This window comes from Rousettus aegyptiacus, unplaced genomic scaffold, assembly GCF_014176215.1.
Source record: "Rousettus aegyptiacus isolate mRouAeg1 unplaced genomic scaffold, mRouAeg1.p scaffold_m13_p_7, whole genome shotgun sequence".
Taxonomy (NCBI): domain Eukaryota; kingdom Metazoa; phylum Chordata; class Mammalia; order Chiroptera; family Pteropodidae; genus Rousettus; species Rousettus aegyptiacus.
The window spans coordinates 39148475-39407746 of record NW_023416310.1 but is presented as its reverse complement, the minus strand read 5'-3'; the positions used below and the strand labels follow the sequence as shown (position 1 = coordinate 39407746).

The 259272-nt window shown below is 36.4% G+C and overlaps 3 protein-coding genes, 1 long non-coding RNA gene, 1 other non-coding gene and 7 pseudogenes across 7 annotated transcripts; 6 read left to right on the top strand and 6 right to left on the bottom strand.

Annotated features, from left to right (window-relative positions):
* Positions 1-40874: 40874 nt before the first annotated feature.
* Positions 40875-153613, bottom strand: COMMD1 (copper metabolism domain containing 1). The gene is made up of 7 exons (XM_016163026.2): positions 153438-153613; positions 152127-152194; positions 151716-151835; positions 150750-150818; positions 146670-146866; positions 105017-105298; positions 40875-41098 (listed from the first exon to the last, which is right to left on the bottom strand). Exons 1-7 carry the CDS (start codon positions 153611-153613, stop codon positions 40991-40993), a joined length of 1020 nt encoding a protein of 339 aa, XP_016018512.2. The 3' UTR covers positions 40875-40990.
* LOC118606061 lies at positions 96737-96855 on the bottom strand. Its single transcript, XR_004952300.1, has one exon. It is a non-coding gene; the product is annotated as a 5S ribosomal RNA (ribosomal RNA).
* LOC118605557 lies at positions 109240-109671 on the top strand (annotated as a pseudogene).
* On the top strand, positions 110210-110328 carry LOC118605795 (annotated as a pseudogene).
* LOC118605774 lies at positions 112868-112986 on the top strand (annotated as a pseudogene).
* Positions 139158-139276, top strand: LOC118605652 (annotated as a pseudogene).
* LOC118606140 lies at positions 149228-149346 on the bottom strand (annotated as a pseudogene).
* On the top strand, positions 153471-166188 carry CCT4 (chaperonin containing TCP1 subunit 4). The gene is made up of 14 exons (XM_016163029.2): positions 153471-153738; positions 156844-156896; positions 157980-158069; positions 158967-159075; positions 159603-159745; positions 160792-160913; positions 161277-161409; positions 162281-162420; positions 163428-163524; positions 163610-163720; positions 163830-163960; positions 164086-164320; positions 165637-165750; positions 165983-166188. Exons 1-14 carry the CDS (start codon positions 153612-153614, stop codon positions 165995-165997), a joined length of 1620 nt encoding a protein of 539 aa, XP_016018515.1. The 5' UTR covers positions 153471-153611; the 3' UTR covers positions 165998-166188.
* A 1094-nt stretch (positions 166189-167282) lies between these two features.
* LOC118605175 lies at positions 167283-170425 on the bottom strand. Its single transcript, XR_004951963.1, has 2 exons — positions 170297-170425; positions 167283-169211 (listed from the first exon to the last, which is right to left on the bottom strand). It is a non-coding gene; the product is annotated as an uncharacterized LOC118605175 (long non-coding RNA).
* On the top strand, positions 170198-192027 carry FAM161A (FAM161 centrosomal protein A). 3 transcript variants are annotated; one of them, XM_016163027.2, is made up of 7 exons: positions 170200-170485; positions 178956-179194; positions 180472-181635; positions 181995-182162; positions 183823-183922; positions 189764-189918; positions 190535-192027. In XM_016163027.2, exons 1-7 carry the CDS (start codon positions 170282-170284, stop codon positions 190668-190670), a joined length of 2166 nt encoding a protein of 721 aa, XP_016018513.2. In that variant the 5' UTR covers positions 170200-170281; the 3' UTR covers positions 190671-192027. The 3 variants fall into 3 exon arrangements, 2 of the variants coding, with proteins under 2 accessions (XP_016018514.2, XP_016018513.2); XM_016163028.2 differs by lacking the exon at positions 181995-182162 and having other exon boundaries at positions 170199-170485; XR_001599195.2 differs by lacking the exons at positions 189764-189918; positions 190535-192027 and having other exon boundaries at positions 170198-170485; positions 181995-182882.
* On the bottom strand, positions 190250-190368 carry LOC118605725 (annotated as a pseudogene).
* A 53401-nt stretch (positions 192028-245428) lies between the features above and the next one.
* LOC118605506 lies at positions 245429-245739 on the bottom strand (annotated as a pseudogene).
* Positions 245740-259272: the final 13533 nt, after the last annotated feature.

The window sequence follows — 259272 nt, the reverse complement described above, 5'->3', positions numbered from 1 at the left end:
CCACCTAATCCTCTCTTCTCCACTGAGGGCTTTGTTGTCACCAAATGAGCCCCTGTGGGACCCTGGTGGTGAATCAGAAATCCCAGGCTTATCTCATCTCTGCTACTCATTCTCTTTCTTCCTCAGACAGGTTCCTGACCTCTCCTGTCTCAGTTTCATTGTCTGTAAAATGAGGATGCTAAAATATACACACCCCTCAGGGCAATTATAAGGAATGGAGAAGATAACTTAAGTAAAAGCACTTCCTAAACTGTAAAGTGCTATAGGAATGTGAGTGATTTCCCTTGTTCAGAACCCTACCATACACACCCACATCTCTCCCAGAAGCCCTTCCAAAAAGATTCTGAGTTTCTGCTCCAGAGGAAGCCGTAATCTTGCCCCAGAAACAGGACAAACACACCCAAAACAATTAGGGAGAAATGCACAGCTGTGTCTGATTAAGTGCTAAATTGTAAGGTGCAGAAAAGAAGAGCTCTGAGATCAGAAAAGAGAACAATTAGCCAGAGTTGGGAAAGTCTGGGAAGCTTCCCGGAGAAGGTGAGATGGAAGGTGCCCAGACCACTCACTCATCCTAAGCAGAATATTTGCAAAAATGCCCATTCCTTTGTGGCTGCAAAGACAGTCGATCTGACAGTCTGACATGGGTCTACAAAAAGTTTCTAGGTCACAGATTTCTCTCTTGGCACCTCTGCTTGTCAGCCTGTTGTCACTCCTATAGCCCTGCCTCTTCTCAGTCTCTTTAGATGGCTGGGCAGCCTAGGCTACACACTAAATTCTACATGCTTTGCCCTGGGCCTCTCATGTTTGGGTCTCTTCTTTGTCCCCCATTTTCCTGTTGAAGAAATAGAGGTTAATCTTTAGCAAGTTTCCTGTGCCTCTTTGGTGCCAGCACACACCTGACATTTTTGCCTAGTCAGGCTGCAGGCTTTTGAGCAAGCAATCCTGGATGCTCTTCCTTCTGCTATTTGCCTCACAGCACCTGGCCAGCCTAGGGCACCTGCACGTCCATCTGCAAAGCCCTGAACCAGCTCCCACACCTGTCTCCTTTGCTTTTTATTGCCTCTGCCTCATCATCCAGGAGTACCCACCAACCCACTATTCATATACAGGCCCTAGGGAGCTACTGCACCAAAGCCTGAGACCTGCAAGCCCAGAACTGGCATCTACATCCTTGGTTGTATTGAAGCCAAGTCCTGCAACCCTTTGAACATGGTTCAGAATGAAGGTCTTCTTGCCCAGTGGCTAGCCCCATAGTGTGGTTAATGTTTCAGCCCTGTTGCTCTCTACTCCCTTCACCATAGGCCTGGAAAAGTTCCCAGCATGCCATAGGGCCAAGCGCACAGGGGTAGCATCAGCAGCACAAACCCCCAAATCTCATATATGCTATGGACTTAGATTGCTCCAAAATAGCAGTGTTTTGCCAGTTTGTTAATCAGTCCCAGGTGGGGGCATGAAAACAATAGCCACCTCTGTCAATGGCTAAAATATTAATTACTAATGGAAAGTGTGGAAACCTGGCACTGAAATTATTTGAATTCCAGTCTAAATTCCTTGGAACTTGCAAATGAGAAAAAGAAGGCCCCAAAAGTAGCTTTCTGGGGGCCAAACACCTGATACTAGAGATAATATCTTGAATGTTGAACAATTAAGTTACAGGTTAAAAATTAACTGGCTCCTAAAGCAAACCCTTTCCCCCAAGATTACTTTGACTTTGCAACAGCAGAAAAACATAAAACCTTATTATCAGATGACAATACTAGAAAATGATATCATGATTCCCAGGGGATTTGCTCTATATCCCGCAGAGTCCTAATGATGGAAGAATTCAAGATTCCCAGCTTAGTAAAGTCCAGCTTATATATGACCTTGTGGTTGCATATAAGGTCAGCAATTTAAAGGGGGCATAAATAGTCATCTCTATTAGGGTCATCATATTGTTTTGGGAATGGAACTTTCATTAAGGGGAAATGTAAAATCATGCTTCAAATTATTATCAAACTGCAAAAATTACATTTAAGAGGAGAGGCCCATAATTGCAGCATCAAGCATGAGACAGTGCCATTAATATGATTATCAGGGCATAAGCCTATTAGAGAACTTAATGCTTCTTTGCTGGCATCATCCTTTGTAAAGCTTCCCTGAGTCTGGAAACCATCTCAGTTGTAAACACAAGTGTTACAAAACAGTGATTTCCAAAGGGCATAACAAAGATCTGCTGGCCTTTACCAAAGGTCAAAGCTGCCTGGCTAAGGAGAACAGAACAGTTTTGAAAAATGAAGCCTTGTCTGCCAACTTTGTTTGGCTCTTATTGAGAAAGAAAGTACCTCTAGCTCCAAGTCTTCTTTAGCCCTGCAGCAATATAGTCATGGTTATAACTGTGAGGCCTAATGGTCACCTGGAGATATGCATATGCCATTTCAGGTGGACACAGGGGCCTAGGTTTTGGCTAATACTGGTGAAAAATCATGCATGATAAAAAAAAGTCCATGTTCAAATCTCACTCTGAGAACAAGCCCTATGTGTCCTCATGGGTATAGTAAAACACTTATCTCAAAGAGTTCCAAGGAAGGGGAATTGAGATCATTTATGATCGAGTGTCTGTACATACTTGGTGATTAATAAATGTTTGTTTCTCCCTTGGCTTTGGCAGTGGGACAAAGTCCTCACTGGGATGAAGTACATGTGGTATCTTGGCATAGAATCATGGGGATTATTAGCATCTGTCCTATTCTGTCCTCATTCCAAAGAGTTCAGACATCACCAACATCATGGTAATATAGAATGGAAAGATCAATTGGCTGTCCCTATGAGGAGCCACTTGCTTGGTCTTTAGGACCCAGTGACTTAGGACACTCACTTGGCAAGTTGTCTCACAGCAAAACCAACACCAGGGAGGGCAGGACTTCCTTATTAAACATGACAGTCAAAAAAATCAGAGAGCAATGGACCCAGGATTTCACGTAACAACATGGCTGAATCTCAAAATGTGCTGAGTGAAAGAAGTCATACACAAAAGAATATACGTGAAGTTCAAGAACACATTAAAGCTAGTTTATGGTAATACAAATCAGATCATTAGTTGTCATGGGGATTATGAGAGAATTAACTGGAAAGAGGTATGAGGGAACTTTCTGAGATGAGAGAAATGTTCCATCTGTTAACTGGAATGATGGTTAAAAGAGAGCATACCATTGTCAAAACATCACCCTGTATACTTTAGATTTGTGTATTTTATGATTATAAATTAGATCGCAGCTAGCAAAAAAAAAAATAAATATAGGGAAGCAACAGTTTTTAGACAGAGGGTAGTACTGGCAAGTGGTAGAAAGAAGCAGATCCCCACCATCATTTCCACTACTATGCTGAGCAATTTCTCCAACACCAGATTCTGGGGCAGCTATGAACTGACATTTCAAAATAAATTACAGATAGGAGAGGATGCATTTTTCTAAAAATGAATTCCAATTCTGGGCCAAACATTAGGTTCAAGCCCTTGTTCCTCTACAACTTGAACATCTTTTCATCACCATTCCTTCTTTTTCATCTAAAGCCCTCCTGTGACATGGTTTTCCAGAGTCAGCATCCTTTAGGAGTCACTCTCCCTCCACTTCCAGCTGTATATATGCATTATTGCACGACATTAACTCTATAAACTTCATGCTGATGTGCTAGTAAGCAGAGTTTAATTGATCGACCAAAGTCAAACTAATGATCCTCAAAAGTCAGAATAAAAGAGAGTTTGGGTGACCAACAAACCTTCCAGAAGAAAGAATTCTACCAATCAAATATTTCAAAAAGCACAGACCCCCAAAGGGTAGGAAAATGAAATGGGCAATTGGAACTAGAACAAAAATCACAGATTGTGGACCTAATTCTATCATTAAGTACTTGTGTGACAAATCCCTTCTGTGCTGTCAAAGGGGATTTATTGCAGATGACAAAAATATCATAAGCAGGTTGGGCTCTGCTTCTATTTGATTTCTCTGCTATTCTCTTTGTTCCATCTTCTTCCTACCTCTGTTTCTTTCCATAGCTATTTCAGGCATCTCATTCAGGGCCGATATTGACAGAAAAAGGATGTTTACCCCCTTGTCTCTTTTTATGATCCAGGAAAACTTTCCTACATTCCCTACCAGATTTCTCTTCTCTTCTCATTGGCTAAGATGGAGTCACATGACCCTTCCTAAACCAATCACTGGCTAAATGAATGGGACCATCCGATCAGCTTAGGCCAATTATGGTTTACTCCTGAGTCATGACATGAACCCCCAAACACAGCCAGTGCAGTACCAACCAGGATAAAGAGGGAGTTGCAGGTAGAGGTTCCCTGACTTTGAGACAGGGGCTTGCATATAAGAATTTTACTGAGGAGTACTCTCAGCATTAACACCTGAGGGAAGTAAAATAAGCAGGAATGGGCAGAGAAGAGTTGAACTGCATTATAATCACAATAAAGGGCTTAGCTGATCTTTCAGGAAGCTCAGGTGCTAGGATGGCTCAGATTGTCCTAAATTGGTGTGAGCTGAGCCTTTTTACTCTTGCATCAACCAGACATTAGATATGAGTTGCCCTAGGGAAGGGAGTATGACCATTGGCAAGATGGCTATTTTTAGCAGAGAAAGTCTCAGAGAAGGACTCAGCTCACAATTGCTGCTGTCAACATTCCCAGTAGATAGAGAAGTGATTGGTTCAATCTTGGAAGGGGGATTTGGGTGGCATGACATGTCTTGCACTATAGAGGGGGTGAATACTGCATAGGCAATCCCTAGGTCAATTCAGGTATGGTAGAAACCAACTTGGAGCCCACACTTATGTCCAGAGAACATGTGTTGCCCTTTACCAGAACTATCTCTGGAACCCAATAATCTCACTACCCTTCTACTTCCTTAGGAAGAAGTGACTGGAGAGTCTCCCAAGTGTCAGCTACTATCCTTGTTTTTAAGAGTGGGACAACTGGAAGATAGTTGTGTGTACTGAGTTTGGGTGGAACCCAAGCCCTCAGACTTAAGGAGCATGATGCCTACAAGAATGAAAATCCACAGGATTAGTCTTGAACAAGCTGGGCGCCTGCTAAACCCTGGCATCTGCTGAACTTCCCAAATTATACACATTAAGCTGTTCCGTTCCATATTTCCATGGTGTGCTTCCTGCCAAGCTCCCTAGCATAGTCTACACAATAGGAAATCAAAACGAGCAGTTAGTGCAATTATGGATACGACAGGTCAAACAAATAAGCCTTTATCTAGGACTTAAACAGACATAGTCAACAAGGGTCTAATCCGAAATTGAGATTTGGACAAAGAAAAGCTTTATAAAACAAAAGCGTGGGAGTGGGGAAGTAGAGATATTTGCATGATTTTTTTGCTCCCACTCACTGAAAATACTCAAACAACATTATATCCTCTCCATGCTGCTCCATCTCCCCACCCCCAGCCTCTTGAACATTCTCTAGTTCTGTTACTAATGGGACTGTAGGGTCAACTCACAGGAAGTGTTGTTAGGGTATGAAAATAGTCATCATTGAAGGAGCTAGGGAATATACTTTGTTCAGTGTCAGATATCTAGTTAAATACCCGAGAATTAAAGCCAAACTTATAAATGTCTTTTGTATATTCAAGAAGTACAGAGACTACGTGTTACAGAAACCCCAAGCATTTTAGCTAAGTGAGAAATTCTAGGTAGAGTGAGATACTTGATTCTGATATTTCCACTATGATAGTAGAGCGCCAGATGTGGTAGAACTTTATTACATTTTTTTAAACAAGAACAACTGTTTACAAGAGTTTGGTCACTCCTCATTCTAGCAATAGAGACCTCAAGTCTTATGGATACTCATCGTTCTGCAGAAAGGTAAATGCATAACGGTTGTTTGTTTTTTTAAATCCTTTGTCCCCTCTCTGGACTGATAAAGCCAGCCCTTCCTCATATAGGTCCATAATCTTCTTGGCAATTCTGAAGTCCATAAAACTCTGAAAAATGAAAGCTTTTTTAAGGTGGCACTAAAACTAACTTGGCAGCAAAATCTGACTGGAACCTGAGAGAGTAGTTATAGTTTTTACATATCCCATGTTTCATTACAAACATATTAATGTGATCATGGGTGCTGCTCAGGCACATTAATATATGTGAACGAAGACACAGACTTTGGGGAATTATCAGCATATAGATGGTAACTGAAGTCATGGGAATAGTCAAAATGGTCTAGGGAATGGAAAGAGACTGAGGGACTAGGGCCTAGGATGGAGCCCAAGGACCAAAATTAGTGGATGGAACTGAAGGAAGCAAAAGGAAGCAGGAAGAAGTGAGAGAGGAAGGAGGAAAACAAGGTGTGGAGATGCAGCAGCCCAAAGAAGAGAACATTTTAGCACAGAGGAGTGGTTATTGGTATTGACTTCACGGTAGTCAGTGATGGACCAGAAGGCAACTAAGATTAGCTGTCTCAGAAGTCTTGTCTCCTAGAGGGCTGAGAACATATCTTAAACCTACTTTATCTTTTTAAAAGCACTGAGCTGTGCTTTGTTCATTGTAGGTGCCCAGGAAAGACTTGTTAATTAATTGAATATGTCAATTAAAGCCGTAGATCAGAAAGGCAAACCTGCTTTTGAAGGGCCTCATTTGGGATGAAAGCTAGAGAAGACAACAGAAAGAGCACAAAGTCACGTAAATGACTAAGAAGTGAGCCGAATTTGCTCACTGGCATTAACAGTTGTAATGGAGAACATTTCACTCCTGACAACATAGAAGAGTGGTAGATCTGGGTAATGAGAAACAGTAAAACTGGTAGGTCTTTGAAGTGAAAAGGGTAAGATCTACGGTAGAGAGAGGAAGTAGATTAATTAAATAAACATTTTTTTTAAAAACTATAGCTCAGGTCAATTTATAGAACCTTAGAAATAATCAAATTAACTAACACTTCACAAATAATAAACACTCAGGGAGTCTCAGAGACTCTCATAAGGTAGAAACTAGTTACTGGCAAAGCCTGGACTCAAACTGAGGTCTCAGGCCCCAACCCAATGCTATTCCATTATAAATATAAAATCTCACTGATGGGCCCCTTTCCCCAATTCCCTCTACAATTTTATCAGTATAATCGTTAAAATGAACATCTGGGCAGCTGTGATCATCTGCATAAAATCACAGGCACCGGGGCCATAAGACTCTCAATGGCAACAGGTACTACATGGAATCAAAGGTCACAGACGGTTTCCTCATCTACATCCTCTGGAAACCCCTGTGAGGAAAGAGCCAAGCATAGCTTCAGAGATTCACCATGGAAAATCATTTTTTAAATGTATTGGGGTGGAAAGAATATATTCTCTTTTCCAAATGGTATTTATTATTTTTATAATCAGAAAACATTCATTTAAATTTTTTTCTAATCACAGAGTAGGCAGTTGCAGAGGAAGAGTTAAAGTGAACCAGGCTCTTTGCCAGTGTGACCAACAACCACTTAGAATCAGGTCGTGCCAGATGAAAACCAGGCAAGGCTGAAGGCAAACAAATCAATTCCCTTCCATTCTTATCCTTTTTTGGTTTGGTTTGTAGGCCACTTGTTTGGTATATAGGTGTACTTCTAGGTAAGACAGTAGCTTGCATGGGGAAGACAATGAATGCATTTTTCTTGACATGGTAAGATGGGAGATCAGTTAAATGAGGGAAAAGGAGAGAAAATGGACACTGGAGAATGGATGAAGTCATTTGTCTTTGGGGGAACCATTTTCCCCAGAAAGGGGAAGTTTTAACCTCTACAGCTTGGAAGACAACATTCCAAAAGAATAAATGAATATCCCAAGGATTTGAGAATTTGGTTTGGAAAACTGTGCTATGTTGAAAGGTCCAGCTGTCCCTGCAAGGGAAACAGTTGTTTTCTGCCTTAGAGGTTCTTGGCCAGTAGTGTAGGATTGCCCACAGATGTTTCTGCTAGCAGTTTTTACTATGGCTCATGCATCCAGTTTTCAGCCAAAGGAATACAATCCCTTATATTCACCTAGGAAGAACCTCTCTAGGATACACATCTCTAGGTGGAGTCCTATGGTCACCATCTGTAAGGCCAACTTTGACCAGGAAAGAATTGATGGTGTCAGTCTCTGTACAATGTCAATAAGCACATATTACTGAAATAGAATAAGAGGGTTACCAAAGCAGGAAGGCAGTGCTTCACTTGCTCTCCTGCTACTGTGAGAGATTTCTTAGTGCAAGGAATTGAGCTTAGCCCTGGCTTGGTCACAAGCAGCTGGGAGGCATTTCAGGTAAAAGGGAGCCATTGTCCCTAACAGGATGCACACTTTGCCAGCACGTCTCATCATCATCCCAACAGAGGTTGGCTTCTCTGCTTATAGATAAACAAAGTCCTTCTCAACAAATGTCAAATGTCTTGGTGCTTTAAAATACCCCGAGAATGGATGTGGTTGAGGTATCTAATTGTAACTTAGGGGTTATTTTGCTTAGTGTAATTCAGTAAATAGCGACTGACTTAAAAGAAACAATGCCATGTGCTACTGGAAAACCAGTGTAAGACCCAAGTCTCTGACCTCCAGAAGCTTATTATCTAGTAGTTGGGAGCCCTGGGCATGTCGGCTATGGGCTCTGCCACACTTAATTTTCCTATAGAGGAGAAATCTGCCCCACTTAGAGCTCCCATCTCAGAGAGATAGCATCAAGCTGTTCCATGTACAGGAATGGCCACTTATTGGGTCAAGACCAGGGGGATAGCCTAAGAGCTACCTGAAATAGGCTGGGCAGTGGCCTCAAGTGGGCTTCCATGGAAAGATGAGCTGGGCCAAACCTATGAGAACGGGAGCTAGAAGCTGGGTGCACATGGAGGAGGGCAGATATGTGGGTAGGAGCTTGGTCCTTAAAAGCCACACCCTGGAAAGAAACTCCTGTGACCTGCCTTTATTACTGTTCTTACCTTTTCTGAGGCCCAGCTATTTTCTTTTTTCTGGGTTCCTCTGTACGTGTACCCTTTCAATACCCTCGCAATAATACACACATCTATACAGACGTACCCCCATTACTGCTACTACTTATGGTAACAAGAGAATCTCTATTCCTGATCAAGAGGCAAAAGGAGTAAGAGAAGTCATGTGGTAACCATGGTAAGAGTTGGAGGGTTTGTGATCTTAAATCTTCAGTCTGGATGTAGTTTGCAGTTTACCCAAGCCTGATATGGCTACAGGGATTGTAAGCTCCATGAGGGTGTTGATTGCTATATTTCTTAGCTCAGCACCTGCACAAAGTTGGTGAATAATATGTACTGGCCAAATGAATGAATGAATAGACTGGGAACCAGAAAGATTAACTGAGGATTAGTGTTGGCTATCTTCCTTGTGTCATGATCTCCTTCCCTGTTGTTCCTGGGAGGCTGAACTATAGTTACTACATTCAAGGGTTTCTTTGTCCTCTGACTTCCAGTGGAGTTCAGCCAAATGAGGAACGCCAGCCAGAGATCAGAGGAAAGAAGGCAAATGATATCGGGATATTCACATCTACATTGAAGGCTACATTCTTGTAAGGTACCCCTTCGCATATTACCCTTCTGCCTCCTGATTCTCTCACTTCTTCAGGCTTAGATGTGATAATGACTCCCAGCCAAGGTAACACCAACCTTTTGTTCTTTCCTCACCAACCTTTGTAAATAATCCCTTTATTAAATGCTCCTTAGAGCACCCAGTGTGAATATACCATCTGTTTCCTGCTGAGACCCTAACTGATAGAGGTTCCAAAACTCAACTGTACGCTTTTTGCTATCTGGTTTTTACTTTGTACTAGTACATTCTGCTCAACTCTATCAGCAAACACTCACTCCTTCACAGAAGCAAGTTGGCTAGGAGGATGTTTGCTCAAACTGGCCTAGTGTGAGGTCAGGGTTGTGGGGTGGCAGAAAGGAAGCAGTGGAGTATCCTACCTGAGTGCCAGTAAATACACTGCGTAAACACTAAGTGAGGAGGAAGACAACCTCATAGCTCCCTCTCCCAGGATGAAGTCTGGGTCTGACCTTCCATTGGACAAGAAAGCTTTCCTTCTCAGACAAAATTAGTTTCTTTGGCTAAAAATGCTTCGTTATGTTGTATTGCACAACCACAAAATAATAATCGAAAAGGTTCTCTTGTTGAGAAGGCCTTTGCTTTGCTCTAACCACACAGTTAATTTACCCAAATTAATGCAGCAGAAGGACAGTGGTGCTGAAATCTTCTTTTCTATGTCATTTTGCTTTTAAATATTGATAAGCTCTTGAAAAGCAGGAGTTACTGGGCATATCAAGCTGTGTTCCTCTTTCAGCCTTTAGTGTGAGGTTAAGGAGAGTGGGTGGAAGCAGTGTGGCTATTTTTATTTTTATGATGATTTACCCTCTCTGAACACACTAATGGGGAAAAATACATTTTAAATTTCTAAAATGGAGACTAAAGGGGTCTCAAATGATCCAAAGCTGTCTCTCATCTCTAAGAAAAATATCCTCTGTCAGCTCTTTGGTGCATATTATCTTGTCTACTTGGAATCTGCTTTTAAAGCAGGTTTCCCACTGGGCAGATTCAACAGTATCTAAGATAGAAGCGACTCATTTCCTACCTAAGACTCAAGTGGAAAAACACAGGATCTGAATTTATTGGTTTTCTTCTTTTCCCCATAACTTATCCTTTTTAAAAGGAATATACTGGTTTCTTAAGTCCCCAGTCCTTTGGCAACAGGCATCTAAAAGAAAGAATCACGTGGTAATTATTAATTTTGCATGGGATCAACTCTGGCCTCAGTTTTCATTTGAGATGCAGTTACATGAAAAACAGACTGCGTTAATTTCATTCCCTCTGGGGTTGCTTGGCAACAAGGCCTTGTTCCAGATCATCTCTTCTCCTTGGCCCAGAGTGATCTCTTTGGGGTGTCGCTCATGTTAAGGCGATCATCGCATTGCTGCTGTTGCTTCTGAATGTGTCCCTGTGGTCCTGATGGTACAGGCGTGTGGGGTGGGGGGTGGTAGCTTTGCTCTAGTCGTACCGTCTGGGGTCTATATAAGCCCTGAGCTTGTCAGCACAAAGAATTAACTATGCATGGGGAATCTGGAATTCAAACAATTGAAATTAGGCAGGAAAGAATAAGAACATGAACAACGTCTAAGGTGATGCTTAAGAGCCATGGGGCTGAGACAGGGTAAATACTGATATTCTTTTTTGTTTGTTTGTTTTAAAGTATAACTATGTCATGATTTGGAAATCTTTCTAAGTCATCTTGTTAAATGATAAATACAAGGTCCAGAATAGTATGCACAGGATTTTAGCTTTTAGCCAGAGGGCAGGAGAAGGAGAAGAGGAAAGGGATGAAAATATTTGTTTATGTTTGCATAAGGAAAAATGCAGCTGGCCACCTGTGAGTTGTTTGTGAGGAGTGAGAGTGATGGAGTAGAAAGGGCAAAGGTGAAAACAAGATTTTTCGCCTGCATACTTCTATATATTATTTTGCTTTATAAACTAAAAGAATGTGTTACCTAGTTAAAAAGTTATTTTTGAATAAACATGGCAGAGTAGGAAAATGTGATGCTTGCCCTCTTCTTCTACTGCATCAAAACTACAACTAAATTATAGAAACACCACCCTTGAGACTAGCTGAACAGAACTCCTATAACTAAGGATATAAAGAAGAAGCCACATGGAGACTGATAGGAAGGGCAGAGACACAAAATGGGCTGGTCCCACTTTGTTACTAACCACATGTGTGGTGGTTAGGAATTAGGAGGGACACCTCACCTGTGGAGGTCCCCCCTGAGAAGCAAGGGGTCTCAGCTTCACACTGGGCTCCCCAGCCCAAAACATGAGTACTGGGAAGAGGAGTCCCAGAATATCTGGCTGTGAAATTATTGGGTATTTCTCCAGGTGAGATGAAGGGCTGCTGTAGACCCAGGTGTACTTCTAAAGGGCCCAAGCAAAGACTCACTCACTCAAAAACACTTGCTCTAAGCTCCAGTGAAGGGACATAAATTCGAAAACACCAGGGACATATGGAGAGGAACCAAAATGTCTGGTTGGAGAGGCAGCTCTCTCTAGAACTAAAGTACTGGCAGGCACCATTGCTCTTTTGTTGATTCTGCCCCCACCCCCCCATACAGCCAGCAGGCATATGCAGGTGCCATATCTGAGTCCCCATCAACTTGGCTAACAACACTGGCCCCGACCTGGTGAGTCCCTGAGACCCACCCAATCCACACACCAGTCTTAAACTCCTTCAGTGGATGATCCTCATGAGCTACTAGCCTTGGCCCACACTGTGAACCTTCCTAAAATCTCTCAAAGGTCCACAAACCCCAAACAAAGAGTGGCTGACCTCAGCATGCCCTATAATTCTTGCTAAGCGGCCCTCAAACTAGTAACAGCTGGCCTCGGTTCATACCATAGCCTCTCCCAAACTCCTCCAAGTCCGGCACAGGTAGCCACCAACTGTAGATCGCTTTGTAGCTCCTACCAGGTGGTCCTGGGCCAGGCACAAGCAGTGGCTGATCTGAATCTGCATTGGAGACTCTACCAAGAGGCCCCAGAACAAGCACACCTGGTGGCCAGCTTCAGACCACACCAGAGTACCACCCAATTAGCTCCACACACAACACACCTACAGGGTAGGCTTGGCAGTCGCCAGACCCCCACTAAAGTAAATCCCACTCCATGGGATCAGCCACCACACAACAGCTTCTCTGCTGTAATCATAACCTGGCCGCACAGACAGCTTGATGATCAGTCCCATCCAGTGATGTGCCAACAGCAATCAAGGCTCAGCTGCAATGGGAGGGCACACACACCCCACACAAGGTGACCAGGGAGGATGCACCACTGGGCCCTACAGGACACTTATTACATAAAGCCACCCTGTAAAGACTGAGAGACGTAGCAGATCTACCTAATACATAGAAACAAACAAAGAGAGGCAGCCAAAATGAGGAAACGAAGGAAATAAGTCCCAAATGAAAGAATAAGACAAAACTCCAAAAAAAAGAGAACTGACTATAATGTAGACAAGCAATCTAACAGATACAAAGTTCAAAACACTGGATATAAGGATGCTCGATGAAATTAGGAAAGTAGATGAACTCAGTGAGAACTTACACCAGATAAAAACCATAAAAAAGAACCATTCATAAATAAAGAATACAATAACCAAAATGAAGAGTACATAAGATAAAATCAACAGCAGATTAGGTAAAGAAGAGATTAAATTGGCAATTTGGAAGACAAGGTAGCAGAAAACACCCAATCAGAACAGCAAAAAGAAAAAAGAATCCCCTCAAATGAGAATAGTTTAAAAGGCCTCTGGGACAACATCAAGTGTAACACCACTTGCATCATAGGCATACCAAAGGAAAAGACAAGAGAGCAAGGGATTAAAACCTATTTGAAGAAATAATGACAAAATACTTCCATAACTGGACAAAGAAACTAGACATGTAAATCCAGAAAGCAAAGAGAGTCCCAAACAAGATGAGCCCAAAGAGTTCCATACCAAGATACATCATAATTAAAGTGTCAAAGGTTAAAGACAAAGAAAGAATCTTAAAAGTAGCAAGAGAAAAGCAGTTAATTATGTACAAGGATGCTCCCATAACACTGTCAGCTGATTTCTCAACAGAAACTTTGCAGGCCAAAAGGGGTTGGCACAAATTATTCAAAGTAATGAAAAGCAAGGACCTACAACCAGGATTATTTTACCCAGCAAGGCTACCATTTAGAATTGAAGAAGAGATAAAGAGCTTCCCAGACAAGGAAAAGCTAAAAGAGTTCAAACCAGTATTATAAGAAATGTTAAAGGGACTACTTTAACAAGAAGAAGGGGAAAAAAAATCTAAGATACAAATAATAAAATGGCAATAACTACATATCTGTCAACAATTACTTTAATTGTAAATGGATTAAATGCTCCAGTCAGCAGACATAAGGTGACTGACTGGAAAAGGAAACAAACCCTTACATATTCTGTCTACAAGAAACTCATTTCAGATTGGAAGACATACACCAACTGAAAATAAAGGGACGGAAAAAGATATTTCATGCAAATGGAAATTAAAAAAAAAGAGCTTGGGTGGCAGTACTTATATCAGACAAAATACACTTTAAAACAAAGGCTATGAGAAAAGACAAAGAAGGACATTTCATATACAATAGTCAAGATATGGAAGTAACCTATCATCCATGGATAGATGATTGAATGAAAGAGGTGTGGTACATATATTCAATGGGATATTACTAGGCCATAAAAAGAATAAAATCTTACTATTTGTGATAACATAAATGTACCTAGGGGGTATTATGCTAACTAAGTCAGACAGAGAAAGACAAATACCATGTGGTTTCACTTATATGTGGAATTTACAAAACAAAATAAATAATCAAAACGAACACAAACTCATAGATACAGAGAACAAACTGATGGTTGCCAGATGGGAGAGGGTTTGGGGGCTGGGTGAAAAAGGTGAAGGGACTAAGAAGTACGGATTGGCAGTTACAAAACAGTTGTGGGGATGTAAAGTGCAGCAGAGGGAATATAGGCAATATTATCATAATTACTATGTACGAGACTTAACCAGGGGCATCACTTTATAAGTTATATAAATTCCTAATCACTATGCTGTATACCTTAAACTAATATAATATTTAATATCAACTGTAATTTTTAAAAATTTTTAGTGAATAAAAAACACATGAAACAAGTGTTGGAAACCCTGTCCATGTTGCTAAAGTTTGGCAGTGTTGAGAGAGTTGGGTAAAGAGGATTCATTGTACTGTTTATGTTATGTTTTTTGGTAAGTCCAAAATTATTTCAAAATTAAGTTAAAAGAAATGTTGTCAGTATTAGCAACTCCAACAATTTTTTTAGGCCTTTCTTCCTGTTTCACATCATTCTTTTATAAAGGAAGTCAACCTGAATGGGTTTTGTTTTGTTTTGTTTTGTTTTGTTTTGTTTTAACAATTTCAGCAACTTGGTAGGAAACGAGCTATCATTGAACATTTTGAGCTGGAGAGAAAAGCCCTCAGCTATGAACATTATCTTTGATCAGAATGTGGTCCTATCCATGCCCCAAATGGCTTCAGCTGTGGCCCCTAAAGATCTGAGGAGAAATAAGTGAGAGCCTTCTTAGGAACTAGCCTGAGTATGGAACTCCCATCATGAAAGCATCACTTTTTCATTCATATAAGCCCTCAATTGTGCCTTCATGGTTTTCCCGAACATCCTTCAGTGTTTTCTGTTATCTCTACAGCAGGCAGCCATCACCTCATCTCCTGAATCACTCTATTTGTATATTTCTCTACCAGATTAAGCTCCTTGATGGTAGGTACAATGGCTGAGTCATCAACATACACAGCTCCCTTGGCATAGCATAAGTACATACTTTCTTCTTAAGTTTTTATTTTGAAATAACCATAGATTCATATGAAGTTGCTAAAAAGTACAGAGAAACTGTAAGAGCTAATATTTTAAAAGAAGAGAAATCTAAAATCAATAACCTAACTTTTTACCTGAAGTAACTAAAAAAAAAAAAGAAGAGCAAACTAAATCCAAAGCAAGTGGAAGGGAAAAGGAGAGGGGATTAGAGAGGAAATAAATGAAATAGAGAATAGCAAAACAATAAAGAAAATTGATAAAACTAAAAGTTGATTCTTTGAAAAGATCAACAAGATTGGCAAGCCTTCAGCTGGACTGACAAAGATAAAAGGAGAGAAGACTCAAATTGCTTCAACCTTACAGAAATAAATACTTTAAGGAAAACTATGAACAACTGTACGTCAATAAATAATATAGATGAAATAGAGAAATTCACAGAAAGACAAAAGCTACTGAAAATGAGTCAATAAGAAATAGAAAATCAAAACTATAAGATACCACTTCACACCCACTTGGATGGCTATAATCAAAGGGAGAGACAATAACATGTATTAGTGAAGATGTGGTGAAATCACAACTTTCATACACTGATAGTGGGAATGTAAAATGGTACGGCATCTTCGAAAATTGTGTCAGTCCTTCAAAAAAGTAAAACACAGAGTTACTATGTGACCCTAAAACTCTGCTCATAGGTATATACTCAAGAAAATGGAAAACGTTAAAAAAAACACTTCTATGTAAATGTTCACAGCAGCATTATTCACAAGTCAAAAGGTAGAAACCACCTAGATATTCATTGATTAATGAATAAACAAAATGCGGCATATATATATAATGGAATATTACTTAACCACAGAAAAGAATGAAGTACTGATATATACTCCAATATGGATGAATCTTGAAATCATGCTAGGTGAAAGAAGCCAGATATAAAAGAACACATATTATTTGATTCTACGTACATGAAATACCAAGAATAGGCAAATCCACAGAGACAGAAAGTAGATTAGTAGTTTCTAGAGGACAGGGGAGGGGAGAATGGGGAGAGATTACTAATGTGTATGGGATTTCTTTTGGGGGGATGGAAGTGTTCTTAAATTGGTGATAGTTGTATAACTGTGACTATACTAAAAAACACTGAATCGAATGCTTTAAATGGTGAGTTTTAGGGTATATGAGCTTTGTATCTATAAGAAAAAAGAATGAATAAAATCAACAGTTAATGCCTTTAAAAATGTAATGAGATTCCATTTGCCCTTTAGTCATTTCCTCTGATGGTAACATCTTGCATAACTGTCATATCATATCACAACCAGGAAAATGACAACCCACAAAGCTTATTCCAATTTCACCAGCTTTACATGCACTTGTGTGTGTATGTATGCATGTAGATATGCACTTTTGTCACATATGTTTATTTGTGTAACCACTATTACAGTTCAGATACAGAACTGCTTCATCATCACACAGATCCTTCCTGCTACCTGTTTGCACTCATGCCCTCCCTTCTCCCTTCATCCCTAAACCCTAGCAACCACTAATCTATTCTCCACCTCTATAATTTTATTTCAAAAACTTAACATAAATTGTCATATGTTGTATAAATGTTATATAAATATAAGCTTTTGAGTTCGGCTTTTTTGTTTTTACTCAGCCTAAGTCCCTTGAGATCCATCCAAATTGTTGTATGTGCCAATAGTTCATTCATTTTATTTATTTTGATAATGCAGTACTTTATTCTGTCCATTAATAACTAATATTTGAGAATATTCACAATATAAACAACTTAATCTAAGAGAAGTTCAACTTACTTTTTTTACATCTCAATACTGGGTATTAATAAGAGAGATAGTCAAACTAATTATGGTCAAAATTATTATTTCAAAGACTGGGATATCCTCTCTTGATATTTCTTCTGCTGCCAGTTTTTAGAAGAGTTGCCTGTGACTGTATGAATGGAGTTGAGTGGAGGGGTACTTGTGTTAACTCAAAATAAGAATATATAGCTAGTTACTGTAAATGATTACTATAAAAATAAGGAAGTAGATAGGTAATGCAACTGCCCAAAAGTTTTGAGGACAAAATATTAAGCTAAGAGTTTAGCCAAAATTCAGGAATAAAAGCCTACAGGAAATATAGTATAAAGCAAAATTGGGAGTTTAAGAACAAAGCTATAAATTGCTCTTTCTGGCAATGACAACGGTGAATGTTCCACCATTTTCTCAGTGTCTTTAGATAATCTCACTACTGAGTCCTCTGCACAAGCCCCATGGGGGGGGGGGTGGGTAGAGAGGAAAAATTGAGGGAAAGGCAAAGGCGCAATGTTGCCCCTATCCTGGGCACAGGTGCACGGGGACCCTCTCCAGGGCTGTGGAGGGATCACACCCATTCCTTTCATTTTAAAATAATTTTTTATTTTTAGAAGTTTGTGATTTACAGAATTATCATAAAGGTAGTGCAGAGAATGTTCATACACAACACATCCTGTTTCCCATCATTAGCACTTCACATTAATATGGTACATTTGACATAATTAATAGACCAGTTAATAGACATATTCTTATTAACTAAAATCCATACTTGAGATTCCCTCAGTTTTCCCCTACTGTCCTTTTTCTCTATTAGGATCCCATTCAAGATACTGTTACGTTTTGAACACACACACACACACACACACACACACACACACACACACAGACTCTTCTCAGCTATGACTGTTTCTCAGACTTCCTTGTTTTTTGATGCCTCTTGAGAGTTTTGAGGAATCTTGGTCTGCTATTTTGTAGAATGTCTCAATTGCTATTTGTCTAATGTTTTCCTCATGGTTATACCAGGGTAATGTGTTCTGCGGGGAAGACCAGAGAGGTAAAGTGCCATCCTTATTACATCAGATCAGTATGACTTATCACTGCTGATGTTACTACTCTTGATCGCTGTCTGAGACAGTGTTTGTCAGGTTTCTCTGTTGTAAAGTTACTCTTTTCTTTCTCTCCCTTTTCATACTAGCCCATAATTAAGAAGGAGTGGGGAATTATGTTTCATCCTCTTATGGGTAGAACACCTACCTCAATTATTTGTAATTCTTCTGTATAGGAGATATATCTAATCTCCGCAATTTATTTATTTATTCAATCATTTATTTATATCAGCATGGACTCATAAATATTTATTTTATACTTAGGATATCATTACAATACTACTTTTTATTTTATTGCCCAATTTGTTCCTGCTTTGGCCATTAGGAGCTCTTTCAGTTGGCGCTTCTATCTCTATGGCAAATGACTATCAGTGTGGGGTTTTCTGAATTTTGTTATTGTTTTATTTTTGAGCATTTAAAAATTTCCTGGCACTAGAATATGCTCTAGGCTCAAACTGTATCTTTCCTGTCCCATTCCTAGAATCAGTCTTTTCTCCAAGAAGCTCTGGTTTATTTTATTGAAGAATAGTATCAGAAACCAAGAGCTGGGCTCTAGGTGTGTTTATTCCTACTCGGGTGTCATTTCTTTCAGGCCCTCCCAGTTTACATAGCAGATAAATATGGGTGTGTATAGTAACACACATACATTTCTACCTGTAACTACTTGTACCTGTATTAATCTAAACATGAGTTCAGACTGCTATTTGTAACTTTAATCCATTACAACACAGATTATTCTAGCATCTTCCCCTTGCTTACTGTAACCTACTGCTCCAACAACCTGATTCCCATCAGCCATTATTCATTTATTTAATTCTTCAATTCCAATATAGTACATGTAAAGTGGTTTCAGAATTGCTAACCCATACCACCATGGGAAATGGTACTTATATATAATTCCTTTTGCTTTTCATCTTATAGACTCCTTTCATTTCCAAAGTCACTTAGGTCAGCACCTTATTTCCCTACCTACTTCAGTAAAGTTGTTTCATGCATTTGGAATCTTGTCACATTTTGTATTCCATCATGGGATCTCTGAACTCCTAAATGTTTTTTTTTTTTAATTTGCATATATCAAGATTTACTCTTTGTGATGCAATGCTCTATGGGTTTGGAAAAATGCTTAATTTCTTGTATTCATCATTACAATATCATACAGAATAGTTTCGCCACCATAAAAAAAAAACTTCTTGTCTCACCTTTTCAAGCTTCCCCGACTCTGAATCCCTAGCAGCCGCTGGTTTGTTTACCATCTCTATAATTTTGCCTTTTCCAAAATGTTTCATAATAATTGGACTCGCATAGTATTTTTTTTTCCAGACTGGCTTCTTTCACTTACCAGTATGCATTCAAGATTCATCCATGTCTTGAACAGCTCGTTTCTTTCATTGCTGTATAATATTCCACTGTAGGGATATACCAGTTGTTTAGTCATTCACCTATTAAAGGACATCTTATTTGCTTCTAGTTTTTGGCAATTGTGAATCAAGCTGTTATGAACATTCTTATGTAGGTTTTTGTGTGACCACAGTATTTGAACTGGTTGGGACATCAATTTTCAATGATTGCTGAATCATATGTGGTAAGACTATGTTTAATTTTATAAGAATCTGCTAAATTATTTCCCAAAGTGACTCTACCACTTTGTATTTCCAAAAGCAATGAATGAGAATTCCTGTTGCTTCTTATCCTCCCCAGCGGCGGTATTCAGTTTTTGGATTTTAAGCCGTCCTTAGAGGTATGTAGTGGTATTGCTGTGATTTGCAATTCCCTAATAACAAACGATATTGAGCATCTTTTCATATACTTATTTACCATTTGTAGATCTTCTGTGTGAGGTACTGTACAGATCTTGTTTATTTTTTAAATTGAGCTGTTTTCTTGCTGAGTTCTAACAGTTCTTTGTATATTTTATATGCAAATTCTATATATGTGTTTTGCAAATATTTTCTCTAAGTCTTTGACTGTCTTTTTATTGTTTTTACAGTGTCTTTTGCAAAGAAGTCATTTTTAATTTTAATGAAGTCCAACTTGTTCATCATTCTTTCCTGGATTGTGCTGTTAGTATTATATTTAAAAACTCATTACCATGCCCAAGGTCATGAAGATTTTCTCCTTTGTTATCTTCAAGAAGTTTTATAGTTTTTCATTTTACATTTAGGTCTATGATTGATCTTGTAATGTCTATTCTAAGTTCAATTCTTTGCATAGGGACAACCATCACCATTTGTTTAATCACCACTTATTGAAAACTATCTTTTCTCCATTGAATCAATTTTGCTCTTTTGCAAAAGATCAGTTGGTTATATTTGCGTGGATCTATTTCTGAACTCTCTAGTCCATTGATCTATATGTCTATTCTTACATCAATACCATCTTGTCTTGATTATTGAAGCCTTATAGAAGGCTTGGAATTAGGTAATGTGTCTTCCAACTTTGTTTTCTTCAGTGTTGTGTTGATTATTCTAGGTCCTTAGCCTTTATATATAAACTTTAGAATCAGTTCGTTATTTACAAAATAACTTGCTGAGATTTTTCTTCTTATTATAGTGAATCTACAGATTTGGTTGGGAAGAACTGACATCTTAACAAATTAGTGTTCAATCCATTAACATGGAATGTATCTCCATTTATGTAGATCTTTGATTTCTTTTCATCAATGTATTTCAATTTTCCCTATACAGGTTCTACATTTATTTTGTTAGCCTTATACCAAAGTATTTTGTTTATTGGGTGCTATTTTAAATGGAATTGCTTTTTGAAATTTCAATTCTAATAGTTCATTGTTGATATATAGGAAAGCAATTGACTTCTGTATATTAACTTTGTATCCTGAGACTTCACCAAACTCACTTATTAGTTCCAGGGCTTTTTGTTGGTGGTGGTGGTGGTAGTGGTGGTGGTGGTTCTTTGAGATTTTCATGTCATCTGTGAATAGAGTTGTATTTTTTCCTTTCTAATTTATATATCCTTTACTTCCTTTTCTTGTCTTAATGTACGAGCTAGGAATTTCACTACAGTGAGAGACAACATCATTGCCTTGTTCTTAATCATAGAGAGAAAGCATTCAGTTTCTCACTATCAAGTATGGTAAGCTGTAGGTCTTTTGTAGGTGCTCTTTATCAAATTGAAGAAGTTCCTCTTTATTGCCAGTTTGCTGAGTTTTTATCGTGAATGGTTGTTGAAATTCTAATTAATTATAGGTTCACATACAGTTGTAAGAAAGAAAACAGCAAGATCCGTATACTGTTTACTCAGTTTCCCCCAATCCTAACAGCTTGCAAAGCAATATTACAAACAGAATATTGCCATTAATACAATCCACCCATCTTATTTAGATTTCTTTACTTTAACTTGACTTGTGTGTGTGTATTTGTACAATTGAATCACATGATTAAGTTTGCATATCCACCACCACCCTCAAGATACTGAACAGTTATATAAGCACAAGGCTCTCTCTTGCTGCCTTTTATAAGCGCATCCATCTCCATCCTGTTCCTTCTCCCTACATCCCTAATCCCTGACATCTACCAATCTGTTCTCCATTTTCACAATTTTGTTATTTTAAGATTATTATATGAATTAAGTTGTACAGTGAGTATCTTCCAAGATGGGCTTTTTAAAAATTTTTTTTTCCTTTTTGGATTTAGGATAATTTCCTTGTGTTCCATCAAGTTATTCTGTATATCAATAGCTCACATCTTTCTATTGCTACATAGTATTCTATGGTATAGAAGTATTAAAGTTTGTTTAGCCTGTTGAAGGACATCTAGGTTATTTCTTTTTGGCTATTGTGAATGAAACTGTTATAAACATGTACAGGGTTTTGTGTGAGCATAGGTTTTTATTACTCTAAGTTAAATATCCAAGGAATACAATTGCTGGATCACACGATAAGTAAATGCTTACATTTGTAAGAAACTGATAAACTATTTTCCAGAGTGGCTGTACCAGTTTACATTCCCACCAGCAAAGTATGAGTGATTTGGTTTTTCTGTATCCTTGCCAGCACTAGGTGTTATCACTAATATTGTTTTAGCCATTCTGATATATGTGTACATACTTTCATTTGGAAAACATCTTGTATGCCAGGCTCAAAGACTTGCTCTTTGATGGTGCAGGAGACCCAGCTCCCGCATGTGAGAGTCTGGAGAAGCAGGATTAGAGCACGAGAGGAAACCAGTCCCTCCAAAGTCATCCCTACAAGCCCTATGGGCTGACCAGTAATAATGTGTTGGTTGATAAACTCTGAGGCCCTAACAGGAACCTGTGTCAGAGACATCTCTGTGGTGCTCAAAGAGCAAAAATTCCAACAACTCTGTGGAAGGATTAGGGAAGGAAATCACTATCTGAATCCAGCCAGAGGCTCAAAGTCGGCTATTTGAAATTCCAGGAAAAAGAAATGGCATTTACTCTCTGGGTTTCCAAAAAGAGGTTCAGAGTCTACCTATATTTTGCAAGGAAATAGGACAAAGCTAACAAAGGCCCGTCTGTGGCAAAATGGGACTGATTTTCAACTTGAGAGAGTACCTTATCCCTTTCTAGTGGATTCTGTTAAAGGAGATTCCAAGATTATTATCCAAGTTCAATTCTCTCATTTTCCTCAATTTCTGTCTATTGTAACAAGCCTCAGGCACTAAGTCCCATTCACAGAGAGCTATGGATATGGATAAAAACATGCTACTGTATAGCTCAATTGGATCTCAGTTATTTAAGATGTAGGGGGCCTTGATGCATCAAAAACATTTGGCTTTTAAAAAAATAATGCTTTAGACAAAGGTCAGTTTTGCCTGGAATGACACAGAACACTGTGCACAGGACCTCATAGAGACACGATGCTATCAGGGGACTATCTGTCCTTCCTGGCATACTTTCTACACCCTTGCCCTTCCCTTCCTGACCTTCACCCCAGGGGATACCTATTGTCTATACTCCGGTCCAATTTTTCAAAAAAACTATTTATACCCCACCCTACGCCAAAACAGCTTTGAAGAGATTTAAAAATTAAAAAATTTTCCTATAGTACAGAACAATAAAAAGGAAGATGGAATCCAAACTAGTTAAAAAGAACAGAAAAATAGATGTGGCCAAATTAGTATTTATCATCCACAATTATTATATTTTCCTTTAAAGAATGTTCTTAACAACTTCTAATACCCAAATGTAACAACACTCTCTTAGAAAGCCATCATTTGAGTTCCCCATGAGATGTCTTCAAAGTTATGTTTAATTTATACATATTTTCTATTTCACTATTTTGTTATTCAATTACTGAGCTTTCAGTGGCTCATCCACTTACGTAAATATCTTAAGAAAGATTTTCCAGCAGTCTAAGACTCCTGCTGATGGCTATTTACTCTTCTAGAAAACTCAACAGTTGCCCCTCCGTTCCTCCCACAGTGTTACTGATCTCAAAAGCTTTCTGATGACAGCCAGCAAAGACATGATAAAGCCAGTTTCTCAGAGGGAAAAATCGACTGATGAACGAATATACATTGAGCTATTCCTCTTAGGGATGTTGTGTCTCTTGTCCACCAATGGGCTGTATACAGTGCCTAGGACATATAAAGATTCAAATATTGACTGAAATTGTCTAGTGCCCTCTCTGAGCAGGATACTCTTCTCAGATATTGTGGGAGTATGCAGAAATAAAAGATTCAGGAGTTTATGACCAGCGCCCCACACCCACACCCACACAAGGCCCATCATGGCACATCTATCTAATGGTGGGTGAAAGCTTCAATTTCCTATGCAAAGGCCTTTCAGAAGAGCCAGGATTCCCTTTGTGGTTCTCATCTTCTCTGGAGGCCATGGACCCACAGGCCCAGCATGTGAGACTGGGACGGGCATATCCACCAAAACGCCTTGGCTAGTTGCATGTAGAGATATCCTGGCATGTAGTAACCTCCTCAAACACTCGGCCTCTGGGGATGGCCACAATGCCACCATTTCGTTACTACTGAGGGAAACATGGTAGCAAGTCAGATGTGAAATGACCTCTTAGATCTTTGAAATCCTGTGGTTGTGGTTTATTCCAATGCCATGACAAGACTCCCTCAAACTGGGAACAGATCTCCCAAGCCACAGGCTTTACTGTCCCATCCCTTCCACCACCTCCGGGCTGTGTTAATGCTGCCACCCAACTTCCCAGTTGCTGCTCTATCCTCTTTTCCAAATGCTTAAGTGCCCATTAGATTACAGTGCTGCCCAGATGCTGTAGCACTTTATGTCTGGCTCCTGCCCTCTCAGGCAACAGGCAAATTTAGGGTGAGAGAATCAACTGAAAGACCAACTAATAAACCATATAAACTACACACACACCATGCAACAAAACCCTAATTTTGAGAGTAAAGTGCCCACCCTGTTTAACCAGACAATAATATTTCTTTTTTAAAATAAATACGGTAATAGAGTCCAGCAGGTTTCTCAACCTTGGCACTATTAGCATTTTGGTCCAGATAAATTTTTGTTGTGAGTGCTGCCCTGTGCACTGTAGAATTTTTAGCAGCATCTCATGCCTCTGCTCACTAGATGCTAGTAGCAGCCACTTCCAAAATGTTTCCAAACATTGTTGGATGTCCCGAGTGAAAACTTCTCAGGTAGAGTAACAATACAATCTGAAATTCTGATGTACAAAAAAAGCCAATGAATACATCAGACCAAAGCTGATGGAATTTAACCTTAAAAACAAGCAAAATGTCAGTAATTGGTAAATCTTGCAACTTTCTGTAACCTTTAAATTTTTTCCAAATAAAGTTTTTTAAAGAGCACACACACTAAAGAAATAGCTTGTATTCAAGTTTGATTCTTTATTATTATTTTTTTAGCCTTATTGAGATATAATTCACATACCATACTATTTACCCATATAAAGGGTAAACGTTCTTTAGTAAGTTCACAAGGTTGTGCAACCATCACAATTTAATTTTAGACATTTTCATTCTCTCCAAAAGAAATCCTATACCCATTAGTATCACACATGTTGGCCCCAGGCAACCGCCAACTCCTTTGTCTTGAGATTTGTCTACTCCGAACATTTCATACAAATACAATTGTAAATGTAATGTAATATGTAGTCTTTCATGACTAGCTTCTTTCACTTAGAATGTTTTTAAGGTCCATCCATGTTTTGGTATGTATTAGTCACTCCTTTTTATTGCTGAAAAATAGCTCTTCATGAACGTATATTTTAATTTCTCTTAGGTATAGGAATAGAATTACTACATCATATGATAATTCTGTTTATGATTTTGAAGAACTGCCAAACTGTTTTCAAAAGCAACTGCACCATTTCACATTCCCAGCAGCGATGTATAAGGATCCTAACTTCTCTGCACCCACCCCAACACCTGCTATTGTCTGACATTTTGGTTATAGCTATCCTATCTCATTGTGGTTTTCATTTGCATTGACTCATGATGTTAAGCATCTTTTTATGTGTTTGTTAGCCATCTGTGTATCTTCTTTGGACAAATGTCTATTCAAATCATTTCCAATTTTTTGAAAATTGAGATAATTGTAGATTTACATACAGCTATAAGAAATAATATAGAGAACTTGTGTGTACCCTTTATTCAGTTTTCCCCATGGTAACATCTTGCAAAACTATAGTACAATATCACAACCAGGATACTGACATTGATTCAGTCAAGATAGAGAACATTTCCATCACCACAAGGCCCCTCATATTTCCTATTTATAGCCACACCCAGTTCCCTCCTGTCCCACCTCTCCCTACCCTTGACAACTACTAATCTGTTCTTCACTTCTATAATTTTATCATTTCAAGAATGTTATATGAATGCATTAATATAGTATATAACCTTTGGGCTTGGTTTTTTCCCACTTAACATAATTCTCTGGAGATTCATCCAGGTTGTTGGCATGATCAATAGTTTGTTTTTTATTGCTGAGAGTATTTCATCATATGGATGTAACAGTTTGTTTAACCATTCACCTATTGAAGGACACTTGGATTATTTCCAGTTTTAAGTTATTACCAATAAAGCTGTTATAAACATATATGTTCAGGTTTTGGTTTAAACATATGTCTTCAATTCTCTGGGATAAATGCCCAAGATTGCAATTGCTGGGTTGTATGGTAGTTGTATGTTTAGGTTTTTAAGAAACTGACAAACTGATACCCAAAGTGGCTGCACCATTTTACATTCCCTCAAGCAATGTATGAATGATCCAGTTTCTATGAGTGAGGGCCAAAGAGAAGAAAGGAGACCCAGTCCTCTCTGTTCTGCTCGTCTGCTATAGAGCTTTTGCAACAAGGGGCTGTGGCAGAGGAGGAAGAACTCTGGCAGCCTTCCCCTTTGGGGGTTAAACTATGATCCCAGATTGAGAGCTCTGGGGAGGAGCCCTGTCTTCTCGAGATTTAGTAGATTTTCTTGAATGAGAATGTTTCTTCATTTACAGTATGCCCTTAGGACAATTCCCAGAGACTTCTTTAAAAAATAATTTTAATCAAATTGGTTGTTAAAGAGGTCTGCTGAGCTCCTTACTCTGCCATTCTGAACGTCAATCCATAAAAATAAGCTGGACTTCATCAAAATTACAAGTTCCTGCTCCTTGAAAAGCACTGTTAAGAAAAAGATAAGCCACAGTCTAAGAGAAAATATTTAAAAACACATATCTGATAAAAGACTTGTATCCGGAATATACAGAACTCACAAAACTCAATAATAAGAAAGAAAATAATCTAAAGATATATAAATGGCAAATAAGCATGTGGAAAGATGCTGAACATCATAAGTCATTCAGAAAATGCAAATTAAAACCACAATGAGATACCACTAGACATGCATTATCAGAAAAACTAATAATATTCAGTGTTGGAGAAAATGTAGAGGACAGGAAGGAATGTTCACAAATTGCTGATGGAAAATGGAAAATGGTATCACTACTTTGGAAAAGTCTAGCAGTTTCTTGTAGAGTTAATATCTCCCTCCTCAATATTTACCCAAGAGAAGTGAAAATTGTGTTCACACAAAAATCCATATCTAAATGTTTATAGTGGTTTTATCTATAATGGCATAACACTGTAAACAACCTAAATGTCCTTCCACTGATACATGGACAAACACAATGTGGTACTTCCATATAATGGGGTACCACACAGCAATTAAAAGAAATAGGCAAAAACATGAATGACTCTCAAGTGCATTATACTACATACCATAGATTCAATTATGCCTCCCTTACCCCCCAAAAATATGTAGTCTTAACTCTCTAACACCTTAAAATGTGACTTTATTTAGAAATAGGGTCATTGAAGATGTGATTAAGATGAGGTCATCCTGGAATAGGGTAGGCCTTTACTCCAATATAACTGGTGTTCTTACAACAGACACACAGGGAGAATCCATGCAATGACAGAGGTGACACTTTGGGATAATGCTATGCAATGGCAGAGGCAGAGATTGGAGTACTGCAGCCGCAAGATATGGAATGCCAAGCATTGCTGGTGACACCAGAAGCCGAGAGAAAGACACAAACAGATGCTCCCCTAAAGCCGTCCAGAGAGCGTGGCCCTTCTGACAACCTGATTTTGGACTTCTAATATCCAGAACTGTGAGATGATAAATTTCTGTTGTTTAAGCCACCCGGTTGTGGTACTTTGTTATGGCAACCCTAAGAAACTGTTACGTGAAGTTAAAGAAGCCATAGTCAAAAGGCATTTATATGACATTCTGGAAAAGGTAAAACTATTGGGATGGGGAACAGATCAGTGGTGCCAGGGGTTGGGGATAGGACGAGGGGCTGACTACAAAGAGACAAGGGAAAATTTTGAGGGTGATAATGTTTTAGATCTTGACTGTGATGAGAGGAACACAATTGCATATGTTTGTCAATCATGTTATGTAAATTTAAAATTTTTGAATTTTACTCCATGTAAATTATATCTCAATAAACCTGATCACCTCATCCAAAACAATAAACAAAAAACCTTGTGCAGTGACCATCTGTATACCTTCCACCCAGATTCATTGGTTTTCAATATCTGAATATATTTGCTTTATCTATATCTACATCTATATTTATTTTTGCTGAATCATTCAAAAATAAGTTGTAAACATTATGTCACTTCATCCCTAAATACCTTATCATACATCTTCTAGAAATAAGGACATTTTCTGCATAAGATATCTAAGAAAAGTAAAAATAATTCCAAAGTATCATCTAATATAGTCTATATTCTAACTTCACCAATAGTACTCAAAACATCTTTGGTAATTGCTTTTTTCTACCAGGATCAAATCAAGGAATCATATAAACACACTTGGATGTTATGTCTCTTCAGTCTCTTAATCTAAAATAATCTTCTCATCTTTTTCTTTTCATGACCTTTTGTTTAGGCAAGTTACCTTACAGAATTTTTTGAAATTTCCATATTTGATAGCTTCCTTGTGGTGTTATCAAATATTCTTTTATTTCTTTATTTCCTGTAAACTAGAAGTTAGCTTGAGAGGCTTGATTAGATGCAGGTTAAGCACTTCTGGCAAGAATAGTTTACAAGTGATAGAGACCTATTTTTCCATCTTGGGCTCCTTAAAGACCTATTTTCCTGCCTGTCTCTCTCATAAAGTGAAAGACTTGTGTACCTACCTGTGCAACAAAACCTCATGGAGCCTGATGTACCAGCTAGGTACTGAGGCCACTAACACCAAAAAGACAGTTCCTGTCCTAAAGGAGATGAATGAATAAAATAGCACCCTTTATCATCCAATAAATATTTAGTAAGTGCTCTAGGAGCCAAGTCCTATGCTAGGGGATATAGCAGCAAGCAAATACAAACACGGCCCCTGCCTCCAAAGAGATTGTAGTCTAATAAATGAAATGGATATTCGTGAAAAAGAAAATCCAGAAATAACTCATGATAAATGCTGTGAAAGAAAAGCATAGAAGAATATGGCTCTGTATAATGGTTGATGCTGGCCTAGAAGGTGTACCATTTGAGCTGGGGACTGAGGATTAGCAGATATCAAGAAGGGGAAAGGCAGGGGGAGGGGGAATATAAGAAGCTCACCAAGTAGTGGGGGATCCAGATACACAAAAAGGTAATTACAATCCTCTCTAGTGATACTGTGGAAAGAGGCCATGTGCTAGATGTGGATGGTCAGAGGCAGCTTTCCAGAGAGATGGACACCTAAGCTGAGGCTTGAAAGGTGACCAATTCAGTGGAGATAAACAGAGGAAAGTAACTAACTAACTAATTAGTTACTAGAATTAAATTCGTATAGGAATTTAGGTTCAAGAAAACTATGAAGTATTCTTGCCAAAAATTTTAAATTAAGGAAGATTCTAGACCTAACTTCTGATTTATAGGAAATATTGGAGACAAAGGAATTTTAAATCACATTGTCTTAAATAAAAAAACCCTTGCCAGAGAAGTTTAGAATTAGTCAGACCAAACCAATGGTCTGTTCTGTCATCCTAAAGAACTGTGGATTCTGGAAGAAAAGATGACCTATTAAAGCCTTTTACTCAGTTCCACTTTCCTGAATATTTGGGTTAGGCCAAAGGGCTCAAATTCATTATCCACTAGAACAAATAGCCCTGCTATTGTTGCTTCTAATAGTAATTATGATCATTTTGTTAAAATTAAATTTTCACTAAGCCACACAACTAACAAGTATCAGAGTCAGAATTCAATCCAAAATTGCTGGCGTCAGAGCACCTGTATTTAACTATCACACAGCAATGCCCCCAAGTGATAATGATAATGGTACCTATCAAAGTGAAGGTAAGAGAAAGGAGCTTTTTGTAATGGAAGTCAAAAGAAGAGACAGATACTCATTTAGCATCATAAGGACACAGGAGTGATGCAAGCAGGAAGTTCATTGGCCCAGTATAAATGGTCTGATTATTTTTAATGCTTAAAAAGGAGGCCAGACCACAGGCCAGAAATTTCCATCCCCTATATTCCATATCCTCCATCTCAGAACAGAAAATGACTGTGCTTTTTTTTTTAAGAAACAAAAAGCAGCTGAGATCTTTGGGCGAAGGCATAGATAACAGTACTGTGGGGAAGGAATACGAAAGAGGAAGCAGGAAAGAGTGGGGAAGGAATATGAAAGAGGAAGCAGGAAGGAGAGGTTGAGGGGAGATCTGTTACCATAGGTTAGCCCTATAAGTGCCATGGCCACTAAGCCCCTTTGCTCATGTTTGAACAGCATAAAGAGGCCACTCAAATCTCTGTCATGCCCAATGCACTCTAGGCTGGTTAGAATATCATGCATTAGCCTGAATAAAAAAGATTCACTCACCGCATTCCATGATTCTGTGTTTTCAACAACCAACTGAAGATAGTTTTGTTAAAAACTGTTCCATGATAGGATTCCAATAACTATATTAGTACCAGGCACTGTGCTAGGTGCTTTCGATACATTCATCATCTTTAATCCTCTCAACCACCTAGCCGAAGAGGTCATTGGGACTTAACCTAAGATCACCAAGCTACCAAACCAGAGAATTTTTAGTTGTGCTTGTTTGACTTTGACACAGCTAACCCACCCTAGGACAGTGCTTCTAAAACTGCGAGGAAGGGCCAATTTTTTTAATTTCCAATTCATCACAGCCTGATAATGTTGCAAGATACATAATTTTGTAAAATACAAAATAAAAAGATATGTACAAGCCCAAACTTATTAGTACATTCCACATGCTCTGTGAAATTGCTGTAAATGTTTCTAAACATTTACTCTGAATTTCTGTACCAGTCTTGTCATGAAATGGCACTAGAGTAGTTGCTCCTAGTCATGAGGGCACACCAGGGCAGTTTTGCCAAATACATGTACCTGCCTTCCTCCCAGGTTCTGATTCAGCAGGCTTATCATGTTTAATAGACACTCTCCAGGGGATTCTGATGTGCATCCCTGGTTGAGAACTACTTGCCGCTCTAACATATTGCCAAAGCTACTGTTTCCAGCCCGGTATAAATTTCAGAATTCACTAAAACTAGTACTGGTCATGGCGGTGATAGGAGGAAGGAGAAATGGCAAGAATGCCAAGGAATTGGGGGATTCAGTAGCTGCCCTCCCTAATATCTCACCACCTGGTGTTATTTCAGCATCTTTTCAAATTAAAACTTTTGATGTATGGTTCAAGTATGAAATCTGAGCAGCAAATTAAAAGCAGACAATTGCATTGTGTAGATAACCACTTCCATCTAAGATGACATCACTATTATGTTTCTTCCTACACAGCCCTGCCGTTGTAAAAACAGGCCATCTGCATTTGAGGGATTCTGGGAATAGTCCACCTCCTAGAAAAACTGTGAATTTCTAATTCCTAATTCATCCCAGAGGACAGCAAGCTGGTAGCAGTCAGTCATTTTTAGAGAGAACAGCCTGGAGAGAAAAGCATTCTACCTTTTTAGATCAGGGCCAACAGCAAAAAGTAAATGACGGATGAGGCCTCACAAGAAAGACTTACGAGTGACTTCAGTGAGAACAAAAAGTGCCGGTGTATGTATTCCCTCCAAAAAAAAAAAAAAAAAAAAATCCAGTGACCTAAGTGACCCCAATAGAAGTAAGGATCAATAAGATAATTAGATGGGGGGAAGCAACAAATAAGCTGACTGAGCCAAAATACAATTTCTTTCTTTTTTCCTCAATGATTACTTTTTATTAGTATTACTGGTATGCACGTGTGTGTTCAACTGACCCTACTACCATGTTAAACAAGTAGACACAGAATTTGATGTATGCATGTGTGCTTTCCTCTTTTGGTCCTAGTCCTTGATGGGTATGTTCATAGCAAGTACTCAAATAACATTTGGGAATATTCCTCCAATTTTATTCTCTAGAAAAGAATGAAAACTCCTTGATGGACGTTATGTTCCCAGACTACATCAAGGGCTCCTAAAAATCAATCAAGAAAAAGACAAATGACTCAAAAGAAAACCAGGCATAGCTATGGACCATTTCGCAGAAGAGGGAATAAAAATAACAAAGACATGAAAAGGTGCTTGACCTCACTGATGATTAGGAAAATGCAAGGCAAAAGGAGATACTGTTTTTGACTCATTATATTGGCAAAAAAAAGTGTGGAATTATCAAGATACTTTCATATAGATATTTTTATATGCTGCCTGTGAAAGTTTAAGTTGTATAGGCTACCTTAGAAGGCTATTTGCATCCTGAGTTTAAGGGATTCTGGGACCTGTGCTGGAGCCAATTAATATCAGCTTGCAAGAGCCGATTGTGTGTGTGTCTTCTCAACTCCAAGTTTAGTAAGGCCATATTATAAATCGACCATGGTGGGAAATCTCACACAGGGGAAATGGGCAAATGCTACAAATCAGTCCCTACCCCCTTCTTTGGAAGACTGACTGTTAAACATTTACTGCACTCCACAGTTTATTTGCCAGAGTCTAAATCTAGAAAGCATATAACCCATGATAGCATAATTACTGTGTTCTAAGATATATTCACACATGTATACAGGGAGGCATGCACAAGGATGTTCACTGCAGCATTATTTGCAATGGGGAAAATTGGAAACGACTTAAAAATCCATTACTAGGTAATTAAAAAAAAAAACACCAAAATTATATGTCTATGGAATACTAAGCAGAAGTTGAAATGAAGTACATTTATATAAACTATTGGAAGGAAAATCTTTACCCACTTAGGTCCAGCTCGGGGGAAGGAGTTGCATAGGAACTGACAATAGATTAACAGGAGAAAAGAATACTACGCATGCAGGAGCACCCTACAGTTCTCCTATAGTACCCTAGAGTAGCTCCTGGAATAGGTAGCAGTAAAGGTTTATATAGCAACTTAATAAGGGAGGGAGAGCTTTAGGGATTCAAAGGATAGAAGGTTCTGGTGCGTTTTGCTTCCACAATTCTTTTGGAATGTCCCACTGCCAAAGGTCAGTGCCTCCCTGACTTGAGACAGGAGGGGGTGAAGGGGAAGAGTGCTAACAGCTGACTCCGGTACTAAAAGCTCTGTTCTGCTCAGATAAGGGAAGTCCAGATGAGATCTCTTTCGATGTCCCCTTTGAAGTATTCTCTATGCCAGTTGAGTAGGTTGTTGGTCTCTGCAGTACTAATTTGGAAAAAGTCTCAAGACATTGTTGAGGGAAAAGGCAATTTTCAGGACAATACATAAAGTATGATTGCACATATGTTGTGGAAATACATGAAACAATATGGTAATCTCCTATGACTATGGCAATATAAGGATGCGAAATGGAACAAGTCATCAGGAATCGTCAGTCCTTCTCCAAGACAAGGATAAAAGAATGGAAGGACAAGAATTTAATCACAACTTGTCACTTCAAACCAGCTCCTTAACAAACCAAGCACACAGTTAATTGGCTAAACTTCCAGGTGCAAAACTAGGTGTGGCATTTGATCTACAAAGAATGGCTCTGCTGTGGTTACTCAGCAACCACTTCTCTCCAGGGGTTCAGGCAAGGCAACAGGGACTTGCTGGGTCTTGCCCCTCCAACAATGGTTCTCGGGCTGCTTGCCCGCAGGGGCTGCAAGTTGATTCTCCCTGGGTCAGGTCCCCAGTGAGGAGATTTCTCCAGCTCTTCAGGGACCTTCAGAATCAAATTCCCTTAGCTTTTTAATAACTGCTCCCTATGCGTACAGGGAGAGGGAAGGAAACTGTTTATTAAACTTTTGCATTATTTTTCCCCACTTATTAAAGTTACAAGCATACATATTGATGAAGAGAAGGATAAGTTTTTTCCATCTTTTGGCAAGGGAATTAGGTGGGTCTGATAAGTCTCCCACTAGATGTTCCTGGCCCCAGATTATCTGGTTATTTATGATTTATTTACTTATTATTTTTATTCTACATACTTTTACTTTCTGATAGTGAAGAAAAAAAGATTTTTCTGTCAATTCCCTAGTGAAGTGGTAGTACACTATTCAGCAAATCTATGGTTTAATGAGTTATACAGTAACTCATCAAGCGATTTGCTTTCTTCGTACTCAGAGAGGACATGGAGAAAGGCACCTGCTTGGTTTATGAGTTCCAAAGCCAGGTGGTCCCTCTGTGCCCAGAGGATTTGGCACCTTACTTATAGCCTTGACCCTGGCCAGCCAAACCAAGTCAGACTAGAGCTACAGGGAAGACTGCAGTGTTATATGGCCTGCCGGCCTTCTTGTGCCGCTCTTTGGCTGATATTGGCAAATAGCAAATATAAATCCTTTGGGCAAAGTTTAGTGTGCACAGAGTAAAAATCTTCACCAACAGAACTCTGCTTTGAGGGAAAAAAAACAGAGGGGATATTTTATGAACTCTCATCCTTTTCTGCAAACTGCTTGGAGGAGGTGCACATGAATCTCATGGGCTAACAAGACAAAGATTCCTTTTAAATGTTCTCCACACTTTCCTTTCCCTTTCCAGTCTCTAGCCCCTGGGGATTCAGGTAAGGAGGCAGGTAAGCTACCCTTGAAAGAATGGCATACCTCATTTTCCTTCCCAGGAAGACAGGATGGGCCCACAGCTCTGCTACAGAAACTGGGATGCGACAGAAATTGCTTCTGGCCTCAACTCCCCAGGGAGGGAGGGAGGATTGGGGTTTGTTCAGTTGAGCAGTTCCACGTCTGTTCCAGTCTTACTCTAGCTATGTTTAGCTTTGTTTGATTGTCTTCCATGGGAACAGAGCTTTCTTAGCTCTCCAGGTATGACAACACATCACTAAGGACCTGAGCCACAGATGATGAGCCAGATATGATCTGGGTTTATAAACACCCACCAAGAGAAAAAGAGAGGTCCCTGCCATGAAGAGGTTTGAACCCACCCATCCTTGGAAATGTGTTCTTGTTTCCACCTCCAGATCCAAAGACATACACCTCTATCTTTCACAAGCTCACCTGATCTTAAAAGCTTTGGCTTAAAATATCGTAATAACTATTACATGGTATCAGATGGGTACTAGACTTATTTATTGGGGTGATCATTTTGTAAGGTATATGAATGTCGAATCATTATGTTGTACACCTGAAACTAATATAATATTGTATATCAACTGTATTTGGAAAATAAATTAATTTTAAAAATCTAGAATAAAAAGCTTTGGCTTAAAACCTTTCCTGATGACTCCAGCGTCTGTTGACCTTTCTCTTTGTTGAAACTCTCATAGCAACTGTACCTTGCACTATTCAATTTAGCACTCAGTTTGGTTACTGACTTGTATTGCTTGTAAACGGTTTTACAGTTACTGGTTTCAGCTTCCTAAGGAGACAGTTCTTAATAATAGTAATTATGATGATAGCAACAGCAGCACCATTTACACATGGCTGACTCTGTGCAGATATTATTTTCCACATGTTAACTCATTTATTCCCCTAATATCTCTGAGGTATGTACTACTTATTATCACTTTATATTTTTATATTTGAAGAAACTGAGACACAGAGATGTTAAATAAAAGCCCAAAGTTGCAAAACTAATAAATAAAAGAGCCAGGATTTGATCTAGGTTGAAGAGCCCTTGGGTCTCTAAAAGACATCTTTCAGACAATCTCCTAAATCCTAATTACCCCATATTACCTAACCTTGTGAATTAAAATATATCATTTCTATTTTCAAATGAGAAAATTAAATGTGCCTGAAGTCACATAGCTAGGACCCTGTGGAGAGCTGTGATTCAAATCCAGATCTAATGCTTTCTTTTTCCCCACTAAATGGAAACTATGGATTTGATTAATACTCAACTCAATCATCGTACCTCTGTTGCTCATCTCATGCACAATTACGGAGACTTTTATAGGCCTGCAGAGGAGGAAGGATACAAAGATGTGTACGATAAGGTCTCTACTCTTAAGAAGTTCACAGCCTAGGGGAAATAGATGGGCTGACAGGGAGGTGTACTAAAATGCCATAGATGCTGTAATGGCAGTTGTGAAATTTCAGAAGGCACAAAGAGGCAGGAATATTGAGAGATTCTTGGATTGTCTCATAGGGAAATGAACTTAAAACTTTTTGTAAAGTTTTTAAATCCAAGGTTTTGTGATAAAAAAGTATTTTGTGACAAACTCTGTTGACCAGAAAATTCAACTAAGAGCACTCTGAGTGTTCTGGTATATTAGGTTTCTGCTATAAATAATAATACCCTTCAAATCTGTTATAAAGTGTTGTTATTTCCTAGGTTACCCCTGGTTCCACAAAATGTGGCTAGAGGTGGTCACAAATTTCCTTCTAGGAACTCATGAAACTCCTGACACTGAATGAAAAATTCAGTAAATATGTATGTGCATGATTTTTTGGGGGGGGGGGCGGGGAAGGGGGAGAGAATCCAAGCTTTTACTGGATTCTTGAAGACATAAAGTGTCGGCCAAAAGTTAAGAATCACTAAAATGATGCTTTGAAGGTACATCTGAATATATAACTACATAAACATAGTTACACACACACACACACACACATATAACTATATATATAAACACACACACAACCTTATTTTTGCGTGTACAGAAAGTGTATGGAAGGACACACACCAAACTGTTAATAGTAACTACTTCTGAAGAGATATTTTTAAAAGAAGAAGGGAAGGGAGACTCATTTTTGCTCCATACAATTTTATACTGATTTAAAAAATAATTATTAATAATTTTTTAATGAGTATGCATTTTTATAATTAAAATATTTTAAAAATCTGATCTCTCTTCTACACCACTGTGGGTAGATCATGTTGAGAAAACCACATAGTAAGGAAGTAGCTGCTACAGAGTTTACTACAGACGTTCTTACAATTAATTAATGAATGAGAGTTATGTTTGGGTCATGGTTGTCCAGCTAGGAGAATGATAAACTGCTGCTTACTTGGGTATGTGGACAGCCAGGAAGCCCCATGTGGCAGCAGACTCATCTTACACATGGCACCCAGAGATGGGTGGCACTAAATGGACAGTGAGGCAAAGGCCATCAGAAACAGCACCGGGCTCACAGAGAGTATCGGCAGCCTCTGCAGAGAGACAGGTCTAATGTGCATGCAGGCTGCAAGTGAAAACGGACCTCACTGCCTCCAAGGTCATATTTGCATACAAAATCACTATAGGAACTGTCATCATCTAAACACAATGAGCAAGGATCCGGACATTTTTTACAAGCACACACTATTCTTTTGGAGCAGCTGGCAGGTAGAACACAGAACTGGAAGACAATACCCTTAAGTCTCTTTCTGACCATGGTCTTGTATAAGTCCTCCACCCTGTCTGTCCAGATGTTTCCCCATTTTGACAAGACGATAAAACAGCTTCTACCAAAAGCCACCGGATCAGTCCTTCTGAGATCAGTGCCAAATTGTTGACATAGTTCTGATAACAGCCAGAATATGAATCACATAAAATCCCTATATTTATTTTTATTTAATATAAAAACAGTATAATAACAGCATTAAGGATTTTAACTAATTTCATCTTTCAGCCTAAATTTCTTTTAAACCAGGTTTAATCTCTTATTCTACTTGTGCTATCAAATCTATATTATTTCCCTTTCCATTCCTCCTTCTCCTACATCCTATGAATCGAAAGAACTTGAAACCTTAACAACAGCAGGAAACAAAACTAGCCAAGAGCAGCAGGAAACAAAACTAAAAGAGGGGTAAAAGATCCTAAAGTCCTTGGTGAGTAGTGATGTAAACAACCACATTTTGCTATCTGCTTATGCATAGGTTTAGTGTATTATTCTGATAATGGATGAAATGAACTTGTTAGTTCTGTCAGTTGACACCATTATCTGACAGGAAGCAAGCCAGAAGGATAGTTCAGGGCTGAATTCGGTTGTGATGTTATGAGAGATAATTACGACCAACCCCAGATAAGAAAGAATTGACTGCACTTAGATAAAAATTGCTATGGCTCAAATTTTGAGGTAAATAACTCTATACTTTACAACTCAAACTAAGCTCAAATTAATTACATTCTATTTGGGTTTTCCCTTCTACTAGCTAAATTCTCATCTAAAATATTTTCAAAACCTTGGTCAGAAAGTTGGACAGCTAATTATTAAGGTGGCTATTGTTCCACAAAGGCCTATCCCTTCCAACATTCTGTTCTTTTAGGAAAATATCCACTCATTTCTGAGCTGATTCTAGACTACTTCCTTCTATATCCTTGTCCCTTCGCTAGTCTTGATAATTATTGTGCACTTCAGAATAAAAAAGATTTCCTAACACTGTTTAATATTTTTCTTTAATTTCTATTTATATTGTTTTCTAAATTTTCACTCAGTTCTAAAAAAAAAAATAATTTCAGTAACAGCCATTAGTCAGTTATTTAAGATTTTAGATACTCAATGTCACCCTTTTACCGCCTCTCTGTATGTAGGGGGAATAAGTTCAACTAAATTTTAAAATGCTATAATTCTTCAGCACTAAAATAAGACTGGGGGAAGAGAGGTTATATAAAGGAAAGAGGAGGCTGTAATGGTGGAAATTAAGCCTTTACTGATGAAGCTGATAAAAATCAGAGCTTCCAAGAAAAGCCAGACCTGAGAATAAGGCTCAATCCTTTGCTCCTCATCAACATGAAACTACTGAAGTTCAGAGTTTCTTTCTGACTTTATTCTAAAAGCAACTTTTGGCTTGCCTGGACAGTTTCTAAAGAGATAAGTTAGAGTGCTTACTGCTCAAGTAGGGACGATTTTTACAAGGCCTGATTTAGGTTATAGATTATTTTTATTTGCCCCACATTTCCTGAATTCAAAGTAAAGTGGTTTTAACCTAGGATTACAGAGGTAGGGAACCTAGCGGGTCTGCTGGGATCCTTACGCCAGTTTTCTCCTTCTCTGGTCCTTTCCCTAGAGAGGTGACCTGGTTTAAGTAAGTAGCCCTCGCAAAAATTTCCAAAAACAAATTAGTCCCAGAAAATATGAAAACAGATATTATCCAATAAGGCAAAAGGGGAGTGATTTAGTCTCATACTTTCTTAGAGGGAATATAAACAGATATAACCTTTTCAGAGCAATTTGGCAGTGTTTATAAGTCTTAAAAACAGTGTGCTCCACTTCCAAAAAATTTATTCAGGGAAAGTAAACTCTTCTTCCAGCCTTCATTCTGTGATCTCTGGATATCAGGTTGATGGGTAATTTAACTATCCTTAGTGTGTTCTATATTTTCACAATAGACTATAATAAATATATACTCTTTGTTAATCAGAAATTTAAAAATCACCAGTGCTTAGTATGAACCTTTAGCAACTAGTTTCTCTTATGATGATGGTAATGATGACAAAAAAAAAAATTCAGTAAACATTATCAGTTTTTCCAATGACCTAGGGTTTGAAACATAAAAAAGAAAGCCCATGTCCATTTTGTGGCCATTACTTTCATAGGATGACCTAAACAGAGTTTCAAACCATGACAATGATTTCTTCTCCCTGTGGGCCTATGGACTGTTCCTTCATGCTTCCACAAACTTTCACTGGATATGTGAGTTAATACTAATGTAGTAGCTACAGTGCTTCCTTGACATCTGGAACCTCGTTATCTGATGAGATATTCTTTATCTCCATTTTACTGCAGGAGACATTATCTAAATTCTTCTAGATCACATGACAGTAGCCCTGAGAACAGAGTACAAGTTTTAATAGTTCTTTGGCCAAACCACACTATGGTACTGTTTCAAGATGTTTTCTGAAGGGTCCACAGGGGCTACACTTAAAACCTTCTGGTCGTTTGCCAACTGCTGGGATGGTTTTAATCAGGGAGGAAGCCAGTTCGGGTGTTGGAAGAGCTCGTCAAATGTCTCCAAATTGATTTAGAAGAAACTGCTTTACAGAAGACGACTTATTCCTGCCCTGGAATAAACTCATTAGAACTGACATATGATGTAACCGCAGACCAAGAGAACTATGTTTTTTTGAACACTTTACACTTCAAAAGCAACTGCGTTTCTAAATGCTATCAATATCAGATAATGAAACCTGTTCGACGAGGACCACAGCCTCAATTTACCGGTTGACAGCTTCTTCCTCTTAGAATAATCTTGGTGTCTCATATAACTTTTCTACTAGGATCTAGTTTTTACCTTAGTTTTCTTGAAGAAATTTTCTTTAAAAGTTTTATTTGATGACTCAGGTAAGATTTTCTGAGGTAAAAAAACCTCACATTACCTCAGCAGACATTTTCCTCTTCCCACAATCCTGACTTGAGGCAAGCGAAGCCAGTTTAGTTCTAGGTTTCAGAAAAACCCATGTTTCTCAGTAGCTCATATGAAACCAGACACCCCTCCCCACCTCTGATTTGGGCAGAACTAATCCAAATACCTAAATCAGTTCCAGAAACATCTCCAGTTTTACTGATGAAGGAGGGTCAGTAAATCTCTTCTAGGTTATCTAGGCAGGCTCCTCTAGACCTCAGCTCAGCACATACAGCATTTGGTCAGCCTTGTACATACGAGTAAAATGTTTTCTTCCTTCCTTTCTAATTCTTATATAATTTATCATGCATAAAATCCTACCCAGGAATAAACCACCACCACAAGGGTTTCTGGAGATAGGATCCTAGAAGCCTCCTTCTTAAAAAATGCTTTTACAAGTGCCCTCTGCATGATAAAGTATAAGAACTTCTGCAGTAGAACAACTGTAAAAGTGAAAGAAAGAAATACCAGTAAGCAGAGGCAGGCAAGATTTAAATTCGAGGATTTAATACTAATGGATGAATAATATTTTTTTAGAAAACAAAACAGTTCAGTAGGGAGGGATCATGAACACCTTTGCTTCAACAACTCCCATCTTCAGCTAGGCTGGCTGCATCAGTGTGCTGATACTTTCTTCGACCTCTGAGAGCTTCTTCAGGACTTGGTTAACTTTGGCCTCATCAAATTCCAAACACAGAAATTCAGATTCCTAGAAAACATAAAAGGATGTTTTAGAAGAGACCCTTCAAGATAGCCAAAGCTCTGAATCTGGCGTGACCCCACTCCAAAGGCCCTGACTCAGGCCTCTACACTTAAAAGATATTTGCCCAGCAAAGTAAATCTAACACAATGCCCTAAATGAAACTACTTCTAATGAGATGTTTTATAAATGGTAGAGGTATTCAAAATTCAGGTGTTCTCATTATGAGACACATGAGAAGTTCTCGTCTATCATCACATTTGATCTCACAATAACTTTTAAGTTAAGTACTTAAATATTGCTGTTTTACAGAGGATGACCCTGAGGTACAAAGAGGTTAACTTGTATCACAAATTCAGAAAAAGGCAGAGTCAGAATGTGAATGTACAGCTCTGGCTGACTTGAAAGTCTGTGCTATCTTCACAGTACCCTGCAGTGTAACAGTGAAAGAAGGATTTGAGTTGGTTCTGTGTTAGCCTGGTAATTGGGCTAACTTGGAATTTGTGATTATACTAGAAATTGTGACATGTTGTGACCAAATTGCTTGGGAAACATCGACGAGATAACTGAAAGAAAAACAGATCTTGAAATAGCCTTAAACATTTCTAGGGTCTTTCCACTTGCAGCAAGCCAGCTCTCCAAAATTTCCTTCATATTCCCTATAACCACTGTTAGGATCCGTCAATCAGCCCTAGACTGGGTAGATAACAAAGAAAAAGGCCTTTGAAGTACCGTGATAGAAATTTCATGTGCACTAAACAAATCCTGGGTACACACTGTTTTGAAGACAAGGACAAATTATATATATATCCAAGAGTGACTATATTCAAGATCCTCAAGAACAATAGTTATGTAATTTTAGAGCTGTATGAATCATTACAAATCATAAAAAACAACTGCCTTTTCGGATAATGAAATTGAGGCCCCAGGCATGTTAAATGACATGCCTGTTGTCCCTCTGTTGATGGCAGAGCTACTGGATCAATGCCTTTTTCTCTACATTTTCCTCTCTAAATACAATGGCATTTCTCATTCTCATCCCCAAAGAAGACCACAAGCCTCTTCAGGGAGAGAGAGCTTCTTTGTTATCAGCTAGAAGAACCTTTGGGAGCTGACTTTGAAAAAGCACCTTTGCTGCTGCTAAGCTGCTGTGCTGAGTCTATGCCAATGGCGCTGAATATCCCCCAGGAAAAACATGTACAGAGAGAACCAAGGGGCCTCTCGGATGAAAGTCTCCCAAAGGGATGGAAGGCAGCTTTCCGGGACTACAGGGAAATTTCTCCGTGTATGTGGATAGGAGTGGGGCAGAGAGTGAGCTTAGACACTGTCAGGTTTTCATTTAGTTGAAAGCAAAACTCAATTTTTTTAAAAAAGAAGAAACTCCCTGTGTTTGAGTTATAGGAAGAGTTATCTCCTTTTAGAAAAAGATCAAATTTATGGCAAGTTAGGCAGTTCAGTTGGCTAAATTAAGAGCAGATTTCAGATTTGAAAGCCTATTATTCTTCATTCAGTTTTACTGAGATCTTTAGCTTGACTTTAAAAAAAAAAATTAGCTTTTGAAACAGTGGTCTAGAAACAAATAATTACCAGAGTCTAACATATATGTTCAAAAAATTGGCAGAAAGATGATATAACCCATGTTTCATCTCAGTGAGAGAATGTCTGTTACAATGATAAATCACCTGGTTTTCCATTTATATGGGCAGAGATTATCAAGGACAGTGCTAATAAAGATAGGAATGCCTGAGTAGAATTTATTAATAAATAGTCAGGATCTTTTCTGAGATGGGATCATTAATTTGTTGTAAGTTTTAGTAATCACATTATCCTTGATTAGATCTCTTAAGTACTGATGAACCTCAGTTTATTTTTAAGGGAAATCAAATACTAAAAAGAAATAACATGCTAGATAAAGAGAACCAAAAGTTAACTAAATATTTTCCATCCACTCCCAACCTTTACCTCTCTCCCCTTGACACAATGCACAGTAAGTCTTAGAAAGACACGTTTAACCACGTATAAGTTTTGAAGAAACAGTTTACCCGAAACTGTATTATCAATGCCTAGCTTCGTCTAGTTGTGCTATCAATATTTCATCAGGAATTCAAGAGCCTTTAAACTAGGGCTTAACACACGAGGCTTTTTCAACTTTCACATTTCGCTTTTGTACCCTACAGAAAGTACATCTAATACACTTGAAAATTTCTTTGGAAAATCAAGTGATGCTTATTAAACCAGAGGCAGAAAGCACAGAGCAATTTGAAACCCATCACTTTTTTTCTCGAAGTTATCCATCTTGATCTAGGCCTAACTAATCATAATCATGAGACATGGCAAGACTAAATTCCTGTATTTAAGTATCTAAGTCAAGAGTCAGAACCTGCTTCTTTTTAGCAGAGTGTAGCTACAGCACAGGGTAGACTCCGAAAGTGATTAGCCGATAAATAATCATTATTAAGACTATGTACTTTGTGATCATGGGGAGTATGGCAATATATTAAATTCAAGAGTTTAAACAATTATTTTAAATTAGAAAAAAAAAAAGCAGAGGCAAAATATTCAAATATTCACTCCAAGGGCAAAAGCTAAAAAGTCATAAAACCCTAAGAAGGGATCTTGAGAGGCCACCGTCTCCAAACCACCACCAACAAAAACAACAAACTAGTTTTAATGACTTCCAGAGAAGGACAACGCATAGGTTCCTAAGGAACTCTTTTCCCAGGTAACCACTCTAACATTCTTCAGGAAATTCTTGTCAAGCCTAAATTTTTAATGGTTTAGCTAGAACTCATTTCCCAGCAGGATCAGAGAGTATAATGACTAGTTTACATAATAATCGAAAGCTGTTATTAACCAAGTGTTTGGTTTTCCCCATCTACATGCTAAGCTACCTCTGTGGAGGAAGTCCATTTAAATGACTGCCTTATCTAGGCCCTGTAAGCATACCCTGAACAATTCTTGGGTAAAACAATACTGTAGTGACAAAACGCCAAAAATAAAAAAGGACTATGACTTATTAAATATCTAAGTGAAACCATTTAGAATAAATTCAACATAAAACAAAATAGAAATCCTATAACCTATTTTTTATTGTATTATTATTTCTCATGCAAAATTTCCACAAAGCTTTATCCCCAATTTATTGGCATTATAATATTTAGCGTTATATTTAGCATTATAATACAACTTTGGCAAGTTCTAACATGTTGTAGTTTCTTTAAAAAATGCTAAAGTCAGGGAATGAAGGGGGAAAGCATGCCTTAGGATCCTGCTAACAAATACTGATTGAAGAAGGCCCCATATAGCTGGCTGGACTTCACAAGGTTTATTCCAAAATTTTTTCTTTTGGTGTTATTTATTGACACAAAGGTATTCCTGGCTGAACAAAAACTTTAGCCATCAGGCCTCTCCCTCTGTTTGGGCTGTGTTTTCATAAACTTAAATTAACCCTCTAACCTGCAGCTGTGCCACTCTGTCCTCTATGTTTAACACCTAGAGAGAGAACAAGGACATGCCGTGAAGGTCACAACTGGCACTGGCTTCTTGAAGAGCAATTATACAATAAATATGATTGATACCCAATAGCTTTGAACACTGCCCCCCAGAGAAGTTCAAAACATCTCCATAAGTAAACCTGTGTTCACCACTCATTCTCATACTTTCTGTGGCTTTCTCAGAATTATCATCGATACTGTCCCTTAACTCCTTCAGGAGACCTCGAAATAACTTCTCTGCAACAAAGGATCTTCCAAGTTCCTTTCTAAGTAACCATTAACCCCAAATTAAAATTTTACAGTTCCCTGAAAACTGTGCTGATTATTCTCCACTTGTCCTTTCCTATCCAATCTCTACCCTTCTCTCCCTTATTCTATGCCTCGTGAAGCTGTTCTCTGAGATTGTATCACTCCCTTGTTTCCTGGCTTACAGCTGGGTTCAGGCAAGAGGAAAGAGAGGTCAAGATACTTATTTTCCAACTCCCAACTCCTCCTCCTCTGCCATGTCCAGTATTTTTTATGTTGGGGTACTGTTTCTTCATTTCTCACTTTACTTTCTGGCCTTAATTATCACTTCAGTATAAACATAAAGATAAGTCTCTTTAGACTGCCAAAGTACATGGTCACCCAAAACAAATTCCAAAGATGAGCAGAGCAAAGATTTTCAGCATGCCTAAGGTGGTAGAAAGGCTGCTTCCAAATATAAATAACAGGGTAAACCAGAACCAATATTTGATTTTTTTCTCTTATCATTTGATATTAAAATTTCTTATAGTAGCATTTTGATATTAAAGAAGAAAAAGAACAACAATAGGAACAACTGTGGAAGATGAGATTTCATTAAGAATTTGCATCAAAGACCTTGATACCAGAAACATGGCCTCATTTCTATCAACAATCTGTTCTTAAATCCCATATCTAAACCAATGGATAGTTTATACTGTAGCTTAAAAACAACTTTAAAAAAAGAAATTTGTGATTTATACTCTTTAAAAATCTTACAACAAAATTTTTAGCATTACATATTACAACCAATGACCCTTACTCAGGCCATTTTTTTTTTAAAGTTGGTAGAAGAATTTTATTTCAAGGCTTTGGGTATTAATGTTTTTTTCTTCTTTTAAATTTATTTATTTGTTTTTTATGGTGACATTGGTTAACAAAATCTGATACGCTTCAACTGTATATTTTAATAGTAAGGCATATATATAATTTACATTGTGTGTTTACCTCCCATAGTTAGATTTCTTTCTGTCACCACATATTTGACCCCTTTTACTCCTCTATTTCTACCTTCTCTCCTCCCCCCTCCCCTCTGATAACCACTAGTTTATTGTTCATGACCATGAGTCTCTGTTTGTTTGCCCTGTTCATTTGTTGTTTTTAGGTTTATATCCCACATGTAAGTGATATCATGTGATTTTCAACTTTTCCTTGTCTGGCTTATTTTGCTCAGCATGATTACCTCGAGATCCATCCATGTTGTCACAAATGACAGTATTTCATCTCTTCTATGGCTGAGTAATATTCCATTTTATATATGTACCACAGCTTCTTTAGCCAAACATCTATCGTAGGACACTTTGGTTGCTTCCATATCCTGGCCACCGTGAATAATGTTGCTATGAACATTGGTGTGCAAATATCTTTTGGGATATGTTACCACTTTTATCCTGAGGAAATCCTTATTTCAAATATAACAGCCAACAAGTCCTACATCTCATGTGTAAAGAGCATGCTAACCCAATTTTCCAAAAGGGGAAAAAAATTGTACTGTAAATAACAAAGCAAACTATCCCATTAAGGATGAAAAAAGACTGAAATCAGACCCTTTTGGAGCTCTAAGACTACAACTTAATGACCAAGCAAATAAACTAAAAATGACTCACCCCAAAACTCAAAAAGTGTCTATAATGTGCCAAATAAGAGTTAATGTGGGACTAATGCAGGGTGTCCAAGAGATCTAGGAAAGAAGCATGAGAATGACACAGATTGGCTAAATGTTAAACCAAACAGAATGCAGAGTCCGCTACATGCTGCTAGACACGGGATTCTGGCTAATCAGTCATACGGCTAGCCCATGAGGAACCAACAGAACAAAGGAAGATTCCTGCAGAGATTACTAACAAATCTTTACTCATATCATCAACATTTACTCTACCGTAAAAGAAAAACAAAGCTGTACCCTATACAAAGATAAACCCAACCATTCATTCTATTCCTTATTCCTTATAAACAATAATTTTTCACAGAAACTAAAAAACAGATATAAACCCAATTCTCCAAACACCCAGAGTCTCATTCTCTGACTCTGAGAGGGGACCATGCTGTCTATGGAGTATTATTCCTTCTCTAATAAATGTTTCTCTGTGTCTAACTCTGGCTCACTTTTGAATTGTTTCCTGTGCAGAGCTAAGGACCCTATCTCTCTCAGTTCAGGGCTTGAGTCACCACTGGGAGGAGGGGTTGGAATTTGCCCAGTCCTGCATCACAAGAACTTAAAGAATTCACTCTAATAAATGAAAATAGTAATGTCTCAGCACATACTAGGAACTTACAGAGCAAGAGTAGCTTCTAAACGAAATGTTTATCCATATTCCCACAATCTCCTAGAAAAGCACACAGTACTAACCTGTGTAATATAAAAGCATTAACCATCACAGGACAACAATTACTGAGTTTTTCTGAAGATTTCAACAATCTGCTAAGACGAATTAAAATGCTTTAAAAAATTAAAAAGCCTCCACTCTCACAAATTCTAATTATGTTAGAAAATAAACTCTATGGGAAAATGAACTTTTAATCAGTTAACTAGAAACTCAAGGGAGAAAAGAAACATTGGGTATCTAGGAAGTTTCAGACCTACACTGATGCTAAGCTACCGCTAAACAAAGCTAAGGCAGCTAACTTCACAACTTTTCAAGTGGCACACACAGAGATTTATACATAAAATGGCAAAATTTTAAAATTACATCAAATCTTAATTATTCAGAGTTCTATTATCTGTGTTTCTGCTCCTTCACCTCCTCCTCCATCTTTTAAATATTTCCACAAAATGGAAAAAGTGAAATTTAAACCAGTTAATCTAAGTTATAGCAGCTCTGCAAGAAGTTTTACAGAAAAGGAGATCAGAGCCACTGGGAGAAACTTTAATCATGACATCAAATAACTACTTTTGAGAATCATACCCATATGGAGTAATTTAAGTCAAAAAGATCTTCTTATCCCAAATATTTCCCTTCCTTTAGTAACCAGGACTACTGTTCTCCGCCTAGATATCTTTAAAACATAAATACTCTCAGAAGAGATAATCCAAAAAGTCATTAACACCTTTCTATTACTTAAATCAGGAGATTTATTTTCTTCCAAAAAGAATGAACCCAAGTGGCCTGCCTTAAAACACAGGGACCTACCATTAAGAGGTGTAGGTAGGACACAAAATGTAAAAGAATTAGGAAAGTACCAAAGGCAAATCCTTCTCCTTACCCCATAACACACACAGATCCATAGGTGAAGTATCTTAAAGATCCCAGATCCATATTCTCCATGCCTTTCTAATCACTTAACCACTGAAGTTACTAGGCACCAGGAAAACCTAGGGAATCTTACAAAGGGATAATTAGCAAGATAATCTCAATGAAAACCAAAGGCTGAATTTATACACAGACACATCCTTCTGCTGCTGCACTTTCATTTTTATCTGTAGGCTCAGGGCCTGAAAGTCAACAAGGCAATGAGACTCTAAGAACACTGTCTAGTGAAGGGTTAAAGAAGTACAAATTAGTAGTTGATAGATGGTCATGGGGATGGGAAGCATCGCACAGGAAATGCAGTCAGCATTTATGTAATGGCTAGGTGAAGAGCCAGAGACAAAGAGCAATTAGGGGATCATTTTATAAACTATATAAATGTCTAACCAATGTACTGTATACTTGAAACTAATAAAACAAAATTAAAAAAAAAAAAAGAACGCTGTCCACTCAAAGTTTGAATTTCTGAGAGAAAGTGGGAGAATCCCAAGAACAGGATCCTGAGATTTTTTTGGTTTAAGATTTGCAAAAATCTGGGGTGGTTCCATAGAGTAGTGGTTAGCACGTCTGCTTTACGCACAGAAGGTCCTGGGTTTGTGCCCCAGTGGGGCCACAGTCCATACCCCATTGCGCCAGGCCCGGGTGTGCGCCGCGAGCATGTGGGAGGAGACGCCTGGCCTTCAGAGATCCAGTTCTTAAGGGAAGAAGGCAACATACATAGGTCAGGGTTGGAAGTAGGGTGAAGAGGGTGCAGGAGAATTAAAACAAACAAACAAACAAACAAATAAATAGATAGATTTACAAAAATCTTAACTGGAAAAAGTTGGGGCCATAATTTAGGAAAAAAGCTAGACATGCCTGTCTTGCCAATCGTATGGTCTAAAGGAACATGAATTTCAGCCCAGGCAACACTGACTTTGTTCTAAGAGGGAGGAAATAGTTTTGACCCTGCAAGAATGAGTGGTTCTTTCGTTGGCTGAATGATGTACTGCTAAACCAAGACCAGCACTATTCTTCTTCCCCCAGAGATTTTAAAGCAGCTTGACATGTATTCTGCTCCCCATTACAGGTCAGTGGATAGCGAAAGGTAGGGGTACCATCAATCTTCATTTTACCACTGGAAAAAACTAAAACAAAAGAAACCCACAGACTAGCCCCAGTCACACAAAGCCCAGAATTCCCAGCTCTTTGATTCAACCCATCTCCTGCTAACACTCACGTCTGACTTTGAATCTGGACACTTTCAAACCCAAATAGTGTATACATGTAACAGAATAGGAACTAATTTAAAATGTCTGCTTTTATATTGATTTACATAAACACCAGGACTTAAACATTTGCAAAGATATTTCAGAAGCATCCAACAAAAGAAAATAAAATGGAGCCAAGTTATATAAACACTAAAAGCGTAATACAATTAGATCACTGGTTGATTTCTATGTTGTTCAAAACATTGTGCTCCAGTTCATCTGACAACTTTTCATTTTGGGTAGGATTAATGTTTAGTTGTTTAGATTTTCTGTATTCTGAAAAATTCTGGGTAAAACATATTTGGGTAGAATACTATTTTCAGGTGTTCTGACTTGATCCGTAGGAAATCATATCAGCTTCTGGATAAGTAGAACTAGTTCCCATGCAAAAATGGACAAAGAACAACTGCTGAATAGATGAAAAGGCAAATCACACTGAAGGAGGGAGAAATTTCACTTAAATCTCAGAGAAACCAAATGATAAAACTCTTTAAAACTTGTAAGAAAAAGTGTATTGTTGCTAATTTTAGTTTAAAGTTCAGATTTCAGCCCCTGTCATTTCTAATGAGGTACATTCCAGAGCGGACTCATTTGTAAATCGCTTTGACAAACAAAAATACATTTACATGACAGAAACAGAGAATATTAAAAACAAAACAAAACTCATCCTCACCACTGGTCGGGCAGGAACAAAGTATGTATTGGCAACTGCTTTCTAAGGGGTTCTAGATAATCCACAGATTAAGATGAGGGAAATATCTTAATACATCCAATAAAAAGGAGTTTGGCAATGAATGACAAACTTTTGGCAGAGGAAGAAGATAGAAGCAATACTGATCAAACCAATTCTGGGAGTGCAGATTTTTTTCCAACTAAAGGGATCACGAACTTACTTTGCCAATAGCATCAATCTATTCCCAGTGTTCTTAATGAGGTGTCCTTTAAGTCATTATCAATAGCACAATTAAGCAGAAATAGGTATAGTGAAAAAGTAGCATTTCCCTCGGCCCTTCTCTTGAGGAAGCAAATATATAAAAAGGGCAAAGGTAGAAATGACCAAGGATAAAAGGACTTTCAAATTCAGATGATGATGATTTGGGATAAAAAGTTTTAAATGATTTTTTTTCCTGAGGTTATGGGGAAAGGGGGCTAATTTTGTTGAGTTTCCAACAAACTTCAAGTAGTTACATTCTGAGGTACTAGAGGTTGGGACTTTAGCACATAAATCTGCAAGGGACACAATCTCCAGTGCTTGAAGGATCTAGTGTTTATCAAGCATCGGATAAGTGTTTTCCGTTGATGATGATGATGATGATGATCTCACACATGACTCTAGGCTTGCTGTTCATATCATACAGAAAAGGATTTCTAATAGTCCAGAAACAAGAAAACACATTTATATAAAAGCTACTTGATGATTGCTCACGTCTGCCGGCCCGGTTTGGCAGAAGCCATATCTGGCCTCATCCTCACTGAACTTAATCTTGAAATGTCACTTAATCTATTGGGGCTGCCAGGATAAAAACTGCAAGGAAGGGGATTGCTCGCCATACTTTGTTCCAAAGTCCAGCCCTGGAGACTGACTCAGGGTCTGGCACACCATTCTGTGAGAGAATATGGGGATGAGGGAAAAACAAAGGATTTATAGTCACTGCATGAAGTTAGTCACTAGCCTCTGTAGCTCAAATAACTTACTGCAGACTTCTGGAGGTAGCAGAAGAGAGGAGATTGCATTTTTACTATATAGGGTTGAATTCTGACATCACTTAAGTGGCTGGGCCTTTGTTCATGTGCAATAATCATCCCTCATATTAAGCTGGTGCTTGACAGTTTAGAAAGTGCCTTGACATGCATAACCTTATCTGATCCTTAGAATAGCCATGTTAATTAGAAGAGTCCAAGCCAGAAGTAAGCTTCTTTGAACAACTGGAGAAGTGACAGACCTTGTGCATCTGACCCAAATCAGATCTTTTCAGCTATATCCGGCCCGGCAGGAAGACTATGTCAGATAATGCAATGGATTTTATGGCTTTTGATACACTTCTGATCCAATTTATGTAGGAAAACAAAGGCAGGCCTCATTTACTTAAAACTGCCCACAAATTGAGAAAGCAGAGATTAAAAGTTCAGTCCTTTGCAAAAGACAGAGTAAAGTAGTCAGGTCCTAACTGGAGAAGAAATGGACTTTCTTATTTGGCCACCATTTTTTCAGTAGACTTGGGAAGCAGTGGAGAGAATAGAAAAATTTGAGGGGGATGCAAATCATCTCTGGACATGGGGAAAATGAGATGCCTAAAAATGAAATGCCACAATTGAAAAGAAGTCAGTCTGGAAGAACTATTGCAAGAACTGGCAGGAGAGACTGTGGGAAAAGTGTGACAAATCTGAAGACATAAGCTAGTTTAGGGGGACACAGACATTACAATAATAATAATATTAACAGCAATGATAACAATGGCTAACATTTATTGAACACATACAAAATGCCAGACATTACGCTAAGTGTTTTACATGCATCAGTTCACATTGGTGAGGAAAATTTTATCCCATTTTATGTATGAGGAAAGTGAGGAAGGATGATCAACTTGTGTAAGGCCACACAGGTGGTAAGTGGCAGCGGCAGTTTTAAACCCAGGTCTGTCTGGCTTCAGTCTGAGCATTTAACCATTTCACAATCCTGACTCACATTCATATGTAACATAAACGTCATCATTAATAGTCACTAAGTACCCACATGTGAAAGTTATTCTATGTTTCAGTTAACTTTAACAATGACTCAAAGGAAAGCTGCATGTTGACAGTCAATCTGAGGTGGCCTATAAAAACATCTTGATAGGGAATGAATACATCCTGGTGGCCTATAAAATATTTCTAGCTTAATTTTAAATGTAATGGGGCAACGGCACAGCTAAGTTAACATGTGCATGTGACCCAGGCAGAGAAGCATATTAGCAAGAGACTAAGTTATATTATTCTGTGGCAAGATGGACTTTTATTCCCTCTTTCTCTGTGTGTTTGGGGATGAGTTGGGGAGGGAGAAGCAGGGAGGATTTAGTTATATAGAGAGCTATTTGTCCCATCACTAGGAGAGTTGGAGGCAAGGTTTAGCTTTGTTGATCTATGGACTAATATGTGGAGCTCCTTGAATGAGACACCTTCTCCCATTATCTCAAATCATAGTCGGCAGAACCAATATACTTGCTTAAACCTGGGATTCTGTCCATCTTTAATCAGAGGAATTCCCAATTCTGCTTTGTTGTCTAACCCAAGAAAACCAAATTGTTCAACATGAGAAAAACCACAACAGCATTTATAGGAACTTCTGGAATGCAAAAAGATAAATACATTAAATTGTGATTTTAAACTTTTAACATCCTTCCTATTTGGCCTACATCTAGTCTCTGGCCAAGCCAAGGATAAACAGGACTAGGTAGAATAAAGGGAAAGAGAGCTCTTGATAATGCCTAAAATAGAATAGTTCAGTCATACATAATTAAGGCCTGACTAAAAGCCTAAAGAGAATGCAGCCAGCATGTACACTGTTACAATAAAAATAAGCAAACAAATAATTAGTAAAAATTAATAATGCTTACTCTGAGACAATCCTTTCTGTGAAAAAGAACACACTTATCATTCTATCCAAGATTATATTAATAAACCAGAAATATGAACTATCTGAGGCATCGAAAGAAATGGGACAAAAATATCAGTGAAAACTATTTATGGGAAGAAAACTGAGGTATTTCCCCAAAGGAGGTAGAAGAAAAACATCTTGACAGAATAACAATGTAATTCCTCTGTGAAATTGCAGTCTATGTTTATCTCTTCAACTTGGTTTGGCAAATTCTTTGCCAATGGAGGAAGCATGAATAAAATATGGTCCTTACCTCTTGGCTGAGATGCCTCAGTTGGGTTTTGCTAGTTTTTGATGTATTTTAGCAACATATATAGAATAGAAAACATTTAAAATTTTCTGTTACATCACTTCAAATATATAAAAAATATGACCAAAAAATGACTTTTATACTCTTTCTCTAGATTCACCATTTGTTCAAGTGTTTATATTTAGCCACATTTGCTGTCATTCTCTTTCTCACACAATCACTTGGGAGTAAGTAGGAGATGTCATGCATCTTTATCCCTAAAAATTTTAGTGCCTATTTCCTAAAGGTAAGGATATTTTCTTATGTAGTCATTGTTATATAATACTGATAAACATTAGTATCTAATCCCGTCTCTATTCAAATTTTACCAAATGCCCCTATAATGTCCTTTTTAAAGTTTTTTTTCTTATTCCTAAATCAAACCTACAATGACACTTTGACTGCATTTGGGTGTTATATATCTTTAGTCTCCTTTAATCTGGGATAATTTCTCATTAGCCTTTCTTGTGTTTCTTAATCTCGACACTTCTGACGAATACAAGCTAGTTACTTCACACAATATCAATTTGAGTTTGTCTGATGTTTTCCTTGCGATTAGATTCTATGTGTATGCACATGCCTATCTACATACTAGTTCCTATCTCCGGTAATTAGTGAATACAGGCTTTGAAGTCATACATACTTAAATTCAAATCTAAATCAAAATACCACTTTCTAACTCTATGGCTGGTTAGGTTTTAGTTTACTAATTTGTGAAATAGTGATTTTAACAGATTTAACTGGTAAGACTGCTGTGAAGATTTAATGAGATAATGCATCTAAAGCAATTTAACACAATTTGGGGGGAGTAGGTAAAACTGTATTTTACACCTCTCTGTTTTAATCACAATATCTCATGCCCAGCAACATTAAAACAACATTGGTTGGCTAAGCATCTCTACTTACTTTCTCAAAGGGAAAAAGAAATACTTCACTCTAACACTACATACTGCCTCTAGCAATCTTGTCTGGCCAAAAGTCTGCCAAATCAGCAGCTGCATCTCACTTCCTGGATGTCTTTTAATGGCTGCCTCCAGATATCCTGCTGTTGCCTGTAGGAACCCAAGAAGTGCACAAGCCCTGGCTAGTAGAAGAACACCAGAGGTGCTAGAGTGTGCATGTTCCTTCCTAATGAGCTCTTGCTGTGACACTGACCAGTGCAGTAGAGTGGAAGAGTATGACAAAGGCACCAAATGCAAACAAGACTCCAGGCTAGAGGTGCCAAGAATGTGAAACTGTTTAGGGGACTGCTAATGAAGGTCAAGGGCTCAAGTGCAAACTCTGTCCTTCCTGTCAGCTTATTGCTGTCAATCCTAAGAAGAGAATATTCAAATCAGAAAATTTTCTTATAGTAAAATTGAGAGATAAAGTATTCAACAATAACACTGAAAAATCGGGAAGTCCGTAGTTAAGATGCCAGCTATACTTCATTTCCATAATTCCCTTGCCCACAACAAGAGGGCAAAGTTACAATATACTGTTTTACAATATATTATTTTAGTATGACATTCTCATCCTCCTGTTAAAGAAAAATCCACAGGCCCAAAATGGTGTCACTTCTGCTAAAAGCCCATGATACTAAACTTAGAATTAATACCTGATCTAATTGCAGCTTCAATTTCTTCCAGAAACATAATCAACCCATATGGAATTTGGTGGTCAAACATCAGAAAGGTAATCTGACACATGGGCCCTCTCCACTCCCCACCCCGGTGAAAAAAGAGGTAATCTGTATAATGAAAACCCTACCCCTTTTCTTCCCCCAAAGAAAAGATGTCCAGACCAAAAATAATCCTATCTTTTCTTTTTTTAACAGCTCCCTTGCTCCATCCTTCTTCTTATAAAAATCTTCCATTTCGTACAACTCTCAGAGTGCCCTTCTAGTTGGTAGATGGGATGCTGCCCAATTCATAAATTGCTTACTTAAAGCCAATTAGATCTTCGAATTTACTATGCTGAATTTTTAACACTCTCTACCTTCTCTTAGAAAATATCAATAAAATGATTCTACTTATGTTAAATCAATCCTCTGTCAGAGATTAAAAGAAAACAAAAAAAGGATTATAGCAGCTGTACCAATTCCTCTAAGTACAGAAGTACAAACCTACTTTTAAGATTTGGAATCTAATTTAATTTGGGTTTTTCTATGTTATTAATGCAAATATTCCATCATTTTTCTGTCCCCCACCCCTCTGTCAATCAGAATGTCAAATGAAAGTCAAATGAATCTTAGGGGTAAAAAACAAACAAACAAAAAATTTCTATGTCCTAAATGTCAATTGTGAGGAGGGGCCCCCAGCAGAGCAAATGGAAAATTATGTTCTCATCATTGTGCTGAAATGAGAGATTACATCTGTAGTCTGAAAAGAGAACAGAAAATTCTAATGCAAAGTCTTTATCTTATCCTCATTAATGAAGAGTGAAAGTACTATAACATGAACATTAAGACAGAATATCCATTAATTCTGTCACTTACAGGGTAGAGACCCTAAGATTGAGTTTGCCTCTAAGAAATACTTAGAATAAAATGAACTGTTTTATAATGGTAATTATTAACTGGAGGTTAAATCTAAATAGATGACAATGAAGATGCTGTACCCTGAAGGTCACTACTAGCCTCTGTTCCTTAGGACATAATGGCTCTATTTGAAATTTCCAGAAAGTCATATAATAGTCTCCTCTTATCTGTGGGAGATAAATCTGAGACCCCCCCACCCCCATGCCTGAAACTGCAGCTAATACTGAACCCTATGTATATTATGTTTTTTCATATATATATATATATATATATATATATACCTGTGATAAAGTTTAATTTATAAGTTAGGCATAGTAAGAGATTAACAACAATAACTAGTAATAAAATAGAACAATTATAACAATATACTGTTGTGGAAGGAAGAAACTTTCCTCTATCTTCCTATGTTCTTTTGGCTAGTCTAATAATTAAAACTACACAAAACAGATTAGATTAACAAGAGAAAATTACCAAATATAATTACATATGTATACATGGGAATCTCACATACACATGAGAGTCATAGGCCACATAGAGAGACAGAGAAAATGAGTTATATATGACATTATGAGCTAAGGGTGAGGGATGGGGCCTTGGGGCTTCAGAAGGGAGGAAGGTCATTCACAGGATAATAAGAGCAGTTCTTCAGTAATTAGAAGTTTGCCCTGCCTTTAGATAGGTCATAAAAAGTTATTTCTGGTAATAGCTCTTATTATGGACAAGGCCCTCAACTTAAATACTTTATAGAAGAGGTAAAAGTTTCTCTTGGGCCCATAGGTCTTTACTGCCTTCACCTAAAAATAATCTATATGTCAAAATGACACATCTTGGGGAGGTCTGTCCTGAACCCCTTCTTTTTAATGAAAGTTAATGTGAATGAGGTCTCAGTCTGTCTGTCTGGCTGTCTCTCTTTCTCTGTCTCTTTCTCTCCCTCCCCCTCTTGAAATACCTTAATGTACTATATTCACCCTTATTCTTCTTGTGATCATGTGAGATGATAAAATATCTATGTGATGAGATGAAGTGAGGTGAATGACGTAAGCATTATGACCTAGCATTAAGCTACTATTGACTTTCCGACGATATAGCAGAAGGAGAATCATCTGCTTCAGGTGATCCTGGATCATGAAGCCATGACGATGTCGATGGTTGAGTGTCAGGAGCAGACAATGTTGATGGTTGGGGAAATTTAACATTTTAGGACTGTGGTTGACCTTGGGTAACTGAAACCACTGATAAGGGACTACTACTATATATACTTTTACAAACATCTTTAATTTGGGGAGAAACACTTCTCAGCTTACTCCACTACAACACTCATGAAATCTCAGTGTTATGTTTAAAAGTTCAGTATATTTTAACATTTTGAAGGTTAGGATTAGAAAGGAGTATGTAAGTTTTTGCCATTTTATACTCAGTTTCCCTCTCCCTCTACAGGAAGGTCAGGAAGTCAGCCCAACCATCATTATCCATGGAACCCAAAGCAGTATTACAGGGGTAAAAAAAAAAAAAAAAAAAAAAAAATCAATGGTTTGAGTGTAAGACAATTTGGATTTAGATCCGGCTCCACTATTTTTAGCTGTGTGACCTTTGGAAAGTCATTTAACGAGTCTTGGTTTCCAAATCTAGAAAACAGAAAAATAATACCTAATAAGACTGTTATAAAAATGAAATAAGATAGCACATGTGCAAGCACCCAACACCATGCCAAGTGTGAACCAGACTCAATAAATGTTAGTCTTTCTTTCTTTGCTGTTACACATATCCTGTCCCCTGATACTTTATAAGAAGTTTTGTTAAACAATTAACTACCTGTTCTGTTTTCTTCAAAACAGGCACTTGGCTCTTAATAGTGACAAATAGTCATGTGAAAGACTCCTGGAGCCTGATGTTGTCCAGGGAGAAACAAAAAAGTTCTCACATTGGGGAACAGCACCAACTGCTTCAGGCTATGACAAGCCCCAAATAGTAAATCAATTCCTGCATATTTTTATAGTGTTGCTTAACATCTTGAGAGCTTTGTGCTCTTTCAAGAGTCTTTTTCTCCCTGAGAGGATCAGGCACACTATTTGCCCTCTTTCTTCTTAATAGAGGTTTTTACTTCAACAGGACCACCCAATATTCAAATATTAGGCATTAGAAAAGGCCAGGTTTAATCATGAAGAAATAGGCAAAGTCTCAGAACTAAACAATAAGGCTTTATTAAGCTTTTAGCATCTGGATTTTTGTGCTTTCTATTCTTGGAAATAGCAGACTTGCTAATGCATTGGTTCAAACATGTCTGTGTATTTCCCTCACCTAAATTATCACAGAAGTCTTACCATTCAGAAGACTTCTTAGTGAACTCCAGATTCTCAGACTCTAACTACAATTTAAGAAAGCAATGTTTCACGAACTTTCCCATTTCATGGATACAGTCAGACCTTGACATATGCCACCTTTAAACTAAAGAGACTTGGAAATATTGATGATCACAAAGGATTAAAGTACAAACAGCATTGAAAGAAAAGGTATACAAAGACAAACTTATTTGCCATCTGACTCAGAGACTTTTACCACATAAACATAATTGTTTCAACTCCAAGCAGCTCTGGATCAATGTCCACACACCCTTTACAGGGGTAGCCACCCAGTCAGATCTAAGGGAGAAAGTGGATGTCAAAAAAGCAACCAACATTTGATTTGAGGCAATGTGAGGATTATAAAACACGAAGTCAGTGAATTGGGCATCAAATACCTATTGAGTGTCTTATACTTAACAGGTATAGTCCTAGACACTAAGAATTCATCTGTAAACAAGATAGGAGTCTCTGCCTTAAGGAGCTCACATTTCAATGGAAAACAAAAGACAATAAATTAAAACAATTTAAAGGCAATTTCAGTAGATCGAAACTTTTGACATCATGAGAAAATTGTTAGCCACCTCCCACATAGTTTATTCAAGGTAGTAGAGAAGACTGAATAAATTATAGTTAGAGGCTGACCTGGTTTAAAAATTCAATTCTCGCATTGTTGTCTCCTTGCTATGGACTTGGCATCATTGCCTTTCTCCTTTGGTAACACATACAAAAGCAGGATGAGATCATTTGCAGGAAGATAATGAAGACCCAGCCATTATAAAATTACAGAGCCCAAGACTAGAAATCCAAAGATCTAAGATCTACTTTCAATTCTATCACTTAATATTCACGTGAATTTAGGTAATATACTAAAACTCCTAGACCTAACTTTCTTCATCTATTCCACCTCACTTTATAGGGTTTTTTAGGAAACCCTCAAGTGAGGCAATATAATAAATTAATTTTGACAATATTTAAAACATTGAACAGATACCAACCATTATTGTCTAATCAAAATGTCTGTAGGAAGAGACAGGAATAGCTATATTTAAGACCAAAATGAATCCCTGCTCAAGTGAATTAGCTGCTTTGAAATCCTTGAAACCAATTCTATTGTCCCAAAGGGCTCACTCTTTGGAGAAAATGGATCCTAAAAAGTGATGTCAGGACTCAAACAGACCTAAGTGATTACCCCTCACTCTGAGCCAGGATCAGAAAATTACTTTCTGAAAAATATTTCATTTCTTGGTATCCTAACCCATGATTAAATATCCTTTATGAGCTATTCTTGCTGATTATTATCAATTAGGAGGTCAGAAGTAAGTGTAAGTATATAAGAAGTCAGTCTTCTCTACCGCCCCTCTCAGCTATTAAGACATATTACCAAGGACCATGATGTGATAATTTCTCTCTTTTATCTTTGAAAGACTGCCCTTTTGTTTTCTTTGGATATCTCTACAGCCGTCATCTTAAATTCAATTGCCTATCGAGCAAGAAGGCCAAAGAGAGAGCCAAAGCAGGTGAGGAGTGGTGGGACTAAAGTGGTGAGTACAAGAATCATCTAAAGGAATAATCATTTCTCAGCTCTAGCCTGTTGCATGTAGAAAAGTGGGCTCAGTGTCGATCTTCATTATTTCAAAGATTCTAAGAACTGCGTTTTTTTGTATGGCACCTTTGAAATTTTATTTTAATTGCAAAATGCCCAGAATCACCTGGGACTACTATAAATGCACAGTGCAGATTTCTCCTATGAGTGAAACGGTGACTCATGTATTTAAAAAGTATTTATTGATGCTGATATATAACTTATCATTATTCTAATTTGGGGAAGTAAATATCAGGCTGGGCCTTGTAAGCTAGAAATAGGAGAAAGGACATTTCGGGCTGGGTAAACATGTGATAAGACACTGAGGTAGAACTATGTCTGGCTTGTTATAGTAAGGGAGGAGAATGAACAGACTAATTAGGCTGAAAAAGAGAATTCCTTTAGCGAAGGAATGGGACACGGGGGGAAAAGTGTGAAATACATGGAATTCTAGAGTAACAAGTTAAGATTTTTATAGGTAACTTTTAAAAGATGGTTTATAGACAATGGAGAGCCATTATGAAGGAGATCATTGTATTTCATATCCTGCCAAGAATTTTATGTTGCTGTTCTTCACTTTTTTTTCAAAATAGAGGATAAGGCTGAATGTTGACCCATGAAACTTGAAGTTCGGAAAAATTCCCAAATGAATATCAGTGTAACCATCCATTATAAGTCAACTCTGTTGGCGCTAGTGGTTAAGGCTTTCAAAGCAAAAATTAAATGATCTCCAAAGGGCTATTTCTTTCTGATCAATAAAAACCTTTAGAACTTAAAGCCCAAAGAAAAGGTTACTGGACAGTTTGGCACACTGTCAGGTTCATCATCAGACAGAGTTTTCATCAGATTGTCTGTCAGCTGGCAAGAGCTGGATGGGGGAAGGCTGGCCTCATAAAAGTCTTCCACCAGGGGCATAAGCCCCAGAACATACCACTATCCACATTCACCAGGTAGAGATAAGTCGACAGCAGCTCACGTTTCAACCTCAGAGCCATTTGTTTTATTCTGCAAAAATGATTCTGGACTTCTAGTTCATTTGCTACTGTCAGTAAAATACCTGGAAACAAATAGCCAAGAGAATAGAGCTAGTAACTTTCATCACAACCTGTGATACTAAAACACCAAATTAAATGGACTTTGTTCTTTTAGAGAAAATATCCTAGAAGGTAGAGTTGGAAAAGGCCATATGCACATTGCTAAAGAACTTAAACTTTATTCTGAAGGCAATGAGGAAATCATTAATGAATTCTGACCAGTTAAATGACATCATCGGAGGAGATTTTAAGGACCACTAATCTGGTAGAGATATTCAGAATGGCTTAAAGAGGGGAAAAAGGCAAAAAAGTAGGGAGACCAACTTAAGCAAATGCACAGAGTTAGGGATGAGCATGGCAGGTCTGTAGGATGGTGAGGAGGCCAGTCTGGGATTTACAGGGCCTAGAAACCCATCAGGAACTGTTGTGATTCTCTCTTTTAAGCATATATTTTTCTTTAACATACTCAAAAACTCTTTCACACATGCATGCACACATCCCACATGCAGTGTCTCTACTTCTGCTTCAGTCCTATTCTCTTCTCCTTTCCAGAAAACAGTAAACAGATGGCCAATAATTACTACCCTAACACAAACTCCATGTGACCTCTCAGCTACAGTGCTCATCACCATCTGGCAGCTTCCCTACATCAATAAGATGAAAATCTTGAGAAAAATCTCTTACCCCAAAACAATTATTTCTGCCTTAGCAGAGACTGTCACACCAAACCATGTCACAAATACCTTTTTGGCCTATTGATGAGCTATCCTTGTTCAAGGTTCCCTTTCATCTAATTAGCTGGGACCTGTAGGGCAAATAGTTTTCTTAGGTCAATTGACAGAACAGGGTAGGTGATGATGGACTTTTTTTTTTTTAATTTATTTTTCATTTACAGTTAACATATAATACTATACTAGTTTCAGGTATACAATATGGTGACTAGACATTTATATACCTTACAAAGTAATCACCCTGATAAGTCTAGTACCATCTGACACCATATAGTTATTATAATATTATTGACTATATTCCCTATACTGTACTTTCATCCCAGTGACTATTTTTATAACTGGAAATTTGTACTTCTTAATTCCTTTCACCTTTTTCACCCATCCCTCTTAACTGCCTTCCCATCTGGTGACCATCAAATTGTTCTCTGTACCCTATGAGTTTGTTTCTGTTTTGTTTCTTCATTTATTTTGTTTTTTAGATTCCACATATAAAGGAAATCATATGGTATTTGTCTTTCTCTGTCTGACTTATTTCACTAAGCACAATACCCTCTAGACCCATCCATGTCATTGAAAATGGTAAGATTTCATTCTTCTTTACAGCTGAGTACTATTTCATTGTAAATATGAACCACTTGTCTTTATTCACTTATTGATGGACACCCATGTTGCCGCTGTATCTTGGCTATTGTAAATAATGCTGCGATGAACATAAGGGTGCCTATATCTTTTCAAATTAGTGTTTTTGGATTTCTTCAGATAAATGCCCAGAAGTGGAATTGCTGGATGATAAGGTAGATCTATTTTTAATATTTGAAGGAACCTCAATGCTGTTTTCCACAGTGGCTACACCAACTTACAGTCCCACCAATAGTGCATGAGAGTTCTCTTTTCTCCAAATCCTCACCAACAGCTGTTGTTTGTTAATTTATTGATGACAGCCATTTTGATAGGTGTGAGGTGATACCCTATTGTGGTTTTAATTTCCATTTCCCTGATGATTAGTGATGCTGAGCATCTTTTCATGTCTATTGGCCATCTGTATATTCTCTTGCTATAGCTTAGGAAGAGCAGAAAGTAAGCTATAAGCTACCTAGATAGAGCACAGAGAACTTTTAAAGCCAAGTAGACCTGAGATAAGCAAATACATAACATTAACTGGTACCCAAGAGAAACAAATTGTTCATTTGAGAAAAAATGACATGACTGTGTGCACTTGTGCGCAGCTTGATTCAAGCAAACTACCATATACAAAGACAGTTCCACACAAGTGAAAAATGATTGTTCATTTTCTAAAGTTTTTCATTTTTCTTAAATATAATCTCCTAATGCTGAAAAATTAAACTTTAAAATATTTGATGTTCATGATTTTTCTAAAAACTTACATGTTATTTAGCATGAAAAACATATTTACTTCAAAAATATTTAAGTTTAATAAATCCTATTTAGATTTAATACTTATATATTTATATATTTAATATTTATATGTCACTATACAATCTGAAACGCCAAATACAAACCGCTAAACAAAATTAGCATAGGCAAGAAAGGTGACAGACAAGGAAGGATTTAAATAGAAATTTAAACTCAAACCAAGCAATTTAGCCCAGATTCTAACAATCATGTTGATTTTCTGTGTTTTGTACAACTCTTAATCTGTTTCCTACCTAGAAGACAGACTACATTTGTTTATGGTTATATCTCTAGCACCCAGAATTGTACCTAGCACATAGCAAGTACTTATAAATGATGAATGAGTGGTTGGTGGGAAGGATATAAGAATGGAACAAACTAAGGGATATTAGTTTGTTCAGAATCATGTAAACCTGTATTAATGTCCTACATTTCACAGACAAGAATTCAGGTAGCATATATACAACTTTAAAATTTCAATTGTTTAGAATGGTTTACTATGGCCAATAAAAGATTCCATTTCTATCTATATTGCTGATTTCAGGAAACATGTACATAGACAGCAACTTTTTCCTGAGCTTTTACCATCTCTGAAACAAAATTATTCTTTCTAGTCCCTTTTTAGGGAGTAGTATGAAGATGAATCAATTCTGGAAATTGCTCAATTGACCTGCTCGATGAATTACAGAATTCAAGTTAAAGTTGAAAGCAAAGTTATTAAGCCGTGACTGTGTTATATATACAATCTCCAGCTACAACAAGCTCATGGTAGTACAGAAGAGATGTATATACACAATAAGCTACAATTCAAAATAAAATGTCAAAGATGTAATTGAAAAAGTTTAGCCTGGGCATTATGAATGCATATACAAGGGGGAATACTAAGTCTGACTGCAGGAATTAAAGAGCTTCATGAAGGAAACAGCATCTGTCCTAGAATTTTTTACAGGAAGAAATAGAAAGGATATTTCAGAGTAGAGGACACAGCTAAAGTACAAAAATAGTACAAAGATTGCTTGTATAAAGTTTAAATGTCTAGTCTGATGAAAGGAAAGTCAGGATGGGACATAGTCAAGGTCAGATTTCCTAATAAGGTATTTATTAATTAGGACTTCGGGTGATGGAAGAATTTGACAGGAGTTAAATGGTCAGGTGTATATTTCAGGAAGCAGTGTGAAAGCCTAGAAAGGCAAAAAATTAGAACCCAGGAAAAGAGGAAATGATCTAGGGCAGTGGCCATGGGAATGAATGAACGAATGAATGAATGAATAAATGAGTACACAAATTATGTAGACACACAGGAGGAGGTAACCAAATAAATCAGAGGTGATAGAAAAGTAATGAAGATCGCTGATATTTCCAGCCTAAAAGATGCCACTAACTGAAGCAGGAGACAAGAGGAAGAAATATGTTTTAAGTAATAATGTAAATTCATGTATAGAAGTGTCTCTATCTAAAAAGTTAATATTAATAATCTGCACCCAAAGTTGGTTTTGAATGCTAAGTATACTGTCTAGTCCTGGAGAACCTTTAAGAACAAAATGTTATTCACACTAAGGACATTTAGGTGATTTAAAAAAGTGTCCACTGTTCTGCATAAACTTAAATATTTTTCATAAGCGGGACCATGATCATTAACTATTTATTAAGTACCCACTAGAAATGTTTACTTGAGCATAAAAGGCACTGACCAGAAGAGACTGAAATTTTCATTTTATGTTTTTATTTTTGACTAGAAAAATTTCAAACTCCATTATAATAATCCTGAAAGTTCTAAAAAGAACAATTGTGGACTTACAGTGGTCTAGAAAGATTAAGAACGTTTTTCAAAATCATCTCTTCTTTTGCTTTTAACTTACATGAAGTAGCTCTCTAACCTTTTAAAGACCACAAACTACATCTGTGAATTAGGGTAATAGTATTTGCCTGCCACTTCAATGAGTCATTTGAGAATTATGAGATAATGTTCTTGTAGTTCTCCAAACTGCAAAGTCAAAAGGCCTTAATTATCAATGATCAGTGGAATTACTCTGATGTCATTTTTCCCACCTCTGATTTATCTAAGGTTTGTGCTTGAAAGAGGCTGCAAAATAAAAATAAAAAAATAAAAATACTTTGGATATAATTCTCGGCTTGTCTAATTTAGATGTAGGCCAGTTACAAAAACTATGGAGTCTACGTAGACTAAAGGAATACTAGTAAGATAAGATATGTATAAATATAACGGTTGCCATCTAAAGAATAGAAAACCATTTAGAAAACAACTGATGGTGGCATATTTACACCTAATTGCAAAAAAGATCAAATGAGCCTTTTCAAGATGTCATAAAACTGAGAATTTTAATAATAAATTAGAAGTCACTGAATAACCCATGTGTTTTCCTGACTCATGACAATGCAAGCTGTGTTTAAGGCTGATCCTATAAAGTAAAACAAAACAAAACCAATCCAGAAACTATTCAAAAGTTAAACTGATGTAAGAAAGAATAAAGAGATATTTAATTAAATTTTTTAAAAGCTAGAATTTCAGTATCTAAGTAGACTGAATACTTCAAGTACAGTGTGTCCATTAATGAATAGTCGATACATACGAACGACTTTCTGAAAACTAAAGGCCGCTTTGTTGCCAGTACCTGGGAATATTTTCTGTCACTTCCGCAGTTATGACCACACCCTTCTCAGATGCTGGATTCCTTATGAGTTTACCATTCACAAAGCTTTATACCCTAAAAATTGTCTCTCTTTTCTCCTTTTGAGCAAAACTTCCGTTTCAAAATTCACCTATGAACTTGCCAAAAATGTTTAATCTGAATCTCTAGACTTAATTTTTATTTTACAGGAAACATAGGAACAACAACAAAAAATAAGTTAAATGACAGATGAAATAGTAGTAAGATATCTAAAAGTTGAGGCCTTCTAGAAGAAAACTGGCTTAGACTCAGAGGAGAGGGGGAGGGGGAGGAGTTAGGAGAGGGAGAGGGAAATATTCAACCACTCCTTAAAACCTCATAAGTATGATTATGTTTGTATTTGCAAGGAAGACAGTGTGAATGGATGTGACCATTACTGGTAGAATTGGGGGATATCTTATTAAAGTTTTACATATTTTTGTATTTTTATCCTAGTTTTATGAGCATGTAATTCTTAAAAAGGAGCTTGATAAATAAAATTTACTTGAGAAGGGAGTTCTTTATTCCACTTAGCAACTGTTTAAAGAGAGTAGGGACTACAAGCCTGTTCTGCTAGAAGTCAACTATATACAGCTCTCACTAAAATTGTTGCCAGGGTTCTGTACCCAACTTCTTCCCTAACCACAATGCAACCTAAATGTTCTTCTTAGGCACTCATTAACATACACCAAGTGCGCAGGTTATGCACTTAATCAAAGCATACTTATTTACAGCCAACTCTACCAGGCACTAGGGACAGAACAGTGAGCAAGTCAGACACAGTGCTAGTTTTCATCTTCATCCTACCATTCTTTGGAAGCATTTTCTTTTTGTGACAGGTAGTAACACAAAATGCAAGCCATTTCTGCAGGAATAAATCTGAGGTGAATAACTCTTCACATTTCTCAGGAAGTAGAATTCTTTGGGGTGCTTCCTTCAGAACTTTGGCAAGATTGTATTCAGACAGTTGCTGCTTTTCAATGTTTCACATTCAAACCACTCTTTACTCATTTAAATGCTGCATAAGAGCCTTATGTATCTATTCTCCGTGAATTTCTGGTTCATTCAATTTTTTCTGTTGATATCTGACAGAGGCATAAGCAGACAGAATTTTGCTTTGTGAAGATTTCTTTTAAAATGAGGGCTCTAGAAATGTAGTATGAAGGAAAAATTATTTGTTTCTGAGCACCTATGTCCATACACTGCTAGCCACTAGGAACACTAAAGTAATAAGGCTAGGTCTTTGTTCTCCCACAATTTGCAGTCTCCTAGAGAGCATAGACACATAAACAGATCCTGTGTAAAAAGTGAAATACAAAAAGGGAAATGTGCAGGAGGCCATGCAAGTTACCTGTGACATGCATAACAATGTCAACTCTATTTATCAGGTCAACTCTAATTTGCCATTAATAAAAATACCAGAAAATCCCTATTTGAGAGAGAAAAATATCTTCAATTAAGTTTTTACCTTTTAACAGTCAATTCTCAAAATAAAAAATGGGGTATTGGTTTGGTTAATTCTGAAGTTATCTCTCTGATTAAAAATTCACTATTTATTCCTTTTATATAATCAACACTAATAGGAATACCTGACAAAATAAAATTTTCTAATTTTATTACAAAATTGGAACAATGAGTAATATTTCCCCCTATCTTAAATCAAATTAAGTATGTACCACTAGCTAGTTCAAACAAGAAACAACTTGTCTCATAAAAATTACTCTTAACAAATAATGCATACAACATTCTTTTTATTCTTCAAAGGTAAAAAGAATTTTTACTTCTTCCTCTCACTCAGTATACAAATGTTCCTCAACATTCTGGCTTTTAATCTCTTAGCTTTCTTACTTCCTCCTTGCATAAACGAGACCTAGCTCATCACTGTGACAATCAACTCTCTGCAGATTACTTGCAGACCAATAATTTCTGACCCAACATAGTCCTAAGCACAGTTTCTGTTTTTCCAATTATATGCTATCCATCCTGCTAGTGCCACAAAGCCATCCTGCTGGTGCCTTTAACCTAATATATTCCAAAAAATGAACTCTGATGCCACAAGATCTCAAGTTGAAATCCTAGTTCCATCATTCTCTGAGCCTGTTTTCTCCTCCATAAAATGCAGATAGGAGTACTTTCTTCAGCAAAGGCTTATTATGATGTCTAAATAATATAATGCATGTAAAGACCTGAGCACAATGCCGGACACACAGAAATCACTGAAAATATATTAACTATCTTTTCTCTCAAATTTGCTCTTCATCCTGTGTTCTCTATTTCTTCAAAGAGCATCACAATCCTTCTAGTCACCAACCTTAAAGTCCCATGGTCCCCTTGAACATTTTCATTCACCTTGTGGCTAACATCCAATTAACTGTCAAATATTTCAATTCAGCCCAAATAAATCCAATTGAAATCAATGAATATGTGTGAAACACCCATTATGTTTGTAAGCATTGGGCTAATGTGTATGGGGATATAAAGAAGAGTAACCTGCTTTAAGAAGGGGCTGGGAGCCAGAGGTATGAGGCCACATGAACAAAACTATAACAAATAATGAGATTTGAATTCTTATTCTAACAAGCATTATGAAGCCTTGGGAAATTTATTTGGGAAATTCGTTTAACCAGTTTCATTTTGTTCAACTACAAAATGGGAGTCACATTGCTTACCTTACCTGATTATATACAGAGTTAACTGAGATGGCATCAATAAAAGGCTCCAGCCAGATGCTGATACATTATAGATTGGGCTTTTTTCTTCCTTTTTAACTGAGAAATTCCTTAAAGATCAAGTTGTGGGATGGGGATAGGTGGATGGGAGGTAAAGATTGTGAAACACTGCAGAGATTTCTCAATTGTCTCTTAAAGGGTATGGCCACTATTCTACTTCAGCCAAGTACTGCTATTAGGAATGCAGGCCATTGATGCTTTGATTTTAAGACAAGCCAGAAAGTTAAGGTAAACTCTCCAATTTTTAAAAATATTGGCATGTAGTTAAATTTTTTTTTGGAAAAGTGTACACCAAATAAAACAACTGCCAGCTAAAACCCCAAAGTCGTCAATTTGCAATCTATGCCTTAATGGCTCAGAAGGAAAGAAATATATCCCTTGCCAGAAGATTCAAAGACTTGGTGAGAGTGGAAGGCATGCTTCTGGTTTCATTACTTGGTTCTTAGTAAATGATAATGGACAAAACAGAGAAGACAAATTAGATGCTGCTAGTCAGAGACAATGCCAGACAGAAAGCAAAGGCCCTGAATACATACCATTTAAGCCTCTGGGTCCAGAATGTTGTATAATACAGAATTTGGTCTTGGTACCTGGTTCTAGGGAAAGAACATCTAAACCTTCGGGATTTCCCCAGTGATAGAAATGTCTTTGTTATGCATGGTGGACCCTGATAGTTTGTGCTAACAGGGTGACTCATTGTGGACCCCTAGATAGCTTATGCTAAAGAAATGATTCAGGATGGGGACAGGGCAAGCGCCAAAGCCCAATCATGTGATCATAGGGTTAGCTTTGAGCCACTTAATATCAACTCAACCTCTGGGAAGGGAAGGAGAGCTGGAGATTGAGTTAAATCATGTGATAAATGATACAGTCAATCATAGCTAGGTAATATAAACCCAATAAAAACTCAGAACACAGAAGCTCAGTGGAGCTTTTTGGTTGATAAACACATCAATGGGCTAGGAGGGTGATACATCCTGATTCCAAGAGGAGAAGGCATGGAAGCTCTGTTTGGAAACCTCTTGGACTTTACCGTATGTGTTTATTTGGCTGGTCCTGATCTGTATCCTCTATAATTGAACTATAATCATAAATACAGTGCTTTCCTGAGTACTATGAATTGTTTTAGCTAATTATCAAACCTGAGGGGGAAGGCTTGTGGGAATCCCCATATTTCTATTCAGTTGGTCAGAAGTGTGGGTGTTCTGGGATCCAAAAACTTATAACTAGAGTCTGAAGTGAGGGTAGTCTGTTAGGGACTGTGCAGGGACTGTACCTTTGACCATGAGCCCTGTAGTAACTCTTGGTCGTTAGGATCAGAATGAATATTGGAGTACTGCAAGAGCATATCCTTTAAGCATAAGAGTTAACACTTTTAACACATTTTGATAAATATACACTGTTGGTGCCAGAGAGAATTCTAATCTCAGGAGTAATCGGAAGTCAATATTTGCTTATACTCTAAACTCAACAGTTTGTATTTTGCCACAAATAAGAATGTTAGCAAAGCAGGTGTTACACTGAGAAGGCAAAGTCAAATTAGAAATTATCCCTTTCTTAAAACAAAACAGAAACCTATCATTTATTCCTCCTTGAAAACTTGTCACAAGCCTGCCAGAACACCAGTGATCTTTGTCCTTCAGGCACCAATAATAGGTATTATTACTTATTTCATTCAATTTTAAATCTTTGTCCTTCCCATCACTTCCAATGTACCTGATACTCTTCATACGGTAGGCCTCTCGCCTGAGTTTTTACTCCTACCACTACTTGAGCTCTAATTATTGCTTTAAGTCAAATAAACTACCCGGCCTTAATCCACGAGAGCTCTCCTTCTCTCATATCACTTACAATCAGACTGTTAAATCATTTTGGCTGTCTCACTGAAAACCTTCAATTCTCCCTCATGTCTCTGCAGAGTCCTAAAACACATAGGGTTAATAGCATGTTAAAACTGGATGTAAACACCAGAAAAAGCAAAAAATAAAGCCAGAATATAAAACATTTTCCCTTTATTATACAAAGCCAAGTTTTCCTAAATCCCAAATATTATAACTCTGGACAAAAATAAAATATTTAATAAAGTTGGACAGACTGATTTTGACAGTGGTACTCTATTTTCCAAAAGAAGTCTTTAGTATCTTTTTTTTTTTTTTAACAGTCTAGAGGTGGCCTCTTCTGTATGTCCACAGTTGTAGGACTTTTGTTCAGCCAGACCTCAGGCAACTCCCAATGATGGCTGTTCTACAGTTTAGTTGTAATTTTAATGTGGTAATGAGAAGAGGCAAACATAGCACCGACCTACCACATTATCTTGACTGGAAGTCTCTTTAGTATCTTTTTGAAGTTAATTAACTTTTATTTGTATTTCTTGATGAATTTAGTCATATATTCAAAATATATGCAACATACATTTAAGACTTAAAGAATAATAAAAACACTGGGTGTCCAATCACCCAGCTGAATGAAGCCCCTGCATCACCCCTCCCAATCGCATTCTCTAATCTTCCCCTTAGAGGTAACCATTATCTTTGCAGTAACTTCTGGAAGTCACTTTTAATTCTAAATGTTCTTTTGCTCCCATTTCTGGAAAAGACTATCCTTTCTCCATTGAATTGCTTTTATACCTTTGTTGAAGTCAATTGACCATGTATGTATATGTGAGTCTATTTCTGGACTCTGTATTCTGTTGCATTGACCTATGCGTATATCCTTTTCAACTAACTGGAATCATAAACCAATGACTTTGGTGGCTACACCATGATCACCGTGTTTCTTTATTAACTGGGAATTGAGATGGTAATCAACATCCTATCAATAGAACGTGGAATTAAGAATCAACAGAAATTAATTATAGTACAAATCCTATCATCAATTAACTGAAGTCGTATACTTCCATGTGTCTTGGGGATTAAAGATACCTATCATATGGGATTATTGAAGGTCCAGTGAGAAAATAGTTAGAAAAATGCCTTGAATGGGCTACACAAGTATTTTTTCTAATTTTCCCCTAAAGAGTCTAATTTTAAGTACTCATGAACACCAGTTTCCATCCTTTTTTCCATATTTGACTGCTGAAACTTGAATACTGGACTTTAGCAATAACAAAGAGCCCATGGAATCTGTATAAATTTGTTCTTGATTTGCAACCCTAATCAGTCATTATAGGAGTGAAGCAGCTGTAGTCAAAATTTCCCCTCACTGTCCCCTGAGAATTTAGGTATTTTCATAATCACTTTCATGCATATATTTTGCCCTCTTCTCCTTCCTCAATCTATAGTATTAGCACTGAAATGTCAAAGATCATTGTAAGAATTAAAGTACAGTAGTAAAGAAAAAAAAAGGTAGGATGAGGAGCTTTTCTATTGGCCATTTCAGGAAATAATAAATAATTCAAGAACCCAGTTCTCCTCTCTCCAACTTTAACTTTCAAAAAAAAAAAAAAAATGGGGACAAGAACTCTTAGCCGATTCAAATGAAATCTATGAGTAATGTCAGATTCACTCCTTATAACCAGCCAACCTGACTGGGAAACATCACTGTTAATTCAAATGTTTGTCTAAAGTAGCAAATGGAAAGACTCGACCACCATACCAACCCACTGGGTTTTGTCACATACTCTTTCCATGATAACTAGCTACTTGCCATTCTTATTTCTTTCTTTTTCTCTCATTTTCTTTCATAACTTTTCTAATTCTTATTTAATAATCAAATTGGCAAACAGAATTCGAATCATCACAAAGAGTCTTCTAGTTAAATGCTTCCTTCTCTTCTGAATTATACAGAAACATCTAGGTTAATTTTTGCCTTGAGCTACAATCTATCAAAAGTCTTCCTTGGAGGATTTTTATTAAAAACAAATGCACAAGTATAATAAGCATCATATCCTCATCATATGAATGATATAATTCTTGAAAGAGCATTTAAAATGGGAATAATTAAATTTCAGGTTCCCTTTAAAGTAAGTATATACAAAACGTTACTACTGTAATTTATTGGTCATGGTGGCCTGGAGTTGCAATTAGTTTTGATTCATATATTTTGAACCTCTGTATCCTACTGATAGTATTTCAAGCTTCATTAATTGCCATATAAAAATAGCATATATTTTTACAAAAAATATTGATATAATAAAGCTGACCATGTTCCTCTGAATTATATATTTGCATCCATCCAGTACAGAATAACTTTAATAATACCTTCTGAGTTAAAGTAACTAAAGACTTGAGTTTCTGAGAATATAGTGGATAATCTCCCTTAAAAGACCTAAAATCTGCCTTAAAAGACATTTAGAAATGTTGGATAAATATAAAACATATCCTTTTAAATAAATAGCTAAGCTCACAAAAAACAAGGGGGGCAAAACCAAAGAGAGCACTAAAAATTAGTGGATTTAAATGGTCACACAATATAGAAGACAAAACTTTAGGTCTATACAGGACAGGAAGGGAATTGAATAAAGCTTAATTGAATTACTGAATGAAACCGCAACCTTCAGAGCTCTTTCTCTTCAACAAAAGAGTGAACAAACCAAAAATATATTTTCCATAACAGAAGTTAACAAAGAGATCACATGAGATCTCCATCCAAATTTATAAAATACAGGCGATGGAGTGAAACCACTGCGATGGTTAATTTTACACGTTAACTTGACTGGGCTAAGGAATGCCCAGATAACAGGTAAAACTTTATCTCTGGGTATGTCTGTGAGGGTGTTTCAGAAAGATTAGCATTGGAATTAGTTGACTAAGTAGAGAAGATTCTACACGTCAACTTGACTGGGCTAAGGAATGCCCAGATAACAGGTAAAACTTTATTTCTGGGTATGTCTGTGAGGGTGTTTCAGAAAGATTAGCATTGGAATTAGTTGACTAAGTAGAGAAGATTCACTTTCAACAACGTGGGCAGACATCATCCAATCCAAATTAGTACAAAAAGAGGAGGAAGGGTGAATTCTCTCTCATCTTGAGCTGGGTCATCCATTTTCTGCCCTCTGACAAGGGAGATTATCCACTATATTCTTAGAAACGCAGATTGGGTATAACTCCCAATCCGAAGCCTCTGGCCTCGGATTGGGAGTTATACCTTTGGCTTTCCTGATTTTGGGGGTTTTCTGACTTGGACTGAATTCTAACACTGGCTTTCCTGGTTCTCCAGCTTGCAGGCCTCCATAACTTCTAGGCCTCCATAACTATATGAGCAAATTCCTATAATAAATCTCTTATCTATATATCTATACATTATCCAATTGATTCTATTTCTCTGAAGAACCCTGACTAATACAGTCACCACAAGTGGGAGTAAGCAGAAACAAACCGCAGAATTTAGACCTTCAAGAACTTCACAAAATGGAATCATAAGATAGAGAATGAAGAACAATATACTATTTTAAATTACAAGGCAAATTTGAAAAAGAGCCAAATAGAATTTCTAGGAATGAATATATAATCATTAAATTCAAGTAGCTGTTCCAATTTCAAAGGAAAGTGCTAAAAATACCCACACTGGTGTCAGAACTTATACAAAAGATATTGTTAATTTGTGTATAAAAAAAAAATCCAGCAGTCATGCAGGCCAAATCCTTGGCCAAAAAATATTAATTAATGTAGTAACATTGCTTTAAGGACTACGTTCTTGTGCTCCAGAACAGAACTTGGTAATTTGACTTTACTATAAGAAAAGTTGTTTTGCTCATTCAATCATTTAAGAGATATTTATTGAATACCTCCTGTGTTAGGCAGATATAAATAAAATGAAGATTTAATATCTCTCAGTACAAAAATGAGAGGTGATATTTGACTCATGATTGTACAAAAATTTGATTTTTATGCCAAACTTCATATAGACTAAATGACCAAGAAACATGCCAAGATTGTGAAGACTTTTATTACTGAGTTTAGTAAAGAATCTGTGACTAGCAATCAGAATACTTTTGCAGCTAACAAATTGTGTCTCAATTTCTCATCTGTTAAATGCTGACTTCATTTGCTCTACTATCTTCACAGATTGTGAAGATAACATAAAAGCAGATGCGAACAGATTTTAAATGTCCTATATAGTAGGTATTGGTCAAGTGATGTTTTAAAAGGAAAAGAAAAAAATGTTGTGGGATTTGTCCTATATATGTTGATCCATCTACTACTGTTTTAAAAAAAAAATCTTAAAAAACAGCATAGGGAGACAATTTGCCATAGGTCTCTCACATTTCTGGATGTTTTTTGAGCCAAAACACTGCCTGCATTTATTTTAGACTATCTTTACAAAAGTGTTAGTATAGTAAGAAGTTTTGGAAGATAGAGTGTCACCCTTGGAGAAGAGGGCAGATTTGTTTATAGTCTAGTATAATAAAGATTATGCCTCTGCCCAGGGCTCATCTCTTATAACACACCTGACTGTCTGTGAGGTGTCACCTGATCCTCTTTGCATCACTCTGGTAGAATGAGGGCTTAGGCAAATGGCGCAAATGCTGATGCTCTGGCTACTACTGCTACTACCTTGAAGAATAAAGTCCTTTGTCTCTTACCCAAGAATCTCCCAGCATCCATAACACTGTGGCAGATCAGTTTGTTAGCTTGCAAGTAGGGTAAAGTCTCAGAATCTTCACAGTTCTTGAAAGACAAGAACCAGAGCAATTTATCTTTATCCTTTAGTCAGCACAGGACTCTTAATAGGGACACTTTATTTTGAGGTCACTATTTCTATAGCAATTCAATGTTGCTGAGGAAACAACTTAGTCAAATGTCTGTATTCTTCTGCTCCAAGGTAGTCTTCAGTGGCTTTCTAACTCAATATTATAAACCTATCAGACCTCTTCAATAGGGCCAAGCCCACACACATTTCATCATGAAAAAAAATATTTAGGATTTAAATTCTTCATCCCTTACCTCCTTCAGTCTTTTGAAGGGAATGTTTTTATAATGTTAGGTGCAACTAATGTTGGTATTTGAAACAACCTTTTGAGACCAGAGAATTTCAGCTATTAGAAAAAAAACAACACAATAAAAATCTAGTAGAAAGAATCATGTGAATTTGAAATCTGTCAAGTTCTAAAACATTTTAATAGCTAGATATTTTTCCTCACAAACACATGTCACCAGACACAAGAAGATGTGGAGATCTATTTAAGTACATGCCTGCTACTGGAAAAACAACTCAAAATACAGATCTCAATTACAGTAAGTTTATTATCCAGGGATAGTCCAGTTGTGATGTGCTTAATAGTTTCATCTTTACTCTACAACAGCTGGTTATACGGGTATGCCTTTTTTGCTTGTTGCTGTGTCTTGTTAACTGAGTATAATTGGGCAATGGATTATTTTACTACTAGGTAATAATGCAATAGCACAAGCAGCAGATGTGTTATTATTAGCAGCACCCCACTAGGATAAAAAAATGAAGACCTTAATAAGCCTCATAAATTCTCATAAATAGGCTCCATAGAACTGCAACATTTTTTCTATTGGCCTTTGATGAGAAGCAAACAATTTTAGTCTAAAAACAGAGTTAGTTATATACAGAGAAATTTTATTGATATTAACAGAATGTCCTCAACCTGTGTTTGGAAAGCTGAGACTAAGCATCTAGAACACTGTTCTGCTTTCTTCCTTGTTCAAGGAGTAGTTTCCATTTTCCATTAAGTACTACTTTTTAATTTTTTATTAAGCTATGTTATTTTTCTGTTCTCACAACTCAAATTATATATGGTCAAAGGATGTTTCAAATACTAACATTAGTTGCATACAACATTTAAAAAACACATCGCATAATTCTAGAAGGTCTAAGCAATGCCGTATGAGGATACTAATAAAACTTAAAATATAAATGAGTGGAGATATTTGTTTCTCAAATCTTGAAGGAAATAAAAAGTTAATCATAACCAGAATAATAAAAAACATCTGATTAATGCCAAGTGCTTGGACTATAGTTCAGGTCTCAACATCCCGCTCACACTGAGGTGTCTCCCCTATGTCATGTTGCCTTATTTCTAATTTTTAACAAGAATATAGAATATCAATAAGACTATGTTCCTGGTGTCTAGAATGGCCAAGGAGAAGAACCTAAAAAGTCACTGCTCAGAGGCCGCTTTCTCCATGCTCTTTTCCATAAACAGCTTTAGGTAGCTCTTATTTGTCTTTAAACTGAAACACAAAAATGTTCTACTTCCACTAACGATGGAGTAGCTGGTATTTAACCTATCATCCCCAAAATGAGAATTATAAAAACTGGACAAAAAAAATTAATAAAAAGTATCTAAAGGCAAAAACAGCAGCAGACAGAAACTGTTAAAAAGTCATTATCTAGAAATGGCACTGGCTAAGAGAATTTGTTGTCCCTCTGCCCTCTTTTGAAATTTTAAACAGTTTCTCACAGAGAATAGACTCCAGTGAGTATTGAGTTGGCAGCTAAAATCCAAAATCTGTAGTCTTTCTGGCTTAAGGAACCAAAATGACAGAACCTGAGGCTACCATAATATTAAGAAATTGAGGAAAAATCCTTTTAAAAGGAGAAGAAACCCCACATTCTTCATATAAACTCCACTGAAATTTCTTATTAACAAATTCTGCACACACGGGACAGATTCTCAGCAACCCAGATAAAGCTAAAAGATCTGAACAGAAGTTTCAGCTCCTACCCACTACAGAGGAGAGAGTTTGGTGTTGATTCCACTACATTAATTTCCTGAAAACACACAAAAAATCAGCATTCCTCAGAGGATCATAACAGATTCCATATTATTAACAATGCATTACTCGTAATTTCCATTATACAGTACAAAATTATTAGACATTTGAAGAAACAAGAAAATGTGACATACTCAAAAGATCAATGGATAGAGACTAAATTTGAAATGACCCACTTGTTGGGATTAGCAAATATAGCTACGATGATACCTGTGCTTAAAGATGTTTTAAAAAGCCTAAAACAATGTACAGATAAGTTATCTCAGCAGAGAAGTAGAAACTACACTATGACCACATTGAAATTCTTAAACTAAAAAATATAATATCTGAAGGAAAAGTTCAATAAATGGGCAAGACAGCAGACTGGAGATAAAAGAAAAGTCAGTGACTTTGAAGACATTGATAGAAATTATCCAGTCTGAAGAACAGAGAGAAAAAAAAAAGACTGAAAAAAGGTGGGGAGACAGAGCTTGAAGACAATATTAAAAGATTTAATATATGTACAATCTGACTTCCATAAGAAAAAAGCAGGAGGAATGAGGCAGAAAAAGTACTTGAAAAAAATAACAGCCAAAAGTTTCCTAAATTGGGTAGAAGACATAAATGTACAAATTCAAAAAACAATAAATCCCAAGGAGGATAAATACAAAGAAATCTATACCTATATATATCATATTCAAACTGCTGAAAGGCAAACAGAAAATCTTGAAAGCAGCCAATGAAAAACAGCATATTACAGTATAATGCACATGACAATGACATTACATTGGAAACAATGGAGACCTCAAAACATTAGGATAATCTATGTAAAGTTCTGAAAGAAAAACACAAAATTTCACATTCAGCAAAAATTCCATCAAGATTAAAGATGAAATAAAGATATTTTCAGATAAGCAAAAACTAAGCAAATTCATTGTCAACATACCTGCACACAAGAAATGCTAAAGGAAATTCTTCAAACTGATGAGAAAATAAACCAGATAAAAAAAGACTCTTAAAAAAAAAAAAAAGAGCAGTAGAAATAGTAAAAATATGGTTAAATATATAGGGCTATGATTTATTCTCATTAATTTCCTAGAAATACATATGACTAACACAAAAGTTATAATATTAAAAAGTGGGGTTTATCACATACGAAGATAAAAAGCTATGACAATTATTACATAAAAGATGGGACATAAACAGATTCTATGGCTGTAATAAGAGTCTTATATTTTATACAAAATTTAAATTTTAAAACAGGGCTAAAAGAGAAATTAATAGCTTTACACGAAATCCTTCATCAACATAAACACAAAAGTTTTAATGGAACATTAGTAAATCAAACCCAACAATGTATTAAAAATATAATAAATCTTAAGCTAATGGGTTTATCCCAGACATACCAGGTAGTTTAACATTATAAGATCACACAAATATAGTACATATATATATGTATGTGTATTATAGTTTCTGGCTATTGGATATATCATAACCCAAAACTGTAAATAGTCTAGGTGGCCATCAATAGGAGAATGTATGAATAAGTTATGGTGTATTCATACAACAGAATACTACCAAGCAATAAAAAGGAATGAGCTATTGATATATGCAACAATATGGATGAATCTCAAAAATGCTGGGAGAAACCTTTCACATAAGAATACATACTGTGATTCCATTTAAATGTAGTTCTATACTAGGCAAACTAGTCGATGATTTTAAAAAAAAGAACAGTAATTGCTTCTGGGGTCTGGGATTGCCTAGGAAGAGGCAAGAAGGAACTTTTGGGGTGATGAAAATATATCTTGACAAAGATTCAGTTATAGAAGTGTATGCATTTTTCAAAACTCATGAAATGAAACACTTAAGATTTAAGCATTTCAGTGTATGCAAATTTTACCTAAAATCATAACATATCTAGTTAATGAAATACATGTAGAAAAATTTTGGGAGGTATGTGTTGATGCCTGAAACTTTCTTTTGAAATTCATCAGAAAATAAGTGGGTAGATGGTTTGGAGAGATAGTAATAAAGCAAAAACAGCAAAATGTTAATTGTGGAGTATACATAGTGGGTATACAAATGTTTAAGTATAATTCTTTAAACTTTTCTATATGTTTGAAATTTTTCATAATAAAATATCACAGGAAAATTACCTTAAAAAAATCAAGGCAGATGGACAGCCAAGAGCAGATTCTTGTATGTAGCTCCAACAACAGGTTTGCATTCTTACTCCATTCATGATACATACAATTACATGTCTTAGAAGTTGGTTAACATGTCCACTAGTTTCTTGTATTTCTTTTAGATTTATAATGTTTTCTTTCTTTTTTTTTAATTTTATATCAGCTTCAGGTGTAAAACATAGCATTTAGACATTTATATAATTTACAAAGTGATCTCCCCAATTACTCTAGTACCCACTTGGCACTATACACAGCCATTACAATATTATTGACTGTGTTTCCTATGCTATATTTCACATTCCCATGACTATTTTGTAACTACCAACTTCTATTTCTTTCATTTCTTTTTAAAATTTTAAAATTTTAATTTTAATTATTTTCAAGTGTACAGTACATTGGTTAGACATCTTATTAGTGTGGATTTATGACATGTACCTACCTCTCAAATGTAGGGTCAAATTATTTCCCGTAGCTGTTCTTGGTGTTCATTTCTTTTCCAGGGATCCTAACTTCTCATGGTTCTACATTCTGTTTCTTTGGATAGTATCCTACCTTCAACGCCCTGCATTACTAGGAAAAATTTTCTATTAACACTGTTTGTGTCATGTTTTTCCTGTAACTGCTGCTACACACATCTTCCTCACATTATTTTATGAATAGCATTTTAATATTCTGATGCATTCAGGAGCACACACCTTTCTAAGGTGGTATGGTAGGCATCAGACTTATAAAAGGTATTGAAAATAATACTTTTTCATCAGTTTAAGGTTTCATGTCCAGGACTCTTTGAAGACTGGAAGGATCTGCAATAAACATGACCTACGTTCGGCTATCCCTTTGGCCCAAATAAAAAAGAAACTGCAGTAACTAGTGAGAAAATAAACTCTGAACTGATACATGGAAATGCATAAAAAAGAAAAGCTATGTGAATACACTGACACATAGACTGTATTAGTTCAGTTTTATCCCCCTAATCTTAGTCTACTCTCACCGAAGTTCTTATCACTAATATCCCAAAAACACTATGATAAAATTGAGATAAAACTGTGTTGAAATTTATTCTACTGTGACAATGGATGAACAGAAATCATGGGTGGTAGACTACTATCTGTTCCCCAATACACATCATCCCTCCTTCCAATGTAGCTACCCAGAATAAAAACATGTTCCTCCCTCCCTAGCAGCAAAGTATGGCCATGTAACTAAATTCCATTCAATCCGGAATAAGTGGAAAAACTGTAGCGGCTTCAATCTCCCTTAAAGGACAGGAAATATGTACTTTTTGCCCCTTTCTTGCCTCCCGTTACCTAAGATGTGAAAATAGTTGCCTCTTGAGCTATAAGACCAAGGATCACATCCGAGGGACAATGGAGTGATCTGATGGAAAAGTCTGGGACTCTGATGGCTGTGTGGAGCAGAGCCTGTCTCTGGACTTTCACATGAAATAGAAATAAACTATCTTTCTAAAGATTTTGTAATTTGGATCTCTGTGACTGGCAGCTGAACTTAATCCCAACTAATAAAAAAAAAGTGAAAAAAAAAAGACAGTAAAAAGATTCCTTTTGAGTGAGTTGTAGTCATCCCATTAAGGCAGACTGAAAGAGAAGATGATACATTCTCTGAGAAAGGAGATAGGGAACTTTTAATTACAATTTCTCCAAAATAATGAGGCAGGTCAGTGGGCTGTTTGTATAGCACAAGAGTCTTTTAAAGAGTGAACTCAGCTGAGTGAATGAACTGTCTTTGGCATATTCACAGAATGCCGATAGCTACTCTGAAGCCTAATCACGTTGATGATTTGACAAAGCACATGAACTTAATAAACCATTAATATGCTTTACTGAATACATGGCTTTAAAAACCTTTGGACTACTTTACAGTGTGGCTCTCAGGAGGCCCAAATGGTACCAATTATAATACAACTACAGAGACTTAAAAATCCATTTCTTAAAGAGTCATGCCTAAGAAAATCTGTAAAAGAATCACGCTCGACAGCATAACAGGACTAAAAAACCAATGGAATACACTATACAATCACTCTCATAAATTTGTCAATTTAAAGTATCAAAATGCTTGAAAGATTTCAATGTCATAGAAGATAAAGATCAAAGATGAGAAAAAAGTTGGTTATAAATCACTGACTTAGATTGACAATTTAGAAACAATATAAAAAGTTAAACTCAGCATAGCAATAAAATTTCTTAAAACAATAAAAATGACAATTTTTTAAAAATTGATGCTTTCTAACAATTATGATTTGAGATCAGAGAAATATATATTGTTCACTGAAACTTTAGAGATGTTAGAAGGCTTAGAAGTTAAATGGATTTTTAAAATAATCAAAAACTATTAGCAAGCTAATTGCTTATTAATTTAGAAGCCTATGAGAAGATATATTGAGTTTATCTAAGGTGAGTAGGTAATAAAATAAGCTGCATCAAAAGCACAGAGCAAAGGGTAATTTTCTCTGACAATCTATAAACTTTACAATCTTCTCATTAGAGGCCATTTCTGAACCGATAATACAAGTGGAAAATAAGATTCACTATCACAAATATTCAACTCACCCACGGATTTCTGGTAACTGAATACATGAAAGTGCGCTTGTACTTTAATATCACATTTGTCACTGAGCTTCCAATTATAAGGAAGAATTATTTCCTCAAGAAAAAATGTTCAATTTCAAATAGTAATGGCATGTTCCTTGGATGAGGTCAAGTTCCAGAAAATCTGTTATACATCTCCAAGGAAAAAGAAAATCTAATTTAAAGGGACAGACTTTTCTTAGCTTGATTTTTCTCAGTTATGAGAAATATATGTTTAACTGCCACACACATTAGTCTCTAAAGCAAGTCTTGTGATCCTTCATCCTTCTCAGTAAACCTCTTCCTGGGTGATAAATCCTGCTCCCCCGACCCTCAACTGAATTATTCAACACTGAACAACAAGACACAGTAGTAGAGAGGGCAATGAAAGTGAGAAAAAAATAAAGAAAAATTTTTTTCTTCATTTTTTTCAACAAAAGCAGATACAAAATTGTATAATGCGTACGATCTATTTACAAATATATTTTTAAAGGTCTTAGGACAAAATAAGTGAAAGAAAACGTACAAAATACTAGCAACTTCATTGGGATGGTGAAGTAATATTAGTATTAGAGATCTTCCCTTTTTTCTGTTTTTCAAATTTCCTCCAATATTTGTTTTATTACTTAATATCTTTAAAAAAATGAAATTACAAAAGCAAAAACAGGGAAACGCTTTTTAAAAATAAATCTCTTTGATCAGAGAATAGTGATATTTAAAGCACATTTTTTTTGCCTTATTATCTAATATGTCACCTAGCCTTGCTACTCAGAAGCCTAATAGAAATGTTGAACTTCAAGCCTCAGCTTAGATGTCCTGAGCCTACAGTTTAATAAGATTTCCAGATGTTTCATATACACATTAAGCTAGTGGAAGCACTGTTCTAGAAATAAACATCTATGTTGATTCATTTCTAAGTCCTTCCTATATGTCAGTCTATAATCATCATGTCTTAGATTTACTTCTTAGATATATTTAGGCAATTCAGTAAATATTGGCAATAAGAGACAATAACGACAAGAACATACTAATCATACCGCTACATTTTGGGTAATGTTTATAAAAGAAATAGTTCCAAACTTCAAACCCAAGCCACCATTCCCTCTTAAATCAATCACATCCACTGAAATGAATCAAAAGCAAAATATGAGTATATCAGAGAATCTTTTCTTTTAATAAAGAAACCCACTAATGAGGAAACACTAGAACCATGATGTGGCATAATATTGTAGTACTGCAGTGCCTGAGTAAGCCCTGCCTCTATCTTAAGGCCTGTTCAACAACTTTGTTCAGTTACTGTGAAATGTCCATCTAGGGCAGTTTGTATTTGACATCACTACACCTGATGTTATGAGAACCTGTGATTCAACAATGAATAAGAATAGCATAACACCTAATTTTGTGTCCTTAAAGAGAGAGAGAGAGAGAGGAGGGATGAGGGGGAGAGAGAGAGAGGAGGGAAGGAAGAAGGGAGGGAGGGAGGGAGGGAGGGGGAGAGAGAGAGAGAGGAGAGAGAATCTATCAAGCTTCTTTCTTCAAAACTGGAATTTGCTAAATTCTTTGAATTATGTTGCCAAGATTCATTGCAAAGAAAATGAAATGTGTTTGGAGGATCTAACCAATAGATAATAGGTATAAGGATTCATAAGTTCTTCTCTTTAACTTCTTCAGTGAATGTTTCATGGTGAGTTCTACATCAATTTTAATTTTCAGGTGTAAAATGATAGCATATAAGGAATACCAAACCCGGCTCTGTTAACAGCCAAGTGGCTCTTGATAAATCTTACCTTCTTTTTTAAGTCCAACTCAAATCACCAATTCATGAACTTTTTTTTTTTTTTTTACTAGTCTTATTTTTCTTAGCCTTGAGTTACATAGCATTTTGCCAGTCCTTCAGGTCAGATTACTATAAAATTTATTGGTCAGAATACACTACATACACAAGTTTATGCCTGACTTGTCTCCTTATTCAGACCAAATTACATGTAGCATCTCTGTGTAGCACAGAATTACCTTAACATTTAGAACTTGTTAAAGGATACCTGAAATAGAATGAAGTTATATGATTTACCCACTACTCAATTTCTTCTCCTATAAAAATAATACTAAGAATACTAGTTCTCCAATGTCTATACCACAGATTCAATCGACATGAACATGGTGACAGATGACCTGTAATAACTTATACAGGAAAAAAATAGGTCACACTTCTCATGGTCAGAAGTCTGTTCCTTGGAGATCTTACATATAAATGAACAGAAGCCCATCCTCACCAGACTGTTCCTTTGGTAGGTAATGGGAGAAGTAATGGAACTCTGGTCCTTAAAGTCCTATTCTATCACTTCTTTTCACTTTTCCTTGACACTGGCTGTTAGTCTACAATGCTTGGTTTAACCCTTGAGAAAAAAGAATATTAAAAAAAGAAACAGAGTAAATCCAGTCCTTTAAAATCTATTTTGCAAAGATGCCGAAAAGACAAATAAGACACTTATAAAATCAGGACGCATTTTGAAGAAAAGGCATTAATGCAAACAAAATATATTAAAAAGCTACTTTCAACAATTCTCAATTCTGTTCCTAATATCCAATTTAAATTGGTAGTTTCAAAAAAAATGAGACCGACATAGAAATCAGTAAAAAGGATCAAAGCAGAAAACTGAAATCAACAAAAAGCAAAAGCAGAAGATTAACCAGGCAGCAGATTAGAGGGCTATCAGGAATAAGATAATTCCCTCTCCCTTCAAAATAACATCTCTCCTCTATCTAATGTTATAAAGACTAATTGAACAAAATAAAGGTGTTACACAAGCCACAAACTCAAGTAAATCTGTAAATTAAAATCTAGCACTGGTTAATCATAATGAAGGAAAAGAATAAGCAAATGAATTACCAAGGTTTTAGAATTTAATTGTTTGTACATTTAATATAAACAAGAGAGAAGCCGAAAGGCGAAAACAGACACCTAGAGGTTAGCAGGAAGGCCATAAAAACAGCAAAACAACAAAACTTTATTATTTAAGGATCACAATTTTTCTGTGGAAATGTTTTGATGCCCTTTCCTCCCTAGAAAAATAAAAATATTCTACCCAAAATATAGCAAATATTTCTAAATGCCATAGTTGAGTGATACAGGACTATTCTGAACAATAACACTTATTATTTAAGGCACAGCTTAAAGGGTCAGTCAAATAATTATTTTATTTCCCATCTTTCAGTCTCTATCCACAAATGTACACACACATTCTGCTAAGTACCATGGTGAAAACCTATGCATCTGTAATCCCTTTCATTAATAAAACCAATAAATACAGATAAAAATCATAAGCTGACCTGAGTATCCAAGAAAAAAACTGAGGCATAGCCTAACCAGAAAGAAGTAGAAAATACACATCCTCCAAAAACCCAGCAATATAAATTTAGAAACAATGGTTCAGTGCACCTGAGGTTATTAAAAAATAGGTTACCACTCACCTTATAAAATTGTAAAAGACTGTCTTTAAAACAGCTTACTCCATATTCATCCTTAGTGTTCTTCTCTCAATATCTACTTAGACAAAGTAGTTCAAAGATTTTAGAGGGGAGTTCTTTATTAAGGAACTAAATTTTGGGGAGAATGAGTCAGGCAAATCCTCATCCAGAATTATTAGCATCTCGTAACATTTGACCATTCATTTGCTCATTAACGCAAGTTTGTATTTGACATCACTACACCTGATAATGTTGTAAACACCTGTGATTCAACAATGAATAAGAATAGCATAATTCCTAATTTTGTGTCCTTAGAGTCTGATGAGACAGGCAGCAGACAAATTAGACACACAACTATAAATGGGATAAGCATTATAAAAAGAGAAAAGGAGCAATATATTTGGAAGGTAATATAAATGGGGGAACTAACCCAGACAGGGAAGTCAGGGAAAAATCTCCACAACCAAGGGACATTTGAGAAATTGAAGATGAAAAGAAATTGGCTAAGTATCCCAGAGTAAGTACTTAAGCTTCCTCCTTCCTATTCATATAAAGAATAATACATAGTGCTCCATCACAATTTTCTCATATTAGTTTGCCATCTTTGTTTCAGGTTCCTTGCATTTCAGACCTTAGGATATCCTGAATAGTTTTTGTGTGAGTGAAATGGAGAACACTACAGAAAAGCCTATTCTTCCACTGTTTCCAATCATGTAGTAGGGAGTCTTAGTTGGAGCTAAGTTCCAGAAGTAAAATTCAAGTTAACGCAAAGTTAGCAGTAAAGACAGAGCAAATAGGAACATACCACCTGCACAGGGGATACTAATAAATGACAACAACAACAAAAAATCTAAAACCCTTTCCTTATGAGATTAAAAAATAATTCTAAAGAGATCTGGTTTTTAAAAAGTAAAAATATTATAAAGAACTGAAGAGAGGGCAGCTAACAAATATAAAATAAGAAATAACACAGTGACCTCAAGTCTGAGGATTTAAAGAGACACTCTTAGACTCTTAGTATTAAGCAGAGGCATCTTCAGGAAGCTGTAATTGCTATTCTTGTTTAACCTCTAACTGGCCAAGATATAAACTATTCCCCTTGCCTAGAGGTATACCCAGTATCACCAGCTTAGCTGGTTTCCAAAGGCTTTGACTCATAGACAAATCTCAAGATGATGATAGGACTTAACCTCTTTGAATAAAATAATGTGTGCTTATTGGGAGAAAGACTGTATACTAGTGTTCCTTAGTCCAAAGCTAAAGGATACTTAACAATCTTCTCAAGTGTCTATATCCTCACAGAAAAACAGGTTTGGAGTATTGTTTGGCCTTGCAAATAAAATGAGATAGTTCAACTTCTCTTAAACACTTTGGTAGGTAAAAGCATTACCTAGCCTGATAGCTCATCTTCATCAAAAGGGTGGTTTTTAACAGTGGCACCCTTACCCAGGCACCAGCATAAAAAAAAATAATAATAATAATAATACATAAAACAGCTTGATTATTAATCAGTTTCTTTTATTAATAAAACAGGCAGAAGAAAACGAAATCAACTTTACAAACATAATTTATTAAAGAAAACTAGAAGTATTTTTTATTATAAACAAATCAGTGATCCAAAGTTTTTGATCCAGAGAGTACAAATGGATTCATTTAAAATAAACTAAAGCCATGAAGAAAAGAAGTCTCATACTGAAGTACATCATATGTTAGATAATGGCACCTACTGATTAAATGTTGCATTCCTACATTAATCGTGGATGTCTGAAGGAAGAACGAAGCTTCCGTTGGTGTGCACCAAAAATATCTCAATTATCTCTTAGGTGTAGGGAATACAGTAATGTGAAGAGAAAAATGGTGATCAATGGTCAAGGAAAAATCCTGTGCTAAAGAACATAAACTAAGAGCAAGCTGACAGAGGTGTACTGAAATCCTAGCTAATGCAAATCAGTGCTGGCAATATATAATTCCAAAGATTCCAACCTTAATTTTTTTCCTGAAATACTTTAATTTAGCCTCTTGGATTTTAATTTTTAGTTATATTATGTCTAATTTCAACATGAAAAATAAATTTAAAGCAGGATCCACTTGACATATATTGCTGTAAAGGGAAACTATACTCTGAAAACTAAGAGGCATATTTCATGATTCTTTACTGAGAGCATGATTAAGGGGAAAGAAATGAGTTTTAAAGTCAGAGAGAACTATGCTTACCCCTCTAACCCTCCTACTTGAGTTGTATGACCTTGAATACATTGTTTAACATCTCTGAACCTTTTTCCTCATTTATGTATCTTAAAATATTATTTTAAGAACTGTCACATAAGAGGTACTCAACAAATGGCTATTGTTATATTTATTATGGAATTTAAAAAATTTTCCCAAGAGGATTATTTGGTCAATAAAACATAATACTGTGCCAGAAAATACTCAACCAGTTAAATGTCTCTAATTCCTTTGGAATCCCTGGTACTATGGACTGTTTTTGTTCAGTAGAAAAAGAGTTTTAAGTAAGGAAAAAGAACATTTCTTTTCAGATATTTAATTTTATTAACTTTCAAAAGATAGGAAAATAATAGCCTCTGGCATATCTCACATGTAATACTGCAAAGGCAGGTATATTATTTGTCAGATAGGACTGTGCTTTCCTGGATGTCTATAACTACCTACCAGAAACTGGCCAGCTATACTCAAAATTATAACTTGGGCCATCCAACTCTAGTGATGCAAGGAGCACCTTAATTCCCCTAATCTTTAAAATGCATATGCTGTGCAAGAGCTGGATAATAAGCCAGCACCACCTAACCCTATAACCCTAGTCTCACTCCCTCTCTTTATGTCAAATTGGCTAATTAAGGAGAGGCCATTCTAATACTCGATCAGGTAAAACACAGGAACACAGGCTTTTTTTTTCTCTTTAAGGCTGGAACACAATTACTGAGACTTTTCTGAATGAGATCTATTCTTTGTGTTTGTCCCAATGATTTCACAAGATGTGGAATTTAAATAAATATATACAAGCTAGGGATAGTTTCCTAAAGAAAACATGAAGCTTGAATTCTTGCTTGAAGGAAAGAAAGAAAGGAAATGGCATCAATGCAGCTGAGCAGAGTAACTTAACAGCAGACTCAGAAACACGCTGACCCAATTTCAGGCACAATTTTCTGCCCCTTCAAAGACTGAAAAGAAATATAAGCATCCTGGACTTTTTCTCTTGGGAATGCAGAGAAAGCTAGTTTGCTCCAAGGTAAGTGTCATTTACTTATGTTCTTAGAAACTCTGAAGGAAAACGAATATAAATTTTTAAAGATATACATATAAATATATACATTTGTGTATATATGTATGCATACATATAAATATGTTTATAAGTATTTTCTTCTATTAGAAATAAAGTTTTAAGGGAGTCTGCCAACAAATCTCACTTTTCTGAAAAAAAAAAGAAAGGAAAAACAATGCCCTAGATCACAGAAAGTTAGAAGAAAGCCCATAGTTATTATAATAAAGTCTACAGCAAAATTCAAAACCATTTTGAATTTTTGTTATTCAAAATTATTGCTATTATTAACAGTTACTTTATTATATTTTTTGATTCATCAGTTGTTAAAACCACTCTCTGAAAACCACTTGATAAGGTAGACAGAATAGTTCTATTTTATGTATAAAAAACTGAGAAAGATATGTTAAGTGACTTGTTAATAGGACAGCCAGAACTGGAACCTAGGTTTCCTACCTCCTAGGTCTTTCTGCTAATCTGGTGGTTTTAAATTTTAGCTCCAGAATCCTCTTTCAAACTAAACCTTTTGTGGAACCCCACTAATTCAACAGATAAAATTGCAGCTGCTCTGACTGAAGTAGACATTGAGGCCAGAGCCCTGTATACCTAGGCTCCAGCTTTCTTCCCCAGTGATAAACTCTGAGAGACTTCTGGAGGTCACCATGACACCAAAGAACATAGTGTAAAACACCACCACCAAACGTCATCTCTCTGGATCATTCCCTATGAGAAATCCATAAAGTTAAATCCTATTCCAAATATGAGTAAAAGAAATAACTAATAAAATAATACCTCTCACAGCTACCATATCCGAGATTTTTGTGGAGTGAGAGTAGAAACTTTCCTCTACCCTACCAGATTCTTTCAATTAGTCTAATAATTAAATCCACATGAGACAGATTAGATTAACAAGAGAAAATACCCGAATTTAATTACATATGTACATATGGGAACCCCACATACCCGAGAGAGTCAGAGACCCACACATGTGATAGGTTCAGAGAGAGAAAGAGAAAATGAGAATATGTGACCCTCTGAGCTAAGGGCGAGGTAGGGTACCTTGGGGCTTCAGAGGTGAGGAAGGTTATCCTCAGGACAATAAGAGCAGATGTTCAGTAATTAGACGTTTGCCCTGCCGTATAGATAGGTTGCAAAAAGTTATTTCTAGTGATAACTTTTATTATGAACAATATCCCAAATTTAAATTCTTTAAGGGGGAATTAAAAGTTTCTTGTGAGCCCACAGGGTCTTGACTGCCTTCAGCTCAAAATAATTCACATGCCGAAGTGGCACATCTTGGGGAGGTTCTGAACCCCTTCAATAGTCACAAAGATATACTGATGGAAGTAAAGTTACATACCATATGTATCATTCCAATAATCTTGGCCACAAAGGGTTTACTAATTACTAAACTGCTCTCACGCACTGTGTGAGATGATAGGAGGAGGGACGAGTATTTCATTTCTTTGGCAATATTATCACCTCATTTACATTTCTGACATAAAAACACTAGCTACACCATTTGTTTCCAAAGTTAAATATAGATACCTTTCTTGAAATAAAATGTAAATACAATCTCATATGAATGGCATCTTACAAGCTATTCTAGGTAAATAGGGCAGGGTGGGGGGCAGAGCTAAGGAGAGTTAGCCAGACCTCTTCAAAGCAGCCAAAGGCTCTAGGAACACTGAAATGGAGGAACGGCTGGCAAAAGTAAGGGATTACTTCAAAGTTTCTGAGTAGTTTCTGAAACGTAAATGGTGAACAGCATATGCTGGTGATGGACTGACATCTGAAGCAGAAGCAAAGGCAACAATACTTGACTTACAGACATAAATAAATGTACGTGAGTGCAAAGTATAGCAAAAACTTCCTGGCCACACCCACCCAAGTAAATCATTATAATATCACTACTCTGCGTGTTTCTTCCAAAGGACTACTGCCATAGGCATTCACAAGGCTCATAAAAACACAAAAGTATTATTTTTTCAAATACTGGCACAAACTTTCCAGGGTTTGAGCAGTAATCAACCAATGGATCAAGTTTATTAATCCCAAGTGCCAAATAGAAAGCAAACCTCACACTTAATATACCTTTGAAAATAAACCTTAAATTCGGATGAGAACCAGAGTGTAGATGATTGATAGTTTTTACAGAAAACCACCAACCAATGAGAGAATGCATCTACAAAAAGCATCAGGAAAGTCAGAGCAAATGTCAAAGTTTAAATCATATAAGGTCAAGGAGAAACAAACAAATCCAATAACAACCCTTGTATTAGCTCCATAGTAGTCATTATTAATTAGCTCCACTCCTTTCTCACTACCGAACACATTACATCCAGAAAACTAGCTGCTGTACCCAAAAATATATCCTAAAGTTGTAACACAAAATAAAGACTAGGTGGCCTTCTGAAAAGGATAGCAAACTGGAATCTAACTTTGTTTTCTTCTTGTCTGTGCTACAAAATACTCATGTGAGCTAAAGCAAATATTTTTTTCTGTCTCTCAGCCTTTTCATTTGTTAAAAAAGATTTTAATGGCTATATTACATATCTCACAATATTGTTGCAATTATCTGAAAAATATATATACATCAAAGCATAACCCAAAGTATTAAATGTCATATAACTTGTACACTTTTGAAAGATATCCATTTTACCAACAAGTCATAACAAATAGAAGGTTTAATTTATTTCTGTTGACTTGAAAAAGACTCTGTATTAATTTACCACTGTTGACTCAAGAAGAAAAATCCCTATGCTTTTATGCCGAGAAACCACCCTATCTTAATAGCCACAGAGTATACACAAGCTCTGGCTCTCTCTCAACATCAATTTCAATTGCCTGGGCAATTTGTCAGTTGATACTTGAATTCTAACAAATTATTTTTTAAAATAAGTTTGGGGGGATATATTGTGAAACTTTTAGAGAGGTGCCGTCTTTTTGAAAGAAAAGTGAATTTGTATACAAAACAATACAATCCATTTAAGGATGTCATTAACTCCTCTCTGTCCAAGGCCTGTGCTGCGGTGATTTGTGCTGTAGTGACTTGGAGCTGCAAGCAGTTTAACACAAATTTTTATCTAAACTAAATACTGAAATCTTGTTCTAAACTTCCTACTTGACGGTAAACTGAAAGAACTATACATGTGGAGTGAGCCCAAATAAGATTTATGGGTGACTCATAAAGTTTTTAACAGAATTACATAGGCAGAAACACTACCCATTGGACTGAAAGGAACAAAAACAGTACAAAATGAAGAGTCTTTTGGACTTACAAACATCTACAGACAGGAAGCAGGTAGAGGAGACTACATAACTGCAAATACAGACTACCTTTCATAGAAAAGGAAAGTAACTTGAATAGAACCAAAATCTTAGGAGATGAAGCTAAGAGCAACAGAGAATTATTCCTAGACTTCGAATTCTAATCAAAGAACTACCATATCAATCTGTGCCCAGTTGAATTTCAGAAGTGGTATGAAGTAATGACACCTTTCTGCCAATATTTTCCTTCTTTTTGAACAAGAGTGACTATAGTAGTTATCTTATTCCTGCCCAAAAATTGGGTTCTCAGTGTGTGGGCAGCAGATAAGTTGTCTCTAGTTTCACAGATCTTCAGATATAGAGGTAATGCACTCAAGGAGCTGAAATTAAGGAACTATACCTAAGATCCTTATCCAAACCTAGACTTGATTTAGATGATGACATCCTGGACTATAGCTGATGCTATAAAGAAGTTAAGACTTTTGTAGAATACTGGGAGGGGGCAAGCACATTTTGCATGTGAGACCAATGTCAGTAATTTTGGACAGACAATGTGATGTAGTGATTTAAAATATGTTAAGAAATTCTTTGATACTTCCTTCAAAAATGAGAGCCTAATTCCCCTCCCCTTGAATGTGGGCTGGACTTAGTTACTTGTTTCTAACAATAATAAAAAAAGTAACTTCCAAAGAACAGAATAGGCAAAGGAAAAAAACAGTAACTTTACAACAGAGAAACCTATTAAATGTTACCATAACATGTGATAGTTAATATCGGCAGTCACATCATGTGGATTGTATCCATCCCGTAATATGGTATGACTAGAAAGGCACTAGACCGCTGTTGTATTCTTTCCCAAAACCCACAGCCCCAGTCTAACCATGAGAAAAGCAACATAAGCCCAGATTGGGGGAACATTCCACAGGATATCGGGCCAGTACTCTTCAAGATTCATGGTCATGGAAAATCAGGAAGGATGAGAGACTGTCACAGATAAGAAGAGACTAGGGAAATACAATTAAACATAATTTAGTTAGCTTAGTTAGCAATTTAGTGGTACCTGGGATTGGATCCTGAAACAGAAAGGGAACATTAATGGAAAAAACTGATGAAATACAAACAAACAAACAAACAAAATCTGTAGTTTAGTTAGTAACAATATATCAATGTTAGTTTCTTATTTTTACAAATATACCTGTGATAATGTAAGATATTAACAGGGAAAACTGGATGAGCAGTATAAAAGAACTCATACTATCTTTGCAACTTCTGTGTAAATTTAAAATTATTCAAAAATAAAGTTTATCTATAGCTCCCTCCACCCAAAAAAAAAAAATCATACCTATTTCAGTGGGCTGGTAAGTGGACTGAATGAGTCAATGCATAAAATATGTTTAGAACAGTGCCTGGAACATGATAATGATATAATAAATAATAATTATTTATTATTCTTATGTAGATATTTGTTAAATGAATAAAAACTAAAACACGTAACAAATCAACAAGGGCTAACTTCATTAATTCCATACTTGTTATACTGCTCTATTCCTCATTATTTCCCACAAATAATAAACTGTGACATATATTTACAATTTTTTTTTAAAGCAGAGGTAATGGTTTAAAAGTCCAAGACAAGGTCATATAAGGCACTGTGACTTCCTGCTTGCTTTTTCTCTCCTGGGTCACTATGGAAGTAACCAGTTGCTACATTACTCTATGGCCAACAACCAGAAAGGAACCTGAGACCTCATCCAACAGCCACATGAATAAGCCTGGCTACAGATCCTCCAACCCCAGTCAAGTCTTGGGATGGCTGCAGCCCTGGCCGACATGCAGCGCAACTTGAGAAACCCTGAGCTAGAATCACTTAGCTAAGCTGTTCCCAAATTCATATCCCAACTCCTATGTGAGATAATAAATGTTTGTTGTTTTAAGCCCCTAACTTGGGGGAAAATTTGTTAGGTACCAGTAGATAACTAATATATTGATTCTCTTCCTTATTAATTCAACACTTATCAAACATCTACTTTAATATTTTCAGTCTTGTTTAAGAGATACAAATATGAATGATAAATTGTAGGCCTCTTGAAGGCATAAACTAACGAGTGCTGTAGTGGACATATATTAGTTTTGTTTGTCCAATATACGCAATTCCTTTGAGAAACTCCTCCTTACCTATTCCTTGTGGTATCAGCTGTCAATCTACACTTTCAAAGGGCTGATCAAAGTGCTGGGCAAATACTACAAGTTTAAACTACCCTAATTCCTGCAAACAGTGACTTCTCCATGGGTAGCCATGTAACCTAAGCAAAGAAAATAAGAATCAGTATATTGGGAAGAGAGAAGCACTTCTTTCTACTGGTATAGACCTTATAGCCATTATCTTACCTCCACAGGGAGTAAGTTTGTTTACAGAATGACATGAACAGAGCCAGAAAGAGCAAACAGATAGCTGAAACCAGGAACCATGTTTGAGCTTCGTAAGAAAATAACCTGCTAACCTCCTTTTTAAATTAAGGTAGACACTAATATAGGTGCTTTGTTTTTTAATTCATAAAAATTTTTTTAAATTAAACTTTATATTTTGAGATAATTGTAGATTTACATGTAATTTAAAGAAATAATTCAGAGATCTTATATACCCTTTACCCAGTTTCCCACAATGGTAATATCTTGCAAAACAATATATCACAATGAGAATAGACATTGATACTGTCAGGATATAGAACATTTCCATCACCACAAGGACCCCTCACATTGCCCTTTTACAGCTACACACCTACTTCCCTCCTGCCCCTACTCCCTCCTTAACCTCTGGCAACAACTAATTTGCTCTCCATTTACATAATTTTGTCCTGTCAAGAATGTTATATATAGTATATAACCTTTTGAGATTTGTTTTTTTCACTCAGCATAATTTTCTGGAATTCATCTAGGTTGCTGTATGTATCAGTGGTCGGTTCCTTTTTCTTGTTGGATAGTATTCTCTGGTATGGATGTGCTAGTTTGTTTAACCACTCACCTGTTGAAAGGACATCTGAGTTGTTTCTAGTCTTGTGCAATTATGAATAATTTGCTACAAACATTCATGTATGGGTTTTTGTATCAACTTAAATCTTCATTTCTCTGGAATAAATGCCCAAGAGCGCAATTGCTGAGTGCTGTCTGCATGTTTACTTATAAAAGAAACTGACAAACATTTTCCAGGGTGACTATACCATTTTTACACCACTAGCATGTAAGAATGGTCTAGTTTCTTCGCATCCTTCCTAGTATTTAGTAGTGTCACTATTTTTCATTTTAGCCATTCTGATAACTGTCTAGTGATATCTCACTGTAGTTTTAATTTGCATTTACCCATGGTTAATGATGTTAAACATCTTTTTTAGTTATTTACCAATTGTATATCTTCTTCCATAAAATGTCTCTTCATGTCTTTTGCCCATGTTCTAATGGAATTGTTTGGATTTTTACTGTTTTGAGAGTTCTCTATATATGCTAGATAATGAGGTTTGTCAGACACAAGGTTTGAAAATATTTTCTCACTCTGTAATTTGTCTTTTCACTCCCTTAAGAGTCTTTTACAGAGCAAAAGTTTTCAATTTTGAAGTCCAATTTATCAAGTTGTCTTTTTATGAATTATAATTTTAATGTCAAGTCTGAGAACTCCTTACCTAGTACTAGATCTTGAAATTTTCTGTTTCTTTTCTAAAAGTTTTAGCTTTACATTAATATTATTCTATCATCCGTTTAGAGTTAATTTTTATAAGTGTGAGACTTAGGTTGACATTCTCTTTCCCTCTGTCTCTCTATGGATGCCCAATTGCTCCAGCACCACTTGTTGAAAAGGCTACCTTTCTTCCATCGAACTGCCTTTGCATCTTTGTCAAAAATCTGGACGCATTTATGTGGGTCTATTTCTGGTTTCTGTATTCTGTTCCATTGATCTATGTGTCCATCCCTCTGCCCATACTATTAGAGTAGGCAGATAGACAGATATGAGCAGGAAGGTGAGAAACCCACAGGGGCATGGGCATGGTCACCATGAGCTAAATGGGCCCTTAGAGGAGCTCAAAGCCCACAACATCCTGACCCAGAGACACAGGTAGTCTTTCCACAAAGACACATGCACAGATCAGGCCCTGTTTACCTTTGGCTTAATTCTTTCTTCGTTATACAGCTATTATAATAAATCAGCACTGTGGTTGAGGTTGTACTCATCATGCATCTGATGTCCTGACATCCTGAGAAACTGAAACAAGCCAAGAAAAGGGATATCTCTCTGATTCCAAGAAAAACCACCTTCTTTCTAGGTAGAACCCACCCAAGATCATGAATATTCCACCCCTTAGTTAGATCTATAGATAAAACCCCCAAACCCACAACGAAGTGGGAGCTCCCACTGAGCTTGCCCAGTCTCTATTCTGAGAGTGTACTTTTGCTTTTCAGAGTATATTTTGCTTCTGATAAACTTAAGCTGTTGCTTCATCACCTTCACATCTGTCTGCGAATTCTTTCTTGGGATGTTGACAAGAACCTAGTCACCTATCCAGTGACAATACCACAGTCTTGATTACTACAGCATTAAAATAAGTCTTGAAATCAGGTAGACTGAATTGTTCCACTTAATTCTAATTTTCTAAATCGTTTTAGTCTAGTTCCTTTTCCTTTCCATATAAAGTTTAGAATAATCTCCTCTATATCTAAAAATAACTTCTACTAGATTTTGATAGGATTACATTAAATCTGTATATCAATTTAGGGAGAATTGATATCTTTACTATGTTGAATCTTTTAATTTGTGAATATAGTATATTTCTCCATTTATTTATAACTTCTGATTTTTCATCGCCATTTATAATTTTCTCTATACAAGTCCTATATATGTTTAGTTTGATTTACGCCTACATATTTCTTTTTTTTGAGTGACTGTATTTTGTGTGTGTGTGTGTGTGTGTGTGTGTGTGTGTGTAGTTTTTTTTATGCCAACAGCACTTGGTATTCTTAGGTGATCTCTCATCCAAGTACTAACCAGGCCCAACCCTGCTTAGCTTCTGAGATCAGACGAGATCAGGCACATTCAGGGTGGCATGGCTGTAGACTAGTATTATATTTTCAATGTTGATGCCCATGCCCATGTGCTCATTAACATACAGAAATACAATTGATTTTGGTATATTTATCTTATATGCTGTGACTTTGCTGAATTCATTTATTAGTTCTTGGGATTTTCTACATAACCATGTGATCTTCAAATAGGGACAGTTTTATTTCTTCTTTCCAATCTGTATGTATACCTTTGATTTTCTGATTACACTTGGCTTCATCTTCCACATCATGATACAAATTTGAATAAGAGTGATGAGGATGGATATCCTTGCTTTGTTCCCAAATCAAAGTGGGGAAACCATTCAGTCTTTCACCCTTCAATATACTATTAGCTGTAGGCATCTGTAGATGACTTTTTATTTCTATTTTTCAAGTTTTTATTATGAATGAGTGTTGAATTTCATCAAATATTTTTTCTGTATCAACTGATAAAACTATATGGTTTCTTGTTTAGCCTGTTGATATGGTGGATTACATTGATTGATTTTCAAATGTTGAACCAGCTTTGCACACCTGGAATCAAATTCACTATATCTTTGTATATAGTTATTTTTATATATTGCTGAATTCTATTTACTAATACTTTAAGGATTCTGTATTTGTATCATAAAAATATTTATCTGTAGAGTTTTTTTTTGGGGGGGGTTGGTTTGTTTTTTTGTTTTGTTTTGTTTTTCTGTTTGTGTGTTTTCCACTGTCTTTGTCTGGTTTTGGTATCAGGTCATACTAGCTTTGTGATATAAATTGGGAGAATTCTCTCCCCTTTCTGGAAGAGATTATGTAAAATTGGTGTTATTTTTAAAATGTTTGGTAGACTTCTCTAGTGAAACTATCTAAACCTGGAGATTTCTTCTTTGGAAATTTTACAATTATGAATTCAATTTTCTTAATAGTTAGAGCCTTATTCAAATTATGTTTCATAATGGGTGAACTGTGGTAGTTTGTGTTTTAAGTGTTCTGTTTTCTATCTAAGTTGGATCAAATGTTACAGAAAAATTCAAAATATCCTGAAAATTCAAATTATCAGATCCAGTTGAGATTACTGGGGAGAAATTCATGGCAGTCGTATTCAATAATATAGACTCTGAAGAAAAGAATGGATTTTACCAAGTGAAATGGGGATGGATAAAGAACAATCAAAGTAGCAATAAGAAAAGATATTCATATATGAAAAATACAGTCCTACTTTGTTGAGCTATACAATATAAATAGGCGGTAGAGCATAGAACTAAACTTTATAGTTCTTAAACTATAAGCCTTAAACTAGAAGCTTTAAATTATATTCTTAAAAGGCTGGGTTGTTTTCCCTAGATTAACAGAGTATGTGAAGAGGAGGTATCGTAGGATGACAGGACAAACTCGTTTTGTGATCAATATTATTCGGATGTCACCTCTGAATTAACTATGCACTCACTAGCTTTATCATCATAATTCTGTTCATGCTTCTCTATTATAACCACAAGACTTATTAAAATGACGTATTAAAATTCAGATATATTTCCTATTATTGACTTCCTCTGATCTACTTAGGTTAATAATCCTAGCAACAAAAAGGAAGTTGAGCTTATTTGGCAGTTAATCTGAGCTAGTTCCCAGTGGTTACCATTATTGCCACCTGCATCCTGAGTGATACTACTGAGATTTTTTAAATTAGTTACACACAGAGCTATTTAGAAAGTTCAGAAATGCGATACACCTGAAACTTAGCTTCCAAGGTCAGAAGTCCCACTTTCTGTTTCCTCAATTAAGAAATCATTTTTAAAAATCCATATAAAAATATTAAGAATGGCTTTCCACCATACATAAAAATTAACTCAAAATGGATTAAAGGCCTATAGAGCTAAACTATAAAATGCTTAGGAGAAAACAGGGGAAAACTTTCATGACATTGGATCTGGCAATGATTTCTTGCATATGACACCAAAAGTACATGAAACAAAAGAAAAAAGAGATGAATTGGACTACATCAAATTAAATTTTTTGTGCGCATTAAAGGACATTATCTAGAGTGAAAAGAAAACCCAAAGAATGCAAAAGAATATCTGTGAATCATATATCTGATAAGAGATTCATATCCAGCATATAGAAAGAACTTCTACAAAGCTCAACAATAACAACAAAAATGACAACCAGATTAAAAAATAGACAAAGGATTTAAATAGACATTTCTCCAAAGAAGATTTACAAAAGGTCATTAAGCACATAAAAAGATGCTGAACACATCACTAATAATTAGGGAATATAACTCAAAACAATGAGATATCACTTCACATCAATTAAGATGGCAATTTACACACATCACACACATACACATCGACCCAAAAAATAACAAATGTTGATGAGACTGTAAAATGACACAGCCATCATGGAAAATAGTTTTGCAGGTTCTCAAAAAGTTAAACACAGAATTACCATATGACTCAGCAATTCCACTCTTAGGTACACGTGCAAAAAAATTAAAAGCAGAGACTCAAACAGATATTTGTTCATTCATGTGCACAGTAACATTATTCACGATAGTCAAAAGGTAGAAACAACTCAAACATCCATCAACACATTTAAAGGATAAATAAAATGTGGTATATACATACAATGGAACATCAGCCTTAAAAAGGAATGAAATTCTGACATATGCCATAATATAGATGAATCTTAAGACATTATGCTAAGCAAACTAAGCCAGACACAGGAGAGCAAATACTGTATGATTCCACTTATATGAGGTATCTGGAATAAGCAAATTTACAGACACATAAAGTAGATAGAGGTTACCAAGGGCCAGAAAGAGGAGGGAATGGGCAGTTTCTACTTAATGGGTACAGAGTTCCTGTTTGGAATGATGAAAAAGTTCTAGAAATAAGAGAGCGGTGATGCTTTCACAACATTGTGAATGTACTTAATACAACCGAACTGTAAAATACTTAAAAATAGTTAAATGGTAAATTTTATGTTATGTGTATTTTACACAATAAAAAACAAGTGCTAAGAATGAGCGTGGGCCAGAGGCCTTCTACATTCATCTTGGCAGTAGAGCAGTGGCATACATGGAATGAAGCCCACAGCCAATCAGCCAGTACACAAATACTAGACAAACAAGCAGTTTCAATATTGCTGGGCAGGATACACTGTCACCCTGAGTTTAGCACAGAGGACTTACATCCAAAAATTGTTTCCAAGTCCTCTTAAGGCTTGGTTTCCTGGCTTCCTGTCAAGCAACCCATCTGTCCACAAGAATAGAACCAGAGAGCTGGAACAGCAACATTCTGAAAGAAGTCCAACACCAGGGGCTGCCTGTTGGCAGGTTACTTAGTCAGAAGCTGAGGACTTTAGCAGTGCCAAAGCCCTGTTCTCACAGGGTCAACAAGTTTGCAAAGATACTCATAATCTTTCTCTTCTTCTTTAAATCATTTTGAGTACAATATACATAGAGAAAAGGGCACCTCATAAGAGATTTTTTAAAGCCTATTAGGAAAAATTTAAATTCAATAATCTCAAATGCATCTCTGTATAAACTGAGAGTTTAAAAATAAAATTACTTCAGTACATCTTTTTCTTAACTGTGAAATGTTAAATAATTTATTTTGATTTATTTTTTCCCAAGGGGAAGGACTGATTATATCTATCAAAAAACTCAAGCTGCGTGTTACATGGTCAACTTAGCAATGAAACTGTTGAAGACTAGGATTACCAATTCATACTAACATATTCATGCAAAAAAAAAAAAAACCCTTATTTCTAATTCCTCACTTTCTTTCATTTTCCAGATCCTTTCAAATTCATCTCAAAGCAACTCATCTACATTCAAAACATTTCTTCTATCTGCTCCCTTCTTTCCACCTTAACTGCTAAAATTATCTCCATCTTTGTTGCTAATATTATTTCACCTGGACCATTACAATAGCTCCCTGTAAGTGTTCCCCTGGATCCACTTTTTTTCATTTGGCACAATACTGATTTTTATTAGTTATCACTAGGCTTGACAAATTTTGAAAGAAGTTACAATAAAATTTTAAAAGGAAGGGAATTTTCACAACTGTGGAACAGAGGTAGAAATGTAGAATGGAGATTGTCCAAAGTCTCATTTTGAACCTAACCCCATTTCAAAGTGGAGCATTAATTTAGGCCCTGTTCATTTGGGATACTTTACCTTGCTAAAAGAATGAAGGATGAAGTTTTTTGGTTTATGTTTTTTTATCGTGAGATCCCATCTTAACTACTATCACACAGAAATTTGGAAGTAAAAGAGAGTCGCTTTGAATGTGCAAAATAACAATTCCAACCTTACTGATTTTTTTTCTTGTTATCTCAGTACCATGGTTTCTCTCTTGACTATATTATAATCTATCCTCCACAGGTGAATCAAAGTGATTCTTTATGAACATAAATCACATTGCATCAATCCCTGTTTGAAACCCTCCAATGGTTTCCTATTATACTTAGAATAAAAATCGAAATTTCTTATCAAGGCCAACTTCTTCACTCTACCTATATTTTGCACTCCCAGACCAGCCTGCCTCCTTAGAAAAGCCTTCCTTGCTCAAACTAAAGTGGTAGCCCCTTACTTTGAGGTAAGAGGTCTAAGCATTCATGATTTTTTTAAAGCTCCTCTGATGAGTCCGATATACTGTGATGCTGAGAACCACTGCACTAAATGAGTCTTGCTTTTGCTTGCAGTAATTTTTCTGCCAATTTACTTCTTACTACTTCTTACTCCCTGTGAGTTGAGAAACTGGAAAATTAACATGTAGAAAGTGGTTAAAAAAAAAGAAGAAATGGCAATCATCAGGAACCTGTATTAAACTACTGCCAAAGGTCACATCCATGTTATAAGCAAGGGTTATGTTCATAAACTCTAGAGAATTAGTACTGCCTGTATCAACTTTTTTTGTTGTTCATAACAACAAAATAGGAGTTGAAGTTGTCAGAGAAATCAGATGTAAATATTACCTCCTCAGAATTGCCTTCTTCAACTTCCATGGTAAAGAGAGCCATTCCCTCTTCTGAGCTTTGGTAAGGCTCTTTGGACTCTGATATACTTTCTTACACTAATTACTACTATTTTTCTTTTACTGTCAGCTCCATAAGATAAGGGACTTGTCTGTATTATTCACTGATATATCCCCAACACCTATACAGTGCACAATACATGGTAGATGCTTAGTAGAAAACCATGTGCCAGGCAGAATCCTTGATCTTAAGGATACAGTGGTGACCAAAACAGCAAAAATCCTTGCCCCCTTACATGCTAAGGTGAAGCACATATAAGATTAATAAGTAAAACAAATACAGATGACACTTGAACAACATGGCAGGGGTAGGAACGCTGACCCTTTCTCACCCGCACAGTCAAAAATCTGCATACAACTTTTGACTCTCCCAAAACTTAACCACAGTACCTCAGTATCTGCAGAGGATTGGTTCCAGGGGACCCACAGATACCAAAATCTTTGGGTACTCAAGTACTTTACATAAAATGGCATAGAATAATGCATACAGTCAGCCCTCCACAGATGCGAAACCTGGGGATATGAAGGGCCGACTATATATTTACCGAAAAAAAAATCCATGTCTATCCATCCAAGTTGACCCACACAGTACAAACTCATGTTGTTTAAGAGTCAACTATATATGGCACGTTAGGTAGTAATAAGTGACAAAAAGAAAAAATAAAGCAGAAAAAATTAATCTATAATAACAAAAGGTAGATCAGTGGTTGCCTAGGAATTGAGGTGAAGAGAGGGATGAACTGTAAAGGGGCACAAGAAAACTTAGGGAGTGATGGACACCGTCTCTTGACTGTAATGGTGGTTTCAAAAGTGTGTGTGTGTGTGTGTGTGTGTGATCTCCTGATACATACACACACACACACACACACACACACACACACACATCAGGAGATATATATCAGCCAAAATTAATCAAATTGGACAATTCAAATGGATACAGCTTATTATATGGAATTTATAGCTCAATAAAGTTTTTTAAAAATAAAGAAGTGGAGGACTAAACTCTTAGAGAGGTGGTCAGTGAAAACCTTATTGAGAAAGTGACTTTTTAAAAAAGATCTCAAGAAAATGGAAAAGCTAACTATGTAGATATCTAAGGAAAGACCAATCAAGAGAGGAAAAAAATCAAATGTACAGACCCTAAAGAGGAAGCATGCCTGGTATGTTCTAGGAATAAGCAAGGAGAATACTGGGTCTAGCTAGACTAGACTGGGTAAGAGAGAGAGCTATTAACCTGATTGACAGAAAGCCACTAGAGATGAGAGCCAAATATACATTATCTAACTTATGTTTCAACAGAGCTACTTTATTGATATACTGCTGTGTATTCAGAGTAAGCTAAAGCATAGATGCAGAGCGATCAGTTAAGAGGATGTTATTATAATCTAAGAGAGAAGTAAATGTTGGTGATCTGAACATACTGTGGGGTGGTGAAAAGTAGTCATATTTTAGATATATTTTAAAATTAAACTCAGTAAGATTTGATAATGAACTGGATGTGGATGTGAGAAAAAGAGAAGGTATAAACCGGCAGAATGGAGGTGCCACTAACTGAGATGAGAAAACATGCAAGAGGAATCGGTTTGGGAGGCCTTTGAGGAACTTAGTTTGGGGCATATTCAATTTTTTGATAGCTTTTTCATCTTTAAGTAGAGTTCTCCTTAACACTACTTAATTTAGAAAAGAAATACAGTTTAGAGATATAAATTTTTTGGAAACTAGGCAACAAATCATTTGTAGTGATGTTTTTTATTTTGCAACTTTGGCTAACAAGAGCAAAGAAAAACCACAGAGATTTAAAAGATTTAAAAATTCCTGTGGCAGTACCCCCAGAATTCAGATGTTATGTGGTTACTAAAACCTAAAGGTACATTTTATTTTAAACCTCAGTTCAAGAAATATTAAGAAATACTACAATAGCTTTCTAGGATGGTCTTAAAGTAGATATGTATGTTTTCATATTCCTATCCGAATGACAAATACTTAAGATAAAATGAAATAATCACTACTGCTAGAATAAAAAATAATAGCCTATACAAATTGTTGGTGAAATATTTAACTGTACTTATCACACTCTGTTAAGATTTTTGGTCTGGGTATAATACAATGGTTAAGAGAACAGACTTTAGGGTCAGACAAACCAAAGACAATAAAGGCAATTAGCACTATTTTACAATAACTGAACATAAGAGCCTCCAAATGTATTTTGAAGAATTATTTTTTAGAAAAGAAATTACCTTTTAAATTAAAATTAAAGTTGTTATCAATAATCACACTGAAAAATCCTAAGAAACTCAAGAAGGGACTATGTGAGGAAACCTGCCAGGTAAAAAATACTCTCGGCATTAGAAAAGAATACATTTATATTAAAGGATGCAACTGAAGCACGTATTTCATTATTTATCTGAAAATAAATCTGGTTAGCTAATTCAGTGAGCTGGGTTTTCTCTTCCTAATTACAAGTTGCTGCTTTTTCTCCCCAAAAGACATATGCCAGGTCATTAAAAGTCTGATCTGACAATCATTTGGAACACAAAGCAAATGACTTCAAGAAAAATCATGCAGATGCTAAAATATCTGCTATAATGACTATGGAAACTACAAGGAAAAGCAGCAGTGTTTTGTAAAAAATTGAGATAAATTTAAAATCATTTGTGGGCTCAAGCACACGTAGAGTCTTGAACAGTAAGTTACCGTACTTAAGATACATTGCCTCCTATACCTGACTACCTATAAAGATGACTAGGTGAGATAGTTTTGTTCTGTGTTGTTTAATCACAATCCCTGGTCTTTATTTAGCATCTCTATTATTGCCCTGGAGATTCTGACCTAATGCCAGGAATTCTTAGATCTAACCAAAAATGGAATAGTAGCCAACTTCTTTACAATCACCTTATTGACCCATTTTGTTCTTCAATGATAGCTGCCAGTACTCTGAGGCTAGTTTCCAGACTCTATACACAATTGGGAGTATCCAAATTTTCAGATGATTCCATTTCCAAAAAGGAATTCAAGAAAACAGGGTCTTTTCCTATTATTCTTATTATCTTTTCAAAAAAGACTGTTATATAAAATCAATCTGCATATATGGCTAATATGCAATGGAAAATACAGTTTACAAAGGGAAATTGATTGCAGTTGAACTCACCTGTCCACTTTTCCCTATTTCCAGCTCCACTATGGCAACAGGGGTATGAATTTGAGCTGAGTGTCTTGACTGTGATTTGCCATCAACTCTCCAGGTCAGGCCCCGAAGCTCACTGTCCCAGCGGCTCTGGTTCATGAGGCTCTCTCGGATTTTTGTTTTATGACTCTTCCAGAATTTAGAAATGACAGCAGCTTGATCAGATGTGATCCCTCCTTGCTTTTTGGTTTGAGCAGTCAGGAATGCCTCCAGCTGATTGAAATCCATGTCAGCAGATGCAATAGACTATAGTAATGGAAAAAGAAATAAATATGAATTTGGTAGATAACTAGAAAAAAGTAGTTTTTTAACTACAGATCATATTTTGAGTGATTCATAATTGCCAAATAAGTTTTCAAAAATGAGTTATCAAGTGATAATAATGAGAACTCTTCATAAATATGAAGATATTCCCTTGGCGAATATTAAATGTTAGAAAAGCAGTTAAAAATTCCATATCATTCAAATTCTATGTCAATAACTCTAATCTCATTTTTAAATATCCAGTACTATGGTAGGAAAATAATAAAGTAATAAATAAAATAATTTTAATAAAATAAAGAGAATAAAATTAATTTGCTCTCTGATGAAATCTAAAATAATTTCATATGCCTTACAGCCAGGCTTGGTTTAACATACTATAACTGTATGATGCCTTTCCCATAAGAAGCACTAAGTAAATTTTGTTAAATGAATGTATTATTTTAGTTTCGTAGTCCATCTTCAGCCAAATAGCTTATTAACAATAACACTACTCTAATTGTATACTACTTTATGCTTTTCCATAAATTTTCAAAACTTAATTGCCATTGCTGTTCAGTAAGCAGCTAAATTGAGGTGGAAACTATCAGAAAGCTGGAGCATTGGAGTCTTGTAGAGGACAGTGATGGTTAATGATCTGGTCTCAGGACAAGCTCTCCCCTGCATCTTCCTTAGTATGTCCTCATCCTCTCCTGGCCATTAGTGCTGGCATGAGCTCCTAACAAATCATAGTATCCTCCTTTCCCCAGGCATAATAATTGATCCAAATGAATCTCCCAATTTAGAGTAGGAATAGAAATGGTCTTGCCTCTTGGGGTCATGGTACTGGAAAGATATGAGGCTGGGTTGCAGACAGCCATCTTTGATCTTTTGGCAAAGGCCTGACTGCAATAAAAAAGAATGAAGCAAGGCAGAAATGAGAGTGCATTCTAATGGAGTGATATCCCTGTTCTATAATCCCCAAGGTTCTGGCTCCTGCAGACTTCCTTCAATTCTGTATGCTATCTCAGAGCCCTTTCACCCTACAGGCACCAAAAAATTCCATTTACTGTTCAAGACAGTTAAAATTGCATTCCTATTATTTGAAACCAGGAGTCCTGGCTAAACTTGAGCAGTAGCATTAAAACAGAGGAATGTAAAGGTAGACAGTTTATTGGTAGGGTATAGATAGAGGAAGTGGGGCTGTGGCTAAAAAGAAACATGCCACCTTTATTCCTCCATTAATATAAAGAAATATTATAATAAATATAACTTTCTGAAAGATTAAAGATAGTTCATATTGCAATTCAATAAACATTTACTGAATACCTGCCTATTTAGCAGGTATGAGGATGCAAAATCTCTGGCTATACCACTCGATAGAAACATTAATTTATATAATATACTATAATTTCCACTGGCACTTTGCTTCACAATATCACATCACAATTCAGGTGACTGGTATCATTCTCTTCCTCAAATCATATCAAGATATTCATTCTGATATAACTTCACTCGTGACATAAGTTATTTTGGTTGGGTTCTAGTCAATAATATCGTGAACTTGGGTCAATTCATCTAAATTTAGAATAATCAGAAATTAAATGAAGTACTGACTTCAAGTTCAAAGCCATCGATTTTCATCTAATTCAAGAAATATCTGAATAGCTACCATGAAGCAGATACTGTTCAATGCATGCCACCTGCATCTACCAGTAGCCTAAGTTGGGAGCCTGGTACTCACATATCCTTGATTCTTCCCTCCTCTCCACAATTTGAATTAGTGGTTCTCAACAGTGGCTGGCTGCACATTAGAAGCATGAGGTATATCTAAAAAATGTCAGTGCCCAGACTCCATTTCAGAAATTCTGATTTCTAAAAATTCTAAAGTGATGCCCAGATGTTGATATTGTTTAAGTTTCCCAAATGAGTCTAATGGCAACAAAGGGTAGGAACTAATGCCTATAATCTTTTAATTATCAAGTTCTACTGATTTTTACATCTGAAATAATTCTCATAATGTATCCTCTCTGCTTTGTCCCTACTCCCTGATAGAGGCTCTCACTAAATTAAACCTGAACGAAGCTTGTACCTGCTTGAGTCTATCTTCTATACTTCATCAAAGTAGTCTATCTAAAATGTCAATAGGATCCTGTCTCATCCCTATACAAAGCTTTCTGAAATCTGGCTATTACCTGCTGTAGCTGTTATCAGTCAGCATGTTGTGAAACATCTACTCTCAGGAATAAGTTACAAGTAATGTTACTTATAGTAGTAAAAGTATTGGAGTTTGTAAAGATTTATTTTTATAAGTATATATTGGAGGGTTTTCAAGATTATCCTTACATTATATCCTTGTTTCAATTGTTTCCTTGAATGGAAGGGAAAAACACAAGAATCAAGAATTCTGCATGGAAATAGATCATGAATGCATCTGTTAAGTGTGCCACAGAGGAATAAAACAGAAACTGATCATACAGGGTAGTGGTTCTCCACAAGGTAGCATTGCCCCCCACCCCACCCCTAAGCACTTGAGAAATGTTTAGGAGCTATGTTGGTTTCATAGTGATTGGAGGGCTGTTGGCATTAGAACAAGAACTAAGGATGCTAGACATCCTACAATTCTCAAGAAAATACAGTTGGAAAACTTTCTCTACAGGTGTTAACCATTGCTGTTAAACATCCTTCTCTTTTTTTAGTCCAACTCTTTAAAAATATAAAAATCATTCTTAGCTCATGAGTTAGACAAAAATAGGCAGTGTAGTCTGCAGGATGTAGTTTGCTAACTTCTGCTCAAGAACATCCCACAGAACAAAGTGGCCCATGTCCCACACGATTTGGCAATTTCCCATTGTGGAAAAATCTGTTTATAATTACTTGAGCACAGAAATCGATCCTTTTTCTTCTTCTGTAAAAAGTATTTTTGCACAGTTTTAATAAATGCCAAATTTTCCAGGAATGCAACTAATATAACTTGTACTTTGGTTTGGTCGGAACTTAACAAAGACGTTGTTAAACATTTTGGAAAATCTCATTACCAGTGGCAATACCATTTAAAATATCTTAACTACATCTAGGTATGTCCACATCTATTGCCGTACCTTCAAAGGGATTATACGTCTAGGTGCAAGTATCTGATTAATTAATTATATGTTCTAATAAAGTAATGCTTGAACATTTACATTAAAACACCTTTCAAATTATTATTATATTTTCTTTATAACTTTTCTTGATATTACTTACATCATATTGATTTGTTAGAATTATATATGTGTTAATTTTATTATATATGAATTATATTTACACATGAATTCCATTTAAGGATAATAAAGGGATATTATCTATAATATTTATCAAAAATATTTACTATGAAAAGGAGACACTGGGTCTGATAGGTTTGAGAATCAAGTCCAAGTTCAACACAACGGGCACTTCAAAATATGAGCTGGTTTATCTAGTGCCTCACATCTTACAACTTACTGCCTCCCACACTTGCCTCTCAAACAGCATTAACCTTTTTGTAATTCCCCTAACAATACTATTACTCTGCTTCTTTCTCTGCAGCTCTGTTCATGCTATTCTAAGTGCCTAAAATGTCTTTCCATAACCACCTTCACCAGATTAACTTTTATTCACCATTCAAGACTCAGTTCAAGCATGGATTTCCTAATATTCCCCCTCCCCTAGTAAGGTAAAGACCCTTTCTATTCCAAAAATGCCCTAATATCTCTAGCACTGTACTTACTTCGATGTAATGAAATTATCTGTTTATAAGTCTATTTCACCCAATAGATTCTAATCTTCGAAGGCAGGGTCTACGGATTTCTGCAATACAGCATCTAACATAACCCCTTGAATTCATGTTCTAAATAGTACTTGCAACCACATCAACACCTTTTTAAACCAAAATAATATTAAACATTGCTGCAGGGGGAGCTCGGGTCTATTGTTCCTGCTCCTGACTCACTGCTGTTCATTTTCACGCAGCAACAAGTCGGTCAGGAGGCTATGTCAAAGCCATGGCTTTAGAAGGTACCATAAAGACATCTGTGGAAACAGAAGTGGCCAGTCACTGAATTAGAATTATCCTAACTATTCACAATGTAAAAATCTCTGGAGAAGGTATATGCTGATTTTACCAGAGGCGCAAAGGAAAAGAATCTCAAAGTGGAAGGACCAGTTAGTTCAGAGGCCTACCAAGACTCAGAATCACTATGAGAAAAATTCCTTTTGCCAAAGGTTCTAAGACTTGAGATCCTCTTCAATGAGGACCACAAGGATTCAATGACGTGCACAGACCTCATGAGATTTTTAAGCAGATTACTTCCAACAGTATTTAGCCAGGAGTCAAGGTTAAAGTCACCATTGCAGATTCTTAAATCAACCACTTTAATAAACTGATTATCAGTTTTTAAAAAAAAAAAAGGAAGAGGTGGAGGCAGGTGAGAGGAAAGTGAACGTGGCTATAAAACTGCAACACTAGGGATCTTAGTGGTGATGGAAAGCTCTGTACCTTGACTGCATCAATGTCAATACAGTCATCCCTTGGTATCCCCCGGAGATTGGTGCCAGGCAGATACCAACATCCTTGGATGCTCAAGTCCCTTATATAAAATGGCATAAAAAAATACTTACAGTCAGCCCTCTGTACCTGCAGATTCCCAACCTTGGATAGAAAACATTGTTTTTGATCTCCAAATGATTGAATACATGGATGCAAAACCTAGAGATATGAGAGGCCACTGTATAGTGGTTTTATAATATCACAACCACAATAATATATGATCCTATAGTTTTGCAAAATGTTATCATTGGGAAAAAGTGGTAAAGAGACAACAGTATCTCTTTGTATTACTTCTTATAGCTGCATGTGAATCTACAATTATCGAAACAAAAAGCTTAATTTAAAAAAAAAAAGTCTACAGCCATGCTACCCTGAACATGCTCGAACTCATCTGATCTCAGAAGTTAAGTGGGGTTGGGCCTGGTTAGTACTTGGATGGGAGACCACCCAGGAAGACCAGGTGCTGTAGGCATGTAAAACACACACACACACCACCACCACCACCACCACCACCACCACCACCACCACCACCACAACAACAACTATACGGACCTTTCTGACCACCAGATTTCAGTTCTAAGTCTTCAATAGGGTTTACAAGGTGAACTACGATCAGGTACCTCCTCTATCTCTCTAGCTTCAATTTTCCTCATCTCCCCCTACCTCTCATAGTCTATTCATTCGTTCTCCCTTCCATTCATACCAAACTCCTTTTAACTCCTACATATGCCATTCTTCCTCTATCCTCTGGACCTTTGCCTATGCTAGTTCTTCTGCCTAGAACATATTAGTGACTGTTCCTTCAACCCATTTTGTTGACAATACTTTTTTTTCAGGCTTTAACACAGACCTTAACTTTATATAGGAAGCCTTCCCAGAACCCCCAAATCTGGAACAAGGGTCTCTTTCTAGGCTGCACAGTTAACTAGTGATATTTATCACAATATAGGTTAATTGCCAGGCCTATATCTTGTTCTAAAATGTAAGTGCTTTAACAGGGCAGAGACTCAAAACGCCTGACCCTGATTACTCATTTAAACTTGAGAAAGTCTTTTAGTCTTGTTGTACCTAAATTACTTCATTTATAACAAGACACATAATATAAAATATGGTGATTTTTAAAACTTAGCTCCAAGATTCTTTGAGTCTTCTCTCACTGAGAGTCTATATTCCATATCCTAGAATATGGGTGGCATGATTGCTAGACCAAAAGATCACAGCAATTCAAATTATATGATATTCTGGAAAAGGTGAAACTATGCAGACAGTAAAAACCAATGACTGGCAGGAGTTGAGAGGAGGGGGGAGAGAGATAGATAGGTGGAGTACAGAGGATTTTTAGAGCAGTGAAACTATTCTATGATAGTATATGATAGTATAACAATGGATATAAATATATGTTAAAATTCATAAAATGTACAACACCAAGAATGAACTCTAATGTAAACTATGAACTTACGGTGATGTTGGTTCATCCATTATAACAAATGGACCGCTCTGGTGGTTGATTGGGGGTGGAAGCTGTGAGTATATATGTGAGGACAGGGGGAATAAAGAAACTCTATATTTCCTATTCAATTTCATTGTGAACCTAAAACTGCTCTAAAAAGTCCTTTTTTAAAAAAAAATGAATTAAAAGATTATGGCAGGGTGATGCTGTGCCAATTTTCTGGGTCAGGTTTTAGAAAACTGGCAACTTCCATTGTGTCTCTCTTGAGAGACATGCCCTTAGAATCCAGCCATTGCACTGTAAGCAGCTTATGGAGAGGCTACGTCAAAAGGACTCCAGCTCTCAGGCTGTCACTAAGCTCCCAGTCAACAACCAGAACCAAACAGACAGTTAATGAGGCATTCTGAAATTGGATCCTCCAGCCTCCAAGACACCCTAAGGACAAAGCCTTCCCCTCTGAGTTCTGCCTAAAGTTCAGATTCATGAGAGAAGTGAAATGACTATGACTGTTATTCTTTTAAAATAATAAAATAAAAAGAACTAAACTCAAGATAATGATTCCTTTTTTAGTAAAACACCCTTTAAGTATTAAGCATATTACTTATTTAAGTAATGAGAGGCTAATACTTGAAAAAGGAAAGCTTTAATATTAATCAACCTCAAAGCATTTTAGTCCTAAATCAGCCTCCTATAATTAATATTTATTTATAATCATTCATTTCTTCTTGTTTGTGTGCTGTTGCTGAAAGCAACTGTATTTAAAGTTGGCACTAAAAATAAGTCAATAGCAAGTCAGTTTCTATTACTCTTTTGCAGATAAAACATCACTATTCCATTAAGCTGCTAGTTTATTAGAGTGGTATTCCAAAACAGAAGTTTTGGAATACCACTCTAACACCGATTGATTAACACCGATATAGAGGATGAGGAAGTCAAGGATACTCAACCAAAATGGCAATAAGAAAGCAACCAAGAATATAATAATAATTTAAGAAGCCTATGGGACAAAATTAAGAGTAATAACATCTGTGTCATAAGGGTACTTGAAAAGGAAGAACAAGAAGTTGAATATATATTTGATGAAATACTGATGAAAAACTTCCCTAATCTGGTGTAGGAAATAGATATATAACCCCAGAAAGCTCAGAGAATCAAAAAAAAAAAAAGAATCCAGAGGCCTACACCAAGACATATCATAATTAACATGCCAAAGGTTAACTACAAAGAGAGACTTTTAAAAGCAGCAAGAGAAAAGCAAATAATTAGTTACCTACAAGGGAACTCTCATAAGACTGGGACAGCTGATTTCTCAAAAGAAAACTTTGCAGGACAGAAGGGATTGACACCAAATATTCAATGCACTGAAAACCCAGGATCTACAACCAAGAATACTTTATCCAGCAAAGCTATCATTTAGAGTTGAAGGACAGATAAAGAGCATCCCAGACAAAAATAAGCTACAGGAATTCATCGACACCAAGGTGGCATTACAGGAAATATTGGAGGGACTTCTTTAAGAAGAAAAAACATGTATCAAAAACATGAATAAAGAATGATCATAGTCTACAACCATGTCACCCTGAACACGCCCGATCCCATCTGATCTTGGAAGCTAAGCAGAGTTGGGCCTGGTTAGTACTTGGATGGGAGACCACCTAGGAAGACCGGGTGCTGTAGGAGTAAAAAATAAAAAATAAAGGATTATAAACTGACAAGTTCCTTGCAATCTATGAGGTCAACCAAAGGTTGCCTCGCCTGAAAAAAAAATGGTAATAACTACATATTTATCAATAAGTATCTCAAATGGAAAAGAATAAAGCACTCCAACCAAAAGATAGAGAAGCTAAATGGATAAGAAAACAAGACCCCTACATATGTTGCCTACGAGAGACGCCCTTCAGATTAAAAGACACACACTAAAAGGAAGGGGATGGAAAAAAGTATTGCCTTGATGGACCTAGAGAGTATTGCGCTGAATGAAGTCAGGTAAAGATAAATACTACATGATTTCACGTACACATGTACTCTAAAGAACAAAACAAACAAATAAACAAACAAAAAAATGGAAACAAACTCATAGATACAAAGAATATTTTGAGGGCCACTAGACAGAAGGGGGTTAGGGGGTATGGTGCAAAAGGGCAAAGGGATTAAGTAGTACAAATGGATAGTCACAAAATAGTCATGGAGATATAAAATGTAGCATAAGGAAAATAGTCAACAATGTCATAAAAAATATATAAGGGGGAAGAGGGAAAACTGATTTAGTGGGGTGACCACTTTGTGAGAGTTATATAGATCTCTAATCACTATGCTATACGACTAAAACTAATATATTATTGTATGCCAACTATAATTAAAAAAAAACTCATTGAATTGTACAATTGTACAATTGTAAATATGAGCCAATAATTGTCTATTACACTTCGATAAAGGCGGGGGGAAAAAAGAAGAAAAAAGTTCAGTGATTAAAACAAACAAATATGGATAAATGGCATTTAGTGAGAAAATACTTTCATACAATGTAAATTTCACAAATCAGAGCAAAAATTCCATATTATCACCTAGTAGAAATGTATCAATGATACACATTTCTGCCTCTAGTTTTCCAATAAAAATGAAAATACCTCTATAAAAAATATAGAACCACTTTAGAAACTACTGGGTTCCAGATGCATTTATTTAAAATTTTTTAATTAATAGACTTCAACTTTTAGAACAGTTTTAGGTTCACAGCAAAACTGAGTGGAAAGTACAGAGTTCCCACATACTCCCACCGACCTCCAGCCTTGCACACGCAACATCCCTGACCATGACCAAGAAGAATAAATATTGGGGACACGAATTCAATGGTCCAAAAGAACTATTTCTCCCCCCCCCCAAAAAGCCCTGTTTCTTAAAAGTACATGTCGTAAACATCAAACATAAACAATAAATGGATGCAATTTAATTATAGGAAATATTCTTTATCATGGTTATTAATAATAGTAACTCACATATGTACTTTTTTAAAGGGAAAAAAGCAGAAAATCCTTATACATAAATATTTACCATAATTTCCATTCTGCTTATAAATAACTAAGTCTTTTTCCAGTTATATTACACATGATGTTTTTAATATTGTAAGAAAAAAAATATTGCTGGAATATGCCAAGGCAGTTATTTGAATGAAAGATAGTTATTTCTCTAGTGACTAAGTCATGTCCAAAAAGAAAGAATGATTAGGAATTAAGCAAGATAATACATAAAATACAAATATTTGTTTCCTCAACCACTGAATGGAAACAGTGATTAAGAATTTCAGAAAGTTATGCATGTTCCTAATTTCCATTAAGTGAACTGAAACACAACACACAGATTTAAATTTAGCACCACTTCTGAAGAAAATAGGACGACAAGCATAGAAGGCTACCAAGAACTAACAACAGTTCAATCTCCATAGAAACTACTCATAGTAACCATAGTAATTTGCTTGTCAACAGTTCTGTTAAGGTTTAAGAATTTGCTATGTCATAATGTGTATACACATCCTTTAGTTAAGCTTATAAACTACAGAATGCTACCAGTTGTTACCACAAAGAAATTAAGACCTTAAGAAAGTAAAAGCAATTTGTCTCCAGTGATTATTAATATTAGCCTATTAATAAAGGGTCTTAAAGAGAATGTTTCTTCTCCTGATTTGTTTCATCAGATATTTTTCTGTCACAAATATACACTTATACAATTAAAGACCAAATACCAGGTCAAAAGAACTTAGTTGCATTACTTTTGCTTTCCAGCATAAAAATTATATAATGAGCTAAAGCAAGTGAAACTGTACAAAAAAACAGTATTTTCTAAAGCTCCTGAAATTTTTCTTGTTTTTTAAAAAACTAAATACTTCTCTTGAAATTGTTTATGCTATTATTTTAAAGTACAACATTGTCCAAAACTTAAGGAGTAATAATCCCCAAAAAGCAACTCATTTTTGTCTTTTACTTACCATTAGTAAATTAGTGAAATCTAATTTATTATATGTGGTTAGAAAATGGTTTTGCTGTTTCAAACTTATTACTCTGGGCTTCAGTTTCCCTGAAATTAAATGAAGGGAGTATGCTAAATGATCTCTATGTACCCCCAGGTATTAACATTTCATGTTGCTGTATCTACAGATTGAGCTACAGTATTCAACTGTTTTAGACTTGCAAAACTGATAATATCAAAGGTTTGAATTTACTAATCTCCTAAATTTTATTCTCTCCTATAAACTATCTCCAGCATCACTCAACTTTTGTATTTTTAAAGTAGAGCAAAATGTTTAAAAGCCAGGGATGAGAGCCAGCTCTCAACTGCCATTCAAAATTGAATATACTTTATTAGGAATTTTTTAAGGCCTATTTTATTCCCGAAGAAAAAGATGATAATCATCTCATACAGAAACCTTCCTGAATTATTATTTCACAATTCACAGTTTTGAATATTTGCAGAATTTGTGCTAGCCAATTCAATTTTATGATTCTATTTGTTATCACTGTATAGTCTATATATCACTGAGTTTTCACCACCTGCCCTATTTATGTATCAGGCGTTGTCCTATCCTCTTAAATAAAATGAATAACATATGAACCGGCCTTTTAAAAGTATTCAATCTGGTGTGTAGCCAAAAGCATGATATGCATCTTTGGCTTTCCTCATTTGCCAGAAAATATGGAGCAGTGATACCCCAAATGCAATCTGCAGACCAGAGCCAGCCCATGAACTTTGTTACTAGTCCACTCCAAGGTGATTACAAAAACTGAGAGTAAACATTTAGAAATTTCTGTGGCAATGTGATGGAATTTTATATCAATTAATCCATAAAATAATTGGAGCTTAAATTTTTATGTATTTTTGGTGAGAAACAAATTTTTTTAAAAAACAATACACATGCACACTACAAAACTGATCCTCAACAGACATCATTAAAGAAGTACTGTTACTGAGAGTAGACATTTCCTGGAAGATTCTACTGCCTGAAGCTTAGGTCAGCTTGCATTTAAAAATAAAAAACACTCATATTGGACTTCATTAACTAATAACTAATTGCCTCATTTTCACTATAATAAAAATCCTGGTTTCAATGACATGGATGGACCTAAAGGTTATTATGCTGAGTGAAATAAGTCAGACAAAGATTAATACCATATGACTTATGTGGAATGTAAGAAACAAAAAGAACAAACCAATCAAAAACAGACTCACAAATATGGTGGACAATCTGGTGACAGACAGGGGGTGTTGAGGGGCTGGGAGAATGGGGTGAAGGGTTAAAGAAGTATAAATTAGTAGTTGATAGTCACAGGGATGGGGAGCATGGCATACAGAATGTAGTTAGCATTAATATATTGGCTACGTGGAAAACCAGAGGAGAGAAGAAGCAATTAGGGGGATCATTTATAAACTTTATAAATGTCTAACCAATGTACTATATACTTGAAATTATTAAAATAAATTAATAATTTTTTAAAAAAGTAAAAAAAAAAATTCTAGTTACATCTGAAGAAAGGAAAAATATACCAAGAAGAAAATAAAGTGCTAGCTATGGACAAGTTGGAAAGAAAAATGCTATTACTCTTCATTGGAGAGAAAGGAAAATATTTCAAGTTGACAGCAAATTTTATAAACAACTATTGTCTATGCCTGGCTCTTCCTACAGGAAAAAAAAACATAGCTATAATCATTTAGAAGTTCTTAATTTACACAATTCACAAATTGAAAAGAAAACTTCAGCAAAAAGAAGAGCTATGGAGTGAATATGGAAATTTAGTCCTCACAAATCTGTCTAATTAGTCCTGTTTCTTGCTATCTGTGATAAAATAATAAAGTCTCTGTTTCTCTGGTATCTCCAAGTCCTGGGAAATTACTGGAGCCTTTGTACACAAAATCCAACCTTGTTTCTCTTGGCACGGCTAAAAACGAGTGAAATCAAATCATATTTTAAAGCCAAATTCATACTTCCCATTACTAGATTTAGTAGATAATTGATTGGTGCTTGTTGGGTATGACTGCCTTATTCTGCATGCTAATGTATGTCTTATTTTGCATGCTAATTTAAAAGATTTACATATTAAAAAAGGAGAAACTAATTTGGTTTCATAAAATAAAAATTTGGCCAGTGATGGACTCACCTAGAGCAGCTACTATGTAATAGTCATTGTACAAGGAACTTTCCAGTTTACTGGTTGCTCTATTGTCCAATGAAGGGCAGAGAGTTGAACAATTAACCAAGTCCAAAAACAGGTGACAGAGAACTAGGTAAGAATAATAAAAAATAAAAGTGATTACTATATTAGAGCGAGTGTGGAATAAGGTTATATATATCCATAGCATATAATAGAGCACCCACAACAACTGAAGATTGAACAACCACAATTTCAAAACAATCTCGAGGAATTGAGAAGGTCTTTGATACGTAGCAATTTGTCACTGTGCTCAGATACAAATTTTAATCATTGTTCCAGGAGGTATGCATAGCTAATAACTGAACATTACCAACTTCCCAGCATTTTTAGGACTAACTTCTGGTTTCCTTGTCTCCTTAATGAAATCAAGCCTTGATATTTCGCTATTAACTTGTTTACCTTTTTCGTATGTCTGAAAATTCTTAGCAGTTTTTTTTTTTTTTTAAAGGCAAAAAAATTAACAAAATACTGAGGAGGGGGAAATGGCAATGTTGTCTCCACATAAAAAGGGTAGCTCGACTTTAAGGCTCGAACTCCTACCATTGAAAATTTATGTTGCCTTTAAAGATAACACAGCCCCTTCCAACAGCCATCTTTGCACATTTTGTAACTTCTCTGGTGGATTTTTAACCTCTATCCCTAACTCGGATGTACCTGGCTTTTTAAGATCTTTCTTGGTCATGTACAAGATTTCATATACTTTAGTTGATGACATGATACTATATAAGGAGAACCCTAAAGATCCCCCAAAAAACTATTAGAACTGACAAATAAATTCAGTAAAGTAGCAAGATACAAAATTAATATTCAGAAATCGATTGCAGTTTTATATACCAATAATGAACTATCACAAAGGGAAATTAAGAAAGCAATCCCATTTACAACTGCATCAAAAAAAAAAAAAAAAACAAAAACAAAAACGACCCTAGGAATAAACTTAACCAAGGAGGTAAAAGACCTTTACTCAAAAAATTATAAGACAGTTAAGATGTGAAAGAAGATACAAATGAATGGAAGCATATATCATGCTCATGAATAGGAAGAACTGACATCATTAAAATGTCCATACTACCCAAAGCAATCTATAGATTCACTGCAATTCCCATCAAAATACCAATGGTATTTTTCACAGAACTAGAACAAATAATCCTAAAATTCATATGGCACTACAAAAGACTCCAGACAGCCACAGCAATCTTGAAAAATAACAAAGTTGGAGATATCACACTACCTGATTTCAAACTGTACTAAACAAAGCAGCATGGTACTGCATAAAAAGAGACACAGATCAATAGAACAAAATAGAGAGCCCAGAAATAAACTCATGCCTATATAGTCATTTAATCTATGACAAAAGAGGAAGGATATACACTGGGGTGAACACAGTTTATTCAATAAATGTTGTTGGGAAAACAAAATAGATACATGCAAAAAAAAAAAAAAATGAAACTGGACCATGCTCTTAGACCATATACAAGAATAAACTCAAAATGGATTAAAGACTTAAATGTAAGATCTGACACCATAACACTCCTAGAAGAAAACACAGTAACCTCTCTGACGTTGCTCTTAGTAATATTTTATTCTGATACATCTCCTTGGGCAAGGGAAACAAAAGAAAAAATAAATCGGACTACAAAACTAAAAAGGTTTTGTGAGGCAAAGGAAATGATCAAAAAAATTAAAAGACGACCTATTGAATGGGAGAAAATATTTGCCAATGGAAAAATTGCTATTTACAAAGAACTCATACAATTCGATACCACAAAACAAATGATTCAATTAAAAAATAAGCAGACATTCCTCCAAAGACATACAGATGGCCAATAGATATATGAAAAGATGCTCACCATCTTTGATTGCAAATTGTTGCAGCCACTATGGAAAACAGTATGGAGTTTCCTCCAGAAATTAAAATTAGAACTACCTTATGACCCAGTAATTCCACTTCTGGATATTTATCTGAAGAAATCCAAAACACTAATTTGAAAAGATATATGTTCACCTATGTTCACTGCAGCATTACTTACAACAGCAATAGATGATTAGATAAAGATGTGGTATATACATACAACAGAATATTACTTGACCATAAAAAAGAATGAAATCTTACCATTTGTGACAACATAGATGGACCTACAGGGTATTATGATAGGTGAAATAAATCAGACAGAAAGACAAATACCATATGGTTTCACTTATACGTGGAATCTAAAGAACATAATAAACAAACAAAACAGAAACAGATTCATAGAGAGAACAAACTGATGGTTGCCAATTGGGAGGAGGGTTGGGGAGCTGGATGAAAAGGGGGAAAAGATTAAAAAGCCCAAATTGGTAGAAAAAAGAGATTTCATACACTTTAGTCAAAGTTGATCAACTGATAACCAAATATTTACCAAATGTCCAGAAGCTCAACACCGTGGTGAGATAATGACTCATACTATGCTTACAGTCCAGTGTGAGGCCTATAGATCACATACATCTATTTTCTCCCTTGAAGTAGCTTCGGCTCTGGTTTCTCAAACAATCCCTACTTGGTAACTAAGCCTAGAGGTCAAATCACACTGCTAATTCAAATAACCTTCTCCATTGAATAAGATAATTTATCAGAAATTGTCAGCTTGAAACTACAAAAATTAAACAAAAAAAATTTTCAAAAATATTTTACGTGAAATTTTATTTCCTTATATATGCTTCCATATTAATAAAAACATCACAGTAATTTCAGAATTTTTAATGGTAGAACAAATTAATACACCTAGCCACCTGCTATTTTAAGTATTAACAGAACATTTATTTAGATCTCACTCTAAAGTCAACTACCTGAAAACATAAAGTTCAGAGAAAAACTACTCAATCTCTCAATTCTTTATTACAAACATAAAAATGAAAAAAAATATATAAGAAAGAAGATGGGAGAAAGAATAGAAAATAATAGGAAAGTAGGACTTCTGGGCACAAGGATTTCTCTGGTATAGCCGAGAAGCAAGCAATTCCCACTGTAGAACTCCAGAGATATAAAGGAATGGGAAGTACTACATACTTCTAAGTGAAAGTGGAATTGGAAACAGGAGAACTGGTTGAAATTCTGCTTACTAATAAATCCAGCCACCACTCCCCATCAATGCTCCTGGTGAAAGACTGTGAGTTTCCATTCTCTGGACACAAGGACTCTAGGCACAGCTCCAGGCAAGGGACTCATTTTGAAAACTGGGAGATGAAGTGTAACTCCACATAATGAATGATGGGCGCCCGGCCCCCTTCCACCATTGACTCTGCAATGCAATTGTGACATGAACTACTGAGTCCCCTTCCCCCAGTGATTCTGCAATGCAACTGTAACATGAACTACATACTGGATAATGGGGTACCCAATCCCCTTTCCCCACTGACTGCAATGCAATTGTGACATAAGCTACCCTCACAAGTTAAGGGAAAAATCCTTTACAAGGATGACACCACTTTAGACACCAGCCACAGAGCGGGTGCAGTAGGGTGTCCGAGCCACCTGTACATCTGAGAAACTATCTATAAACTCAGGAGTTTCCATTATCTCGTTAAGTTCAATAATTTGACAGAATAAGTCACAGAACTAAGAAAAGTGCCATATTTAAAATTAGTTTTATTATAGCGAAAAATAACAAATCAGGACCAGCAAAAACAGAGATGCATAGGGTAAGGTCTGAAAGGGTCCCAAATGGAGTTTACCTGTCCTCTTCCCATAGAGTCAGGAAACATCACTTTCCTGAGTACACTCATGCATAACAATAAACACAGAGTTTATCTACCGGGAAAACTCCTCCACGGCCAAAAAAGTCCAGAGTTTTTACTGGGGTTTCATTATGTAGGCAAGACTGATTAAATCATTGGCCCTGTGATTTAACTCAATATTCAGCTTCCCTTCTCCCTGGAGGATGGACTAATATTATGTGACTCAAAGCCCCCTGGAGTTACAGGCCCCAATTCTAAATCATATCATTAGCATAAACTATCTAAGAACTCACCATGACCTACCTTGTTGGCAAAAACTATAAAATGCGGTTCGAGGGGCCTACTGTAAATAACAAAGAAAGTACTATCACTCCAGAAACTTCAAGGATTTAAAGCCTCACTCACAAGGACTGAGAGCAAAGACCAACCAAATACTTCACTATACAACAGGCTCCAAGAACATTGACAGATGGACTTCCAGGCAGGAATATTAGAAGATTCCTCTCTGGGAACAACCTAACCAAGAAGATGGACTTACAGGTATTGACTGCAGGGCACACACATGAGCACCCTATAACTCTAAGTTCAGTAGGCCTTAAATGCTGGCTCCTACTCACAAGGCTTCCAATCAACCTTTTAATCTGTCACTTGTAAATATAAATGACAACAGAGAAGCACCAAATATTTGAGGAAAGCCTCCCACATGAAAGACAGAGACCAAAATAAACAAAAAATAGAAATTCAAAGGAATAGAAAATTCAGAAAATTTTTAAAAATTCAAAATATCCCCTATAACTAACATTATCAGAAAAAAACAAGAGAACTGCCCACATAACAAGTTATTAACTCATTTTTTAAGGAATATTAAAGAACAAGAACTCCTAGAAATTAATAAAACAGCAGAAATAGAAAATTCAAAACAAGATAGCTGAGAAAATTTTCAGAAAGTTGGCCAAAAATGACAAAGAGAAAGGAAATTGGAAAAGAAGAAAAAAAAAAAGAAAATGAAAGAAATCAGACAAGAAGACCTAACCCTGAATAAAAGGAGTTCCAAAATTAGAAAAAATTTTAAAATGGCATGGAGGAAATGATCCAATAAAATATACGAAAAGACTTCTTAGAACTAAATGACATGAATTTTCAGATTCTAAGTTATGAATTTTCATATTCTAAGTTATGGACTATGAGTAATATTTTTCAGATATTAAGATATTAACCAATTTAATAATCGTGCTTTTATGAATAACATGTATGTCCTTGGGAAAGCTGTGTTTCTTCATTTGTAAAACAGAAATAATCTAACTCATAGTGCTGTGAGATTAAATAACATTTAGAAAGTGCCTGCCCTAAGGTTCAGAACAGACCAGGATTTCAAAAAATATCCATTGCCTCTCCTTATTCCTATTAATCAAGAAATGTTTTCTACAAATAAAAATTTTCTTTTCCAATACTCACAGTTATGTATGCTAAAGGTTTTTAGTGCATCATACATCTTTCCCTTCTCCTACCATCATTTCCATTCCTGAGAATCTTTACAAAGTTATATCAGCATTTTTATGTAAGACATCAAGATGTCAATGCATATATAAGCAAAGGATATGAAAAGAGAGAATGTACAAATAATAAACAATCTTCAACAATATTAGTATAAAAGTAGATGTAGGGGAGGAAAACGTTTTCCTCAGTCTTTACAGGACCCCTGGCTGGGTCTGAAAGTTAACAAAGACAGATAAGAGAAAAACACATATTTATTTAATGTAAGTTTTACGACATGGGCGCCTTCATAAGGAAATGAAGGCCCAAAGAAACAGTTAAGCCTGTATATTTTACATTAGATTTGATGAAGAGTGAACACTCATAGAAGGGTGTGATATGTTAAAGAACACAAACTAATTTTGTAGGCTGGGGAAAACCCTAGCAAGGCCTGTTGGTAGAATTCTTCTTGTCATCTCTCTGCCTTCAGAGATAAGAATGCTCCTCTTTCCCTGGGTAAAGAGAGGGCACCACTTCCATGAAGATTTAACGGCCTGTTTCAGGGAAGAAGGGTGGGTGGGGGAGGAGTCGGAGTAAATTTTCTGCTCTTCCTTTTCTCAAACTCCTTCGACTTAAAATATTCAGTATGACCAGATGCCATATTTAGGGTTAGCATGTCCTGAATTCCATCAGAGAGTGAAGCAATCTTAAAACACCATGTATAACTAAATGAGCAAAACCAAAAAATAATTTTAAACAATGTTGACCAAAAATAGTTAAGCTAGTACAGTCACTTATAAAGTGGAAAGGCCTCATAGAAAGCAACATGACAAAATACGATCAATATATTCATAAACTTTCATCTATGAGAAATAAACCCAATAAATAATTCTACAGAAGCAAAAATTATGTATAAAAACACTAATTGAAATGTTACATATAAGGAAATCTAGAAACAATCCAAATGTACACTAATCAAGTAAAATGTCAATACAATATTAGTCATTAAAATAATTTCACTATATGACATGGAAAACTGTATTTCTAAAATGCCAAATTATTTAATATAATCTAACACATTTTGACAGCAGGATAATGAAAATAAGGTTTGTCCCAGTAAATCTAAGATAGAATTGTCTACATTTTAGTGTCAAATCTGATTATAATTTATACATCATGACTGGTACTACAGAAAAATAAACATATGTATAAACAAAAACTAGAAGGAATTATTAAAATAAAAATTGTTTTGGTAGGATAATGGAATTGTGGATATTTAATCTTTCACCAAAATTGCCAAAAATGTTTCTGTTAATGAACAAACTAAACGAAAACAGACTCACAGATACAGAGAACAAACTGGTGGTTGCCAGAGGGCACAGGGGTTGAGGAACTGGGTGAAATAGATGAAGGGATGAAGAAGTACAAATTGGTGATTACAAAACAGTCACAGGGATGTAGAGTACAGCATAGAGAATATAGTCAATATTATTGTATAAAAAAATTTTTTTAAATAAATTAGTTCAGCATAGGAAATATAGTTAATAATATTGCAATAACTATGTATGGTACCAAATGGGTACTAGACTTATTGGGGGGATCACTTTGAAAATAATATAGATAGCTCATCACTATGCTGTATACCTGAAACTAATATAGAATAATATTAAATCCCAATTGTACATGAAAAAAAAATTTCAATTAAAAAAATTTAAAGTATTAAAAAAATGTTTGTTATGAATTTGTATGTTTCCAGCTACAGTATAATATAAGATAATCTTCATGATTTCAAGCAATTTGATCAAAATGCTGCCTGATTTTAATCAACTTTTGCTCAAATAAACTCAAAAGGTTTAATATGCCTCAGTTTATCTTTTAACAGTTCTGTTGTCAGAAGAGGGAACCCCTGATGGCCCCAAGAAGCAATAAGCCATCAGCAAGTGGAAGTACTCACTGATCTCACTGTGCTCTCTGCTTTCTCGCTGCACCTGGAGGTCATCAGTATGTCGCTTTGGGATATCTGAGCTCTGCAGTGTTTGTATTATGAGCGCTCAGATTTTATTTGAGCATTTCTTTATCCAAACTAGGTCTGATAAACTGAACTCAGTCCAGTGTGAAGAGTCAAGTAAATAAAATTTTGTTTTAAGGGGAAAAAAGAGAGAGAGAGAGAAAATGAGTTCTTCTGAGTCCAAAGAGTCTACGACTCTCATCTGGGACTCCAGCTAACTATGCATATAAAAATTATGAGTCCAAATCTGTGTTTTTCTGAACAAGTGGGTTGTCCTTACTAAAGGTAATCCTGAATTGCAGTGGCTACAATGGGAAACTTTTAACCTATTTAAATTTACCCATTTATGCAGTGACCTAGAGAAAAAAGGGGTCTCAGCCACGGTAGACAGATAATGATTTTTCCTTCTCTACATTTTATAATGACCAGGATGGGACCTACTAAGACACCCCACTAACTCTGGAGCCTGCAGATCAGATCCTAGGAAAATTGGCAGAACCCAGAGAAACCAGAGAATTCTTACCAAAGTCAGCTCTCCCATATCTCTATCTGTAGTACTTGGCAAAGAGAAAAAGGTAAAATTTCATATTGTCCTTTCTGTTCCAGATTAAGACTCTTATGATTTTGGTTTGGAGGTACTCCTTATTTATCAATTCTTTCCCTCCCAGGGACAGCTATTGCTTTCTTGTCTCATTTTATGTCTTGAGAACTTGTCTTAGATTTCTACCTATCTGGGCATGCAAGTTATCAGTTCTTGCATGTGCAGGCAGCTCAAACATAGGTTTGGGGGCTCTAAGAATACAGCCAGAAAGAAATGTGGGTTGCAACCCATTTGTGGCTAGTATCCTACCAGCTGTTGCCAACTCTCATGGGAATTGTGTCTTTCTTTTGGTTATCTTTCAGAGTGGTTCTGATTCTTGGGAGGGCCACATCTTCTGTACCCTCTTTAGGAATGGATGCCCCTTGTGCCCATGGTTAAGCTACAAAAGGCTTATTGGCTTTGGGTTCGAGTCACATAATAGGTAATGCTTGTGGTTCAAAAGAAAATGGAAAAATAATAGTTTTTAAAAAAGAGTTCAATACTGCCAGGAATAGTACTGTTTGTCCTGGCCTGATAATAAGATATTTGAAAGAATTTTTTTAGTGAGCTCTATGGAAAGAAGTTGGCCAAACTGGAAATTGATAGTCAGAGTCTGACAGGAACTTTTGCTTTAGGCCTTCTCCCTGAAGATACAATGAACACTGGAATATTTTGACTTCCATATTAGTTGGAAATCTCCCTGATTTAAAAAAGCTAATTGAAGATAATGTAGTTGGATGAGTGGGTAAGCCCCATGATATCACCCAATTCTTTGAGGAATTAAAAACAACTAACTGCCTTTGCCTTATAAATCAGAGTCTTTACAAGAAAAGAAATGAGGCTCTAGAAACAATTCAAAACCCACTAATGCTTTTCATCAATCCCAAACCTCTTCTTATTCATTTTAAAATGTTTGCAGATGTTGTGAATGATCAAGACATTGAAAACTAAATTCCTTCTTGGAGAAAACTTATATCTTTTCTCTGAGCCTTTGAGATAGAAATGTTCTTCCTGGTCTTCTGTTAAGAACCAAGAGCCATCTCTTTGAAATACAAACTTTAGGGAGATAATTCTTATCAGAAAGACAAAAGAAGCTGTTTGGAAACTAGGTAAATGAAAAACAATGTTAAAAGTCTTCTCCACAAATATTAAAAAGCTTAAGCCATCTAAGCAGGCAACCTTATTCCATCTGCCGGCTATCTATGACTTACAGCAATTTGGTAAAGTATGCCTTTGTAAACAGAATTAAAACATTTACTTTTCCTCCCTATCTGATCCCTCCAGAATTCAGTAACTTACTTAGTATTCTTATTTTAATTTTAATATAGTTGTTTGCATAAGTTCAAGCAAAATCTGTTCTGCTTATACAGGACACAGCCAAAAACACTGGTTATTGACGAAGGCTTTGTCAGGAATGCGTATTTGAGAATGACGTGCATAAAATCAGATATGACCAGACAATTTTAAGGAACTAAGGTTGACTTTATGGAACCAATAAAGCCCCTTGGAAAAACCGCCTGGTATCTCGCTTGCAGTTTCAAGCCCTATCTAACAGATGTGTAAAAAAGGTCATTTCCTGGCATCCCCAATAACATCAGAATATTTGGGAGACCTCAAGGAGAGGAATTCACTCTAATCTATAGGTATCCCAGAGAAAGACAGATGGCGGTTCCTTGGCTTGGCTTCCTAGCCTTGAGAGGTCTTTTAATCCAATCTGGGACTCCTTATGAAAAGTTACACATGGGGATGGCTCCATAGAGTAGTGGTTAGCACGTCTGCTTTACACGCAGAAGGTCCTGGGTTTGCATCACAGGTGGAGCCACAGGCCAGGCCCCGGATGTGCTCGGCCCCCAGGTGCACACCATGAGTGTGTGGAAGGTGACGCCCCAACTTCAGAGATCCAGTTCTTAAGGGGAAACAGCAACATCCATAGGTCAGGGGTGGAAGTAGGATGGGAAGAATTAAAGAGGGGGGAAAAAAGAAAAAAAAAAGAAAAGTTATAACAAAGCTGACTTTAAAAGAGCCTATATGGCCAATTATCATTCTTGCTACATTTATGTAAATAATCAGACCAAGTTTTTTGAGACTAACCTTATTTTGCAAAAAAAAATGACTCTTACTTTACCTCTAATAGAAAAGTAGGTACCTACAGAGAGAAAAATATGTTTTCATGGGAAATCATAGCACACCCTTGTGGGTATTAAATTCTAGTCCTGTTCACTGTCTTTGAGGCTTTGTTATCTACCTGTATACTGAACTGGATCCCGAATTCTTCCAGTTTTCTGTAGTATCTGGCTATGTCTCTTTAAACTAATGTTTCCAATTTTCTCCTACTCTTCTTAGAATCACTAAGGACAAAGACTGCCTTTGAACCTTGTTGGAAGGAATCATATCAGGTCACTACCCAGATAACAGCCAAACTTCAGGGCCTTGAACCATGGGTCCACATCTGCTAATTAAAAAGGGCTCTTTCAAATTCTTGGAACTATATACCAGCTGGAGATCTAAAATGGTTCCACCCCAGAAGCAGACACCTTGAAGTGAACAGCTCTCCCAAGATTATGGATCAAGATCTTCCATCCCCAATATGAAATCTTTATTCCTTTTGCCTTTTCGCTATGTGCTCCTTCTCCCTGTTAATGCATGGAAAGACAATGCTCCTTAACTGACAAACTATTGCTGGATCTACCACTAAGACCACAGCTGCACAAAAAAAGTCCCTAGGCTTTCTGGCTAACACGGTTATAGATAACAAAATTGCTTTTAGATTACTTATTAGCTGAACAAAGAGGAATCTGAGCCATAACAATTACCTGCCACTATAGCTAGATCAACACCTCTGGTATTGTAGCAAATATAAGAAATTAACAAACAATTCACTTGGTACATTCTTTGATTTATTTGATACTAACTGGTTTGCTTCATGGAGTTCATGACTAGGGAGCATATCAGTCTCTTGGTATTATCCTCCTAATAGTCATCATTGTATAGTCTCCTTGGTGCACTGTGTTCTCTCAAGGGTCTTATCTTAAATTAAGTATTCACTTAAATATGGTTTCGCTGCACTTGGAGAAACAAACACAGGATAAACAAGAAGATGAACAGTAAAAACAATTCTTCCACAACCTGATATCATAATCTCTGACTTTCCTGAGAAGAAAACTTAACCCTGATGGTGACCAAGAACGGTGCTAATACCAAACTCCTGGTCAATCTCTCATGTATAAACGATCAAAAGGGAGGAAATGTTAATTAAACAAGAAGGCCATTAGACTGACGGCATTAATGCCTTAGCAGCCTACGGTCTACGGCAAACCAAAATCTATGCTTGTAATGCCTCACGGTTAATAAATCAAAACCTAAAGACAATCAATCATAAACAGCTAATTAGGCTTTCCCAAATAAGGGAACTATTTAAGCTATAGTCAATCAAATAATTTCCTTGCTTTGCTTCGCCTCTTCTCTGCAAGAGTCTTTCCCCTAGCTCCTGTCAGTGAAGCGTTCCTACTTTCTTTGGTACTACCTGATTGGACTCTATTTTTGTTCAATTAAACTCTTAAAATGCTTAATATGCATCAATTTATCTTCTAACAGTCATTACTGTGTGTGTCTGTGTGTGTATGCATACATTCATATATTTGTGTGACTTTTCCATGGGGAAAAAAAAGCAAGGTATCTTCGTTGGTCCAAAAGGCTTCTAAAAAAATCAAAATAGAAATGTGTTCTGTATACATGAAAGCCATTAGGAGAAAAAAGATTCAGGCTTTAGATTTCCTCTTAGTTTCATTGTAGTAAGAACACCAGCGTGTAAAGTGGCCAGAAAAGCTGCATTTACTAATGAAACTACTTTACAGTGCTCTCACATGCAACTACTAGCCTATATTTATTTGTTTAAATTTTTCAAATAAAGCACCCGAAAGCCCAATACAGAAAATTGGGTTAGATATACATTTTATCCTTTTTCCTTCTTTAGTTATCTGAATTTTAAGACTCAGATTAAGAATACACCAGAATGAGGACATAGGCTTTAGATTAAAAAGATTTTACTAAATGCAAAATCCTAGACAAGTTACCAAACCCCTGAGACTCATTTCTTCCATTTGCAAACGGAATTAGTAATATCAATCTCAAATGATAGTGACAAGATTAAAATGAGATAATGTATGAAAGCATGCAATAGTATCCAGCACATTAGTTAGACACTTAAGAAGCATTTTTTTTTCTTCCTTTCCTCATTTAAGGTTATTTCATGAACATTATCTTCTTTGTAAAGGCAGATAATTCTTTAGAATGTTTATTTTTAACTCTTAACAGGAACTGAAGAAAAGATCACAGTTATTTGGGTTTGTTAGAGAATGGGTTTAACGATAAACTCAAAATCATAAAATAGAAAGAACAGGAACTTGGGTTTTTTTAATGTCAAAGAAAGTCAGTAAAATGTTGATAACTGGAATGTCCTTTTCCTTTCCATAAGTTTCCTTTTATTGGTTTGCCTTTAAGACCAAGATTTTTCAAGTGACATTAGTTTATGGAGCCTTCAATTTGGCCAGCAAAGCAGTCGATCCAAAAACAAAGGTAAGAATCTTTGGCAAAAGCAGAAAACCAGTCTAAAAAATAGATTACAAATCCTGTCCTAATACAGAAAAAACAGGATTTTACTCAAACTAGATGCAATTTAACTGATAACTGTTTGTTATCAGGCTGCCTAACAAACAGTCTTTTTTAAGTTTGCTAACATAAGACTACTGGCTCCATCTCTATCCCTTCTCCAAGGCTGAGTATCATAAGATCTCATGTTCTCTACCTAAGATTCCAGTCTCCTCTTTCCTACCTGAAGGGTAATGAGTACCCTCCTCCCTGTTGAATTAAGTCTTCCACTCCCATGACCACACATACACACACAGAGGTCTTCAATAAAGAAGAAAAATATAATTTCGATGTACTAATAAGGAAATGGGGAGGTAATCCTCACCCTCTAACTGGTGAGCACTCCCCTCCCTCCTTTCTACAATGCAGTTTTTATAATAGCAAAATGTGGTCTTTTTCTCTTGAAAATGACTTAGCGCACTGCTGACATAATTGGTTTTCAAGGCTTACTTTTGCTTCCTTTGAGGAAAAACACAATCCAGGATCACATTTGTCAAATTTCAAAAGAAAACATGTAAGAGCAGAATTTAAAAATATTTAAGGTAAGAAATCATTGAACAACCTGAATTTCAGACCCATGGCTATAGTATTTTAAGCATCATTAATGTCTTAAATATACAAAGTCATTAAATCCATGGTAACCCATATTCCATTCTTCTCAAATGCCATATTTCTATAATATAATCAGAGTAAAAAATGACCAAATATAAGAAAAGATTTTGTAAATGTGTATCTAATGAAAAAAAAAATGTCACAAAGACTTCACAGATGATCTGGATTATAACTAAAATCAACTCAAATATTAAATATTTAAAATATATCCTAAAAGGTAAACTATTCAAACTTTCCTTTATCACAAATATTATATAATTCTAATGAAAACAAAAGGTGGGCCAACATATCACTTTTTAAAGTTCCCTTCTTAGCTCTTGTTTATATGTATATACAATTTGTAATCATAGTTGTAATCACAGTATAGATATACTCTAAAGCAATATAAAGTAACATTTAGACTCAAGATTATTTGACAATTGCAATTAGATTCTATTCTGGGTAAATAGATTGTCTATATTATGAAAGATATTGAGAACACTATCACACAATCAAATAGTTCCTAAGACATTGAGAAATAAATTATCAAATCAAAAAGTAACAACAATGCACTTATTAGAATGGACAAAACATAGAATACTGACACCAAATGCTGACAAGGATGTGAAGCAACATAAACTCTCATTCATTATTGGTGCAAATGAAAAATAGTACAGCATCTTTGGAAAACAGTTCAGTGGTTTCTTACAAGCTAAACATACCGTTACCATTTGATCTAGTAATTGTGCTCCTTGGTATTTATCCTAAAGAACTGAAAACTTAAGTCCACACAAAAGCGTGCACACAAACACTTAGGGCAGCTTTATGTATATTTGCTAAAACTTGGAAGCAACCAAGAAGTCCTTCAGTAGTGAATGGATAAATGGTGGTGCATCCAGACAATGAATATTATTCAATACTAAAAAGAGATGAGCTATCAGGCCATGAAAAGACATGGAGGAACATTAAATGCTTACTAAGTGAAAAGTGGATCTGAAAAAGCTACATACTCTATGATTCCAATTATACAACATTCTGGAAAAGGCAAAACATAAAGACATTGAAAAGATCAGTGGTTGCTAAAGGAGAAGGGGCGGGAAAGATGAATAGATGAAACATGAAGGATTTTTAAGGCAGTGAAACCATTCTATATTATACTATAAATTATACTATAATGCTAGATATATGTCATTATAGAGTTTTCAAAACCCATAGTATGTCCAACACAAAGAGTGAGTTCTAATGTAAACTAAGGTCTCTAGGCAATAATGATGTGTCAATACAGATTCATCTACTATAATAAATGTACCACTCTGGACTATAATGTTGAGGATGGGGGAGGCTGTGCGAATGTGAGACCAGGGAGTATATGAGAACTCTGTACTTTTGTGTCCAATTTTGCTGTGAACTTAAAATCACTTTAAAAATTAAGTCCATTTACATTTTTTAAAAAATAACAGTAAGATGTGTTAATGATCTTTGTTACTATGAAGAAAACTAACACATGTTTTCATATCAGGAGACATACATGGTCAAAGGAAAATTTTTCAGTCATTTATTTTTTAAAGGGAGCAGAAGACAGTTGTTTCCCCAGAGCTGACACTGTTACCTACCTCTTCAGAAAGTCAAAGGATAGGAACAAGACAGCATAACAGCTTAAATACACATCCAGTTCCTGTTCTGTTTACTGCTTGCTCTCTCTGTGCAAACAAATGATTTGGGTTTGGTAGACTTCAGAATGACAGCACTCGACAGGTTTTCACTATATGAATCTGAAAAATGTGAAGCTCATTAGCTAAAAGATTCTGATGGCTACTAATTTCCTAAGAAATTTATATACAAACTAAACAGTAAGCATAAAGATTAATTTCCTCTTCAAATGTGTGGTATTATAACAATTTATTGTCATGGCAAAAAATTTACAGTGTTATGGCCTGAATGTTTGTGTCCTCCCAAAATTCATGCTGAAGCCCTAACCTCAAATATGATGCTATTAGCGCCTTCGTAAGAAGAAACACCAGAGAGCTTGCCCTCTCTTTCCCGGAATGCATGCACAAAGAGGTATGTGAGCACAGTGAGATAGCAGCTGCCTGCAAGCCAAGAGAAGACGACTCAGGAGGAAACCTACCTTCCTGGCACCTTGGTATTAGCTTCCCGGCTTCTAGAACTGTGAGAAATAAGATTGTATTGTTCAAGCCTCCTAGTCCATGGTATTTTGTAATGGCAGCCCAAGCAGACTAGGACATAGTGTAAACTAAAAGCACTTCTACAGCTTGCACCAATTAGAGCCTGATCCAAACCATTAACTCATTAGGCTCATGACTTCCAGATTTATACCCATTAATTTTCTTAAGTGAATTTGCTATTCAATGGATAGAAATTCACAAAAGGATAGTAAATACAAGCAAAAGGTAATATACTATGATAATTAAAATTCAGTATTTTGTACTATGGAAATAGCAACTTTACAATTCAGGATTACAATTCAGGATCGATCTCCCATCTTGTGGATCATATGAGTTGTTTTGCTTCCTTGTGCTGTAGTCATGTGACCATTTTGTTGTTTACTGAAAATCTGAGCTAAGTAGCAACGGGATGTGGTGAAATTCAAACTGATTAATTTTGATCCTCCTGAGAAACCTTAATGATTAAAAAGAAGCCTTATTGACAGAAATCAGATGTTTTAAACATTTTTAAATCTGGAATTGTAATGTGAGTCTGTATAAAAGAGCAGATGTGCAACAAAAATTAAGTTTTCCTGGCAAAGAAACTGTGGAGGCCAAAAGATGTCACACTGAAATATATTTGTATTTTCTCCTGTACTACGTGACCACTTCCCCTCAAAGAGATTTTGTATCCTTGGCTAAGTAAATCAGGAATTTGTATCCTTGGCTAAGTAAATCAGGAATTTAATCTAATCTTACAATGGGTAAAGGTGGGTAGGTCACGTGGTCTCCTCACAAATAAATAAATCCACCTAAAACACTGCAGAGCTAGCTACATGGTTTGGTATCTATAACTGAAATAGTTTATGCTTCAGACTACTCAAGAAGTTCTCTAATTATAAATCTGATTTTATGTCACTTGTCCAATCAAAACCTTTCACTGGTTCCTTGCTACTCACAGAATAAAGTCCAAGTGTATTAGAAGAGCATTCTTGAAAGTAAGGTCTTCTTTATCATCTTGTATCTCACATGTTTGAAAGTGACCTTGGCAGTCCTTGAACTCAACACACATTTCCAAATACACATGTCTCAATGCTGTTCTCCACTTAGAACCCCTTATTTCTGCTTGTGAAAATCTAATCTTCTAGATCCAATTTAAATATTATTTTACCCTAATAACTGAAATTAATTACAAATCACTGATTAGGCTTTATATTTTGCTTTCAATTCTAATTATTTATATACATGTTCATCTTCCCCAGTAAACGACAGGTTCTTTGTGAAATACACTGTGTCTTATTCATTTTATATTCCCCCCAATACTTAGCAAAATACTTTATACTTTGCACATAGTTTAATGAATATAGAAATGAACGAAAGACTGCAGACTCGTTTCATTACCTGACAAAATGAATACTCCAATTCTGTATCATCTATCATTCAGTTTACTCACCTAGACTAAAGTAAAGTAATAACTATGCCTAACCTGATGGAATGTTAAAAGGATTATAAATTATTTACAAAAAAAATCTTGACCGATAGTCTATAAAAAGTGGTGTTTTCTATTTTTAAGGCAACTAATCAAGTCAGCCTTCAAATCCTAATGTTCTAAATGCCTGAAAGAATAGCCTAGTATCTGCTTCAGCAAAACCTCTTGAGGCCAAATATCTTGAAAGCAATTTGCTGCTTTCTATATTACCCTTTCTAATTACAGAACATTAAGTTAGGAATATATTAAATTACACTGTTATTCAACAAAAAGATCTACAATTCTAGCCACTCAGAGCAAATTTACATGTTAACCCAGAAACTGTGCAAGGCAAAGTCTATGATGATTCTATGAATTTGAGATTTACTTGTTTACCTCCAAACAGATCTCCATCCCTATCTTAACCTTCTCCTACATAAGTGAAGATACAACCTTTGGCCAGATTTCTATAAAGGGTCTTTTAAAGTAATTATAATTAATAGTATATTTGGAATAAGTCCATATTTGTTTATTTTAACCAAATTCGAGCTTCAGTTCAGCAAAATGGATAAGCACTAGAGATCTATAGGTACAGTTGTACCCAAAGTCAGCAATACCATATTGTATACTTAAATTTTGTTAAGTTTTCTTACCACGATAAAATTTAAAATAAACAAAAATCATTCTCTGTTCAATGGAAGAGATCTAAAGAGAAAATACTAGCTAAATCTTAAGGGCAAAAAGTAGTATACTTGTCACAAGGCAAAAACGGGAAACCTCAATTTCCCCATCAACAGTAGAATGGAAAACATATTGTGATACATTCAAACACTGGTATGTCTCAGCAGGGACTGGCAAATTTTTTCTATAAAGAGCCAGACAGTAAATATTTTAGGCTTTGCCAGGCATCCGGTCTCTGTTACAACTACTTACCTCTGCCTTTGTAGAGCAAAAGACATCATGTTCTTTATTATGGACACTGAAATTTGAATTTCATGTAATTTTCGTGGGTCATAAAAAATCTTTTTGTTTTAACCATTTAAAAATGTAAAAATCATTCTTAGCTCACTGGCTATCCAAAAACAGACAGGGCCCAGAGTTAGCCTATGGGTCATAGTTTGCCGACACCTGTTCTACAGCAATAAGAATGAATATCTACAATAATATCCAGTAATGCTGAATCTCATAAACATAATGTTGAGTAAAAGAGCCAGACACAAGAGTATGTACTGTAAGATTCCATTTATATGAAGTTCACGAAAAGGAAAAACTACATTATGGTATTAGAATTTAGGGAAGTTGAGGTGCCCAGTGACCAGAGAGGGGCAAACATGTATGTAAATTTATAGGTACAATGTTGTACAGCAGATCTTTAGAGTTGATTTATTTTTCTTAACTGAAACTTGAATTTGATTAAAATAAACAAATATGGAATAATAAAGGGGACTTTGGCATGCTGGTAGTGTTTGGTTTCTTGACCTACGTGCTGGTTACATGGGTATATTAACTGTGTGAAAATTCATTAGCTGCATACTTGTGATCTGTATACTTTTCTGTGTGTATCCTATAACCAATAACAAGTTTTTAAAAATAAAAGTAAAGTTTCCTTTTCAGAAATAGCTGAAAAGCCAGAAAGGATATAAAGACCTAATGACTTTGGAAACAGATAATTAAATATAATCTAAAGAAAAGTAAATAAGATATATGATATATGTGTGAGAGTGGAACCCTCGGTGTAGAATTCTCAATAGAAAAATTAAATGCTTTGTATCTCTATATCGAGGAATTTATTACCTACTAAGCAAATCTGAATGATAAAAATTATACTAGGAAATTCTGTTCTAGACATCAAATTTATGTAAGATTAACATGTTAACATTTATCACCTTGACTGTAAGTTAAATCTACTGGTTTTCTTATAAGAACAGCAAAGAGACTAATGATGTAAGGTTCATCATCTCACGTGTTCATTAATTTTAATGGATCAAAAAAGATTATTAGAGGTAAAGGGGAAGAAGTATGCAAAAAATGAATACATTTTCTGCAATCTTTCCTTTATGTACATATTCTTGTTTATTGTCAGGATACCATACCTCCCTTGAATGTTAAGTCCAAGAGGTAGGAAAATTGTCTGTTTGGTCCACTGATGTTTCCAGTGCCAGGCACACATAGCGGGTACTCAATAAATGTTCATTTGAATAAATGAGCACATTTTAAGTAAATGATAAATGATTTGTAAATGATTTGATTATTTCTAAGTAACATATGCTCAGGATAAACATAATGAAAATTTAAAGATTTCATAAATGGTATCTTCTTTGTTTAGAAACAGATCTGTAGAAAATTGTAGAAGAGAACTATCACGATCAGATGTCATGACAGAGAACAGTGTCCAGAATAATTCCATATTGGCATATAAAGACATTTAAAGTTAATCATATATAAAGCATACATAGCACAACTCATACCACAATTCCTACAATTTAGTATAATATGGTTTGTTTTAAAGAGGGATTAGTTGAAATAATTTTTTATTAAAGATAAACCATAATAAAAGTCAAAATTTATACAAATTATAGTCTAAGACAAAACCGAAAATGTGGGTATTTTATTAAGACCAAAAAAACTTGATTTTTTCATGTTTCTGTAGTTTAAAATAAGGATCTATTCCACCAAAATGCATCATTTATACCTTTCTTATGGCATTTACCATATGATACAGGATTCTTTAAGACAGAGACTGTGACATTCACCTTTGTGTACAAAGCCTTGTATAGCTTATTACAGGCTCAGAAATGTTTGATGGGTAAATCAAAGATAGAAATTTTCTTTAAAATCTCCCCACTCAGGAACTCCTTCACGCCAAGTCAAGTTTCCAGACCCAAAATAGTTGCTTTGAGAAAAGGAGAACCAAAAAGAGATCTTCAATTAATATGAGTTTTGCCCTAAACTAAGAAAAAAAACTTACAGAAAACCTCATTACAGGCCATTTGAGCCTATTAAAATACTTTGCAAATTCCAGCTGGTAATCTGTAATTACTGCTTTATCATGTGTTGTCCAGTAATATTAAAAAGTAACATCTTATCAAACAGTGGCTTGCCAATCCAACAGAGAAGTAGGAATGTACTTCATGAGTTATCTAAATTTTCAAGGTGTTCAGTAAAATTAGCAAAATCTAGTTAGACAAAAACTAGAGAACTACATAGCAACCTGTTTACAGAGCCAGAAATGGTATTTCTAAATTTAAATTATCAAACCAAATATTTAGACTTCTTTTGGGCAAGAAATTCTTAGTGTTGAGTAGCCAACGTTGCTTTCTGAACTAGAACATTCAGGAGAAATAATACTTTAAAAAGAATATGTTGCTTCGGGCGTCTTTTATCAATGTATTAGCAAGCCAATATTCTACTGCCACCTAAAGTAGAAAAACAGAATTACTGCTTATAGTTTAAGAACGATAGAAGATAAATGAATTCTCAAAGTATGACAGAATAAGTCAAATGTTTTCGGTCCTTTCTATTCATGTCTCTTAATCTAAGTATCTTAAGACCAGATATTTTGCATCTATCTTTTATACTCAAGTTAATTTCTTATTCTCATTACTTAATATTTGCTGTCCAAAACAGAAAAGGCTGAAGTTCATTCTTAAATTGATTTAAGCATCAAAAAGATACTGCTGCACACATTATTCTTCATTTGTAGAGAAAAAAAAAGTATCTTACTCAGTAAGACCATTCTACATTATTTAATAAATGCAAAAACTATTGCAAAAACAAGAAGATTCAACATTAAAAAGCATTCTGGCTTTTTCATACTGGCCTTTTCACAAGAATAAGGTAGTAGATACATTCCATAAGATAAATCCCAAAACAGAAGCTGATAATACCATTCACTGACCAAAACAATCATCATTAATGAGCAGTCAACTCAAGTCATTTTGTAAACTTGATACAAGATGCACTTTTAAAGCATCTGTTTTTATTGTAAATACTTTCCACGAAATTTTGCAAGTTATTTGGAAACTGGGATCAAACAGTGCTTTTAAATAATAATACATACCAATAATAAAAATATACATCATGGTATGCAAAACATTAATCTACTGGAATATTAAAAAGAAAGTGGGTATCCCTTCACAGAATTTAATTTGTTTGATACTGACATTATACCCAAAAACGTCTTAGCAATATGTTCGTCAAAACACCAAAAGCCTCTGAAAAAAGCTTTCCCCAGTACTTAGTATAAATGTACTAAATTCCTAATACTGAAGAATAGCATATAAAATTAAGAGTCAAGATGGATAAAATTTTTAAAAGCCAAATGCATAAATTTATGTATTGTTATGTTCCCCCCACCCATGCCTTAAGGAGAAACTGTTGGTGATGGTGTTCAGGATACACTACCTCAAAATATGGCACCTTGACGTATTGAATATTTTAAAGGCAGAGCAGGAAGATCACACTGACCTTCCTCCAACTCTTTTCCCCTGAGACAGGTCATAAAACTTTCATTTAGAGATGCCCTCCCTGTACCCAGAGGAAAGGAGCATTTTGACCTTGGAAGATACAGGGAAGCCAGGAAGAACCCTACAAATAGGCCTTGCTAAGTTTCCCCCAGTTAACTAAAATTACCTCATACTCCTTAACCTATCCTATTCTTCCATGACTGTCCACTCTTCATAAGTCCTAGCATAAAATAAATACTTAGGTCTTCATTTCCTTATGAAGTCTCCTGTGTTACATAAAACTTTAAATTTGTTTGCTTTTCTCCTGTTAATCTGTCTCTGTCAGTTTAATTTTCAGACCTGGCCAGAAACCCTAAAAGGGTCAAGGAAAAACCTTTTCTTCCCCTACACTGGCTAAAATAAACATAGTAGATTATCTGTGTCAAAAGAAAACTGTTGGAAATTAAAAACATGATCAAGCGAAAAATTCAATTAAAAGGCTAGAAGACAATATTGAGGAAATGTATCAAAAAGTAGAAGAAAAAAAAACAACAAATGGAGTCTATGGCCATGCTACCCTGAACAAGACTGATCCTGTCTGATCTCAGAAGCTAGACAGGGTTGGGCCTGGTCAGTACTTGAATGGAAGACCACCTAAGAAGACCAGATGCTGTAGGCATAAAAAATAAAAAAATAAGGGATTGTAAACTGACATATCCTTGCAATCTGTGAAGTCAACCAAGGGTTGCTTTGCCTAAAAAAAAAGAAAGAAAGAAAAAGAAATGGAAAATAGAAAAAAATAAAATTTCAGTCTAGAAGCTCTAACATTTGAAAAATCAGAGTGCCAGGAAGAGACTAGAGAAAAAAAGAGATAAGAAAATAATCTAAGTAGTAAAACAACTTTTACCAGAACTAAAGGTCATGTGCCTGTGGATTTAAAGGCCCACAGTGGCCCAAATAATGAAATTAAAGAAAATCACACATCAAGGATATTCAGGATAAAGAAATATTCAGAAATATTCAGAAATAAAGGATAAAGAGAAAATCATAAAAGCTTCCAGAGAAAAATAGATCACACTAAATGAAACCATGCCCTCAAAACTATGAATCTATTTGATAATCTAGAAATATATTCTCAGCCAAACTAGCAATTAAGTATGAGACTAAAGACACATTTAAGACCTAAAAAGAGAAAAATTACCTCTTTCTTAAGGAGCTACCTGGGAACATACTTCAGGATCTGAGGAGAGAGCACAGTAAGCAAGCTGAGGCCCAGTGAGAAGATGGAGCTACAACACTGTACATCTTAGTCTGTTCAGGTAATACTCTAGCAGCCAATTTGACTTCAAAGATCAAGTCAAGAAACTTAAAATGAGGTCCCAGCACAGCCAAATCCTTATTCAGGAAAGACATTATTATTACTTTAGTCAAGCATATTCATGAGAAACTCCTGCCTTGAACCTGGAATAGACAACTAGGGAAAGGAAAATTAGTCCTCCGCTGTGTCTTTTTCCTTTTAGTAGTTCCTTATATCTAATAAGTAGGCCTTTTCCCCCACAACTTTTCCTCTTTCTTTGTTAATGTTGTAGAGTGGGTTAGGAAATACTCTGAATTGCCTATAATTTACTTACGTTGGCACAAAGCACTCTGTGGCTACCTTTTCAAAATACCTAAAACCATTGGCTTAATGTCTATATTCTCCAGATATGATCCACAAAGGCAAGGACTATACCTGTGATGTTTACCACTATATCCCAAGCATAGTGCATGGCATATATTAAGATGCTTAACAAATATCTGTAGGATAAGTAAATGCTCAAAAAAATTAATACTGGTTAAGTTGGCTGATGGTGTTATGTGTGTTTTTACATGTCTCAAATTTCTATATTTTAATGAAGTTAAATAATGTTTATAATAAGACTTAATAAGGGAAGGCATATAGATAACTAAATGTTTGCAAAACGAAAAAGCATTTTAGTTAAATCCAACATACTTCACTCAGATAATATTACCCCAATTATAAGATACAAAAAAACTCTATTCCATGGGTCTTTCCTCTCTAGTCTAATTCTCAAATTACAATTTTTAATGGTTTCGAGAGGAGACACAGAAACAGGTGTTTAAAATACAAATATATTTAAGTCTTTTATTATTATACATCTTAATATTATGTTACTGATAAGTTATTTTCTTATACAAGTTTAAACCAGTTTTCACATGTTGATAGTTTTCACTTGATTCTCAACATTAAATTTTATATTACTTTATATTACATAAATTAACATATAAATTTTATATCCTCTAATGTGAAAAATCTTCCAAATTGAAATTCTATCTGTCTTACTGAGAACACACACTTAGTACAACAGAACCATTTAAAGCTCATTTTTTATGAGCTTTATGAGATCTCATGAGCCTAAAGAACAAGTTAATTAAATCCCTCAAGAGGATGTAATGGCAAATAATCCCTATTTCCAGCATTTAGATTATCAACTAACTTTTAAACATAATTTATATATGCTATTGTTTCCAAATAGTAAACATTATGGGTTAAGAACAAATATTTTAGACAGAGGTCAGCAAATTTTTTTCTGTAAAGGTTCAAGCAGTAAATATTTTAAGCTTTGAAAGCCATAAGATTTCTGCCACCACCACTCAACTCTGTTATTATAGTGGTGGGAACTGTTCTAGACAAAATGTAAATGAATAGTTCTAATAAAACTTTATTTATAAAAATGAGCAGCAGGACACGTTGCTTCCATGGGCCACAGTTTGCTGACCCTGGTTTAGAGTAACGCCTTCCAGCTCTGCCCATACAAAGGTAGTGTAGATTTTCTCTCATGCTTTCTTTTTTAATGGCAACCTCCACATTTAAGCACTACCCATTCATTCACTTATTCTACAGATTTTTACCAAGTGCCTACCTCATGCCAGACAGTATTAGGTGTCAGGAATAAAGAAGAAAAATAATAATAATAAAGTCCTGCCCTCTAAACACTTACATTTCAATAGGGAAGTCAAGAAATAACCAAGCTAATATGTACATAATATAATTTCAGGTAGTGTTAAGAAAGAAAAAAGTAAAGCAGAGTAAAAAGAGTCAGGCAGGAAAGATGAGGCTCTTTGGATAGGTCAGGGAAGACCTAACAGGATATCACTTTTAAGTAGAGAACAAATGAAGCAAATGAACAATCCATATAATATCTGGGGAAAGAGCATTACAGGCACATGGAAGAACAACTGCAAAGGCCCTGAAGAGATTTGGAAATACTTAAGATGTTTAACAAAGATAAGATTATTAGCGTGGCTGGAAATGAGAAAATGAGATGAGAGAAATTGGTAAGAGGGACTTCATGGAAGGACTGTGGCTATGGTAAAAGGACTGAATGTCATTTTAACTTGGATGTGACGTCATGAATATGGAATGGTTGAAAACAGGAGAGTAAGGAGATATGATGTATGTTTTAAAAGGATTATACTAGTTTACTTGTCAATTGCATCTCAATAAACCCTGGGGGAGAAAAGGATCACTGGTAGCGGTGCTGAGAATAGACTATTGGAAGCAGAAGCGGAACAGGAAGACCAATCCATAAATAGTTGCATGTATTTCTAGACGTCTAAAATAGGACGTAAACATATTTTTAAATCAAATTATAGAGGAAAAAAGAAATGGGTAAATTAGCTCTTATTGACATACCTGAGTATAGGAGTAAATCAACAACGGACAAAACAAAATCCAATAGACCTGTCATTAAATATTTTTGTTTAACATTAAATATTTTTGTTTAATATGAAATTTCAGTGAGGAAACACAAAACCATCACCAATAGACAGCAGTAGTGAATACCAAACTTAAGCATGCAAAAGATGATCTAGCTTCACAGTTAAGATCTTTCTCTAGAATTCTAGTAAACTGCAATTAAGCAGTATGTATACCCACATGGTTAACAAAGGAGCAAGAAATAGGTAGTATGCAAATGCATATCTACAAGAGGTTTAAATTATAAATGTGAGCCAAAAAATTTAGAAACAAATGGCAAGATATTTATATAGGATATCTCCCTAACTAAACACACCATTCTCAATTTATTGATTTCACTGCTCCTCAAGAAGTACCAAAATAAAACGAGAGCAAGTGAATGGCTAGCTTTTATCTATATGCTGATGAAAAGTTTACCATTTTGAGATTAATAGACAAAGCTAGAGAGGGACAATGTCCCAGCCAAGTGGGGTGGGAAAGCTCCATTCAAAGTGGAAAACAGGGACTAGTGGTACAAATGTCAGCACATTATACCTGGTCACAAAATGTGTAGGTTAGAGAGAAAGGCTGAAGCTCAGGGAGCACGTGAACCAGAAATATAGCCTATGAATGAATGCAGGCAACTGAGAGTAAGGATCCTGTTAACGTGTACCCACTACCTCTTTACTGAGTTACACATCCCTTCCTTCCTTTCCTCTTACCCTTGTTGTTCATTTTCATTTTCACTTTCTTCACAGAACTTGATTTTCTATTGATTATTGAAAGGTATGGCCAGTCACCAAATGAGAATTGAGGTACTACTCCATTTTTATCCTCAGTTCATTTCCCTTTGCTTAGACTTCTGCATTTAGTATTTTCCTCATGGCTTTTCCTGTAGCATGCATGTTGAATGTAAGATTACTGGGACTCCACAAAGACAAAAGAAAAAATATTTTGTTTGACCTATGCTGTAATTTATATGTAAAAATGTATACCCTGCCCACCTCATACTCACTAGGATGGCTACTATCAAGAAAGGGGAAAAAAGAAGGGAAGGAGGAAGGGGGAAGGGAAAGGGGGAAGGGGGAAGGGGAACGGACAGGACGGGACTGGGACGGGGACAGGGACGGGGATGGGAAGGGGAAGGGGAAGGAAGAGGAAGAAGAAGGGGAAGGGGAAGGGGAATGGGAAGGGAAGGGGAAGGGAAAGCGGAAGGGAAGGACAAGACAGGTCAGGTCAGGACAGGAAAGGAACAGACAGGACAAGGACAAGGACAGGACAGGACAGGACAGGAAAGGAAAGGAAAGTAACGGACAGGACAGGAAAGGAAAGGACAGGACAGGAAAAGAGAAGAAGAAAAGAGGGAAGGGAGGGGAGGGAAGAAAAAGAAACTATCACGTGTTGGGAAGGATGTGAAGAAATCAGAACCCTTGTGGAATATAAAATGGCACAGGCGTTGTGGAAAACAGTTGACAGTTCCTCAAAAAAAAAAAAAAAAAGTAGAAGTACCATATGACCCAGCAATTCTACATCTTGCTATATATCCAAAAGAACCAAAGGCAGGGTCTCAAAGAGATATCTGAACTCCTGAATTCACAGCAGCATTTTTCACAATAGCTAAAACATACGAGCAACCCAAGTGTGCAATGACTGATGAATGGATAAGCAAAATGTTGTATGTACATACGATGGAATATTTTCAGCCTTTAAAAGGAATTTCTGACATATTCTACAATATGGACGAACCTTGAAGACATGCTGAGTGAAATCAGCATGTCTTCAAGGTTCGTCCAAAAAAAGACAAATACGGTATGATTCCATTTACATGAAATATTTAGAGTAGTCAAAAACAGAGACAGAAAGTAGAATGGTGGTTGCCAGGGGAGAATTTCTGGAGTTGTTGTTTATGAGATAAAAAAAAGTTATAGAGATGGATAGTGGTAATGGATGCATAACACTATAAATGTATTTAATACCACTAAACTGTACACTTTAAAATGGTTAAGATGATAAATTTTATGTTAGATTTTACAATTTTTAAAGATGGAAAAATAAAAAATATATACCCTTCTTAAGATCAGGAATAAAGGTTAGTGGGAATAAAGGAAGAAAAGGTTGTTTTACTTCTTGCCATCTCCACCAATACTCCATATTGAGTACCATCATGCTATATAGTCAAATTGTACTACTCACCATATCCTAAACTGCTCTACATTTTCCTGCCCAACCCCTGTTATTTTCTTAACCTAGAATGCCCTATATGGCTCCCCCTTATTTCAGACTAAGATATTCTACACTTTCTTCAAGAGGAGCAAAAAAAGTATCTTCAAGAAACCTGCCAAAAAGAATTAATACTCTCCTCTGTCCAGAGTAGCTGACTTGACCTCTATTTTCAAGTATTACAGCATCCTTGAATCATACTTACTTGTGTATATTCTCTTTTACTAAAGATGGACATTCTATCTCTGCTCAAAGCCTTTTTGTTTAAAAATCATGTTTGCTTTTTAAGTTTTCATAAGAATTAGAGATAAATTTACCCCTCAGTGTTGTTTATAAGATAAATGAAGATTGGAATTGGATGTCAACTAGAGCCTATAGTTTCAGCCCTGGATAAAACAATCAAGGCTTTCTCCCTTGGTTCCTCAGACCAATCACCTGTGCAGAGGCTGTTTCACTCCCAAAAGAGCTATGCCAGCTCTTTAAATGAAAATCACTCAAAAAACTGAAATGTTCCATCATCAGGTAGAGGACTGAAAGCAATGAGAGCAATACCTGGATATTATTCAGCAATGTATTTAAAAGAAAATAAAAAAGAGAGTTTCCAGGTAATTTCTTCTCTGGGCATCTGCAATTTTTATCTCATAAAACAAAACAAAACAAAAAAGAATCACAGTATGGGTCACCTAGAGAGAAGTAGCCCCCAGTCAGGGCATCCTTCGCCAATGCCTACACACTTGGTATTCTTCTTGGCCTGCAGTTCCTTATCCTCACCTCTTCCTAGGCCTACCAAACACCTCAAAAACCCAAGTAAGATGTCAAATTCTCTAGAGAACCTTTTCTGAAGGTTTCAAAGAGTAAGATTTGATAGAAATAGAAGGCATTCATAAGTGATTTCTGATAGCAAGTAAAATTACTTACTTTTTCTAGAATCACAGGTGAGATATTACCTTTTACACTTCCACAAGACAATCCATTTGTTTTCTGTGAAATAATTGCTTTGGGGTTTTTTTGCTGGATTCAAATCCTATCAACAAAGGCAGTTTTAAAAATAAAAACAGAACTGCCTTTTTAGAGCATAAGCAGTGTTGAAATAGAGTGCAAACGCGGATGAAATTTCAAAATTGAATTTAATCGAAGTGTGATTTTAGATTAACTGTTTAGACTACCTGAGCCTGTTTCCCAATCTTTAAAATGGGTGTCCACCATGTAAGGTTTTTGCAAGAAACCAATTAAATAAAATGTAAAACATCTAGTACAGTTCCTAACACATAGCAGGCCCACAAAAATCGAAAATCATTTTACAGTCTACTTCTAGAGTACACTTTGGCACTAGATTCATTTCAATGACCAGTTCTCAGTATAAACCAGTGTTGTCCGATACAGTTGCCAAAAGTCGTGTTACTGAGCGATCACTGCGCATTTGAAATGTAGCTAGTCCGAATCGAGATGTGATTTAATTGTAAAATACACACTATATTTCAAAAACTTAGTGGAAAGAAATAACATATCTTAATAGTGCATATTGATTAGGTGTAGAGATAATACTTTTGGATATATTGGGTTAAATAATATATCTTAAAATTAACTTCACCTGTTTCTTTTTACTTTTTTGATGTGGCTACTAGAAATTATTTAATTATATTTTTAACTCTTATTACATTTCTATTGGGCAGGCTGACTTTGACCTCAAGCAGGTAAATCTGATCTCTTAACCATACAGTGGACTACTTGACAGGGGTTCTGTAAGCGCCAATCACCCCTTATCCCAGCTCACTTTAACACTCCCCACTTCCGCTCTTGATTTTTAAAAGTATAGAGCGCACAGATCCGCCCAGGCAACTCGAAATTGTTACCTACACAACGACGGAAAAGTATCTTGGGAAAATACCCAGATTCCTCTCTGGTGGGTGTCGGTCAACTGCTGGGGGTACTGGGAGCTTAAGCAGAAAGCGGTCCCCCTTAAGAAAATGAGAAGAGAAGACAAAGCGAGTGCCCAGATTCTGAAGGAGCGTAATGTGGAGCTCATAGAGCAGGGGTCTGAGGAGGAAAGCCTTTTCACCAGTATGAGGGAGGGGGGTAAAAGCCCCGGCGGCGGCTGCAGGGGGCGCGGTACCTTAAGAATCCCCCTCATCTTCGCCAGAAAGGGGCGAAACTCCTCGAGTGGAACTTCCGGATAGAGCTGGCTCTGCAGCAGCTCCTCGGTGATACCCGAATGCCCGTGGAAAGCTTCCTGGGCCAGGCCGTTCAGCAGCCCACTCAGGGGTTTGCAGCTTTCGAGCTCGCCTGCCATTGTCAGCGGAGGCCCCGCCCCTCAACAGCTGAGCGCAGCCGGCCACGGCAGCCTAAATGGGCCTAAATTGCCCTGGCAGAGGCGCGCTAGGAAAGTAGTAAAGTACTACCAGGAGTTGTTGACAGCTGCCAGATTTGCTTTACAAAACCATTCCCCTTAGGTTGCCAGCACTGAACTGTCCATTCAGTTCCAGAAAGATCACTTTGCTTCAGCTGATTTCCTTCATCACTCCATGGCCCACTTAATGGAAAGAACATTTGGTGGAGATCACTTGAGATGGGGCAGCATCCTATAAAAGTGGCAGTTTAAATTTTGGTTGGCTGCACTCATTCCAGGCCTTGCCTGCCAATACGTGAACTGAATAGGATTTATTACTTATATCTAATCTCTGCTTAATCCTTACCTGTCCACCTTCCGTCCAAGAAAATTTAAACTGTCCCCTGATGACATAATGTGTTTGCTTCAGATTGTTATTTGCCCTTTTATGTACATGTGGCTTGCTTTCTTGCTAGATCAATGGCTCTGACCTAATGATTTCCATAACAAATATTTTGTCAACACCTTCTTTACTATCCTGAAATGAAATGCATAGATAATATAATTGCCTACCCATATGATTTCAATATATTATTCACCCATAAAAAGGAATGAGGTACTAACACATGCTACAACATGAATGAACCTTAAAAACATGCTAAGTAAAAAAGACACACAAAAAGCTAGCTATTATATGATGCCATTCATATAAAAAGTCCAGAATAAGCTAATCTGTAGAAACGGAAGGTAGATTAATGGTTGCCAGAGGAAGGGGAATGGAGATAATAAGTACCAGATTTCTTTTGAGAGGGTGATGAAAATGTTCTAGAATTAAATAGTGGTTATGATTGCATGATTTTGTGAATATACTAAAACCCACTTGGGTTTTAGAATGGTTAATTGTACACTTTAAAGGATGAATTTCACAGTATGTAAATTATATCTCAATTTAAAAATCAAGATAATGACCTAATTGTAATTTAGGATAAAAATAAAAATGAAAGTAATTTATAATGTATATATTTCAATGTGTATATGGGCACAACTACACTAGGTGGCTAGGAGACTTGCAGCAGCCTGATGCCTGTGTCTTTATGTAGAACCAGGTATGCTGTATTGATGACCAGAGAGTGAGGAGAGAATGAGAGAAGAGAGAGAGAGAGCAATTGCTACTGGTTCTGAAATGTAAACAATGGTTGGTAAAGTTCAAAACAAAAAACCTTCTTTCCTCACTTTACCCAGTAATTGCAAACCCAAAATGTTCTGTGTATTTCAAAGCCATGTTAAAAATACACTGTGTACTTTCTTCAATTTAAAAATATTAATACTTAGTTAAAAAAAAGAGAAAGATGCAATTCTACTCTCGAGATATGCATAGATTTTTCTTTTATGCAAAAGGATGGTGACCAGATGCTTTCTCCACAAGGCTTAAGAACTCAATTTGCCATTTTATTACTGAGATCAAATCTAGTATTCTTCATGTTAAAAAAAGAAATGGAAACTTATTTAACTTTCTAAAATGTTATATAATAAAAAAGTTCAGATCCAAAAATAAAAAAAAAGACACCGTGTTCACATGTATGCCAGAGTTAGATTCAGGCTCAGACAATAACAAATAAGTAGATTTTTCACCTACATAATGTCCCCTGCATGGCAGGATGCCTTATATCTCTGGCCCCTGTCCAGTCTGGGCCATTCCTTCCCTTACATTATTGTGAGAACTGAAATACCCCTTTCCAAGTAGTATGACCTTGTGGCACTGTTGAGAGTCACTGATCTGGACTGCTCTAATTGATATTTACCTAGTGTTTGCATGAAGTCAAGAGGCATTCTTTATAATAGGAAAGATATAAGATATTTCTTTCCCTAAAGGAATTAATTTTCTAAAAGGCAAATTCAGAGATGCTTTTATAGCTCCAAGAAAAGCAAACCTAGACATAAACTATATATCATGTTCAGCGTACCTACAGGAGTTGCAGAGACTGGTTGACGTGGTGGAAAAATAGAAAGGTTGTAAGCGGGAACAGCACAGTTAAGCACATGACTTCCAAATTACCCACCGAAAAGGCTTTATTCATTTATTTCCATGAAACCTTAATAACACTGACTGATATTTATTCATGATCTTTGTCATTTGATACATGAAAAATATAATCTTACTGCTTTAACTTGTATTTCTTAAATTTTGAGAGTGAATAGTTTCTTTTATATTTATTGGCTGTTGTATTTCTTCCTATTTTCTTGACAACTTTCTATACGAGATTCTGTCACTTCAGTGATTTCTAAAAGCTCTTTATACATTAGGAATATGAATGCCACCAATATTGTAATTGTTGTTTTCTTAACACCTACAGCACCTGGTATTCCTAAATGGTCTCCCGTCCAAGTACTAACCAGGCCCCACCCTGCTTAGCTTCCAAGATCAGACAAGATCAGACACATGCAGGGTGGCATGGCCATAGACATCTATATTATAATGTTTTTGGGGGGGTTATATAGCTGAATCTATCAACTTGCATGAAAAAAGTCTGAAAAGTTATTCACCAACATGGTTATAGAGTTTATCTCTGAGTAATTGAGGATGGTTTATATTTTCTTCTTTCTGCTTACTTGATTTTTCTAAATATCTACACTATACATGTAATACTATTGCAATAAAAAGTTATGTAGCTAGAGCAATTAGGCAAGAGAAAAAAACAAAAGGCATCCAAATAATGAATGAAGAAGTCAAATTGTTATTTATTTATTTATTTATTTACTTACTTATTTATCGTGCGAGGCAACCCTTGGTTTTGACCTCACAGATTGCAAGGAATTTGTCAGCTTACAATCCCTTATTTTTGGATTTTTCATGCCTACAGCACCTAGTCTTCCTAGGTGGGCTCTCATCCAAGTACTAACCATGCCCAACTCTGCTTAACTTCCGAGATCAGATGGGCTAGGACTTGTTCAGGGTAGCATGGCTGAGAACAAATTGTTACTTTTTGCTGATGACATGATTCTCTATACAGAAAACCTTAAAGACTCTACTAAAAATCTATTGAAATAATAAACAAAGTTTCGAGATACAAAATCAATGTTCAAAAATCCTTAACATTCCTGTATTCTAATAATGAATTTTCAGAAAAAAAAAATGAAAAGAATAATTCCTTTTGCAATTGCAACAAAAAGAATAAAATACCTAGGAATAAACCTAACAAAGCATATGAAGGAACTGTACACTGAAAACTATAAGACATTATTAAAAGAAATTGAAGAAATGCAAAGAAATGGAAAGATATTCCATGTTCTTGCATTAGAAGAATCAACATAGTTCTGGAAGGCACCAACTTTAACCTACGTTAAGAACCCCACTCTTGTTTACCCTGCTTTTCTTGATTATCGCTCCGTAACTGCCATTCCCGACATCTTTCTTTTGTTTTTGCTGAAAATGATATATAAATTGGAGTTCTAAGCCACTGCTTTGAGTTACTCATTTTTCTCTGGGTATCTCACATGTATAAATGAGGTATACATGTTAATAAACTTGTTTTTCTCATTAATCTGTCTTCTGTTACATGGGTTCTAGCCAAGAAATAAGAAAGTTACAGGAAAAATTATTTTTTTCTTCTTCTATGTAAATAAATGACTAAAAAACAATGAACTAAGGGATGTTACTACTTAGGACCTAGAAATAACTATCAGATTTGGTGGTGGAAGAAAGAAAAATTGATTAATTCAGCTTCAGTAGATCAAGGACAGGCTTAATAGTGAATGGTGAATGGCACTGGAGGAAGTAATTGAGAGTAATGTAGGGCAGAGGCAAGAGAATTAAAATGTTAAATCAAGCTACATTTAGAGACTGCAATATGCTGATCAGCTATGTACCAGTCCAGGAGGACACCTGTAGAACAAAGGATGATTTCTGCTGGATGGCTAACAACCCATTTCCCACACCTGTGGAAGGGGAAACAGGAAAAACTATATAAGTTGCTGCAATACACAAAATAAAGTTGTTCATTCCCTATGGCTAGAACCATAGGGAACCTGTGGATTAAAGGCTAGGAACTGTCAGCAGGCCTTTCACACTACATATTACTTTTTGATGCTACATAGTCTTCCCCTTCCCCTTCCCCTTCCTCACTATATGCCCATATCAAAGGAAATGAATAAACAAAGTCTTTAATCTGTACCTCACAGGAACTAAAGAATGATGTATGATGTATAAACTGAATGCCCTGAACACTCTGGGTCCCGATCACTACTTTTACTCTTATTCATTCTCTCCGTCCCTCTCAGTGTTTTTCTCTCAATACTCTACTCTGTCTCACTGTTCTGTCTCTCAGACTCTCTCACTCTCTGCCTCTAAGAGAAGACTGCACTCTGTCTGTTGAGTGTTACCTCTTTTTTAATAAACTTTCCCTTTGACTCTAACTTTGGGGTGTATGTTTAATTCTTTCCACACTCTCCACCAAAGGACACTCTTCTTCTCTCAGTGCAGGGCTTGGTCTACCACTCTTCCCATTCAGGGAAATTTGTCCATCCTGCATCTAAAGGACATGATCACTGGTTGGCCTGCAAGTTCGATCCAGGCAATCAGAGGCTCCTCACCCCTTCCCCTGTCCTTGGAAAGTATGTTCTGCCTACCATTCTCACAAATAGGAGCTGTTCCAAGGACAAAGCCTTGAGAATAAGGTGTTGAGACCATCTGGACCATATACATGACTGAGTCCAGTTAAGGTCTCTATATAAACTTTGAGATTCTGGTGGCAGGTGCAGAAATCTACCTGTCTTGTGATCACCCAAGACAAGCCTCAAAAATAAGTTATCTTGCTTATTATAGATGCCACTTACCTATCTGTAGTGGTCTGCCTCTTTCATTGGTTTCTCCCTGCTCTCCTTTTTGGAAGGGCAGGTTGCTGGTTTCAGAATTCACCCAGGAAAGCTCCTCAGGTGGCAAACCAACTAACAGCCCTACATGTTGCAGGGGAAATATCATGTCCTTATGGAGGGAGGCATGAAATAGTGGTGAAACCCATAGTGTAATGATGGGATTCAGGACACATTACCCTAAAAATATGGCACCGTGGCATATTGAATATTTGAAAGAACACGAGAAACAGAATTTGAAAAATGACAGGTACAAGGATTCTGACTTCTACCCTGAAAAAGATCATAAAACCCTCATGTGAGAGGTGTCCTCCCTATACAGAGAGGATTCTTATCTCCAAAGGCAGAGGAAAGCCAAGAGAAATCTGAACAAACAGGCCTTGCTAAGTTTTCCCACTTTATCCTTTTGTCCCATCACATTTTCCCACCACTCCTCATCAAATCTAGTAAAAAACACTCAGGTTTAACCACTATTTCAGATGTTCATTTTCTTATCAGGGCCCCTATGTTACATAGAACTTAAATCTGTATGTTCTTCTCTTGCTAATGTCTTTTGTTAAAAAAATCCTAGCTGAGAACCTAGAAGGGTAGAAGGAAAATGGTATTTTCCTATTCTACAGTTGCAAGGGTGGAATAAGGAGCCTAGGGGTATAAACCTGAAAAGACAAATAAGGTAGAGACAGAGTTTACACATTATGCCAATTTTCATACTTGGTCTTTGAGGAGTTACTGAGGGATTTTAAGCAAGTGCGTAATAGCAACAGATTTAAGTTTTTAAAAGATTCCTGTGCTGGCAGGGAGGCAAAGGAACTGGAGGAGCATGGGAGACCAAAAGCTAGACTATCACATACTCAAATAGATGATGATGTGGGTTTGATCTAAGGCAGTGGCACTTAGGATAGAGAATATGAGATGAAGGCGGTATAATCAGACTTTGGAGGAGGAAAGAAAATAAAAGGAATGAAAAAGCTTCGCTTGCCTTTCGACAACAAAAAAAAGATAAGGCACCTATTTCATAGTATTGTGAGGATTAAACGAACTAAAACGTGTAAAAGGGTTTTAGCACTGTGCTGAATGATTGGTATTAAAATGCTTAGGCTCCCTAAGAGCCCGTGGCTACGTTATATAGAAGAAACTAGTGTAAAGCAAGGCCGTTGTACTAACTAGTGAAGCAGTTGAGATTTCCCAGGCAATCATAGCTCCAAAATTTAAGATTATCTGGTATTCAAAGAAGGTGTATTTGAATCTGTTACTACTCGGTATCAACCAATAGGAGACAATCAATTCCTATACTACAAGCAAAAGAAACCAGACACCCATCCCAAATCTCTTTTACTCCGTTTCAAAATGAATTTAAAAATCAATGTAAAACAGGTACACACAGTCAGGAATAACTTGGCTAAACCCCCATGTGCTGTGGAGTAACTCCAAGCACACAACACCTAGCTGTCGCGTCTCGTTGGAATTAACGTAAGGGACCTCACAGCCGAGCTCCGAGTAGTGGGAGATGTGGGTGTCCCAACATCCGCCTTTAAAAGAGCGTGTTGTCCTTTCTGGCTCGCAAGAATCCGTCCCGTAGTGGCCTTGTCTCAGACCCCTTAGCGCCTGAGGTCACCATCCCCGCAAGCCTCGAATTCCCCGGCACATTCCCTCGCCTGGCGCGCGGCGGGCAGCCTTCTACGTCACGCCAGCACCGCGCAGCCAGGCAGGACCCCTTCCCCGACGACTCCTCCTCCCGGAGCCGGCGCCGCTTTCTGGAAGGTTCGTGAAGGCGTTGGGCGCGTACCGTTACTCCGCGACGGGCCGGAATCCGCGTCCATCCGTCGTTCCCGAGCCCACGGAGAACCACCCCAATTTGCCATGCCCGAGAATGTGGCACTCCGCAGCGGGGCGCCCGCTGGGGCTGCCGGCAGCCGCAGCAAAAGCGCCTATCAGGACCGCGATAAGCCGGCCCAGATCCGCTTCAGCAACATCTCCGCGGCCAAAGGTATCGCTTCCGCGTCTGACTCGCGCGTGGCCCTGTGGGGTCGAGCTCTGCTCTCCCACCCTGGGTGGGCATGGCTGACTTCTGTTCCTTCAGATGATCCCTTCTTGTCCTTCAGTAAAGCAGCTCTGTGAAGGGAACCTTACTGTGTTCTGCCGGTAATTCCCGACCCCAAGGATGGAGGCCTTCAGATTGACCCATTCTAAGTCCTAGACTTCCATAGTTTTTCATTGGGACACTCATCACACTTAACCAGAAAACAGTCGAGGCCCACATGCAGCGGTCCCTTAGGTTCTGACAATTTAGTGCTGTCGCTTCTTATTAGTTTCACTAGTAAAATGTTTGCACAATATTTTTCAGTTCTTTTGTTCTTATAAAAATACCATTTAAATAAGCTTCCCGCGCGGCACAATTTTTGAAAACGAATTTGGTATACTCTTCGTGCTTAAATTGGGGCGAGGCCCAATTGGAGGACAGACCCGCCTTGTTTAAGAATTATAGATAGCTATATTGTGCTTTTATGCCCTCTGCATGTGCAGCCAAACACAGGCAAATCAAGAAACATGGACGGTTTGCTGTTTTGTTTTTGTATTTTGTAAAACACTTTCGTGCATGGTAGAAATCAAGACCCATTTCGTTCTCTTTTTCCATAACTTTGTGACCTTTAATCTCTAGCCAAGGTTTCCTTACCTATAAAATTGAGGGAAATGTTCGCTTTTTTTTTTTTTTTTTTAAATAAAGTCGTGAGGAGAGAAATTGAGTTGGAGTCTGGAAGGAAAAGTGAGAAATTAAGACTTAGCAATCTTAGCTGTGGTGTATATTGAGTACAGTTAAAATTTAATTCGGATTAGAGAATAAGATGCATGAAGGAGTGACAAGTGAGATTGGAAGGGCAGGGTGGGATAAAATTTTGAAAGGCCTGGTGTCCTGGAAAGGATTTGGCATAACCCCTACAGCTAGAGATTATTCTTCAGTAGAATGAGGGTAATAGCTAATTTGTAGGGTGTCTGTGAGAATTAAATAAGAAAGCATATAAAGAGCCATGTATATAAAATACAGCCTTAAAAATATTCAAGGTTATTAGCCCAAGAGACTGAGGGTGTGATGAAGCTAAAAGAAATCCATACAGCTAGTCTTGGAATAACGTCTTCAACGTGGTTTCTTTATGTTGTTGATAAGATGCCTTAGGAACTTAACCCTGTTTTTCTCAATTATCCTATGGTAAAAATTGGTTTCGATGTTTGTCATTTGGCCACAATTCTGAGAGCCTATTGATGTCATTAAGTCAGAACTTAATATGCACTGGAGGAAGAAGGATGGTAGAATAAAAGAGAATGGGTTCTATTTTGGGCCTAATGAGTTGGAGAGATCAGAAGGACCAGATGGGCAGATTTAGGAGTCATTGGAAAGTTAAGGAGAGAATACACCTGGAAATGAAGATTTGGTAGATAGTTATCTAAGGAACTTGGTGGAAGCTTAGATTTATTACATCAGAAACAAGATGTTAAATTCTTGGGCCATCTGGAGGGCCAAAAAAATCTATATAGTATGGGTAGGTTTTCAACAAACAAGATACAGAATGGAAAGTTTACTCTGGTAACCTTTGAAACAGCTTTGAACAGCAGATTGAAACTGGACAAGGGAGGTATGCATGTAGGAAGGAGAGGCCACCTAAAAGTTATCTATGAACCCGACCCTTTTAAGTGAGGAGAGCTCACAGAGCCAAGGGACACAGCTAGTCCTTCCAAGTTGTCAGACAAAACCCTTCAAACTAATCAAGAAAAACTGCTGCCTTACGCATCTTTAGTTTAATTGGGGGAGCCAGTTTTTTATTATGATGCTACTAGAAGAGAGATAATAATAGTACCATTGGTTGATGATACAAAAAACCATACACACATGTAGTAGTTGTACTAGTATTATTCAGTATGAGCCATTTAACAGGTGATGCTCTGTGCCACATAGCATGCAGACATTTTTGGAGATGTAAGCAGTCTAAAATCTTTTTATTTTTTGGATTGTGTATATCTTTCTAGGGTTCGTGTAGTTGAATGTAAGGGCATTCTTAAAGTGAATTGGTCAGCTCGTAGAATCATAGCCATAGGGGTCCACTAAAATTGCCTAAAAGGGTAATAATGTTTACTGGGTAATTAGGAACTGCAGCCCAAACCATGAAATAGTTCATTGGAAAACAATTTTTAAATTATACCAAATATTTTCTTTTGGCCTCTAAGACTATCATTGTTCGCACGGTATAGGAGAAAGCATGCTAGTTGTGAAGCACACAAAAAATGATTAGGGCACAATCTCAGCCTTGTGTACATGGAGTTCGAGATGATATGTGAAAGGGGAAGATTAATCATTTGTTCTGGACTTGTCAAAGAAAAGGAATGGAGTATTGTTCATCAATTTCAGTTTCTCTTAGAAAAGAATAAGTGGACTAATGAAATAAAAACATTCTCACGGACAGATAATAAGAATAAGAACTTTGGAATGGTAGACTCTATATCCAGAGGTGTTTCATAACATACTGATAATGACTGAAAGCTATGATTTTAGTTTTGTTTTTTTAGTTAATGTTTGGTTTTGTTTGTTTGTTGTGGAGGGGGGATCAAAGAGTGTGTTTTTTGTTTTTACCATGGGCCATCTATATACCAGCTTCACATTAGTAAACAAGTCTTGGCCCTCAGAAATTATACTCTATCTAGTTAGGGGAGACAGAGTAAATCATTAGTATAGTAGGAGGTCTAGCCGGTCCTGTTGCTGCTTCCCTTATTTTAAAGAATGGAGAAAAGAATCCTCAATCAGAGCTAGATTGTACCATTTTGATACTTAAAGGAAGATTAAATAAATCCTCAAAATTTATTCTGCCATAGGCACAGCATAAATACTACGTATAGTGAATTTAACAACAAAACATGACGTATATGTCATAGAATTAAAGGAGTAAATTATTCTGTTTCCATTAGATTATTATTAAACAATGAATTTTTGTTAGTGGACACTGAATGATTCTACACTCTATCCTAATAAGGACAAAATGATCTTTTGAGAAGATAAATCCTTTGTTCTTTAAAGAGTCTTGATTTCTGTTTCTTCCTTTTACAGCTGTTGCTGATGCTATTAGAACAAGCCTTGGACCAAAAGGAATGGATAAAATGGTAAAAATTAAGTTATTATTTATTGAATGCTACTGTCCACACTGCAAGATCTCAATAGAGAGTTAATGCTGTTTAAAAAGTAAAGCATTAGAAAGGCACTTCGAGAATTCAGAATAGTGATAGATTACTTGAAGGTGAACAGGACTTAATAATAATTCGTATTTTGTTTGTTTAATGCTTTTTAAACAATGAAAGTATATACACAAACGTAGTTATTTGTTGTGTAGTTAGAAAGTAAAGCTAGATGCAAGGGCTTAAGTTCTCTGCTCCTTATTGATATAACTCTGGCCTGACTCGTAGGTCTGTGGGATTTCAACTCTCCTAGCATTGTTGACTGGCAGCATAAAATAGATACATTATAATGACTTTTAAATAATATACCCTCAAATTCGGTGTTAGTTAACTTCCAAAATGAGAGGTAAGGAAACAACGTGGAGGATTGTCTGGATGATAATACAGATCATTATTCTTTTGGCTATTTTAATGCTCTCCTTGCTCATAATGCTTTTCACTTTTTGCCTTTTGCTGAAGATACTAAGAAATAAGTTACCATGTTGACTAAAGAATTGTGTTCACCACTTTATGTAAGTTAAGTAAATGTCTAATCACTATGTTGTGCACCTGAAACTATATCGTATGTCAACTATAATTGAAATATTTTTTAGTTATATTAAAAAAAATAGCTAATATTCAGTTAAAAAAAATAAGTTGTATTCACCACATTCATAGTGCTGTCTTTGGAGGCCATGGTATTATTTATTATTGATACAAACCCAGGAATGAGTGACTACTTATAGTATTTTTTCTACCTTTTTTTCTTGTTTGGATTCCTTTTCTTTGACACAGATAAATAGCTGTAACAAAGCCAGCTCTTTGCTTGTAAAGTTGTACTGTTATGCATATTCTTAATCATACTAATGTAAGGGAGGAAAGTTTGAAATTAAGCACGGTTGTAAGCTATGCAAACAAATTAACTTCTCTACCAAATATTAAAATTAGTAGATCTTTTAGGGTGTCATGTTAATGCTGGGTAAAGAAAACAAAATTTTTGAAATCACAGCTTAAAAAAATATTTTTTTACAGATTCAAGATGGAAAAGGTGATGTGACCATTACAAACGATGGTGCCACCATTCTGAAACAAATGCAAGTGTTACATCCAGCAGCCAGAATGGTAAGTGTAATTTTAGATGAGGTGTTCTATTTTTTAAGTATATGGTTTGATATTTGGTAAACAGTTAAGTTTTATTTGATCAGGCGATATTATGTAAGCATTGTGCATTTTTTTTATTAGGCTAAACAGGCATATTTTTAGGATACATTGTGTGCCTAGCATTGTGTTTTTCAGTGCAAGGTCCCTGTCCTTGTCCATAGGAATGTGTCTTACAGTTGGGGAAAGCAGAGTTAAAAACATGAAATGGCACAAATTATTAGTTCAGTGAGAGTTGGAAGAGAACAAAAGAATTTTAAATTATTTTGTGTGCAAAATCATGTCTCTAAACTTACAGTCATGTTTATTAAAAACAACTGAATTCAACTAAGAGTCATAACTCCAGTGTCAAGTGAGAAGTCACCATATCAGCAAAATAAAATTCCTATCTATTAAAAAGTCCTCTTTAATTATTTAAACATAACATTTAAAAATGAGTCAAATAATGCTTATACAAGGTCTGTTCAGATAACTTGGCAAAGGACTACAAACTGATTCTCTACTGTCATCTGGAATGCCCCATTTCATAGCTTCCAAGTCTACGGTGTACCTGTGGTACCACATTTAGGCCTTTTTGACAGAAAGCAAAAATTTACCTACAGTCTAAACCAGAAGTCATAACATAGATTCTTAATAGAGAATATAAGTAGAATTTTATGTACCACAAATATATCAGTTATCATTTTTGAATGAAACCCAAGATAGACAACACATTAAAAATCAAGAATTATATTGAATCTTAGTGTTGATGATAATCAGATTGTGACACTGATACAAAAGTCATTTGTTTTATATTTGAATTAGATGTTACTGGATTCTCACATTTCTTATTAAATAACTTAGCATATTCTGTTGACTTAGCTGGTGGAGCTGTCTAAGGCACAAGATATAGAAGCAGGAGATGGCACCACATCAGTAGTCATCATTGCTGGCTCTCTCTTAGATTCCTGTACCAAGCTGCTTCAGAAAGGTAAGTAGAACATAGAACATGCTTTATTACTGAATACAGATTTAATTTGCAAACTAATCTTTTTACTGGGAATTTTAGTTAAATTTTGCTGTGTTTATTATATGAATTAGAAAGTTGTGTTTTTGTTTGTTTATTTTTGCTTCCTTTTTGCCAACCTTCTTTTCTCATGGAACTCGACAGAATTTTGCTTTTCAAAAATAAGTGGTGGTTGTGTTACTAATCTTGGTTCATGTGAGAATGGTGATTTGGGAGAGAAAGCATGGGTTCTTGCTCTATTAAATAGTGTGACTCTAGTCACTTATACTATTTATTCTGTATGTGTATACTCTGTTCCAAATTAAATAGAAATAAATTATTAGCTATAATTAAGTTAGTTATTTAAACCATTATAGTTGTAGCTGAAGCTTAAATTAATCTATAGTTAATAATTTAAATTTTATGACTGCTTTGGAATTTTAATGAATAGAAATTTTTTCAATGTGCCCCAGAGGTAGCTTATTTAATAACTAGATTTTCACAAATGACAGGGATTCATCCAACCATCATTTCCGAGTCGTTCCAGAAGGCTTTGGAAAAGGGTATTGAAATCTTAACTGACATGTCTCGACCTGTTGAACTGAGTGACAGAGAAACTTTGTTAAATAGTGCAGCCACTTCATTGAACTCAAAGGTGAGATAAGCACTAAGTTTAAGTTTCATTAAAAACTGCAACTCTTATGCTGTGAGTTTTGTTTGATGCTGTACAGTTGATAAATGTTGTCTCAAGTGTGACTGGGTAAGTAAAGTAATTTGTATAATTGAATTCAAGTGAAATTTACTCTTTCAAGGCGTTCAGATAAATTTTATCCCCATTTTACAGGTGGGAAAATGGTCTAGCGAAGTTAACTAACTCATCCAAAACCTATTAGGGCTAGACCAAAACAGGATTATCCCATAGTCCATCTCTTCAATGTCCATGCTGTTTTTCTTAGTTATCAAATTTACAGCAGTGATGTTCTTTTAAATTTCTTGTAAACTCATGTCACTTTCTGTTTTCTATCATTCCCTGTGTCAAACACGCCCATTTTTTTCCTTGTCATCAATATATTCATTTTCTTCAAATGTTAAGTAGAGAGCTAGATAATATTAGTGATATCATTGAATGTCCCCAGAACTAATAACAGAATAGCATAATGATTACAAGCATTGGTTACAGAGTCTAGACTGCTGGGGTTCAATGCTAGCTTCATCACTTAACTGAGCTCTTGGACTATTTCAATTTATCTAAAGGTTGAATGAGTATATGAATGTAAATTGCTAAGACCACTGCCTGACATATGATAAGTGCTCAGTTAATGTTAACCACCAGCTATTTTTATCAGCCCCTCAGTATAGGGGTGCACATGTATAGCATCTGATCACAAATTCATTTTAAACAGGAAACCTCCACATAAAATTAATTTCTTGTGAATTTGCTATAGAATTGTTAATAGACTTGACATTCCCATCTATTCTATTAATAAAAGAGAAAAGCAAGCATACATTTTGTGTTCTTGGTGACAACCTGGGCTGAGACAACAATTCACATGGAATATTTTCTCATTTCCACTCTCCCTCACACCCCCACCACCACCCCAAAAAAAGTGATCAAGATTACTTCTTAAATATCTATGTCAGTAAAGAACTAAGACTTTTTTTTATTGTGAAGCTGACTTTTTTTTTTTTTTTTAATTCTAGGTTGTCTCTCAATATTCAAGTCTGCTTTCTCCAATGAGTGTAAATGCAGTGATGAAAGTGATTGACCCAGCCACAGCTACTAGTGTAGATCTCAGAGATATTAAAATAGTTAAGAAACTTGGGTAAGCATTTCTAATTATAACTCTAATTAATAAAAATTAATTTCAAAAGTAAAGTTAAGCTATTTCCGTAAATGAGCTTAAATGAAGCTTAAATAAAAAATACCTGTATGAAAGGCACAAAGCTTTCTTCTTTTGGTTTTGTTTTCATGAGAGCTTGTACGAATGTGGGAATCTCAAGAATTTCTTTATATTCCCTTATGGTGACAGGGCAGTAGTGATCAAAGAGGTTCAGGAATGGGACACAAATGTGAGGCTGAAGCACATTTTATTGGACTGGTGATTTTTAATATGTTAGCAATCTGTTAAACTCACAGATTTTTACCCTCTGTTAACTATGCCCTACCTTGTTTTCTTTTTTCTTAGTGGGACAATTGATGACTGTGAGTTGGTGGAAGGGCTGGTTCTCACTCAAAAGGTGGCAAATTCTGGCATAACCAGAGTTGAAAAGGCTAAAATTGGGCTTATTCAGTTTTGCTTATCTGCTCCCAAAACAGATGTAAGTAGAACCAAATGAAATTGGTTCCTTGTTCATATGTTTTAATTTTCTAATACCTCAGGTGTTCATTATTATAAAAAATAGAAAATACTGATACTAGTGATAAAAAGCATCCATTTCAAATGAATTAGTAAAGTTGAGACAAACGTAGGAATTACTGGATCCAAATATGACATCTATAGCCTCAGTTGGCTATTCATTGAAATTAAGCATTGCTTTACTTTATAAATAAAGACAAAGGATATGTGTGTAATAATAAAAGTAGGGTATGGAAAATTATAAGTGGAATTTCTAGATCCTTTCTAGCTTCTGAGAACAGAAATCTTCACCAAACCTACAGTAGCAGGCAGATCTTTTGTCCTACATTTGCCCAAAGGAAACTTTAAGATTTCTCCTTTTATATTGCATTGGCATATAGGTTTCCTGTTTAGTCATTTGTTTCCCTCAGGTTTAACCCATAAAAAATTAATGTTCTAGGTCTTTGATGTAAACAAAATATGTCCGTGTTACCTTCTTTCAGCATTCCAATTTGTGTAACAAGGCATGAAGTAATGATGCAGGTGAAATTATTTCAGTACTATATTTGAAGAGAATTGGCATATTCAGAAAATATTATTTTACATTTTTTGATTATCAAAAATGTTCTTACAGTGTGTGTGTATCTCTATGACAGCAAGGTGTATAAATTAAAATAAAAGACCTGAATTAAGGTTGGGGTATATTCATCTTTCCAGACCTTTTCTATGCATATCTATGTATAATTTCGTCGTCTTTGGTATGATTTAGAATTTACAGTATGTTTTCATTAAAAGTCTTTTTCACTTTAAAACTCCTACAATGCAAATTATTATGATGTTCTTTTTCTAAACAGATGGATAATCAAATAGTAGTTTCTGACTATGTCCAGATGGACCGAGTGCTGCGAGAGGAGAGATCCTATATTCTAAACTTAGTGAAGCAAATTAAAAAAACGGGATGCAATGTTCTTCTCATACAGAAGTCTATTCTAAGGTGTGGAGCTATTTTATTTCCTTCACCTCTTAATAATAATCGATTTTGGATCACCTCTAGCAATTTTTAAAGAAATATTTGAGATACGTAAACCACTAGACATCTAATGAGTGCATTTGGGGGCATTTGTTCAGATAAGTACTCTAAAATGGGTTCTCTTCCCATCGTGATAATTTAAGTGTGGGGTATATAATCTTTCTAGGTCAAGATCCTAAATATCAAATAAATGCTTTATTTTTAAAAAGCTAAGTTTGGTCTAAAATTAATTAGCTAGCTAAAAGAGACATTTAAGGGCCTGTGCAGTTGCTTACCTTGAAATTTAAAAGCTTTTTGAGGGGAGAATAGTAGATAGTTCATTATTGAAAGAATCTCCAAAGTTTGTTCTCCCCCTTTTTTTTATTGTTTTCTTTTAATAGGTAGACACATTCCCGTGTACTCTTTTTTAATGTTATGCCAAAAAGTATTGTGAATGCTCATTTTATATAGAAACCGTGATGAAGAGTTGGAATATCTGGTTCTCGCCCCAAGTCATATAATAATAGCTAATAACCTTGAGTAAATTGCTTTCAAAATTCAGTTGGCTTTATCTGTAAAACAGGGATAGTAATTAATATTCACCCTTCTGATATCACAGAGCTGTCAGGATCAGTCCAGATAATTTGTGGGAAAGTATAACATTTTGGTCTTGAATTAGTCATACTTCATTCTAAATTCAGGAAGTACCAATAAAGTTTAATTAGAGATACACTCATTTAGTATTTAAAAAACGACATAATTATTATGTTTTACAAATAGTGTCATTGGAGTATGTTTTAATATCTATTGGAAATCTTAAAGATTCTGAGCTTACAAATGTGTTAAGCTAATATTTAAAGCATCTCTTCCACAAATAATTTGCGTCATCGGTCATTTAAACAACAGTAAAATAAATAATGAAAACCTTCGAGTGGTTGAACAGCAAAATGTTTTAACCTAGCATTGGCATAATTACTGATTTTGTGTTTTAGAGATGCTCTTAGTGATCTTGCGTTACATTTCCTGAACAAAATGAAGATTATGGTGATTAAAGATATTGAAAGAGAAGACATTGAATTCATTTGTAAGGTAAAATATTCATAACATCTGTGTGTGTGAAAATGTCCAATAATCAAACGTTATATTAATTTGTAGATTTGACTATTTTTTCTAGACAATTGGAACCAAGCCAGTTGCTCATATTGACCAATTCACTACTGACATGCTGGGATCAGCTGAGTTAGCTGAGGAGATCAATTTAAATGGTTCTGGAAAACTACTCAAGGTAACAGTATTATAATTAAGCTTTATTTGCTTGGGTTTTTTATTTATTTTAACCTTTTGTTTATTTTAACCTTACTCCAAACACCTGATTTGAAATTTGTTTATTAAAGATTACAGGTTGTACAAGCCCTGGAAAAACAGTTACAATTGTTGTTCGTGGATCTAACAAATTGGTGATTGAAGAAGCTGAGCGCTCCATTCATGATGCCCTATGTGTCATTCGCTGTTTAGTGAAGAAGAGGTAATATAAACTAAGTAACAGAATGTTAAAACTTGTATATTTTGACTTTTTAAGGTATAAATAGTAAATTGTTTAAAGTAGCTTTCTCTAGGATAAAGTAAGCTAAAAATGTTTGTGAATTTCAGAGCTCTTATTGCAGGAGGTGGTGCTCCAGAAATAGAGTTGGCCCTACGGTTAACTGAATATTCACGAACATTGAGTGGTATGGAATCCTACTGCGTTCGTGCTTTTGCAGATGCTATGGAAGTCATTCCATCTACATTAGCTGAAAATGCTGGCCTGAATCCCATTTCTACGGTAACAGAACTAAGAAACCGGCATGCCCAAGGAGAAAAAACTACAGGCATTAATGTTCGAAAGGTAATAATTTAATCTTTATTGCAGAAAAGGTTAATAAATTTTAATCTTCATAATTGTCTCTTGAGTGACAAGGTTTGTAATTAAAAGTGATCTTGGATTTAAATATGAGACCTACAGGTTCATTGAGAATGAAGATGATGCCTTAAGTGAAAAGTATTATTTGTTCATTAATTCTGCCACATCAGTTGTGTCACTTGACAAGTTATATAGTCTGTGCTTCAGTTTTCTCAGTTGTAAGTGCAGGGACAATTAAATAGTTCTCAGGCCTGTCGTGAGGTCAAATGTATTACTAACAAGAAAGCTCTTAAAAAGATGCCTGGCATAAACACTGTAAATATTAAGTATTCCTACTCTGTGACCACCAGCCTAGTACAATCACCAAGGGTAAATACATAGAACAGTGATAATTTCCCCTTTTGTATTAATGTTTTATTACTGTCTCTTGTTATTGAAGAGAGAAGTACTTAATGGAAAAAAACAACAATCCAAGGTGATATTTTTTTAATAGTACAGAACTCTAAAGAAGGGTGCTACCTAGTTAGCAAAAGCTTTATGAAGATGCCGTTTGGGTTGGTAGGAGATAAGGAAATTTCACATGGGGAAGCAAATGGTTTACAGGTGAGAGAGACCAAGAAGTTACTAATTTTTTCTGGAGCAGAGGTTTTATGTTGGCGATACAGTGGACTTTAAGGTTGGAAAGTTCAGATAAAACCTAAAATTTGGGAGCCCTTGAGTATTGGGGCAAGTATGGGTTTTTTTAATTCAATAGTTGGAAGCCACTGAAGTTTTTTTTAACCAAGAAGCTAAGATGATGAAAAAAGTATTTTTTAAGGAGGAAAGATAGGAGATAGGGTTGCTTGTTGTGGCCATCAACAGTAATCCATGGGAGAACTAATCCTAGGATAGTGGTGATAGGAATTTCAAAGTGAGATTTGAGAGAGTTGGAAAGACAGAGTAGACCACACTTGGCCATATTCAGAATTAGGATTCAGAGATGATTTGAGCATCGAAGATCTAATCATTTTTAATCTCCATGATCCCCTACCTAATTTTTACCAGGTTATTTTTAAATTAAAGATATATACAAGTTGTTTTGGAGTTAGGATTGGGAGACTCCAGCATTAAATCATTTTTTCCAAATTTTAATTGAAATTCAACCTACAATATAGTGAAAAGCTTACTTAGTAGAGTAGTATCTTACTCTCGACTAGATCAAGGGAAAACTACATTTGTAAGGCTTTGAGTCATACTGGGAACAATGTAGTTGGTGATGTGTATAATTTCAAATACTAAAAGTAATTTGTGCTAATTTTCAGGGTGGTATTTCCAACATTTTGGAGGAACTGGTTGTCCAGCCTCTTTTGGTTTCAGTTAGTGCACTGACTCTAGCAACTGAAACTGTCCGGAGTATTCTGAAAATTGATGATGTGGTAAGTATATATAGATTGTGAAGTTTTTTACAAGGTCAGAAAGGGATTTTTTTTAGAGGTTTTGCGGGTAGGGTCTGTAAATGTTAGTTTGCTGGTCATCAAGGTAATAACAGTTCATTACAGTCTTTTTCTCACTTGTAAAATAGATGATTTGGATAATTCACTTTAATGTTTTCCATCCTTAAAGTTGTGTCGTTCACAGGTTTTGAAATTCACATTTTTCTCTTGTCAGGTAAACACTCGGTAATCTGGATAACACTGGCCAACTGGCATAATTATGGCCACTATAGTGCAGCTGGAGTAGAAGATCACTCACTGGCGTTCGTTATGTTTGGAAGAGTGTATCCTCTGTGATTTCCTGGGCCTGTTCTTCCAAGTTGGCAGTTTGAAATTTTATTGACACAATTCAATTAAAATATTAAATATTTGGTTTCAAAATGTGGACTATTTGTTATCCCTTCCCCCAGCAACATATCAGATACTCTTGAAAATTGATTCACATTTACCTGATGACTTCCTTAGGATCTTAATCCTGGATACTTTAAATGTTAATTTTTTTTAACACAAAAATAATGGCCTAATATATTTGTTGCCCTTATAAATCCAATTTACTTAAAAATATCAAAGTAATGTATATGCTTTCTGAAAAGTTAACAGTGTAGAAAGACACAGTGAAAAATGAAAGGCTTCCTCTATAACCTTAATCCCTTTTTCCAAGAATAACCATAGTTGTGTTAATTGGAATTCCTTCTACAAGTAAAAGTATGCATATATGTAGCAAATGTTATTTATACAAAAGGAAATCTTAACTGACATGTCTCGTTTCAGTGGTTTTAAACATTGCTTCTACCCTGATCAAACATCTCTCACCATGTATTGTATAAAATCTAATCTCTCTCCTCTCTTTAGCTTCTATCAGTTCTGCACACACTGTAGCTAGCGACTTCCTAAAACTTTCCAGGCACTCCATTTTGTAAAAGCTTTCACAGCTTCTGATTGCCTTTGAATAACGGCCAGATTTGAGGTGGACCATACATTGGGCCTACACAATCTGGTACCACTCTTCTGTATTTCACAAGGAGTATTATAAAAGCAACTGGGGTGCTCCACATTTGTGGAAAATTTCAGCCAACCAGTCTGAAGCTTTTTTTGTATCTAACTCAAAATAACTTATTTGGTAAATGGTAAAGTCTTAATGTGCTTAGATACCTATTTGTGGATTGTCTAAAATTTAGTAACTCAGATTATTGTCTCTTTTTAACGGATAGTAGATGCTCACTATAAGGTTTTGATTATTAGCTGTGTAAAACTAAGTGAGGTACATGCTAAAAATTTGTCAAAATACTTCTCTAATCCAAATTATTTATATTGGAACTTTTATCATTTATTCACAAAGCTGTGTAGAAAGCCCCTAAAAATCCTCAAAAAAGCTGTCAGAACTTATAAATTAAACAAAATAACAGGATGCAAGGTCAAAACAAATCAGTAGCATTTCTATACAACCTGAAAAGGAAATTACAAAAATAATTCCATTTGTAATAGTATCAAAAAGAATAAAATATTTAATAATTAACCGATGAGATAAAAGACTTGCACAATGAAAACTACAAAACTGCTGAAATGACAAGTGGAAACATCCCATGTTCGTGGATTGAAAGACTAGGTAAAATGTCAGTGCTATCCAAAGCAATCTACAGATTTAACACAATCCATATCAAAATCCCAATAACATTAGAAATTAGAAAACCCATCCTAAAATTATTCATACGGAATCTGAAGGGAACCCAAACATCCAAAACAACATTGAACAAAACTTGGAAGAGTCACACTTGCCAATTTTAAGACTTGACTACAAAGCTATAGTAATCAAAATATATTGACATTAAGACAGACCAATGGCAAGCCCAGAAGTAAGCCCTCATATATGGTCAAATGGTTTTTCACAACGGAGCCAAGACCATTCAATGGGGGAAAGGTCAGTCTTTCAGTGCTGCGAAAACAATGTCCACACACGAATGAGGTTGGACCTCTACCTAACACTATACAAAAATTAAAGTGGATCAAAGATCTAAATGGCAAAATTTAGGTAAAATGACATTGGATTTGGCAGTAAAAGTTTTTGTGCATCAAAAGATAACTGATCAGCAAAGAGCCCTTGGAAAGGGAGGAAATATTTCCAAATCCCATACCTGATAAGGGATTAAAATCCAGAATATGTAAAGTGTTAAAACAATTCAAAAACAGGCAAAATGCTTAAATAGACATTTCTCCAAGTTTTCTCTATTGTACATTCTTTTAATTTCTTCCATTTCTTCAATTCCTGTGCTTATTTCTGTATTCCTACTATATTTTTTCCCCTTGGTTATTGGATTATTTTCCCTTCCTAAGGTGTCAAACTTGGCATGAAGATTTTCCTACTTCTCGCCCTCTATCTTTCACAGGACTTCCTCCGACAAACCGCTTGCACTTCTAACTCCTTGATGTCTGCTTCCTAAAGGATCCAAAAGGACAGCCAAAAAATAAAAAAGTGACCATCGACTGGTGAATGGATAAACTTAAGAAAGTGATAAAGACAATGTAAATAATGTAGATTGAGTATGCCTTGTCTGTAACTCACATTGCAAATAGCACAACAAAATGAGGAAAATTCCTCTGGTGTTGGAAAATTATCTCTTCCAGCAAATAAAACTATTCAGTAATTAAAAAGGAACAGAACAGACTACTTGGATATATACAACATGGATGAATCTAAAAATATATATACATATGCCAAGCAAAAGAAGCTGGGAGCAAAAAGTACATACTAATGATTCCATTTATAAAGTTCTAGAACAATGAAGGGGATGGAATGGAGAATAGACTGGGAAGGGACATGGGATCTTCCTGGGATGATGGAAATGTTCTATATCATAATAGTATGATTTCATGAGTGAATGCATTTATCAAAATTTATCCAACTATATATTATTGTATATGTTATAACAATACAAAAGTGCAAAAATAATTCTTCCTATGATGACTTAAGATGTCATTTTCTTGTAGATTTGTCCATTTCTGCTTTATATACTTTGAGGCTATGTTATTAGATATCTGCAAGTTTAGAATATTGCTGGTAAATAGAAACTTTTCAGCTCTTCTACACACATAGACAACTGTTCTATTCCATTCCATTCCGTTCCATTCCATTCCATTCTATTCTACTCTTGCCTAGTCATCGCTTTGCAGTGCTTCAACATGTCTTGCTGTTTGGGGGATGAGCTTACATCAAATCTCAAGAGAATCAGCTGCATGTGAATGAATGGAAGTCCCTCCTGTGGTCGGTTGGGGCGTCCATACCTCAAGGGCTTCTATCTCTGGATTCTGCTCAGAATCGAGCCGGTTCAGCGTGCGAAGCAAATTTCAGCTCAAAGAGCCTGAAGGAGATGGGGAGTGAGGGTTTTGCCGGTGCTCACAGTCCAGACCTGCGAACAAGAAAGGCTTGGTAAGAAGGGCTCAGACCTTAGAGATGGATTCCAGACAGCATACCATAGTTTTATGGTGACCATGCCGGTTGTAGAGCTGGGGACAGGAGGAGGCGGGAGGTGGGGGTGGGGGAGAGGGAGTTGTGTCAGCCTCAACTGTGAGGTAGCTGTGACAGCAACATGCTTGCAATTTTCAGGCTAAGCCTCAACAGCCACGTAGAGTAGAAGGAAGGCTCCATTTGAATCTAGTGGGAAATGTTGACAGGGTAAGGGCGAGAGGGAATATGTCTGATTACAGTTCGGCGCTCGCGCCCTCCAACATTAACCACTATAAAGTTGATGAACCCAAGCCGCAAACACCGGGTTCATACACCTGTATTGTCATTCACTGGTAGGTGGGCCAGGCTTCCCCAACTCTGGACTTTTATTGGTCAGAGCAAGAAAAAGCGTTTCTAGCAGCCTCCTTCGGATCTGCCTGCTACTGTAGGTTTAGTGAAGATTTCTGTTCTCAGAAGCTAGAAAGGATCTAGAAATTCCACTTATAATTTTCCATAACCTATTTTTATTATTACACACATATCCTTTGTCTTCATTTACAAAGTAAATCAATCAGAGTAGAAGGTACCGCACTCCTTTCCATTCTCTGGCTCCGGGGGAGCCATGTTAGCAAGATGGAAACCTTGCCACAGTTCTGAGACAATAGCATCCTCTGCTTTCCTCTGCCACCGCCATCTCTTTCACAAATCAAGTCGTTTCACTAGTATGATGTGCAAAGTCTGTGTTTACGCGGTGAGGCGCGAAGCTGGGGAAGAGGTGCCCTATTCCGCCGGGCCAGCCCTCTAAACCAGCACAGACTACTAACTCCCTCTATCCAGCAGGCACCCGCCTTGAGTCTCCCGCAGCGCGAGAGGATTTTGAGTGACTTTTGGCCCCTCGCGGCTCCTGTAGCGTCCCTAGTTACCGTGCCCCAGTAACCCCCGCCCCAAGCAGGGAGCAGCTGGGTAGCCCGAGACCGCGCCAGCTTCCCCGCCCTGGGCCAGCGCGGGCGCTCAGGCCTCGGTGGCGAGGTCATGGCCGCCTCTCACCGAGCAGCGAAGCTGGCGGCCAGCAGTCTCCAAATCCCGGTAGATCCCATCACCGGAGCGCGGGTCGCCCAGTACGAACGCGAAGACCCCTTAGAAGTTCTGGCGGCGGCGGCGGCGGCGGCGGCGGTGGCGGCCTTGGAGGAAGAAGAGGAAAAGCAGAAGTCTGCGGTGCGGCCGGCGCGGGCGCCGGTAATGTAGGGGCCGGACGCGGGCTGGGGCTGCGTGTAATCTGAGGGCTGAGCATCCCCGCTGGGCTGAGCGACGTGCTGGGAAACGCGGCGCCCTGTCCAGATCCTCTCTACCCCGTAATTCTGGCCCGACCACCTTCTCTCTGCCCTAATGGAAAACACTCAAAACCGAGGCGCCGAAGTGTTTCAATTTTCCCCAAAGAGGTTGTAAAAATTTCTTGGAGAGCATTTACTCTATTTAGACTAGAGAGTGCAAAGTACAGAACTTTACTCCTTATGCTTTAGCATCTGTCAGAAGTAGATACTCCCTTTTTAACTTGGGGAAGACTGAGCTACCCTTAGAGGATAATCCATAAAACTCAGGTGAATCAACGGTACTGTCAGAAGTGTGTTTCGTTGTCACCTTAAGGTCTTGGGTATCAGTGCATCTGATAACACGATGCTTGAAAGGCGATGTTTAAAACCATCAAGAGTTCAGTGGATAGATCAGACAGATATAGTTAAGCATCTGGAGAAGCAAATTACTGAGGACCCAATGTTTTCTAAATGGCTCTTCAGGGTGGGGTGGGATAGCTTTTTCACTGATCATTTTTCAGTGTCACATGTGTTCTGAACACCTGTCCACCAGGTAGAGGGATAGTCTGCCATCCGTTCTATTCTCTTAAAATATAGAAACCTTGAATTTTAACTGTCAATCTGCAGATATAGACCTCCTTGCCCCAGTTAAAGAGTCTTAATGGCATTTGTCCAAGCCTCTCAGACACAAAACGTTATGGCCTAGCGCTAATAGATATCACCGTATATTTTGGAATTTAATCTCTTTAATCTACACTAAAACTGTTAATCACAAAATCTGTAGCGACACCTTTTATGGTCAGCATTTCACCAACAGCCATAAACTACTTAAGGTTATCCAGAGTAAGACAGATTGAGACCCTGAACATGAACCAGAGTGAGAGTTGTGGGACCAATTTCATTCATGATAAAGTGTCCCCTCAATACAAGTTTCAGTAGCCAACAAAGACAAAATGAAATGATGGAGGAAAAAGATTTGAATGGAGAAAAAGGATTTGGAGTCCTAAATTATAACTCGTTCTCTGCCGTTTGCTAGATATTAAGATGTAACTTCCTTCTCTCTCAGTTTCCTTATCTGCAAAGGCACTATAATTATAATTGTCTTTCTTGCCTCACTGGTATGTTATGAGAATCAAATGAAAGAGTGTATGTCATAGCTAAAGAACAGTTAGTATAAATTAGTAATAATAATAATTACTGCCAGCAGGACTGTCATTTGAACAGCCTGCCCAAAGATTAAATCCTTCTTTGGCAGGTAGAGGAGTCAGTCATTTCTATAGGTGTAGTATACTTCCAGAATGCTTTGTTAAACTACAAATTTGTATTAGAAACTTATTACCTTAGGAGAGATTAATTTATATAATGAGCTAGTTTCAAAGGAACAGGATCCTATCAAAAAAAAAAAAAGGATATTAATTTGTATAAATGTGACACTATTCTGAGACCACCACACTTACAGGATCCAAAAAGCAAACCTGAATAAGCTGCCACTTATTGCCTGATAGCCAGAGGATACTGGGGTAGGGGAAAAAATACACTGAAAAAGCATGAAAGAGTGTGCAGGAGCCACGCTGGCTTAGATCTCCACCGTGATCTTTAAAGGTTAATTTGGCTCAACTTTGTCATCTATAAAATGTAGCAAACTCAGATACCATGTCCACCACACAAAATTGATTAGAGAACCAGCTGTCACAGTAAGCCCCTAGGCCCCTTTCAGTCTTTTGGTTTGCCAAAGCTCCCAACCCCCACCGCTTGCAGGACTCTGCCCATGTTGGGCACTGAGGCAAGTTCTTTGAACTTAGCCTCAGTTGGAGATATCAGTTCATTGTGTTGTCGATGGTTGACATGATATGGGTAAGGAGTATTCTATAATCCACAGTTAAAATGTCACTGACTTTCCTAATGAAGTGGCCTTCTCTTTTTCATCAAATATTGAGCATTTATTAAGTGCCAATCACTGACTATTCAGTGGTGAATGAAGCAGATATAGCTCATGTCATCACAGAGCTTCCAGTCTGGTGGGGAGGTTAGATAATAAAAAACAGATGATTATAAGATGGGAAATATTGGGAAAGAAATGAACAGGTACTACGATTTTAAAAAGTAGTAGGAGGGAAACGATTTAAATGAGTTAACATTTAAGTCTATGGCTGATAGATGAGAAAGAGTAGCCATTTGAAGAGTGGGGTGGGAAAAATATTCCAGGCAGAGGTAACAGCATATGCAGAGAGAGACCTTAAGGTAGGGAAAGGAAGAGCTTTGTGTGATCAGGATGTGAAAGCCAGAGGGGAAGAAAGGGAGAGGGGGGAGGTGATGAGATAGGAGAGGGAAGCAGGGCCTTATAGACCTAAGTAAGGAGTTGAATGTTTATTGTAGGTGCAGTGGGAGGTCTTTGAAGACTTAAGAAATCAGATATGTACCTATTTACTTTTTAAAAAAAGGACTTGATGGCTTTGTGGAGAATGATTGGCAAGTTTGACAAAACATAAGTAAGGAGATTGGTTAGGAGGCTGTTATAATAATTCAGTGGCTGGACCTACTATCCAGGGGAAATGATAAAAAGTGGACAGATTTTTTGAATAGATAGGAATTACTGTTAAAGATTGGATGTGAAGGCCAAGGAAGAAGAATAAAGAATGCTCATTCCCAGGTTTCTGGTTTGACCAGCTGCATGGAAGGTAATGCCACTTTCTGAATTGGGTATAACTTGGGGAGGAATGGGTTTAGAGGCTGGATGGGAATCAACGTTTCAGTTTTGAACATGATAGCTTTGAGATGCCTGTGAAACTACCAAATGGAAATGTATAAGAAGCAGTTGGGTCTATGAAACTGTAATCCTGTGAGATCTGGACTGGAGATTTCTATCTGGGAGATTTCAGCATTTTTGAAACAATGGGAATGGATAAAATCACTTAGGGAGAGTGCAGAGGAGGAAGAGAATGCAGAGAAAGGGGCCTTGTGTAGAACTCTTTAAAAACCTAAACATTTAACAGGTAGAGAAAAAGGAGACGAAAGGGATTAAAGCCAACTACAGTGGTAAAAGGATTGTCACAAGAGTATAGAAGTCCCCCATTCATTGGTTTTAATGATGAGGGAAAGAGTCAAATGCTGCTAAGAGAAGGGACATTTCATCTCTGATTCAGGAGGAAAGGAGAAGGGGCACAAGAGCGGGCATCTCCATAGATGGGAAGGTGAGGGAACTCCCTCCAATGGTTTTCTTAAATAAAAGAGTTATCATAGGCAGTTGGAGGTTGGGGATTGGAGCAGGTAGAAGAGCAAGGGAAAGGTAAGCAGTTGTGCTGGGGAATGTCAGAGCCACCTTCCAGAAGGAACAGGGGGAGGTGCCAGGAAAGCCAATTAGTCATTAGAAACCGATCAGTTTTTAATTTAGTAATATTCACAAAACATTTTTTTTACTTATATTTTAATTATGGAAATAATGAACACATTTTCATTTTAAAATTTCAAATGTTACAAATAAGGCTTAGTCTCTTTTAACACCTCTCCCCACAAAAAGAAAGTCTCGGTCCCTCCTACTTGCCATTGGTAGCCACTGTTTTGAAACTGATGTATATTCTTCTGGGCTTTTCTTATCTCTTGTGTACATAATATTTTAATATATGGTAACATTTTATATATACATACTTTTCTGCAAGTTTTTTTTCTTATCATTATTTGTACATGTAGCTCTACCTCATTCCTTACAAATCCTTTCAATGCAAAAAAATTTTAATAAAAATTCCAGAATTGCAGATGATACAGAAAAATAATACCACAAATAATTGTGAGTGCTGATCACTAATGAAGCACATGTGCTGGAAGGAGTCATCATCTAAATGGGTCAAGCCAATCTAGGGAAGATTATCCTCTAATCTAGTGGCTGCCTGTACAATATTCCACAAAAAGCCGAAGAGTTAAAGGGAAAGAGTGCTATTTTAGGCTCGTGGAAAATAATGTGCTTAAGTCTAGGTTGTTTGATTTACTAAAATATTTTCTTCTGCGTGGAGACAATTCAAAATGAAATTAAGAGTTGGAAGTTGCTTATCAACCAACCATTCATCTGTTTTAGGTAAAACACTGTGGGATCAGTTTATCTGGAAAGGTCAGGCTAGTGTTAACAGTATGAAGCGGAAATGGAATGGATACTGTCAGAAGTCAGTGAATAAGTTAAATTTATTAGACCTTCCACATCTTTTCAGAAGCTACTCATCCTTCTATATCTTTTTCAAACAGTTTTCCAGGACCAAACATTTTATCTTTTTTGTGTAAATGATTGTTGTAAAGCCTTCTTTTAAGGGATGATCTAAAAGAATGAATAGGGAGCATATGGATGCTTTTGCTTGAAAACAGTTCTGTGGCATATCCTCCCTGTTTTAGTTATATGTTTTGGAAAATAAGCCCTTTCCTTAATACTTAGTTGAATATATACCTCTTTAGAGCAGTCAGTATTTCTTTGAATGATTCAGCCCTTTGTGAGGGAATACCTATCCTCTTGTCTTGGTGGAAACTTACTATTTTTTTCAGCTGTATGTTCATTCATCCAACAAATATATTGGATGAATATACATTGAGCATCTGCCTATGGCCAGACACTTTTCTAGGCACTGAGAACAAACTGTGAACAAAGACAAATCCTCGCCTTTGCCTTTGTGACGCTTACATTTTGGTAGGGGCAGACATATAGTACACAAATAAGTAAAGATATGTAGAATATCAGTTGGTGGTGAGTACTTAAAAGAAGAAAAGGGATGCCGACAATGAGTTGGGGGAGAGGTTATAACTTTAGTTAGGGTAGTCAGTGAAGACCTTGTTGAGGAGATAACATTTGAATAAAGAGGGAACAGCATGTGCTAAGGTCCTAAGGTGATTTTGCTGATGCTGTGAGCTTTGGAAAACCTGCGAACTGGAATCAGCCACTGCTACTAGAATGAACTGTTGCTGCTCAGGGGTGACTCAAGCGGACAGAGAACTAACAGGAAGGAGTAGGTCCCTTTTTTCTACTCCAGCCATGTGTTCTCTTCTAGCCCCACTTTTGGCAGAGTCTAGTGGGTTGCAGCTGGCAAAGCACAAATATGGTTTGTAGAGTCCCCAGCATCACATTGCAGGGTATAGAAGGATGGTGTTGGAGCTAAGAGACAATAGTTTAAAACACTGGCACACCTACTTTACATATCATAAAGCTGATGTTAAAAAGGGTAGTGCCCATGTCATGTGACTAAGAAGTACAGGCTTGAATAATTCTGAGACTGTCTGTAATCTTTCTCCTAAGCCATGAGAACACTCCACACGGAAACATTACTTAACTTCCATTCAACCCTTTCATTTTCTAAGGGTTATGAGGCCGAAACCAGGTAACCAGTGAATAGCTGAAACCAGGTAACCAGTGAATAGCTGAAACCAGGTAACCAGTGAATAGCACAAGAAATGGAAACCACCTACTGCTTGCCATAACCTCTCTTTCTAGGCTTGCTTCCCAAAATTGCTTTATGCATTTTATTCTCCTCTTACCCTCCAGCTGTGTCACTTTATTCTCCAACATGCTCCCCACCACTGCAGCTTTTGCTAATGTCATTTCTTTTGTCCAGAGTACTCTCTCTTTCTTTCCCCCTATACTCTCTCTGTTCCTCTAAATTCTTCCATTATTGATTTAGCTCAAATATCACCTCCTCAAGGAAGCCTTCCTTTATCCAAACTCAAACCAAACAAAAGCTCCCTTCCTTTAAATATACTTACCTCCTCTTACTGCTTATTTAAATGTGGATGTTGGTCAACACTTTCGTCCTCAGGTTCTTGTCCTATTGTCCACACTTTCTGCAGGCACATCCAAGGATGCACCCGCCACTTCTGTGTGTATCTTTCTCATATCAGCATCTTCAGCCCAGCCTTCTTACCAGGTCTCCAAATATATTTACCCACCTGTTTCCTGGACATTCGACTGTCCTACTGTCCCCTCAAACACAGTGCATCAAAAAGAGAGATGAGTTTCCTTTTCCTAAAATACTCTCCTTCCCTGTATTCTCTATATTGATGAATGGCAGCAGCACCATCTACCTAGATGGGCAGCACCCCAAATGAAAATCTTCAATTTCTTGCCCACAATCCAGACCATTATCGAGTTCATGAATCAGCCTCCTAAATCTACCAAGGCAGCCTCTTTGATGCTGCTGTCCTAATTCTGCCCTTAATACGTCTAACTCAGACCTTTGTAGTAGTTCATTGACTGCTACCAACCTTTCTTCCTTCACTAAACTCTATCTGCTACCAGAAGAATCCTTGCGAACATTACTGATCATGTCACTCCTCTGCTCACATCCTTCGGGCTCTTAGTTGAGGCTGTTGACTTGCCTTCTTCATCTGTTTTCCTATCCTTTCGTGTGCTCCATATGCCATGTTCCCTATCCCCACTCAAACTATTTACCTCTCTCTGAGCACACCATGGTTGTTCGGTTGTTCCTTCCTCTTGTAGCAAAAAGAAAAAAAAAAAAACCCTCCCTGTCCTTGGAAGGAATGTGGTGTGTCTTTAGAACCTAACACTTGGGATTTGAATTAAATCCCAGCTTTACTTACTAGCTGTGTGATTGCAGATATGTTACCTAAATCCTCCAAGCCTCAATTTCCTCATCAAGAACAGAGTACCTGCCAGTTGCATCATCATGTGGTAATATATGATGAATGTTCTAGCACTGTGCCTCAGTTGTCTTTGTTTTTCACTGCATCTCTAATCTGACAAAATTTGTTGTCATCCAACCTTATGTCTCCAGTCTAGCTCATCTTTGCAAATTCTGCCTCTTCTCCCCTGCCACTCCCAGTCTTGGTGATTGATATTGTGACATACATGGTCACTCATCTCTCTCCCTGCTCAGCTCGGAACAGCTCATAGGCAGGACTCAGGAGTTCTGTCTTCTTCAAAGTCTGTTGTTGATTATGTACACATCCTCTCCTAAACTAGCTGGAAGCATCTCAGAGGTGGAGTTATTATCTAATCTGTATCTTTCAGCATCTAGCTGAATGCTGGCTGTCCCTAAATATTTAATGAATGAGGAATTTAACAAAGCATTCATCACTACAGCTAAGAAGGTAGTGGTGAGGAGCACATATAGAAACAGTAGAAGACATCAGAAAGTTATCTTGGTTGTGTTGTATGACAATAAAGCAATTCTTGGAGTCATAGATTTGTTGGTAATAAATTTCTGCATAGCAGTTATACTGAAGAAAACTTAATTTCCTTTATTCATTTTTCTCTAAGTTACCCCAAGTGGCACAACATTCACCTCTTGTACACTGTTTTTAGCCCATTTTTAAAAACACCATATCAATAACTATTACATACAATGGACCCTTCTGAATTTACCCATTGGGAGAAGCTACTCAGATTTATTTCATAGTCTCTTGTCTGATTGGGTCTATAATTTTCTATGGCAAATACGCTTTTTAAAAATATTGAGTCTACTTCAGGCAGTAGGCTAAATTTGAGACCATGGTCAGCAGCCTATTATGCATAGCATCATAAATAACTTCGGCTATTTCTCAACTGAGAAAATATTAAAATTTCTATATTTATGGAGAAAATGGGGTTTTACCTCTATAGTTGCTTCAATTGAAAGAACTTTGAAAGGTGTATGAAAGGAATGAGGGAAGATCAGTCAGCCCCTTCCAGGCATGACCTGTATATTGAATAACTACACTATGTGTAGTTATTATACTACTCTTGTTCTCTTTTCATTCCCCAAATTCCTGTCACATAGGGAAGTTCCTGCTCTTGTGGCTCACAGGAATGGCTTTTCTGACAGTCCCTTCCACCCCCTGCCAGCCCTCCTACTTCCTCTTCGGGTCTCTGCTGGACATTTCCCTGGCTTCTTGATAAGCCCTGAGAACTTTGTTCCCTCCATTCTCCAGCCTTCATTTCCCTGTTCTCCTATCTTTCCTCCACTGGGACCTCCTTGGGGCCTATACTGCAGGAGCCCAACTGGGCAAGGGTGTTGGGCTGTGTTTGCTTGGTTTGCAGTAGGAGGAACTGTTTTCTTCTTCATTTTAGTTAAAACTTAAAATTTATAAATTTTATAATATAAATGGTTTGGTTCTATCCTGTTATAGTGTATAGGTTAGTACATGGTCTGGGAATCTAACTATTCTTTATAAAATGGACTAAATAGCATTTATTTTCTGACAACTTGACCTGTCTCTCTCCCTCCCTCTCTCTCTCTCTCTCTCTCTCTCTCTCTCTCTCGTTCCTAATAAAATGTCATTAGGGGAAAATGTACATAGCCCACAAGTAACTTATAATCCATTAGTGTATATATGAAACCCACAAATAAGCAGCAGCATTGGGAATCAGTGTCAAATTTATTTGTCTTTCAATTCTCAACACCACATAACAGGTTTTTTCCTTGTATCAGGATGATTTTAACACCCGCGTTTCTGGAGTAGATGAACAAACACATATAAGCAGTGAAGACCTCGTGGACTTTTCTGGCATTTACTACTCTAATGAAGAATATTTCAGGAAACTAGAAGAGCTAAAGGCTGCCCACATGGAAACTATGGCAAAGTTAGAGAAAATGTACCAGAATAAATTAAATTTAAATGAAATTCAGCCAGTGATCATCAGGGAAGAAATGCCTAGTGTCTCTTCCATGTAAGTTTGTACATAATGTTATTTGTGGACTCTAAAATAAAATGTATACTTAAAAGTACCGAACAAAATTATTTCAGAATATTTTCTCTCAAATATCTCTTATACTTTTTTCCCCCTTATACTTTGAATGATATATGGAGGTAGGATTTTATTCAAAATGTTTAATGGTTTATCAAACTACTAGACTTCTTGCTTTGAGGGTCATTTTGTGTCCATTTGGTCTTTTTTCTTTGATCTCTCATTCATAGAACTGTAGTCATGTAGCAGAATATTTAGTCTGGACCACTTTTAAATTATGAATATTAAAATTTAAAAGCTCTTATAATATGTGGATTAACATGGGCTCATTAAAGATACAATACAAAGAGTTCAGGACTAGGGCATAGATCTGATTCAAGCTTTCCAAATAGTCTGTAATTTCAAGACCGATTTCTTTTTCTGCTATAAACTTTTCTATTTTGAAACTTGAGGCAAGTCCTTTAACTCATCCATTTGGTCAGTGCTGCATGAGCACCTCCTGTGTGTCAGACCTTGCCTGGACACTGAGGAATCAAAATCAAGATGCCCTCAAGGAGCTCAAAGACTAACTGAGAACCCAAAATCGCAATACAACATGATGTAACAGTGTTATGAAGACAGAGGAAGAAGCAGTTGATCGTGCCAAAGTGTCAGTGGAGGGACACAGGCAGGAATTTTCTACTGAAGTCATATCTGAGTTCAGTGTTGAAGGAAGAATAGCTGCAGCAGATGCAGGAAGCAAGGAGTGGCCTTCTAGGCAGAGAAACCACATGTGCACAGGCGTGGTGGCATGAAAAGTCATGGTGTGTGTGAGAGATATGACTTAAGAATGGTGACTAGGGATAGGGAGAGAGGAGAAGTGGAACTGAAAAGGTAGGCAGGGACTAATCTTGAAGGGCTTTGTAATCTACACTTGACTACATAACAGTAACAAATCATGGAAAAGTTTCAAGAAGGGGAGTGACATGATCAGATGTATGCTTTAAGATTTGACTCTAGAAAACATGTGGATAGATTCAACAGAGGTTAGACATGAGGAGCCTTAGCTGTCTCAAGTTCCTCCCCTTAAAATGAGGGTGTCGAATTAGATAATTTATAAGATCTTCCAGCTCTATTCTACATAAAAGTGATCATTTTTATAAGCCCTATCCAGCTCCCATCTTCTGATTATACCTTGATCTAAGAAAATATATAATTCTTAATTTTTATTTTCGGTCACATACGACTGAAAGTGTAACCTAATTATTCTCCTCACTTAGGTCTGTATTGGAAAAGAATTCCTATCACCCTATCTCGTTAACAACATCGCTTTCAGAGCCTGATTTAAGTCATGCCTCCTCCTTAATTATGACTTCCTCTGAAGATGAGTTGCCCAACTTAGAAAAGGAGTATCCCGAGAAAAACATAAGGATGACATATGCGAAGGAGCTCATCAACAACATGTGGAGAAACTTTTCTGTTAAAGATTATATTCAGTGTGAAGATGCTAACTTCCCGGCAGTTGAAAAAACAAAGAAGAAACCAAAAGAATGGGTGCCAAAGATTACAGTACCTGAGCCCTTTCAAATGATGATTAGAGAACAGAAGAAAAAAGAAGAGAACATGAAATCTAAATCAGATATTGAAATGGTACAAAAACTGCTCAAAAAACAAGAAGAAGATTCAGAGTGTAAGAAAAAATTCCGAGCCAATCCAGTTCCAGCGTTTGTCTTTCTCCCCCTTTATCATGATATAGTCAAGCAAAATGAAGAACGGAGAAGGACTATGAAGGAGAAATACAAAGAAGCTCTCTTAGCCTCACAAAAGCCGTTTAAGTTTATTGCAAGGGAGGAACAAAAGCAAGCGATCCGGGAAAAGCAGCTGAGAGACTTTTTTAAGTCTAAAAAGAAAACAAATCGATTTAAAGCCAGACCTATACCTCGATCTACTTATGGTTTAATTTCCAATGACAGGTTAAAAGAAGAAGAGCGCTACAGAAACAATAGGACACAGCTGAGAGCCCAAGAGCTTTTACTTAATTCATCCCCTTTACCTCGTAGACCAGCTCGCAGAAGTTTTGCTGCAAGGAAGCCCAAGTGTCCTGAACAGGCTGAAAAGTTGAAGTGTAAGCACAAAGCTAGGTGCCAGACTGCGGATTTTGGAGACGGTCATGAGAGATATCAGAAACACCCCTCAGAACAGAAGTATCTAAAACCCCTAACAGTCTGTAAACCACCTGATCTTCACACAGCCTCACGTGCATCCACTAAAAGAGAGAAAATTTTGGCAGACATAGAAGCAGATGAAGATAATTTAAAAGAAAAACGTTGGCCTTATCTGTCTCCAAGGCACAAGTCACCAGTAAGAAGTGCAAGTGCAAAGCCATATAACTACAACCCTCCAATGCCCACAGTATCTTCCAGAGGAAGAGAACAAGCCACAAGGTAAATAACTAGGATACACTGCTAACTGACTTATGATTGCTAAAATAGTGTATGCAGCACTATTGATTTTATGTCGGTGACTTTGAAAATATGAAGAAATTATTTTATCTGGTAATATATTTTACTATATAATACAGGACATTTTGCCAGAGAGTGTTCTTCTAAGAAATGTATTTTCCATTTTATGAATTTTCAGGGATAGAAAAGGTTTTAGTCAGCCTATTGATTACCAATTTCACAAGTCAGATCCTTCTCAAAAGGTTGCCGTTTTCATTTTTTGAATTATCCTGTGTTAAATCTTTGCTAAGCAACATTCTCATTGGCTTAAAGTGAATTAAGCCTTAGTTTATTGCCCTCAGGAGATCACTTGAGGAAAAGAAAATGTTGGAAGAAGAGAGAAATCGGATCCTAACTAAGCAGAAGCAAAGAATGAAAGAATTGCAGAAACTCCTGACAACACGAGCTAAAGCTTATGACTCACATCAAAGTTTAGCTCAAATGTCTAAATCCAGAATAAAATCTCTGAGGTATCACAAAAGAATCCTGAACCTCCAGATCACTGGTTTTCAAACTTTCTTTTTTTAATCAATATATACCAACATATGAACAGATTAAGAATAGTATTAGTATTTTAGTTTCTGGATTCGAGTTACTGCCAGTTACTTACATTCAGCACACATTGACACGCACGCTCACATTCACTCACTCACCTCATGGTAACAACCAACATGCATACTCACACACCTGATGGTGAGGGCAATGAAGCCATGTTAAACAGAAACGTTTTATATTGTGGCCATAGTTAATATATCAGCATCTAATATTTTTCTTTATATTATTGATTGCACTATATAATATTGAGAAAAATCTTGATGCATACAGATAAAGCTCTTTTTTAACAGCTTGCTACATAACCTCAGAATATTCTTGAATAAACAGATATGTCAAAGAGCTTTGTTCTAAGGTTTGCACGAAATCTGATGACAAAAATTAACACATTGGTGTTAATTAACATCAATTATGTGATGTGTCGATTAACACGTGTGTTAATGTTTAGTGGTCTATGTTGCATTTCGTTACACTTTTAATATAAATAAATAAAAATATTCACAGAACCCCTTTACAGAATGCTGGCATTCTTCAATACAAAGTTTGAAAATCAGTGTTCCAGAGCAACATTTTTATGTTGCATATAAACATAAAAATGTTCATGTTTAAGTAGGAAAACAACTCCCCCCCAAAGCCAGGTAAGTAATATGATTTATTAATTTTTAATCTAATCTATAATGCCCCCCAAATCTATATTCGCTTTTAATTACGAGTATTTCTTTTTAACTATTATATATAATAATAATTACATTCCTTTACAATGTATATTATATATGTTCCTTATAATGTGATCAATGTGATTCATTGACGGAGGAAACTTAATTTGATGAACTTGAGCTACAAATTCTTTATAATCATACTATTTAGCCTTAGAAAGTAAACTGGATTTTTCATAATACCAACTTGTATATTTTTAAGCATAATTATCTTATATCATAATGATTTTCTCTAATCCATGAAATCTTATTATCTTGGTAGAGTTAGTATATTTTACATGAAGAAAATAGCATAGTTGGATTCATTATAGGATCTTACACAAATAATAAGTACATTTACTGTGAGTTTATGTATTTAGTTCCTGTTTCTCTATATGTTTATAGTCCCACACTCCCCATTTCTCCCCTGACCTGTTACCATTTAATTAACTTTGCCACCAACCTATAGAGATCTCATTTAAGGGAATAAAGAAGAGCAAGGTCTTGTTTTCAGCAGAAATTTCTTAAAGAGAAGATAACTAATTTGAACTAATTTTTTTTGGTTTTATATACTTACAAATGAGATAGAAGGCATTCATTCATTCATTGCTTCAGGCCAGTTTGAAACCCCTTAATACATTATATCCTAAAGATTTCAGAACTGCCAGAGTACCCAGACTGCTCCCAGGATATAAAATGTGTGCTTTCAGAACCTAGTGTTTTTATTCTGCATTCCATAAAAATTTACCAGTCTTGAAAAGGAATGGTGGTAAACTGTAAACTGTGCTTATAATTTAATTTCTACTTCGTCATCTGAACTAAATGTCATATATGGGAGTTCTTATTTCTTTTTAAAATTCTACTCCTTTTTATTTGATTTTAGAAAGAGTGAAAAGGAAAGGATGAGAGAATACCGACAAGAACTAGAAGAAAGAGAAGAAAAATTAAAAAACAGGCCACTACTATTTGAAAGAGTTGCTCAGGTTGTGTTTATTGGAATTTAAAAGCTATTGTCAGCATTTTTTTTTAACATCTCCAGCTCTTAATTTACAGTTCATTTGTCTTATGTGTTATATAACATATTGAAACTTATTGTTTCTATGACAGCTTCACCAAATTAGTCAAGTAAGTAATTTTGCTTAAATCTGAGCATTGAATCTTGTCGATGAGGCATGTAAGCTTGATAAATAACATGCTGCTAATCCAATCATTTTCAAAATAATAGTGTCACAACCTGTTTTTAATGGCTGGTCTTTTTTCAGTACCAACTTGGCCAGATATTAAGGTGAAGCTTCATGATATGATTTGGAGGTCTTTGGAGAATTAAAAAATGAAACCAAATGCCTTAGTGAAATCAGACTTATTTCTGCCAGTGGTTTGTTTCTTTGATATAACTAATAAACAGCACTGTATAAGTTTAAGGTATATAGCATAATGACTTCACATACATAAATTGCAAACTTACCACAATAAGTTACCATCTATCACCTCATATATAGTTAACAAAAAAATTTTTTTCCTTATGAGAATTTTTAGGATTTACTCTTAGCAGCTTTCAAATATACCATACAGCAGTGTTAACTATAGTCACCATGTTGTAATTTACATCCCCGGGACTTATTTCTCTTATAATTGGAAGTTTGTACCTTTTGACCATCTTCATCCAGTTCCTCCTGGTAACCACAAATCTGATCTTTTTTTGAGGTTTTTTTTATTTTTTTTATTTTTAGGTTCCACATGTAAGTGAGGTCATGCAGTATTGGTCTTTCTGTCTTACTTATTTTACTTGGTATAACATCCTCAAAGTACATCCATGTTGTTGCGAATGGCAGGGCTGCCTTCTTTCTATGGCTGAGTAGTATTCCATTGTGTATATATTACCACATTTTCTTTATCCATTTATCTTTTAATGGACTCTTAGGTTGTTTCCATGTCTTGGCTATTGTAAATGATGCTTCAGTTAATGTAAGAGTACAGATATCTCTTTGACATAGTGATTTTGTTTCCTTCAGATACATACCAGGAAGTGGAATTGCTAGATCACGCGGTTGTTCTATTTTTAATTTTTAAAGACACCTCCATACTGTTTTCCATAGTGGCTGTACTAATTTACATTTCCACCAACAGTACTCAATGATTTCCTTTTCTCCACATCCTCACCAGCATTTATTTCTTGTCTTTTTTGGCAATAGCCATTCTAAAGGTGTGAGGTTTTATCTCATTGTGGTTTCGATTTACATTTCCCTGATGATTAGTGATGTTGAACACTTTTTCATTTACCTGTTGGCCATTTGAATATCTCCTCTGGAAAAAAATGTATACTCAGTCCTTTGCCCACTTTTAAATTGGGTTTTTTGTTTGTTGTTTGTTTGTTTTTGGTGTTTTTTTTTACTATTGACTTGTATGAGTTCTTTATATATTTTGTATAACCCTTTATCAGATATATGATTTGCAAGTATTTTCTTCCATTCAGTAGGTTGCCTTTTCATTTTGTTGATCAGTTTTTTAAGGAATTCGTTTTCATTGGAAAAATAATTTGGTTCTATGAACAGTGAATCCCAATTTTACTAAATTTACATTATTTTACATCTTTCCCTTTAGAGAGATTTGTAAATTTCAGGTCATCTTCTCTTTAAGTACTCAAAAGGGAGAGGTTCCTAGGTGACATGACTTAACCATAGGATAGCTAGAGGTTACAAGTGCTGTATTGTGTGAATTTCAGGCTTACATTTGGAGTTTTCTGCCAGCATGTTCCTGGGGCAGATGAGTGTTATTACAACACTGTCCTTCTCAATGACTCGTTGAGGACTAGGGACATGTATTGTGGGTAAATCTACATATTATAGTCTGTCAAAGTTATAAGAACCCTTTGGTTTGATTTTGATATAATTTTAAGTAGTGCTTGTCATTTTAAGTGGTGGGTTCCTTTTTAATGTCTCAGTTTCAACTTTAGGGGGAAAAATCATTATAAGTTGTTCTGCATTACTCAGCATAAAGTGATAAACTTTGGCTCAAAGCAGTTATCTCCAGCTCACAACTGCAGGTATTTACGTCCACTTGTCAAGATTTCCCACAGGCATCGACATTCATCTTGCCCCAAGCTAGATTTTCCTTTTTGATTCCCTGTTTGGGTTGGGCCACTATTTGGATGACTGGGAACCACTTTTCCTCTGCATTCAATTGTCACTGAGAGAACTGACAAATTTTCTTCCTAAATAATGTTTGGACCTACCTTTCTCCATTCCTGATGGTAAAATGCTAGGTGAAACCTCTATTACTGCCTTAGTTAATATAATGGTTTGACTGGTTTTCCCACCTCGTTCTTTACAAAGCTGCTCATTGTATCTTTCCATTGATATACCCATTCCTTTGTGAAGATGTTAGCCCTGGGTAGTTCATTAATATCTACTGATAACAGTGGCAATTGCAGAGGAAGAAACTGAAGTTCAAAGAAGGTAATTCATAAGATTTATGGTTAGTCAATAATAGAACTAGGATTGGAACTCAAGTCACTCTGCTTCCAAACACTTAACACTAAGCTGTCCTGCTTTCTCCTGGAAGACAAATCCAGGGGTCTTAGCATGGTATGCATAATACTCTATATTCTGATCTCTGTTAACCTATTTAGTTTGTCTACCACTGCACTCCCCACAGCCCCACTTTGTACACCCTTTGTTCTTAGGCCATATAGGCCATATAAGACTAGTAGTTTTAAATTTGAAATCTTTATTCATTCTGTTTCTGAACATCCTTAGAGTCTCTTCCTATCTTTCCTCCTGCTCATTTTCAGTCTTAGTGTAAAATCACTTCTTACACTGTTGACCCCAGTTGGGTTGGGGATGCCCTTTTCTCTGTGTTCTTTTATTACCCTTTGCATACCTTTTTCTTTGCTCCTGCCACATGTATGGAAATTATCTAAGGATCTCTCTCCCTTCTAACTAGTTGCTTTTAAAGGTGGTTGTCAAATCTTTATATTCCCAGCATCTAGCACCTAGGACAATGTCTGGCACAGAGGAGATGTTAATAAATAAATATTTGTCGAAACAAACAATTGTTATGATCAAATTAGCCAGATAATGACCTATCATTTTCTTTCTTGGATTAGACCAGGTTGAGAGCACTACCCTGATGATGTATTAGTAATGAGTCTCAGCATTAATAAGCAGTTTAGCCATGCTGTGAAATCCTACTGTTTCTAAGCACCAGGGAAAATGTGGCAAAATAAGTGATGCGTATGAAATTAAAACCATAAGGGAATTTTAAATGTTGAAAATATAGTTTCATAGCTAATATTTCTTCTACCACTTCTGATATATGTTGTTCCCTTTGCCTAAAACGCTTCTCTTTCCCTACATACCCCCTGCCTCCCATGAAGGGTTGTCACAAGATATTTAGTAGTTATTAAGTAAATGAAAGAATTACTATAAACTAAACTTATGGTTATAAAAAGTATTTTTTTTTCCCTTCAGTCCTAGGGTATTGATACTAGACAAACTTTCATCACATGTTATTTTGATTTCCTGGAGAAACAATGCCAAAATATTTTACAGACTATTTGATAGGAAAATAAATAACCATAGAGTTATTTTAACTGTTCTTTTTATCTAGTCTTTATCATTCTTTTGCATAGTGAAATGCAAGGGGGGCAATGTTTGTTTCAATTAGGAACAATTACATACTATTTACCTTGATATAAAATATTAAAAGGTAATTAATTCTATATGCAGAGTGACTGGCAATGACTTTTTGCTTTGGTTTTGTTAATGTAATTTAGTACACTTTTTTCTTGCAGTCTATTTTGTTGTGACCTTTGGTGCTAATTAAGAGTGGTTGTATAATAAATTCACTCACAACTTTATTCATTACCCATTTGTAAGTGTTAATTGTGGTCTTGCTGCTGTTGAGTTATCCCCTAATCTAAGCCTATGATCCAGTACAGAACAAACTGTGTTGTCCTATTTCTTGGACGTTATAGGGCTTATAAACTGAGCAGATGTTAAATTGATTTTTAACCAAATTCAGATAAAGGCTTAAGAGCACTAACTTTGATTAGTGTTTTAATCTCTTTTATATTTAATTTGCTTAGATCAGAATATACCATCTCCTTAATGCATTCAGAATTGTGTTTGGGATTTCTTTATTCTGCTTTATATTCTTTGGGGCATAATTCTTCTCACATTACTGTACCTTTCAGTTTCCCAAGGCTTGTCTGTTGGTATTCATAGCCTCTGGATGGGTTTTTACTTTCTTCCCTAAAAATTGTTATTCACAGTAGGTGCATTATAGTAGCAGTTTGAGTGCTTCGTTTTCAGTTTTCCAGAGTGTCAGAAAATGCACTGGTGATAGTTTTATCAATTGTAATTGTTCTCTGCTATTTTGATTTTTCCCATGGAATACTGGACTCCATGGTCCCTCATTATGCTGGAGTACCTCAGTTGGGCAAATATCTGACAACTACACTACTGAAGTCAGGCTTTAGGCTTTTAGTCTCCAGGATGACCACTGTAACTTAGAGAAGGCAGCATGGTGGAGTGGAAAAGACCCAGGAAAGGGTCAGGAGACTTGGTTCTATCACTTAATCTTCTTGTGACCTTAAGCTAACCACAGAAGTCAGGGTAGAGGGAGCATCTTGGGTTTCCTTAGTTGTTAAATTTGAGGGTGAGACTAGCTGTTCTCCCACACCCTTTCCAGTACGGGATGCCACTTGTGCATTGGAACTGGGCCATTCCTGGTCACCTTGCTTTAGCCCTATACTAGGATGTTTGTATCCACTCATAGGAGCTAAAAGTGGACTAAAGCCAGGGAACTAGTGTGAACCCAGTCCTCCTATGTCTCCATAAAGCCTGTTGTCTTAGGAACCGTAATGACTTCCAATTTGCTTCAGGTACGAGAGGGTCGCCACAACTCCTACAGGTCCCAAAGCCGGAAAGTAACGTTCTGGAGATTTAAACCCAATTCTAAATTCATGTTCTTTTTGCTTTATCCATTGCTTAAAGAGTAAAGATAACACTGATGATTTCGATGGAGTAGAGATAATTTATAAAAAGTAAAAATTACAGTAGGCACACAAAATAAAAGAACCTTCTGACAACTATCACATGAACTATTTCCTTACTGATTTTTCCAGATAACTTTGAGCAGTCATAAAAGTGTTACAGTTACAGTATAAAGAATAATTACATGTCAAAACTTATGTGGCTACCCAGGTCAATAAATAGAGAATTGCCAGCACCCCAGAAACTCTGTACACTGCTCCCAGATCAAACCCCTCTCCCTCGCTCCTAGAGGTAACCACCCTTCTAACTTTTGAGATAAGCGGTTCCTTGTTTTTCTTTGCAGTGTTACCACCTATATACCTATCCCTAAACCCTAAACAATATAGTTTATTTTTGCCTGTTTGGGGGCTTTTTATAAATCATATTATGTGCACTTTTGTGTTTTGCTTCTTTTGCTCAGTATTATGTTCATGAGATCCATCCATGTTGATGTATAGCTAGAGTTCATTCATTTTCATTGCTTTATTTTACTCTGTTGTCTGAAAAGACCACAATTTATCCTTCCTACTGTTGATAGACATTTATGTTGTTTCCAGTTCTGGATTATTACAAACAGTATCGTCCTGAACATTTTTATACATGTCTCCTGGAGCACATATGTAGGAGTTTCTCTGTGTATATACCTAGAAATTGAATTGTTGGTCAGAAGGTATGCATATTTTCAACCAACTGCGATTACTGAATTTAAATTTCACTGAAGCTTTTAACATTTTTAATAGCAATTTAAAATATTTTATTCTCATCTAAAAAAGTTTGTCTTTCCTATAGAAAAATGCAAGAATGGCAGCAGAAAAGCATTATTCTAACATGCTAAAAGCACTAGGAATATCTGATGAGTTTGTTTCAAAGAAAGGCCAGTGTGGAAGAATATTTGAGTCCTTCGGCAATCAAGAGATGAAAAGTTTCACTGAAGATAAAGAAAGGTAACATATATAAGTCTGAATGGTATACCTCTGAAAAAATTCTTACCTGCAGGAAAGCATAAAATTCTGTTCTATAATATTTTTTAAAGGTCTTTTACCTAGTTGAATACTAGGTAAACTGTGAACCCATGTAAAATATATTGATATTTTAACCAGTTTGACATTCAAAATATTACACAGTTATGAAGTATCTTGTTTTTAAGGCAGAATAATTTAAATTTCTGACTGGCATAAATAATGAAAATAAACATGCTTTCAAATGAAGTTTAAAGAGTCAACCAAGTTTTAAAATAAATTAGTTCTCAAAGGAATATTTAGTTTTTTTTTTAAATGCCTACAACACCTGATATTTCTAGGTGGTCTCCCATCTAAGTATTAACCAGGCCCCACTCTGCTTAGCTTCCAAGATCAGACCAGATCAGGCACATTCAGGAGGGCATGGCCATAGACAGAAATTTTTACTTTCCCAATTGGCACCTTTATAGAGTTTTCTTGATAAATTGGAACTTATACACCAAGGAAGACTGACTACATGATGACATATATTGCAAAGGGTTTGTTTACCTTTAAACCAAACCATTTTTCCTTTGAAAGATTGATAAATTTCTTCTTCTAGCTTTAATGAAGAAGAAAAAATAGAAGAAAGAGAGAATCAGGAAGAAAATTATTTTACTGATACCGATAGCCAGGATTCTTGCAAGGAAAAAGATGAAGCTGATGAAGAGAGTGAAGAAAAATCTGTTGAAGAATAAAACAGAATGAGCAGAGATTCCTTTCTGTGTCAGTGCTATTGTTTGCAGCATCGTGTGTGAGCAGCTGTGCGAGTGTTAGCAGCTGTGCTTGTGTTAAAACTGTGGATGGGAACCCATCTAATGTGTGCAGGGCTCTTGAGCAAAGTCACCTGTAGCCGAAAAGGTCAAATCCAGCCGATTGGCCACTTGGTCGGTTAGAATAAGGCTTTGCCTATCATGTTTTAAAATTGCTACATATGGTCTGTTCACAACTTTGATCTTATTTGTATTTTTAAAAAGTGTTTGAGAATCACAGCTGTCACAAACTGATTAGTCATAAAAATATACATTACTTCATTATTTTGATGGGAAAAAATGGCTTAGCATTGAGAGCAGAGAGAAGTATTGGCCTTTAGTGATTTGTTTGAAAAACATTTTTCTCATTTTTTAAAGCATGAATTAATAAATATTTTTAAATTATATTATTTGCTCATTCTTTTTCTCTGCAATACATCTCACAAAATGAATCCTCAAACTTGTTTTACTAGGTATTTTAAGTTTCTTATCTGAGCCATTTTTGAAAATAAAATATAGAAAAAAATACATACTTGCAAATTTACATTCATTTCTACACTGAAAGTTTACTGTTAAATTATCCAGAGTATCATCACTTTTTTTATCTTTAATTTTAATTATTTTAAATTATTAATTTTAAATTATTTTTGATATCTATATTATTAGGAAAGCATTTATATTCTTTTTAACCTTGTATATTGACATATGGAAAGAATTATAGCATCGAGTTATAATTTTAATAAGTAACCCTGTTTTATATATGATGAAATTTGTATATAATAACTTACTTGTCCAAGGCAAATCTCTAAAGTAATTCAGATTTGACTCTTTAATACGAGGCCCAGTTGTGCTCAACTTTTTACATATTATTGCAGACACACTTTGTCTTTCTGTGCATGATGTTAATTTGATTTTATGAATCTATCATTTTTCCTCTTTAAGCAAATTCTTGTTTTAAAAATTCAAACCTGTCATAAAGATGTGATAGGGTGAGACATTTTCTTTTCCAAAAACAATCAACCTCCTTTAAAGAGGATGAACTAATAAAGGTGTATATAGTAACAGTGTTTCCCAACCGACAGTTTATGTTTTAAATAAAGAAATAAGGTGATTTTTCTCAATTAAGGGCAAATATTTACCTGTCATTTCTCTCCTACACTTTGTGTTAAACTATTTGTCACTAACATTAGATTGTAAACTTCTTGAATGTTGGCATCATTTAAAAATTCATCTTTGTGTTCCTTTAATATTTTGCACAGGACTGTGCATATGGTACTTACTTAATAAAGGCCTCGAAGAGTAAGTAGATGAATATGTTTTTTAATTATGTACTTCAAAATGAATACACATGTGTTTAAAAACATTTTCCTTCTAATTTATTGAGAACCTGTGAAACACAATCCACAAATTGTAATATTTTAAATGTTACTTGTTTTCAAGGATTTGCTCTTCATTCTGGCTCTTGTCAGTTTTATAAGGAGAGTGTAGGACTTGGTTTCAGAACTAATCTTCAGTTTTCTTTTCTTTAAAAATGGGAATAGTACCTGTATTGAGTGGCCATAGGAACCATTAAATGAAATGATGTTTGGAAAAGTTCTTTGCAAACTAGGCTATTCAAATGATAGTGCCACAGGATAGGATATTGCTGAAGAAACTTTTAACTTTTGACACTTTTATTAAAATAAGATACAATGTGATTTAAATATTATTTGTTATAAATAATGTGTGAACCCCCTTTTTAAAGACAGTATGATCTGGTAAACATAAAGCCAAAGTTAGAAGACACTGGCAGTTTTAAATCATTCTGTGCAAAATCACTTTTTTTAGAAAGCCATCATTAGTGTGTGATATTACACAATAAGAGAGAAAAAATTTGAGAAGAAAAATAAGAAAACCTGGTATATAACTGTCGAAAGTCAAGGAATAATATGCATGCTTAATCTAACTTTGAAAAGATGATATGACAAAAAAATGGAAATTAAATAATCCAGGCAATGTCATGCAACCAGTTAGTGACAAAACCTGGATCATTGTCTTCTGCTAGTTCGACCACCCCAGCCTATATTCTAAGGAATGTTATCTTTAAAACAGAAGTCAGGATCAGCTGAAGCTCTAAGTTAACTCAAACAAGCAAAACAATAATTTTATTCAAGGAAAGCACAGATTTCGATCCTTAGAATAGATCCCACTAAAGGTGTACAGGAACTTTTGTGTTCAAAATCTTCATAATCTAGAAACTTAAACAATACTCCAAATGTAATATAAGACATCTAGAGAAACTAATGAAAAACTGTCATCTTATTTTAAAAGTATCTTTTATGTTCATGGTAAACAATAAAATAGAAGGGTCTAAATTTTTAAAACCAATGTCCTTTCAGAAATGTTACGTGTGTGTAGGTAAATATTCTATTTTATATATATATATATGTCTATATCCCACAAATAGTATTGCAGATTTCATACGTACTTGCTGCCATCTGCATCACTCTCAAAGATGTCACCTCTTTGCAGACAACCTGTCTTTCGCCAGACCTCTTAGACTTTCGACCTTTGATTTCCTCATCCCCAGGGATGACTTCTACCTCATCCAGACATCCCAAAATCATTCCTTCGATTCCACACTGACTACAACCTCTACTGACTTTTACTTTTGTTGCTTCTTCTTTTGTTTACAGCTTTCCAAATGTTATTAAGCTCTAGAGTCATCTACTCTTGTTTCTTCTCTTGTCCTTGTGGCTTTATGCTTGTTTTATTCCTTTATTGTCATTTTGGTAGTTTTAGGAGGGCCCAGATGGTCAGAGCATTCCTGGTTATTTTCTTGGTATTTTGCTTTCTCTGCTAGTGATTTCTATGTCATTTGTCTCATAAGGGATCCTGAGGGCTCCATCCATGATCCCTTTCTTTTGTCTCCCTAAGTGATGCCATCCTTTCTCAGTAGCACCTACTGCTGAAAACTCTAAAATCCATGTCTCAATCTCAGACCCCTCTGCTGAGCTTTACATGTAATGACTCAAATACATCTTAAATGCAACATGTCCAACACTAATCTTTTATTTACTTGCTTTCCCATTAGACAACACTGCCATCTTCCCAGTTAGTTGCTCAAGCCAGAAACCTGGAAGCTTTCATCCTTGATTCCTACTTCTTTCTTATCTCCTACATCCAAGCCCTCAGCAAGCCCTATTGGAAATCTCCACAGTCTAAGATCATAGTTTCTTTTCATTTCCACCTACCCCACTCTAGTCCAAATCACTGTCACTGATTGCCTTTGTCACTGGAATGAAGCCTTTTATGAGTGTGTACCCTATAAGAGAAATTTGAGCATGTACCTTCAATGTATTTTTATTTTTATTTTATATTTTAAATTTTATTACTTTATATTGTATAAATATTTTATGTATATTTTTATGTTTATTATATGTATGCTACTATGCTAACATGTATATTATAAAACATGTATAAAAATATTTTTAAAAAATTAAGATTAGAATATAACATTATCTTAAAAGTAATTTTTTAAATGTAGTCATCATATAAAAACTTGCTCCATGAGAGGAAGGCGATTAAGTACGGTTCTTCATTTTTGAATATGTTGGTTTGACACTTTGTGGTAAATCAATTTGAAAGACTGGTTCTAAGTTATGGGTATCCAAGATGGGCTTGAATACCTGTCAAGATACCCCTGGAAGCTCAATGCTCAGAATACAGTATTCACAAATGGTGGTGTTTGTTGTTAATTACAGTAGACAAAATTCTTATATCAATAGTCTCCTTGATAAACTTAAATTTTTTTGGCTTACTCCAAGTAAGACTGATGAGCTCACCATTGTTTTTGCCTCCTTATGTGGCTGATGTAGAGCTTGTACCTAGTGCAGGAGAAACACTCTGATATTTTCTTGTTCCCCTTGTATTTGTATTAAGAGTATTATTCTCAATCAGAGGTTTCTTTGCAGGATTTTCTTTTAAAGCCTCTTATCCATTTTATGAGGATTGGTTTTAGAAGGTTGCTGATACAATCTGTGAAACTACCTAATGGGGCACGTACAACCTCAGACACATGGCCACAAGTTCCATGTGAACAAAGGTGGAAGGCACTGTCCCAGTGTGGCACGTGACTGAGGTCCAGACCGTGTGAGCATACCAAAAAAAAAAATAAAAAAAAGACAATGATCCACATATTAAATTTTGGTAAGCTTTATTTCTTTTTTAGATAAAATTAGTAGAACTTTTTTAGTACCAGTTTCTGCACCAAATGGGGCATCTTACACCCCTCCCACCTGGTGAGTGCATCCCACTTTGGAAACGACTGATTTGGCCTCGCCCCCCCCATCCCCCAAATTCTTTCCTCTCTTGTTTAGGCCATCAGTATGGCTAGAGTGAAGAGTTATTGTAAAAACGTGGTTGCAAAGGCAAGAAAGGCAGAGAATAAAGAGCCACTTGTTCTACATCACTGAGTACACACATATCCTCAAATTTGCTAATAAACCGAGTTTACAGTGCAGCAGAGTAGAGGCAGAGTGAACCAGAACTCCCCTGTCCACCCTGTGTCCAGTCTGCCCCTATGTCTAGTCCACCCTGTGTCCAACTGATACTTGGAGAATTGGGCAAGGAATGAAGGGATACCTTCGCTGTTGGTCAAGGTCAGAGTGTTTTGTAATGTGACTTAGGCAGGGGCGAGAGCAAATATAAGATAATGAGGTGAGAAAAATATGTTAACAGGAATAAGACTTCTTTGTGCAGATCAGATTGTGGGGCTTTAGAAAATATAAATCCTTAACTGTGGAAATGCTTGATTTTATGCTCCAGGAGAAAGCCCACATGGAATGGAAGTCTCGCAGGCATCCTAGGATCCAGAGTTTACCCCTTCTCTAGAGATGTGAGGGTAGGAGAAACAAGCAAAGCTTGTTTACCTTTCTTCTTTGCAGAGCCAGCAGAAATGGTGTTAAGGGCTCAGAAGACCGCTCATTTTCAGTAGAAGCCCTTAGATGCAAAATTTGCAAGATGAAAGAAGAGGATAGGAGTTTCTCTAGGACTGGTTTGCCTTGGGTAAAAGAGGGTGTAGCAGGGAAAGAGGGACAGAAAATAGAGAAGGGTTGAAGAAGAACCAGCTTTTAAATCCTTGCCTTTGTGCATCCAGGAGAGTAGAGCCTAGGGCCTGGTTTTCCATTCCTTACTCCCCTTTTAAATCTCTTGGATGTGTATGCGTGTGTGTGTGCATGTGTGTGTTTTCCCAGTAAGGAGGAAATCCTTATATAGACACTTGCCAAAATTCCTCAGTTAAGCTTAATTCAGTTATTTCTCCCCCCCCCCTTTTTTTTTTAAATAATATGGTAGAATTTTCCGGACAGCATAAAACCTAGAGACCATCAAAGGATTATTCAGTTTTTCCTTCTCTATACCAAATATATTACATAATATTCAGATATTACCACCTGGTTTACACCCTCTGCAGTAAGATCTTTTTATCTTCAACCTTCTGAGATGTAGTTCCTTACTCTCACACAACACACCTTTCAGAGGGTGGGCACAGCAAACACTGGCTTCAGAGGGGAGAGCCTTCTGATCCTTCCTGTGCGCTCTCCTGGGGCAGAACAATTGGCCACCAGGACATGAGTCATAACTTCTCCCGTCCCTGATGCTGATTCAACAGGCAGGTTCTTTTCCATTCTCCAGGCGCATCATGAAGCAGCATGCTAGCATGGTTTTTAAACATTTTTTCTATATAATTTTATAATTTTATGGAATTTCTCTGAGAAAGGTCCTCCCAGATCCTGGCGTGACTTACTAGAGAATAATAATTTACAACCATAATATGCTAATCCCATTTGTAACCCCTAGAGGGAGGAAAAGTCTTGATTGTATTGAAGCCTTAGAGACTTTAGGCCTGTTTTGGAGAACTGACTCAGGATTTCCCCCCTTTTTTTTCCCCTCAGTCATCTGATGAGGCACAGCTCCTTCCTTGTGGACACTTGGGCATCAAGGAATAGCTGTGACTTGATTGGACAAACAAGGAGCTCATACTCTTCAGATTGGCCAAGGGACAAGCGTGCAAATTCAGAAGAGGGAAGGATCTGCAGGGTGGCATAAGAGCTTGAGATCGCCAAGATTTCTCTTAAGCTTCTCGATTCTAAGTGGGACATGGAGGAAGGGAAGAGGAGCAGAGATATAAAATATAATTGCAATAACAATTGTCCAAATATAAAGGTACTGCAGTATGGTGACTACTACATTTCAACTCATGTTATAACAAGCATTTCAATCATACGAAAAATTATTCCTTAAAATAGAGAATGTTTTTAATTACCTAATTGGAACTGACATCACAACTGACTAGGAGGGTCCAAGTCTTACAAAGATGAGTAGTCTATATCTCAACATATTTCTAAGTAAATCATTTTCTCATTAACAGGTGACACTCCAGCTGTCCTGAGCTACTGTATAGTCTGCACAAACTTTTCACCCCTTGTCTTTATTGCTAGAGCACCCCTTTCTCCCCCTACCTGAGTCCAGGGGTCTGTGCATCTTTCCTCTTGTCACTCTCTCTAGGGATTTATCTAGCACCTTTTACCTTACCATGATAGGTGGCGGCCCTGAATGTCAAGCGTTATACACACCTAACAACTCGGAACCTCTCATTGTTCTGTTATAATTGATCGGGATGAATTTTGGGGTTTTGTTTGTTTGTTTTAGGCAAGGTAACCCTTGGTTGACCTCACAGATTGCAAGGAACTTGTCACCTTACAATCCCTTAATTTTTTTATTTTACTTTTTATATTTTATGCCTATAGCACCTGGTCTGCCTAGGTGGTCTCCCATTCAGGATAATCAGGACTGACCCTGCTTAGCTTCCGAGAACATACAGGATTGGTCTTGTTCAGGGTAGCATGGCCATAGACTGAGATATATTTTTGAAGGCAAGACTTTTCTCTCAACTTTTTATACACAAGCCTGGGCCAGAGCCCAGCATACAGGAATGGGTCAATGTGTATTTTTTAGTAACTGAATAATGAATAGATCTATAATAATCAAGCACAATATGTTTCAGCGAACAACAGTATGTCTCTAAAAATAACTTTTTTCTAATATTGTTAATTTAATCTTTATATGAACATAACACAAGAGTATTCCCTGGCAACTTTATAATTTAAACATTTCTTTAAAGTATGGAATGTCTTATGGGAGGCTTTCGATTTATTTCAACCAGAGAGTTAGCCTATAAATCCATACAAAATAATCAGAATACCCCACAATACATGCTAATAAGAACTTATCTAGGTTCTAAGAATACATAGGCAAACAAAAAGAGTCCCTACTCTCATGGAACTTATATCCTAGTGGAGGAGATAAGCAGTATAAAAATTATATGTCAGTCGATTAATAAAAATAAAGCAAGGTAATGGGGTAAAGAGTGACTAGAAAGAGTCTGCCTAGTTAGGGTCAGAGAAGGCTTCTTAATAAGGGGACATTTGAGCAAAGACATGAAGAAAGTTAGGGCTGTAGGTGTGTGGATAACTGGGAAGGGCATCTCAGATAGAAGAACAGCGAGAACAGTGACCCTGAGGTGAGACTGAGCCTGGAATTTTGAAGAACTACAGGGAAACTAGTGAGGCCAGAGCAATGAGAAACGGAGAGAGTTGTAAGATGTGAGATCAGACAAATAGGAGGAGCCAGATCCTGTGGCTCTTCTAGGTCATAGTAAAGACTTTGTTTTTCATTCTCAAAGAAATGGGGAGCTTGGGAGGGTTGAGAGCTGAAGAGGGACTTGTGTTTTAAATGGTCATTCCAGCTGTTATATAGGAGGCCAGTGAGAATACAGTTACAATAATCCAAGTGAGAGATGCTGGTGGCTTGGACCAGAGTTGTAGTGGAGGAGATAATGAGATATATTCAGATTTTGGATATATTTTTAAAGTAACATTAAAAGAATTTTAGTGTGGAATGTGAAAGAAATTGATGAGTCCAAGAATGTCATTTCTAGCTTGAGCAGCAGAAAAATGGAGTTGTCACTTACTGAATTGGGGAAGATTGGGGAGGATGGACTTGGAGAGTTAGCAGATGCTATTTATGCCCCGCCCCACCTCCCACTGGCCTGAGTTTATTTGCAGTTTGCTGGCAGTTCCACCCTCATCCCTCTACTTTCATGCTTCAGGGATTTCTCCATTGCCAGTGAGAGGGCAGTTATTGGATAAATAACCCAGCTTCTCTCTTCATGGGTGGGACAATTCTGAGATGCCTTCTAGAAGATTCCTCAGAGGATATCCAGTAGGGCTGAGCTTCAGTTGCCTACAGTAATAACCTGCTTCTTAAAACACATTTTATTAACGTTTCTCTCTTTTTTTCTTTACTTCCCCTATTTCTTCTCTTGTACTTCTTGGAGTAACTTCCCATATAAGTTAGCTGCATAACAAACTGCTCCCAAATTTAATGGCTTAAAACAACTATTACTTTTGCTCATGACTCTGTAGGTCAGCAATTTGGCCTGGACTCAGCTGGACGACTCTTCTGCTAACCTTGCCCAGAGTCACTTAGTGGCTACGATCATCTGGCAGCTTGACTGGGGCTCGATGATTTAAGATAACCTCTACTGATAGATGGTAGATACTAGCTGTCAGCTGGTTGACTTAGAAGGCTTCAGTTGGGATGGCTCATCTTCTCCCCATGCCCTCGTGTCCTCCACTAGGCTAGACAGGGACTATGCACATGACAGATTCAGGGCAGCTGCAAAATATCATGAGGCCTGGGTCAGAAGTCTCACAGTGTCACTTCTGCTGCATTCTTTTGGTCAAAGCAAGTCATAAAGCTAGAGCAGATTCAAAGGGTGAAGAGATAAATCTCACATCCAGATGGGAGGGAAGTCAAAGTCACTTTGCAGAGGAGCAGGCATACAAGAAGGGAAGAAAGTTTTGGCCATCTTTGCAAACAATTTACCCATCTTCCCCATTCCCCACGTTAACTCCTGCTCTAAGTCCTTGTCTCAAAGTCTGTTCTTAGGGGAGTCCAGATTAAGATGGGGGAATTGGACATGCTAAGTTTAAGTTGCTTATTGGAGAAATCCAAGAGGAGATCTGGAATTAGCAGTTGAATATATGATTTAGAATTCAGAACAGAGGTCTGGGCTATAGATGTTCAATCTGTGAGTCTTTGTTGTTTACTTAAATATTTACACTGGTGGGCCTGGATAAGAGCATATAGAGAATGTGTATAGAGAAAGAAGAGGTCAGAAGACTGAGCCCTGGGCCACTTCATTGTTTAGGGGTCAGGCAGGGGTAGAGGGAGCAGCCGGTGAGGTCTTAGAGTGACAGTGGTGTCCTGGAGGGCAAGGAAAGGCTATTTCCAAGAAGAGTGATAAACAGTGACAGGGAAAAGCATTCCATATACCCTCTGTGTAAAGGGACTTGGGGGTCATTGTTTCATATGTGTCAGCATTTTTATCCATCTTCATTATTTTCTCAATTCACTTATAAGAATTATTTTACAACTTAAAAGCAGAGGTAAGTAGGACATTTACCTTTGGGACAGGTTTGTAAACATGGAGTTAAGAAGGAAGCCAAGAAAGCAATAGCCAGCAGATTTAGCACAATGACAAGTTTAACTAGCCTCTGCAGCCTGAGCTTTTCACAATTTTAAGATGGTTTAGTTCTGGATACAGAAGTTACTATGAGCCTTATGAAAGAACTAGAGGACCAAGCTATTTAAAAATTCATATTTAAAAGAAAGTCAACATTATATTGCTTGTTTACCATTAGATTGTGATCAGGTATTATCCACACCCCACCCCAAAATGTATTCTGCTGTTACTTGCACCTCATTTGGATGTTTTGATCCCCTCCCTTCCCTGAGAAGTAACAATTTATCTTCCCCCCTCCAAGTTTCCCTGAACTTATTCTTGTTGTGTATTTCACATATAGTAATGCTATAATTTCCTAAATAGTACAGTCTATGCCTAAAAGAAAAAGAGCCTACTTTAAATCCGAGGTTCATAGAATAATTAGAAAAAAGTTTCCATTGTCTGTAAACAATTACTAAGAAGCTTTAAATAAGTTTACTGTTGATAACTGACACCTCAAAATACTTCTTTTGAAAAGACAGAGCAGTTTCCCCTCACCCTCCTTTCAGTGGCTGTCAGGTGGAAGGGCCACACCGCTGCCTCATTCCTTCTCCAAGCTCCCCGGAATCACCTCCCAAATAAACACTTGCACCCAAATCCTTATCTCAGGGTCTGCTTTTGGGGGAGCCCAAACTAAGACAGTGTTCTTCTGAATATCTGGAATGTCCTAGCAGTGCTGGACCCACACTTTGCCTGGCAACAAACAGTAGAGTCCAAAGGCAGCTGACTCTTTCATGGCCACATGTCCCCCACTTTGGAGAGCCCTCTCTGGGATTGGCCAAGTAGGCATCCTACCCACATAATCTACAGACTACAAGAGTTCTCGTTTGTTTTTTACATTTTCAAGCAGTAAGAAGAGACACAACAAATAGACATTTACAACTTCAAAACCATAGTATAATCTATGCAATGCATGTAATTGAAAAAGCTAAATATGTAAACAAAAAATAATTTTATAAATGCCTCATATTCTTTCATTTTTTCTTTTTCTGTTTTTTTTCCTGCTTCTCATTTTCTCAAGTTGGAGTTTCAAGAGTTTCATTTCAAGAACTTTGCTTAATTTTCATCCTCTGGGCTTTTGTTACCTCATTAGTTTAAGTGCTTTCAAGAGGATGGTTAATGCTTCAACTTCAATTAGCAAGCTCTCCTGGAAGAAAGAACACACTACTGTCATTTCTAAATTAATTCTACAACCTTACAAAATTTGATTTCTACAAAAGAATATGAAAATCATTTTAGATAATTTAGGTAGCAATTTCATCTGACAAATGTGCGATTCGATTCTTTCAAATAAAAAAATGTGGAAGACAGTATTGCCTTCATATGAAAAACACATACACATGATTTAAACTTTTTAATATCAATTACTCATAAAATCTTCTTTCCCTAGATTTACTAATAAACAAAATCTTAGAATTAGTATTAAAATTTTAAGACCGTTAGTTTTTTTATCTGATTTTAAGGCATGGTTAATTTTTCTGTTCCCCAAGTGTTTAAAATGAACATTCCACAGTGACAGTGATAGAATAACAGGGGGGCAAGCTGCAGTCACTGTCACATCTGAACCCTGCTCATTATAAAATAATACCAGAACCTTAAACTGGCACTAAAAAATGATGTGTTTTTAAATAGAACTTCCACATACACACATTTAAATAGTGATGGCTCCTTCAAAAGAATGGTTCTCAATATATTTTGAACCACTGTGGGTCAAAACATATTTAAAACCATCCTCTGGATTGAAATTTATTTCTGAGCTTAGGGTATATTCTTTTGAGTATCTCAATAGTATCAAATATTTCTTCTTTGAAACCCAGTTAAATAAGAAAAAAATGGACGAAAGTAATTTAATAACAAATCCGGTCAATAAGACAGGTGATCAAACTAGTGGTATTGATTTAGCAATAAAAGCCTAGCAGTAAAATAAAAAGACTGGTGTTCTTGCTTTGCTCAGAAACTGCCTCAGAAATGAGTCTGTAGCATTCGGTGTGTTTGGGGCACTGCAACAGCATCAGTAGCAGCTGCAGCTCCACGAGGGCAGCGCCTGGGACCATTTTGCCAATTACTGTATCCCCAACACCTACTATAGTGATTGTTGCATAGTGGGTGTTCAATAAACGTTGGTTGAATGAATGAATAAATGCATAAATTCACAATGGTACTAATTCAAAATAACCGACATTAATTGAATGCCTATATTTGAAATAGTTGTTTTTAAAAGGAAATCTTTTCTATAATTTTCAAATAAACAATAATCTGATAGTTTATAGGAAATGTCCCAAACTACTCAATTTAATTGTATTTCTTTTGACATAATACCACCTTACGGATATATTCCATTTTCCAAAATAAAATAGCACTTTTACAGTGATTATATTAGAGAGAGAGGGAAGACAATACCACCCCCATTTTAAAGATTAGAACACTGGGATGCTGGACAGTAATTTGTGCAACATTAATGTTATTATTTACACTATTTTGGGCCCTTAATAATGTAAATCCTGAGTATACTAATGCCCATTTCTGATCAAAGGACTGTGGCAAAGGGGAGGGGATTACTCAAGGCACTGGGGATGGAATCAGCTGCTCCTAAAGTACTGAAGCTGTTTGGAGTGGGGTGGATGCCTGAGAAAGACTGGTATGCTACTGGGAAGAAAGAATGTGGGAGTGCATCCTGGGTAGATACTATGTCTCCCACGGTCACCGACTAATAACTGGAAGAACTGGCAGGCAAACCCAGCTCTCCTGACATCAAATATAGTGCCTGTGTTTTAAGGGAGCATGCTGTAACCAACAGTTCATTTTACAGCAAGTTTTTATGGCTTAACAAATTTCACCTGGAGAATATATTAGCAATTTTATTCTGGGTGAAAGTTAAATTTGATTTACGTATTTTACATATTTTGATACAGTTTAATACAATTCACAAATAAAGAGTTGTGGGGAGAATGCAAATCATATAAGTTTTTGTTTTGCTTCTTAATTTAAAGTTGTATTACCTTCCTAGAGTCCTTTTAGTAGTAGTAATTTAAGTTTCTTATTAACATTATTTAAGAGTCCTTTTAGTAGTAGTAATTTAAGTTTCTTATTAACATTATTTAAGAGTCTACAGAATGTATTTCAGCATTTTTTAAAGTAGTATTTTTTAATATTTCTCCACAGAAAAGGATTAAGGTTTCCTGGGAGCTTCTACCCTAAGTCCTCCAAAGAAATTCCAGTGTTCAATAAATATCACATTTATAATTAGTACTTTTAACATACATGTTATGCCAGTGTGACAGACATTGCAAGTGGTTTGCTCAATAACTATTTTCCCTAGTCTTTACTCACAGAATCTAATTCTATTCTGGGCATAGGGCACCCATTTAAAATATTGAACTTTCAGCCTCTCCTTTGGCTATGGATACCATATAACATGGTTCTGGCCAATTCTCAATTCTATAAACAGCGGCTTGGTGGGGTTTCTGTGAACATGCTCATTGTCCTTCCCCTATCCTTACTACCTGACTCAAAGATAAGACGCTTGACAATGGAGAAGCCATCTTGCCACCGTGAAAATAAAAGAAACATTTTAAGGATGGAAGACCAAGTAGCTAGGAGGAACTTGGACCCTTAATGACTTCCCTTAGCAGCTGCAGCAGACTGGACTGCCCAGCTTTCAACTCTTACCATGTGAAAAACAAATCCCTCTTTGATAAAGCCATTGTAGTTGGGTTTCTGTTTACATACAGCCAGATGCAATGCCTGACTGACACATTCAGTATTTTCATTTTGTGTGTGTGTTTAAAACTCCAATAAGAAGCCCAAATAACAGTGCAAGTAGTAGCAATACAGTGGCTTCAAGAACCACCAGTCTTTCCTGAGTGTTAAGCTATCTGGCAAAAGATGACTGAAAGGCAGTTAAGAAGGTGGGCATACATATGATTCATTTAATTCCCGGAGACTTTTTTCTGCCAATGAAGATGATCTCTAATTCTATCATGTATCTACTTCTCAAAGGAGATGGTGTGAGCCCTAGTGATTGGTGTTGCAAAAACTGACAGGCTATGAAAGCAAGTGCAGATGCAGAGCAGATTGAAAGTGCTAATATTTTACCAGAATTATTGTTTTTGTTAGTGTTCTGGTTGCAACACTGCCCAGAATTTAAGCAGTTTGCACCAGGCCCGTTTTTCCCTAAGTCTAGCTGATTTTAGAACATGATTTTATAAAATTAAATTTTTTTAAAAAAGAAATATATGTATTCACTAAAGTAGAAACATCTGATTCTTAGAAACAGATATTAACCCTGTCAGGACTGCCATAAATAGTCTGGTAGATAGAAAAAAAATGGTCTCAGAACTTTTTAAAAGTGTGCTGCGTAATGGAAATAATACTATAATGTGAATGGCCTGCTACAAAGAAAAGTCTTGCACATAGTAGTGTTTTCTATACAAAGAAAGTCATTTTTGCACCTTTGCTAATAACCATATGTTCTATTTACAATGAATTCTGGAAACATTACCCCACAGAGCCAGTCTTTTCTAGTTCCTGTCTCCCTAAATAGTTTCTAAACAAAGCAATCAAGTATAGACCGAGCAGCATCTTTCATACACCTTTAATGTATCATGATGAACAACAATACAACTCATTTAAATACATTTTAACTAACAGCCTTTGTAAGTCCAAATTCCACTCCCACTAGAATAATCAACCTAAATTCACCATTCATCCATATAACCAAATAACATGCTAAAAATTAGAACGCAGAAAAAGAAAAGGGTAGGAAGGATAGATACATGAAACCTCCCTTTTTCTTTTAACTAGATAAAATGCAGAAATTTTGTGACCACTTATACATTTTTTGTAGACAACTAGATGTTATTTTCTCCCCTCCTATTTCAGCCGAGTCCTAATCAAAAAGGTCCCTTCTGATCTAGCTCCTACCCTGCCCACCTCTCTAATTTCCTTATTTCATATTCCACTCCAATATCACCTTGCACTTTTCGCTGTTCCTCCAGTACACCATGCCCTTTCCCAGCACAGGGCCTTTACACATGTCTTTCCCTCTGCCTAAAACACTCTTTCCCCAGGTAGTCACCAGACTCACTCTCTTACTTCATTCAGGCCTCTTTTCCAATGCCACCTCCACAGAGAGGCCTCTCCTAACTCCAATATCTAAAATGGCACCATTTCACATTCCCAGTTTCTCTCTACCCCCTTACTCTGCTTTTCCCACATAGCATTTATCATTACTGGGCATTATATAATATATTTGCTTATTGTCTCTTCTCCATTGGAATGTAAGCTCCACAAGTACAGAGATGTCACTATGTTCACTGCTCTATCCCAGGGCCTAGGAGAGTAGCTAGCTCCCATCATTCAAAAATATTTACTGAGTATTGCTACATGCCAGGCACTGTTCTAGATGCTAAGTATATAGCTGTGAACAAAAGAAAAATCTCTGCACAATAGAGCTTATATTCTAGTAAGTGCTTGATAAATATTTGTTGAATGAATCCTCAGGATTATAATCAAAATCCACTAAAATAAACATTGTGCTCCATAAACTCATTAGAACAGGTGTTAGTGAAACCCTAGTTATCTTAGTTTCCAGTGGCTGTGTAACAAAGTACAGATTGGATGGCTTATAACAATAGAAATTTATTCTTTCTCAGTTCTGGAGGCCAAAAGTATGAACTCAGTATCACTGGGCCAAAATCAAGGGGACCAGCAGAGCCTTTCCCTTTGGAGGGGAGAATCCATTCCTCTTCTCTTTCAGCTTCTGTGGCTGCTAGCATTCCTCGCTCGTAGTGACATCACTTCAATCCCTGCTTCGGTCTTCACATCACCTTCTCCTCTATGTCTATGTCACATCCTTGTTTTCCTCTCTCTTATAAAAAATGTATGTGATAGCATTTAGGGCCAACTGGATAATCCAGGAAAATCTCTCTATTTGGAAAAAAAAAAAGTCACATCTGTAAAGTCCCTTTTTCCAAATAAGGAAATATTTTTGGTTTCCAAGGATCAGACCTGATATCTTTGGGGACCATCATTTAGCCTAATATACTAATATTTTTGTAGCCAGAGGGTTCCTACCAGGAGACTACCAGTAGGTATTTCTCTCTCTTTTTTTTTTTTTTCTGACTTTGACCTTTCCCCTCCTTGGAGAACATGCTTATTTCTGGAAAACCAAGAAAAAGGCTGACTCTTTATTATCATATATAACAATAGAATTACATTTTCTAGAGAATCAGTGTAATAATATTTATGACTCATTCATAAAAGTGTTTCATTGTCTTCCATCAAGAAACTCCCACGAAATTAAGTTAATGATCAGTGGAGGTGGAAAAGCAATATGTGAGAACAAATCATGTTATATCTTTAACCATGAGATCTCATTATGATTTGCAGACAGAATATAAAATCCTTATCATTCATCATTTTTAGTGTCATTATTTCTACATCACAAAACTAGGCTGTGACCTCAAGGTTCTTACCAAATGCCAATAAGCAGAGTAGTGTCCAGCTTCACAGGTAGAGCTAAAGTCCCATAGCCTTTAGTGTGTTTAGGACACACTACAATGAAGGGACAAACAGGCATCATTAACAATAAGGTAATTTTAACACTATTAAGCCTTTCTGAAATTTGGCTTAGAGGCCCAGAATTTAAACTTATCCTGCTTTTTGCCCTATGACTTTATTCAAATTAAGTATTTTCACAGCTTCTTTAGTACAAAATAATATTCGTATTTAGTAGGATTTATTTAAGTATAGTCAAATTTAATCAGTATGTAAAGTAATACTTATTTTTCATAATAATATTTTGCTCTTTTAAAAAAATCTCATTATTAAGTAAAATATTCTATTGACAAAGTCAGGTCTAAGATAGATTTGAATGACCCTCATGAGTCTTACTTCATTTACAATGGATTCAGGAGAACATTTTATTTCTTCCATTAGTATTTTTAAAAATAAAATTGTGAGAGTAAATTGTGAATTTCTCTCTTTATCAGAAAACCTAGTTTTAAAGAAAGACTTTGATTCTGATTTAGTCCATAAAATGTACAGCATATTTTTCTTGCAAATTAAAAATGCTTCAAACATGCTATTTCATTTATTCATGCAACATTTACTGAATATCTATTATACACCAGGCGCAGCATTAGGCACTGAGAGTGGGATATGAAAGTAAACAAGACCCAGTCCCTGCCTTCAAGGAAGCCTGTAGTGTAAAGGGAATTGTTTCTCGCAGATAGTGTAATGGTGCTCTGCTGGGACTAGCAGAGGGTGTGAAGGTGATGCAGAGCCCCACCAGCCTTTGGGACTCCAAGCGCCTCTTGTGAAAGGAAGCTGAGGCTTCAAGAATGCGTAGAAGTCAGTCAGTTGCTCAAAGAGACTGCATTGTGTGTGTGTGTGTGTGTGTGTGGTCCCCAAAGTGAGTGCTTTGGAATTGGAGGTGGTTTAACATGAAAAGAAACAAGAGTGACAAGGGAGTTTTAAAAGAAGAGGCATGGCCAGCCCTGAGTGGCCCCTGAGCTTATTAAAGAATTCAGACTTCAAAAAACGTTAAAGGATTTTAAAGAAGGGCAATGATATGCTCAGATCTGCCTTTTGTAATGATCATTCTAGTTGCAGTGAAAGAATGGACTGGAGGTTGGCAAGGCTGGAGGAAGAGACCTGTCAGGATGGGATGAGAAAGGGACAGGGACAATGGAGTTAACTAGACTGGAGCTCAGTGAGGAAGTTGATAGATTTGAAAAATAATTTCCCCTAGTAACATTAAAACAAACAATAAAGTTAAATACTTTCATGGAGCTTTGAAAAAGTTTAGTGGTCTATGGTGACTGAGTTTTCAAATCTCTTACTGATAAACTTAATATTATATCTATAGGTACAGGCTCGAAAATAGCTTTCTGTAATTTTTATTCCTCAGATCATATAACATTAGCCTAAGTAAACCTAACCTTTCCACAGAGTATAGAGACACATCCAAGCTGCTCCACTCCCTATAGATGTAGGCGTTGGAACAGCCAATATCATCATCACTAGCACTTCTCTTGGATCGCAGAACTAGTAGGTGAACTCATTCGCTGTTATCCCAGCTCACCACCTTATTGCCCACTCCCTCACCTTCCATCCCCTGGGGTGAAGGGCCAGATGCAGGTCACAAGGCACACCTCAGGAATGGAAAGGTCAGAGAACCTACTTCTCCCATCCCACACCACACACATTCCTCTGCCTTCGCCTGCAGCAAAAAGGAAGAGCTCCTTTTGAGGAGATACCATTTCCATGGCTGAGAAGAGGTAACATTATTACCGAAACTGGTAGTGTTTGTTCAACTGCACTTCTTCTCTCCTCCAGCAGGTGGCAATGAGTAAGTGACAAAACTTCGAAGAGAACTATTCATAGCTAAAGCCAAAAGGGCGCTGATATTTAAAAGTCTTAATAAAAAGCCAATTTGTAAAATATTTAAACTTTGTTTAAATTGACATAAAATGGAAGGCCTGCAAAAGGTCCTAAGAATTTCAGGCAATATTGTCAGGAGCAGGCATCTCAAATTTTTAATAAAAACAGAACCCTAAATTTCATGGCTTTTTATATAAAAAAGATGCTACTGACCAGTGTCAGTGGTGAAACAGACATGATAGTCTGGTCTGCAGAGGACCCGAGATTGTCACTCTGGGTTGCCTGGACAATGAACCAGCTGTGACCAACAGCCTCCCTATTTCTTTCAAATTCAGCTTCCCATAGCACTGGTGGCTTTCTCCCTCTCAGTAGAAGGAGCTGCTACTTCCCATGAACCCCCAAAGAGTCCAAATACAGGAAACTTGGCTTTCTCAGATAACTCTTGACCATCGCGATCTAAACCCAGACAGCCCAATACCAAGTAGTCTGTGTGAACCCCACTGACAAGGATATTCACAACTTCGGTCTCAAAGGAGAGAGAACAAAGGAGGAAAGGATGTTCCCTACTCTGGAATGCTCACTATGACATGTACAACACAGCACCCTGGCCCCACTGTGTCCCCTGTGCCTTCTCTTGCATACTCTTAGGTTTTAAGTTGCCCAGTAAAGGCTTCTTCCTTCATTTGTGACATTGTGAATTTGCCCGAGCTATCCTGCATGATAACATATGCTTTAAGTTGCTTTCCAGATGATGAGTATTCTTTGTGCTTGCTATGGTCTCACCACTGTAATCTCTCTGGGGATCAGCAATATACAGAGTGAGACAGCAATCTTTGTGATTAGAAGAAGGCAAGTAAAGCTACTGTCTTACTGTCTTTAAAGTCCTTAAAAAGCACTATTGGGATTTGGTATGAAATTTCAGAAATCTATAATTTTCATTTCTCTGTTCTTATCTATGGCACTATTGGTTTAATTGATTTGTAAAATTGACCCTCACATATTCTGCCCCACATGTCTATGGAAACATTCAGTTTGCTGAACACCCCCTTTCCTGTGGATTTGATGGAAATGCTAAGGCTGAGATCAACTGAAGGAAAGGAAGTCCTTCACTGTGACATCACTTTTAGTCTTCCGTGCTTCAGAATAAAAGTGTAAAAGACCTTATCGGTCATGCCACAGTAACAAAGTGTCATGATTTCACAGTTCCTTGTGATATCTTTGTTATAAAAAAATATCTTTTATCTTGGGCCTACCTACCAAATATCTGAAAAATGAAGATAATAGCTAAGGTTAAATTATGAAAATCCCTATTGTACCAACATGCAGCAGTGAGTATTCTCTTGAATGTAATAAAGATAATGTGCTTATGAGAGCTCGAGGGCTCAACTTATTTTTTTGGTCACATCATGTGACTAAATTTCTCAAGTTTAAATTACTGCTGATTATCTTCTTAACATGTAAAATTACACAAAATCTTTACAAATTATTTTTTTACCTAAAACCTACCATACTATAAATTTAATTGATTACTTTTTCAGAACAAGAAATTAGATTTTTACAGAGCAATTGTGAAAAACCCAACAATGTTCCCTAGTTAAATAAAGATAATCTATTTAAATAAAAAAAGATCATGCTATCTAATATATGAACTATATATAAACCTCTTACTATATATAAACCTATTATATGACCTTAATATATAAACCTATTATATTTAGTAATAATTTTTAAAGGAGTTATTATTTGCATACATCAAAGGCAATGGTTTTCTTTTACTTGACTTTATTATTTGACCTACAAATGGAATCACACTGTTTTATAACTTCCTTTTTCCATTTAACAATATACTTAGACATCTTTCCCTCTCATTCTTTTAGAAGACTGTGTAGTATCCTAATACATGAATATCATTATGCTAACCAATTCCATATTTATAGGCATATGCATTTTCAGTCTTCTGATATTATGAACAATGCTGCAATATATATCCTATACATATATCTTTGTGTCCTTGAATGATTATTTGTACAAGATCATTTACTAGAGGCAAAATTTTTGAGTCAAACAGTACAAATGTTTAGATTTTAATAGATATTACCAAATAGTCCCATCGAAATGTCGTATATTTTTGTATAAACACTGTATCAGGGAAAGGCAGTGATTTTCAGTCTTTTGTTACATGGGAACTCTTTCTTTGGAAGAAACCCTCTGCAGAATCCAGAATGGAAAAGGGAAAAGGAGCTTCATTTTGGTGGAAGCTGATACAAGGGTGGGAGGCCTGCAGGTCTGGCCATTAGCCCTGACTTTAGCCTGTTTGGTACCTCCACGTGGCCTCTTGGAGCACAATACAATACAGGCAGTTTCATTCTAACATAATGTGTCCTCAGATATATTTGACTGGCTGAAAGTAGAACTAACATGATATAAGACCTATAAGTTATTATAAATTCCCTAATTATACCTCAATTTCAGACAAAATTTCAGTAATTTATTCCTAGCATTTTGTATGTGTTCTTTCATTGGTTTCTTTTTCTTTACAATGAGCATCTGATTATGAATAAGTTCTGTTCCTTTTAGATGGTCAAATGATTTCCATATTTGTCTTAATTGCACTAAGTATATGAAACTTAAACTTGCTATCACTGGGATCAGCACTTTATTTTTGTTTCCCTTCATTTTAATGAGAAGGGCAAAATGTAATAAAATATTCAAATAATTATATAAACAAACTCATCAACAAAGGTAGTGACCGTCAAAACTGAACTAAAACTCTTTGCAGTTATCCCCAAACAATATTTAAAAAATATGAATTCATTAACTGTTATATAAAAACATGAACTGAGAAAAAGATGGGTTGGGGTGTGACTGTAAAGTACATAGAAGGGCAGGTGGTAAAAATCTGAAGAACCACCTATATATCATTGTCATCAGTGATCTCTTCAGTGGTTTAAAAGCCTGTTTTCAATTTTTCCTTAATAGTTTTATTAGACTTTAACAAGCCTATTGTTCCCAGGGAAACAATGAAAGAAGAGTGTACCAGGTAAAGAATAAATGCCCACTTAAGCTAGGGAGTCATTTATACTGATAATCTTGGAAAACCAGATTCTCCTCTCAGAGCTCTCACTCCAGATCTAAACTTCTGTGAAATTCCTCTAAATGGAGGCCTCTGCGTCCCCTGATTTTCCAGGAGAATGCTAGTCTATTTTTTTCTAAGCCTCTTTATTTTTATTCTGATATTTGTTCTTTTGAAGAGAAATCATCCAAGGTTTATTTCAAGATTGTTTCCCATAGGTGTAATTAAGCTTATTATTTTTAGCCAACCAGGTATTATCCCCCTTCTTATCATTATATAATGCTTCTTAAAAACATCCAGAAATCCTGGCTCTTAGAGACGAGGATGGAACAAACCCAACTATCTAAAAAGAGCAGATTTTTAGCCTTAATCAGATGTGTATTGTGAAGGAAGAAAAAACTTAGTAGAAAACACACAGAATGCTAGAATGATTTTATCCATTGATTCAACAAATATATGCGTCCCTATGAATCAATGTACTAGTTGCTAAGGGAGTATCAAATATATAAACTATGGTCATGGTCACAACCCTGAGTTTATGATCCTACCAAGGCAACTAGGCATACACACCAAAAGAGTTACATGATAATATTACCTTACTACCTTGTTTAGAATACAATGTGAAATGTGTGGCACAGATTATAGGTACCATAGAAGACCCTCCCTTTCATATTCTTAGTTCATCAACCCCCTTTTAGTTTCACATGCCTAGACTTCATGCCCAGACACTTTAATTAAATCAACATCTCAGAATCCTTTGACCACTTGATCTTTCATATCTGCTTTATTAATCTCCAGGCTTGCGTAAACTCTGCTGTCTGCTTTCTCAGCTTACTCTCCCAGAGTGCTAAGCATAGTGTGAGAAAATTATATTTGTTCTACCTGATTCTCTGACACAGAGTCTATGCGATATCTCATAGTAGCTCTTCCCATTTTTTCAGTTATCCTGGAGCTCCTGATTCCAGAGGCCCCTTCATCTCAGTAGGAGGCCGCTGACCTCCTTTGCTGCTGGAATCAAGGTTATCAGGCTTGAGTTCACTTTCTATCCTTCCAATTTGAAATTTTTCTGATCTTCACTCTTCCTTTCCAAAAATAACTCCTCTACCCTTTCCTAATGATCTTCACCCTACAAACTTCCTTCAGAATTTGACCCAACCATGATTTCCCCTCTCCCGTGGGATCCACGCTCTGTCAGTCTCCATTGGATCCTTCTTCTCAGCCCCTACACATGTTTATGACTATCCTATTTCTATGCCTCCTGCATTAGTTATTACTGCATAATAAATTACCTCAAAATTTAGCAGATTAAAACAACAAACACTTATCTCATAGTTTCTGTAGGTCAGGAACATAAGTTCAGCTTAGTTGGTGGTCCCTCTGATTCTGGGCCTCTCATGAGGCTGCAATCAAGATGTTATTCACAGTTTGACTTGGGGCTGCAGAATCTACTTCCAAGGTTTAGTTTTCTTACAACGGGGCAGCTGGCTTCCCCCAGAGCAAGTGATCCAAGGGAGCAAGTGAGAAGCCCAATACCTTTTATAAGTTCGTCTCAGAAGTAACGTACCATCACTTCTGCATTATTCTATTTGTTAGAAGCAAGTCACTAAATACAGCCTACACTCAAGGAGCAGATTAGTCTCTACCATTTAAAGAAAAGAATTCCAAAAAAATTTAAACCTACTACATCTCTCAAATATACCATTTTTCAAGCCTGCTAGTTCTTAAAGCTGTTTACTGCCTTCTTACTCCTCCAAGTGCCACTCTTCTCACCATAGTGATCTATTCCCTTCCTTTACTTTCTCATCACCCAATACTCCATGTCGATGTCCAGATGATTATAGCCTAACTGAACACTTCTGCTGTTGAACATAACATCCAAATTAGCATGGCATTCAAAAGGCCCTACAAAATCTAGCTACAGTTTACCTTTTCATTTGATCTCCCCGTTTCCCTTACAGCTTAGCCAGGTGGACTTCTCATCATTTCCCAAACACACCCTCTGCTTTCCCACCCTTGTGCCTTTGCTCAGATGATTTTCCTCATCAGGACGACCTTCTCCTCACTTTCTCACTGTTCAAGACCCAGTGCATTTGCCATTTCATCCAAGATTTCCTTCATCTTCCCAACTGGAAACATCTCTTCCCTCCTCTGCACTTCCCGAGTATATTGTGAACTTCACTGTAGCCATCCCGTTTTATACTGGCATCGAATTGGTATATACCTTCGCATTCCTTTAGTATCCCAACAATACCTTGCTCATACTGTTTTTAATCTTTTTTTGGATAAATCAATTTAACTAAATCATTAAGATTTAATTTTACTCTTATCAAAAGGCAAATTAAAGTCCTTATAATCTCTAACTCTATTAGCTAATACATTGAGCTAAGGGAAATTGCAGAACGGTATCTGCTAAAAAAGAATACAGTCTTCTTTTCTATTATTTAAACAATTTTAATGGAGTGACTTAAGTGAAATCATGATTATTCTTCAAAAAAGGTTTGCTTTTGAGGTATGTTTACATATAGTATTTTTACAATCCCCAGTCAACATGAAATTTCCATAGAAACAGATCACACACACTGGAGAAGAAAGGAATTGAATTGTGTTTGAACTGCATTTTGTCATCTCCATGGAGCTATTTGTGCTAAATATTTGAGTGCACAGGGAAACTATAATTTAAAATCACCTAAGTAAAGACATAATATTTAATGTTTTAAAAAATAATACCTGCTATTAATTTTTAAAATTTGTTTTAATATATAGAACTGATATAAAAAGAAGTGTGACTATTTCTTGGATCATACATTAATGTCAGCAAATAAAATATGCATTTGCTTCTTTGCTAGTGTAGAAAAGGGAAAGAAATTAAGTGCTCAGCATGGAAAGGGTGGCATTGCTGTTTTTGGTCTATAGATAAAATAATCTCTTCTGAATATCATTCAGCTCCTAGTCTAAATTTGTTGTCTAGCAATGAGCTTTCTAATAATTTTACTTCCAAATATGACTAATCAAATGGGCACAATCTGTTTAAAATACATGTATAGAAACTAAAAGATGAAAATATTTTCACTCAATAGTACTGTAAACCTTTATGACTTAAGAAATGTATTCTTTTCCTATGCACTGTGAAAACCTACCCAGGAACTTAAAATCACTCAAAATATTATCTTAAAGGTTTTCTTTTTCTAATGTATTTGAAATATAAATCTATCTTTATACATCAAAATTTTTAGAAATCTATTCAAACAGTTCAACCTGTTCAAGAGGTATCAGATACACTTCAAGATTTTCCTAAAATTCTCATTCAACATCAACTGTTGACTTTCATTTCTACATTACAATAAATGTAACAGAACAAACAACAGAAAAAAAAGGGAAATAATTAAGAAAGCTGTACGTCCTATTTACTGAAAATGTGAACATAGGCTCTAAAGAAGTTAAACCACACTTGTATTACTTGTTCCATAATCATAACAACTGTTGGGTTTTAATGTTAATGAAAGAATACATTAGTAGAAGGCAATTTAATCATTTCAGCAACTCACTTAGCTTGTTCTTTATAGACCAACTCTCTACACCAAAATTTATCTTGCAAAAAAGGACCACATCTCTTAGTCTGGTAGGGGCAAAAACAAGTAGGTATATGTCAAGAAAGAAGCAGAACACTGCCAGTGGGGAATATCCCTTCCATCTGACCAATTTTAATTATTCTCTGACGGTTATGCTTTAGTGGAAATTTGAATGAAGCCTCTACCTAGTTGGCTGAGTGATAGAATGAGGCTGAGTGATAATCTCTTTCTAAGATAGGTTTGCTACATGCTCGGTCACTTTCTCCAGTTTGGAGAGGGTTGCCTCCTAGAGCAATGATTCTGTTTCCTCCCAAGCCTTTGTATGATTCTGTTTCTTCACATACCTTCAACTAAATTACTGGCAACAATGCTTAAAGGAATAGGAGCTCCAGTTACAGGCTTTGTACCACTTATAGAAACCAAATTTCCTTTTCTGGGACAGCTGTGGCTTTGATTGAAATAAACAGCAGCTTAGAGGCTCAAAGATGATTACATACACTTTGACTCTACTATAGGGTCTGTGTTTAGTAGACAGAGGGTCTTATGCCCAAAAGAAAGGTAAGCCTAAAATCCAAGATGTGATGACAGAAGCAAAAAGAATAAAAAAGCCAAAATACTCAGGCCTGGAAAGTGACACTGATTAGATTTAATGAGAACCTACAAACCACAGATAATCTATTTTTCCCTTCAGATTCATTCTCTAGCCTAGTCTGCGCCCTAAGAGGTGACCTATATGGACTGCGTCACTGCGCTCCCTTGACTTCTAGCTGGGTTCAGAGAATATGGAGGAGGTCTGGTACTGGTGGGAAATTGGTAAGAAGGTGAGAAAGGGATGTTTATTTCTCTGGTTCCCTCCGTGCCACATAGCCATAGGTTGGCTGTTTCCCTCTGCTAAAATGACTGTTCCTGTCAGGTGGCCCTGATAACATAGCTTCAAGTAACCATTCCTTCCCCTTGTCGTTTCGAAGCCTAAAGGCGGAAATAGCTCTTTGCTGTTACTAGCTATGTGGTACTACAACATTCCTCCTTATTTTTTTCTAAACCTTGTCTTTATAAATAACTCCTTCATTAAACAATTCTTAATTACACACTTTGACAGTGCCATCTGTTTCTTGGATCTTGACTGATACAGATGAATTGATTTTCAACAAGAAATCTCAGAAACATAATTCTACATTGCAATTTGACTATAAATAACATCTATTATGGAGGCATTTCCTTGTTTACAGCATATTTTATGACTGAAACCTTCCCAAGCCCTGAGCCAATCTTTGAGGTGAGCTGCTTTCTCTCTCTGAACAAATAAGAGGGACTGAGGGCAGTCCTTCCTTCCATTCTGGCAATGAACTGAGACCCTAGGCATATTTATGAATGAGTCTGTAGCTTTCCTTCAAGTTGTGGCCATTCTGACTAAGACTAACAATTTCAGATCCTAAAATCAAGATCTTAACAATTCTTGACTCCAGCATAAAGACTCTAACAAGAAACAATATTAAATGTCAGAAAGGAGGAGAAAGGTTAAAATTATGATATTCATAACACCTACTTTGTTGGGCACATACCATGTACCAGGTATTTTACCTGTATCACTTCATTTAACTCGAACAACCTTGATTATTTGGCATTTTATTGCTGACCAAGGCTGAGAAATGTTAATTGCCTCTAGTCACTCTGCTAGTTTTGTCAGTTTTGCTAGAGCTTTATCAATTTTATTCATTACTTTAAAGAAGCCATTTTTGAATTTTTTTTCTCTATTTTTGTTTTCCATTTCATTGATTTTTATGCTCTATCTTTATCATTTCCTTCTTTCTGCTTGCTTTGGACTTATTTTGCTCCTCTTTTGCCAGTTTTCTTAAGATGAAAACTGAGGTCACTGATTTGAGATCCTCTCCTATTCTATAAGCATTTTAATGCTGTTATTTTTCTTCTAAGCACTGCTTTAGCTGCATCTCACAAATTTTGATATACTATATCTTCTTTTTTCACTTCAAAATATTTTCTAATTTTCTTCGATACTTTCTCTTTGACCCATGGATTATTTAAAAGTATATTGTTTCCAAGTGTTTGGATATTTCCTTGTTATCTTTCTGCTACTGATTTCTAGTGTAATTCCATGATGGTCAAAGACTCTACTTTGTATTACTTAACAATTCTTTTAATGTGTTAAGGCTTGTGACCTAGGATATAATCTTAATGAATCTCCCCTGTACACTTGAAAAGAATGTGTATTCTGTTTTGGGGTGGAGTGTTCTAAAAATGTCAATTAAATCTACTGTTATGGTTAAAATCTTCCATATCTTTATCTTCTATGTCCTTGTTGGTTTTCTGTTCACTACTTTATCTATTATCTAGAGGAATATTAAAGTCCTCAACTATAATTGTGGATTTGTATATTTCTCCTTCCATTTCTGATAGATTTTACTTCATTTTGAAACTCTGTGGTTAGGTATAGAAACAATTAGAATTCTTATCTCTTCTTAATGAACTGTCTCCTTTATGGTAATAAAGTGATCTTCATTATAACCTGGTCATTTTCTTTGCTCCGAAGTCTACCTTGTCTGATATTGACACAGCCATTACAGTTTTCTTTTGGTTAGAGTTTTCAAAGTATATCTTTTACCCATTCTTTAATATTTAATCTACAGATCATATTTGAAATGAGCTTCTTTTATGCAGCACATGTTGGGTCATGAGTTTTGGTGTTTTGTTTGTTCTATTTTTAAAATGTCTTTTCATTGATGTATTTATGTCATTTACATGTGATGTAATTATTGACATATTTAAGTTTAGATCAAACATTTCATTGTTTTCTGTTTGATTTCTCTGTTTTTCATTCCTTTGTTTCCCTTGTCCTGCCTTTTTTTTGTTCTTTATTTGCACATTTTTCAGTGTTCCATTTTAATGTATCAAGAATTTTACTATATTTTTTTGTCTAGGTTTTTAGAAATTGATCTAGGGATTACAATATGCATACTTTTCACTGTCTACATAAAATCAACATATTACTACTATAAGTGGAATGTAAAAACATTACTACCATACTATATAGCCCCACCCTACATATTGTAGTTGCCCCTACATCAAAGCAATGAAAATAAATATTCATATATTTTAAGTTAAAATGTTGAAATATATATGCTTCTATTAGAAATTACATTTGGGTACTAGTTTCAAAGATCCACACTTATTGTGCAATAAATCAAACAAGAGCTTATTTTTTCACTGAAAGGTGGCCAGAGATAGACAGCAAAGTTATCAGCAATCAGGCTTCTTCTATGTCCCTAGTGGCATATAAGGTGGCTACTAGAGTTCTATCCATCATAAATGAACTCCAAACAGGAAGCAAGAGGAAAAGAAGAACAAGAAAGGCCTTTTCCAGAAGTCATGCTCAACATAATCAACTTATATTTCATTAATCAGCTCTAATAGCAAAGGAGGCCAAGTAGTGTCTTTTGGTTAGCTTAGTGCCTATGCAGATTAAAGTCTATTTTACGCAAAAGAATGAAACTAGACTGTTGTCTATCATCATACACCAAAATTAACTCAAAATGGATTAAGGACCTGAATGTAAGACCTGAAACAATCAAATGCTTAGAAGAAAACATAGGAACTAAACTCAAGGACCTTGGACTTAAAGAGGATTTTATGAATTTGACCTCAAAGACAAGGGAAGTAAAAGCAAAAATAAATGAATGGGACTACATCAAACTAAAAAGCTTCTGCTCAGAAAAAGAAACCATCAACGAGGTAAAGAGACAATCATCCAAATGGGAAATATATTTGCAAGCAATGCCTCTGATAAGGGCCTAATATCCAAAATATACGAAGAACCCCTACAACTTGATAACAATAAAAAAGCAAATGATCCAATCAAAAAATGGGCAGAGGACTTGAACAGACACTTTTCCCTAGAGGACATACAAATGGCCAATAAATATATGAAAAGATGCTCAGCATTGCTAGCTATTAGGCAAATGCAAATCAAAACCACAATGAGATACCATCTTACACCTGCTAGAATAGCTATAATCAACAGGACAAGTAATAGCAAATGTTAGAGAAAATGTGGAGAAAAAGGAACCTTCATACACTTGCTGGTGGGACTGCAAATTGGTACAGCCACTATGAAAAACAGTACAGAGGTTCCTGAAAATACTAAGAATTGATCTACCATATGATCCAGCAATCCCTCTACTGGATATTTACCCCAAAGACTTGAAAGCTCATATCTAAAAGATATTTGCACACCAATGTTCATAGCAGCATTGTTCACGGTGGCCAGAACATGGAAGCAATTGAAGTGTCCTATGATAGATGATTGGATAGAAGCTCTGGTACATATATACAATGGAATATTACTCAGCCATAAGAAGAGATGAAATACTGCCATTTGGAACAACACAGATGTACCTCGAGATAATCATGCTAAGTGAAATAAGCCAGACAGAAAAGGTTGAAAATCACATGACATCACTTATATGTAGGATATAAACCTAAAAGCAACAAGCGCACAGGACAAACAGAGACTCATGGACATGGACGATAGATTAGTGGTTACTAGAAGGGATGGGGTAGGGGGGAGTTAGGGTAAAGGGGGTCAAATATGTGGTGACAGAAAGAAACCTAACTATGGGAGGTGAACATACAGTGTAAATAAATATATGCCTTACTATCAAAGTGTACAGCTGAAACTCGTTGAATTTCGTTAACCAATGCACCATAAGAAATATAAACAAACAAACAAATAAATAAAAATAAAGTTTGTTTTATCAGTAAGGATGAAGGGAAGAATGAAAATTACTTAGAAAACTAACAGACCTTGCCAGTGTTTATAATTTTGTAATGATTGCCTGCTTTAGTGATTTAAAATTAATTGACCTATTAATCAGCCCAAATGGCATTAGATAGGAAAGTATCTACTCTGCAACCTATGTAAATGGGATACTGGAAAGCTGATTGGAGTATTTTTTTTTTAACTCATGTGGCATCCAGAAGGTATAAACTCAGTAAATTCTGAAAATATAAGACTTGAAGGTTGGCCAGAGTTTAATGCTAGAGATGCAGATTTCAGAGTGAGTCTTAACTGGTGACATGATACCCTGTTGGATAAACTCATGGGGTAGAAATAAAAAGAAAGTCTAGGACAATAGCTCAGATAAGCATAATTAAACAGAAGAATGAAGTAAAGAAAAATTAGAGAGGATAGAAAATTATATTATGAAGTTAGAGGGTGAAAACCTTTGGTAATTGGAGATAAAAAGATGAATGAGAACTAATTAAACCTTTGGTTTAATGAGACTCACTGGAAATATTCAAAGGAATAGTTTCAGACCTAAATATTTATGTTACAAGCTTTTCTCAAATCTCTTGTCCTTCCATTCATATTTAAAGGGTAATCTGATTAGACTACCTCTGTGGGCAGTTTATCAGTTAAAGGACTTTACTGTAAAATAGTGGGATGCAGGTAGGCAGGGACCTGTCCATTTTGTTGAGGGTACTTTCAAAATGTCACTTCAATGTATTTTCCCTGAGACTTTTTGATTTATCTAAAGAATTTCCTTCATGGAGCGTGCACACATGGCTGCCAGTGTTGCAAAAGCAAACAGTAGAAAGTGACTGGGGTGGGTCTCACTATTCGGTATACAGACTTTTCATTTAATCTGTTTTTTGCTTGACCTGATATCCCTGAATCTGGGGGCCCTCTGGTTCAAACTCTTCACCAACGAAATCTTCTATTGCACAGAAGTGAGGAGTGAGCTAATCACTTGCTATTTGTCCTAAGGATAAATAATAGGTTCTAATTTTGTTTATTTGTTTATCCTAAGGACAAATTCTAGACCTAGAAGTCTAACTATTCTATACAGATTTTCAATCTATCTTCTGGTCTTTCCTCCTACACCCTCCCATTAATGTGGTACCTCTGTTGTAGCTGCCAGCCCCCGAAAGACACACGGACCACCGGAACTCAGTGAGTTACAGAAAAACACTCTTTATTCAGCCAGCTGGGTCTGCCAGGGGTACGCAGACCCCAAATTAAGCAGCCCTGAAATGTAGAGGTACAGGGTTTTTAAGCCCAAAGTCCCATTCTTCATTCTGTCTAAACACAAAGGTCTATCTTTCTTCTATTCACTACCTGTCAACTCACAGGTCAGGTGCGTAAGCAGGATTACAGAAGCAGAAAGCTTTTTGTTAGAATGTTATGTTCCTATGGGTGACAGCCTATGTTCCCATGGACGTAGCCAAGCAGTTATTTTCCTGTAATAAATTTTCAGCAGTCATTTTTCAGCCATTACATCTCCAATTTATGAGCTGTGGTAAAAGACATATTTGGTCTCTGTCCCAGTTCCTGGCACAGAGCTCCTAAAACTTCTGGATTTCCTAAATGATAGGAGTACCTTTTGTTATTCAGAACATTTCCCTTTTGAGCACACCAGAGTTTACACTAATGAGGTGATTTAGGGGCTAGTTACCAGAAAGACCAAGTAGAGGGTTGGAACTTTCAGTCCCACCCACAGACCTCCAGTAAAGGCACAGCGGACTAGAGACTAAAAACTCTTGAACAAGAAGATCTGGTGAATTTCTGGGTTGGTGAACATGTGGGGGTGCTCGGAGGGTGGTGCACAAGAATAGGCATGGAAGCTCTGTGCTCCTTCCCCCTACCTTGCTGTATGACTCTTCCATGTGGTTGTTACTGAGTTGTATACTTTTATAATAAAACAATAAATGTAACTAAATATTTCCCTGAGTTATCAGCCGTTTTTACAAAATATTGAACCTATGAAGGGAGTCATGGGAACCCCAATTTGTAGCTGGTCAGTCAAAAGTATAGGTGACAACCTGGACTTGCAACTGGCATCTGAAGTGGGGTCTTGAGGACTGAGACAGGGTTCTCCAGAGAAACAATGAACAGAATACATGATTGACAGACAGAATAAGAGATTAGTAATAGGAATTGGTTCAAACAGTTACAGAGGCTGAGAAGTCCCACACTATGCAGTCAGCAAGTTGGAGAAACAAAAAAGTCAATGGTATAATTCAGTTTAAGCCTGAAAGTCTGAGAACCAGTGGAATTGATGGTGTCACTCCCAGAATCCAAAGGTGGGAGAACCCAGGGCACCGATGTCCAAGGGCGGAAAGACATTTCAGCTCTAGAAGAGAAAATCTGCCCTTCCTTCTCTTTTGGGCAGGGAGGGCAAAGGATTGGATAATGGCTGCCCATTTTGGTGAGGTCTAATCTCTTATCAGCCTACTGAATCAAATGCTAATCTTCCACAAACGCCTTCACAGACACATTTAGCTATCTGGGCATCCCTTTAGGACAGTCAGGTTGACATATAAAATGAACCATCACAGTCCTTAACCTCAGGCATCTGATGCTATCTATAGGTAGACAGTGTCAGAATTGAGTTAAATCTGTAGGATAGTCAGTCAATGTCTGCTGAGAACTGGAGAATTGCTTGGTGTGGGATAAATCCTCAAACATTTGGTGTCACAGTATTGAGAGAAGAGGAAGAAAATCCAATTTTTCTTTAGAGAGTCTATGTGGAGTTCTGAAGTATAAATTACTTTACTTATAAATCGGCATTCCCCTCTGCATTCAGCATTCTTAGCTCCAATAGTTTTTCATCCCCCTTCCATTTTCCAATAAGAACATGCCAACATCTCTAATTCTCTACTCTTTCTCACTCTCTTAGTCCTTGTGGGTTTTGTACATTTTCTCATTTCAGTGGAGTTGAATAGAAAAACAAAATAAACAGATGTCTTTTCTCTTATTAAATCAAAATTCACTTTGTAAGAAGGAAGGGGGAAGAGGGGAGATAGGTTGGGGTAAAACGAGTCAACTATTTGGTGTCAGAAGGAAATTTATCTGGGTGAACAAACAATGTGATATATACATGACTCTCTGTTTAATGATACACTCGAAACTTATTTTTGTTAATGTCACCCCAATAATTTTTAAGTCATTTTGTAGAACACGTTTTCAAAATTATAAATTTTTTAAAAACCAACGATGGTTATAAAATACTTGATATGAACAAAATGTTCATAATATATTCCTTTCCTTTCAATTGTTTTTTTCTGATTACGAAAGTATGCTTATTATAATAATCTAAATTACACAAAAATATCTAACAAAGGGGAAGTCTCTCATAGCCTGAACCCTTAAGGTCACAGATTGGTCTCTATCGAACATATTGATTGGTTAGTGATTCTATATTTGCAAGATGTATTATAGGCAAAAACCAAAAATAACAAAATATTAACAGCAGTTAACTCTCAATTGTGGGGTTAATAGTTTCCCCTTTCATTTTACCTATATTTTCTAATGCGCCTAAATAAACATCTACTTCTATTTTGAACATTTATTTTTCATTTAAAAAAACTTGTAATTAAACTTTGTCTCTTCCTTAAAATGTGTAATTATATTCAAATTTTTTTATTTTATTTTTGAAATACAATTTTTCATTTCATTTATTAATATTAAAATAATATTCCAAGGGCTACAAATGAATCACCAAAAGTTAGATAACTAGCCAAAGAGAACAAAATTAATTTTACTACATTTCCCTATTTTTAATATCCTAAAGTAACAAATCAGAGATCCATTTTCACAGGTACTTCACAAAGATTGCCTTAAAAGGCCTCGCGTAAATATTTCTACCCGAACGTCCTATTGATACCTCAAACCCAACGACCATTTGTTTTGAATGATAGTCACTCCAAGATTGGTTATCAACCTCCACTCCTAACACAAACTTAAGCTTGGTCAGGTCCGTCCGTTTTCAATAACCAGGACGGTGATCCTCACGAGTAATGGATATGGGCATGTTCATCTCCCAGGCCTCTACACCTCCTGAAAGATCATCTTAGCGGTTTCGCAGTCCATTGAGATCGCTAGCAGGGATTGTTGGGGGCGGTGGGTCCCTCCTTGCCCGCTTTCCAGCACAGGCCTTCCCAGTCTTTCGATAACAGGAAGCAGGCAGCAGCTGATACTGGTCTTTCCGCCTGGGCCTCGCCTTCCCTCCTCCTCCGCAGTCCCATACCTGCCGTAGGCCGGGCATTGGAGGAAAGCATAGTTTGACTCCTGCTGCCTGCTAGTTAAGGGTGGGAAGACGTTTAACCGGCTCCCTCCCCCAGAGCAGGCATTAACCATTCCCTTCGCTCCGCCCAGTTCCGAGACGGGCTCACTCACAAGGGCGTGGGGGTGACTGGCCCTCCGCGCAGAGACCTCTCTGCGCACGCGCGCAGCTCCGCCCCGCCCAGCTGGCCTGAAGAGCCGCGGGCCAATCAGAGCCTCGCTTGTAAGCCCCTGGTGTATCTGTGCGTTGTTGGTCCTGCGTCCGGCGGTATTCGGACGCAATGACCGCCCAATTCTATGTTCTTTTCGCCGCATTCTCGCAGGAGGACACCCATAGAGACGGGGCAAATTCGTAGCACCTTCTGAATGAGGGGAAGCTGGGCGTGTGGGGATGAGTAAGGAAGGCATTTTCATTTTCAAGAAAGAATATTCACTCTCCCTACATCCCCTGACGCTTCTCAGGATAAAAGTGCCCCCAGACTGCGCTCTGGTTAATACATATTGTGTTAAAGGAAAGGGATGGTAGTTTTTCTGTTACATGGCAAGTTTCTTCTGCGGTAATACGGTGTCCGTGCGTTACCCAGCATTCCCGAGGGCGTGCGTGGTATATTTCCGGTCGCTGAACCCCTTCTCTTTACCTCAGCCTGGCGGGGTGTGCACCTATGCCCGTTTCCCTTCACAAATAGTTTCCTTCTATTTTCTGATTCTAAGAAGAATACTGCTTTTTAAAAATGCCTGCTCCCTGCAAAACTGTACAATAGTAAGTACATAAACGTATGCAAAAGAAAGTTAAACTCACCCACAATCTCGCTATCCAGAAGTGTTAACATAGTGTTATGTAAACTTGGAGACTTTTCATGTATACTCGAAGTTTTTTTATTAATAGAAAAATATGAGCGTGTTTTGTTGTCCCAAAATGTCTCGTATTTTTTCAGGTAAAATAATCATTTTTAATGGCTGAATGGATGCAATGGTATTTAATGGCTGTATAGGTATAATTTGTTCAATCCCAAAATTGTTGGACTTTCAGGGTATTTACAGTTTTTCATTTGTACAATAGTAACATCTTACACATAAAAGTATACATATTCCTGATTATTTCTTTGCAGTAAATTCACAGAAATGTAATTATTGGATCAAGGGAATTCCACATTTGTTAGAGTCTAGATGTTACTAGACTCTCCCCTCAAAGTGTACTTAGTAGTCCCCCCACTTATCCATGGTTTTGCTTTTCGGTTTCAGTTATTTATTCAGCTGTAGTCCCAACACATTAAATGGAAAATTTCAGAAATTCATGAGTTTTAAATTGTTTGCTGTTCTGAGTAATGTGATGAAATCTCACAATGTGTCTTGCTCATGCTATGACTCACCCTTTTTTCTAGCATATCCATGCTGTACATATAATGCAATAAGACATTTCGAGGGAGCCACCACATTTACATAATTTGTATTATTATAATGTAGTTATAATTGTTCTTTTTATTATTAGTTATTACTGTTCATCTCTTACTGTGCCTAATTTATCAATTGAACTTTATCCTAGGTATGTATAGGAAAAAACAGTATATATAGTGTTCATTACTATCCATAGTTGCAGGCATATACGGGGTCTTGGATCATGTCCCCAGTGGATAAGGGACGATTACTGCTTTTCCACCAACATATTAAGTGAATGACAGCAGTATCTTCTTCCACTTGCTAATTTGAGTATTATCAATCTTCATGATCTTCGTCACCATTTAAAAATCTTTTATCATCTTTATCAACTTGTTTTAATTTGCATTTTGTTGACTAAGTGTAAAACTGAACATCTTTCATTTATTGGCTCTATTTTTGTGAATTACTAGGTCGCGATATCTGCCTATTTTAAAATTCAAATATTTACATTTTAAAAATGACAAATCGATTACCTAGGAAAACCAGGCACTGTAGGCGTAAAAAATAAAAAAATAAGGGATTGTAAACTGACAAGGTCTTTGTAATCTATGAGGTCAACCAAGGGTTGCCTCGCCTAAAAAAATAATAAAAATGAAAAGTGCTTTTTGTATATTATAAATATTAACCTTTAACCTTTATCTGAAATATAATTAGAAATTTTTTCATTTCATATAATGTGAGATGGACTAAAATAGCAAAGAATACAATTCATCTCTAAGTTATTTGTATATCGTCAGTTTCAATTTAAATGCAAAAAAATTATACTTTATAGATCTAAAAAATTATCCTAAAATTCACTTGAGAAAAAGTAAATAGTCATAACTTTCAAAGAAAGTTTTTTAAAAAGGGGAGAGGGAAGCAGAGTGGAGGAGGATAGACTATCTTGACATGATATAAAAAGATGGTAAAGTATGAGAAGAAGTATATGATAAGGTTATATAAAATGTATGCCATAAAATTATATATGTACAACTTTGTGCTATGTAGAAACTCTACATAATTTAATCAGAATCAGAACCCATAAATGAGTGCAAACGAATAGAAATGTAAAGTGATGGGGTTAACTGAAGTTTTTCATTTTTATGTAGGCTATCTATAGTATTTTCCTTTATGTTTCCAGCTTTGATGGAATGCTTACCTATGTATATATTCTTCTAGCTTTTTTAGGCATCTTTTAAAAATATTTTTTAATATTTAATCTATCTGAAAGTTATTTATGAGGAGGAAGGGAAGACTCGAGCTTGATTCCCCCCCCCCCCCGAATTACTGGCTGGTTGGCAATACCATTTATTGAATACTCAATCTTCCCTACAAATTTAAAATGATAGTTTTATACAGCACTAAATTTCCATGCGTTCTTTCTTTTTCATTGGTTTATTTGTTACTGGACAGTAATATTGTTTTAATATACTTTTTAATTATTTTTAAATTTCTAGCAGGAAAATAGACTTCTTTTTCAGAGTATTTAAGAATTGTCTTTTAAAAATATATTTGATATATACAAGAGAAAATTTTGTAATATATGTAAGTTAAAAAAATATGAAACAAACCACCAACGTAATATCTAGATCATTACCAATAACTTGCATTAACCTATGTGCTCTTTCCGTTCTACTCTGCCATCTCTACATAGATATATTATTTTTACCATAGTAACTTTAAACTCATTTCCTCAAGAGTTGTGATTTTGATTGGAATTGCATTAATTTTATAGATTAGGGAAAATGGGCAGCTCTATAAAAATAATAAATATGTAGTTTTTATTTGTGTTAATTCATTTAATCCATACAACAATTCTTATTATCACCTCATTATACAAATGAGGAAACTTAAGCATAAGGAGATTGATTAACTCGTTGAAGGTCAAGCACCTAATAAGTGGAAAAGTCAAAAGTCAAATTCAGGCAGTTTGTCTCCAGAGCCTCTGCTTTTAACCTCTGTTGTATTGCCTTCCTACAACATGGAATTTGCTCATCTATAATGGAAATACCATTCCGTTTGCCTGCACCAGTTCTCCAAGTCCCAGTCTGCATCCTATCCCTTGTTAATTAGATGATACTTTCTTGACTTGGCTTCCTCCCCTCTGACATAGCTGATTGGACTAAAGGTAGGTGGAAAACTGATTCAAAATGGTCCAATCAGATTCTCTCTCCCAGGAATTTGCAATTAGTCTAACCTTGTCTCTTAGAAAGTGATGACACAAAGGTAAAGCAGGGAGAGACATTTGACCCACATGCAGGTAGTGCCAAGAAAGTAGGCCTAAAGAGAGAGGCAGATGCACAGAGAAAACCAGAGCAAGAAACCCTGTGGCTCCAGAAGAGGGTGGTGGGGTAGCTGCCTGGGGTTCTGAGGTTTTCCAGGTCCTGCTTTGCCCGTACTAAGGCCCTACTCCCCTTTCTGTTCTTGGGGATCTACATAAGGTACCTCTCTTACTTAAAATAAACTCAGTTTAAGCTTGCCTAAATGACTTCTCTTCCTTTTAAAACCAGACATGCCATCTAAAAACATATGGCCCTTTATTTACTGAAGTTTTTGTTTGAAGTTTTCCATTAGCATTTTCTTTACGTAGATCCCTTACATTTCTTGTTCAGTTCATTCCTAAATATATTTTAGATGTTTTTGGCTCTTTACAGTGATGATATGTTTATGTTGTCCCTTTTACATCTTAATCTACAAAAGATCTACTTTCATCAGTTGAGACTGCTAAATGTCACTGGTTTGTAAATATGACATTAGTCTTTCAAATGTGTTTCAAATAATATGTTTTCCACTAGATATATTTTTTAGTTCTAAACTTCAGTTCTGGTGGTGATTCATGTGAGGATGACGATGATTCATCTGATAGACATAAGCCACGAGGATCCCAAAGAAGTATAGAATTTCCTATAACCTGATTTAAAATATATATAAATATAAACATGAAGTTTCCAACAATATTTAGCTAATATTAAAACAGATGAAATGACGAAAGCTATTTTCAATAAGACCAATTATTTCAGATACAAATTTTCAGTGTCATAGACAAAAAAAACAGAGATTAAGAGAAACTGATATCTCACTCTTTATATAAGCACGTAATCCTTTATCCAAACCCTTTGGGCCAGGTATGTTTTAGAATTCAAAATTGTTGGGGTTTTAGACAGGAATATAATGAATATGCTATATTTTCTGTAACACTTTGGTAGCTTCTGGAGCAGCATCTTGTAATCAAACATTAATATTTGTACAGGAAAAATGCATTAGTATTAACCCTAACTGGGATAAATAACTGGGATATATAATCTATAAAATAACCACACATCTGTTCAGGTTAGATTTTGCTGCCTAATGAATTAGCCTCAAACTTATGAAAAACTTTTTTCTAGAGCTTTTTGTGGATTTTGAAATTTTAGGTAATGGTTTATAGACCTGTGAAAGAAAATATGTTCACATTTCAACATCTGGCCAGCTCTGGGGGTCAATTAAAGTTCTTTGAAGGCCTGGCTATGTTAAATAGTCTTGTGGGTTAGGGTGTTTAGTCTGAAGGGAAAAGATTACACTTTTAGAAGAACAAAATACAGACTTTGAAGTAATTATTGAAAAAGTAATGGGTAAAGTATCTTAACTTGCATTCTTGACCTTTATCGTCAGTCATTATTTCAGTGTGTTTTGGTTGAAAAGAATTGCAATAAACACTTCCTAGAAAACCTTAACATCAAAAAATTGCCATATTTTCCTTAAACCTATCAAAAAAGAGATCCTTGATGTTTCCATTTTTTCTTTCTAGCACATAGAAGCACTTAGAAATATCCTGACTATAAAGATATTGTTTTATTTGAATCTTTTAAAGTATCAGAATCAAGGAGCCTATTCAATTATCATGTACACTGAATGCTACTCTGTCAGACTGTGCTGGGTGCTGAGGTTAATAGTCTGAAGGGAGACAAGCGCACATAAATAGGACACTACAGTATCCTGTGATAAGTTATGTGGTAGGGTAAGTACAGTGTATCATGGAACAAACACCATGTTCTGGGGTGAGGGAAGGACTGAAGGTTAAGTAAGTAATTAGGCAGATGAAGTGGGAGAGAAATAAAAAATGTCTAAGCAATTTTCAAAGTGTAATTCATAAACCAGCATCAACATCACCTGGGAACTCGTCAGAATACAGGCCCTCTTCCAGATCTACTGAATCAAAATCTCTGGGTGAGAGCCTAGCAATCTGTATTTTAATAAGCTTAAACATCCAGGTGATTCCAATGATACTAAAGTTTGAGAACTACTGTTGAACAGCAAATGTGAAAAAAGCAGAGCACATAGGCAATCTTGCCATAAATAGCAAGACGTTTAGTCTATCCAAATGGTACTATTCACTACTTATTTTGTCTGGATGGGATAGAGGTGGGGATAAGAAGGTCATAGAAGTGAAAGATGAGGTTGGAAAGGTAAGCATCCTTCATTATAGGTCATGTTTGGACTTCATTTTTTCAACATTAGATATCTACCTTATAAGTACAATGTACAACATAGATTTCCTGCTCTCATATAACTTTGCCTAATAAATATATGTTAGATGGAATCCCCAGGGAATTAGTACTGAGTGAAGAAAGTCAACCCCAAAAGATAACACTGTAGGATTCCATTTATATAACATTCTTAAAATAATGAAACTATAGACATGGAGAACAGATTAGTGGTTTCCAGGGATTAGGGAGGGAGTGGAGGTTGGAGGGAAGTAGGCATAGCTATAAGGAGCAACATTATTCCCTGTGGTGATGGAACTATGGAAATGTTCTGTATCTTGACTATATTGATGTCAATAGCCTATAATATACATTGTATAAAATGTGACTATTGGAGGAAACTGAGGGAAGGGTACACAGGCACTCTCTTTATTATTTCTTACAACTGCATATGAATCTACAATTATTTCAAAATAAGTTTTTTAATGCTTTGAATAATCAGAGAGAAGAGGGGATTTATATGATAGGCTCAGCTAATGAAGTTAGGGCATTATATATGAATATCTGGAGATTATCAGAGGTACAAAGGCACTGACAGTGTGCATGGTGTTTTGAGGAATAGCAAGGACACTATTGTGGATAGAGTGGATAAGCAAGAGGGAGAGCAATAGGAAATGAGATCAGAGAGTTAGTGAAGATGATGGTGGTAGAAACATTATATAGGGACTTGTAGGTCACAAGTAAGGACTTTTCCTTTCATTCTGAGTAAAATGAGATGCCATAGGAGAGTTTTAAGCAGAAAAGTAACAATTTACCTTCCTTTTTTAAAGTATCACTTCATAGGGTTAAAAACTGGCCAAGTCGCGGAGGGTGGGGGGACGCATAAGGTGATGGTGGTTTGGACTGAGGTGGCAGAGGAGGGAGTGATGAGAAGTACTGTGACTATGAATAAGTCTTCTAGGTTCAACTAATTGGATGTTCTAATGGATTGAATGTGGATTGTGAGAGATAAGGAATCAAGAATGATTCCAGAGTTTGGGCCTGAGCAAGTGGAAGAATGGTGTTACTACTTTTATGAAATAGAGAAGATGAAGGAAGAGCAACATAGGGCAGAAGATTAGCAGTTTAGTTTTGGGCTTCTTGAGATACCTGTAGATATCCAAACAGAGGTTTCAAATAGCCTGTTGGATATGTATCCATGTCTGGAGTTTGGGTAGGAGCTGAGCTAGATATATGAATTTGGGAAGCAATAGCATATAGATGATATTTAAAGTCATGGACTAGATGAGAACTCTGAGTGAGTGTATGTAGTTAGAGAATGAGACCTGAATACTCCAGTTTCTAGAGGTTGGGAAGATAAAGGCGAACTCAACAAAGAATGCAAAAATGGAAAGGCCATTGAGGTAGGAGAAGAACCAAGGAGAGAGGTGTCTTGGAGACCAAGTACATAGAGTGTTTCAGGAAGAGGAGACTAACCAAGTAAGTCAGTTGATACTGATAGGTAGGAATGAGCTAAGAACTGAGATTTGTGCTTTAGATTTGACTGCATGGATGTCATTGGTGATTTTTGTAAATACAGTTTTAATGACACAATGGGAGGAAGACGTGAGTGGTATGGGCTCAAGAGAGAAAAGAGAGTTCATGGAATCTAAGTTAAGACAATTCTTTGGAAGAACTTTGATCAGGGGAGAGGAGGTGCAAAGAGAAGAGGCAATACATTTATCCTAAGAACAATGGGGAGTCAATGAAGAACTTTTGGCGTCTATCCTTTCAAGGACAGTGTAAAATACTTGATATGACCTCTTTATTAATGTGTCTTTATTAGCTATTATATGTCAGAAAGAGTGATTATATTAACTGTCTTAATTTTCTGTGCTATGAAACAATATCATTGAAAGTAAGTAACTCACTATTTATGTATACTCAACCTGTGCAGTTCTTCTTATTTCAATGGCCGATTCATAAACTGAGGATAGGGAATACAATTTTAGCATATTCACTAAATATTAAGTGGGTAACTCTACACAGGTTTCCTAAAAGCAACTAAAGCGAGAGAATCAATTACTTTGTTTCGAAGATCCAAACCCTAAGGACTTTATCTTACTTCCTTTTTGATTTGTGAAAGTTGTTTAAATCTATGCAGACCATTGTTCACTCTTTTAGTGCTGGTGAAATTTAACAAAGAGTCTTCAAAAGCCTTGAGTTTTGTTTCCATTTTAAAACTATACTAACGTGCTTGGTGTTTAATTAAAGACATCTTCATGATCTTTCTCTTGTCAACTTCAGTCATCAAAATCATAGAAATATTGTATCCTGCCTAGGGAATATACTCTAGTTATACCCACATGTCTAGGGTTATTTCTGTTTTTTAAAAATAGTATAAATGACAAACTCCTTACCACTGTTTCTGAATCCCAGAGTTATGTGGCTTATTTTTCCAAATTCATCTTACTTACTCTTTTTCCCTCCTTGATCACTTTGATCCAGCCACACTAGTCTCTGTCAGGTCCTCAAACACTCTAAGTTCTTTCCCACTTCAGAGCCTTTGTTCATGCTGTTTCCTCTGCCTGGAATGCCCTTCTCTTTAAATGGTTAGCATCCTTTAGGTTTCGGTTTGTGTATTATCTCTTCGTTCATTTATCAGTGCTTACTGTATTTCAGGCATGTTCTAGATGCTCAAGACAGAACAGTGAACCAGATAAAGATGCCTGCCCTAAGAGACCTTCCCTAATCACCCTAAGAAAGAGCTTCTTTTCCCTCCCCTGTCATTGTCCACCTTCCGACCCTGTATGTGTCCCTTTTTAGTACTCATCACAATTTGTAATTATTTTACAACTTTGCTTGTCTGTCCCCTCCACCAACTAAAATATAAGCTATATGATGGCCGAGGCCTTATCTGTTTGCTTTTTGTATCCCAGCATCTAGCACTTGCCTGGGATATAATATATCTCAATAGATATTGAATGAATCAATGAATGAACGAATGATCAGCATCTGAACAAATTTTAGCATGTCATCTGTTAAGAACTAAAGTGAAAGAAGAGGTAAATTATGTTTAGTGCAGATTCTATATAGAAAATGTATAGTTAATCCATGGTAAATTACCTAGCTCATAATAAATACCCATCGAAATAGTTTTTCAATGTATAAATGAATGAATAAATTTGAATTTATTGCCGTAAATTCTGTATGGGATGTTTATAATCATATATCAACCAGTAATTTTTTTTTTTATCTCACCTTTTTCTATCTCAATTAAAGTTAAAAGTCCTGGCCAAGGAGATAGCAAATGAAATCATTTCCTTTAATAAACCCATATATTTATTTATTTTATTTTCTTAAAGAACTTCTGTCACATATACTCATAGCAGATCTTATAAACTCTGCAAAATTACATTGTTATAGCATACTTAGATTAATGGATTCTTTTTTATTTAAATAATATTGAAAATATTTACACATCTATAAACTTTAGCATTGGAAAGAAACCATGTTGCTTGAACATACTATATTCCAGACACTTCCCTAAATTATTATTTCTCTTAATCTTCACAACAGTTGAAATAAATATTATCCTCATTTTACTGCTGCAGGAACTGAAGTTCTGAGAAGTAAATTGCTCCAAGACAAATAGGTCTTACACATAGGTACTCAAAAATTAATTATGAAATAAATGTATAATAAATATAACTTCCAATTGGACTAGAATGTTTATCTTGGCTAAAAAAAGCATTATTCTCGTCTCAATGAGAAATTATACCCTTTTTAACACAAACAAGAAATAGCTTACTACTTTTCCACACTCCCCGAATCTAAAAGTAATTCATAAGAACACATGATGGGTTGAGAATATGCATCAATATCACCTCTCACCTAAAATCTAGAAAGGAGTGTGTGTGTGTGTGTGTGTGTGTGTGTGTGTGTGTGTGTTTAAAGGTTCAGAAATTTTACTCCTTTAAGATATTTATTGGAATAATTTGGGGATGTACTCTAGCAAAATGAGTAGTAAATCCAAGAGAAAGGAAGACGTAGGATTTAGGAACTAATGTGAGAGAGGAACTGAGTAGGCCTTAGGTACAGTGTATTCTGAGTTACTATTAATTACCTGTATCCAGGACCTTCAAGGCCATACCGAATAGTACCCATTCCAATCCTATATAGTACTTAGGATTTTCATCACCAACAAGCTTCTCTTTATTAAAGATAATTTGAAATTTTCTTGGCTATAAAGGACTCTTCCAACTCCGAATTAAACTCTGGCATATGGCTTTACCCTCTGCTTTTTATAGGATTAGAGTTAAGGAGGTCATGGTTGCTATAAAAGTAATTACATGACATTTTATTCATCACTGCATTTTACCACTTGCAAAAGTTTGAGTTAAAAGGTGGTTCTTTCTCATAGAGGCATATAAATATGGGAACTGGTATAGCAAAGTATTCTGTGATGTCAGACCAATCTGACTTCGAGTTATGACTCTGGTTTGATCTTGAGTAAGATTTTTAACCTCTCTGACTCTCTCTCAGTTTATTGATATATAAGGATAACAAGACCTATCTCTTAGGTTTGAATAAGGATTTGAGAAGTTAACATATGTAAAGTGGTTTCAATCATCCAAAGGGCTTTTAAAAACAATACTCAAGTTCTATCTACCCCTAGAAATTTTGTTTCAGTTGGTTTCAGGTTGGTATACTTTAAAAGCTTCCCAGGTGATTCTAATGTATTAACATGGTTAAGAAAAATTGAGAAGTATGTAGGTGTCTGATACAAATGAAGTACCCAGTAAATGATAACCTTAAAAAAATTGGGGAAAAACAGTAATAGAAAGCTTCTAGACAGAGGTAGATTTAATTCGAAGCAAATAAAGCTTAAGTTACAGGACCCCTTCTAAGGCTTTGTGAGGTGCCCTTGACATTAAGGGAGGACATCAGTAGCCCCAGCCCAGTGCTGGAGTGTTGCCCCACCTGGAGTCACCTGCCTATGCTATCTAATTCTCTTTCACTTTCCTATTTTTCTTTCTTCCAACTGCAAAGGGAACTTTATATAATAGAAGAGATCAGCCAGATTTCAGGTAGGATAAAAATTATTTCCGTGGGAAGATCTCAGTCTACGCGACTAATAGGTAATTCTTTTCATTCTAGTTGACTGGTGTTGAAACCAACACCCAGAGGTTATATGAGCTGCCTCAAGTCACAGATCAGCAAATAGTCACAGCAGCAGTGCAGTAATAGAATCCATGAGTCTTGTCTTTCACTCCTGTACCTCGGAAGACATATCTCCTGAGCGATTAAGTAGGTCTGTGCTGTGTGATCATACATAAACTCCAGAGGATGGTGCCATTGACCTTTCAAAACTTCCCCCATTCCTTATGTAATTGATATGTCCTCAGGCCTTACTAACTGGTGACCTCAGAATAAGGCCATGCACCTTAACATCCAAACCACAGCTTTGAGCCCATGGAGCTAGAAGGCCATTCCTTTGCTGGATCAACATGCTCCTCCCCGCCTCCCCCAAATCCAAGCAGTGCTTAGGAGTTCATTGCCATCTCATCAGTCCCTGACTTGCACAAGCCTCCTCCAAAGCCCTGGGAGAAGCCCAAGCAGTGTATTCAAATGGGCATTTGTTTTTGTAAAATTTGTAAAAATTTTTATCGCAATCATCGAAGATCCCTGTTTCTTTCTACTACTGTTTCCACTCCTTTACACTATCCCTGTCTAGGGAGGTATTGGAGTGGCTGTGGCCCTTTTATAAGATCTAGTTAAGAGGAAGGTGAATACTGTATATGTTGACCCTCAAAAAATTTTTAAAAGAGCAAGTTAAGTTGGAAATATGCTATTTTTAGCTGCTTTAATGTCAGGTATTTTTGTCATATTATTGACAAAAAGGGCACATATTTAAAGTCTACAATCTGATAAGTTTTGACTTATCTATAGCCTGAGAAACCATCACCAAATCAAGATAATGAATAGACCCATCACCCCCAATTACACCTTGTACCTCTTTGTAATTCCTCCTTCCTTCCTTCACCCACCAGCCCCAGCAACCACTGATCTGCTTTCTGTCAGTACAGATTAGTTTGCATTTTAAACAATTTTCTATAGATAGAATCATACAGTGCATATTCCTTTTCGTCTGGCTTTTTTCACTGAACATAGTTATTCTGGAATTCATTCATGTTGTGTGTATTAACAGTTCATTCCTTTTTATTGCTACATAGTATTTCATTTTATGGATGTGCTGTAATTTCCTTATCTATTCAACTGTTGAGAGACATTTGGATTCTTTCCAGTTTAGGGCTATTACACACAAAGCTGCTATGAACATTTGTGTGTAAGTCTTTGTATGGACATATGCTTTTGATTCTCTTGTGTAGATGCCTGGAAGTAGAATGGCTGGGTCAGATGTATCATCTTATATTCTCACTAGCAATGTATGAAAGTTCCAGTTGATCCATATCCTCGTTAATACTTAGTATGGTCTTTTGTTTTAGTCATGGTAATAAGGGTAGTAGAATCTCACTGTGATTTTAGCTTACATTTTGCTAATGGCTAAAGATATAGAGTATCTTTTCATGTGCTATTTCTCATCTCTTTCTCTTCTCTATGAAGTGTCTTTTCAAATTTTTTGCCCGTTCAAAAATTTTTTATGTTGTTTTCCTCTTACTGAGTTTTGAGAGTACTTTATATATTCCAGATATTCGCAGATGTGGCCTGGCTTCATATGGCCAGGGTAAGGCAATCACCATGATTGACAGAGTATTTCCAAAGCTGGTTACTGAGTCTTAAATAATGCCATGCGTTGGACATCCCCCATCCACCCTGCAATGTAGTCCTTACAGAAAAACCACTCTATCTGGTAAAACACTCCCCATGTTTTTCCTTTACTCTCACACTACTACAACACTTCATGATACTTCTGACACCATATATGTGTATTTCCCATACATCAAGCAATTGTCTTGATACTAGCTGGGTGTTTGTTTCACAATTTAACTCAATTATGACACTATCTACCTGGAGATAGCATCAGATCCCACAGGTTAGAGGTTCATTCTCAAATGACTGACCCTCATTCAGATGCCAATTACAAGTTCAATTGGCTATAAATCAGGATTCCCATGACCCCTTCCTTGAGTTTGATAATTTTCTGGAATGGCTCACAGAACTCAGGGAAACACGTAACTTATATTTGCCAGTTTATTATAAAATGATGTGATAAAGGATACAAATGAACATCCAGATGGAAGAGATACATAAGGCAAGGTATGGGGGAAGGGGTACAGTGCTTCCAATTCCTTGCCATGTACCTCTCAATACCCCCATCCTTTATGTGTTCAACCTGGAAGCTCTTCGAACCTTATAATTTTAAGACTTTTATGGAGGCTTCATCATGTAGGCATGATTGATCATTAACTCAGTTTCCAACCTCTTTCCCCTTCCTGGAGGATGGGGGTGGTTCTTTAGCTTCTCAAAACACTAAACTTATCCAATGGATGCTGAAATGTTTATACTGTATATAGGTATGTATGTATACATCAATTAGGAACATCTGCAACTCTCCCTTCTAAAGAATTTCTGGTTGAGGGGAGTTAGGGGATGTCTGGATCAATGAGTAAGCAATTTTGGAGGTTTCTGATGAATGCCCTTAGATATATTAGCCTAGCATCTAACCATTTCCAAACACTGGTAAAACTGAGAGGAGTAAGGGAGTGATCCTAAACAGAGCCAAGAAGTGGGTGGCACAATATTCTTTCCATCCTAAACTTTTCCCTGCTGCTATAATCATCAGTTACACAAAAACAAACAAGTTTTATGGAGGGTCACAGTATAAGAAAATTCTTGGAAATTAGAGCTAAATTGTGCAACGATCAGCTGTGATTGATCCAAGATGGATAGGAGGCTGCAGAACAGAGAAAGAGCTGAAGGAAGACACTGCTCTTGGAATTGACAGCATCATGAAAATTAGTTATATTCCTAGATCCCAAGAATATGAAAATATTTCTCAAAGTATTGACTTTTTTTTTTGCCTTAACTCCCTTTTTGTTTATGCTACTCCTCTGCTCAAATGAGAATATTCTTTAAATCATTTTCCACCAGATTATATTGCATAATCTTAAAAAACTTTGAAAACAAAACCAAGTCAACCAAAAGAATTTGAAAAATCATAGTTGTACCAACTATACTTAAACTTTAAAAAATTATTTTTAAATCATAGTTCGAGGAACATTTATTAAAGGATCGAAAAAGCAGTGTACCCCTCAACATCCTCTGCCTTCCTTAATCATATTCAGTACAGCGCTGTCATCATCATTATCATTATATGACATAACTAAAAGTATTGCTCTTATTTATTAGTGTTAACCATCTGCAAGATACCAAAGTACATACTTTATACATTATCTCTTTCAATAACTCAGAACATCCCTATATATGTGTTAGATATTATGATCCCCTTTTCACAGGTTAAAAAAAAAACAGAAGCACAGAGAAATTAATTTGTTCACTGTCACAAACTAGTGAATAGTAAATTTGAAAATCAAACACAGATGCATTTAACCTTAGAATCATGCTGATAACTCGCTCACCAATTCACTCCTTCATTCAATAATTGATATTTGTAGAAGCAGATTTGCCATGAACTGGTGAAGCTTAAGTTTCAGTTTCTTCATACATGTAAATCCCTTCCAAAGCCTTGGTAGCAGGGCGTCCCTAATGATGTATTCACATGGCCATATGCCTGTAATATTAGCAAATGAGCTAAAACTGCTGTCTCTTCAGTCCTCTTCTATCATACTTACCCTTACATTATAGGGAATGAGTAGCTGTGGACATTTTGGGGATTATGCTGAACTGAAGATTTGGGGATACATTTCATTTGGGTTTTGTGTGATACTTTTTGTAGTTCACAATCACTTTAGTGTAGTTAAGCAATTGCTATCTACGTTGGTGTAGGATTGGCTTTTAGTAATACTCCCTACCACTGATAGTCCCAACTTATTTTGTGTTGTGACAGTTAAACTAAAAAAGTTAAAAAGTAGTGTTAGGGGAAGTGAAAGGAATTAAAGCAGATGTTACATTTTTGACATTTTAAATTAAACTTGTATAAGAATTCATAAATCTTACAATTTAGCTCCTTGCTATTGGAGTTAACTAAACCATTAATGAAATTAGGTATAGTATGATCTCTAATACATTTTAGAGAGATTTTTATTAAGTGGTTTATATAAATGAGCATTATTATTCTGGGTAATGTGCTTATATGAAACAGCTCATTCCTTTATGGTGCCTGATGAAGCATAAATTTGATGAGAAAGAGCCTTGGCATATGATTACATGTGATTTGTGATAAGTTTATAACATTGCCCTCTCAGCATGAATTGTCAGATGAGAAGTGAGAGACCTGCCTGGCATATACTTATGAAACATTTGTCAAATGAATGAGCAAATGAATGAGTGAATGAATCGTCAGATTTTATAGGGTTTATATATCATCGAATTTACATATCATTCTCCAGATCAAGACCCCATGGTTCGGAGAGGCTGAGTGATTAACCTCCTAACACTCAGTGGCAAAGACTCAGGCTGCCTGACTTTCAATCCTGTGCTCTTTAGTAAAATTTCAGATTGTGGATATTTTCTAGAAGACTTTAAATAAATCTCCACCATTTCCAACAACTAAAAGTACTTTTTTATATCATAGGGACTATTCGTCCTTTTATAGTAAAGAATTCCTCCTTAGAAAATCCAGAAAATAAGTCAGTGATTGTTTTAGATATGCCTTTGTGTTATCTGATCTGATTCTGATAAACAAGACACCAAAGGAGTACTGAGGACTCTTTAGAACCAGGGCTTTTAAACCGAAGGTCTTTACCTATTAGTGGTTAGTGAAATCAATTTTTTTTAATAGAATGAAAAAGAAAAGATCAGATTTTGTTGCCACCTGGTAAGGGACTAAGTATTGTTTAGGGAAAGCTTTGTATGTGCCTTGTCACAATATAAAATGTATTTTTCTACTGTGGATCATGGCCAAAAATTTTTTTTTAACTAGAGTTGGTGACCAAGTGCCTAGAACAGAATAAGAGTATAACATTCAGCTATTAATATGTATTTAGGAAGAATAAGCCAGGGGGGCATAAATATAATTGTTTAGGGTTGAGGGAAAAGAAGGGAAGAGGACTACCACAGTTGGTCCAGCCCTTTAATAATGAACAGAAGAGGAAAAGCTCAAAGCCCACGTGGTAGGGCTGGAGGTTACAGAATAGGTGGAATACCCGGGACCTTGGGAAGGCTCTCATTGGATGGAGATTTAGGCTGACCTTGGGCCTGTAATGGAATCCAATTGGAGCTGATATGGACAAGCTTGCAAGGGGCCAGGATGCAGCAAAGATATCACTGGGCTTGGGGGAAGATCAAGGATTTTGACTTTAAAGTTCATTGAGCTCCAGTTCTAAGTGTAGTGGTTTTATTCAGTGCTAGATTTTGAGTCCATTGAGAGTGAGGAGAAAAACACTAGGGAAAGCTGAACCGGTTCCTACTGGGTTGTGTGCGATCCTACAGGCAATGGGGTAGGGAAAGGATAATTCAGTGGGTTTAGGAAGTCATTGCTACTACCTGTTTTTCTTCAGACTGCTTAGTCCATAAAGGTTATGTATTTACAATACTGCAGTGCTATGCTGGATAATATCCAAGTAGGATAATGAGTATAAAAGTGCCATATCCACTTTTTTAATTAACATTTTCTTAGTGAATCCTTTTTCCATTCCTTTATTTTTAACATTTCTTTTATATGCTGCTTTAAGTGTGTCTTTTGTAAATAGGATATAATTATTTTTATTTAATTAAAAATATATCAAAACATTAAATAGTGTTTTGATTAGGAAGGTGAATAACTGTTAAGATTCAAGCATCTTAAAGAAACAATTATAAGAAAATATTGTTAAATGTTAATTATATAACAGGATGGGTTAAAACAAATAATTCACCAGGTAGCTTGGAATACAACTCAGGAAATCTGAATCTATAAAATTATAATTACTTTAGAGTAAATGACCACAAGAAAAAAAAAAGGAGGGTTGCGAGCAAATAGTACTATCAGATCATATTAAACCAATTCCAGATTATTAGGGAGTTTATAACTATGAACTATAACTGAGAGAAAAATGATAAGACATGTGATATATCTATTTTAAAAGTAATTTGAGTCCTTGCAAAAGCATCAGAATTTAACTTGAAATTTTTATATAGGAAAAGTTCTTTAAGAAATCTGCATCTTAATGAGATATTGTCCTCTAGCTAGGGAAAAAAATATCTTGATCTTAAAATTCCTTTAAAAAACCTTAAACTATGGTTATTAGATTTATATAAAAATGTTATGGCTCCACTCTCAACAATGGATGAGTGTAGTTTTATTGTTATTGTTTTTACTTATTTTATCCAGGATAGATTTTGGTGGAAATATTTATTTGCTCTTACCCGATCCACTTTGTCATGTCTTGAAGAAGGCTGAATGAGCATCAGAACCCAACTGGCTCACACTGACATCAAATCTGTAGGATTATGAGCATCACATAACTCCCTGAAATACATTATTATGCACACTGTCATTATTCAGGCAGCTAAATTTTCTTGTCTGATTATCTATGCAGAGGATAAATTTCTTTTCTGTTTCTGTGTTAACAGAAAAAGTGATAAGAGTAGATGGTCACCACCCTGAACACACCCGATCTTGACTGATCTTGGAAGCTAAGCAAGGTCAGGCCTGGTTAGTACTTGGATGGGAGACCATCTAGAAAGACCAGGTGTTGTAGGCATTAAAAAAAAAAAAAAAAGAATAGACGGTCAGCGTGGTAAACACAGACCAATTCAATGGGGCCAACAGATACCAAACAAATGCATTTTCAATCCCAAGCTAAGATAAAACTTAAAACTCAAAAAAAATATGTATATATGTTGCCAGGTAAAACAGAAATGCTTTGTGAGCTATAGTGAGCTAACTTCGACAATAGCATTTAATAGTATGTCCCCCACATCAGTCATGAGTAATTATACCAATAATGTGGAAACACCAAGATATTAAACAAATGAAGTAGTAATTAGATCAGAAAGGCTTTAAGAAATAACTCTATCAGAAATCATGTCATCATACTTACTAGACAAAAGTCTCTCTACTTTTGTGTATCTTTGAAAAGTAATAAGCACATACCTCAATAAAAAATATTAATTTTAGGGAGGTAGATGGGGTAAAAGGGGTCAAATATGTGGTAACAGAAAGAACTCTAACTATGGGAGGTGAACACACAAATGTAAATATACTGTTAAAATGTACAGCTGAAACTTACTGGGTTTCTTTAACTAATGTCACCATAAAATGATTAATTAACTAAAAACATATATATTAATTTTGAAATAAATGATAAGCAAATAAAAATGTGGGAAAACCTAAATCACTTTTTTACTTCTCTAGAAGTAAAAAAAAAAAAAAAAAAAAAAAAGTCAATAATACTACAGTGAGTATAACTGGCTTTTACCACAAATAGAATTATATTCATTAAACATTTTGCATTTACTTTTGTGTGTATATGTGTGGGCTTCAGTGTTCATAATAATATATGAGAGCTTGAGTAAAGTATTTTAGGAAGTGTATATCATATTCTAAATGTAAGATATTCTTATTCATTCTGAAAATTACCAGTGACCAATGTCACTGAAGCTGATAGAGGGCAGCATGGTCTTGTCATTTTAGCAATGGATCCTGAGAAATGGCCCGTGATCCCAGTTTTGCTTACCAAAGAAGCAAACCAATTATTATTTCACTGACACTCATTAGAGTTCAACACTGTATAGAAACAGTGTGATATAACAGTTACAGCATAATGGTAGGTCTGTAGTCACACACATACTAGAATTCTTGCTTAGCCAGTTATTGCCATATGATATTGGGCAAATTAGCTTGAACTTACTGGACCAGGTTCAGTTTCCTCTTCTGTAAATGGGAATGATAATAGCTAACTCAGAGGGTTATTGTAAGGATATATCCCATTAAGTGTCTAGAATAGTTGTCTAGCATGTAGCATGTGCAATAAATGGTAGTTGTTATTATTACTGTCTGCTGCATTGAGTGTGATGTATTCTCTCTATAGTGGTAAGTAGAATATAGAAATAGAAATGTTTTTCTATTGCACTAAGCATTCTAAGACAAAAATGTATGCAGGACAACCCAGTTCTAACATCTAGGTTTCTGCAGCCTCCTAAGTCTGGCATTTTGAAGAATCAGCCAAGTCAAAAGCAGGCCTGCCGAAACCTGTTCCACCCTCTAACCTTGCATCTACCATCTCCACAGCTGGACTGCTCTTCTAGGAGTCCTTACTTCCAAATGATCTGACTCCACATCTGCCCCTGGCACCATGACAATTGCCCAGAGCCCCCAAAGTCAGATGCTACCACCCCCATCTTACTGCTCAGGTCAGACCTCCCATTGCATGCCATTGCCTGGTTGGAGTTTAGCTGCTCTCCCTGGGCCTGGATTTCTAAGCATCTCCCCAGCTAAGAGAGGGTCCACCTTGTCTATCAATTACTTTCCCACTGCTTCCTTCTCCCAGGCTCTATTTCCAACCCATCCCAGCATGCTACATGACATGCATAAGTATCTAGCATGTTGAGAATATGCACTAAATATCTGTGGAATAAATGATCGTGTTAATGATGGGTAAGGGAGGATATTCAGCTGGTATGGGCATGGATGTGGGTAGTTCTATAAGTGATTGTGTAGTTAATGATCAACACCAGGCCTTATGTTGATGTCTTTCTAGTCATTTTGATCATATGAAGCTCATTCTTTAATATATTTCTCAGGAAAGGCAATGAGACCGCATTCCCTGATAGCAGTTTATTTGTTCCCTTTATGCTTGAGCCAGTTTTGTTCTACAACAGCTATTTCAAACTTTAACATCTCAAACTTCTCAAAGCTCTGATCACTCTCTTCTACCCTCTCATTGACAATAGTGAACCTCTACATTATAGAGGAAATAGAAGCTTTATTTTCTCAATATAAAACATATAAGCCTACTTTTCTCCTTCTTGTTTTTAAGGTAGAGAATCTATTCTCTTTAATCTCCCTTCTCCTGATTTAGATTCCATTCCCTCCTTCTTTCTAATTACACTGTAAATTATCCTTTTGTTCTTGTATATTTGAACTTTTAATCTACCCTGATTAGACCTTTCTCATCAAGTTTTAAATATATTCAAGTCATTCTCAATTTTTTAAAACATGAATCCCACAGCCCCCTCCAACTATCTTTATCTCTTTATGAACACATTTTTTGAATGTGCAATTTGTATGTGCTATGTAGCTGCTGTGGTTGCCTTCTCAATATCTATCTCCTCTTCTTCCTATAGAAACTGATTCTGGTAGGTGCAGCAGTGGCTCAATCTGAAGAGCTACATTTTCCAGCTTCCCTTGCAGGTAGGAGTTGCCATATGACATAGTTCTGGCCAGTGACGTGTATGTCGAAGTCAGCTAGAGATTTACAGAAAGTTTCTGCCTTCCTGGGCTAGGCACCAGACATTTTTCCTAATCTCTTTTGCTTCTTTATATCTGAAACACCAACTTGAGAGTGAGCAGCGATCTTGCACTCATGATGCAAAAAACAGCCATAAGCTGAGGATGACAGAGCAGAAAGGAGGAGTCTACAACATTGATTACATCATGGAGCCACTGCACCAGTCTGAACTGTCACCCTCCGTCATTCTTGTTATGTGAGAAAAATAACTCTATTTAGTTAAACTACTGTCATTAGGTTGCATTATATGTGACCAAATGTAATTTCTAATCTACTCTTGTTCCCTACATGGTCTCACGTTATACTCTCAAACCATTCCATTCTCAGTTCTGACCCATCATTCCACTGGACTTACCAATGACCTGCATGTTGTGAAATTTGGGGGACATTTTTAGTTCTTGTATTACTAAACCTCTCAGCAGCTTTTGACTCTGTTGTCTGTGGCCTCCCTTTTTTATTTTTTATTTTTCCAAGTTTCGAACATTTATTAATCAGTGTAAACCCCAACAAAATACAAAAACACAATTTTGTGCATTTGAAGGGGAAATATTTCCTGGTTAAGTGAATAACTGTGTGGATGGCTTCTGGAAGAACTTCATTCTAAGCAGCTTTTTAATGAAACATCTTATTTGGAAGTCTGGACCTTCTTTCTTCTGTTTGCTGTAATCTACATTCACTGAGTAGAACTTGTATTGCTCATTGGGATCCAGAAGGGTTATTCTTTCTGTCCCAAGAGACATCTGGATTGAATAATGCCAGGCACAAGACATATAATACTCGCTGCTCCAGTACCTCCGGCTCCAGTAAATATGAAGAGGGGAATCAAGCTTGGATGCCTTTTGGCCTGAACAAGGATCTGGCAGAGCATGGTTGCGGCAGAGGTCTCAGGTCTGGCTGTGGACTCTTTTTTGAAACACTTTTTCCCTGGCTTCTATGACCAGCACTCTCTCAGCTTGCTTCTTCACCTTCAGCTGCTCGCCCTCTATATCCTTTGTTGGTTTATCTTCCTCTTCTAACCATACTCACCATCTTTCAACCTCTGAGATATACTGTGGCCTTAGCCACACACTTATCCCTCTATCTGGAATGCTCTCCCATCCTTCCTTTTGCCAGCTAACTCTTCTTCTTCCCTCAGTTCTCCATCCATTCTTCACTTCCTCAGGGAAGCCTTCCTTGACCTCCTTGTGAGATCAGATTTCCTTATGACTATTCCTTTGTACCTCCTTCATAGTTAGAACTTTACCTTTTTCAGCATGACTCTGAGTAAGTTGCCTCTCCCCTCAGAGTGGAGGCTCCACGAAGGTGAAATCCAGCCTAATTTTGCTCATCAATGAATTCCCAGAACCCAGAATATTCCCTAACACACAATGTGTTCAATATTAGTTCTTAGATAAGTAAATTGATGAGTATGTAATTATATAGTGATTTATTAGCTTACCTGTCTTCCTCCAGTTCCATGAGAGAAGGAAACATATCTGTTTTGTTCACTAATTTATATGCAGTACATAATACATACTACATGGCACAAGTAGGGAACATAATAAATTAATTTTTTTAATGAAGAGTAAATGAATGAGTAGGGTTCCAAGAAAGACATTCTACTAGTTCTACCCCTAACGTATCAATGTTGGGAATATTTTTTTAAATTTCTTTTGATAAAATTTCTGGTTACAATAGAGCACCAAATTCCTTTACTGCCTTTAGAGAAGAGTCTTTCAGAAAATATTATGTACTGGCTTGTTGTCCTTACAATATTTCACATCTAAAAGAGGCTATCTATAAAGGTGAATCCATATATTTCTCTCCCTCTTCATTGTCACCACTATCATATTTCCCCTGGACTAAACTGGACCACATACTTTTCCTTAAGCATGATTTATTAAATTATATATGAACTTGGATGGTTCAGAGTTTTGATTGTGTCTCTGGGCCAAGAATCATATCTGTTATGCTATCTCCAAAGAAAGCTAGACACAGATAGATGCATAGGTAATTCTTTATTTTGTTGTGGCAGAGGATTACTTCTGTTCTACATTTGACAAAGTATTTTATTAAGGAAAATAAGTAGTTTTAAGCTAGCAACAAATCTTTGTTTTCAAACGATCAAACTGAAAACTTTCCGTTAAAAAACAGAAAGAAGACCAATTACCTTTTAAGTCTCCCTACCTCCTTTCCCCATAAATTCTTAGTCATTGAGGTACCTGAGGTGCTCAGTAAGGTTGACAAGAAGGGTCATTTATGCAATTGTGACAGCCCTGAGAATGCCCCTGGCCTTGCAGTCAGCTTACCTGGATACTGTCCTTCCTCCAAGGTCAAGCTCCTTTCTTTCTTCCCTGACAAACCTTCTGTGACTTCATGCCCACTCATAGCTGTGTCACATCAAATTATTACATATGTCTAATAAACAAATGTGTGTGTACATATCTCTTCTCTCTAATCAGCCTGGGAAAGATAGAACCTTTATCTTACACTTTGTCGTATCCTCAGTACCTAGTACAAAATCCTGTGGGTATAATGTTTTGCTCACAATGATGCTTATTTTCTTTTTTGCTAATAAGATTTACCAAGCACTTAGTATTTTGCCAGGCACTGTGCTATGCTTCGTAGGTGCTATTATTACCTTTTCATCAACGAGGTTTAAGCAACTTGCACAAGTCTCATAACTAGTGAGCAGTGGACCCAGGACTCAAACCTCATTTACCAAATTCCAGAACTGGTGCTCTTAATCAGTAGACAATCCTGCCCCTCCCCACCCTGAATATTCCTAAGTACCAAATTCCAACTAGGCTGCATTTTCTCCTGATTAACTTTGAAGACGCCAGGTGACCAGCCTTGCTCACAACTAGTTAGGAGCATTTCAGATTGTTCTCAAATGAAGACGTAAGTCTGCAAATAAGAAAGAAACCATTTTGGAAACAGCAAGAAGGCTGATGTCTAAAGGCACGCATTGGCATTTTGATGTGTTTTTAAACATACGGCTTAGGGCTGTAAAAAGGCACTACACTAAGATTTCAGAAGCGTTAAAAATCAAATTGCCTTATTAATTTTTTAGAGCACTGTAAATGACATTCTGTCACCTCTGGGGAAAATCTTTCCCCCAAGCTCCAAGCTTCTTGGTGACATGGATGAATAAATTGGCCTCTTCCTTTTCATTTCTTCATTCTCTATCCCAGAGGGTCAAAAGAAAACCACCTTATTTTAAGATTGAAGCTTGATTTGTTAAAGTTGCTAGCTAAACTGGAAGCAAGAAAAGCCATTTCATGTTGGCATGATAATAGAAAACATTTAACAACATTCCAGTTTAATGATGGAAGATTAGCCAAGGTTATTATTAAGTTTTAATCTCATTTAACTAATAAGGTCTATTAATACCCTTCCCATCAATAAAAATAAGTTTTATAATGTCTTGACCATTGATATTTAAACCAGCTTACCCTTTTGTATTTTGACTGAAAGGCACCAAATCATGGACCACTGAGTTTCCTTGAAAGCTCAAGATAATCACTTGGAGAAAAGTCCAGGGGTAAGATAACCCAGAGATTTGAACCCGCAGCAAAATGGAGTTTCTCCAAATTCGGCATTAGGACAAGCAGTAGATAAGAGCAACTGGCAACTGGAAATAATCTCGTTATTCTCTGGTGTAGAATCATGCTGGCAGAAGCTTTAACTAACTAAATTTACTTGCAAGTTCTCCGAAGGGAATGATCATATTGCAGCCAGGGTCAGTTTTCATAACACATTACTTTGAAAACAAATTCCTAGGACCTTGTAAAATATTTGACTTCTAAACTTGATATAATTATTAAAATGCCAGTGTGTTCATTATATATCTCAACTACAAAAAATATGAGTCAAACTATTCACTGAAAAGGAAACTCTAATAATATTTATAATTTATTAGAGCATACAATCTTCATTTTAAAAGACTTAAAGCCTCCAGGAGGTATTTATCCAAAATTAGCATCCAGTAACAACACCTTGGGATATTCCTGTTTTGGCAGCATCTACAGCCAGATCTAGTTACAGTTAATAAATCTAATGCTGGAGCCACTGACCTCAGGAAGACAGGTGTCCTCTCCAACAGCAGGTCCATAATCTAGTCAATAAGAAATGTGTTTGATTAAATCGTCTTGAGGTCTGGTCAGTTTGCTCAGGTATCTGGCCAGCAGAGTAGCTACTTCACAAAGAATTAGTGGAGTTTTCATCTCTTCCCTCAATAAGTCACTCTGCTATTAAGTAAGCATTATGTTTCCCAAAAACAATTAAGTACTGGCTTGGCTAAATATACAATACTATTCATCAATTAATATTAATTAATACAATATTTATTGAGTACATACTTACTGTGTGCCAAATAACTGGCTGGACCCAGAGATACAAAAATTAACAACAAGGACTCTCTTTCATCAATAAACTCAACTTGGTAGCCCAATAATTATTTGAAGGATCCAGATTCGATTTTCTATCTATATTTTATCCACCCAGCCCACTCTTCAAAGCCTATTTCAGGTCTTAGTTCCTCATTCATTCATTTAAAAAGACTGTATTGGGTTCCCAAAACTGTGTTAGGTACTGGAATGATGATGATGAAGTGAATACAGTTCCTACCACCACAAGCTTTTAGCTTTTAGCCTTGTAGGGCAGTAAGTGAGGCAGACAAGACCAGATCGTGGAAGACATTTTAAATCAGCTAACCAAGAAGTATGGATTTTATCCTACAGTAGTGAGGAGCTATTAGACAATCTCAAGAAAGAGAGCAGCATGATTTCTAAATTTTCATTTTAGAAAAATCAGTTTGATAAGGAAAATGGATAGTAAGGAAGAGTGGCTGGAGGGAAGGAGTCCAGAGTGTAGGAAAAATCAAATTCCAAAGCTATTGAAAAAATAAAAATAACAAGATTTTAGTAATAAATCGAATATGAAGACTGAGGGAAAGGAAACAATAAAGTCTAGAATGAATTCTAAGATTCTGATCCGGGTGGCATTAGCAGAGGAGAAAGGAACAGGGTTAGTGGGAAAATGAGTTCAATTTTGAATATGTTTTGTTGCAGGTGCTTGTGGAACATTCAGGCATCAACATCAAGTTCGCTGCTGTAAATGTTTGTCTGAAACTCATGAAAGATGTGAGAGCAGAGGATAAGGATTCAGGAGTCATCACTTTATAGATGGTAGCTGAAACATGATTATGAATGACATCGCCAATTTCATAGCCATCTCCTACTACTCCCTAGTCGCAAAGGCCATGTACTCATCCAGTGTTCTTTTTAAAATTAATTTATTATTCTTTAATTCACTCCATTTGGTTAACTAATACATATGGAACATCGATATCATATTCCAGGTGACATAAAAGATCCTAGCTTTACATAGATGAATAAATTTTGATTCCCTACCCTAAAGGATCTTATAACCTGGTTGTTGATTATAAAATGTCAGTCATCCTGAAGGCAAGACTCTTAAGGATTGAGTACTCTTCTATGATGCAGTGTACATACTGAATCAGAGGTCTTTGTATGGTGCTATGTCCCTAGTAGGAAGGAAATATGTGCCTAGGAACCAAGAAGTAGAAGCAGGAGCGGCTCCACTTCTGTCACTACCAATGACCTTCTGGAGGATTTTATGTTTCCCATTCCTGCAATTCTGGGCTCTGCAGGGTTGGAAGGACTAGTTAGGGAGTACATTACTGCTAGTGGACACAGTGCCTGGGCACTTTGAATTCCTGGGACAAGGGACCAGCAGGCAAAAAAAAGAGTCACCATCTTGGCAGACATCATTGTCCCCAATCAGCAAGTGGAAGCAGGGCTCCTATTACACAATGGAGGCAGAGAAGACTATGTATAGAACTCAGGGGACCCACATGAGTGCCTCTGGCACTCTGTTGTTGAACTGTGACCTTGAATGGACAAGTGTAGCAATCCCAACCTGAGAAGGGTATTATAAACAAAAACTCAGACCCCTCAGAATAGAGGAGCATGGAGAAGCTGCTCCATGAACCTGTGCAGAGAGGTACATCTGTGCAGCACAATGGTAGACTGTGGCAACCATAGGTAGGTATGCTATTTGAATCTTCATTCAAGAACTTAGTGATCAGCTATGAAAGGAGCAGTTAGCTGACAGACTCAAGTTGTAGTACCTTTGGGACCTGCTACAGTATTTGGGCTGAGGCCATGTTCTTCCCTAATAGCCCCCAGCCAATGACTGAGCATGGCAAGGATCTGCCCAGCACCCTCACTTATGTTTAGGAACTTCTCTACCCGAACCCCAACTATGGGGTTCCAACAAGAGCAGTCATGCTCTTATATGTTCTGGCTCCCTCAGCCAAGGTTGACTGGTCTAAGAATGGGTACCTGACTCAAGCTAGGCCATTCATAGTCGTCTCCTTGGATTTTTTTCTTTTTTAACTATAACTGAAAAGAGACTTGTCAGTGGAAGAAGGTACATGGAGTAGACTCGTGAATTGTTGGTTTCTGGCCATGTAAGAAAGCCCTTCTGCAGTGAGCAAGGAGGAAGTTAACACAGAAGCACAGAGACAAGAGACAGAGAGTGCTCGTGGCATTCAGGTTCTTGAGGTCCAGCTGTACTTAGCTCTCCTAGGATTTGATTGTTCCAAACTTTTCCTTCTATTGAGTAAGATAGTGTAGTATGCGTCCAATAAATACTCTAATTGGAATCAAGTGTCTATCACATGTGATCACATAAGTTCTGGCACACATTTAGAAGTATTCTATACTTATTTTATATTAATAGTTAACACTGATTGAGTTGAAGATTTATTATACCCCAGACACTGATCTCAGCACATTACAAGTATGAATTCACTTTGCCCTCTCAAACCCTCATGAGTCTACCCGAATGCTTTCTTTCTATTGTTTTCCCTAATTTACATATAAAGAAACCAAAGCTGTTATTGTATGTCCTTTTAATAGGGGCTCTGGAGAACAGACTTTGGAGATGTACAATCTTTAGCATTTCAGTTTCACATAGTGATGCCTGCTCAGATCCGTGGCTTGAGCAAGACGCCTTTATGACTGCGGGTATCTTTTAACTCCTCAGAAATGCCCATTTTTAAGAATAGGGAGAGTAGCAATATATGTAAGCAGACTGATAATTTCCTATATATACACATGTTGGAACCTTAAACTAGAATTCAAGGTTTGACAACTATAAGTAATTATATGGTTAGAACATGTAAATCAGGACAATCCTGGAAGTCCAAAAAGGATGCCACCAGCGCTTATCAACAGAACCTTCTAGAAGGCCAAATTTTTTCCTCACTAAGGCCGAGAATCCATTGACAATGAATCACTCCTTTATGTGAAGCAGCCACACGACCTCTGCTGTCTTTTAAAATTAAACACTCTGGAGAGAGATAATTAGGTGCCTAATGCCTTTCCTACCTCAAGGGTGAGAAGAATAAAAAGGATGAGGAGGAAGGATGAGTGGAGAGGCCTACAGTAGTAAAAGATTGAAAAAGGCCTTCCCTTCTCACCACTTAACTGAAACCTCTGTTAGTACCTGGACCCTTCCTCTAGTTCAAAGCTATCTAACAGAAAGTAACGTGTGCCACACATTTAATATCTTTCCAGTAGCCATATTAATTTTTTTCTAAAAACATGAAATTAATTTTAATAATGTTTATTTAAACCAGCATATCAAAAATTTATTATTTCAGCATGTAGCAATTAAAATTATTAATAAGCTATTTACATTTCATTTCTTTCATTTGCCTCTGAAATCTAGTGCACACTACATGTATGGCAAATATCAATTCGGATGCTAGCTGGTTTTAGATTTGTTCATTGCCCCTCCAAACCTGTTTGCACAAAAATTTTTCCTTGATTTTTTTATCTCGTTATATATTTTGAATACCCACCTCTACTTCAACCAATTCAAATTCTACTCTATCTTTCAAGATCCAGTTAAAATCTCCATCTTCCAAAAAGTATACCTTAGAATATATAGCCTAAAATAAACTCTTATTTTTTAAATTTAAGATATATATGTACTTAAAATTGTTTGATAACTGAATCAAGTATCAGTTTTTAAATGTAAATTTTAACTAAATGAAATGAAAAATTCAGTTCCTCATTCACACTGGCCACATTTCAAGTGCTCAGTGAGTAGCCTGTGTGCTAGTTATTAGTTACCATATTAGACAACACAGATGGAGAACGTTGCATCAGTGCTGAGAGTGTTATAGGACCATGCAGTCCTAGATGGTTCTAGCCTTTGGTATACGGTACACTTCATTCATTATTTGGCTGGGCAGGGTCAGGAAAGTCAGTTATGTACACAAAACAGGTTCCTTAACTTTTCAGAAATCTTGAGATGCTTCTTCCTTACTTCCAGACTAAGACTTCTTCAGGTCCCCTTCCTCACGCTGCCCCCCGCCCCACTACACACACACCTTCAAGCCAGTGAAGAGCAAGGGCTCTGGAGTCAGAGAGCCCAGTTTTAATCTCAGTTTATCACTTACCAGTTGACTTCCAACAGGTTAACTTCTCTAAGCCTTAGTTTTCTCAATAATTAATTGACGATAATATTTTAAAGGATTGTCCTGAGGAGTAAGTGACGCAATGCACAAGACATTCAGCACAATGCCTGCCACTCAGAAAAGAACAAACGGTAGTTACTAAACACAAAACTCTAAATATGCTTCTACAGCTTCCTGCCATCCATGCCTGGTTATTCCTTGGTATTCTTGAATGGGACAGGAGTTGGTGGGGTTGGGGTGAGAAGTAGGGAAGGTCCCTGGCATCTGAGTGCCAGCATGTGCCCAAACTCAGCCTTGTGGTTAATTTATGAACAGTTTTTGCTGCTATTGTTATCTTCAGCCCTTCCTTCCTCGCTTATCAGTTCAGATAGCTTTTGCTCTGGAACCGCAAGTCCCACATGTTCCCCTTCTTTCTACTCTGAACTAGAACAAATGATTAACTACGCAGAACAGCCATCAGCATTCTTTCCAAGGACATCTCTGACCTCATTAGGACCAAACTCACAAGCACATTCTCCTCAATCTCTCTACAGTGTGTGACACTGTTACTTCTCCCTCCTTATCCTGGTTTTCCTCTAACATCCTGTAGAACATTCTTCCAGCTTCTTTTGCAAAGGCAGATCTTCTCTTTACTGCTCCCTAGGCCTGAGCTTTCCCCAAGGTACAGTCTCATTTACTCCTAGCCCCAAGCTTGGTGCTCCTAAACCAAGGACTTCCAAACCCGTACCTCTAGCTCCCACATCAGATTCAGTCCCAACTCTCTGCTTCCTGCTGGCCTCCCCTCCTGCATAACCCATCTCTGAATTCATCCTTGTTCTCTCAAACCAGGTTCCCAGGGAACTCAAGTCCTCTGGTTGCTATGGGTTGGGGATGGGAACACACACTTACTCCAAGCTCCTGTGTGCCACATCCTATGTTCAGCATCTCATTTAATCCTCACAATGACTCTTTGAGGAAGAAACTGCTATCTGCTTTTTACAGCTGGTGGGTGAGGGGGGACTCAGAAGAGGAAAAAAACAAAATCTAGGTTTATCTGAATCCAGACTTCATGTTCTTCCAATCCTTAGGACCTCCTTCCATAATTCATTCATTGGGTTGACACTCTGCCAGGACAGCTAATATACCATCTACCTGCTAAGGGTTTGCAGTTTAGAAAGAGAAACAGAGAGGATAACAGGGAAATACAGTGGTGCAGCAAGTGCTATGATAGTGTTCCATGGGAATGCCCTGAAGGAGCACCTAATTCAGACTTTGAGGTCAACAAGCCTCCACCAAAGAGAAAACATCTATGTTTAATCAAGAAAGACCAGTAGGAATTAGAAAGGAAGAGAACAGGGAGGGAAGGATGATCTCAGGCAGAGGGAGCTGCAAGTGCAAATGCCTGGAAGTAGGGAGAGAGAGTTGGGAGGTTGTAAACAGTTCTGTGTGGCAGGAGCCCGAGCTGTAGCCTGAGAAAGAGGAACAGAGGGCAGCTAGAATCTAGGCCAAGGGTACAGAAAACCATTAAATGCTTTTAGCAGAGGAGAGGCAGGTTCAGATATGCATATGTGGAAGAATCACTCCGGCTGCAATGTAGAGAATAGACTCAAGATGGGGAGGACAGGGAGACCAATTATCTGGCCATTGCCATAGTTTAGATAAGAGATGATGACAGTGCAAATTAAGGTAGTGGCTCCCTAGATGAGAAGGAGTAGAGAGAAATCCAGAATGGAGGCTGTACCAGTGGTTAATTACATGTTAGATGTGGAGGAAAGCTAAGGAATCAAGGACAGTGCTCACATTTGGAAGTCAGCAACTATGTGGATGATGATAGAGTCCCTGAGAGAGACACAGAAGAGCAAGTATGGGAGAATGTTGATGCATTTCACTTGAGATTTGTTGAGTTGAGATGCCCAGATTAGGATGTCAGATAGACATCTTTCGGTTTGTAGCTCAGGAGAAAGAACTATTGGGATAGAGACAGAAGTTTGAGTTTCATCAATGGTAACTTAAGAAATAGGAGTATGTGAATAGTCCAAAGGGATATAAAGTGAGAGGAAAAGCAGGCTGAAGAAGGAACTCTAAGGTATATTAACATTTAAGAGGTGAGTAGAAGAAAGACAGATCATAAAGGAAACCGAGAATCAGAAGCCAGAGAAGCAGGAAAGGAACCAAAAGAATGAAAGCAAAGGGAGATGAGGAGTAAATATGCTGAAAGTATAACCAGTTCCAACGGTAGGGAAGTTATGGGTTCCTTCACTGAGAGCAGTCTAAGTTGAGTTTGGGTGGCAAAAGTCAGTCTGCAGTGGATGGAGGAGAGAGAGGATTATAGGCAAATGTGAATGTGAGCACAGACAATTCCTTCAAGATATTTAGTTATAATAAGTTCACTGGGAAGATTAAATGAGATGGTGAAAGTAAAACAATTAGCACAACCATAGCACATAATAATGTAATAAATGTTAGCTACTGCTACTATTATTATTATATATTAAGGAATGTATTTTAAAGAAGAAGAGACAGTGGTAGCTCTAAGGAGATGTGAATTTGGGAGGATTATTTTTTAAGGCCTCTCTCCTTACCATATTAAAAAAATAAAATAAAGCTTCAAAAACCTCATTAAAGAAATACACACGAATGGTTCAAACAACAACAATCTTCTAAGCCACCCTTTCCCAGATCAGAGGCAACCATTCTGAACTGCTTCTATGTTGTGGTAACCACCATATCGCTCATTAACTCCTAATATGACTGTTTCTTGCTTTATCAGCTTGAGACGTTATTAACTTCCTGATATGTTAAGTGAGAATTTAGTTTACTTATACCTCTCTTTCCCCTCTCTCATTCAAAGTGGTGATATCATCATTCTCAGATTCTCCACTGGCCATCTTCAAAACCTATATAAGCGCCATTTTTTTCATTCCAGTAATCATATATAGCATCTCTTGACTGCCTATATATCAGACGAGGATGTAAGCCTACTCGTCCCACCAAAAGTCAAGGGGAAAGTTTTGTGTTTTGTTTTGTTTCGTTTTTTAAATTTGAGAGAGTCTTGATTAGGCTTAAATGGAAAGGAATCAAGGAAAGTAAGTAATCGAAGATAAATGACAAAACAGTTGTTGGCTTTAGGTCCCTAGAGAGGTAGAAGAGAATGAGTTCAGAGCCCAGTTTGGGACATCTCCTTCATATGGCAGGCCCACTCATTCATAAAGGGCTTCAGGGCTCTTCCAGAAGTGGTGGAAGCTGGTTAGGCACCCCAAATGTGTCTACTGCAGAGTCAAATAAGCATAGCATGGGCTCTGGTTCAGAAATTCTTTTAATGTTCACTTTAGAGATTTATAAAAGAAAAAATACAAACAGTGAATAAACATTTAAAAGTTCAACATCACTAGTGGTAGCCCTGAGAAAAGGCGTGCACTGTTTTTTTTTAAAGAGCTTCCTTTGTATCCAGTATTCAATGAATCAATATGTGGAAAATTTAGCTGGCAGCTGCTTTTCCCTCCTTCTCTGGTCTGAGTCCTCTGGGGAACTGGATACGCCTTGCATAGGGCACTAACTGCAGAGAATATGCGAGGCATGTACCTCTGTGTAAGGGGAAGCTCTGACACTGAGCAAGATTATTTTTAGAGGTGACCTTCTAGGTTCCAAGGAAAAGTAAATAGACAGATGCACATGATTTCCTCTGAGAGGCTTGCGGTAAACAAATTGACATGCATGAGCTCACTATTATCATATGTTTTGAATCCAGGTCTCTTAAAGAGCAAGCTCAGGTGAAAGCATTATTGAAAGTTCAAAATCAACCAGGATAAAGAGAGGGGTAACTGAGTGAAAGGTCACAGCTTCCAGCTATTCAGAAAATCACAGGTGAAACAACTTATCTATTCCAAATTCTTGGAAAAAGTGTTGTTTTAAGAAAAGTTTTGATACTTCCACATGAAAATACTGCTAAAACTTATTATTATTTTTTCCTTTTATTTTGTATTTTTCTATTTATTTTAACTTTGTTATTTTTCCTCTGTGATGTATTTATTATTTTTAAAAGAACATTATTTTTAAAATGTAGATAGAAAAAAATCTCCATAATCGTGCCCTTATTAATACTTTGCTTTATATCATTGAGATATTTTTATGCATATATATATATGTGCGTGTGTGTGTGTGTGTGTGTGTGTGTATCACTAAAAGTACTATCTTATAACCTTTTGTCATCCAGCAGTATATGTTGGGCATCTTTTCTTGTTGGTATATGTAGGTCTCTCTCATTCATTCTATTGATGGACATTTGGGTCATTTCCAGCGTTTTACTATTATAAACAATGCATAAGTAAGCATCTTTGAACAGATATCTTTGAGCACTTGCATGAAAGTTTCCGTTAGCTTCTGGGAAGAATTTCTAAATCAAAGCACTTACATATTGTTAAAGTTTTAGTTTAGTTATTGCTCTCCACCTGTCTCCTGAAAAATGAAAATAATTAATTTCTCATGATTTAGCACCTAATACCTGCGCCTGGCACATAATAGCTGTTCATTAATTGCTGGTTAGATTGAAGCATTATAAATATTAGTTAAGGTTCTGGTTATGAGAAAGTGATGCCTTTGACTCTGTTGAAGCACATTACCTGGCCTGCCTCACTCTTAATCACCCCAGGAAACTGAGTTTTTTAAGTGCTGGCAAAATGTTAGGTTCATAATAGTAGTTGTCGTAGTAGTAAGTATAATAAAAATTAATAGTACATACCACAATACATAGCACTTACGATTGTCTCCTTGGTGATGAGCTGTTGTTGTCGCTTGATGTCATAGAATTCTAGAGTAGACAGAAATCTAGACATCAAATAGTCTAAATGTCTCATTTTTATATGAAGAATTGAAAGCCCAGAGGGTTAGTAATTGGCCAAAGGTTTGAGAATTAATAGATTCTTCTTAAAACACTGTTTATTTCCCACCTTTCTTTCTTCACTGAATGCAGATTAAGTATAATTTTATTTCATTTGACCATATCATATAAACAAGGCACATTATTGACTGATATGTGTCCTCAAGTCTTCTTAGTTCTGTCGATTTACCTGCCTACCACTTTCCTTCTTGCCCTTCTAATTTTCTACCTTAATTCAGCCAAGAATTAGAAATTAGATAACTAAGCTTATTAGAACTACATCTCAAGTGGTAGGATCTGAGTATGAGTCTAAAATTTTCATATGAGCGGAACATGAGTCTTAATACTTTTTTGTCAGCTGTTTTGGCTACTCAGGACAGCGTGGGCGGGGGGAGTGTGTGCACACTTAGTTTTAGCAGCTTAGGAACATGTTACCATTTTCTGGATAGATGAGATGAGATATATATATATGTATATATATATAATATATAAAAAATTGCTCAATACTTAGAAGGTATTCAGAGCCCTTTATTTTATTTTGTTTTATTTTTTCAGAGCCCTTTAGATTTAAAAATTTGCCCAATTCTAAGGAAACACATAGTCAAAAGGTCAAATGAATAGTCAATGTTGTCAGCATTTAGCCAAGGTCTATTTAAAGGAAAGTGAAGTAAGAATCCATTTCCATCCCTTTGCTGATATATAATGCCAACTTTGGTTTCATCATCAGTAATTTCAGAAATAGTATCTGTTAGCAGGCAGAATAATAGCTGCCCAAAGATGTCCACATCGTAATTCCTGAAATCTTTGAATATGTTACCTTAACATGGCAAAATGACTTTGCAGATATTGTTAAGATAAGGATCTTGAGATGGAGAGAGTATCCTGGAGCATCCAGGTGAGTGAAGTGTAATTACAAGAATCCTTAAAAATGAAAGAGGAAGGCAGGAGAGTCAGAGTCAGAGGACAGAAGCAAGGTCAGAGTGATACTGTTGCTCAAGGAAGAGACCATCAGCCAAAGAATGCAGGTGGCCTTTAGAAGCTGGAAAAGGCAA

Bases quoted from the DNA above. Each gene is read 5' to 3' on its own strand.
- CCT4 (XM_016163029.2), top strand. From the start codon at position 153,612: ATGCCCGAGAATGTGGCACTCCGCAGCGGGGCGCCCGCTGGGGCTGCC. The intron at 156,897-157,979 runs GTAAAAATTAAG...ATTTTTTTACAG, and splicing joins CAAAAGGAATGGATAAAATG to ATTCAAGATGGAAAAGGTGA. The intron at 159,746-160,791 runs GTGAGATAAGCA...TTTTAATTCTAG, and splicing joins CCACTTCATTGAACTCAAAG to GTTGTCTCTCAATATTCAAG.
- COMMD1 (XM_016163026.2), bottom strand. From the start codon at position 153,613: ATGGCAAATTGGGGTGGTTCTCCGTGGGCTCGGGAACGACGGATGGAC. The intron at 152,195-153,437 runs GTGACGTAGAAG...GTTTTTTACTAG, and splicing joins CCTGGCTGCGCGGTGCTGGC to ATTTGATGAGGAGTGGTGGG. The intron at 105,299-146,669 runs GTACCGCGCCCC...CCATTACTATAG, and splicing joins AGATGAGGGGGATTCTTAAG to TCTATTGCATCTGCTGACAT.
- FAM161A (XM_016163027.2), top strand. From the start codon at position 170,282: ATGGCCGCCTCTCACCGAGCAGCGAAGCTGGCGGCCAGCAGTCTCCAA. The intron at 181,636-181,994 runs GTAAATAACTAG...TATTGCCCTCAG, and splicing joins GGAAGAGAACAAGCCACAAG to GAGATCACTTGAGGAAAAGA. The intron at 183,923-189,763 runs GTTGTGTTTATT...TCTTTCCTATAG, and splicing joins TATTTGAAAGAGTTGCTCAG to AAAAATGCAAGAATGGCAGC.